Source organism: Tamandua tetradactyla, chromosome 6 (assembly GCF_023851605.1).
Source record: "Tamandua tetradactyla isolate mTamTet1 chromosome 6, mTamTet1.pri, whole genome shotgun sequence".
In the NCBI taxonomy this organism is placed as follows: domain Eukaryota; kingdom Metazoa; phylum Chordata; class Mammalia; order Pilosa; family Myrmecophagidae; genus Tamandua; species Tamandua tetradactyla.
Genome location: NC_135332.1, coordinates 62,599,126 through 62,845,356, shown reverse-complemented (window position 1 = coordinate 62,845,356; position 246,231 = coordinate 62,599,126). Strand labels below are relative to the sequence as shown.

General features: G+C 45.8%; 4 protein-coding genes, 2 long non-coding RNA genes and 1 pseudogene across 10 annotated transcripts; 5 read left to right on the top strand and 2 right to left on the bottom strand.

The window, feature by feature from the left end:
- Window positions 1-4,589: 4,589 nt before the first annotated feature.
- On the top strand, window positions 4,590-91,617 carry PIK3R5 (phosphoinositide-3-kinase regulatory subunit 5). Of its 2 annotated transcripts, XR_013177891.1 has the most exons (20): window positions 4,590-4,722; window positions 63,280-63,395; window positions 65,302-65,402; window positions 67,628-67,696; window positions 68,470-68,608; window positions 79,391-79,460; window positions 81,894-82,068; window positions 82,621-82,774; window positions 83,127-83,219; window positions 83,422-84,145; window positions 84,251-84,413; window positions 84,743-84,868; window positions 85,346-85,471; window positions 85,626-85,719; window positions 85,925-86,001; window positions 88,461-88,554; window positions 88,627-88,709; window positions 89,114-89,226; window positions 89,387-89,615; window positions 90,992-91,617. XR_013177891.1 is itself a non-coding variant. In XM_077165958.1 (19 exons), the coding sequence occupies exons 2-19, from the start codon at window positions 63,293-63,295 to the stop codon at window positions 89,532-89,534; spliced, it is 2,652 nt and encodes an 883-aa protein (XP_077022073.1). In that variant the 5' UTR covers window positions 4,590-4,722; window positions 63,280-63,292; the 3' UTR covers window positions 89,535-91,603. The 2 variants fall into 2 exon arrangements, 1 of the variants encoding a protein (XP_077022073.1); XM_077165958.1 differs by having other exon boundaries at window positions 89,387-91,603.
- On the bottom strand, window positions 75,889-83,918 carry LOC143688234 (uncharacterized). Of its 3 annotated transcripts, none has more exons than XR_013177894.1 (5): window positions 83,660-83,918; window positions 81,554-82,731; window positions 80,477-80,677; window positions 79,289-80,079; window positions 75,889-77,550 (listed from the first exon to the last, which is right to left on the bottom strand). It is a non-coding gene; the product is annotated as an uncharacterized LOC143688234 (long non-coding RNA). The 3 variants fall into 3 exon arrangements; XR_013177893.1 differs by lacking the exon at window positions 75,889-77,550 and adding an exon at window positions 82,942-83,024 and having other exon boundaries at window positions 79,209-80,079; XR_013177892.1 differs by lacking the exons at window positions 75,889-77,550; window positions 79,289-80,079 and adding an exon at window positions 82,942-83,024 and having other exon boundaries at window positions 80,391-80,677.
- LOC143688235 (uncharacterized) lies at window positions 83,992-85,730 on the bottom strand. Its single transcript, XR_013177895.1, has 3 exons — window positions 85,553-85,730; window positions 84,794-84,879; window positions 83,992-84,580 (listed from the first exon to the last, which is right to left on the bottom strand). It is a non-coding gene; the product is annotated as an uncharacterized LOC143688235 (long non-coding RNA).
- Window positions 91,618-100,361: 8,744 nt separating the features above from the next.
- On the top strand, window positions 100,362-176,604 carry PIK3R6 (phosphoinositide-3-kinase regulatory subunit 6). 2 transcript variants are annotated; one of them, XM_077165956.1, is made up of 21 exons: window positions 100,362-100,532; window positions 133,877-133,979; window positions 138,584-138,619; window positions 140,810-140,893; window positions 141,516-141,607; window positions 142,014-142,082; window positions 143,329-143,461; window positions 143,615-143,684; window positions 144,762-144,945; window positions 149,394-149,559; window positions 151,878-151,967; window positions 152,891-153,311; window positions 153,680-153,758; window positions 154,508-154,630; window positions 157,513-157,623; window positions 163,905-163,995; window positions 164,360-164,430; window positions 164,942-165,032; window positions 165,441-165,535; window positions 173,242-173,354; window positions 173,842-176,604. In XM_077165956.1, exons 2-21 carry the CDS (start codon window positions 133,967-133,969, stop codon window positions 173,981-173,983), a joined length of 2,274 nt encoding a protein of 757 aa, XP_077022071.1. In that variant the 5' UTR covers window positions 100,362-100,532; window positions 133,877-133,966; the 3' UTR covers window positions 173,984-176,604. The 2 variants fall into 2 exon arrangements, with proteins under 2 accessions (XP_077022071.1, XP_077022072.1); XM_077165957.1 differs by lacking the exons at window positions 100,362-100,532; window positions 133,877-133,979; window positions 138,584-138,619; window positions 140,810-140,893; window positions 141,516-141,607 and having other exon boundaries at window positions 142,018-142,066.
- LOC143688230 (protein tyrosine phosphatase type IVA 1 pseudogene) lies at window positions 114,134-114,859 on the top strand (annotated as a pseudogene).
- Window positions 176,605-176,869: 265 nt separating the features above from the next.
- MFSD6L (major facilitator superfamily domain containing 6 like) lies at window positions 176,870-179,047 on the top strand. Its single transcript, XM_077165955.1, has one exon. The coding sequence runs from the start codon at window positions 177,067-177,069 to the stop codon at window positions 178,849-178,851; it is 1,785 nt and encodes a 594-aa protein (XP_077022070.1). The 5' UTR covers window positions 176,870-177,066; the 3' UTR covers window positions 178,852-179,047.
- Window positions 179,048-216,371: 37,324 nt separating this feature from the next.
- CCDC42 (coiled-coil domain containing 42) lies at window positions 216,372-233,992 on the top strand. The gene is made up of 8 exons (XM_077163127.1): window positions 216,372-216,400; window positions 217,525-217,620; window positions 217,970-218,075; window positions 218,384-218,488; window positions 220,228-220,425; window positions 227,400-227,621; window positions 227,771-227,929; window positions 233,742-233,992. The coding sequence occupies exons 1-8, from the start codon at window positions 216,387-216,389 to the stop codon at window positions 233,817-233,819; spliced, it is 978 nt and encodes a 325-aa protein (XP_077019242.1). The 5' UTR covers window positions 216,372-216,386; the 3' UTR covers window positions 233,820-233,992.
- The last annotated feature ends 12,239 nt before the right edge of the window (window positions 233,993-246,231 follow it).

Here is a 246,231-nt window from a genome sequence, read left to right as displayed (position 1 = left end):
CAAGTTATTTGTTGCCAACATGCAAAGGAGGAATAGTCATAGGATACGTATATCCATTTCCATAGGGAGGAAGGAACACAGGGGTCATAGGACACCAGCAGTCTCAAAAACCTGCAGGGCAAATGCCATTAGATTTCAAAGTCTGAGAGTCATTTATCTACAGGGATTTAGAAAGTGGCAGTCCCATCCCTTCCAAGGGCTTATGCAGTGGCCCACTTGTCTGCAAATTCAACCTTGCGGGACATTGGGGAGACTGTCTTTTTCTCGGTTCCACCCTCTCCAAGCATCTGTGCTGCACCTGGGCTCTCTGCCATCTCCAGGGCACATGCTCTACACCTCCATGTGGTGACAGCCAGGCTCTCTCCCATCCCAAGGGAGGCAAATCTTAATTGACTATCTGGATAGTAATTTTACATGCACACACCAGGTACCATTAGCCAGATCAAGATAAAAAGCATATCATCCTGGAAAGCTCACTTGTACCCCCTTTCCAGTAAAATACCCTCCTCCCCCAAGATAACCACCATGTTCACTCCTAACATCATAGATTAATCTTTTTGTTCTTGAACTTATTTAAATGGAATCATACATATTTTGTGCCTGGCTTCTTTTGCTCAATTTATTTGTGAGATTCTTCCATGTTGTTGCATATATCAGTAATTTATTCCATTGTATTCCTGAGTAGCAGTCTGTTGTATGAGTAGATCACAGTGTTTTTTAATCTATTCTCCTATTAGTGGACATTTGGGCTGTTTCCAATTTGGGGCTATAATGAATTTAAAAAAAATGTTTTACTTTGAAATATCTTCAAACTTACAGGACAGTTACAAAAATAATACAACCCCCATGCAGAGAACTCCAACATACAGCTCCCCTCCTCCCTATACCCAGATCCACCAATGTTAATGTTTTGCCACATTTGCCATATCATATAATCTATCTGTCTGCCTGTCTGTCTGTCTGTGTCTGTCTGTCTATCTATCTATCTATCTATCTATCTATCTATCTATCTATCTATCTATCATCTATCTATCTATCTATCTATCTATCTTTCTAACTATCTATCTATTTTCTGAACATTTGAGTGTTGTAGGTTGAATGCTCTTTGCACTTACTACTGGCAAGGAAATTCCCTAAGAACAAGGATATTCACTCATGTAACCCCCTTAAGTGCTGTTATCTACATTGTGAAATTTAAGATTTACATAAAGCTCATATTCCTATTTTTTCATATGTCTCAGTGATGTCCCTTTGGGTCTTTTCTCCTCCCTAGCCAGATCCCATCCAGGATCATGTATTGCATTTCATTATCATTATATCTTTAGTTGCTTTTTTCTTTTTTTTCATTGTGGGGACATATATACAATATAAACTTCCCCGTCTCAACCACTCCAAGCATACCATTTACAATATTGCAATTTCCTCACCACCTTCCAGTACTAAAACTTTCCCAACTCTCCAAACAGAAACCCTACACCCATTTTTCATTACCCCACCCTACCCCAGCAACCTGTACTCTAATTTCTGTCTCCAGGAGCTTGCATAGTCTCCAATAATTTCTTTATAGTTACCATGGGGCTTAAACTTAACATTCTAAATCTCAGCAATCTTGTTTGCTTGATACCAACTTAACATCAATAGAATACACAAAATCTGTTCCTATACGGGGCTATAATGAATAAAGCAGCTATAATCATTCATGTACATGTTTTGCATATACATTACATTATCTTGGCTACATACCTAAGAGTAGAATTTCTAGGTCATAGGTAGATGCATCTTTAACTTTATTAGAAGCTGCCAATCAATTTTCCAAAGAAGTTGTGCCATTTTACATGGTCACAAGCAAAGTGTAAGAGTTTCAGTTGCTCCACATCCTCACCAATGTTTGATGTTGTCACTCTTAATTTTAGCCATTCTAATTCCCGTGAAGTGGTGTTTTGTAGTGTTAATTGGAATTTCCCTGATGATTCATGATGCTGAGCACTTTTTCATGCACTTATTTGGCCATTCAGATGCCTTCTTTTGTGAAGTGTCTTTTCAAGCATTTTGCCCATCTTAAAAATTGGATTGTCTTTTTTTTTGGTTTTGAGTTGCAGGAATTCTTCATATATTCTCGAAATAAGTTACTTGTATAGCAAGGTGTTTGGCTTTTAAGCAGAGTAGATAGTGACCATGTTAACTGACATAGGGAAGGCAAGAGAAAGAGTTAGGGGGAAATTTGAGCAATTCATTTCAAGACTCAGAGTGTTTAAGGCACCTTTGGGTTATCCAGTATAGATGTTCAGGAAGTGCTTGGAATTATATCCCTGGGGCCCAGAGAGAAGTCTGGGCTTTAGGTTTTGGAAGGATAAGCCTGATGGGAATGGATAAGTTTTCCCAGAAAGAAGAGAAGCCTAGCACCGAAACTCTAGAATTCCAATGTGTAAGGGATGATGAAGAAAACGAAGCCAGAAAAACAAAACAGAAATACTGGTCAGAGATGGAAGAGAAGCCAGGCGGAAATTTTCAAAGAAGGGTTGTGTAAAATGCTGTGGTGAGGTCAAGCAGGGCAAGTAAGAAAAAGAGACCAATGGATTTGGCGTTAGAGGTTTCACTGGTAACCTTTTTTCCAAGGATTGAGGAACAAATATAAGATGGGGAAGTTAAAACAGGAGTAGACGCCTCTTGGAAAATATTAGGCAGGGATTGTACATAAACATGTAAAATAATGAAGCAACAGAAGGGCTGTACACAGTGAAATGAAATCCAGTGCCAAATTAGTGGCAGAGACAAATGGAGGCACCTTTTCCAAGCCATGGTAACCATTCTGTGGAAGTTGGGAGTTGAAGGTGGATGGCTCAGGCGGCTAGGTGTCAGGTCCTGGTCAGCTCTCCAGGTTGTTGGTGGCCTCCCCTCAATGGGATGGCCACCACAGGTGGAGCTGAGTGTTCAACCTGGACCAAAAGCAAGTTCAACATCTGGATTTCAGCTGCTGGTGGAGAAGAGACAGTGCCCTCAGCTGAGGAGATTCATGGAATGGAAGGTGGCTTCATGGAAGGAAGAAATCAGGAATCCCATAACTCCTCTGGCATTCCTTACTTAGCAAAGAGCTCTCATCAGCCAGCATCTCCATCTGGCATGCAGCCATTCTTGCTGCTCCATCTCTGATTCCAAAACAGTTCTACCCCTTCTCCCCTACCCTGGCCACCTCCAGGACTTCTTCCACCTTCTCCCTTCTCCTCTTCCTCCAAATGCCAGCTTTTTTTTTTGTGTGGTAGAAAAAGTAGGAAATGGGGAGACACCCTAACCAAAGTGCATGACTTGGGCATGTCATCTCGCAGCCGTCCCTGGCTCGGGTTCTTTATTTGTAAAATGGAGCGAATGGACAGGGGCGCAGGAAGAGACGTCTCCTTCTCTGGGTTCTGAGCCCCTTTCCGTCTCCAACTACAGAACTGGAACGAGTCCCCTGTGTTCAGCCAAGGGTGCTTTCCGTTTCTATGCCTTTGGGGAAGTTGCTTTTTCGTTGCTTTTTTCTTGGTATTGGGGCAGTCGGGAAAACAAAAGACATTGGCGCTTACGTCTTTTAAGGCCTCAGGTAGGGCTGTGGTTTTCAACCACTGACGGCACAACTATGACCTCGCAGTCGATTCTGGACGCTTCTGACACATATTGTGACACCGTGCTCCATTCAATAGTGGAAGTGGAAAACTCAAACCTGACCTTTGTTAGCCGTAAAACAAGGTTCTCTTCTTTCATTGCCAGGGCGGCCTAGCGGTGGCCAGCCTTCTGATCCCATTTTGTAAATGCAGAAACTGAGACAGGGAAGTGCTGTGGCTTCTAGGACTGCGTGATGTGTTCCTACAACATCTGCCATGTCCCATGGGAAGTGGGCAGTGGAGGGCCTTGACCCCGGAGGCAGGACCCCTGGGGGCTGGGAAATGGCTGAGGGTCAGCATACCTGGCAGGGAAGGTGGGAAAGCAAGACCCAAAAGCTGGAGGTGCTGGGCGGAATGCCAGGATTGGCTCATCTTTCCAGGGAGGTTTCTGCAGAAGGGCGAGGTTCAGAGCGTCCGTACGCACAGCAGAGGTGAGGTGTTTTAAGGGTTAAGGGCACCCAAAGAAAATAGAAGTAAGAGGAGGAAGTGAGGCTCTGGGTCGCAGAGAGAGAAGGAAGCAGCTCGTTGGAGCTTCCCCTTTCTCCTCCTTCCCCGAAGCCCCCACCTCACGCCTCTACCGTTCTCCACCCGCCCCTCCTGCGGGCTCAGGCGGCGCTTCCGCTGCCCGGGCCGAACCTCACTTTATTCCTGGGGGGCTGCAGGTGCGCGGCGTTGGGGTCCCTTCCGCCGAGCCGCACACCGCCGCAGGGTCTGTTCCTTTCGAGGGTAGACGGGCGGAGAGCCGGGGCTGTTTCCAGACGTTCTGCGGGCCGCGGGGTGGGCCTCTTCGGGTGCGCGGGTCTGGCCTGCACCCGCTTGGCAGTGCCCAGCCACTAGGTGGCGGGAGAGGCCGGCTAGACTGCTAGCGCGGGCCCGGCCCCGCCCCAATGGATAAGCCCCGCCCACCCCAGCGGGCCCCGCCCCTGTCCCCGCCCCGGCCCGACGGCCCCGCGGGAAGGGCGGAGTCTGGGCGGAGGTTTGGACCCACAGCGCGGCTCCAACCCCGGCGCGGTGCTACCCGCGGTCACTTCGATTGCAGGGAGTCGCCGCTGGAGAGGGGCTCGGCGCCCGGCGGGGACTGCAGGTATGTGGCCGAGGACACGAGAGAGCGGGAGCAGGCTGGGGGACCGTCGAGGGCTTTGGCTAGGAGAGGGGCGGCTGCAGCGGGAGGACTGGACAGATCCTGCGGTCTTCCGGCTGTGCGGATAGGGTCAGTCGCCGCGGCCCGGGCCCCGCAAACCCACGAAGATGGAAGGGGGCGTCTCCTGTCCCCTCTAAGGCTGTCTAGGTAACCACGCCTCTGTGCGATCCGAGAGTGTCCTCAGCCTCCCGCCTTCTCGCGGGCTGCTCGGTGCCAGCGGGGTCACAGAGTCCGCCCCCCTCGGGCTGGGACCTCTCTCTGGAGCTTTGGCATCGGGGGTCCTTGGCCATCAGAACCTGGGAGTCAAGGAAGCGCCTGCCAGAGGCGCCTTCCATCGGGCCTCAGCCTGCCGCCGGCTAGTGAGCGTGGGCCTCAGAGAGTGGCTGCTGTTCTAGACAAGTGCACGCTGTGCGCCAAGGGCTCCGCGTCTCCACACTGCGCGTCCCTGCGTGGCTGTGTGTGTGCGCGCGCGCTAGGACATCCCGGACCTGGGATAAATCAGCAAGAAGCTCAGGTCCGCAGGAGGAAGGAGATTGTTCAGAGGGAAAAGGAAGGCGAGATGAAAACAGCAGGATGTGGTACAAAATGAGTTAACAAGCCTCGGTCAGAGAGGAGGGGTGGGTTTAGGCAACCTGAGGGCTGAAAGTAGGCCAAGTCTGTCTCGAAGGTCCTTTCTGGGCTACCCTTCTCTTCCTCCCTCCCAACAGCTGCTATGTCTTAACATTCAGACACTGGTTCCCAGGACTGATTGCACTTCTGGCTCTCTTGGAATGTTTGTTAAAATTCAGATATTCAGGGCCCCCACCCTGCGGTACAGCTTTCCCAGGGTGGGGTCTGGAATCTGCAGTTTTCTAAATTTTTAATAAGCTCCATAAGTGATGATACTGCAGTCATTGATTGCATGTAGGGACCTTGCTCCGGGATCCTGAGCATCTCCCTGGCTGTCTTCCAGCCACAGTCTCCTTACCTGTAAAATGGACTCTGATGCATACCTCACAGGGCTGTGTGGAAAATGACATGGGAAAACGGTGATGAAAGCGACTGGACTTGGAAGGGGCTCTGTGGATGCTTGTAGAACAAGGCATTGAGTATTGGGGCCTTGCTTGCTTCCCCAGTGTGGCCATGGTGGTGCAGCCCTGGAAGACAAAGGGAACAGTCTTGGGTGGTCAGGCTCCCTCTTCCTGCTTCCCTCCCCTGAAAGAACTTTCGGGGCCAGGAATGCTCAGCTTCATTTGGGTTTTGGAGAATCCCCCATATCTCTAGTTTAGGTGGGAGATGATGAATTATCTCCTCTCCCCAAGCTGTTGGAGAAGACTCTTTCTGCCTCCTCCACCTCCCCTTCCTCCTTGTGGTGCACCCCTCTTTGTTTCTTTCAAGAACAATAGAGTGGAAGGTAACTTGGTTGCACTGGGCAAGAAGTGTGTTTGGGGTGATGGATAGGGTAAGGGTGAGAAGGCAGGGGGCGGAGGCTGTCCCACAACCCTTGCTCATGGGGTCTGCTGGCTGATAAGTGGGACAGGAGACAGGCCAGTAACCTTTTTGCCTGGGTGGCTCCCATTTAAATTCAGCAGAACACTCAAGCTCTGCTCTCTCGACATTCATTTGAAGAAGCTCACCCTAAGGTCTGAGCTGGCTGGCCCTGGGGGCTCCCTGTGAACCAGAAGATCTGTTTCACTTTAGCTGTGGATGGGCTGAAAGTCTCAGTCAGATTCTTAAGGGAAGAATCTTTTGCAAGAGCAAGATTAAGCAATTACCATCAGGTCGAGGGAGAGGTGTTTAGTTTGATTTCTGAGCCTTCGGCGTAAATTGGGGGTGGGAGGACAGGGACAAAGGAAAGACTCCCTAAGGAAATATAAGACGTTCTCACAGCAAACATATGTTACATATGAAAATATCCCATCCCTCTGAAGATGTACACGTCTTCACATTTTGACAACCCTGAAATCAAGGTATATCTCACCAAGTGTGGCATCTTGCAATTATAAACGTCTGCAACATTTTTTTCTTGGTAGAACACAAAATAAGTGTATAATCTTAGAATTGGTGGCATTTTAGATTCTGTTAAATGTGGTGCATGTTTTACAAATCCTTTGGATGCTTTAGCTGTACACAGGTACTCCCAGAATGATAACATTCCTATGAATGAATTTTCATGCATTGAATTTTCCAGTGGCTCTGCCTTTTCAAATCTAAAACTTCTCATCAGGTCCACTTTTAAAGGAAATCTTTTTAAAATGCTTTACTTGTCTTTATAACTAGAGTGCATTGAGTATGATTTAATCATTTCTTGAACCTATCAAACAGTTCTAGCCTGCCATTTTTCATGTTGCCTTGACATGCTCAGGGTAAGTTTTCTGTCTTTTCTTTTTTGTCCTTTTCTTTGCCTTTTTCCACTTTAGCTGTTATTTCATGTTGTTGGATACTGTGCTTCATGTCCTTTAATCTTCACATGGATACTCTGAGGTAGTTAGAACTATTGTTTGTACCTATTTTATGTATGAGGAAACTGAGTCCAAGGCGAAGCTAAGAAGTCCCAGAGCTGGGCTGATTGACTTTTGCTTATAACCAGGAGTCACCAAGCCCAAGAGGCAGCCTGAGTGAGCCTTTCCTGTGTGTAAAGTGCATGCCCTGTAGGACCCGAATTGGGGGGCATGACTTTGGTTGTTCACAATTCTTTTTTGACTCTTCTAGGCTTGCAGTTAGTCTCTGGGTAGTTTGAGTTACCAGTTACATGACTTCTAGATAATTGAGGTGCCATGAAAAAGGTGCACCCAGTAGGAGGGGGAGGGCCAATGAATGGGAGAAGTGGGTGACTCTTGTGATACTGTCCTCTGTGACTACCAATTGGGGTGCCAGGTTTGGGGCTTCAGAGTTTAACATCAGTGGAAGACTCCTCCCTGCAGCTTCCCACTTTCTTCCCCTCCATTCCTGCCTCTCTCCTGCTGCCATGGTGGTGATGTAAGATGGATCTGAGTTAGTTACTTTTCAACTTAAAACCTTCAGAGCTGCTATTGACCTCAGGAGAAAGCCCAGACCCCTTAGCCTGGCCAGCCAGGCCTCCTACCACCAAACCCAGGTCCCCCCATCCTGCTTCATCTCCTGATGCTCAGCCCCCTGAGCTCCTGCTGGTCCCTAAATATACCAGGCTGTTCCAAGCCCCTCTGCCTTTTCATGTGCCCGCCTGCCCTTCTGTTCCTCTGTCTGCTGAGCTGCAGATTCATCCTTCAATGCCCAGCTCAAGCCTCATCTTCTGAAGTATTTCCTGACCCTTATCCTTACCCCAGGGCACTGACCACCCCCTCTTTCTGTCCTCACTTTGCCTTTTATGTCCTCCTGATCCCCCTGGCCTACAGGGTCTGAACCGTGACTTGGCACAGCTGTGGCCTCTCACCAGAGCCACCTGATGTTCGGTGGGGCTGTTTAGCTGTCACTGTGAAACTGCCCAGCATCTCATGGGCAAGAAGTCGCATGCCAACCATGGAAGCTGCCTGAAAGCTGCCCGGGGTGGGGTGGGTGGAGGCAGGGTTGGGAGGGAGTGGTGTGCTTTCCATTTTCATGTTCTCTAGAGTCTCGTTGTTGTTGTTGTTGTTGTCTGAAGGAAATAAGCTCATGTGGTTTCCTCACTGGGGGGAGGGCTGGGGCATGAGGGCAGCTTCTAGGTCTCTGCCTCACATAGAGTCAGGAGGCCGTGCTTCGGCCTCACCGCTACTCCTAGCCATGGGACCTTGGGTCAGTCTGTGTACCTCTCTGGGTGCCCGTTTCCCCACCTGTAAGATGGAAATGTCACAATAGACAAGTCTGCGGCCCCTTGCTAACCTCTCACGTTCAATTCAGCATGTCTGTCCTGAGCGTGTTCTGTGTGCACAGCGTGTGCCAGACCCTGAGGGTACCAGCAAGACAGTGTTCCTGCCCCCGAGGAGATCACAGTCCCGTGAGCAAGATATGTGGCTTCATTGCAATTGGGAGAATCATGGGGTACTGCGAAACTTGTGAGATCTAACATAGGTTGGGAGTTAAGGAAGGCCTTCCCTAAAGACATCATCTTTAAGTCAACTTGAGAGATACAAATAATATTTAGAATATACATGGTGCCATACACTTGCTAAGGGGTCTTTGAATTCTCTTATGTATTTCTTTCAACAACTCTGTGAGGTTGAGGAGTGGGGGGGGGGATGTCTTTCCTCTTCTGTGATGAGATGAGGTTATTGCTGGCAAGTTCTTAGCAAGTCTCTGGCATAGACGGGGGACTCCTCCCCTCCCTCATCTTCCAGGGTCCAGCTTCTGTATGTAAAAGTCAGAAGGATTATCCTGGGTGTCCTCCCTTTTCACTGACCATCCCCAGAAAGCATGTCTCAGTGCTGCTGTGAGCTGCTTGCACAAGTCTCTGCATTTGCACTCTTATGTTCAATCTTCTTCCCCAACAGCAAAGGGAGTCTCCATGCAAATAACACTCCACCTCGTTGCTTGCAGGGCTTTGTTCTCTATTCCTTCCTTTTCAGGAGCTGCTCTTGTCGGGTTAAGAAACCCAGATCCTGACTTTCTGTATCTTAGAGTCACCCATGCAGCTCCCACATCCTTCTTTTTTCGCCCTAAGTTGTCTGCTCAAACCATGAAGCCTCTGCAGATGTATCACCTGGGTTTTTGGTCTGAGCACTTGTTCCTGAATGGCTCAGTGGTTTTGACTCTCGTCAGGCAAATCACATAGCCATTTTCACGAGACCTGACTGAGGTTGTCGACCTCTTCGTTGTGTGTTGGTTTTCTGCATTAGTGACACCCAGAGTCCTTGAAGGGAAGGCTTGGCTCTCTCTAAATGATGGCATCTTTGAAAAACTGATGAAAGTGATGTATCTTTTCCTTCCCCCTCCAAAAAAAAAAAAAAAACAAAGCATGCACACACACATACATTTCTCCCTTTCTGTTTCTTTCAAAATTTTGGCTAAAATTCCAGGGTCTTCTCAGATCTCTGAAGTCAACCACAGACCCCATCCTGGAAAACAGGACTTTCTCTATGCCGACGTCTTGTATACCCTTCAGCACAACTCCACGTGGGAGTAAGTTGCTGTCAGAGGTGAGCTGGTGGTGATGACATATCATGAAAACTTGAAGATTGGCTCAGAGGAGTCAGGATTCACTGGTGAGAATGCAAGATGGAGTGCTGGGAGGGTGAGGCTCCTGACTTCTAACAGAGCCACCTCAAAGCTTACACTTTCTGAATTTCTCATCAAGTCTTGAATTCAGCTCATTTTCAAAATGATTAAAGAGCATTGCTTTTGTTACTAGAGTCCTGACAAGAACTCTGCTCTGTCCCCCAAGCAGAGACCTAGTTTAAGGCTAGGATGGAGAGATGAATCAAATGTATGTTTTTGTCCCTATATCTGAGATGCCAAGGTCTGGAAATCAGAGGCAGCCATGACCATATCTTTGCCACAGATGTTTGCAACTTCCCAAGATCCAAGAGACTGGTTCAGTTCTTTAGAACCAGCACCAGGACGTAACATGCCATGTGTTTAGGACATTTTTTTTACTTCTCATTTCAATGGACTTTTTAAAAGCATGAATGGAAGTTAAGTTTGTCAAATACTTTTTTTTTTAACCACTATTAGGAAATTCTTGTATTCATTTGCCTTGTGACAAATGATATCATCAACTTCCCTATATTGAATCCTAGAATAAACTCAACGTGACATGGTGTTAATATTCTTCAAGCCCAGTGCTAGGTTTGACTTGCTGTGATTCTCTTTAGGGTTTTTGCAACTATAATCATAAGTAAGTTTGGCCTATGTTTTCCTTTTCTGTGCTGCTGTTGTCAAGATTTGATATGCTGCCTTTGGAATATGATTTTGGAAGTTTTCATCTTTTCCTCCACCCTGGAGTAGATTATAGAGCAGAACAATCATCTGTTCCTCGAAGGTTGAGAAGATTTGCTGTGGTCTTTAGGTCCTCACCTCCCCAAGCCTTCCTTTCCTCTCTGTCCTCCTCAATCCTCCCAGGTACACCTGTCATCTCAGTGCTCTTAAGCTACACTTCTACATCTGAGTCTTCATCATTTTTGGCCTCTACGAGCCAGCCATGAAGTCCCACTAGTCCTTACTTTATCTGCCCTTCAGCTTATAGGAAGGCCCATTTCCACACTGAGCTGGGTAGAGCAACTGGGAGTGCAGCAATTAGTGGGGATGCTGAAAAGCCATTTTATACCCAGAAAAAGGTCATCTAGATGGTAATGATATACCAGAAAGACAAAAGAGGTAGAGTTGTTTTTCTCTAGAAAGATGAGACAAGGGAGAAGAAATATCTGTCTTCCAGTATTCAAAGGGCAGTGTCCTTTGGAAAATGCAAACACCTGCTCTGTGGAGGTCATTCTCCAGGATGGAAAAGGGAGCAATGAAGGAGATTTATAAGGAAATAGACTTTGGCTCACTATAAGGAAGATCTTTGAGAAGGTCAGACCATATCAATGATGAAATGGGAAGCTTTTGCATAGTGAGTTCCTGGCAGGAGAATTATTAAGGAAAATAAGAGTCAGATGTAGAAATGAGAGTTGTGAGAATGGAGATGGAGTTGGCTGATTGCAAGCTTCCCTTCTGAGATTCTCTAGGTCTCTGAATCTTAGTGGCCATATCTGACTGGTCCTGGTTGTTCTGAGGCATAAATTTGAATTGATAAAACTCAATGGCCTTGAATAAACAAATGCCAAAGCTGGGAAGTTCCCTCACAAATCCCACAGCCCTCATTTACAACCTGTTTTTCCAGAGCAGAAGTATTTTGGTGGTTACAAAACCATGACATTCCATGATGAGAGACCCTGGACCCTCACTGGTTACTATATCTGGGCCTACACCCTGTGTTGGGTCATGGGCTTTTTTGAGGGGTCTCTTATTCTTGACTCCTTTTGACATTTGGTGAAATAATCTTAATCAAGCCCTACTTCAGAATTGCCTCTTTATCTGGGTACCCCAGATAAGCTCTCAAGGCCAACCTGCTCAATCTCCAGGTTGAGCTGCTAATCAGTGGTCTCTTGTTCTTGGGGTTTTTGAGCCAGTGTGTCATACTGTCCCTTACATTTTGCATTCACTTCTGTGCTGACATCTTGGAAGTTTCATTTTGAGAAAGCTGAAAGCTTAGAGCTTTCCTTGGGCTGTTAATGTGTTTAAGAGAACACAGGGGGCCTGTGATGTGAAGGGCAGGCCACAGGATAGGAATAGAAGCTGTGCTGTCTGGGCCTCATCTTTCTGGACCTCCTTGTTCCTGGACTGAATGAACTTGGTTATTCTGACACTGTGTGAATTTTTGAAGCCTGCTTTCTGAGAGTAGACTTGTAGGAGCCGTTCTGATAGACTGAGTAGAGAGAGACCCCGCTCTTTCCTATGGTGCCTGACTTATGGTGGGGCACCCAATGACTATGAGTCCTAAGAAGGACCTAGGGAGGACTTGTGGTAGCCATCGTCCTCTGCTGGATCCTCTCCTCCTCTACTGGAGTGCCTCCTCCTCTACTGGAGCCCATGCTTCTCTAGTCCTCTATTGGAGCCCCTCCTCCTCTATTGGAACCCATCCTTCTCTACTGGAGCCCATCCTCCTCTACTGCAGCCCATCCTTCTTTATTGAAGCCCATGCTACTCCACTGGGTTTCCTCTAAGTTCATCAGTGGCTTTGCAATGGCAAGTTTCAATGGCCTCTTCCCAACTTGCCTCCTTCCTTGGCATTGCTATAGTGTTTGATGCCCAACCCCTGACCCGGAGCTTTTTCCTTTGTTGGCTTCTGTGGTATCCTCTTCTGGATCTCTTACCACCTACAAATCCTACCATTTCCCCCTAGTCCTCTTCTTGCCATCTCCAGATATGCTTATCTCACACACCTAAACTCTTGTCTCCAAGTCCATGCTGGTTACTTTCACTTGGATGCCCTCTTTCAACTTAAACACCATGTCCCAAACCTAATTCTTGCTCCACAAATCAGGCTTCCCCCTCTGTCTTTGGTGAAACCAGACTCCCAACCTTGAAACCTGGGAGTCATCTCTGAGCTGTCCATCTTCCTCGTTCTCCACTGTCCAGCCAGTTTTGATGATGCTTCCTTTCCCTATTGTTCTTGCTTCTCTCACTTCCCTATTTGTGTCCTCCCATTTGGCTTTCGTTGCCAGGCTCCCACTGATGGACATCCCAGGCAGTCCTCTTTTTCTTGGTTCACCAGGATATTCTTCTTATGAAGTAGATCATCAGCATTTTCATCTGTTCAGAAGCTTCTGATGCCATCCCACCACATAAGAGAAGTTCAAAGTCCTTGGTCTTCTGGTCAAGTTTCAAGGTTGGGTCCCACTCCTTTCTCAGTGAATTTTCACCTTCCCCTCCAAGCAGAAACACTTCCCGACCTTTTTGTTCAGTGCTGACTCCTCACTGCCTAGCAGGGATGTGGCATTTGTGGTGTTTAATAGATACTTATTGAATAAATGATTGCCTGGATGAACGACCAGCCCTGAGGAGGCCTGGAGCTAAGCCTCAGATGGTAGAGGATACCATGTGGCAGGCTGGGTGGCTCACCATACGAGCTCGCTGTGGGTTTCAATCATGCCCCCCACCCCGGCATCTCACCAGCCTTGCTTAGGCATCTTAGGAGTCTTCAAACACCTATGTCTTTACCATTCAGTACAGGGCAAGGCAGACGTCTCCCTCCTCTGGTCTGCTTCAGACCCAGTGAGCTTCTGAGAGGTCTTGGTGAACTCCGAATGCTGAGATGCCTCTCCTTGGGACTCCTCTTCCTGCTCTACAATTTGTCTGACTGCAACGGAAGCTCTAGGGAGCCTTCCCTAAATAAGCCACTCCCAGTCTGGTGACAGCTTCTTCATAGGAACCTGGGGAAGTGTCTGTTTGCAACACTGTGTTTACAAGACAGAGGGGCTTCCTGTCCCGCCTATCCAGCCAGGCGTGGGGCAGTCAGGAGGAGGAGTGGGGCAAAGAATTGTTTGGGGGACTTGTGAGGATTCTTCAAAGATCCCCAGAAGGTTCCTGGCCCAGCTGATCCCTGGGGGAGGCCAAGGGAGATATAGAACTCATCTTTTTTTGATTGAAAGCAAATAGGTAATAGGTATTATTAGTTTGTGTATTGTCCTTTTCAGCTTTTAAAGCATTGTCCACAAAAATAGCCCTACAAGTTTAATGTGGAATTCCTTAGAGCAAGAAAAGACTCCTGCTACTCTCAAGCAGGGATTTTAGGTTAGGGTAAGTGAGGATGTGGGCTTTTTTTGGAAAGGAACTTATGCTTTGGAGAGGGGAAGAGGGCATCCTGGGGGAAGGAGAGAGCAGTAGGAAGGAGTGCCCAGGACAGAGACCTCTCACGCTCCAACTCAGGGTTCATCCAAGAAGAAGAGGGGCATGCTTCTCCATATACACTTAAGAAAAGGACCAAGGGGTCTGAAACTGCCCTCCCTGCCTCTGCCTACCAGCCTGGAACCACCACCATGGAACCTCCAAGAGCAAGAGCTTATGCCCAGGGCCCCTTGCTCCCTGTGGGACCCAATACAAGCATCACAAAAGGTCTGGGAAAGTGCCTCAGGCTCTCTTGGCCCTGGGAAAAGGAATACTCCATGTTCTTCCTGGGAGTGGGTGGTTCAAGATGTGTTCAGAAGATGGAGCTCACGTGATGCATACAGCCTGCTCTCACATGCTAAAGGGATTGGGGTTGGGGCCACGGTCATTGTGTGATATTGGCAGCAATTCCACCTTGGGTCCAGGGTTCAGTGTCCTCAGAGTCCTATTCCCCCTTTTCCCCCAGCCTTCCAGCTCCGTTGAGGATGGGAATTACTTTTATCAGTCATGTTACTCCTTAGACCTGCTCAGGAAATGGAGATGGGAACATTATTTTTCACTCAACTGTTTTTTCTTTTTTTAAGGAGGAAAAGTTTTCTAATGCCTATCATTTATTCTCATGATACCTTCTTATTGACCAGTGAGAGAATATCTCTAATTCATGTATTCAAACAGTACCTCTCAACTTGAATTGCTTCAGTATTAGCTGGCTACCCAGTTTGCTCAGAAGATTGCCTGACCTTCTTTGAATAACTCAAACCAGACACAGAGGTGTGCACGACATAAATTAAACTTATGCTGCTTCTGCGGAGGATGCCTGCAACTTTTTTTGAGGTGTCCCACAAGGCAGGCTCTAGTTTAGTCAGACCATCAAACATACTCTACAAATTTGGTGCAAATCCTGCCAACTGTATCTAAATGACACAGTGACAGATAAACAGAAACGTAATTTTTCTTCTATAGATAATTCAGTGTTCACTGAAATATTGGTGTATTGGTTTTTCCATTGTGTGGAAGAGACTCAAAATAATAGCAGCTTTAAAGATTGAAATTTATTTCTCTCTCACGTGACAGTCTAAGCATACATGATCCAGACTTTGCATGAGAGCTTCAGGCTGGGAACCGGGGTTCCTTTCACCTTGTTGTTCTGTCTTTCTCAAATGTAGCTTTCATCTCTTGGCTCAAGATGACTGCCCTAGCTATTGCCATCACAATTGCATTTTAGTCAAGAAGAAGGAAGAAAGGACAAGGGGAGGACATGCTTATTCTTTTTAAAAGTTGCACTCATCAATTTCTACTCATATTCCATTGGCTGGAACATCGTCATATGGCCACACTTAACTACAAGAGAATCTGGAAAATGGAATGTAAAATTTCTAAAAATTCTTCCGCTATAGAAGAAGGGAATGGATATGGTAGGACAATTAGGAGTCTTCTCATCCAAGTTTGAACTCTACTGGTTTGAGATCTTCTAAGTAATCATACCTTCTAAGCCCTTTTGAAAACTGTTAAAAATGGCATCCTATAAAGGACTAAAAGCAGAGTTCTCTGGCATTTTAAGAGAGACGTTTCTATATAGAGAGGTACTCAGCACCCTTTCGGTGAGGTTGTTAAACCAGTGGTGAATCCGCCTATCTGTGTTACTGTTCAGCTCACGTTATTCTACATTGTCCTGAGAATATGGCAAGACTTGTTGAAATTCAAAATGGCATTTTCCTGTATTACCTGTTTAGTTAGTGACTCCATCCTAGCCCTGATGATCCCTGCATTCCCTTCCTAAGTGTTCACAAACTGCATCTTAACCTTCTGTAGAGAACACTGCCAATAGATACTGAGCTCAGAGATTATAGTTTTCAGGATTCTACTTTTCTCTTTCCAAAAATTAGAACAGCCTTTTCTAGTCTCTCTTTCTCTCCCTCTCTTTCTCCCTGCCTCCTCTACCCCCATCTTTCATTTTCTCCAGTGTTTCAGAGATTGCCAGTAGCAGTTCCCTTTCACAGCCTCAAGTTTCTTTATGACTCTAAGGTGTATTTATCTTCATCTGCAAGTCCTAACCTCATTTTAAGCAGCAAGTCATCCTATTCGACTTCGGATCCCTCTATGGCATACCCTTCTCCTTTTCCCCACCTGCTACTCTGTGGCTGTCCCCAAGGCAGATGTGTCACTCACCAGCTCACAATGCAGCAACGGCTACACGTGGCTTCTGCATAGACTGCCACTACTCAGCTGGCACAGAAGACCGTTCCTGATCTGTCGCCAAGCCCATACAGCTTCATCTTTCAGCATGCCCTGTGCCACGCTTCATCCTCCCATAGGGCTGAACCGTTCCTAAAGTGTCTCATGTCTCTTGTGTCCATCTTTCCCACCACCCAGCTCCTACTTCATGAAGAGTCATCTCAGGAAAAGCTCCAAGCTTCTAGTGCACCATCACATATGAGCCCTCACTGCACAGCTAACACAATGGGTTATGGTGTATCATACGGCTTTGAACAGTCTCGAACATGTCCCTCAGCAAATATGCACATCTCTTGGGTAGATACTGAGGAGTGAAGCTGCTGGGTGGTGGGGCAGGCACGGGCTTGGCTTTAAGAGACCCTGCCATAAGGTTTTGCATTTGGAGAGTGGTGGCATCACTTTACACTCCCACCAGCAGTTGTGAGTGTTCACGTTTCTTCACATCCTCACAAACACTGAATCATTTTCCGTCTTTTTCATTTTAGCCAGTCTGGTGGGTAGGGAGTGGTGTCATATTGGGGTTGTGATTTGCATTTCCCTTATGACTAATGAAATTGAGTACCTTTTCATGTGCTTTTTGGCCATCTGGAGATCCTCTTTTGTGAAGCATCTATTCAAGTTGTTTGTCTTTTCTGTCTCTTGGGTTGCCTGTCTTGTTTTCTTGCTGTTCCTGCCACACTGAATGGTGGTTTGCTCAAGAGCCCGCTTCTTGTCTGGCCATGAGCTTCTTCAGATTTCTAGACCTCTAGTGCCTAATAAAATCCCATAAAATATGGACCCTCCATACACATTTGCTGTTGGCTAACTAAACCATCTTTTTTTCAGACTTTGCAATAGGATAACCATTATCCTTGCAAAAAAAAAAAAAGGTGAATGCAAAATATGAGTGGAGCAATCTTGCTTTCTCTGAGGTGTAATTATTAACTTTTGCCTTATCTGTCCTGATCTGTTAGCCTAATCTCTCCTGCTTTGGGCTCTGAAAATAATTCTCCAGTCCCTTTTTGACGTCTTCAGCATTTTTCTCAGCTTTCAGGACAAACTCATTCTCACTCTTTTCATGTTTAAATGAATCCCAAGAAGTCATCCTGGCTTCTTCCCTTTTTTCTTCCTCTGTGATTTTGCCTTGGGAATTAAATTTTCTTAATTTACTAGAGTTTATATTTAAAGCAAATCTAGAAGAATTGCACAAGTACGGAGTCCCCAAATATATCCCCTGTTCCACCCCTCTGACATAGTTACTCCTATTATTAATGGCTTGCATTAGTATGGTACATCTGATGAAACAGTATTGATACTATTGGAGTAGTGCCCAGTATATATTTGCTGAAAGAATGAACAAATAAATGAATGAATAAGTAAAGGATAAAGAGGTTTGGAGGGAGATAAAAGAAGAGAGAAAAGCGCGTGGAATCGCACACGCCAGCTTGGCTGAGCTGTGGATGGAGCTTTTCTCATAGGGATCACAAAACTGAACCAGAGCTTTGCCCAGACAATCGCTGGGCAAGTCCATGGTTTACATTAGGGTTGGCTCTTTTTTGTTGTACGCAATTTTATGGGTTTAGAAAATCCATGCCATGTATCCACTATTACAGTAACATACAGAGTATTTTACTGCCCTGAAAATGCCCTGTGCTCTACCAATTCATTTCTCCCCTCCTCCCTCTGAATCTCTGGCAGCCACTATATCTTTTAACTGTCTTATAATTATACCTTTTCCAGAATGTCATATAACTGGAATCGTACAGTATGTAGCCTTTTCACACTGGCTTCTTTCACTCATCGACATGTATTTAAGATGCCTCCATATCTTTCGGTGGTTTGATAGCTCCTTTCTTTTTTGTTGCTGAATAGTATTCCATTGTTTGGATGTGCCCCAGTTCGTTTATCCATTCACCTATTGAAGGACATTTTGGTTGGACAATTTAATTTTCAGAGTTTTCCTCTCTGTTTCTTGGCCTTTTAGAAATCTGTTTTCTTGAAGTCTGAAACATGTTTCTGACTGGGTCTAGCATTTTCTTCGATTATTACTACAAATTTGAGGTGACGTGATCATTTTCTCCCTATTTTTTTTTTCTCACTTCTGTTTTGCAAACCATCCATCGTTCCTGGTCAGAATTAAAGACAGAAGACAGAACCATAGTTTCCCTCATTGCTTCCTCAACCTACCAAGAGATGAGCCATGATTTAAAAAAGAGCAAGGATTTATCAAATGGCCCGGTTTTAACCCATGTGACTTCAGCGATTGTCTGGGCAAAGCTCTGGATCAGTTTTGTGATCCCTATGAGAAAAGCTCCATCCACAGCTCAGCCAAGCTGGCGCGTGTGATTCCATGCGCTTCTCTCTTCTTTTATCTCCCTCCAAACCTCTTTATCCTTTACTTATTCATTCATTTATTTGTTCATTCTTTCAGCAAATATATACCGGGCACTACTCCAAACCCTCATGGAGCTTGCATTCTAATGGGGCTAGGAGAGAGAGACAGATAATGAACACTGTCTCGTTGATAAGTTGATAAGTAAAATGTATGGTATTGGTGATAAGAGGACGTGGAGGAAAATGAACCAAGTGTGGCCGAGGCAGGGGTTGCTCGGAGTCCTTGTTAGGAGAAGAACCTAGAGCCTGGGAGGAGGTGAGGGAGATGCCAGGAAGGAGAGCATTCCCAGCAGAGGGAGCAGCACGTGCAGAGGTCCTGAGGCATATATGCACCTGGGCACTGCTGTGATGATCTCAGTCCCAGAACGTGGCGACTTCCCTGACAGGTATCGGCAAAGCTCAGCATTTGTAATGAAGGACTGCGGATGAGTCGGCTTTGTTTTCACCACAGCATCCAGGAAAGTATCTTGGGGGCCAAGTCACTTGATAAGAAAGCTGTATTTTGATTTTGTTTTGTTTTGTTGGTGGGGGGAGGCATAAGTGAATTTATATTGGACAACCTCTAAGGGCCCTTCCATCTCTGTATTTCTATGATTATCTTAGCATTCTGTGTCGTTTTCTCTCCAGCTGTTCCATCTGAGCTTTTCTAAACACCGGGTCTGGTGGTTTCTGGCTGTGTGGCTTGGACTCTTCCAGGGCGTACAGCTCAGACCGGATGTGCATGCTTCAGATTTTATTGCTATGTAACAAACTACCCCGAAACTTAGTGCTGTAAGACTGCGACCTGGGGGTGCAAGGGTGGTTCCGTGGTAGAAGTCTTGCCTGCCGTGAACGAGATTTGGATTCAATTCTCGGTCCATGCACTTCCCCAAAAAACAAACAAGCAAGCAAAACAAACAGGAATTCAACAAATGAGGCTGCAATAATGGGATACTCCCATTGAAAAACTAATGAAATGTGACCCCGCCATACAGCATACACACACACACACACATACACACACACACACACACACACACAAAGACTGGGACCATTTAATTACACTCACGGGTTCAGGGAGTCGGACGATTGGGCAGGACACAACGTAGATGCTTGTCTCTGTTCAACGTCGCCTAGGACCTCAGCTGGGAAGCCCTGGACACCTGGGGTTTGGACTGTCAACCAGAAAGCCTACACGTGGCTTCTCTACATGGTATGGGTTTCCTCACATCATGACAGCCCCTGGTTGTTCAGATTCCATGGCAGCTCAGAGGTCCAAATGCGAGTCTTCCAGCCGAAGAGGCAGTGACTGAATTGTCTTTTGTAATCCAGCCTTGGAAGCCTCGTAGTATTCCTTCCACTGTAATCTACTGGTTGAAACAATCACAGTCCCACCCAGATTCAAGGAGAGGGGAATGAGATTCCACCTTTTGATTGGTGGGGAGGGGAGGGGGAGCACGGGGCAAGGTTGCATGGTAGAAGAGGAGGTAAGATGGGAGATGCTGTTACCATCTTTGGAGCATGCATTCTCACAATGCACCTTCTGTTTCCCTGGGGAGAAATTCTCATTTTATTTTGTCCCTGGGCTGTGATGGCTTTTCCAACATCTGCTCGACACTCAGACCAGCATAAACCCGCAGTGGGAAATGGTTCCCAGGACCACTGGCCTTCGGACTTTAACGTTCTTATCTGGAGACCTCATTTCCATATTTACATGCATCCCAGTATTATCTGGACTCTCTCTGGTCAGTACTGGAACCTCTCTTATAAAGGGGGAAAGCCAAGGAGTGGCTTCCTGGAGATGGACGGAATGCAGCATTGGTCCCAGCTTTCCCTTCCCTGAGGCATGTGCATGTGTGCATCTGGGGAGGGAGGAAGCCTGTTGGTTTGAGAGGGAAGAATCCCCTGGAGCTGAGTCCAATCCCATGGCAACCCCAGGAGCTGGTTCCTGGCAAGTGCTCCTGGGTCCTGGCCCTGCCTCCTGAGCAGGTGGGAAGTAAGGCCTGCTTGGGAGTGAATGTTCCTGAATGTTCTTGCAGCCGCAGAGGCCCCCAGTTCCTCCCTTTGAGGTGGGGTAAGGAGGCCGAACCAGGCTTTAGCTGGAAATCCCCAGAGCTGAGGCAAGTGAAAGAGGCTGGACCCCCGGCCACCATGCCGTACCTCTCCCCTGCGCTGTCTCTTCTCCAGCATATATGCTTGTTGTGAACTCAGTGGACATTCATCCCTTAACCACAGAGCAGGAAATTGTGGAGCTAATGGGCAAGTGAGTAGGGTAGACCTTCTTCCCTCTTCCTCTGATTCAGTGCCCAGGTTTAATCCCTGCCATATAATTAATTACCTGAGTACTGCTGTCACAGGTCTCCTGAGCTCAGGATTGCCAAGATAGGGGAGTGTGCCAAGGGTTGTCCTTGCAGAAGCTGAGAAATTCTCCAACTCCCTGTCCTGGAACTTCTTATAGGATCTCGTGTGTTCTCCCCAGGCGTGGCTGATGTTGAGGCCTAGAGACAAGTGTGGAGAGCAGAAGTAGGTTCAGGAGTGAACCCACGTTCCCACATCACCAGAGAAATTAAATCTCCACCCTCCCCCACCCCCAGAGAAGGAAAACCTCAGCTCATAATCCCAGGGTAAGATCATTAAAAGTTGCTGTCATAGCAGCCTGGTAAACTGAGGCAGCTGCAATACCAAACCCTGGGGTGGCTTAAAAAACAAGTATTTAATGGCTCATTGTTCCGGAGGCCAGAGATCCCAGATCAAGGCTCTGGCAAGGTCATGCTTTGCCCCCAAAATCTGTAGCATTCCTGTGCTGACATGCCATATCTTTGGGGTTCCCTGGCCCACACCTCTGCCTCCCGCCACATGGCAATCCCTCTCTCCTTGGGTCTGCTCTTCTAGTTTCCACTGACTTCCTTCTCACTTCTGGCTCCATCTGATTTCTTCTCTTAAATCAGGCCTCCAGCTAACTGGATTAGGCTCGCCCTCATTCATTTGGGTCACACTTAAGTAGAATCTTGGAAGATCCTATTGAGAAATTAATCCACACCTTAAGTGCTAATGCATCTTCAAAGGGTTCTACTTAGGAATGGGTTCACATCCATAGGAAGGCTGATGAAGATTAAGAGCCTGTCTTCTGAGGGTACGGAAATCAGCCTCCCACAGTTATGAGGGCTTGGGGCAGCTTCATTCATAAATGAGTCTGGCTTTCCCACGTCACAGACAAGGTCATTTGGGGCACAGAGCAGTGCTCCGCAAGTGTACATTCCCTGTGGCTCGCCAGATGATATTGTGTTACTGTTGTGAATTCTCTAGGTGTGAGATGGTGTGCTCAGGTTGGAGAATGTCCATTTTCTTGGGGTCTCAGATTGAACCAGTTTAAGAGTTTAATACCAGCCCATAATTCCTGCAAATTGGCAATTTAATATGCTTTAACCAAATATTTAGGAGTGAAGAGTCACAATGCCTGCATCCACAAAAAGGATATCTGTCATCTATCTGTCTGTCTGTCTTTCTATCTGTCTATCACCTATATTTCTGTAGAGAGAAAAATAAAGGAAGCAAATATAGAAAATGTTAACTGTTGAATCTGGATGTTGGGTCTGATTGTTCATTATACTATTCTGTTACCTTTTATGTAGGTTTTTTTAAAGGTATCAAAATAAACATTTGAGAAAAGACTAAACAAGAGTACATTACATTAAATAGTCCGGGTCCAAAAGGGGGAAGAGTGAGATGAGACAAAATAAAGTATCAATGGCTGAGAGATTCCAAACAGAGTGGAGAGGTTATCCTGGAGGTTATTCTTACGCATTAAGTAGATATCATCTTGTTAGTCAAGATGTAGTGGAGAGGCTGGAGGGAACTGTCTGAAAATGTAGAGCTGTGTTCCAGTAGCCATGTTTCTTGAAGATGATTGTATAATGATATAGCTTTCACAATGTGACTGTGTGATTGTGAAAACCTTGTGTCTGATGCTCCTTTTATCTACCTTACCAACAGATGAGTAAAACATATGGAATAAAGATGAATAATAGGAGGAACAAATGTTAAAATAAATTTAGATTGAAATGCTGGTGATCGGTGAAAGGGAGGGGTGGGGAGTAATGGTATATGTGAAGTTTTTTCTGTTTTCTTTTTATTTCTTTTTCTGAATTGATGCAAATGTTCCAAGAAATGATCATGATGATGAATATGCAACTATATGATGATATTGTGAATTACTGATTATATATGTAGAACGGAATGATCAAAAGTTAAGAATGTTTGCGTTTGTTTGGTATTTTTTTAAAAATTTAAAAATTAATTAAAAAAAAAAAAAGTAGTCCGGGTCCTCAGCAAGTCCCAGGCAGTGCTTGTCCTGGAAGCTGACAGCCCACTTCTTGACTCAGGCTCTCCAACAGAGCCCACTGGGAAGCCTTTTGGCTGAAGTCTGGGCTATGGGGGAAGGGCCTGGGTTATGGGGTGCAGGGAGACTCACGTGGGCACCTGACGTGCACTCTCCTGAGGAAATGCTGCAGGGAAGGGTGTGGTGGGCTTGTGGAGAGATGGAATGTTCTAGACTCAGAGCATGGGCTCTGAAGCCAGACTGCTGAGATGCAGGCCCTGGCTGTGCTCCTTGAGCAAGATACCAGCTAAAGCTGCCAGAATGCAGAATACCAGAAATGGGTTTGCTTTTAATTTATTTATTTATTTAGTTAGTTATTTTATCATCACAATCGATTTTTTTTGTGCATGTGACAATTAACATATACAAAAAAAGCAATAAATTTCAAAACACACTTCAATAATTAGTTGTAGAACAGATTTCAGAGTTTGATATGGGTAACCGCATTTTTAGGTTGTTACTACTAGCTGCTCCCAGACACTGGGGATTGAAAGAAATATCAATATACTTGTGCTGGTTTGAAATGATGTATGTACCCTAGAAAAGCCATATTTTAATCCTAATCCCATTTTGTAAAGGCAACCGTTTCTTCTAATCCCTATTCAGTATTGTATGTTTGAAACTATAATTAGATCATCTCCCTAGAGACGTGATCTAATCAAGAGTGGTTGTTAAACTGGATTAGGTAGAGGCATGTCTCCACCCATTTGGGTGGGTCTTGATTAGTTTCCGGAGTCCTATAAAAGAGGAAATATTTTGGAGAAAGCTAGAGATTCAGAGACAGCAGAGAATGCTGCAGCACCACGAAGCAGAGAGCCCATGAGCCAGCGACCTTTGGAGATGAAGAAGGAAAATGCCTCCCAGGGAGCCTCATGAAACCGGCAGCCAGGAGAGAAAGCTAGCAGGTGACACCGTGTTCGCCATCTTCCAGCTGAGGGAGAAACTCTGACTGTGTTTGCCACGTGCCCTTCCACTTGAGAAAGAAACTATGAACTTCATTGGCCTTCTTGAACCAAAGTATCTTTCCCTGGATGCTTTTGATTGGACATTTCTATAGACTTGTTGTAGTTGGAACATTTTCTCGGCCTTAGAACTGTAAACTAGCAACTTATTAAATTCCCCTTTTTAAAAGCCATTTCATTTCTGGTATAGTGCATTTCGGCAGCTAGCAAACTAGAGCAATACTGATTCAGCAATCATACCCATTTGTTAAACACTATCTTCTCTGTATAACTCCATCATCACCATCTTTCTCCCACTCTTTAGGAGTATTTGGGCTATGGTCATTCTAACTTTTTCATGTTGGAAGGGACTGTAGATAATATGGGATAGAAGGATGGAACTAGTTGATGTTCTAGAGAGGCTGGGCCCTCTAGGTTTCAGTACTTATCTGCTCCAGGGATCTGGAGGTTGTAGGTTTCTGAAAAGCTACCCTAGTGCATGGAACCTTTGTAGAATCTTATATATTGCCCTAGGTGTTCTTTAGGATTGGCAGAGTGGTTTTGGTTGGAGGTTGACAGGTTACTATAGGTAGCAATGTCTAACTGAAGCTTGCATAAGAGTGACCTCCAGAGTAGCCTCTTAACTCTCTCTATTTGAACTCTCTCAGCCACTGATAGCTCATTAGTTACACTTTTTCCCCCCTTTTGGTCAGGATGGCATTGTTGATCCCACAGTGTGAGCACCAGGCTCATCCCTGGGAGTCATCTCCCATACCACCAGGGACTCTTTCACCCCTGGATGTCGTACCCCACATATTGGGGAGGGCAATGATTTCGCTTGCAGAGTTGGGCTTAGAGAGAGTGAGGCCACATCTGAGCAACAAAAGAAGTCCTCCAGAAGTAACTCTTAGGCATACCTATAGGTAGGCGAGGCTTCTCCACTACACACATAAGCCTCACAAGAGCAAGCCTCACAATCAAGGGCTTGGCCTATTGATTTGGGTGTCTCTAATGTTTGATACAGTACCAGGTGGTAAAGTTTAATAGTTCCATATTTTTTCTCCCATCCCTCAAGGATCTTTGCCAGTACTTTTTGATTATCTGCTTAATATACTCTGGGATGTATCCAGGCATTACATTAAGCTATACAAAATTAAAGGCCCTCATTCTTATTCTGGGCTCCCTGTGTTTGGATTGTTTAAATGATCTATTCAGACAAGTTGTGTTATATTATGTGCTACAGAAAATTTAGGTTCTGGACAAAATAAACCTTTTTCCTTTGGTCTTAAAGAGTAGATGAAGTTCTAAAATACAAGCAATGTCTTCTTTATCACTATATTCTGAATTTCCTTAGTCCCAACCTGACTGGTTTCATTACTTTATCTAAATACCAGGTTATACATATATAAAACAGCCTCTCAAAATCCAGAAGTAACAATTACCACTCCAGACTAAATGTGACTTCCATAAGGGCTTTCAGTCTAAGCCCCAATTTTCTTTTATGTATTTTCTAAATGAGATCATACAATATTTGTTCTTTTATTTCTCACCTTTTTGCCTCACCAGATGTCCCATAAGTTCATTCACAATGTTGCATGCCTCACAACTTCATTCCTTTTTGCAGCAGCACAATATTCAGTTGTATGTATACACCATTGATGGGTTAACTTTTAACAATGGGGATTTATTGGTTTACACATTTACAGTTCTAAAGCCATGAAAATGTCCAAACTAAGGTATCACTAGGTGGACACATTCTCTGAAGAAAGGCCACTGAATGATCTAAGAATGCCTAGAGTGTATAATGACAGGGACTAAATGTACAAATTTAAAAATGTTTTTGCATGAGGAAGAACAAAGGAATGTCAAAACTGCAGGGTGATGAAAATAGCTGGTAATTAATATTTTAAAACTGTAACTTATGTGTGAGACTAAAGCAAAAAATGTTCATTTGGTACAAAATTTATATTTTGACTAGTGCAGTTCCTAATATAACTTATGTGGACAGCTTAATTGAATACCATAGTACTTGGAACCTTGAGTAGGACATGAGATTTTGTAGGTTTGTCCAGAGTGATGCCCCAGTAAATCCCAGAGTGATTTGAACAGTGAATAAAAAAGTATTTGCAAAATCCCCTTGGGGGAATGGTGAGAAAGGGGGAAAATTCAACTTCCCCAAGTGGAATTCTTGATATTCTTACAAGCAGTGGGGACAACCAAAGCAATAGGCTGAGCCCCCAATCTTGGGGTTTGTTCATATAAAACTTGACCCCACAAAGGATAGGTCAAGCCTACTTGAAATTAGGCCTAAGAGGGTGGTGTTCTGCTTGTTGTGTTGGCTGTTCTCTTTTGCTCAGATATGGCCTCTGTCTCTCAGTCAATGCAACAAGAAAACTCACTGCCCTTCCCCTCTCTACATGGGACACGACTCCCAGGGGTGTGGACCTTCCTGGCAACGTGGGATAGAAATCCTAGAATGATCTGGGACTCAGCACCAAGAGATTGAGAAAACCTTCTCGACCAAAAGGGGGAAGAGATAATTGAGACAAAATAAAGTGTCAGTGGCTGAGAGATTTCAAACAGAGTCGAGAGATTATCTTGGAGGTTATTCTTACGCATTAAATAGATAACATCTTTTTAGTTAAGGTGTAATGGAGAGGTTGGAGGGAACTGCCTGAAAATGTAGAGCTGTGTTCCAGTCGCCATGTTTCTTGAAGATGATTGTGTAATGATATAGCTTTCACAATGTGACTGTGTGATAGTGAAAACCTTGTGTCTGATGCTCCTTTTATCTACCTTGTCAACAGATGAGTAGAACATATGAAATAAAAATAAATAATAGGGTGAACAAATGTTAAAATAAATTTAGTTTGAAATGCTAGTAATCAATGAAAGGGAGGGGTAAGGGGTATGGTATGCATGAATTTTTTTCTGTTTTCTTTATATATTTTTTCTGAATTGTTGCAAATGTTCTAAGAAATGATCATGATGATGAATATACAACTAGGTGATGATATTGTGAATTACTGATTATATATGTGAAATGGAATGATCATATGGTAAGAATGTTTGTGTTTGTATGTTGGTATGTTTAATAAATAAAATGAATTTAAAATAAATAAATAAATGTACAAGCAGACAAAAAGTAAAAAAAGAAAGGCCACTGGGATCTGGGACACCTCTGTCACATGGGAAAGCATGTGGCTGGTGACCGTGGTCCTTCTCTCTGAATTTCATTGCTTTCAGCATCTGGTCCCAGTGGCTTCCTCTCTGGGAGTCTCTGGGTCCTCTCTTAGCATCTCCGGGGTGTTTCTCTATGTGTGAGCTCTCTCTCTGGGTGTTTCTCTCTCTAAACTCTTTTATCCTCATAAAGGATTAAGACCCACCTTGAATGGGCTAGGTCTCATCTCAGTTGAAACAACCTAACCCAAAAGTCCCACCCACAATAGTTCTACCCCCACAGGAATGGATTAAAAGAACATGGCCTTTCTGGGGTACCTAACAGCTTCAAACTATCACAGTACCCAGCCCCATTATGCCTCAGTTTCCCTACCTGTGAAATGGGAATAAAGTTTGTTGTGAGGGCTGTGAATTACGATGTGCAAAATGCTTCCATTGGCTGGCTCCCATCTGCACTGTTGGGGGCGGGGAAGGGGCTCGCGGATAAAGAGGGGGTCAAGAACGAGAAGAGGGGCTCATAGTCTAGTCGCATTCCAGCCAGAAGGCCTGGCTGGGCAGAGCTGGACTCTGTCTCCTTAATCGTGACTTGAGCCACCAGCAAGATAGAATAAGGCTGAAGGCAGAACAAGTCTGAGGATCTTCTCTCCATCTTCCCTCCCTCTGAGAACCCCCAGCCCCCAGCCCCAGCCTGGCTCAGCCGTGTGGGGGTGATGGGGAAGGGGTGCTGACAGGGATTTCTGTGGCCCTGGCCTGCTCACCCTCAATAGCCCCCGCACCCACCCAGCACAGATGACCCGAGGCTGCTCCATTTTCTGTCCTTAGGAACCCCTAGTTCCCCACCCAGGCAGGGCTGGCCGAGAAGGTGGCATCTTTCTCAGGGCCTGGGACATCAGGATGTGGTTGAGACCGAGTATGTGCAGAAGAGGGACTTGGGGGGACAGGGAGGGGCTCCCCAGTGGGCAGCTGTGTACTTCTAGATGGGGTCGGGCAGGCAGAGGCAGGGTGTGGTTTCCTGGGGCAGCTGCGAGAGGCAGAGGTGGCCGAGGTGAGAAGGAATGGAGGTCCTGGGGTCCGGCAAGAGCCTGTCCTTCAGCTCCAGCTCCGGGGACTGGCCCATCCCTCCAGGGGCTCTTGAAAGAGCCCAAGACCCTGTGTGACCCTCTGTCACAAGAAAAGAATCTGGAGACCGGGTGGGGGTGGTGGCGAAAGGGTTCCCGGAGGAAACCTGACCCCATGAAGCTCCCCTGGCACCCCCCCAGCCCTCCCAATTGGAAATTCTCAAAAAATTCACATATGCATGGGGGAGCCCAGACTTGGAAATCCTCCTAATATCCTCTAAGCTCAGGGGGAATCTCTGTTTTCCCCTGCCTTGCTGAGTACACCAATGCCTGCATAAATACAGCAGGAAGGATTTAGGGAGGACATCAGGAAGAACTGGCTGGCAGACAGAAATGAGCTGGTGTCCAGAGGCCAAAAGTAGCGGGAGACAGCTGTGACCTGACCTTCCCGAGAGCCCCAGCTCCCGCTGCGGGGTCCAGGCCTGGCAGGCGTTCCTCGGGGCTGTAGGTCCTCGGGCCTCCCTGGCCACATCCTGTGCTCTGGCGCCGTTCTTGCTCTCGAAGCACAAGCCAGATGTGCAAATTCTGCGGCTGTGCCTAGGGCCAAGTGCAGCACATCTTGCTTTTCTTGGAAATCATCGGTGATTTGTTAGAAAAACAGGAAACCTGGGGGTTGCTGGTGTGCATTTTGATTTTTTTGTTTTGTTTTGTTTTTGTTTTTGAACGCCTTTTATCTGTTTCTATCTCAGGACATTTTGGGGTATTTCTGCTTAACCCTGCCCCCCTTCCAACATCCTCCTTGCCATTGCATCCCGTTCTCTCTCCCTCTTGTCTGTCACCCCGGCCCCCAGCCCTGGCCACCCCACCCCACCCCCATCATTGCTATGGGGCAGGGAGGGCAGATGCAGGTAACCATGGAAACAGGTATGGTGGTGTCTCTGTAGCTTTGGGCATGTGCTGCTGTGCAGCCTGCCTTCCCTGCACCTGCCTCCTCCTCTCTCCCCCATCTTTCCCCCTCCCCTCCCCACCCCCACGCCCCATCACTGTGATAGACAGGAAGCACGGTGGGCGGTCTCTGCACACTGGGACCCGCAGCTAGGACAGCAGCTGGGGTGGCCCTTGCTGCCCTGATGACAAACGGGGTGACGTGGCCTGGGAGGGAACCCCCTCAGCCCTGCCATTGCTATACCCAGGGGACACTAAGACCGAGAGATGAGGGAGACTCTCCAAGGGTCCCCAGTTAGCTGCCTCCAGTAAGGAAGAGGAACGGGAAGGGACTGAGCAGGCCTGGACCCATGCTCTGGCTTTTCTCCCAACTGGCCCCTCCCTGGCTGGGTCTTAGAAATGCAGGCGACAGGAGGGCAGCACCTGGGGTGGCTTCGTGCACTGGACCTTTATTAAAGTGCCAGAGAGCGCGGCTGCTTGCAGGTGTCTCCTGGCATGTCTTGCCTGGGTCTTGTCACATCTGGGTTGAGCTCTGAGGATGTGTGGTCTGGGGATGGTTGGTTTGGGGTAGTACTCAAGCCCTCTTGGCTGTTTACTTCCCACCCTGTAACATGCCCATTTTATGGATGAAGAAACGGAGGCCCTGAGAGCTTACGTGGCTTAACCACACTTCTCTGCCATTCCCTTGTCAGATACCCACAGGGCGAGAGGGCCAGCAGCTCCTTGGCACCGGGGATTCCCCACCAGCCATTGGGCGCCGCGAGCCCCTTCCTGCCGGGCTCTGCCCTGGGCTTTTGTTCAGTCCTGGAACCTCCCCTCTCCCAGGGGAACTGGGCTTAGGGGCTGCCCTTCTGAAGTCATATGAGAAGTCTGATATGAGAGGGGAGAAACTCCCCAAACTCCTCTGGGAGTGTTGTTTTTAAAAGGAATCAAACTGTGCAGAGAGAGAGAGAGAGAGAGAGAGAGAATGTGTAAGATGGGGCGCCGGCGTGAAAAATTAAAGCCCTCTGTTAAGGGATCTTCACAGGAAAGAAGAGGACATGAGGAATTCTGGGCTAGGAAAGGGTGGGGGGCAGGAGGGTGGCTCCCTCTCACACCAGGACTCCTGGTCACAATAGGCCCCTCTCCCACTCCGCCAGGTCACACAGCTCCTAACGGGCAGAGAGCCTCACCCAGGGCTCTGCGAACTTGAATAGGGAAAAAGCGACGCCTTTATCTTCACTTGCCTCTAACTGAAGTTTGGCATTTCCTTCCATTATGAATGCAGACAACAAACCACCGATTTACTGATAAATCGTTATCTGTAGCACCTGTGACTTTGTCAGCGACAGAAATCCAGACACTTTCACGTTACCTCGCCGTCATTGCACGTACCGCAAATGTCATTTGAACCTTTTACCACTTTGAAATGACGATGGTTATTAGACTGGGTTATTTAATGGGTTAATGAGAAGAACATAATAGTACCTGCTTGCAGGTCTGTTTACTAAATTGTTGATCACTGTAATTCGACGTAATTCCTGTACATTTCCTTTTGCGCATTTTGAAGCCTTATTCTGAAAAGGGTTCTGTAGACTTCTCCAGTTTGCCAAGTGGGTCTGCGGCACACAAAAAGTTAGCAGCTCCTGCTTCCAGAGCAGTTGGGTCAAGAACTCAAGGAGTTGCCTGCTGGCTAAGGAGGGCTTTGGTGTCAGGCCAACCTGAGTTAGCATCCTTGTTCTCACTTGCTGCAGATCCTGAGAAAGCAGCTTCCTCTCTCAGAGCTGCAGTTTCTTATGTATACAGTGGAGATAAATAGCATCCACCTGGAAGGGCGGTTCCATCTACAAGCTCCTGCCTGGTCCAGGGCCTGCCAGCATGGGCGTCGCATCCTGGGCCTGGCTACTGGCAGGGGGCAGCAGTTTCCTGAAGCCCACGAAACTCAAGCAGGATTCTTTTATCACGGAGGAAACTCCAGGCCAAGTTCATTTCTTTACTGTCCCTCATACAGAAGGGGAGACTTGGGCTACATCTGGATAATGTCTCTCCCCTTTTTCTCCTGCTCAGCGGTGGGCTCAGGTAGCCCCCAGGTACCCAGTCTGAATCTTGGTGCATAGATTCAAGTATTCCATAAAATAATTTACATATTATTGAGATGTAAAAAGGCATAGAAGTACTGACTGACGCTACTATTGTGGATGAACCTAGAAAACATACTGAGTGAAAGAAGCCACACCCAAAGGCCACATATTGTACAATTCCATCTGTATGAAGTGTCCTGAATAGGCAAATTCAGAGAGAGAGAGAGAGAGCAGATTAATGGTTTCCAGGGGCTGGTGGGGAGAGGGACGAAAGTGAGTGCTAATAGGTATAGGGTTTCCTTTTGGGGTGATTGATATGCTCTAAGATTAGACTGTGGTGATGATTGAACAGCATCGTAAATATACTAAAAACCACCAACATGTACATTTAAAATGGTAGCTCTTACTTTATGTGAACTACATCTTCATTTTTTTTTGGTTAAGAATTCTTTTTTAAAAAGAACCATTTCTTTTATTCTTAATTCAACCGAAATCTAGCTCTGAGCCTCATCCTGCAAGGCGCTGTCCAGGAGCTCCAAGTTTCACACTTCCTTACTCTAAACCTTCCCCAAGGCTGCTTGTTGCTTCCTTAGCATAGGAACAGTACAGCGTACAGAAAGAAAGAAATCAATAGCACCATCAGTTCTCTGTGGCTTCAGCAACAGTCCCCGAGAAGCTAGAACCTGGATCTCTTCCTTTGGCCCCTGGCAGAAGAAATGTGGCAGGAAGCAGCTTTGAAGCACTCCGCCCATTGAGTGGATGGCCAAAAAGGACTCGTTCAAGCCCCCCAAGGACCACCTCACTGGAAAGCTGCACAGATATGATCTTCCCTTGAGGCCTGAGGCTGCCCCCTGACAATCGCTCGTGTGGTCAGTACCTGGCTGCCACATGTTAGGGTGAGGCTTCGGTCTGCATTCTCAAAATTGTCCAGGCACTGTGCTGGGCACTGGGATTAGAGCAGTTAGCATGGTGAGTCGACCACCGCTGCCCCTCAGAGCTGCAAATCCTGTGGGGGGAACAGGCAGCTGTAGACCAAGTGACTGGTACAGGCACAGGGGAAGTAGAGCGACAGCCGGGGCTGGGGACCCGGGGCCAGGGAGGATACCCAACCCAGCCAGGGGTCAGCCACGGAGCTCTTTCCTGAAGAAGTGACCGCTAAATGGAAGAATGCATATTCGGAGCCAGGTCCAAAACAGGAGAAGGTGTGGGAAGGGGCGTTAAAGGCTACGGGAGCCCACACAGAAAGAAGTTCATTATGGAAAGGAAAGGTGAGGGTGTGAGACTGTCCAGCGAGGATGGGTCTGGAGCTCTCCAGACCTTGAGAGCAGTATTAGGAGCATTGGAATTTGTCCCAAGCAATGACAAGCCATTGCAATCAGATCTGCTTTTTCAGAAACAGCTCTGCATCGAACAATGTATACGCTCTGAGTCCATTGGTGAAAAAAAAAAACTTGTCCAAGTGCATGTAACTGCATTAACAGAACAAACTGAAGTAGGGAGCTTGTGTGGGCTTGAAAGGGGAGAGTGGAGGACAGGTAAATGGATAGACTGAGGGAAAGCTTTCGAGATTTACTCTATGCACTTACAAATTGCATGGCTCTTTAAAAATATTTTTATTGAAGTGTGATTTACATACAATGAAATGCACAAATTTTATCGTATGGTTTGATGAGTTATGAAAAATATGTACTTCCTTGTAACCCATACTTCTGTCAATGTATAGACTGTTTCATCATTCTAGAAAGTTCCCACATGCTCTTTCCTGGTCAGTTCTCCTCATCCCTCCCAGAGTCAACTACCTTTTTGATTTATTTCACCGTAGATAGTTTTACTTGTTCTAGAACTTTATGTAAATGGATTCCTATAGTATCTATCCTTTCGTGTCCAGCTTTGTTCACTCAACATATATATATAGATATAATATTTGATATTCACTCATGTTGTTACATTATCATAGTTTGTTTCTTTTTATTCCTTGAATTACTGAGTAGTGATCCATTGTATGAATATAACCAAAAATGCATATCTCTTCTTCTGTTGATGGAATGGGTTGCTTTCAGTTTGGGGTTATTACAAATAAAGCTGCTTTGAATATTTCTGCACCAGTCTTTTCTTGCACAAGGTGACATATCTTTTTATTTATTTGGGGGTAAATAACTAGGGATGGAATGACTGGGTCAAAGGGTGGGTATTGATTTAACTTTACGAAACTGTCAAACTCATTTCCAAACTGGCTATAACATATTACGGTACTGCCACTGATGCATTCAGAGTTCTGGTTGTTTCGCATCCTTTACGATTTGCTACTGTCAATCTTTTTAACTTGGGCTATTCTAGTGCAGTATTATCTTATTGTTGACTACTGTCCTGGCAGGCAGGTCATTTACAGGTGGATAAGCACGAGTCTTCCAATTAAGCTAATGCTAATAGTGTGTGTTGAGAGCTAGGGCCACCCTATTTCTCATGCATTGTCTTTCTAGGGTCTCGGTAGGATGTGTGGGCGTTCAGCGACGGTTCTCCACTCTGGCTGGTTGCAATCAGCTACACTGGCTGTGCAACCTTCTGGAGCCATTCTCTATTTGACGTGTGGCTTTCCAGTGGCTGCTTCTGCCAGAACCTAGACAGTCTTGTTCCACACATGCACAGTTTAGTATTCAGCCAAAATCTCGAGAAGATCCCAATCCGGATTTCTCAAACTCCTCTTTTCCAGAACCCTACCCCACAAATTCTAGCCAACCCATGAGTCCTAAGCTCCAGTTTCTGTTTCCTCAACTCAGGAAGACCTTTAGCTTGGCTTGGGCTCCACGTCTGTGCTCCACTGTCTAGAAAATACGTTCAAGCCAAAACCAGGGCATTCAAGGGGCCCACCTCACGGATGTCCCTTTTTGCAGACAACACAGACTCGTGCTGCCGAGTGTCCAGTGCCGGGAGGTGGCCGCTTCATCCCACTTCAGTTGCTCCTTCATGCCTGGAAGCGAACGCTGTCTTTCTTTTGGGTAGACTCTTGAATACATCCTCGTTCTTCTATGAGGAAAATATATTTATGTGATATTTGTGTGATTTTTTAAAAGAAATGAAAGAACAGCATTCCGAAGGGTAGAAGTCAGAGTATTGGCAGTACTTATTGTGGGTGGTTAAGAAACATATTTATCTGTTCAAGGTTTTCTAATCTTTGGGTTTTAATTACAACTTTACTTTTTAGAGAAATATAGACTCACATGGAGTTATAAGAAATAATACTTGAACTCCCTGCCCTTCCCCCTACATGGATCGTGCCTCCCCGGACAGGGGTGTAAATGTCGCTGGCAATATGGGACCTGACTTCTGGGAATGAGCCAGTTCCCGGCATCATGGGGTAGAGAAAGCCTCCTTGACCAAAAGGGGGAGGAGAGAAATGAGAAAACATAAAGTGTCAGTGGCTCAGAGATTTCAGATAGAGTCAAGAGATTATCCTGGAGGTTATTTCTTATTCATTGTATAGCTCTCCCTTTTCCATTTTTAGTGTATTAAAATACCTAAAATGAAGTACCTGAAACTGTTGAAATATATTCCAGTAGCCTTGACTCTTGAAGATGATTGCATAACTATATAGCTTTTACAGTGTGACCGTGTGATAGTGAAAACCTTTATGGCTGATGCTTCTTTATCCAGGGTATGGACAGATGAGTAAAAAAAATAAGGACAAAAATAAATAAATAAATAATAGGATAAGAGGTAAAAAAAAAAATTGGGTAGATTGCAATAGTAGTGATCAATGAGAGGGAGAGGTCAAGGGTATGGGATGTATGGAGCTTTTCATTTTTTCTTTTATTTCTTTTTCTGGGGTGATGCAAATGTTCTAAAAATTATCATGGTGATGAATACACAACTATGTGATGATATTGTGAGCCATTGATTGTATACTTCGGATGGACTGTATGGTATTTGAATATATCTCAATAATATATATAATAACACAGAGAAATCCAGGTTCCCTTTACCCAGTTCCCTGCAATGGTTTTATCTCCCAAAATTCTAATACAGTATCAGAAGCAGGATATTGACATCCATGCATTCAGAGCATTTTTATCTCCATGGGGATCTCTCATTGCTCTTTTATAGCCATAACCTCCCCTCTCCCACCCCCATGGTGGGTTAATATATTAACCCTTAATATATTGTCCTTTTCTGTAATTTTGTAATTTCAAAAATATTATGTAAATGGAATCATATAGTGTGTAACCTTAGGGGACTGGCTTTTTTCATTCAGCATAATTCCGGGGAGATTCATCCAGCTTGTTGGGTTATCATTGGTCCTTTTCTCTTCTTTGTTGGGTAGTAAGTATTCCATGATATGGATGTACCACAGTTTGCTTAATCATTTACCCACTTAAGGACATCTGGGTTGTTTCCAGATTTGGGCTATTGCAAATAGAGCTGATAGAAACATTTGTGTATACAGCTTTTTGTGTGAACATAAGTTTCATTTTTCTGAGCTAAATGCTCAGGACGGCAATTGCTGAGCTGTATGATAGTTGCATGTTTAGCTTGATGAGAAACTTCCAGGTTGTTTTCCGGGATGCCTGTATCATTTTACATTCTCACCGGAAATGTAGGAGTGATCCAGTTTCTCCCACATCATCTACAGCATTTGCTGTTGTCACTATTTGTTATTTTAGCCATTCTGATAGGTATGTAGTGATGTCTCATTACAGTTTTATTTTGCATTTCCCTAATGGCTAATTAATGTTGAACATATTTTCAGGTGCTGGTTTGCCATCTGTATATCCTTTTTGTAGAAATGTCCTTTTATGATTTTGTCCATTTTCTCACTGGATTGGTTTGCTTTTTTACTGTTGTGGCTGGAGTTTTCTTTATATTTTCTAGATACTAGTCTTTTGTTGAATATGTGGTTTACAAATATTTTCTTCCAGTAGTTTATCTTTTCATCCTCTTAATAGGTCTTTTACAGAACAAAAGTTTTTAATTTTGATGAAACCCAGTTTATCAATTTTTCCTTTTATGGGTCATACTTTTTGTGTCAAGTCCAGGAACTCTTTACTTACTCCTAGATACTGGAGACTATCTACTAAGTTTTTTCCTGCAGGGCTTATAATTTTTCATTCTACATTTAAGCCTGTAATCCATTTTTTAGTAAAATTTTTTGTGAGTTATGAGACTTAGGTCCAGGTTCATTTCTTTGCCTGTGGATATTCAGTTGTTCCAGCACTGTTGGTTGTCAGTGCTTCCTCTCCTCCATGGAATTGCTTTTTCAACTTTGTAAAAACTCAGTTGGGGAGGTGCGAGGGTAGTTCAGTGGTAGTATTCTCACCTACCATGCAGGAGACCCAGGTTCGATTGCCAGTCCATGCATTTCCAAAAAACAAACAAACAAACAAACAAAAATTCAATAGATGGTGCTGCAATAATGGGATACTCACTTGAAAAATAATGAAATGTGACACTGCCATACAGCATACAAAAAAAAAAAATCAGTTGGGCATATTTGTGCCGGTTTATTTCTGGACTCTCATTCTGTTGCAGTGATCTATGTGCCTATCTTATTACACAGTCTTGATTACTGTAGCTCTATAATAAATCTTGAAATCAGGTAGCCTTATTTCTCCCACTTTATTTTTCTTGTTTCAAAGGAAATTAGCTAGTGCCTTTGATTTTGCATATACATTTTAGAACAATCTTGTCTATACCTACAAAAACATCTTGCTAGGATTTGGATAGCAATTGTACTAACCTTATATATCAATTTGGAGAAAATAGAACATCTTTGCTATGTTGAGTCTTCTGATCCATGAATATAGTATGTCTCTCCATGCACTCAGATTTTTAAAAATTTTTCATTAGCATTTTGTAGCTCTCAGCATGCAAGTCCCAGACATGTTTATTAGATTTACACCTGTATGTTTTTCTTTTTTGAGTGACTATAAATGCTGTTGTATTTTTAATTTCAATGTTCACGTGTTCATTACTAGAGTACAGAAATAGTAGTGATTTTTGTATGCTTGTTTTCTAACCTGTGGTCTTGTTCTAAAAGGGATTTTTGGTAGTTTCCTTGGGATTTTCCATGTAGACAATTATATCATTTGTAAATAGGGACAGTTTTATTTCTTTTCTATTTTATGCTTTTATTTCCTTTTCTTGTCTTATTGCACTTGCTAGAATTTCCAGACTGGATTGAATAAGAGCGGTGAGAACATCTTTGCCTTGTTCCCTCTTCAGAAGGAACGCATTCAGTCTTTCATCATTAATGTAATATTAGCTGTAGGGTGGGCCCACAGTGGCTCAGCAGGCAGAGTTCTTGCCTGCCATGCCTGAGAACCAGGTTTGATTCCTGGTACTTGCCCATGTAAAAAAAATTAAAAATTAAAAAATATGTATTAGCTGTAGATTTTTTTATAGATACTCTTTATGAGGTTAAGAAAGTTCTCCTCCTCCTATTTCACAGACAGTTTTGTTTTTTTTTTTACCACGAATGGGTATTAATTTTCAAATATTGAACCAGTCTTTAAATCCTGGCATAAACCCCACATGGCCATGGTATATAATTCTTTTATATATTGCTGAGATATATTTGATAATATTTTGTTGAGATTTTTTTCATCTATATTCATGAGGCATATTGATCTGTAGTTTTCTTTAATTCTCCTGCCTTTATCTGGCTCAGCATCAAGTAATACTAGCCTCATTAAATGAGTTAGGAAGTATTTCTGCTTCTTCTATTTGCTGGAAAAGAAAGTGTGTTAATTCTTCTTTCAACATTTGTTAGAATTCCCACATGAACCAATCTAGGCCTACAGATGTCTTTTTGGAAGTTTTTAAATTATTAATTCAATTTTCTTCAGAGTTATATGGCTATTGATATTATTTCATATTGGGTGAGTTGTGATAATGTGTATTTTTCAATGTTAGGTCCGTTTCATCTGAATTGTCAAGTTTATGCATATAGAATTGTTTATAATATTCCTTTATTATCCTTTCGGTGTGTACAGGGTCTGTAGTCATAGCCTCGTCTTTCCTTACTGATATTGGTAAATTGTGTCTTCTCTCATTTTTCTTTGTCACTCTTGCTAAAGGTTTTTCAATTTTATTGATCTTTTCAAAGAATCAGCTCTTTGTTTCACCGATTTTCTGTTTTCGAGTTCATTGATTTCTGCTCTCATCTGTGTTATTTCATTTCTTCTGCTTGCTTTTGGTTTTGGTTGTTGTTGCTCTTTTTCTAGGTTCTTAAGGTAAGAACTTAGGATATTGATTTGAGACTTACCCTCTTTCCCAATATATGCATTTAGTGCTATTTATTTCCCTTTCAGAATTAACTGTTTCCCACAAATTTTGGCAAATTGCATATTCATTTCCATTCAGTCCGCTGTATTTTTGGACTTCCCTTGAGACTTCCTCTTTGACCCACGGGTTGTTTAGATGTGTGCTTGGCCAGAGTGGAAATCCAGGCTCCCCACTTGTCCTTTGGTGGAAGTGGGGCCACGGTTTTTTTGTTTTGTTTTTTTTTCTGTGGTGTTTGGCTGGCTATTGTCTTAAAGCTTTCTGTCTTGCTGAACTGTCCCTTTCCTGGTCCTTTGGCTAGGGAGAGAAAGTGTTTTGGGGTGGGGATGAGGGTTACTTTTTTTTTTTTTTGACTGTACCCATTGATGTTTCCAGGTTGCTGGCTCTTCAGCTCCAATTCTGGGATATATGAGGCAGAAAGAAAGCCCAGGCACCTCCCACCATTAGTACAAGTCTTAATGTCCCTAACCAGTCTGTCTTCTTCTCTCTATCTTCCAGAGTACCTTATGTTTGTGTTATGTGTGACATCAAAGGTTTATAGCTATATTCAGCAGGAGGGATAGGGAAAAGTGTATCTTCTCCATCTTCCCAGACCCCTGAGAGCGATTTCTAATTTTTATATACATGACACCTAATGATTTGGGTGATGATGAGACTATACGCACAAAATGTGTACTATTATAGGAAATGTTTATAGATAAAATAGAAATTATATCTAATCTTGCTTCTCTGGAGATAATCACTAACACTTTGGTATGTGACCATCTAGGTTATTTCTTTCTTTAGATATATATATATAAATCTTTCAGAAACATAATTGGAAGTGTCTTAAGGTCCTTTTGGTCACAATGACCAGAAATAAGCATGTGATAGGTAAAGAAAAATAAAGTTATTTAGCAGAAGGATGCTGCGGCATCTCTTAAAACTCAACACTTGTAAGCAAAACCTCCCAAAGAGGTTACTTCTCGGTCACCTCCCTTTCTCTCTTCAGCTTGTTCCATCGGGTCTTCTCTTCCCACATTATTCTTCCAAGGTCACCTCTATGTCACCAAATCCAATGGCCAGTTCTCTGCCCTCATTTGATTGATCTTTCAGCAGCATTCTATACAGTTATGTGTAGAATGCCCTCTTCGAAACACTTTGTTTCAGATTTTTGTGACATCATATTCTCCTCTGACTTCATGAATCGCTTCTTCTCAGTGTCTGTCTGCTGACTCTTCAGGTGCCATCTCTTAATTTTGTAGAGCCCTGGGGCTGCGTCCGTGGCTCCCTACTCTTCCTTCTTCACGTGGCTCATGGCTTTGGCCACTGAACTCTGCCAACTCCCATATTTAGAGCTCCAATACAGATCGCTCCACTGGAGTCAAAATGGGCATCTCAACTGTTGCTTGGACAAAGCAGGACTCCTGGTTTCCCCTCCCAAGTCATCTTCTCCCCAAACTTCCACATCTCAGTGAATGGGCCTGTGACCCATCAATCTTCATAAAAGGAAAAGACAAAAGGGGATCCATCTGGGGGCCAAACTTTGGTCAGTCATGATAAAGCCCCGCCGACCTGCTATAGAGATTTGGCCTGAGTTAAAGCCTGGATTCCTTAATTTATTTCCATCAGATTCAGACATAATGTCGACCCCTGATTCTAAGCGCTCAGTATTGATTTTCAATGAGGATTGCATACACATGTGTTCCTTTTTCTCTCTGTCTTCATGGGTATATTTGGTGGGAAGTTGGAAGAAACTTCAGTAGTGCTTGCCACCCCTACTATCAGTAAGTGTTCTCTGAGAGTTCTAGAGAGTCCTAGACTGGGCTACATGGAACTCCTGAAATCAGTGCCTGTTTCATAAAAAGTTGTAAAAGCCACACCTGACTGAGTATCGGGAGGAGTGTCTGATTTTGGGTCTGTCCACAAACCCTGATGATCCCTTTCTTTGTTTGAGAAGTTTCACTTACATTAATAAACCATATATTTATGAATGGGATGGAGACAGAGAAGGCAAAGGATTTTTCTTATATAATTGGGCAAGAGTATAAAGAGAATGAAAAGGAGACTAAAAAAGATGGATGTGCCCATATCTGAGAACAGTTGCCTGCTGTAGGATTACTGGAGGGAAGATGGGGTGGTAAACAGTTTAACACTTAGGGAGGACTGAAAAGAAGTGCAAGGAAGAGTTTTAGTTTCCTAGGCAACTCCAGCAAATATCATGAAATAGGTTGGCTTAAGCAATAGGAACCTCACTTACAGTTTTGAGGCCAAGGAAATGTCTAAATCAAGGCATCATCAAGGAGATGCTTTCTTCTGAATATCAGCTGCCAGTGATCATTGGCTCCTCGGACATGGCAGTGTCTACTGGTCTCTCCCTTCTCTTCTGGCTTCTGTTGACTTCAGCTTCTTGCTTCTGTGGCTCTTTCTCTCTTGGTCTGAATTTCATTCTCTTATAAAGGACTCCAATAAGAGGATTAAGACCCATTCTGATTGAGGTAGGTCACACCTTAGCTGAAGTAGCCTCATCAAGAGGTCCTACTTACAATGAGTACACACCCACAAGAATGGATTAAATTTAAAAACATATTTTTTCGGTTTCAGATCACTACAAAGAGATAATGGATTTGAATTGTCTATTTCAAACTTATTCTGATGGTAAAGCATCTGGAAGTCATAGTGCTCTTGTAAAGACCAAAACCATCTTTGTCCAAAACACTGAAACACTCATGTCTGTCTTACAAACCGGAAATGTTTCTATCTTCAGAAAATGAGCAGCCTGAAATTATGTAAGTCATCGCAACCACAATCTTTTGTCTACATCCAGGAAAGCCAGAAAGCTGCTAATTGGCCTTTCTTGAGTTTTTACATTTACATTCACTCATTGCTTTATTTCTCTGTAGGCATTGGCTAGCAAACAAGAGAAGCACTAGATTTGAAAGGTGGCAGGATTAAACCGACTCCTGTTCCAGCTCCCCACAGACCAGCCCAGGGGCCCATAGAATGAGATTGCTGCTTGGAGTTTATACCTTGGTAAATTCTTATAGTCTTTCTCTGGTTCCCTATCTTGGCAGTAACTTCACTTTGCCCATCTCTGGCTCTATGATAGCTTCCTTTACACACATAGAGAAACTAAATTGCTTAGGCTTGCCAAGAGAGGTCATATCCCACTTACCAGCTGAGAGAACTCTCTGTGCCTCAGTTTCCTCATCTGTAGAATGGGGATAAGAAAGTGCCTAGCTCATATGGATTTAATGAGTTAGTTCATATAGAGCACCTAGAATAGTCCCTGACACACTTAGTATTAGCTTCTCTCATTATAATTATTATTTGCAAAGGCAACATCACGCATTCTGTTTTCTTCGTGGTGTCCTACCTGGGTAGAGGGAAGTCAGATTTGAGGTCAAAGTCTGCCTAATGCTACTTGCTAGTTGTGTGACTTAAGGCAAATCATTTAGCCACCAGGAGCTGCAATTTCTGCATCTTTGCATGTTCAGGGTTTTATAGGGTCATTCAGAGTAAAGAAGAAAAGTGCTTCAAGCCCGAAGCCCAGTACCTGGTGCAGTCAATGCTGCAGTACAGGTTAGTGCCCTTCTCCTCCCCCTTTTCCATTCTCGTCCCATTTCTTCTCAGTCTTAACTGCAACTTTGATTTTCCTGAGCCCTCTGTTATGCTTCCCGTATCCTTTGCTTGGTAAAGAAGAGCAATAGCCACACCGGGAAGTGAACTAAGAGCTTACCTACACTCTCTCAGTGGTTCTCCCTTCTTTGCACGCTCACACTTCACTCTCCTCCCTCCCAGCTCACCCCTCTCCCCCACCTACCTTTTCACATTCCCTCCCTCTCCTGGAGTCCTCTGGCTCTCTGCTATTGCTGTCAAAATGGACTCACTCGATAGGTAAATGTCCCGCCAGGAATCTTACATCTTGAAAAGATCAGTTAGGACACAATAAGTGAGCAAACCTTAACCCATGGAGAAGATCACTAACAATGGAAATTCAGGCAATTTTTGTGCAAGTTGTCTTGCCTGGAAGCTTCAAGTTAAAACACAGAGGTGAAATAAGCGTCCTCAGCTCTTTGCGGGTCCAGAAAACAGTGGAGATTATTTCGTATGAATATAACAGAGGAAAGAACATGGGCTTTGGAAATCAGGCCAACTTGGATGGGCTTCCAGCTCAGGCCATAGGAATTCTGACCACAGGAACTGGGGCTGAATGATCGTTAAACGAGGAAATCAGGTGAAAGGGCCAATTATAGTAGCTGACATAGAAAAGCCACCCAACATGAGAACTGCCTCTGTACTTTTTATTGGATCCTTGTACTTTGTACTTTTATTGGCATCACGTTGAATATGGACATTAACTTATGGAGACTTGCTCATCTGTTCCTTTATAATATCACAAAGACATCAGGTAAATCTGAACCTTTCCAACCAAAAACAGAGCATGTGTTTCCATTTATTTGTTTTTTTTTTTTTTTGCATTTCCTTTTATTTTTGCCTTCTTTAGTGTCCCTCTAAGGTTTTTCTTCATAAAAATCTTACATGATTTTAAAGTTTATTTTTTCCTTATTTTAATCTTTTTTGTTGCTATTACAAATGTAGTCTTTCTTCCACACACTTTCTAACTGTTCTTTATTTGTATAATTGAAGGCTACTAATTTCTATCTTATTGTGTACAGACCCCCTTACCAAATTCTTTTCTTGATTATAGTCATTTTGCAGTTTATTACCTTGGGTTTCTATAATCATTTTAGAGGTCAAAATTGTGAATTATGCCAATTCTATAACTGACAGAGCTGTCATTCATAATGAGCCTCAACAAATGACAGATGACATATAAAGTCTCAGAAAGTACACCACCCACACGCTCATCCTGAAATTACTCGAAGTACTTTAGCTAGGCAATAAATGAATCAAAATAAAGAACTCATAAATGAAAATGGCTGTGCTGCAAAGACAAAACAAAAAAGTGGTGAACAATGAGTTAAATCAAACATAAAGCCGGTATCCAAAAAACTGCTATTATCATAGTTACTACATTACATGTAAAGGTCAAAAGTCATTACTTTAAGAATTGTGATGGCGTGTAAAAATATTCAAAACAAATGTAGATCTGCATTTGAAAAGAAAGCATAATATCACAACTTGACAATTAGGAGAGGGCCTATAACCACTGTTTTCAGAAATAAGCATAAAAATGATATAGGAATTCTGGATCCAGGGCTCTGCTAATGAATTTTTAAATCTTGATTAAAATGAATGGTATCATTAGACAACATAAGTTAGCAAAGTGGCAAGGGAAGAAGTAGCAAACCTAGAGACCAATAACTCTGGAAGGAAATTTAAAGGTTATTCCTCAAATAACCTCTAGGAAAGAAACTGAGAAGGGCACTCACTGCTGGGCAGCAGAGAGTCTGATCTCCAAGCAACGAGGTCCTGGGGTTGTGCTAGCTTTCTAGTCTCAGATTCTAGTTGTAGATTCATCACTGTCTAATCCAGGCAAGTCCTTTCACTGCCTAGAGCCTCCATTTTCCCATCTGTAGAATGGGACAGCTGTCCTAGATGGTCCCTAAGATCCCTTCCTAGTCTTATAGTTTGGTGTGTATGTGTTTGTGAGAATGAGTCTGTGTATGTGCAAGTGAGTGTGTGAGATTGAGAGTGTGAGTGTGCGAATGTATAGTAGTGAGTGTGTGTGCACAAATATATAAATGAGTGTGCACATGAGTGTATATGAGCATGAATGTGTGAGCAAGTGTGAGAGTGTGTGTGTGTTTAATAGAAAAGATTTCTTTCCAAGCCTGACAGTGCAGCAGAATCATTCAGGAAGTGTTATATTTCTTGGCCCAATCCCAAAGCATCTGGGAGCCAGGCAGCAGAAATTTGTATACAAACAAAGCACCCAGTTAGGAAACAAGTAACATTCATCCAATGCTTATTATTTGCCAGGCACTATTCTCAACATTTTGCAGCCATTAACTCATTGTACTAAACTTGAGTTCTTGCACACCCCAAGAGCACACACCTGGCATGTTGTGGGTATTAAACGCAAAGCCCTACCCTTTTAGGTGACTCCAACACTGTGGTGGACACAACTGCAAACTGGGCATTAGAGTTGTATGGTAAGATTTGGCATTAAGGTGGTCATCAAGATGTTCCAGGGTGTATGAACTATGAACATTTCCTAGGGTGCCATCAAAATGTTTAAACCTCCAGCTGCATCCACAGCTGATTCCATTTATAATAAAAATAAAATAAAATAAATAAAAAATAATGATAATAATTAAAAAAATAAAATAAATTTAAAAAATGTTTAAACCTGGTTTAAACATTCACACAAAGAAACATAAAAGTTTCATACACTAAGGATGCTTTTCTGGAACCTATAATTTCCAGAGGGTTCCTAGGCCAAATAAATCCTGAATCCCAGAGGGACCAGACTCTCCAAGATGATCAACTAATTACATCCCCATATCCTTAGTGTCGACACCCCTTCTCAACATGAAAAACTCAGAACAGGTATTGTCTAAGGACCCCTATAGACCGGGAAAAGGATCAAAGGAGAAGGAGGAGGTATAACAGAGAAAACAGTATTTCACAAATAAGTATGACTGCTGAATCACTATATTAATATTCCTTCTGGCTGCCAGTGTTTTGGAGCAGTGAGAAGGAAAAATCTAACATAATGGTATGGTAGCCCTGACAAACTCTGGGATCTGTTCTGTAGTTGCTTGTTGAAGTATACTTTGAAAATTATTTCTTTGTATATATGTGATATTTCACAATGAAAAATAAATTTTAAAAGGGTGCACGGGTGGTTCAGGGGTAGAATGCCCTCCTTCCATGCAGGAGACTTGGGTTCGATTCCCAGTCCACGCATCCAAAAATATAAATGAATGAATGAATGAACGAATGAACAAACAAATAAATAAAAAGGTAAACCTGATTTAAACATTCCCCCCAGAGAACCTTAGACTCCCCCCAGAATCCTTGGAGGTTCTCACCCCCAGTTTAAGAGCCCTGGGCTAGAGGATTTGAGGCAACCAGCCCCGTTTTGGTCCACCCACTAATAGCAGGACCTGTGCCAAGACATGAAATAACTTATAGTAAGTACATGAAGGGCCGTGAAGCCCTGGATTAACTGCCCAGAAAGGGATATAAAAGTATGTCGGGCTGTGTAAATATATAAAGGCTCCTAGAGCTGCCCCTGGCCCTTACCGTGGAAACACCATACTTTGGCATCCCTTGACGGGACGGGTTCCCATGGCTGGGCCCAGCTTTCCTGCGCCCCACCCGCTTCCTTCGGGCCTTCTTTCCCAGAAGCCAGACCGAATATTCTCTCCAGAAGTCACTACTGGGCTCTTGGAAGGAAACCGCCCAGTATGGCCAGGCATAGGGGTGGGAGGGTCTTCTCTGTGTCAGAGCCCCCTGCTGCCAGTGGAGGGACCTGCCCAAGGCCACTTGCTGGCAGCTTCTCTGGAAGGCACAATGTGCCGGAGCTCTGTGCCTCCTCCAGTGGGTCCTGTGAGCCACTGCTTAAGGGCCAGGCTCTTGAGCTGGGCTCTCCCTGTGCTCTGTCCCCTGCCTTTGCACTGTCCTTTGACCATGACCTGTCCTCTTGTCCCTCGATACTCCCTTTATTGCGAGCGCCCTGTCCCCAACTCCCTGGCAAATCCTCCTTGATTTTTTTTTTAATTAAAAAAAATGTTTTTAAGTAGTTTTAGGTTTACAGGAAAAAATCATGCAGAAAGTAGAGTCCCTATTTACCCCTCCCATACAGTTTTCCCTATTATTAACATTTTTAAAATACATTTTTATTAGAGAAGTTGTAGAAGTTTTATTAGAGAAGTTATTTTCTGTAATCATGCAGAAAGCACAGAGTTCCTATGTTATCCCCTCCCTCATTATTAACACCTTGCATTAGTGTGGTACATTTGTGACAACTGATGAAGGGATATTGTTATAATTGTACTAATAACTTTAGACCATAGCTCATATTAGGGTTCCTTGTTTGGATTGTACAGTCCATTTGTTTATTTAAGATTTTTTCCCTAGTAACATAAAAATCACCTACTATTTCCCCTTTCATCCGCATTCAAATCTAGAATTCATTGGTGTTAGTTACGTTCACAGTATTGTGCTCCCATCAACACTATCCTTTATTAAGACTTTTCCATCACCCCAAACAGAAGCGCTCCACCCTCTAAGCAGTCACTCCCCACCCCTACCCTTACCAGCCCCTGGTAGTCCGTCTTCCAGTATGTGACTCTGTGAATGCGCTTATTCTAAGTAACATCATACAGTATTTGTCCTTTCGTGTCTGGCTTATTTCACTCAAGGTGATGTCTTCAAAGCTTATCCATGCGGTCGCAGCTGTCAGCACTTCATTCCTTTTCATGGCTAATTCATGTCCATTGTGTGTGTACGCCACATTTTGCTTATCCATTCATTGGTGGATGGATCCTTAGGTTGCGTCCGCCTTTTGGCTATTGGGAATAATGCCACCATGAACATCCATGTGTATCTGTTTGAGTCCCTACTTCAAATCTTTTGGGTGTACACCTAGAAAGGGGGTTGCCAGGTCACATGGTAATTCTCTACTTCACCTTCTGAGGAACCACCAACCTCTCTGTTTTTTAAGCCAGGCCAGACAGCATCTGCGATGCTTCTTCTCACAGCCCCTCCTTCTCTCCACCCAAGTAGAGGCGTTTGACCTTTTCTAGGTCCCTCTGAGGCCTGTGTGTAGACTTTCCCAGTCCCTGACTCTGCATTGGGTCTGCTTGTCTCAGCATCTCTCCCTCTCCCTCTACCAGACAGCAAACTTCCTCGGGCTTCGGGATGTTCTCAATCACTTTCCTTTATCTATAGCCCTGATTGCGATAATCTGACCTTATGAAGGTGGACTAAACTATTTTTTTCCTTGAAATTTATGATTTATTTTAACTTTTTATTTTGAATTAAGTTTAGTTGCACAGAAAACTTGCAAAAACAGCCCAGAGAGTTCATTCAGAGCCTCCACTCAGCTTCCTCTAATGTGGGCAACTTATTTAAACATGATACTGTTATTAAAACTAGGAAATCTTCTTCCCGTACGATACTGATCACTAACTGAACCTTATTGGAAGTTTAGCAAATTTTTCCTTTATGTGCCTTTTCTGTTCGAGAATGCAATCCAGGGCCTCACACTGCATTTCATGGTTGCATCTCCTTAGTCTACCCCAATCTGTGACCATCCCTCAGTCTTCCCTTATCTTTCATGATTTTGACACTTTTGATGAGTACTGGTCAGTTATTTTATAGAATGATGTTTTCTCATGATTGGATTGAGGCTGTACCTTTTTGATGAGAATATTACACAGATGACGTGCTGTTCTTCTCAGGGCATCGTCTCAGGGTGTACACGATGTCGATATGGGTTTTTACTGGGGTTGTCAGCCCTGATCACATTGTTAAGGGGTCGCCAGCTGGGCATCCCTTTGTAATTGAAAATTATCTGAGACTATGCAAATATCCTATTTCTCCTCAGATTTTCACCCACAGATTTTTAGCACCCATCTGTTGATCTTGTCTGCAACATTTACTTCTGCGGTGCCTGCCCAATGGTGACTTTGCATTTCTCTCATTACCTTCTACATGTATTCACTGGAATTCTTTTGTAAGAAGCATTGTCCCTTCTCCTGCATTTATTTATGTATTCCACTGTTTATAACATCAGTATGGACTCATGGGCATTTCTTTAATTCTATGGATTATAATCCAGTATATCCTTGTTATTTACTTTTTGTTCAAATTGTCCCAGCTTTGGCTGTTGGAAGCTCTTTCAAGTTAGCTTCTGTGTCCTTTTGACAGACCCCCATCTTTTTTTTTTTGAGTATGGCTTGTTTTCTGGCATCACAGACTATTCCAGCTGCATCTTGTATATTTCTTGCCCCAGTCCTAGAATCTCATTTCTCCAGGAAGCCCTGGTTCCTTTTATTGGAGAATGGTATTTAGAAGCCAAGCTCTGGGTGGTGATGTGCTCATTGTTACAGGGCCTTCTCAGTGGACAAAAGCTAGGAAATCTGCGTGTGTGTATATTAATATAAGTTTACACACACCTATTTCTTTTTTTTTTTTAACTTTTTTTTATTGTATAGTATAACATATATACAAAGCTAAGAAATAAAAAAGCAAGTTTTCAAATTATTCTTCAACAAGTAGTTACGGGATAGATCCCAGAGTTTGTCATGGGCTACCATACAATCCTCTTATATTTTTCCTTCTACATGCTCCAGAATGTAGGAGGCTAGAGGGTTTAACTATTTTTTTTATCATCACAATCAACTTTTTTTCCTTCTTTTTTGTGAAAAATAACATATACAAAAAAGCTATAAATTTCAAAGCACAGCACCAAAATCAGTCGTAGAACATAGTTCAGAGTTTGACATGGGTTTCAATTTCACAATTTTAGGTTTTTACTTCTAGCTGCTCTAAAACACTGGAGACTAAAAGAGATATCAATTTAATGATTCAGCATTCATATTCATTTGTTAAATCCTATCTTCTGTATATAACTCCACCATCATCTTTGATCTTTCCATCTCTCTCTTTAGGGGTGTTTAGGCTATGGTAATTCTAAATTTTTCATATTGGAAGGATCTGTCACTAATATGGGGTAGGGAGATGGAACTATCTGATATTCTGGAGAGGCTGGGCTAGGTTTCAGGACTTGTCTGGACCAGGGACCCACCTGGAGGTTGTAGATTTCTGGAAAGTTACTCTAGTGCATGGCACCCTTGTGGAATCTTATGTATTGCCCTAGATGTTCTTTAGGATTGGTTGGAATGGTCCTGGTTGGGGGTTGGCAGGTACCATAGGTAACAAGGTCTACCTGAAGCTTGAGTAAGAGCAACCTCCAGAGTAGCCTCTCAACTCTATTTGAACTCTCTCTGCCACTGGTACTTTATTAATTACACATCTTTTCCCCCTTTTGGTCAGGATAGCATTGTTGATCCCACAGTGCCAGGTGTGGATTCATCTCAGGGAGTCATCTCCCATGTTGCAAGGGAGATTTTCAGCCCTGGATGTCATGTCCCACGTAGTGAACAGGGCAATGATTTCACTTGCAGAGATGGGCATAGGGAGACTGCAGCCACATCTGAGCAACAACAGAGGTCCTCCAGAAGTAACTCTTAGGCATGCCTATAGGTAGTCTAAGCTTCTCTGCTACCTACATAAGCTTCACAAGAGTAAGCCTCATGATCGAGGGCATGGCCTATTGATTTGGGTGTCCCTAAAGTTTGACAAAGTATCGGGGGATTCCCTGATGGTAAGGTTTAATAGTTCCATATTTTTCTCCCATCCCTCAGGGGACTTTGCCAATACTTTTTGATTATCTGCTTAATATACTCTAGGATGTTTCCAGGCATTACAGTAATCTAAAAGGACCTCTTTCTTATTCTGTGATCCCTGTGTTTCAATTGTTCAAATGATCTATAAAGATAGGTTGAATTAGATTATGCACTACAGAAAATTTCAGTGCCAGACAAAATACACCTTTCTTCCATTGGTCTCAAAGACTATGTGTGGTTCTAAAATATAGACACTGTCTTCCTTACCCCTATGTTCTGAATTTCTTTAACCCCAACCTGTTCAGCTTTGTTCTTATCTCTAAATATCAGGTTATATATAAAACAGCCTCTCAAAATCCAGAAATAATAATCACCACTCTGGACTTAATGTGTCTGCTCTAAAAGCTTACAATCTAGACCCCTGTTTTCTTAAAAGTATTTTCTAAAGGTGGCCATACCATTCTTGTTCTTTTGTTTCTGGCTTATTCTGTCTCACCAAATGTCCCACATGTTCATTCACATCGTTGGATGCCTCACGACATTGTTCCTTTTTGTAGCAGCACAACCTTCGTTCATAAGTATACATGGTCATTCGCTATCTACTTCTCTGTCAGTGCATCCTTCAGCCACCTGCATTCATCGGGCATCATGTAGAGGGTCCAAAGTCCACAGTCCATCAACATTCTCAATTTTAGATAATTTCATGGTTCCCAAGAGAAAGAAAACCAATAAACACGTCCCCACTATATAGGAAATCTAAATCTCCTCTTACTCTTGTCCCTCACCCCATTACTTACCTCTGCTGTTGCTTTGGTAGTGCTGATGGTTTCCTTCTGAACATAGCTCATAGCATGCAATAGCAGGTTTCCCCCTGTACCCTGGACTTAAACACCCTTTATACAAGAATCGTATTTTTGAAGTATTTCTTGCAAGAACTAATTCATATTTCTAGTGTTAATCAGTGGGACACGTAGGTCTATGCAACCCCTTTCAATCTTGTTCATCTTCCATATGGTAATTTTACTTCTAGACCCACTAGAGAATCATCTTTGCTCCTATCTATTCCCTTACATTGGAGTTCAACCTCATTAGCTAGCGGTTCACCTATCTCTAGCTCCTATGTACCTCTAATTCCCTATATTCTGTATTATAAGCCTCTGATTATACCTTTATGCTGGTCATAAAAGTGGAATCATATAGTATTTATCCTTTAGTATCTGGTTAACTTCACTCAGCATTATGTCCTCAAGGCTCATCCTGAAGCACATCTTGTCATATGCTTCAGGACGTCTTTTTGTCTTACTGCTGCATAATATTCCATCGTATGTATATACCACATTTTCCTGATCCACTTGTCTGTTGATGGGCATTTGGTTTGTTTCCATCTTTTGGCAACTGTGAATAATGCTGCTATTAACATCAGTGTATAAATGTCTGTGTCATTGCTTTCAGTTCTGCTGGGTATATACCAAGTAGTGCTATTGCTGAGTCATAGGGCAACTCAATATTTAGTTTCCTAAGGAACTGCCAAACAGACTTCCATAGTGGCTACACCATTATACATTCCCAAGTGCATAAGTGTCCCAATTTCTCCACATCCTCTCCAATATTTATAGTTTCCTGTTTGTTTAAAAGCAGCCATTCTTATAGGTGTGAGGTGGTATCTCATTGTAGTCTTGATCTGCGTTTCCCTTATAGCCAATGAAAATGAGCATCTCTTCATGTGCTTTTGAGACATCTAAATTTGCTCTTCAGAAAAATGCCTATTCATATCTTTAGCCCATTTCATAATGGGATTGTTTGTTCTTTTGTTGTTGAGTTGTATGATTTCTTTGTATATACAGGAAATCAAACCTTTGTCCAATATGTAGATTTCCAAATATTTTCTCCCATTGCATTGGCTGCCTCTTCACCTTTTTTGATGAAGTCTTTTGAAGTACAGAAGCATTTGATTTTGAAGAGTTCCATTTATCTATTTTTTCTTTTGTTGCTTGTACTTTGGGTGTAAAGTTTAGGAAGCTACCTCCTATTACTAGGTCTTGAAGATGTTTCCCTACATTTTCTTCTAGAAGCTTTATGGTGCTAGTTCTTATATTTAGGTGTTTGATCCACTTCGAGTTAATTGTTGTGTAGGGTGTAAGATAGGGGACCTCTTTCTTTTGGCTAGTGATATCCAGTTCTTCCATGCCCAATTATGGAAAAGGCTATTTTGTCCCAGTTCAGAGATTTGGGGGCCTCGTCAAAGATCAGTTGACCATAGATTTGGTGGTCTATTTCTGCACTCTCAATTTGATTGCATTGGTCAATGCTTCTGTCTTTGTGCTAGTGCCATACTGCTTTTTTTTTTTTTTTGAAGAGGGGGCGGTGCATGGTCTGGGAATTGAACCCAGGCCTCCCACATTGAAGGCAGGCTTCTAACCACTGAACTACCCGAATGCCATCTTGTTTTGACCACTGTGGCTTTATAATAGGTTTTAAAATCAGCGAGTGTTAATCCTCCTACCTCGTTCTTCTTTTTTAGGATGCTTTTAGCTATTTGAGGTCTCTTACACTGTAGTTCAACCTCATTAGCTAGTGGTTCACTTCCAGATGAATTTGGTAGTTAGCTGTTCCAAACCTTCAAAGTAAGTTGTTGGAATTTTTATTGGTACTGTGTTGAATCTGTAGATCAATTTGGGGAGAACTGACATCTTAACTATATTTAGCCTTCCTATCCATGAGCAGGGAATGTCTTTCCGCCTATTTAGATTTCCTTTGATTTCTCTTAGCAATGTTATGTCGTTTTTTTGTGTACAAGTCCTTTACATCCCTAGTTAAGTTCATTCCTACTTGATTCTTTTAGTTGCTATTTTGAATGGAATTTTTCCTTAACTGACTCCTCAGTTAGGTCATTGCTTGTGTATAGAAATGTTACTGATTTTTGCACATTAATCTTATATCCCACCACCTTGCTGAATTTGTTTATTAGCACAAGTAATTTTACTGTAGATTTCTCAGGATCTTCCAAGTGTGGTATCACATCATCTGCAAATAATGAGAGTTTTACTTCTTCATTTCCAGTTTGGATGCCTTTTAATTCTTTGTCCTGCCTGATTGCTGTAGCTAGAACTTCTAGCATAATGCTGAATAATAGTGGTGACAGTGGGCATCCTTGTCTTGTACCTGATCTTAGGGGGAAAGCTTTCAGACTCTCTCCATTGAGTATGATGCTGGCTATCGGTTTTTCATATATTCCCTTTATCATATTGAGGTAGTCACCTTTGATTCCTAACTTTTGGAGTGTTTTTATCAGAAAAGGATGCTGAATTTTGTTGAATGCTTTTTCAGCATCAGTCAAGATGATTATGTGATTTTTCCCTTTCAATTTTTTAATGTGCTGTATTACATTAATTGATTTTCTTGTGTTGAACCATCCTTGCATTCCTGGTATAAACCCCACTTGGTTGAGGTGTATAATTCTTTTAAATGTGTTGTTGGATTCGATTTGCTAATATTTATTGAGAATTCTTGCATCATTGTTCATTAGGGAAATTGGCCTGTAGTTTTCCTTTCTTATAGCATCTTTACCTAGTTTTGGTATTAAAATGATATTAGCTTCATAAAATGAGTTAGGTAGAGTTCCTTTTAGCTCAATTTTTTGGAAAAATTCATAGCAGGATTGGTATTAGTTCTTTTTGGAATGCTTGATAAAATCCCCCTGTGACACCATCTGGCCCTGGGCTTTTCTTTGTGGGAAATTTTTGATTACTGGTTGAATCTCTTTACTTTCTTCTGGGTCTGTGATAACACACCCCTTCTCATTTCTGATTTTGTTTATTTGCATCCTCACTTGTTTTTTTTAAATGTATTTATTTTTTATTTATGATACATAACCACATACAAACACAAACATTCTTATCATATGATCATTCTGTTCTTGTTATATAATCAATAACTCACAATATCATCACATAGTTGTATATTCATCATCATGGTCACTTCCTAGAACATCCACATCAATTCAGAAAAAGCAATAAAAAGAAAACAGAAAAAAATTCATACATACCATATCCCCCACCCCTCCCCTTCACTGATCATCAGCATTTTAATCTCCTAAATTTATTTCAACATTTGTTCCCCCTATTATTTATTTATTTCTAATCCATATGTTTTACTTGTCTGTCGATAAGGTAGACAAAAGGAGCATCAGACACAGGCTCTCACAACCACACAGTCACACTGTGACAGCCATATCATCATACAATCATCTTCAAGAAACATGGCCACCAGAGCACAGCTCCACAATTTCAGGCACTACACCTTAAATAAACAGGTGATATCTATTCAATGCACAAGAACAACCTCCAGGATAACTTCTTGACTCTGTTTGAATCTCTCAGCCATTGACACTTTATTTTGTCTCATTTTGCTCTTCCCCCTTTTGGTCAAGAAGATTTTCTCAATCAATCCCTTGATGCTGAGTTCCAGCTCATTCTAGGATTTCTGTCCCACATTGCCAGGAAGGTCCACACCCCTGGGAGTCATGTCCCACATAGAAAGGGGGAAGGCAGTGAGTTTGCTTGCTTGCTGTGTGGGCCGAGAGAGAGAGGCCACATCTGACAAACAGAAGAGGCCCTCTTGGGGGTGACTCTTAGGCCTAATTTTAAGTAGGCTTAGCCTATCCTTTGCGGGATTAAGTTCCATATGAACAAACCCCAAGATTGGAGGCTCGGCCTATTGCTTTGGCTGTCCCCACTGATCCTCTCTCTTTTTTTCTTTGTCAGTCTTGCTAGTGACCCATCAATTTTATTGATTTTCTCAAAGAACCAACTTTTGGTTTTATTGATTCTTTCTATTGTTCTTTTGTTCTCCCATTCATTTATCTATGCTTTAATCTTTGTTATTTCTCTTCTGTTTGCTTTGGGGTTAGTTTGCTATTCTTTCTCAAGTTCCTCCAGGTGTGCTGTTAAGTCCTCAATTTTTGCTCTTGTTTTTTAATATAGGCATTTAGGGCAATAAATTTCCCTCTCAGCATAGCCGTTGCCACATCCCATATGTTCTGATAAGTTGTATTCTCATTTTCATTCATCTCCCTGTAGCTGCTGATTTCTCTAGCAATTTCTTCTTTGACCCACTGGTTGTTTAAGAGTATGTTATCTAATCTCCATATGTTTGTGAATGTTCTCATTCTTTGGTGGTTATTGGGATCCAGTTTCATCCTGTTTTGATCAGAGAAAGTGCTTTGAATAATTTCAGTGTCTTTAAATTTATAAAGATCTGTTTTGTGCCCCAGCATATGATTTATTCTGCAGAATGTTCCATGAGCACTAGAGAAGAGTGTATATCCTTGTGCTTTGGGGTGCAGTGACCTGTATATGTCTGTTAGGTCTAATTCATTTATCAAGATATTTAACTTCTCTATTTCCTTGTTGATCTTCTGCCTGCCTGGTTGTTCTATCTATAGAGGAGAGTGATGTATTGAAATCTCCTACTGTTATTGTTGAAACATCTATCAGTCCCTTCAGTTTTGCCAATGTCTGCCACATGTACTTTGGAGCTCCTTGATTGGGAGCATAAGCATTTATGATTGTTATATCTTCTTGGTGAATTGACCCTTTAATTAGTATATAATGGCCTTCTTTGTCTCTTATGATGTATTTACATGTAAAGTCTATTTTGTCTTAATTAGTATAGCTATTCCTGCTTTCTTTTTGTTATAATTTGCATGGAAAATCTTTTTCCACCCTTTCACTTTTAATCTATTTGTATCCTTGTGTCTAAGACGAGTCTCTTGAAAGCAGCATATAACTGGATTATGTTTCTTAATCCATTCTGCCAATCTGTATCTTTTAATTGGTAAGTTTAGTCCATTAACATTCAAAGTCATTAAAGAAAAGGTGTTTCTTGAATCCACCATCTTATCTTTTTTATTTTATTTGTCTGATCTGTATATTCTTTTCCCTCTTTCTCTTTGCATTCTTTAAATTGCCCTTAGTGGTGCTCTTCAATTCTGTGCCCTCCTCCAGACCTCCCTCTCCTGTTTTTCTTTTTCAGCCGGCAGAACTCCCTTTAGTATTTCTTGTAAGGCTGGTCTCTTGTTGACAGATACTTTCAGGACCTCTTTATCTGTGAAAACTTTAATCTCTCCCTCAGTTTTGAAGAACAATTTGGCTGGGTGTGGAATTCTTGGCTGGAAGTCTTTCTTTTTCAAGATCTTGAATATATCATACCACTGCCTTCTCACCTCCAAGGTGCTAGTTGAATAGTCTGAACTCAGTCTTGGTTTCCTTTGTATGTAGTAGATTGTTTTTCTCTTGTTGCTTTCAGGATTTTCTGCTTCTCTTCAACATTTCACAGACTGATTAGTATGTGCCTTGAGAAAGACCTTTGGATTTATTTTGTTTGGAGTTCGTTGGGCTTCTTTGACTTGTATATTATTTCCTTTATGAGGGTTGGGAAGTTTTCCCCCTTTATATCCTCAACTACTCTTCCTAGCCCTTTACTCCTCTCTTCTCCTTCTGGGACACCAGTGATTCTTATATTTGTGCACTTTGTTTTGTCTGTCATTTCCCTGAGTTCCAATTCAATTTTTTCCATCTTTTTTGCCATTTGTTGTTTTGAGTCTTCGAAGTCAATTATCTCTATCTCTTATTCTTTCTTCTGTTTCTTCAAATCTGGTGTTGTGTGCCTCTAGTATGCTTTTTATTTGGTCAACAGAGTCTTTAAGCTCTGTGATATCCACCATTTTTCTATTTATTCTTTCAAATTCCTCTTTATACTCTTCTGTCTTCTTGATCTCCTTTATGTCATTTGCTATCCCAGTTATTTTATTAAGTAGAGTTGTATGAACATCTTTGATTAGTTGTTCCAACATCTGTGTCTCCTCTGGTGTTTTAATTTGGTCATTAGGCAGGGCCATATCTATCTCCATTGTGATATGCTTAGTGATCTTCTGCTGTCTTCGTGGCATGTAAATATCTTGATTGATTTACTTTGGGAGTTGATTTCTTTCAATAGTCTAAGGCCTTGTGTTTGCAGGATGGTTCTCAGCAGGGAGCAGGGCACAGGGTGGGGCACTCAGTGTGGTGATTTGTTTCAAGACAGCTATAGGCAGAGATTGGGGATGTTTTGCTGATGTTTATGAACGTGGGTGCCCAGCAGCCAGGGAGGATGCAGCTGTGCGGGTGCACCTGTCTGGGCAGCATAACCCTGGTGTGTCCTGGTCTAAGGCATGGGGCCCTTCATGCGCATGCACAGAGCTGTGGCAGCAGGTCGGCATTATGCCTTCATGGATTGGGGGCAGATGTGACCCAGCTGTGCAGGTCAGTGCTTTCTCAGAGCTGGGAAGTGAGGCTGAGGGCTGTGCGCATGAGTGGTCCTAGGACTACTGTAAAGGGCGGTTCCCAGGCCTGAATGACATGATTGGGGGCCCGTGCGCATGCGTGGGTCTGGGAGTGCCGTAAACTGATGCACAGAGCTTAGTGGGAGTGGAATGAGGTTGTGCGACACTATGGACGGGACGGGGGCGGGGTAGCCTAGTATGGAGGTCAGTGCCCGCAGCCTTCATGTGCTGGCAACAGCCTGCAGGGAACAGGGAGGGGAGGTAGTACTTAGGTGTGCAAGAGAGGTGGGTTGGGCTGCACTTAGGGTGGGGGTGGGGGACAGGTACGTGCACTGGGGGCTGGTGGGGTGGGGGCACCTGTAGTGCAGGTAATGGGAGCGAGTGATGGGATTCAGGTGAGTGGGGTATGGGGTGAATCGGCGGTCATGGGGCTGCGCTGCGGCCTGGCTTTCTTCCTAGTGCCAGGCTCCCATCCGTGCACTCCCGCTGGCTCCGTGGGCTCCACACCTCTGGCCAGCCTCCAGCTTTCTGCCTCTCAGTTCCTCTGCCTCTGCAACCCATGCTGCTACATGTGGTATAGAAGGCTTTCCCAGGTCAGCTGCAGTCCCAAATCGCTGCCTCAGTCGCCCTCCTATCCCTTCTCTAACTTTTCCGTGGAGCAGGGCTAATCTCAAGCTGCTCTATTTGGCCATTTTCCTGGTCACCTTTCCACACACCTATTTCCGTTAGGTGTCAATCTCTATATACACTAAAAACCATGAGTTCATACTAATACCTCCAATTCCAGTCCAACGTTCCAAGATTCTTTCTAGCCTTCTCCCTTTCCTTCTTTGTAATTTCCTTCTCCAACATTTCAAAATCTGTCTCTAATTATCTGTGGTGTGTTTACTTATTTTTTAGTCCAAGTAGATGCATAAAAAAGTTTCGGAATTGTTAATCCACATCCCTGTGAGAAAAACTTTTATAAAAAGAAGTATTTATATACAGTTCATTTGGTCACGATATCTGGCCGAGGTGCTATATTCCAAACTACTTGGGTTAGTTCTTTCCTGTCCCCTTCAATGTGATTATGTTAGTCATTCGCAACACAGGTTAATTGGTTATTGTTCATATTCCCTTTTTGATGTTCATCTCCCTTCCATATCTTGATGGATTTGTATTATTTATTTAACTTGGGGCATATGGAACTTTGCTGTGGCTCTAAGAACTGTGCTGATTGAAAAGGAACCCTTGGAGAAGGATGCCCCTGCATCCCTCCACCGCCCATCCATTCCCTCTTCTTTCCACCCTTTGCCCACTCCCACTTCCCACAGATGGCCAATCTCTTAGTTTCTGGTATACCCTTTATATATTGGAAGTGAGGATTTTAAAATTTTATTTAGTCACAGAAGAGTTTGGGAAAGTCAAGCCACTGGGAACAGTAGGAATGAGCAAAGGGAGGAGGGACCCAGGACTGAGACTGGGTGGGGCTGTTGGTGCAGGGCCACATCCCTTGGAGCTTCTTTTATTCCCACCCGTGGGGTTGGACATGGGTCTAGAACATTCTGGAACACCTGGTGCCAGCCAGGGCCTAGAGGCCCATGCCTCCCTGCTGTAAGAGCTGGGCCCTCCAGTGCTGCTCTTCAGAATGGAGATGCACCCTCCTTCCCAACCCCCAAGGCACAATGCCATGTGGGGGCTGCCTCAGCAAGTGGACAGGTTGACAGCACCAGTTAGACCCAGGCACCAGTTAGACCAGCTCTGCACAGTAGAGGAAATGACCCTTCTCTTGCATCATGGGGTTGCGTCAGCACATGAAAAGGGAAGTGGGAGCAGTCCTGCCTCCCTCTGTGCCGTCCAGGCTTCCCCTCCCCACTCCCAGGGTTACTGGCTCGGAAGAGGAACCTGCCGGAGGGGGCGAGCTCCATTGTTGACAGTTTCAACACTCCCCTGCCATGGCTGGGGACCGGGGGAGCATTCCGAGCAGCAGCTGGGAATTTCACAAGACCTCCTCTTAGAAGGACGCAAAGGGGGACGGGGGTTTGGGGATGGGCTGCCAGGGGAAGCAGACCTTACCTGCCAGGCTTTTGAAAAAAAGACATCATCCTAGGGGTAGAGGGTCCCACCTTCTCTCCTGTTCACATCCCCACCCCCAAAGTCACAAGAAACGGCTGATGACTGAGTCATCAAACGGAAATGAACAGAGAGTACCATAAGTCCCAGGATGCTTATTCACCACCATCCCTGGGGCAGCTGGGATCCCCACTGCTGAGTCTTTCTCCCACTTCCCTCGGGCTTCCCAGGACACAGCAAACTTGGACAAATCCTGCCTCTGAGAAATGTTCTGGACAAGCTTTGAGGGTACCAGGCCTTTCTATGGTTGTCTCCATTGAACGGGAGGGGCCCAGGCCAGGAGACTGGAAAGGCACATGGGGGCACCAGGAAGGGAAGGGGAAGCCATGAGAAAGAAGGCATTAGGGGATGTACGGGAGCTGCTCTGAGCCCCCTGTGAAGGCGGCCACCCTGGGGTGCTGCGTTCTGAGCCCCTTAAGGAGAGGAGGGCTCAGAGGTGGCGTTGAGTGAGAGCGTTCAATTTGCATCTTGTGTTTGCACCAGTTGCAATGTGAGAGTCAGGAGGGCAGGGTGACTCACTCCTGCCTGCTGGCACAACTAACTTTCCATCGCAGCAGGGGCCAGGCATATGGGTGTGTGAAAACCCACTGCACACGGATCAGCCCTTGCTCCAGGCCTGGAACACGCCTGGGCCCCTTGAGCCCTACGGTGGTCACTGCCCAGTTCAGCCCAGAGGGTGCTATCTGTGGAGCGTCCCCTCTCTGCAGCACACACCTGTGAGTCTGGGTCCTTGCCCTGGGGTAGGCATGGCTGTGGTGGCAGCTGGTGTAGACGGACACGGAGAGGTCAAGATTCTCAGCAACTTGGAGTTTAGGTCTTTTAAAGCAAGGCCGCCTCATCAGTAATTGAGTCTTCACTTGTTGGGGTAGAGACATACGTGACTCCTCCTGTAGGAATTCAGAACTAGGCTTCCCAGGTTCATATCCTGACTTTGCCACCTCCTGGCTGTGTGATTTTAGGCCAGTTGTTTCACTTCTCTGTGCCGTGAGTTTCCCACCTCTCCATCCCTCCCCATCTGGCTTCCCCCAAAGGTGGGCCAGCCGTCAGCCCTTTATTGCTAAAGCTCTCTCACCCTACTGGTGGCCCTCTGGGACGAAGGAGCAACAAAACAGTTCAAGCCCAGCTTTTGTTCCTGGTGCCCACCCCGTGCATGGAAAGCTCGCCTTGCCCAAGAGGGGGCTGGCAAACCGCCCCTCCTACCTCTTCTGTCAGCCCTGCCATCCTCCACAGGAGCCCGTCTGCTGGTGGAGTAGGTAGTGTACTGAGAACAAGGTGAAAGGACCCCACCTGTGTGACCTCCCAGACTTTATAAGAGATTCTCTTCAAGTCCCTCTGTGCTTGGTTTTGGAGAGAGAGAGGAGAGCCCTCCCCGAATGGTTGGCACCTCCTTCTCTTCTCAGTCTTCTTATGTTGAGGTGCGTGCAGGGCTGGGGGCAGATTTGCCAGTTCTGAACTGACACCACCCTGCAAACCCACCAGCAGGTGGCTGGCTCCCATTCCTGGCAGCTCACTGGTGGTGGCTTTTAGAACTTCAGAGTTGTTGGGCGTTCAGCACTGTTTGTCCTTAGGTTTGAACTGGGGAATTTAGAAGAAGTCCTACTCGATACCCTTGTCTTTTTTATATTGGTGCTAATTCTCCCCCACCCCCTGGAATGCCTTGAACAAGGCCCTTGTCCTTTCTGGGTCTGAGTTTCCCCCTCTGTACATGAAGGCCTTCTAAGCTCCCTCCAAGAACTTGCTGCAGGGCTAACGGGGGAAGAAATCAGTCTGTGAAGACAAAGGACACATTGGGTGACATCAGGATCAGCCATTCATTCCTCCCAGCTCATATTTTGAAGGTGGCTGGCCTTTTAGCTTCCACCAGCAAGACCTGAGCCTGAACTGGCAGCAAGCTCTGGAGGGTCTTGCATTTGGGGCCATGAAGTTGGAAGGGAGTTTACTCCCACGGGTACTCATCCATGCCTGGTGCTGGTACAATCCGAAGGTGGGAGAGGCACCCAAAAACCTGAAACCAGCCCAGTCTGGCTTGCCCACCTTGTGCATTCACTTCCCGTGTGCTCCGTGGAGGAGTCGGAGGCCAAGAGACCCGTAGACAATTGCAAAGGCGGCCGTGACAGCCAGCCAGGGGCCACTCAGGCATGCATCCGAGGGCTGTGTCCTGAGTCACCACTAAAAGCTGTGCTGAATCAGTTCACCAGCTCAACGGCCAGAAGGCTGGGGAAGGCATGGGACCCAGCCACCTGGCCCCATGCTCTAGGGTCGGAGCTGTTGGCACCCAGACGTTTTGCACGTACTGTCTCCTTTCTCTGGAGTTCTCTCCCCCATCATCCTTCTCCTGGCTTCTTCATGTGGCCTCAATGCCACTTCTTCAGGGAAGCTTCCCTGACCTCCCGACCCCTGGGAATGGGTCCCCATTGACCTCCCTCCCTGCCCACCCCCTTTCATGATATCATGAGAGCCTGCATCGCCTTAGCTGATTGCCTTTCTCCACGTGTCAAATTATCTAATGTCTATCTCACACACCGAGGAGCCTGCCAGCTTTATTCACTGCCTCATCCCTCATGCTGGCCTCGGAACACACCGCCCACCTGCAGCGAGAACACCGAGAAGCTGCTGGACAGCTCACAGATGGCTTATTTTTCACTCATTCACGTGGTTCCTCTCAGGCCGGGGAAGCAGGAGGATTTGCCTGGGGGTGGGGCTGGGGGGGGTGCCTTGGTGAACTGAATGCCTTAGTCCTGCCAAGCTGGATTTGGGGTAGAGGATTTCCTCTCTCTTTGCATGTCATTTGCATGGCTCAGCTCTGTGCTTCTGCTTCTGCTTTCCTGGTCCGTCCCAGGTCCACAGAGCTGGACCCGCGGCCTCCTGGGCTGCCCGAAGGACCTGACCGGCCAGCACTGAGGTCTGCTTGGAAAGGGACGGTCGGTGAAATTCCCGAGGGAAGGAGAGCGTTTGTGGGGCCGACGTCAGCGTGGTGGATATTCTGTGTTGAAAGCTGACTCTGTGCATCCACTGGAACGTTTAGTCTTAACCTCAGCCCTCTGAGAAGTGTAGCATCGTCACCCGTTTGCAGAAAAGTTTTGCCCAAAGTGAATTGGCCCAAAGTCATGTGATGAGCAAGTATCAGCATCGAGATTTGAGTCCAAAAGTCTATCAGATGTTAGAGGCCAGGCTCAGTCATGGCCCTGAAGTCCTGTCCTGCTTCGTAAAAGCACCTTGGAAGCCCCCACGCTTGACTTGAGGCATGGGCAGGCACCGCTGGAGGCTCTCAGGATGCGGGAAAGCTCAGTTCACATCCGGTGCTAAAACCGCTAGTTAAAGCCCCTAGCCAGTGGGGCTTCCAATCTGAGCTAAGCCCCCCGACCTTTCCTCAGTGGGGCAAGGAACAGGAGTCACAGGGGCCTTGGATCACTGGTAGCAATGCCAAGCCTTATGCATAGGTCAGAGAACAGAAAGGAAAATGGCAAATAAGGAGATTAGGGCAGAAGGGAAACTGGTACCTGTGACCTGAGCACCCCAAAGCAGGGAAGGGGGTCCAGATGGGGAGCAGGACATATGGACAGCCTCAGCCTGGGGACTGCTCAGCCTGTGGATCCCTGAGGCTTCCCACCAGGATCAGGGACCCTGCCCCACCCAGGGGGCTTGGGATGGGAGAGTGCGGGTCTGGAGCTTTCAGAAAAAGTTCCCCAGTTGATTCTGATTCTCCCCTTGGGGTCCTCCTCCCTGCTCATTGGAGTCTGCCCCTCACCGGGAACTTCCTGGGCTGTAGGTGACACTCACTGCTGCCCTGGGGCAGGCAGGTCCCCGTCCCTCTCAGCTCTCACCTTGGGATCTCACTTCCTACAACTCTGCATAGCTTCTGCTGCAGGAGGGCTCTGTGCTGCAGCTCAGGACAGCCTTTCCTGTCCCCTTGAGGCAGCTGTAAGCCCCTTCTTCTGCACCTGCAGCCCCCGCCCTATAGTAGGGCTGATCCCACTGGTGCTTGGTGCTCTCGCAGAAAGGAACTGGAACAGGCTGACCAGTGTCTGTCCCCCTTGTAGGCGATGACTCAGGATGCAGCCAGGGGCCACGACGTGCACGGAGGACCGCATCCAGCACGCCCTGCAGCGCTGCTTGCACGGGCTCAGCCACAGCCGCAGCTCCTCCTCCTGGTCAGGTAGGTCCAAGGGAGCAGGGGAGACGTTCCGAGGGCCCCAGGAAGCCTCGGAAGCTGTACAGAGCTCGGGGCCAGGCAGGGAACCTGGCGGATTCTGGTTCAAACCCTGGCTTCCTGCTGTCTGGGTGACGCATTCCAGCCCCTGAACCTCACCTGGGCAGGTGCCTGCCCAGTACCTGATGTAGAATAGGCCCTTGGAATGTGGCAGTGTCTCCTTTCTCCCTTCATATCTTCCTTATTCTGCTCAGGCCTGTTTCTTGCTCCTTCAGCTGCTGGAAAAGTACACAGCTCCTTGGAGAAGGTATGGAACCTTCTTGGAAACGCTGCAACTGCTGATTCCAAACAAGCAGCTGGCAATTTGCAGGCAGCTTTCTCTGGGATTCTCCCATGTACTTGGTTTCTAGTTCTCTCTGCAGCCCCAAAGCCTCTTCCCTGTAGAACATGGGAAAATCTAAACAGAGCCCCAGGGAGCAGAAGACCTCCTTGTTCTTTAGGACTGCCAAATGAATTAGCATGGCCTCCCACTGGCTGTGCTGCCCTGTGCAAGTCACTTAACCTCTCAGGACCTCGCTTGCATCATCTGTGAAATAGGAATAATCCTAACAGGAAGTGCCTTCCTGAGATAGTGCATGCACAGATCTGGCCCCATCCTGCTTCATGGTGGGTGGTCACTAAATGATAGTTTTCTTCCTGCCTGCCTGGTTTTGATGGGGCCTAAGCATATAGGATTTTGGGGAAGAGAGGCATCATTAAGTAGAGGAATACAAAGATAGCTGATTTTTGCAAATTTCACAAGCACCCGTGACCAAACGCCCAGCTAAGGGCCTCCAGAACTCCCACGGGAGAGAGTCTGGAGCTTAAGTTCATTGAAATTCAGAGTCAGTCCACTTCCACCCCTACTACCCTCACTTCTCCTCTTCTCCACCACTGCCGTGTGCACCGTCTCCCATGGCCACCCCTTTAAATGTCAGGGGATTCCCCTTGCTGACTGCAGGGAAACAGCGATTGGCAAAAATAAGAAAGCCTGGGGAAGTTCCAGAACAACAAGTGCTCATTGTAGCTTTTCAAGTATGAATGAATTTAGCTTCCCCTTCCTGGGCTCCATTGTCAGGCAGTTCTGGGAAGTCCCGCTGCTGTCACATACTGGGTCTTGCACGCGGGGTTGGAGTTCACTGCAGCAACTCTATTTCTTCAGGATCCGGAGGTGCCAGCACCCACTGTGGGAAGCCAGGGCGGGGGCAGCTGGTGCTCTCCAGACCTATAGGGAGCAGAATCGGGTCAGGTTCATTGGCCTCTAATGGGAATCCCGGTCCAAATCTCCAATCCCTGTGTCTCAAGCCTCCTGTATATGCAGGAACAAATGCTTGTTGTTTTGTCTTTAAAAAAAAAAGTTTATTTTTAAATTTATTACTAAAGAAGTAATGGGTTTACAGAACAATTATGCATCAAATACAGGATTCCCACATACCACCTTATTAGCAGCACCTTACATTGGTGTGGAACATTTGTTATAATTATAAAAATAGCACATTTTAATAATTGTACTATTAATTGTAGTCCCTTAGGATTTGCTGTTTGTGTTCTACAGTTCCATGGATTTTTTTTTAAATTTTTCTTCTAGTAATATATATATATATATATATGACCCAAAATTTCCTCTGTTAACCACATTCAAATATGTAATGCAGTGCTGTTAATTATGCCCACAATATTGTTTTACTGTCACCACCACCTATGGTGGTTATGTCGTGATGGGGTACAGTAGGGTTGAATGTCAGTTCAGCATTTTCTCCAAGGAAAAAATGTTCCACAGAGGCCCCAAGGATCCTCCCTTCTTCTCTAACCCCTGCTTGAGGGTGGCCAGAAGAGACCTGAACTGACCACTCACCCCTCTCTCCCTTTCCAGGTGGGCTGTGTCTGAACTGCTGGAGCCTACAGGAGCTGGTCAGCAGGGATCCAAGCCACTTCCTCATCCTCCTAGAACAAATCCTGCAGAAAACCCGAGAGGTGAGAGTGGCTCAGGGACTGAAGGGCAAAGCGGGAGGCTACCTCTTAGAGTGGAGATATAGGGCCCCCAAGGAAGGACAGTCCTGGGGTGCCCAGACCACCAGAGGAGCTTGGCAAAGGAATTTTGTTTTCAGCAGTGTTTGCTGATAGACGGTTTCTAGAAAGGGGTGTGGACCTTTAGATCAGCACACTAAATAAAACATGAGCCAGGACCCTGAGTTAAAGCTGCTTCTTCAAGCAAGCATTGCTTATAAGACACAGTATTGATTAGAAAGGAAGAGGGAAGCTTTAAGGAATTCCATTCCTCAGACAGATCCACAAAAACAAAGAAATTAAAGAGAAAACCAATTGGGAAGGTTGGAAAGGTAAACTTAGGCTTTTGTGACTGAGAAGAGGAATGCATTTAATGCTGAGATGGGCTGGAACTCCAGAAGTGTGTGTATATGTGTGTTTTTAATACATGACTGGCTAGAAAAACATGTGACTTTCTCTCTTCGCCATCCCTATAAGAAGAAGGTCTTGGTTTATCAAGACCCCCAAGGTGGCCATTCTGACATGATTCAACGCCATTTACTGGGTTTTGTTATACCCAGATCAACTGTCACATAGCCAGAGGAGAGTGTTTTGTAGATGGACTGAGCAGTGGGTGTAGGGGGCATATTTTCTATTGAGGAGACAGAGAAGGAGAATTCTTAATTTGAACCTGCCAAGGTCACTAGGCACAGTAGAGATGGTGGTTTTTTCTCTGCATCTTCCATTGCCATAAACTGCAGAATGGGCTGAGAGACCATTGGCATTTTGACCAAAGAATTCTAAAGCATGAGCACATATATGTATTGTTGTGGTAGGCTCCATCTAAATGCTTTCCCAGTCAAGAAACAATTCACTAAGAATAAATAGAACTTGTAAGCAAATAAGAAAAAATTTTAGCCTTGATTATCATAAAATAAATGCAAATTAAAACCATAACAGGAAGTGCACGGGTGGTTCAGTGGTAGAATGTGGGAGACCCAGGTTCGATTCCTGGACCATGCACCACACACACACACACACACACACACACACACACAAAACTGTAACAGGATGGCATTTTGCCTAGCAAATTAACAGAAATTATAATAACCAGTCCAGGGGAGGGAATATGAAAACTGACATTTTCATACCCTCAGGATATTATAAATGATATAATGCTCTGGAAAGCAATTTGGCAATAAATTTAAAAGGTCCTAAATATGTTTATAATCTTGGGTCCGTTGATTCTACTTTTTGAATTCTACCTTAGATAATAATCCAGATTACAGGAAAAAAGAATGAGCCCAAAGGTGTTTACTACAATAATGTGTAAAATGGAAAATAATCTCAAATGTCTAAAATTAAACTAACAAAGTTTGGAGATCTACCAGAAGGAATATTATGCAGCCAATAACAATGATGGGTATTATCCAAAGGTATTGCCAAAACTTGATATATAATAAAATTGTACCAGTAAGATTTAGTAAATGGTTTGGGGAAATTGACTTAACTTTTGAAAGCCACAGAGTGAGATTCCTGCCTCACATCAAATGCCAGATAAAATTGTAGATGGATTAAAATTTTTAACTTAAGAAAATTTCAGTGTCAAAGAAAAGAAGAAAATACATAGGAGTATTTATTTGGTTATTCTATTCAAAGGATCTAGAACATGGAAAAGCAAATTCCATGGAGAAGAAAATTAACACTTGCAACTTCTGCAAGTTTTATAAATTTAAGTCCCATAAATTTGAAAGACAAACAACAAACTGTAAAAAACGTTTACAACACAAATAACAGATAAGTATATACCCAGGAAAAAACAATGGTCTTAGAGAACACGTGGTCAAACAGAAATTAACTTGTAATACTATATGTAAAAAAACATCAAGTGAAAATATGTATGCTATGACTATAACTTTGTAGAGGAAGATGGAAAGGGAAAGCATGAGGTAGAGAGAAGTACAAGGAAACATTAGCTGTGGTTGAGTTTGGGTGGGAGGTGGGGTATTGTGAATGAGTTTTGTTCGTTTGTTTGTTTTTTCACTTCTTTTTTCCCAAATTTTATCTTGTGGTTATATTACCTGAGGGAAGGAAGGTGGGAGGGAGGACGGAAGGAAGGAGAGAATAGGACACAAAAGTGCTGCTCTGTTTTGCTTCGGGGAGCCCTGCACCCTCTGAATGGGCCTCACTCCTCCTTGCCCCTCTCTCCACAGGTCCAAGAGAAGGGCACCTATGACCTCCTTGCACCCCTGGCTCTTCTCTTCTACTCCACTGTCCTCTGTGTAAGTTCCAGGGTGGGCCAGGCAGGTGGAGGGGAAGGAAGGGTGGGAGGAGCCACCTCTCTGGGGAGCACAGGCTTCACACCTCTGGGGATAAACACGGAGAGAGAAACTGTCAAACAATGAGGCCAACTTGAGGCAACATCGCCTCAGAGAAGCCATCTTGAGCGGCCTCATTAACTCCATGGGGACGCCACTGTGTCTGCTAGATCTGGGCTCCCATGTAGGAACTGCTGTCATAGCCTGTTCCCGGGCCATGAGATTCAGTCAAGAGATATTGTAGTCCATCTCATTTCGTACCCCAGTGGTCAGTTTCCCTCATTGTGACCACTCCCTTTGTTCACCACGCCAGAGCTCCAAATGTCTCCATGCACATAGAGTCAACCCACCCTCAATGAATAAACATCACCTCTAATGGAAGTATTCGAGGCAATGGTTAGACATCGAGGCAGTGGTTACAATGTTGAAGAATCCCCAAAATGAGTGGCAATAATGGCACTATTTAGAATGAAGGTCACCACCTTTCAAAGAGACTCTCTCAAGTGTTGGGTAAGCTCTGGTATGTTTGGGGAAAACAGGGCCCATCCAGCAGAGCTACCAATGGGCTCCATTTTGCTCACGTGTCACATTCCTCTCTGTGGGTTACTTCCAGTTCCTCTTCACTTTGTTCTGGGGAACACCTGTCACCAGGGAATGTGTGGAACATTCCAGAAAGGAAGCAGAGTCTCCTTTCTCTCGTCCAGACCTCTCTGCTTACTGTTCCCTCTCCATCCCAGACGCCGCATTTCCCACCAGATTCAGATCTCCTTCTGAAGGCAGCTAGAACCTACCACCGATTCCTGACCTGGCCTGTTCCTTACTGCAGCATCTGCCAGGAACTGCTCACCTTCATCGATGCCGAACTCAAGGCCCCAGGTGAGTTGAGGCAGCCAGCACACGGGGCAGGGGTCCATGGTCAGGATGCCCCCAGCTCTTCTGAAACTGCCCTTTGGACATGTCCCTCCTCACCTCCTTTAGGTCGTTCTTCAGGTCATCTCTGCCCAGGCTTTGGTTCAGAAATCTTATAATTTCCCCTTCATGGTACACACGGCCTCGGATGGCTGAATGTGCACCAGCTGAAAGCAGTAATCACCAGACAGAACCCAAGGATGAATTCTTAAAAGGCAGGTGGAGCAGTGGTTTGGGGGCACTGAGGTCAGACAGAGTAGTCTCCAGAATATTGACAAGAGGCCTTTGCTTGTTCTGTTTGCCCCAGGAGCAAATAGGGAACTGCACATGTGGGAAGGGGAAGGTGGCTGGAACTGGGAATGGAAAGGTTGGTGGCTGCCATGACAAGTGTAGAGCACGGCCTGGTGCTAAGTTTTTATAGGTAGGGTCTGAAAAGTGGGAGTTCTTGAGAAACTGCAGACACTATTATTCATAAATTTTTCATGACGTCTAAGAAAACTATTATAGAGCCATAGAAACATAATCAAGTATGATTTACTGAGAGGTGGCCCCATATTAGATATTCTGTTAACAGCCTTATCACATCAGCAGCTCACAGGAATAAAATCACATAGATATCTCAATAGAGGCTCTAAGAGGTTCATTAAAGTTCAATATCCATTCCTGATATTCAAAGCTCCTCTAATATATGGAAACTGACAATATATAGAAGTATCTTTAGTAGGATAACAGCCTGAGATGAAATACTAGGGCATTTCCATTGAGGTCAATAACCTTCCTATGCAAAAAGACGAAAAAATAAAGAATATTTCCTCTTCTAGAGAAGATAAAATTTTAATCATTTAGAGATCAAACAATTGCTTACCTGTGGAGGCCAAGAGAATCATCTGAAGAACTCACAGGACTGGTAAACAGGTAGCTAAAGAGCTTTCCCTTATACCAACATTAATGAGTAAGAAAATATAATGACAAAAAAAAACATGAATTTAAAATAGCAACTAAAAATAGAAGAGAAATGTGAATCATCTACATGGAGAAGATGAACTTTATGAAGGATAAATAATCAAAGACAAGGTACTGGATTGACAGACTCAATACTGTAATGGCATCAGATGTTATAAAAGTAATTGCAATCACAATCAAAATACCGAGATCTTTGTAAATTTGGCAAAATAAGTAAAGCCTATTTGGAAGAATAAATGTCCTAGAATAGCATCTGTTTGCACATTTATTATCAATATTTATTCATTTATTTATTAAAGAAAGATAATAATAGAATGTTTCCTTTACCAGGTCTTTGAAGGTACTATATGGTTACAATTGCTATAAGAATAGATAGATTAATGGAACAAAATGTAATATCCAGAAATAGATTAAATAGGTAAAGATTTATTATATAACAATGTAGCATTCTTTAATGGTGGAAATAATGAGTCATTTAATGAATAGTAACAGGATAATTGGTAGACTATTAAAAAACTGAATTAGAGTTCTATCTCGAGCATAAAAATAACTTTCAGAAGGATTAAAATTTAAAGTGTGGGAAACAAGACCATAAAAGTGATAGAATAAAAATGGTTTAAATGAGCTGGGAGTAGAAAAGAGTTGCGAAACATGGCTCCGACAAAAATTATAAAGGAAAAGACCAGCAGATTTGAGAGCATATAATATAAAGCTTTTATTTGGCAAAACCCACTGTAGGTGAAAATGAAAGGTAAATGACAAACTTAAAACTATCTGCAATAAAAAACTCATACATCAAAGCCATGAAGCATTCTTTTGAGTCCATTGAAAAATAGGCAAACACCAATATAAGTAAAAGGGGTGATCCAAGCCTATCAGAAAAGAACCATAAAACACCTGAGCATCACCCATCCAAATATTCACCCTCACTAGTAATAAAGAAAATGCAAAACTAGACAATAATGAGACTTTTCTTTTGCCTAACAAATTGGCATCAATTTTTTTAAAAAAGAAAAAAAACAATGAGAAATACCAGTGTTGTTGGGGAAAGGGGGGGGAGGCAACCTGTGTTCTCTCGTGGGCTGCTGGTGGCAGCATAAATTGGTACAACCTATTTAGAGAGCAGTTTGGAAAAAGCAACATATCCCTTCACCCAATTCTATTCCTAGAAATTTATCCTGATGAGAAATCACGGATGTCTGCAAAGGTGTAGCCACGAGGGTATTCATCAATGCATTCTTTCTAATAATCAGCCAACACTAGCAAACCCAAATAGTAAACATGGTTGAATAAAATAGGGGCAAAGTCATTTTGTGGAATGCTATTCAACCATTAAAAATTATATTGGAGGGCGGGCAACAGTGGCTCAGTGGCAAAATTCTCACCTGCCATGCTGGAGACCTGGGTTCAATTCCCAGAGCCTGCCCATGCAAAAAAAAAAAAAGAGATTATACTGTAGAAATATAGCTACTGAGATCTAAAGACTTTGAGTAACTCTGTGAGTAAAACAGCAGGCCCCAAAATACTATATATGTGGTAATACCAGTTTCGTTTTCTCTTTGAAATCTAAATAGGCCCTATGTAGTATAAGAGCACATAATTCTTACCATACACAGGACAGGAGTCTAGAATTTATCTCCCAACCACACACAGACCCTAGCTAAGCCCAGGCCTGAAGCTTTTGTGGATAAACTTCTTCCAAGGGATTGGATAGCTTCCTCCCTCAACCAATCAGATGAACGATCTGCTCCCAACCAATCAGCTGATCTGACTGCCCCCAACCAATTGGCTGGAATGTCTGCTCCAACCAAATCAGCTGAGCTGTCTAGCTGTCTGCCTTGGCCAATCAGCTGTCCGTGGTAGCAGAGCGTGCGTGAGTAAGGATTGGCCAACCTGAAAGCCTACCTATCCCATAGGCTTGGTAGAGACTTGGGAGGGAGAGTTGAGAGAGCAGGAGGGCCTTAGGAGAAGGTTTTGGACCACGAAAGGTGCTTGGGCCCATTGTGGGTAGAGCCTACCAACCTAAGTTTCCAAAGCACCCTGATTGAGTCAACTATTATAAAGCCAATCTCTTTTTACCCTACTACCCCACCACCCTTCAAAATAGACAGTAAACCAGTCTAGATCTATTCTGGGTTCTTGCTGATGACTGGAATTCCTTTAAAGAGCGGCAAAGCTTTTCTTCCGTTCCACAAGTTAGAAGGAATTTAAGACACAACTGCCTTGGTTGGGCCTTTAATTTGTACCGAGGGTCTGTTTTTGACTTTTTAATGAAATGGATAAGGGAGCACTTAGGGGACCATGGACTTCTAACTTGGGGAACAAGAGCCAGGCAGAGCAGCAACCAGAGATGGAAATGGGACGAGAGTCCTTTGGCCTGAGAGCAGAGAGGACCCTTTGAACTCTTGCCGCTCGCTCCCAGGGATCTTCACCTCACCTTGTTCTTGGGACTGTGCCATGCTGTGCATTGGGGTTCCCCATAAGACCGAAACATCCTAGTGACAAAAGAGAAGGCAAATGTCGGGAGAGGGAAGCGCAGGCCATGTGGTCCGTACTGGGGACTTCTCCTGTTACAGGGAAATTAGAGCCAAAATAGGAAACCATTAACTCTCCGTCTTGTCATAGAATCGTTTCCAGCTAAAAACCTAACTCTCATATAAAATACAGAGTGAGCCTGTGCCAAAGACCAATTCAACTCCTAAAGGAGAAAACTAGCAGGATGGCAGAGCTGGCTTAAAGGAGGGTATGAGACAGTGATATCGTTTGTGGAGAAGTGAGTGAGGGAAGAAGACTGCAAAGTGAGATGCAAAAGTAGTTAATAGCACATGAGGGAATGAAACTGTAGACTTTGACATTAGCTTTTCTGCAAGATGGAAAAAAACTGACTTACAGCTTATCACACAAGTTGAGCCCTCACTTTACAAAGCATGAACCCTAACGAATAGGAAAATAGAAAATCAAAATTACCTTCCCCTCCAGGATTCTTGTGTGGGTCTGTTAGAAAATGCTTAAGTACGATTTTGAAAAGGCATGTGGTCATCTTTTTGTCTTATTTCTGAGCTTTCTCGCTACCCTCCCTCCCCATAATTGTTAACACCACGCAGCTGAAGGTAAGTAGGGCTAGAGGGCTCAGAAGTGAAGTGAGAGCTAGGATGGAAGTCAGGAAATAGGGGCTTTCAGAGGAGACTGCATCATTTAGTGGTTCCCAGTACTTAGTTGCAGACCATCCTGGTTCTAAATGCTGCTTCTGCTACTCACTAACTGTGGGGCTCTGGGCAAGACATGTTACTTATCTGAGACTCGGTTTCCTCATCTGCAAAATGGGAATAATCATGCCTGCCTCTCAGATCCATCGGGAGGGCGTGGATTTCACACTTGCTTAGTGAGTCATGACCTACTGTTTGAAAAGCACGAATCCAGGTGACCTGTAACATTTTATCCCAGTATTCCGGGTTACTCAAGGCTGGTACCTCTGGCAATGAGAATGTGCGGGGATGGGTGAGAAAGGGGGCTGGGGCCAGCAGAGATGTGAAAGGAGAGGGACGAGGGATGGGATGTGGGGCCAAAATGCCAACCATGTACTCTGTGTCTGCGAGTGGCGCTTGGAAGGAGCAGACTGGGCTGCCTTCCAGATGGTAACTGGTTTTGGGGGTTGGGGGTAGTGGGGATTGGGGTGATATTAGCTTACCAGACTGGTCCTGGCAAGGTCATAGGGAGAAGATGATTGGCAGCCTTTGGGAGCCAGTTGCCTTGGAGACGAGTGAAACAGTTTCTCCCGCTTTGATGTGGCTGGGTGGCAGAGGAAATGGGCCATGTTGTCAAACCGGTGGGCCTCCCAGTTCTTCGTGACTCCACCCCTCTGGGGGTGGCAGGAAACCTCTTAGGTTGAGCCCAAATGTTTGTTGAATGTTTATTTACTCCCTGCCCACTGGGATGTGCAGACCACAGTGCTCGCCCTCAAGGACTCTATTTCAAGGGATGATGGGGGCATCTTATGCTCGTGAGTTGCTCTGTAATTTCCAAAGTGCACAAGCCTCAGTGATTGCATCACTGCAGGGTAGAGAGGCAAGTAATATGATTCCCACTGCATACATGAGAAAACTAAGGCTGGGGGAAGTTTAATGCTACTTAAAATCCAGTCTGAGCCCAGAAACATGGGCTTTGGCATGACGAAGCCCGGTGGTTTGTCAGTTATTCACTGATGACTTTGGACACTCTTTGAGCCTCCCTGCAAAACCGGGACTGTCCTTCTTCCTGAGGATGATGACAGCAATGTGTGCCTGTACTGAGTGCTTACAGCGCAGTTAAATTCTACCATGTGTTGGGCTCATCTAAACCCTTGCAATTTCCCCCTGGGGAGTTAGTTCTATTCCCATTTTTCAACTGATGAAACTAAAAGCCAGAGATTTAGGTAGCTGGCCCACGTCACAAGCTCTTCCACATGAATCCATGTCTGATTCCAAAAACCATATTCTTATCACATCTGCACAAAGCTGCATTTCTTCCAAGTGGCACAGACGAATATCCGCACATGATGGGAAGACCCTGGAGTATCCCCCTTGGGCAATTTCCCCTGCACCTTTTCCCATTCAGACACTCAGTGCCTTCCTGCCCTTTGACCTCCTGTCCACGCAAGCACAAACGTGGGTTAGGTCATTTTTGCCGATTAATTGATTGCAAGTTAATTCTGATCATTTGTCAACAACGAGTTTCTCTTGGGACATTACTGATTATAGACATTTGCATTTTACAGTCTTTGTTTCTGATTGTGAAATGAAAAGTTTAGGCTTTTTAAAGAACTGTCAAACATCATTGATTAGTAGGTGGGGAAGGGAGTGGGATGGCAGCCCTTCCAGAAGTCACAGGGTATAATCAGCTAGGAATAAATTGGCTGTCGTAACAGAAGGCCTAAAAGAACAGTGGCTTAAACTCATAGGGGATAATTTTTCTCTTACATTACAAAATGTCTGGGAGAAGGCAGTCCAGGGTTGGTACGGTGGCTGTACAGCCACCCAGGCTCAGCCTTCCCCAGTCTTTCTACTCCTCTCTCCTTAGTAGGAGGCCTCCATCCTCAAGGTTACCTCATGGACTAAGATGACTGCTGGAGCTCTGGCCATCAAGTCCACATTCCAGTTAACAGAAAGGAGACCGTGAGGTGCCTTGCAAAAATGGATCTCCCAGAAGCCCCAAACAACACCTCCTGTAAGGAAGTTTCAGAAATGTGACTTTCAACTGGAACATACAGTGGTCTATTAGTAAAGAAGGGGAGAAGGATTTGGGGTAGATGGCTGGAAGTCTCTGCCATAAACAACTTACTTGTAAGAGTAGCCTGGAAAGCCCCATGTTGGTCCTGTTGGGATAATGCTCAGCAGGGTTGGGAGAGGGCTGATCTGATGGCTGCTCAGTAAAAATAGAAGCCTCATCCCACAGGCATTTGTGTAGGGTCACAACACTTGGCAGAGCAACCTGTGTCTTTTTTATCACTGACTTATTTATTCTGAAAACTCACATCCACTCTGCCTGCGGATAGGTCTGCCCTGGGTTTCCTTCCCCTCACCATCCTTTCCTCTCACGTCCTCTGGCTTCATGCACAGGCCACATCCCTTCCCACCCTCCACCTCTCTGCTTTCAGACTCCCAGCTGCCAGGGATGCTCAGCCTGCCTTGGCATATCCTTCCCCTGTCCTCATTTATTCAGTGAAGGCTGAACTTCACCTTCCCATCCGTGACCTGCTAAGACCTCACGGCTCTGAGACCCCAGTGCCACCAGACTCTAGAACCGAAGACCCCAGAGATGGGAGCTCATGAGACCCCCGAAGGGAGGAAGATATAAGAGAAACCTAACTTCTCGGGAGCATAGAGTCTGATGTCTGTGTCAGAGTATGTTATAGACAAGACTATCCAACAATCAGACCTGAGTTGGCATTATTTACAGATAGATACTGGAGCACGGACACGGCCCAGTCTCATCTGGGGACAGCCATATTGTTAGAGCTGAACTTCTTCCCCTGCTTCCTATCAGCATGGCCGCTTTTGTGTAATCTTGCTGTTTGCTTTATAAGACGAAAGCAAAGTCAAAACACTGCTTGCTCCAACCATGCCCAAGTTCCTTACCACGTCCTAAGCATGGGCACGGCTTCAAGTGTGTCATTAACTTGACACCAATTCTTGCCATGCGTGACTGTCACGCATCTTCTGTCTTCTATGCAGAATGGCCATCTGTTTACAGCGTTAAAAAGTAGTGCCGAAAGAATGTTTGCGTTGCTTGTTGTTGTATATTTTTTTTAATTACAAAATAAATAAATTTTAAAAATTAAAAAAAAAGTACCGCGGTATCTACACAAAGGAGTTGAATAATATGTCCGCATGAAAACCTGCACGCAAATGTTTATAGCAGCTTCATTCATAACTGCCCAAACTGGAAGCAACCAAGATGCCCTTCAGTAGGCAAATGGATAAACTAACTGTGGCACATCCATACAATGGAATGTTATTCAGCACAAAAGGAAATGACCCATCAATCCTGCTCAAACTTTTGCAAGAAATTGAGGAAAAAGGAACTCTACCTAACTCATTTTATGAAGTTCATATTATTTTGATACCAAAACCGGGTAAAGATGCTGTAAGAAAGGAAAACTACAGGCCAATCTTCCTAATGAACGTAGATGCAAAAATTCTCAACAAAACATTAGCAAATCGAATCCAACAACACATTAAAAGAATTAGACACCCCGACCAAGTAGGGCTAAAAAAAAAAAAAAAAAGGATGAAATGAACCATTGAGCCACAAAACAGACATGGGAGGACCTTAAATGCATATTGCTCAGTGAAAGAAGCTGGTCTGGAATGACCCAAACTATGTGATTCCAACTATATGACATTCTGAAAAAGGCAAAACAATAGAGACAGTGAAAAGATCATTGGTTCCCAGGAGTTTGGGGAAAGGGGATGGATGAAAAGGTGGAGCCCAGGGCATGTTTAGGGCACTGAAACTATTCTACATGATTCCATCATAGAAGAGGACGTCACACGTTTGTCAAACCCATAGGACCGTACAACACAAAGAAGGAACCCATCATGTAAGCCATGGACTATAGTTTAAAGTTCAATTATAAAAATGTTCTTTCATGAACTGTGACATATGTACCACACTAATGCAAGGGGTTAAAAATAGGGTGATATATGGGAACTCTTTTTCATGCAGGATTTTTCTGTAAATCTGCAACTTCTCTAATTGAAAAAAAAAAAGTTACCCCCATGTAAACTATAAACTTTAGCTACTAATAATCTGTCAATATTGGTTCATCAGTTATAACATATGTACCATTTGTCACTTATGCTAAAATTTTAATAAGAGGAGAAGCTCTGTGGGTGGAGATGTATGGGAGCTGTGCAATTTTTCTCCAAACCTAAAACTACTCTAAAGTTTATTATTAAACATGAGAGGAGGGTGGATTGATGGTAGTCCCAGGGCTGACACGTAGCTGGTGTGGCCACCCTCTGTGAAAACGGAGACCTGTCTGGCTTGCAGGATCATGGGGGCCGTTTCTGACTGCACATCATGCTCCGGCCAGTGGGGAGCTGGTAGGGCAATTTCTAAGCCCAACTCTAGGGAATCAGTTTGCACAATGGTTTATGGCATGGAAACCTGCCTCCACATGGCACAGTCTTTTCTAATTTGTTCCCACGAAGGGCACATCCTACCAGTCCATTATTCCCCAATCCACACATATGCTAAGTAGCAATGGGGTCCGGTATCAGAAGAGACCAGGAGGGGGATTTGACGGTTATCTTCGGCTAGGAGTGGGAAGTCCTATCGGATGAGCGGGGGCTCCTCTGCAGGGCTGCTTGCATCCTGGATAGTCAGTACAGCAGGCCAGCTCTGGAAACCTCTCCCTCTGGGTCAGGGGTGCAGAGAGGCACAGACCTCTCCTAAATGTCCACCATCTGTGTAGCAAAATAAGCCAGCATAGATAATATGAAGGAGCCCCTAATGCAAACTGGGCCACACTCACAAAATGAGACGATTAAAATATCCTAAGGTGAACAGAGATAGTAACGTAAAGATGATAGAGAATATTCCTTGTCGTGGAGGCTAAAGAAGAAGCAAGAGCTTTGAGGAGAAAGTTTTCAACAGTTATCAAACACCCAAAAAAATTCCAAGGAGAGTGAGAATGAGGTTGAGCCATTGGATTTTATGTCTGGGAAGACAGTGGGAACCTTCTGGAGGGCGACAGGATTGGGCACCGATGGCCCAGTGTCTTGGAGGAAACCTGCTGTGGGGTGAGCGTGCTCTCAGAGCCTGCTTCCCCGAGGACTGGCCCCAGCTGTGTGTCCTGGGTCAAGAGAGGCAGAATTGGCGATGAGGAAATGGGCTCAACGGGGTGTGTTACCGCTTAAAACACCATTAAACAGTAAAGAGTGGTAGAGCCAAGAGAATATTTGGTGTGTCTGTGTGTCGTATGGTGGTCAGGAAGACTGGGGGACGGCAATTTGTCCCCACTACAGTATCCTATTGGGGGGCGGCGAGGGGAATTTTTCTCTGTAGTGTGTGTGAGCGGCCACTAGATGGCGTCCCAAGACCTAATGGTAATAGTGCCAGTTTCTGGGCCTCTTCCATCAAAAGAGACCTAGCATCAACTTCTTTAAACATGTCACAAGTATAGAACATGAGCATCGAACAAAAAGACCAAAAGCCAAAACAAATTAGGTCCCCTGATTAGAATTGCAGAAATTGGTAAGTTTCTGTCGTTTACTAAACAAAAGCACGGCCCTTCTGTTTAGGGCTCTCTCTGAGCTCCAGCTTTGGGGCTCCATCCTGGACCTGGCTCTGCTCCTTCTGCCTCACCGCATCCCCCCCAGCCCCTGCAGTGTGCCCCCCTCATCGTGAGGAGAGGGAAATTTTGTTTCCACTTCTTCCGGGACTGACAGAGAACCTAGTGCAGAACTGAGTTGAACAGCAGGGGGAAAAGGGAAATCTTTCGGCTTGTTTCTTCTTTCCGCATGTTTGAAGTCAGAGGAGATGGAAGAGGCAGAAGCAGAAGGGAGGGGGAGGGGAAGGGAGGGGAGTACAGTGAGACAAGAGGAGGGGCAGCAGTGACATGAGGGTGGGAGCAGGTGTGGGGGGAGGTGGGAGCTCGCTGTGCTGAGCCCTCACAAAGCAGCAGAGGGGCGTCCAGCACCCCCCACCCCCACCATGGAAGGACCCCCCCCCCCAGGACTGTGAGATGGGAGCAGGGACAGGACCCAGAAACAGCTGGACATTACCAGACTTGGCCAGCCTCAAGGGCCTCGGCTGTCCCTTCCAGGATGCTGTGCCTCCAGGGTGGGAGGAGGCCTCCAGTCTAACCCCTTCCTTACAGGGGAAACTGAGGCCCAGCAGTAAGGTGACCTGCCCCTAAGCCACACGGAACAGCCGAGATAGAACTCAGGTTTCCAACTGGGCTCCGAACCCTGAATCCCTGTTTCTCTCTTGCCTGGCAGCCCCCTTCTGGGGTGGCCAAGAGGAGAATGGGCAGCCAGAGGACAGCGAGGCCCTGGGCAGATTTGGGGACTTGGGAGGCTGAGGTCAAAATAGAGTGGGGGTATTTCTTGTGAGGAATAAATGAAGTGGTCCATGGAAAGTGCCAGGCAGCATATCAGCCCTCTTTCCCCACTGTTCTCATGAGCTCATCCAGGAACTTACCATTGACTGTCCAGCGCCTGGCTTGCCAGGAAGCACAGGAAATGATGGCCAGAGGGACAGACAAACCCACCAAACTCTCTTCTCTCCCTGTCCCCCACCCAGGAATCTCCTACCAGCGACTGGTAAGGGCAGAGCAGGGACTACCCATTAGGAGTCACCGCAGTTCCACCGTGTAAGTGACCTGGAGGGGGCAGGGTGGGGGAGGAGAGAAGGAGGAAGGGAGGGAAGGAGAAACAGGGCTGGTGGGAGGCAGCTTCGTGGGTTGGGACCCCCCTCCCATCCCTAATTATCCTTGCCACTCCCCCTCCCCCATTCCTCCCATCACCACACGACCCCTTTTTCCCCCAGCCACAGCTATACTTATTACCACTATCATTTAACTGGGTTCCAATATGGAGTTCCTAATCAACATGGTCTGGGAACAAGCAGGCTTCGAGCCCTTGGAATTGCTGGTGATATTTTGCACGTAGGTTCAGGTTTTGGAGCTGTGTGGGTCTGTGCGTTTGTTAGATTCTTAGAAGGATCTGAGACTTAGAAAGGTCAAAAGCCACCATCGTGCCCAGCAGCAGGCATCCGGATCCCAGCTTGTGCTTTACACGTGACCTCACTTTGTCCCTACTCTTTCAGAGAAGGGAAATGGAGATCAGAGAGGCCAAGCACCTTCCCCAAAGTCACACAGCTAGCAATTGTCCGAGCCAGGATTTGAACCTAGGTCTTATTTGAAAGCGCATCTATATGATGTGTGTCTGCCTGTCATTAATACAGTGATTTCCAAATTTCTTGATAGAGACCTACAATAAAAAAATACATTTTACATGATAGCCTGGTACATACACACAATCTAAACAAGTTTTATAAGACAAAACGTGCCCATACCACACAGGATGAGTTCTGCCCTATTCTATTTCATTAAAAAAAAAAAATCTGGCTGTGACTCACGAACTTTTGGGGAGTTACCCACTAAGGGGTCCCAACCTGCAGTTTGGAAAGCACTAGAGAGGAAGTTTGGGAGGTCCTCAAGCATGTGGGCACTGTCAAACCTTGACACATGCAGGGGGTGGGGGGGTGGGAGGCCAAGCACCCAGTCTCTGCTGGCTCAAGGTATAGTCCACATCCCAGCCCCAGGGTTCACATCACATTTACATCTCCAGGCAGACACTTCTGGAGCTCCTTCCAGGTAAAAATGACCAGATGCAAAACCGTTGGGCAGATTTAGTGAGAGGCAGAAAAACAGAGTAATGCTGTATCCGCTCCCGGTTGAGTGAGCATTGAGGAGCCTTCAGGTGCAGGGCAGGCAGGATGGGAGACAGTCACCAACGCTTTGGGGGTGCTTCCTGAGCTCTGGATGCTGCTTTAGGTGCCACCTGTCCATTAACTCCTTGAATCCTCCTGTTAGCCCAATGAGAAAGGTAATTTTCAGATAAAGAGGCCAAGGATAGTTGAAAGAGCTTAGGGTTGGGAGCTGGGCTCCCTCCCAGTAAGGATAAATGGGGAAGATGAGAGAGCTCCTTCCGCAGAGAAGGCAGGGGCGCTGCTGGCCTGCGCACCCATGGCTGCAGAAGCCACAGAGGGAGCCCTCGGCCAGGGACGTGGGCTCAGTTAGGAGGTTGCTTACACGACTCTGCCCCCCTTTTCTCATAAATGGAGAAATCAAAAGTAGCTGCTCAAAAATGATGCGGATTCTGCCAGAGACTGTTCCTCTCTCTGTGCCCCTGACCCCGGAGGTCCATTCTGGGACAGCAGCCCACAGAGACAGGAGGAAAGCATCCGTGGTCCATCTTTGCACTGGGTTGAAAAGTAACGTGGAATTGCAGTTGAGAGAGAGAGGCAGAGAGGGAGAGCTTGTGCCCACAAGCTGACCTTTTAGCTATCAATATTAAAGAATTTACGGATAAAATTGTTATCATAGAACGCAATGACTGGAATTTTCCTTGAAATGATGTACTGATGGAGGGCCCCTTAACGCTTGGATGGGTTTGGGATTTTCTATAATTAAGAAATTTGAACACTGGCACCGGGGGGGTTAAGTGGGAGGGGACGTGTAGGTGGCTCGACCTGCCCTCCCCAACCCCAGCCACCGCCAGCCCGTGTGATGGCAAAAGCTAGGAAAGGCACCCCTAGAGCCAGCCGAGGGGCCACGGGCTGCCCTGATGTTGCACCCTTCCTCCGAGCAGATGCTACCCCAGGCGCAGGGCACTGTTTGGATTTCAGCCAGGAGTCACCCCAGGCCATACTGCTCCACCCCCAGGGGAAAAAAAAAATCACCTTCTGAAATGCAGTCTCCTTTTGGTTAATCTTGCAAGGCCATTCAGTCCCCTCCAGGAAAAAAATGTTTGAATTACAATAACAGCAGTTTTTGTTTTAAAAAAGTAAATTCCATTTTGAAGAGGTCTTTGGAAACACAGACTAAATAAATGTTCCCAAGTCGACTGCCAAGCTTCCCCCTTGGACCCAGCCACCCCCCACACCCCACACATACCCCGAGCCCCCCAGCCTCTCCCTGGCCTCAGGGGGCCAACACCATTTAAGGATGAGCTGTGCATGCACCCCGCGGTGTGCTGGGTGACACCCCCGGAGCCCACAGCCGAGTCTGCTGTGTCCCCAGCACCGTGCTACTGCTGAACCCCCTGGAGGTAGAGGCCGAGTTCCTTGCCGTGGCCAACAAGCTGAGCACGCCCGGGCACTCGCCCCACAGCACCTACGTCACTCTGCTCCTGCATGCCTTCCAGGCCACCTTTGGGACCCACTGTGACTTCGCGGGTCTGCACTGCTGGCTGCAGGTAAGTGCAGGGAGCCCCAGGCCTTAGCGCTGCACCTTCCCACCAAGCGCATCTCCAAAGAGGCAGTGCCCCACTCTGCTCAGCCTCTGTGCCACAGTCCCTGGGTTACACTGGCTTCCCTCTCCCCAGAGTGCTGTGGCGGGGTGGGGGCTGGAGGGCTGGCCTTGGCGAGGGGGTTTCTGTTATGCTGGAGGCTGACGGGGGTAGGGGGGCACTCCAAGCTCAGAGTTTGGCTTGAGCTGGGTGGCACGGGAATGAGCTTTGGGCCAAGGACCTGGATGACCCTGGATGTGTCTCTCCCCTCTGGGCTGCAGGGATGAGCTCTGAAGTCCCTCCCAACTCCTAAGCACTGTGGCTTTGGGTCGTTCTCCTGTAACATTTTCTGAGAATAGCGGGTCCAGGGAGTGGCCCGGTTCCCTGGCTAGCTGTGAATGATGAGGCCAGGGGGAGGGAGAACTGGCCATTGCACCCCTCAGTAAGACCCCAGGAGCTGAAAAAGGCGGGTGGGCTGGTCGTGGCACAGGGAGCAAATCCTATCTCCTGGGGTTTCAGTCCAAGACGCTGGCAGAGCTCGAAGACCTCTTCACAGAAACTGCCGAGGCCCAGGAGCTGGCAGCTGGCATCGGGGATGTTGCTGAGGCCCGGCAGTGGCTCCAGACCAAGCTGCGGGCAATAGGAGAAAAAGTCGGCTTCCCCGGCACCTTAGGTGAGGGTGTTGGGGGAGTGGAGCACCCACATTCTCCCAGTCACCTGCTCTAGCGCCCGAGGGGAGCAGTTCCAAGCTGGCCTGGGGGTTCTGCTCTGTGATGTCATTCTGGGATCCAGACCCCTCAATACCTCACTGCTCCCCCGTCCCCTGGAGCATCGTTCTACCTGCAGGATCGGTAGCCAGCCTGCCTCCTCACTCGGTCTTGGCTGGTCCAGCTGTGCAGCTTCTTTCCTAACTCTGGTCCTTTCTGGGAGAAAAGGGGATCAGGCTGGCCGACCCCCAAGATCCTTTCTTGGCCCTCATCTCCTGCCTCCCCCTCTCCCTCCACTCCACCCCCCACCTCCACCAGTTCTTACAGACTCTGCAAAACCCGGCAAGCTCCACACCATCCCCATCCCTGTTGCCAGGTGCTACACATACAGCTGGAACCAGGACAGCTTTGGTAAGGAGCCAGTGGGAGCCCTGGTTGTGCCACCCCCCACCCCGCCCAACCTCCCTGCCTGGGCCTATGCAGCTGCCCCCTCCTGCCCTCGACTCCCATCACACCCATCCCACCCCACGCCTGCTGCCTCTCCCAAGGGCGAGCAAGAGGGACTTCTACCACCTGGACACCCAAACAGTGCCTCCCTCGCTTCTCTGCACAGACATCCTGCAGGATATCCTGCTCAAGGAACAGGAGCTGCTCCAGACAGAAATCCCCAGGGATGAGGAGGAGGAGGAAGAGGAGGAAGAGGAGGAGGAGGAGGAGGACTTGGACACCGATGGGCATTGTGCCCAAAGGGACTCGCTCCTCTCCACCAGCTCAGGGGCCTCCCGCGACTCTGCCCTGTCCCTTGTCTCCTCCCAAGCCTTGGGATCTGCCTTCCCCCGCCAGCTGCTGACCTCCTTTGTGTCCGGCCTCTCAGACGGCATGGACAGCGGCTACGTGGAGGACGGGGAGGAGAGCTCCCAGGAGTGGCCCAAGAGGCCCGGCAGCCAGGAAGGCCGGAGCCCCCGCCAGCCCGGGCCGAAGTTCAACAGGATCTATAAACTCTTCAAGAGCACCAGCCAGCTGGTGCTGCGCAGGGACTCGCGGAGCCTGGACGGCGGCTCGGACGCGGCGCTGCCCTTGCGGCGGGCAGGCAGCCTCTGCAGCCCCCTGGACGGCCCGGCCCCGCCCCCGGCCCGGGCCCAGCGCTCCCGCTCCCTGCCCCAGCCCAAGCTCGGCCCGCAGCTGCCCCGCTGGCTCCTGGCCCCGCCCTCGTGCCACCAGCGCCGCCGGCCCTTCCTGAGTGGGGACGAGGACCCCAAGGCCTCCACGCTCCGAGTTGTGGTCTTCGGCTCGGATCGGATCTCGGGGAAGGTGGCTCGGGCGTACAGCAACCTGCGGTGAGAGCCTAGGAGGTGGGGGTGGGGGGCGGGGCGCCTCACTCCGCCCTGGGGAGCGGCCCCCTGACCCGGCGCCTCCCTGCTCACCTCTCCTTCCCGTGCCAGGCGGCTGGAGAACAACCACCCGCTCCTCACCCGCTTCTTCAAGCTGCAGTTCTTCTATGTGCCGGTGAAGCGAAGCCACGGGGCCCGGGCCAGTGCCAGCCCAGCCCCCCCGAGCCAGACACCCCCACTCCCCACAGACTCCCCGAGGCACCCCGGCCCTGCAGTATGTCCCACGCTCTGAGCCCAAATGGGTGGGACGGTAGTGGGCGAGGGTTCCAGGTACCTGAAAGGGGGAGGGTGTTGGACGTCACCAGAGGCGATGACCCGTGCTTATGCGGTGCCTCCTCCATGCCTGGCCCTCGTTCCCGGGGGCTGGTTCCTGCCCTGGACCTGGGAGGGCCATTTTGCCGCATGACCTAAACTGAAAGTGGCCAGGCTGTGCAGAGGGTTGGGAGAGGCTCAAGGCTGGGGACCTCAGGGGCCGTCCAGGGCCCTGGCTACGATGGGCAGGTGTCCAGGGCACCTGGGAGTGACTCTCGCCCCTCGCCCCAGGAGCCGGGCGCGGCCCCACGGGAGGACAGCACCAACGACATCTCCCACTACCTCGGCATGCTGGACCCCTGGTACGAGCGCAATGTGCTGGGCCTCATGCATCTGCCCCCGGAGGTCCTGTGCCAGGTGAGCAGCCCCTGGGGAGGAGGGAGAAGGCCCAGGGGCTGCAGTCGTCCAGCCTCACTGAGAAGGCCCTGGGCTTGGGGACTTCAGCCACAGAGGTTCACAGCTTGCTTGGAAAACAGCAAAAGAGCGGGGAGCGTGTGGACCACTGCAATGGCAGGGGAGGGTCTGGGGATCTCAGGCCGGACCTCCTGCTTCAACTCCAGCGGGACCAGCATGGTGTCCCCACCCCTGGGGAGGCCACATCTCGGGTGGGAGTGGCACGGAGGCAGGGCTCCTGGTGGTTCCCTGACCTTTCATAGCACCATCGCGCCCCCCCACCCCCGGGCTCCGGCTGCCTCTCTACCTCCTGCTCTCCCGCTCCCCCTCACCCTGTCTGTGTTTCTCTGTGTGGGTATCTGTCTCTGCCTGGGGCTGGGTCTCTCGCCCTCTCATTCTTTTTCTCACTCTTGTGACCGCCCCCCTCCCCACCTCCACCAGTCTCTGAAGTCCGAACCGCGGCCCCTGGAGGGCTCCCCAGCCCAGCTGCCCATCCTGGCCGACATGCTGCTCTACTACTGCCGCTTCGCCGCGCGCCCGGTGCTGCTGCAGGTCTACCAGACAGAGGTAGGGCCGCTCTGCCCAGCCCGCGTGAGCAGCGCCCCCCCCCGCCCCCCACCCCGCCTGCTTCCCGCCAGGCCTGCAGACCTCCAGCAGCCCCCGGGCCTGCGCTGGAGGGGCCAGAGAGCTACGCTGATGCATTATCCCGTGCCCTCTCTAGTTGACCTTCATCACGGGGGAGAAGACCACGGAGATCTTCATCCACTCCTTGGAGCTGGGTCACTCGGCTACCACACGCGCCATCAAGGCTTCAGGTGAGTATTGCCTGAGCCCGGAGTCGGGTGGGGCGGGGCAGGAGGGGCGGAGCCCCGGGGAGGAGGGACCACTAGAGCCGGGGTCATAGGGAGGCGGGGTCAGAGGATGGTGAGGACTCGGGAAGGCGGGGCCAGAGGAAGGCAGGGTCCCGGGCTCTGTGAGGGGCGGGAAGTGAGAAGGCGTCAAGGATCCATGTGTGCACAGGTCCTGGTAGCAAACGACTGGGCATCGATGGCGACCGGGAGGCCATCCCTCTAACACTACAGATTATTTACAGCAAGGTAAGACCTCTGCCGGGGCCTTTTCCCCGCCGGGCTCTGCTGCGACTCCTTCCTGCATCCAAGCCCCAGAACCAGACAGGGCCCCAGTCTCGAAGCCAGAAGGCCACAGCAGGCTCCCCTGAAAGCGAGGGGAAGAGGAGGGTGGGGGCCTCCCTCCCCCTTTGTCTCTCCCTCCACCTCAGTCTGCTCGGCAGCTGGCAGCTTCCACCCGGTGCTCGGGGAAGGGGTCTGCCGGGCCTGGCTACCCGGCTGGGGGTGAGAGTGGAGCAAGCAGGACTCCACTGGATTGTGTCGGGTTCAACTCCCTCTCCTCCTTCAGCCAGGCCAGGGTCTAAGGAGCTGCTGGGCCTGGCTGGGTGGGTAGGGGGCGGGGTTGGGGTGAGAAAGGGAGGAAGGAGGAGTGGGTGGGGGGCTAGAAGAGGGTGCACATGTGCTCGCCAAAGGGGTACAGGCTGAGAGAGGCGTGACTTCACACACAGGGAACCCTGCTTCCTTCTCTCCCATCTCCTTTCATGTATTCCACCTCTCGGCCATTCAGAGATTTATTTAGCGCCTGCACCTGCCAAGCATGCTGTGTGCTGGGCAAGGGAAAATAGCTGTGAGCAGGGGAAACTAGGCCCTTGCTTTAATATTGTAGAGGAGGGAGGCACATGAGAAACAAGGGAACAAATAAATGGCCAAGATCGTCTCAAAGGGTGGTGAGATGGCAAGGCAAAAATAGGGCCGAGGAGATAGCGAATGGGGGGCTACTTTAAATTTGATGATCAAGGAATTCGGTAGGAAGTGCTGACACTCACTGAGTTCAGACTATGGGTCAGGTGTTTATTAAACATCGACTGTGTCCTGGACATTGTTCTAGGCCCAGGAGTGTTCACCAGACAGGAAAAAGAGCAAACATGGTCTCAGGAGACCTGCTTGCATTCTAGAGGGAGAGGTAGACATGGATTAGATGATCCCACAAAATGTAAACTTGCAGCTGTGACAAACAAGAAGAAGGAGAGAGAGATGGTACCATGAGAACCTCTAAGAGGTGGATTTGAACCAGTAAGGAAAGTCAGAGAAGGTTTCCTGAGTAGGGACATGAAGCTGATATTGGGAAGAATGGCAATAGTTAATTAGGCTAAGAAGACAGGGAGATATATGGAGACAGGCCAGGGGCACAGCATGTGCAAAGGCCCTGGGGTGAGATAGAGGGGGAGAGCATGACCATCAAAGGGCACTAGAAGGCCACAGGGTCTGGAGCAGAGAGGGGGAGTGGGGGCATGATGATATGAGGGGAAGCTAAAGAATAGGTGAGACCAGGATACCAAGGGCCCTGAATGCAATGAGAGGCATTTTGTCCTGTCCTAAGAGTGAGCAATGGGTATCCATTGAAAAAGTTTAAACTTCAAGCTGGGGCTGGGAATGTGTGTGACATGACAAGATTTGAGGTTTTGGAAACTTCCTCTAGCAGCTCTATGGAGAACAGATTAGAGGGGTCCACGTTTCCTGCAGGCAAATTAGGAAACTACTGTGGTTGTCCAGGAGAGAAATGAGGGCACCCAGCACTGGAGCAGAAAGAACTGGGAGATAAATGTGTGTTATATGATCAGCAGGGCTTGGTGACAGGTGAGAAGAGGAGAGCCCAAAATCTTTGATTTCAGTCCCCTTGACTGGCAGTGCCATTTGCTGAGGTGGGAATATGGGAGGAGACCCAGGTTTGGTGGGGGAAGATCACAAGTTTGGTTTGGGACATGTTGGGTTTGAGGTGTCCTTGAGAAGTGTAAAGAGAAACTCAGATAGGCAACTGGATGTATGGGCCTCAACCCAGCCTGAAATCTGAAGATGGGTGTGTAGGTGGTAATGGGAAAAGAGCCTGGATGAGATTCCCTCATGGAAAAAATGCGTGGAGTAAAATTGCAGAGGATCTTCCAGAAATCCCTGGGACTTGAAGCCTGTGATGGGGGCAGAAGGGGGCGGGTCTCAAGAGCAGAGAAGCTTTAGGGGAGTTTTTCAAAAGGAGAGAGTGGTGAATAGAATCAAATACTCCTGTAAGGCTAAGTAAGCCGAGGAGTGAAAAACTCTCATTGGGTCAAGCAACATGGAAGAGGATGAGAAGCTCAAAAGGGGGTTCTGGCCTGGCTGTGCCCCGACTTACCTGCTGGGGCACATCTCATCCTCATTCTGGGCTCGGCAGGAGAGCATAAGACCACACTTCAGGGGCTCTCAGCCGTCGTGCCCTTCAACCTGGTCACAAGGTGACCCCTAGGGTGACCCCTAAACCTGCTGCCCCTCCTTCATCGCCAGGGTACCGGTGGTGGGAAAGGGGCTGTGTGAGGGAGAACCGGGTGGGGACGTGTGGCCACCAGCAGCTCCCCACTGCTGGCGGGTCTGGGGCCCTCCTCTTAGGAGAGAAGGCAGCAGGCAGTGGAGGGGGGTGTCCTCGGGGCTGAGGGGGTCTGGCTTTGCTGCGTCTCCAGGGGGCCATCAGTGGACGGAGTCGCTGGAGCCACGTGGAGAAGGTCTGTACCTCGGTCAGCCTCAGCAAAGCCTGCCGGAAGCAGGAGGAGCTGGGTGAGTGGGCGGGGCTGGGGCGGGGCAGGGGGCGGGGCCCCGAGCCGGGCCTGAGCCGTGCTCGCCCCTCAGACTCCAGCACCGAGGCCCTGACGCTAACCCTGACAGAAGTGGTGAAGCGGCAGAACCCCAAATCCAAGAAGGGCTTTAACCAGGTGAGGGCTCCCCTCCCCTTCCAGCCGCGCTCCCTCGGCCCCAAGGGCCCCGGGACCTGCTGGAGCAGGTGTGAGGGCCTGCGCCTGCGATTCTGTCTAGGAAAGAGAGTGAGAACGTGGAGGGGTGTCGAGTGACTGTATTTTGGGGTGCATCTGGGAGGAGAGGCAAGGTGAGGGTGTGGTTTGGGGGTGTGTGCACCCGTGTAGGGCGTTGTGACACATGAGGAAGGAAGGGTTACCCTGTGTGATGCTGGGAGAGCCCGAGGCACTTGCTTTTTCTAGACTCCAGCAAAGGGCAGAGGCGGGACAGGCGGGTTGCGGGCGGTTCAGCGGGAAGGAACCGCGCTGGGCCGGGAGGGGCTCCGTGGCCTGGGTCCCGGGGCTGACCTGGAGTTTGCCTCCAGATTAGCACCTCGCAGGTCAAAGTGGACAAGGCGCAGATTATCGGTTCCGGCAGCTGCCCCTTTGCTGTGTGTCTGGACCAGGATGAGAGGAAGATTCTGCAGAGTGTGGTCAGGTAGGAGAAGGGAGACACCAGCACCCACCCACCCCCCACCCCCACCTCATCTGGGCTTCAGCCAAGTGGGGTCCAAGGGAAGGGGTCAGCTTCCATTCCACCCCAGCCCTGGAGAGTGGGAGGCGTGCTCTCACCCCTGCCCTGCCCCCCTGCCCCCCAGGTGTGAGGTCTCGCCCTGCTACAAGCCCGAGAAGAGCAGCCTCTGCCCGCCACCCCAGAGGCCCCCCTACCCGCCGACCCAGGCTGCGCCGGACCTCTGCTCCCTCCTCTGCCTGCCCATCATGACCTTCAGCGGAGCTCTGCCCTAGTATGGTCCTGGCACCAGGCTGGACAAGAAGCCCTGGGGGCAGTAGCCCCCTCCTCCGAAACCCCCATCCCAACAATTGGCTGTAAGGGTCTCGCTCCTTGTGGAGAGCTGGGAAACCCTGTGCCAGGCCAGGGTGCCGCTCTGGGCCCTTCGGCAGGTTGGGGGCGGTCGGGTAGACGGTTTCAGGCTCTGGGGACTCTCCTTGGGAAAGAAACAGACCCTGGGGAGGTAGGGGCTCGGACCGCAGGGCCTCAGATTCCTCGTGGTAGAAGGAGAGGGACAGGTGGGCTGACCTCAGGAGGCCCTGCCCGCAGGCATGGACTAGGGTTCTTCCTAGAACAAAGATCTGAGGCCCTGGGGATCTAGAATCTGGAGTAGGGTTTTGACCCCTCCCAGCCCTTGGCTGGGCCCACCCCTTATTTTGTCGAAGATTTGGGGGACCATTTGTGTCTGGGGTTCAGTTCCCTCTACTCTGGGGTTCAGATGGTGGAAACTTTGGTGAGAGTTTTCTTTCCTGATCTTCAGTCTCAATCTTCTCATTCCACACCACCACCCATCCCACCCAACTCACTCATCTTAACATTCTTTCACTCTCTCAAGTCCCCTGGGTCTTCCAGGAGCGGGGAGGTTACAAAAAACAGCACTAATGCTTTACCTGGCTACTGTCAGGACCTGGGACAGATTCTCTCTTGAATCTGGGTCTTTTCTAGATCTGAGATCCCTGGGAGACAGGTCAGGCTTCAGTTGAGCAGAGGCTCAGTTATTTTCCAGCTAAATAATCAGAAGGAAGTTAATCAGCTTCTTTCCTCAGCACTAAAACAGAGGAAGTAAAACTTCCTCGAAGAGTTGAAAGGAGATCCCTGCACAGCACCTGGCCACCCACCCCCTCCCAGTGGGTCCTGGGCAGGCTGAGTGGCCCCCCTCTGAGTACAGCCCCCTCTGCCTTTGGCCCCCAATGTGGTCTCGTGGGTTCTGGGGTGCAGGGGCCACCTTTACTCTCCAGAGGAGGACTTGCCTATGTTGGGGTGAGGGTTTGGTGCTTGGGTGCCCCCACCCCCGCTCATCTCACTGCTTAGGCTAACTGCATGTTGTCCGGAGAATCATCCACCCCCACCACTCCCAAAGTGCATTGGCACCATTGGGCACCTGGACAAGGTCCCCAAGGAGAGGAAGAGGGAGTGTCTGGCCCCATGGAGCTTAGTGCCTGGTTGGGGGAAATAGGGGTTGTGCCAGGGAAAGTCTCAGCCCATGGTGGAAGATGAGAGCCGAAAGCTTAAAACCACCAGGTTGGAGTAGTTTGAGAGTTGGAAGCAAATATGGGTTAGGGTGATACTGGGGAGGGCAGGGTTTGGGTTCAGGGTTTGGACTGGTAAAGGTGGGGGAAAGCATGGAAGCATGCAGTTGTATCCCTCAGAGCCCCTCCTTACCCTCCCTCTCCGGCTTCATCCTGCTCCAAAGGTGCTGAGCTCAGCCCTGAGTACTCATGACGTGAGAGAAGAACACAGAGCCAGCTTCCCAGCTGTGCCGCACCGTTCCTCCTCTGTCTGAGCCATCTGTCTTGCCTGAGACTCCAGAGTCTCCATCACATATACTTTCCATATTTTTTGTTACATGAGCAGGTTGTCTTACTACATGATCAACAGATGTCCAAGAAAAAAAATGGATGAAATAATATCATTATCAAATAAAACTTGATTAGTCTGGTATTTAATGACCTATAGTTATTCTCCTGCCTGACAACTTACTACTAATTGGATGGTTTAGGTGCACTAGTACATATATACCAAAATAAGATTCTTGGGGAATTGTTTTGATTGACGTTTTGCAATTTCCCACTTTGTGCTAAAAGTTTACCTGATACCCTGTTCCCATTAAGCCTCCTCACACTCACTGATCCAGAGAACAAATGGCCCTATACATTAGCTCAACAGTTAGGGTTTGAGAAATAGAAGCCGTATGTCCAGCTACTCCTTATGACCCAAAGCCCCAGGGAGGGAATGGACCTGAGGCTATGGTTCTTGAGCAGGGAAACTTGCAGTTGAGAGGGAGGGAAATGAGGTCTGTGATAGTTCTCTGGATCTGGGGCTGTGTCTTGTCTTGGGTCATAGAGAGGGAGAGGAGAGGAGGGGAAGGGATGGTGGAGGGTGCATGTGGCTGGGAGAAGTAGGTAAGCATCACACTCCCAGGGCAGCCATCAGGATAGAGAAAGGAGGGACCGTGAGCTGCTCTAGCTCTGCATCAGCTAGCCATTGCAACCAGCAAACCACTCCTCAACTCAGCGGCTTAAAATAATGATAATCCAAGCTTGTGCGTGCATCTGTAGGATATTTAGGGGTCGCCTCGTGTTTTAGATTGCAAAAGCTGCTGAAATGCAGATACCGTAAAATGGGTTGGCTTTTACGGTGGGGATTTATTTGTTTACAAGCTTACGCTTCTGAGGCCTTGAAAATGTCCAAACTGAAGCATCATCAAGACGATACCTTCTTCCTCCTGAACACAGGCTGCAGGCAATCTGAGACTCCTGTCACATGATGGCAAGGCGCATGGTGGCATCTGCTGGTCCTGCCCTTCTCGTCCAGGTTTTGTAGCCGCCAGCTTCTGGCTTCATTGGCTTCCTCTGTTTCTATGGCTTTCTTTCTCTGCTTATGCACTTTTTTTTCTCTATTTCATCCACTTATAAAGGACTCCAGCAAGAGGATTAAGACCCCCACCCTGAATGAGGTGGGTCACACCTTAACTTAAGATCCTACTCACCAAAAGACCCTACTTACAATGGGTCCACCATCACTACCCCCAGGGATGGATTAAATTTAAGAACATGATTTTCTGTGGTATATACAGCTTTAAACCATCCCACTACATCTATGCTGGTCACAAAGTGGCTTGGCTCCCAGGGCCAAGTTGGGTTCACATCTTCCCCTGTGTCTCTCCAGCTCTGGGTCAGCGTGCCAACACCAGAGAGGCAGGGGTGTGTGCTGCCTCCTAGGGCCTGGGTCTAGAGCTAGCTTACATCTCTTCAGTTGGCAAAAATGGATGAAACACATCAACCCACAGATTCAAGAAGTTCAGCAAATCTCGTATAGGATAAAATAAAAATTCCATGAGAAGGCACATCACCATTGGTATTTTTTCCAAAAGCCCAGAGCCCCGGTCTAGTCACAGGAAAAATGTCAGACAAAGCCATGCTGTGGGACGTTCTACAGGATACCTGAGGAGGTCTCTAAACAGTCAATGGCATGGAAAAACTCAGAAAGACTATAGAAATCTAAAAACTAAATGCAATGTGGTACTCTGGGTTGGATCTTGAAACAGAAAGAGGACATTACTAGAGAAACTGGCAAAATTCCGAGAAGGTCTGGAGTTTAGTTGTCCTCCTTTCCTTCTTTGCTTCCTTCCTTGCTTCCTTCCTTCCTCCCTCCCTCCCTCTCTTCCTTTTTGACAAGGCAAAACAACATACAAACACGAACATTCTTAACATACAAACATTCCATACATGGTGTACAATCAATGGCTCACAATATCATCACATGGTAGTATGTTCATCACCGTGATCATGTTTTAGAACATTTGCATCATGAAATTTAGTTTTTAAAAACACACACATAGGTACCTCACTGTCAAACTCTTAAAAAAATAGGTAATTGAAAAATCTCAAAGACAGCTAGAGGAAAAAACTGTACTTTATCTTCAAAGAAGCAACAATTAAACTGAGAATTTTCTCCTCAGTAGAAACAATAGAAGCCAGAAGACAATGAAAAGACATCTTTAAAATGCTGGGGAAAAAATTGCCAACCTAGAATTCTATACCCAGAATTAACAGATGATATATATATATATATAATTATTATAACATGTATTTAATAATACAGTGCTCTCACAAGAGACACATTTTAAATATAAGAACACAGAAAGGTTGAAAGCAAAAGGATGGAAAGATAAAACCATGCAAACCTGACCAAGAAAGCTTATGTCATTACACTAATATCAGACAGAGTAGACTTTAAGGCAAGAAGTGTTACTAAAGATTTAGCGAGTCATTTTGTAATGATCAAGGGGTCGTTGCCACAAAAAGATATCTCAATCATAAATACATATGCAACCAATAACATAACTTTAAATTACACAAAACAAAAATTGACAGAATTAAGAGTGTTTACAGTGACAGCAGGGAACTTTAACACAACTCTCTCAATAGCTAATAGAGCAAATAAATTTTAAAAATGAGTAGAGGTAGGGGTGCACGGGTGGTTCAATGTAGAATGCTTGCCTTCCATACAGGAGACCTGGATTCAATTCCTGGACCATGCGCCCCCCCAAAATAAAAAATAAATAATAATAACAGTAGAGGGTGCATGGGTGGTTCAGTGGTAGAATGCTCACCTTTCATGCCGGAGACCCAGTTTCGATTCCCAGACCATGAACTCAAAAAAAAAAAAATCAGTAGAGGTTAAAAAGACCTAAACAACGCACTTGACAGGTCTGATCTCACTGAAATAGAATACTACATACAACAACAGCAGAATTCACATTATTTTCAAATACAAGTAATATATTCACCCAAATCCACCATATAGAAAATTAGTGGTGTACCATAAAGAAAATTTCAACAAATCCCAAGTCACTGGAATCAAACAGCCTGTATTCTCTGACTACACTAAAATTAAGCTATCAATAACACATATTATTGCAAAGTCCCAGCTGCCTGAGAATTAAGTACTCCATTTCTAAATAATTTGTAGGTTGAAAAATAAATTAAAATGGATGCAAGAAAATATTTTGAACTGGTTGATTATGAACATTTGCTATCAAGACTTGTGAGATGCTAAAGCAATGTTTAGAAGGAAAGTTATTTCCATAAAAAAACATATCTTAGAAATGAGTTTAGGTTAGAAATCAGTGATTTAAGTTTATAATTCAAAAAGCTAGAGAAGGAGCAGTAGAACAATCTTAAGGAAAATAGAAGGAAGGAAATAAGTATGAGTAGACATCAATGAATTAGAAAACTAACATACCAGTTGAAAGACTCTTAGCAAGACTGATCCAATAAATAAATAAAATTACCAATGTTATTAATGAGAAAGAGGACGTTTCCACAGATCCTGGAGACTACAAAAATATAATAAAAGGACATAAACAACTACACCAATAAATTTGACCACTTGGATAAAATGAAGATAATTCTCAAAAATACAATTTGCAAATCTGACAGAGAAATGGAAAATCTGAGTAGGCCAATATCTGTTAAAGAACTTGAAGCCATTTTTTTTTTTAATTCCTACAAAGAATATTCTAGGCTCAAATAGATTTACCAGTAAGTACTTTCAAACATTTAAGGAAAAAAAATAATTCCAATATTATGCAAAATATTTAAGAGAATAGAAAAAGAGGGAATACTTTCTAGCTCTTTTTTGAAGCCAGCATAACTTTGATATCATTACATAAGAGTGCTACTAGGAAAGAAAATTAGCTTCCTTGGAAACTTCCAAACCTGCTCTCCACCTCAGCAACTCCAGCAAATCCTGCAGGGGGCGGAGGTGGGGGAAGAAGCTGGGGATTTTAGGGAAGTTCAGGATGGTGGGGCTGGGGACAGGGAGGAGAGTTGGCTTGGTTTCTCACTCAAGGTTGACATGAGAATGGAGAAGTAGGAGACAGGGTCGCACCTTCCATAGTGGTCCCAAGACCTCTCTGTCACCTGAGAGTCTGTGCTGCAGCCTCTTACCCCATCCTGAGACCAGGGGCTTCCCCACAGGGTGGCTGAGGGAATAGAGGGATTCAGGAGCAAAGACAGTTGGACCTGCAATAGACAAGCCTTGGTGGGTCCACGAGGTTTCCTTCACCAACTTGAAGGGCTACTTGTGGAATTGAGCCATGTAAGTGTGTCTCTATTCCAAAACTATGTGTACATTTAAATTTAAGGGAAAAAATGTAGTTGAGCCTCATGTAGTGCTATAGAATGATCTCCAAGTAAACAAAACAAATTGCAGAACAATTCATATGGTATAAGCTCATGTGTATGAATCATACCAAACTATTGCAGTGGTTGTCACTGGGATAGGGGAAAGAAAATGGAATGGGGGAGAAGGGGATCTCTTTGTTCCCCTCTACATACTCCCATAAAGTTTGAGTATTTTTACAGTGAAAATATATCCATGAGTTATTTGGATAACTGTTTTAAACATTAAATTTTTTTTTTAAAGAATGTTGATGGTTTTTACAATCACAACTCTCTCTCTCTCCCAAAAAAGAAGGATGGCTGAAAGGGCAGTGGATGGATATTAAGCATAAATCTGCTTCCCTAAAACTATCACACTAATCAGTCCTAATTCTGCTCATATGCACACACACACACACACACCAGAATAAAACTGCAGTAAGTGCAAGATGAAAAATTCCCAACACGTTACTGCCATGCTGCGCCCCTAGCAGACATTACTTAGTCGCTAACAGATTCCCAGGGGATGCTGATGCTGCTACTCCAGTGAACCACACTCTTTGTGAGCCATTGGTTTGGAGTATGACATCATCCCACCTGCTTCCCTGGGCCACGAGTGTGAGCACTTTCAGCAGAGGTGCCCGTCAGGTGGGTACCAGCCATGCCAGCTGATCTGGCCTTCCAGGAGTGGAAAGGAGGGAAGGCATGGGCGGGGATTTAGGCTGGCCCAGCGGGCAGGTCCTCTCCTTGGTGCTGTGCAGAGTCCCTGTTTTGGGTGATCCCCGGTTCAAGACCCATCTCCATCAGTTATGTGAGCCTTGAAACTACAGTTTAATCCATCTCCACAATTGAATCTAATTTGCAAGGTGAATGTCAGACATATAACAGATTTTTCCCATTTATCACCTCTCACAGTTTTCTAAGAAACCTGGGTCTTATTAATCGGAGTCATTTGTGTTTTTGTGGATATCGTCAGTGAGTTTGGGGTATTAAAACTGGGAGGTAAGCGTTAGAATGGAGTTGAAGTGCTCTGCATACAGTTTAAAAAGGACTTTGATATGAGTGTGAAAAATTAGGGGGGGTGTCCAGGAGCTAGTGTGGAGGGGCCGCCTGGGGAGAGGAGAGAGAGGAACACATCAACGACACCCCATCCCAGCCTGCCCAGTCCAATGGCATGGAGTGAAGGAGGGGGCTTTAGACCACACAGTATCCACTGAAGATTTAAACTAGTTTGCTATGAGATGTGTGATGGGCGCTCCCTTCTTTATTCTCTCACTATCACTTGTAGTAAAACGTACCTTGCTTATTAATATTTGTTGTGAATGGATTCTTTAGAAAACTCGAAGAGATCACAAATTATCTGCTGCTGAATGGTCCCAGAGATGAATGAATTCCACAGACCATGGAGCTGGAGGGAAGGGCCCTGGTCTGGGTTTCTTGCATCCAAAGTGAAGAATTCTTTTCTGCCTCCAATGCCCTGGTGCTCTAGAACCTCCCGACCCCCCACTGGTCCCCTCCCCAACTCCCATCCTCTGCCATCATGCTTTTGTGCAAGAGACTTTAATTTTTGCTTAAAGTGCTCAGCTAACATCATACAGGGAAAATAGGTAAGAGGCATTTTTCTGAAAAGAGGGAGTAGTGGTTGATTTGCAGAGGGGGGACAGGAGGGGCTCTCCTGCAGAGAGGAATGAAGGGATACAACAGAGAAGATAAGGAACTTCCTAGTCCCAAGGCGAGTTCTCAAGCAGAGTCTTTTAAGTGCCCAGCTGAGAGAGAGGAACCTCAGAAGAGGCCAGCTGGGCTGTGCCCTGCCCCAGCCAGGCCTGGGGACCCCTCCCGTGGGAGAGGAGGGTTAATGCACCGGGGAGAAGTGGAAATAGGTGATGAGCCTATTTTTGCTCCTGTGTCTTGGGCCTCGGTCCCCGGAAAGCAGCTTTGCTTCCGTTAGCTGACAACTCGTGGGAATGTCAGCTGCTGGTGATCTGGGAGATACCACAATCTTCCGCTTTGTTGGGGTGTGGGGGGCTGTTTCTGAGATTGGCTGCAGTTGAGACACCTGGTAGCAACTCAGCCTGGAAGACTGAGGTTGAGTGAACCCCAAGGTCAGGGTCTGGAGAGGAAGCGATCCCGGGGTTGGGTCCAAGTGGAACCAAGACCCCCAGTGGCCTGCTGGAGGTGTATGGGGGTCCATCCTTTCCATCTCCACCAGCACAGCTGTCCCCCCTCCGCCACTCATCCCTTCGTTCCCGGCTGGCCATCGACCATGCACCTCAGAAATGAAGATGCCGCGGCCCCCCTTTGCAAGGGTGGCTCTGGGGCTGTCTAGCATCACCAGCCCCCATACTGTGGCTACCACGCCCAGTGCAATTGCAGAGACAGCAGCTGATGATAAGAGGAGCGTCACAGCCACAAGAGGCCCACAGCAGCTTGTGATTTCCTATTCAGTTAGGCCGAAGCTGATAAGGAGAGGGGCAGCCCACGATGACCACAGAGCTGGGCTGCTGCTGAGCTCTGGGCCTGCAGGGGCTGAGCTCTGGGCCCTTTATCCTGTCCTGGATTTATTCATTTCATTCATTCATTCATTCATTCATTCATTCATTCGGCTCTTTGTGTTATTTATTATTTGAGCCAAGAATTGACTTAGCACTGTGATGACTGAAATAATGAATAAAACTTTGGTCCTGCTCTCCCAAAACTTGCAGCCTGTTGGGGGAGGGAGCAGGAACAAGGCAAACTTGTGACCTAAGAACTCTAATTCAAAGAGGCGAGAGAGAATGTGATTCCAATTACAAGAGAGACAGCAAAGGAGTGGGTATGGGAGGAAGGTAGAGCCATAGAGTCCTTTTTTCTTTAATTTTTAGACTTTCTTTTTTCAAATGGTCTCCTCTGCAAAGCAAGGGGATAGAACAGAACCCAGTCAAGTCCCTGCAGAAAAGATCAATGACTTCCAGTCCCAAGCTCCTTTGGATGCAAGTGACAGAAACCCAACTCAAAAAAGCTTCATAAAAAAAAGGAGGGGGAAGGGGTGATTTTTCTTTTAATCTCCAGTATTTGAGAGCAGCTAGAAGTAAAAACGTAAAATTGTGGAATTGTGACCCATACCAAACTCTGAAATCTGTTCTACAACTAATGTGGTGATGTACTTTGAAATTTATTCTGTTTTTTTGTATATACATTATTTTTCACAAAAAAAAGAACAAAAAAGTCAATTGTGATGATAAAAAAATATTTATTCCTTCTAGCCTCCAATGTTCTGCAGCAGCTAGAAGGAAAAGTCTGAGAGGATGGTATGGTAGCCCATGACAGACTCTGGGATCTGTCCTGTAACTACTTGTTGAAGAGCGCTTTGAAAACTACTGCTTTTTCCTTTCTTTGCTTTATATATATGTTATAATATACAATAAATTTTTTTAATTGTAAGTAAAAAGGGAATCATACACTTCATACTCTTTAAAATTACTTTTATTACTTAAAAAGAGGGGGGGCATATTTCTTGGATCACACAGCTGAGCCGTTTAAGAGTTGATCTAGGCAGCAGGGTTTCAGGCACAGCTGAATCCAGGTGCCCAAACACTGCTGTCAGCAATCTCTCTCCAGAGCCATTTCTTCAGTAGGCACAATAGGATATGGACATAGGGTCTGTGCGCTTTTCAAAGGCCTAGAAATGTGTTTGAAAACCCATCCCCTTCCCCCAATAATTTTTGGATTCAAAATGTGAAGAAAAAAAAAAGCATATGATGAACTAGCAAACGCTTCATCTCAGAGGTCATCTGCTTCCTTGAGCCCCACCACTGTTGTCCCTCTTGGCTCTGCTGTCTCCTAATTGCCAAAGTTGAAGGACACTCTTTGTTCTCTTCATTCATGTCCTCTTTGAAAGTTTTGACACTGCTGGGCATGGTCTTCACCCTGACCCTCTCTCTGCCTCTAGCTTCCATGGCGATGTTTTCCCTCCTCCCTCTCTGGCTTGACTGTTACACTCTCCTGGGCTGGTCGCTCTTCCCTCCTGAATGAAGATTGACTGGGAACGAGCCAGGAGAAGGGCCGAAAAGAATTCCACAGCACAGGTAAAGGCAGGAAGAAAGAGAGCCTAGATGACGAATGAACTGCAGCTATTCATTATTTCAGGAAGGAGGTGGAGTGAGAGGACAAAGCATGGGCTGGACATCAAGAAGGTACCAGACCCAGAAGCACTTGGCAATTCAGGTGAAGGAGTTTGGCCATTCTCCTGAAGGCACTGGAGAGTCACTGAAGGTTTTGGAGATCAGACGTGGATTTCATGATCAGAAAGAATTCTTTGGTGGTTGGTTGGAGACAAGAGTAGAGGAGACATCATGCTGTGCGATAACTCAGCCGAAAGCCAATGGTGGCCTCCTCAAGCACCGATGCTTTGGGGATGGAGGAAAGTGGATGGATTCATTACGTATTGACAGGACCTGGTGCATTTTGGATGTAACAGGAGAGGGAGGGGGGTTGTTAAGGATGGCGCCCAGGTTTCTGATTCTGAGGTGAGGAACAGAGGGAGAGAAGCAGGTTTACAGTGGGAATGATGAGCTTGATTTGTACATGTTGGGTTGGAGGGGTTTGAGGGACGGCTGGTTGGAGATGTCCAGGAGTGTGGGGTAGGGCGGGGGGAGGGTGGAGAATCTGGTGCTCGTGGAGAAGTCAAGGACACCCCCACCCCCACCCATCCATGCCCAGTGAACACCAGCAGGGGTCTCTATCGAGGTGCCCCCTCCAACCCCACCAACAGAGCTGGGTCACACTGAATTAGAATAAAGAAGCTCCAGTGGCCAAAGCCGACCCCAGATGCTTCTTTAGAAAGTGACCTCACAACAGGATGTGTTCTGGGAGGAGCTTTAAGGGCTCTGGGGAAGGGGAAGGAAGAGGAGGGGACAGAGCTGGGTCTGCGAGGAACCGAGGAACCGGGCTCTTGTCTGCAGATCTTGAGCCTGCAGCGGAGACTGAAGCCATCCACTGGGGCTCCCCCGAGACAAGACGCCTGGTTCTGCAGCGGGTGGCCTGCTCGGGCAGGGCTGTGGGGAGCTGAGCGGCTGCAGCTGAGCCAAGGTAGGGGGCTTGGAGGGTGGGGAGATGCAGATGTGAGCAGGACATGCGGAGGGGGTGGAGAAGAGGGGTGCTGGAGGGGGAGCCGGGGCTGGGAACAGAGACACCCTGACTCTTAGGAACCCAAGTTTCCTACAACAGGTCTGAGAAGGGTTACCCCCCAGATGTGGCAGCTCTTAGAACCACTTTGCCAAGTCAAGATTGTTCAACCCACTTTAGCAAGGTGAAAGGGCCAAAGGGTGGGGGTGAGATGGGGAGTTAAAGCTTGACAGGTAAAGGGGTTCTGTTTGGGGTGACGGAAAAGTTTTGGTAATGGATGGGGGTGATGGGAGCACAATATTGTGAAGGTAATTAATGCCACCGAATGTATACTTCAAAGAGGTTAGAATGGGAAATGTTAGACTGTCTATAGGTTAACAAACACAAAAAATTTAAATAAATTTTTAAATAAAAAAAACAATGAAAGGGCAGAGTACTGTTGTGCTCACTCTGGAAGAAGATTCTCCTTCCTTCTTCTAGAACCCTGAAAACAATAGTAATGCTAATGATGTGTGCCCATGTGGTAAGGTACACCCACCATCCCATTTGATTCCCCAGGTCCTGGGGCCAGGCTGGACAGGTGTTTTGATGCCCAGTTTAGAGGTCAGGAGATTGAGGCATAGAGAGATGAAGCACGGTGGCAAAGGTGGCAGAGCAGGTAAAGGAGGAGTAAGGCTCACATGTTACATTCCCTGGCACCCTGCCTTGTCCGTGCCCCTTCGGGGACACCACCCATCCATCCCTTGCCTGGGGAATTCGGTGATGGTTCTGTGAGTCTGGCTTGTTCTCCAAGCACGTGGATGGATGCTTGTGTGCAGCTGGCATCAGAATCTGCCCAAGGCCGGGCCCGTCCTCAAGGATCTATAATTCAGTGTGCAGGGCCGTGGGAGGGAGAGGGTCTCCTGGAGGGGACCTGTTGGGATTGAGGAGGGCTTTGCAGAAGTAGGGCCCCTAAGCTGAGCCTCAAGGCAGAAATGAGACAATGGGCAGCTGGGGGAGGGGAACCAAGCGTGCAAACACACCGAAGTAGGAAAGTAAACAAGAAAGTCATGATTTAGTTCAGGTTGGCTGCTATGGCACACAGTTCATGCAGGACTCACAAGCAAAGCCCACTTCAGTTTACTTAGTGAAACTCTAAGTGGTTTTCAAATATCTCATTTAGTCATCCTTGGTAGGTGCTTCAACATAGGTCTCCTTTAAAGAGAGGGAAACTGAGGCATAAAGTCTTGAAGCTACTAGCCCGAGGTGCCATAGCAACAGAGGGGATTTGAACCCAGAGCCCTTGGCACCACCCGTTGCCCTTGCAGCCACCAGGCCACATGGCCTCTTGCCTGGGCAAGTGGCTGACCCCCGGCTTACCCCAAAGCCAGGGCCTTGGCCGGGCAGGTTGACACGACTGCCGGATGCTGAGCTGCAGTGACTGCCAGTGGCTTCCCCACCCACCCAAACCCAGGGAAGCCAGATTCCTCCCGAGCCCTCTGCCCCTGGAACAATGCTCTCCCCTCACCCCCGCCTGCCAGGTGTTTCCTTCCTAGTAGTCAGCTGGGGAAGCAGGCCTGCCCAGTTCACAGGGCCCTCACCTCCTCAGCTTCTTGGGAATCGGAAAACCCCAGGCAGGCCCCATGGGACTGAGAGATGAGGGCTGGGTGGGGGGTGGGGGCCCTCCAGAGCTTCTCCCCTCCACGCAAGTGCACAAGGCATCTGCTCTAAACCAAAAGACAGGAAGTACTGTCTGGCCAGTGCGAACGACTCCTTGGAGGCTAAAGGGCTGATGGCTTGAAGTAGGGTCTGCTCCAGAAATCCCTGGGCAAGAGGCAAGTTTACATTTCTAAGGCCATTAAAATGCCCAAACGAATGCATCCAGAAAAAGATACCTTAACTCGAGAAAGGCCGATCTGGGAAAGCATGTTGCTGACGTCTGCCGGTCCTTTGGCTCCTGGTTTCAAACAGCTTTCCTTGGGGCATTTTCTTTCTGCATTTCCAAATGTCTCTGCCTGTGTCAGCTCTGAAGCTTTTCCCAAAAAACGTCACTTAGCTTCTTAAGTGACTCCGGTAAGAAGCCACCCATGTTGAATGGGTGGAGACACATCTCCACGGAAACCACCTAATCAAAAGGTCCCACCCACACCTGTGTGGGTCACATTTCCATGGATACAACTTAATAAAAGAAATCCACCCAAAAATATTGAATCAGGATTAAACAACATGGTTTTTCTGGAGTACACAGCAGCTTCAGACCAGCACGCTTGGGAAGGCACATGGTGATGTCTGCTGATTCTTCTTTCCAAAATGCCTCTGAGCCTCTGTGGGCATTTTTCTCTCTTAGCTTCTCCAGGGCATTTCTCTCTGTGTGTGTCTTTCACTTGGTTTCATCTCTCTGCTCTCTGTATGCCTTTCTCTTTGTTTTCTGTCTTTTATTCTCATCATAAAGAACTCCAGTAAAAGGATTAAGACCCACCTTGCATTGGGTGAGTCACATCTCCATGGAAACAACATAATCAGAGTTGCACAATAGCTCTGCACCCACAGGAATGGATTCCAAAAACATAATCTTTTCTGGGGTACATAAAGTTTCAAGCCAGCATATGAGGTCACACTAACAGAAGCAAAATGGTACTTCTCTGGCTGTCACCTCTCCCTGCATCCTGCTGGGGTAATTCTGACCTCTTAAATTCTTTCAAGAAATCTCCATAAATGTCTCACATAAACTTGTTAATGCAGCCCAAATCATCCTTCTGTGCTGACACTAGCTCATTACCCTTCCTTGTGCCAAACAAGAACCCCTAAATTCTCTGATAACCTGAACATCAGTTATTTCCCAAGAGAATCTTTGTTCCCTTTCACAAATACACTTTTGGTGGCCAAATCTTTTTTCTTTTTTTTCTCTACTTTAACAATTTATTTATTCTTTCAGCAAATATTTATTGAACACTTACTATGTGCCAGATACCATTCTGGGATTAGGGGATTCCACAGTGAATAGGACAGATGGGCTCTATATTTAAGGAGTTTACAGTGACAGGAAGTCTTCCCTGTCATTTTTTTTTCACTTTTTTAAATTAATTTTTTTATTTTTTTAAAAACTACAACAAACAAACACAAACATTCTTTTTTTCTTTTTCTTTTTCTCAGTAATTTTTTTATTAATTAAAAAAATTGACAACAAACAAAACAATAAGATATCATTCCACTCTACATATATAATCAGTAATTCTTAGTATCATCATATAGTTGCATATTCATCATTTCTTAGAACATTTGCATCGATTTAGAAAAAGAAATAAAAAGACAACAGAAAAAGAAATAAAACGATAATAGAGAAAAAAAGTTGTACATACCATACCCCTTACCCCTCGCTTTCATTTACCACTAGCGTTTCAAACTAAATTTATTTTAACATTTGTTCCCCCTATTATTTATTTTTATTCCATATGTTCTACTCTTTTGTTGATATGGTAGCTAAAAGGAGCATCAGACACAAGGTTTGCACATTCACCGAGTCACATAACACAAACATTCTTAACTTATGATCATTTTGTTCTACATATATAATCAATAATTCACAATATTATCACATAGTTGCATATTCATCATGATCATTTCTGAGAACATTTGCATTAATTCAGAAAAAGAAATAAAAAGAAAACAGAAAAAAATTCATACATACCATACCCCTTATCCCTCCCTTTCATTGCTCACTAGCATTTCAATCTAAATTTATTTTAACATTTGTTCCCCCTATTATTTATTTTTATTCCATATGTTTTACTCGTCTGTTGATAAGGTAGATAAAAGGAGCATCAGACACAAGATTTTTACAACCACACAGTCACATTTTGAAAGCTATATCATTATACAATCATCTTCAAGAAACATGGCTACTGGAACACAGCTCTACATTTTCAGGCAGTTCCTTCAAGCCTCTCCATTACATCTTGACTAACAAGGTGATATCTATTTAATGCATAAAAATAACCTCCAGGATAACCTCTCGACTCTGAAATCTCTCAGCCATTGACACTTTATTTTGTCTTATTTCACTCTTTCCCTTTTTGGTTGAGAAGGTTTTCTCAATCCCTTGATGCTAAGTCCCAGTTCATTCTAGGATTTCTGTCTCACATTGCCAAGAAGGTCCACACCCCTGGGAGTCATGTCCCACGTAGACAGGGGGAGGGCAGTGAGTTTGCTTGTTGTGTTGGCTGAGAGAGAGGCCACATCTGAGCAACAAAAGATGTTCTCTTGGGGGTGACTCTGGGGCCTAATTTTAAGTAGGTTTAGCCTATCCTTTGTGGGGTTAAGTTTCATATGAACAAACCCCAAGATTGGGGGCTCAGCGTATTGCTTTTGTTGTCTCCACTGCTTGTGAGAATATCAAGAATTCCACTTGGGGAAGTTGAATTTTCCCCCTTTCTCACCATTCCCCAAAGGGGACTTTGCAAATATTTTTTTATTCACTGTTCAGATCACTCTGGGATTTATCGGGGTATCACTCTGAACAAACCAACAAAATCTCATGTCCTACTCAAGGTTCCATGTACTTATGTTGTTCAATTAAGCTGTCTACATATTATATCATATTAGGAAATGCACTAGTCAAAATATAAATCTTGAAGCAAATAAACATTTTTTGCTTTATTCTCACACATAGGTTAAAATTTTAAAATATTAATTACCATCTATTTTCAACACCCTGCAGTAATGACCTTCTTTTGTTCTTTCTCATGCAAAAACATTTTTTAAATTAGTACATTTAGTCATTATCATTATACACTTTAGGCATTCCTAGATTATACCGTCTCAGTCTTTATGCATCTATCTTTCTTTCTGATTTCATTTGTGTGGTGGCCAAATCTTACTTGTCCTCTAGAGATACTCAGATGTGTCTGAATTTTCTGCGGGTTTGTAGATTCACTTGGGGCGAAGGGATATAATGGCCTGTATTTAAGGAAGAATGACCTCTGAATCCAATGCATTCATCCATCCGCTCATTCATGCATTCATCCTTTGTCTCTGAACTCATTCTTCGGTCAAGAATTGTGAAGGGCCTGAGATTTCACCTACTTGTAAGCTAATACGTGACCCTGTCACAGTTTCATGGATGCTGGCAAAAGGCAGGAGATTGAATTCACGAGATTCCAGGGCCAGAGACAAAAGAAGTCTTACTGACAGCAGAACAAGCAGCGTGAGGGTCACACTAAATGGTCCCTCTTTTTCCCCAAGACCTACAGAGTCAGCATGGAGTTGGACCCAGGGGGATGCTGGGCATCCCAGCTGACCTGGGTTTAGCAAACCCTGAGCTTTCATAATGGGCCACAAGCAAACCTGCCCAAACTTTGCCCTGGAAGGACATTATATTTTCTATAGTAGAGAGCAAATAAATCCACCCTCTGCCTTGGAGGAAGATACTATATCTATCTTCCAAGGCTGCTCTACAAACATCCTTGAAAAAGTGATCCAGAATAAAAACTCACAGAGCTTGCAGAAATTCAGCACCATAGGGAGAATTGTCTCCTTTTTATTCTGCCCAGAGCACTGTTCCTTGAAAACTTCAGGCACCCTCCCACCTGAGGAACTTTGCTTTGGCTGTTCCCTTCACTTGGAACATTTTCCCTGCAGATATGACAGGCCTGGCTCCCTTGCCTTCTTCAGGTGTCAAATGTCACATCCTCAGTGAGGCCTCCCTGTCACCCTTGTGAAAACTGCCACCTGCCCCCAACTCTGGAACTTCTCACTCCCCTTCCCAGCTTTATTTTTATAAAGTACATATCATCAGTTAAATAATTTAATTTGTTGTCTGGCTCCCCTAATCCCTACCATACACTCACTGGAGGTCAACCCTTATGAGAAGAGGCATTTGGGGTTGTTTTAATTGATTGCCATATCCCCAGGTCTTAGAACAAAGCCTAACATATGGAAGGTACTCAATAAATATTTGTTGAATGAATAAATAAATTCTTCCATTTATTTGGTGTTCAATCAGAGGCCTAGTCTTTCTATTTTGTGTCCATAGGATGCTGGCTGGTCTACAGTAGATGCTGGACAGGTGGCTAGTGAATAAATTAAACAATGAATGAATGCAGCTACTAATGTAGGCTGCAAGCCCACGGGGTGGGTGAATGTGGGAATTCTCCCAGGCTGTAGGGATTCACCCTTTGGCCTTTCTGTGGGACCTTAGCCAGCAGCTGGGAATCTTCCTGATTGGAGGCAGAGACTGACCATGGTAGATTTCTCTCCTGTGACATCACATCCTTGCTGTTACTGGGAGAATTGGGAGAAGGCAGGGGAATTGGGTTGAGTAGACGTGTGAGAGGGCTCTGTGAGATGTGCTCAGATGGGCCGAGTGACTGGTCAGTGGCTTGCACTCCATTCTGCGGTACAAAAAGTGCTGGTTGGACATTGCAGCCTGGCTTGTTCCAGACCAGCCACCCAGTGGGAATGTAAAAGGGAGCAGTTGCTGTGGAAACCAGGCTGATGGTTCCTCAAAAACTTAAACGTAGAATTATCATATGACCTAGCCATTCACTCTTAGCTATATACCCCGAAGACTTGAAAGCTGGGACTCAGAGACTTGTACACCAGCGTTCACAGCAGCCTTATTCACAATAGCCAAAAGGTGGGAAAAATCCGTGTCCCTTAGCAGATGAAGAGATAAATAAACCTGGTGCATCCACACACTGGAATATTATAGAGCTAAAAGAAGGAATGAGGTTCTGTGTGATGCTACAACATGGAAGGATCTTGGAGACATTAGGCTCAGTGAAACAAGCCAGATGCAAAAAGACAAGTATTGTATAATTCTATTTACCAGAGGTATCTAGAATAGGTGAATTCTACTTTTACCAAGTTTTACCTACTTTCTGGTACTGTAGGAGCTGGGGTGACTAGAGAATGGGGAGTTATTGCTTTGTGAGTACAGAGTTTCTGTTTGGGATGATGAAAAAGTTCTGGAAATAGTAATTATTACACAGCATCATGAATGTACCTAATGGCACTGAATTGCACTCATAAAAATGGTTAAAACAGTAAATTTAAAAAAGAATTAATGCAATTTTATTGATATATATTACATATTCACATACCATGTAATTATCCAAATTGTACAATCAGTAGCTCACAGTATCATCATATAGCTGTCCATTTATCATCACAATCAACGTTTTTTCTTTTTTGCAAAAAATAACATATGTACAAAAAAGCAATCAATATCAAAGCATACTGCAACAATTAGTTGTAGAACGAATTTCAGAGTTTGGTATGGGTTACGATTCTAAAACAGTAAATTTTAAGTGATGTATATTTAACTACAATAAAAAATGTTTAAATAAAAACCTTGGACAAGTCATTCAAAAAAAAAACAAAAAAAAACAAGATCAGCCCACTACATGAGTGTGGCAAAGCAGTGCCCTTCGAAGACCTCAGGTTCTGCCCACCATTGGAGTCTTCCCCCCATGCCCCACCTCCAGCCATGGGACTGTTTTGCTGCTAACTCTTTTGAAAGTCTGCTGAGCATCCCCATTTCTTGTGCCATTTTTCATACCAGTCATGCCCCACGGACTTGTTCCTGCTCCCTGGACTGAGAGCTGTCTTGTCTTCAACCACGTATGGCATGCGTGGCATTCATTCATTAAACAATATTTACTGAGGGCCTTCTAGGTGATATAAACTATTCCAGGTGGTGGGGACACAGCAGTGAACCAAAGAGACCCCCTGCCCTCGTGGAGCTTACGTTCTAGAGGAGGCAACCAGACAATTATCAAGTAAAATAGACTATGTCAGGTGCCACGGAGAAGTAGAGAAATGCACCATAAATGTTTGTCGAATGACTTACATAAGCACTATAGGGCAATCCTAAAACCTGCTCTGGAATTAACTCTTAGGGAACTAGGATCTGAACCTCAGTAGAGCTCATGGGTTACAAACTTGTCTGCTAACATGAAATGTCAAGGTAACATGAAATGATGAAGCAGACAGGCAGGTAGAGCCAGTACATCAGTCAAAGGCACTTCCCTTGACCTCTGTAGTGAGGACACAAGAGTGAGGAGGGGGCTCTGGACCCCTGGGGAGCACATGGCCCTTCTGCAGAGGGCAGTTGCCATCCATGCCAAGTAATTGCTGCTCCATGGACTGTGGGCTCAGTGTTGTCAGATGCAGCTATTTCTTTTAAATAAAATCTGGAAATTGTGATTTTTATGTGAAATCTTCTGATTTTTAAATGGTCATTGTATTAGTAAGGGTTCTCCAGAGAAACAGAATCAACAGGAAATATTCATAAATATAAAATTTATAAAATTGCCTCAGGTAATCATGGGACCTCAGAGTCCAAAATCTGTAGGGCAGGCTGTAAAGCTGACAATTCCGATGGAGGGTCTGGATGAACTCCACAGGAGAGGCTCACCAGCTGAAGCAGGAAGAGAGCCTGTCTCTTCTGAATCCTCCTTAAAAGGCTTCCAGTGATTAGATTAAGCATCACTCATTAAAGAAGACACTCCCCTTGGCTGATTACAAATGGAATCAGCTGTGGATGTAGCCAACGTGATCATGATTTAATTATATGAAATGTCCTTATAGCAAAAGACATGCCAGCACTTGACCAACCAGACAAACAGGTACCACCACCTGGCCAAGTTTACACATGAACCTGACCATGACAGTCCACTCCTTATCAACTTGGCAGCTGTACTCATCACCTTAAACCATACCTAATTTCTAGACAAAAAACAATAAAAGACACATTTTTTTTCTCTCCTAACAATACTCAACTGTCCTGAATATAACCGGAAACACATTAAATCTCTCCAGAATAGGGTGCAAGTCCTTGGGTAATATTCATTCTTAAACTTGATATCTTACAATTTAAATACTATAACATGAACAAAACAGCATTATAGTCCTCGTTTCTGTAACTAATTACGTGGTTGTAGTTAATTTTTATCACTACCTTCTTCCACTTCCCATTACATGTTCCCTTTATCCTCAGCAAGCACTTCAGCTGGCCATGGTTCTTTGCCTGGTGGAGTGACCCAAACCTTCATTCCTGAAGTTTCAGACCCATTGGTAGCCCTGCCTGTATTGGGTTGTTGCAGTTTTCCATTGATTTTAATCACAGGACATGGTAGTACTAAAAGACACCTAGGGTATCTCCTATATTCCAGAAAACTCTTCTTTACCTCCATTGTGTAGTGGTAGTCCTATTTCTGCCTGATAGTCAGGGTCAGCCATCCCAGCCAATAATGTAATCCCCTTCCTGGCTTGTTGATCCAGAGGCATGAGTAGCCCAGATGGCAGTCTTACATTCCAGTACAATGGAATCATTGTTGTTTCTCCTGGTGGAAGCACTCCCCCTTTTGGAACTAAAATCTGTAGACCAGCAGAGCTCAGGGTTGCAGGGACACGGGGACAGGAAGCAAAAATTTTCCTAGTGGATCACTAGGGGTAATAGTGAGTGGTACCACTCCTATTTCCACCCCTTGGTTCCTGGACCCATGGATCCTGGCTATGGGAGAAATAGTACCATACAGTGGAGGCTGATTCAGAGCATACACAGCTTCCTGGAGAACATTACTCCAGCCCTTTAAGGTATTGCCACCTAGTTGTCACCATAATTGAGTTTTCAAAAGGCCCGTCCACCGTTCTATCAACCCAGCTGCTTCTGGATGATGGGAACATGGTAAGACCAGAGAATTCCATGAGCTGTGAAGTGTGCTCCCTGATCAGAAGCAATTCTGTATGGAATACCATGATGATGGATAAGGTATTCTGAAAGCCCATAGATGGTAGTTTGGGCAGAAGCATTGTGTGCAGAGAAAGGAAACCCATATCCAGAGTATGTATCTATTCCACTTAGAACAAATTGCTGCCCCTTTCATGAAAGGAGTGGTCCAATGTAATCAACCTGCCACAATGTAGCCAGCTGATCACCTCAGGGAATGGTGGCATACCAGGGGCTGTGCATGGGTCTTTGCTGCTGGCAGATTTGGCACTCAGTAGTGTCTGTAGCCAGGTCACCCTTGGTGAGTGGAAGTCCATGTTGCTGAGCCCATGCATAACCTCCATCCCTACCCCATGACCACTTTGGTCATGAGCCCATTGGGCAATGACAGGAGTTGATGGGGAAAGAGGTTGATGGGTATCCACAGAATGGGTCATCTTATTCACTTGATTATTAAAACTTTCTTCTGCTGAAGTCACCCTCTGGTGCACATTCATATGAGACAGGAATATCTTCATGTTTTTAGCTCCCTCAGAAAGGTCTATCCACATACCTCTTCCCCAGACTTCTTTGCCACCGATTTTCCAATTATGTTCTTTCCAAGTCCCTGACCATCCAGCCAAATCATTAGCAACAGCCCATGAGTCAGTATACAAATCCACCTCTGGCCAATTCTCCTTCCAAGCAAAATGAACAACCAGGTGCACTGCTCGAAGTTCTGCCCACTGGGAGGATTTCCCCTCACCACTGTCCTTCAAGGACACCCCAGAAAGGTATTGTAGTGCTGCAGCTGTTGACCTTTGGCTGGTACCTGCATATTGTGCTGAACCATTTGTAAACCAGGCCCAAGTTTTCTCTTCCTCACTCAATTCACTGTAAGGCCATAGCTCTGGTCTGGGAAAGAGAAGGTAATGTGGCAGGAGTGGAGACCATGGGCATTTGGGCCACTTCCTCGTGTAACTTATTTGTGCCTTCAGGACCTGCTCTGGCCCTATCTCATATATACTATTTCCATTTTATGATGGAGTGCTGCTGCACACCCAACTTTATGGCTTAGTGGGTCAGACAACACCCAGCTCATGATAGGCAACGCAGGTCTCATGGTAACTTGGTGGCCCAAGGTTAGGCATTCAGTCTCTACTAAGGCCCAGTAGCAGGCCAAAAGCTCCTTCTCAATAGAAGAGTAGTTATCTGCAGCAAATGTTAAGTCTTTGCTCCAAAATCCTAAGGGTCTGCATTGTGATTCTCCTATAGGCGCCTGCCAAAGGCTCCAAACAGCATCTCTATTTGCCACTGAGCACCACTGGATCTGCTGAATCATATGGTCCAAGTGGCAGAGTAGCTTGTACAGAAGCCGGACCTGTCTCAGAGCCTCCTCTTGTTCAGGTCCCCATTCAAAATTAGCAACTTTTCTGGTCACTCGATAAATGGGCTGGAGTAGCACACCCAAATGAATAATACGTTGTTGACAAAATCCAAAGAGACCAACTAGATGTTGTGCCTCCTTTTTGGTCATAGGCCAGATGCAGCAACTTATCCTTCACCTTAGAAGGGATATCTCGACATGCCCCACATCACTGGATATCTAGAAATTTCACTGAGGTGGAAAGCCCTGTATTTTTGTTGGGTTTATCTCCCATTCTCTGATACACAAATGTCTTACCAGTAAGTCTAGAGTTGCTACTTCTTGCTCACTAGGGCCAATCAACATGATATCATCAATATAATGGACCAGTGTGATGTCTTGTGGGAGAGAGAAACAATCAAGTTCCCTGGGGACAAGATTATGACATAGGGCTGGAGAGTTGATATATCCCTGAGGTGGGACAGTGAAAGTATATTGCTGACCTTGCCAGCTGAAAGCAAACTGTTTCTGGTGGTCCTTACTAACAGCTATTAGAAAAAAAGCATTTGCCAGGTTGATAGCTGCATACCAGGTACCAGGGGATGGATTGATTTGCTCAAGCAATGATAACATATCTGGAACTGTAGCTGCAATTGGAGTTATCACCTGGTTGATCTTATGATAACGCACTGTCATCCTCCAAGACCCATCTGTTTTCTGCAAAGGCCAAATAGGAGAGTTGAATGGGGATGTGGTGGGAATCACCACCCCTGCCTCCTTCAAGTCCTTAAGAGTGGCAGTAATCTCTGCAATCCCTCCAGGAATCTGGTATTACTTCTGATTTACTATTTTGCTTGGTAGGGGCATTTCTAGTGGCTTTAGCCCTCACTGCATGAGTTAGAGAGCCAATGTGGAAATCTTTGGGGTGCCTTGGTGTTCTAGTCTGCCAAAACTGCCAAAAGGCAACAATCTGAGATGGATTGGCTTTTAATAAAAGGGGATTTATTTAGTTAAAAATGTATAGTTCTTCAGAGGAAAGGCAGTTAACTTTCATCTGAGGTTCTTTCTTATGTGGGAAGGCACAGGGTGATCGCTGCTGGCCTTCTCTCCAGGCCTCTGGGTTCCAACAACTTTCCCTGGGGTGATTCCTTTCTGCATCTTCAAAGGCCTGGGCAGAGCTGTGAGTGCTGAGATGAGGTATGCTGAGCAGCTTGACTGTGCTACATTGAGCTCTCTCATTTCAGCATCCAGTCAATTAAATCAAACATCTTTCATTGCAGCAGGCACGCCTCCTAGCTGACTGCAGATGTAATCAGTGACTAATGACCTTCACGTGCCATTGGCTCATGTCCACAGCAATAGAACTAGGCACCTTCACCTGGTCAAGTTGATACCTGAACTTAATTACCACACTTGGCATTTCCATCACATGGCAATGTACATGGCAGCATCTTCTCCTTTCTCTACCTAGTTCCATTGGCTTCCAACTTTGGGCTGCTACTGTGGCTTCTCTCTCCATTTGACTTTCATTCTACTTAGGAAGAATACCAGTCACCCAGATGAAAGTCCAACTTGATTCAGTGGGGCCACATCTTAATGAAAGTCACATCCTCAGGAAATCCTATTTGCAATGGGTCCATACCAACAGGACCAAGGGTTGGGACCTGGCACTGATGGTGGCTGTGTGCTGGCCTTCCCAAATGTCTTGGGTGAGTAGAGATCCCCTTGCAGTCACCAAGAAATCACAGACTAGTGGCCTGAAAGCTCCTGAGGACAAGGACTGTGCCTGATTCTTTTATCTCTAAACTCTCAGGCATTGCACAGTTTCTGCCACATGGCTGGTGCTCCCTGCATACTCTTTGGTGTATCTGGCAACTTGGCCAGGAAGTTGGTAGAGAGCCAGAGGGACCTCTCTGAGCAGCACAAATACATGTTCCAGGTCCATGGAGGGAAGTTTTATTCACTTTTCTTAGGTCAATTTCTCAGGCTTGGTTTCCATACTGTACATACAAGATAATTAGGCCTCGGCGCGTGTATTGGCTCCCTAGGCTGCGGGCCGGCTCCGCGACACGCTCTCCTCGGAGCTGCTCACTGCATGGTAGAGCCTGGTGCCACCGCCGCCACCTGCTCTGCCGCCGCCCCGCGACGACCACCACCGCCCCCTGTCCTGCAGCCACCGCCACCACTGTCGCCTGTTTCGCCACCGCCTCGGGACCGGCTGTATGATTAGGCCACAATCTTCAATGAGTAAACATATTCCTCAGTTCTGTGGTGTTCTTGGTCACACATTTATGGAGTTTCTGAAGGGCAGTGGAGATTACTGCCAGGCACAGCACGACCTCTATGCAGACAAGTGAACTGTAGAATTCATTACTACTCCACCAAGAAACCCCCATAAGAGTGGTTAACCTGGACACAGAAGTGTTGAATTGAAATCTGCAGAGCATTTTACAAGAGTCTGATCTGGATGGGGTAAACCTCAGTGCACTACTTTAAATTGCCTCAGTATTACTGGATTGAAGAATCGCTGCTTCTTGTTAGGAGGTTCATTTCATTTCCCATTACTCCCAACTTCATACTCAAAGCACTGAGAATTTCAAGTGGAGTATATTCAAGTAGACTTCAGTTTCTTTACATCGTTTCTGTATTCAATTTTTTAAATTTTTTCATAGCCCTTTGAGTGTTTTTAACTAAATTAACATGGCTCGAATGAACCGCCCAGCTCCTGTGGAAGTCACATACAAGAACATGAGATTTCTTATTACACACAATCCGACCAATGCAACCTTAAGCAAATTTGTAGAGGAACTTAAGAAGTATGGTGTTAGCACAATAGTGAGAATATGTGAAGCAACTTATGACACTACTCTTGTGGAGAAAGAAGGCATCCATGTTCTTGATTGGCCTTTTGATGATGGTGCACCACCATCCAACCAGATTGTTGATGATTGGTTAAGTCTTGTAAAAATTAAGTTTCGTGAAGAACCTGGTGGCTGCATTGCTGTTCATTGTGTTGCAGGTCTTAGGAGAGCTCCAGTGCTTGTTACCCTAGCATTGATTGAAGGTGGAATGAAATACGAAGATGAAGTACAGTTCATAAGACAAAAGCGGCGTGGAGCTTTTAACAGCAAGCAGCTTTTGTATTTGGAGAAATATCGTCCTAAAATGCGGCTGCGCTTCAAAGACTCCAATGGTCACAGAAACAACTGTTGCATTCAATAAAACTGGGGTGCCTGATGCCATTGCCTTGGAAGTGGAACTTGAGAGAGGAAGGACCTAATTTGTCGTACATATTAGCCACCATGTCGGTGAATAAGTCCAGTTGAAGCTTCCATAGGAGTATTGAAAAGCAGTTTTACCATGCTACAAGTTTGACAGAATTGCAGCCTCTATGTTTAGGTTACAATCAGCTTGTTTGGACACTTAGCAAAAGATTTCTTGCTGGTCAGCATTTAAAATGGGCTTATCATTTGTGACAGTTGACCTTTCCTGAAATCATGCAGTATTGAGTTATAAGTCCTCTTTTAAGTCTCTTATGCCACAATCTTATCAATATATAAGAAATTTAGAGAGATTAGGTGCCAAAATACCCAGCACAATACTTGTATATTTTTAGTATCATTCAGAATTTAAAATCCCAGGAACTATGAACACTCTAGACCTTATGTGGTTTATTCCTTCAGTCATTTCAAACATTGAAAGTAGGTCTGTTTGGTTATCTGCTTGGTCACTTTATGTTTACATCTCCCACATTCATACCAGTATACATCAGGTTTGCACAGCCATTGAATTTTGTTAGATTTTTACCAAGTCTTACGGTGATTATTTAATGTCTATAACTCATTTTGTGATGTTAGAGAAAACCTCCATTTTGAAAATTGACATTGTACAGAAGCACATGTCTTTAATGTCTCCAGACAAAAAAGTCTTACAGTTAATTTAATGTTTGCACTTTAGGGTGCAACTTAACCAGGAGGGCCTGACAAATAAACGGGAGGGGGCTATTAAATATTTTTAGTAATGTGTTGCTTCTGTCTTGTGCACAACATGTAGAATATGCTCTTTAATTTAGTAAATATTTTTTTAAAGGTAGACATGCTTTGTGAGGGTAGCTACAATAATTCTTAATCAAAATTTCTGAAATTCTTGTAATTTTTTCCCATATCTATTGAAGGTTGTTTACCAACTATTTTTGTTCGAAGTGTGATTTTTATTTTTCTTTTTCCCCCAACCTCTTGCAAAAAAAGAAGTAGGTTTCTGCTGATTCAGCAGATATCTAATATTTTATATGCCTTTTGAGCTGTGTAACTTAATATTTGGATACTTGATAATTTGTTTTATTATGTAACTGATAAATGGTGATGTGTATTAATGTTAGTTCAACCATATATTTATACTGTCTGGGAATGTGTGGCTATAGTTCTGTGGGAGAAATAATTTGTCAGTGTTCACCAGCTTGTAAAAACTTGGTGCGAAAGCTTAAACATCTAAATAAATAATGAAATGCAAAAAAAAAAAAAAAAGATAATTATATGGAAAGAGATGGAAACAGTCCAAATGTCCATCAACAGACAAGTGGCTAAACAAGCTGTGGTATATACATACGGTTGAATATTATGCAGCTGTAATACAGAATAAAGTTATGAAGCATGTAACAACATGGATGGGTCTTAAGGACATTATGTTGAGTGAGATTAGCCAGAAACAAAAGGACAAACGCTGTATGGCCTCACTGATATTAACTGACATTAGTGAATAAACTTGGAGAATTTCATTAGTAACAGAGACCTTTAGGAGATAGAAATAGGGTAAGATATTGGGTAATTGGAGCTGAAGGGATACAGATTGTGCAACAGGACTGAATATAAAAACTCAGAAATGGACAGCACAATATTACCTAACTGTAATACAATTATGTTAAAACACTGAATGAAACTGCATGTGAGAATGACAGAGCGAGGAGGGCTGGGGCATAAATGAAATCACAAAGAAAGATAGATGATAAAGACTGAGGTGGTGTAATCTAGGAATGCCTAGAGTGTATAATGATAGTGACTAAATGTACAAAATTTAAAATGTTTTTGCATGAGAAAGAACAAGGAAATATCATTACTGCAGGGTGTTGAAAATAGACCGTAATCAATATTTTAAAATTTTAACTTATGTGTGAGACTAAAGCAAAAAAATGTTTATTTGGTACAAAATGTATATTTTGACTAGTGCAGTTTCTAATATAACCTATGTGGACAGCTTAATTGAACACCATAAGTACATGGAACCTTGAGTAGGGCATGAGATTCTGTAGGTTTGTTCAGAGTGGTGCCCCAATAAATCCTAGAGTGATTTGAACAGTGAGTAAAAAGGATTTGCCAAGTCCCCTTGGGGGAATGATGAGAAAGGGGGAAAATTCAACTTACCCAAATGGAGAATTCCTGATATTCTCACAAGCAGTGGGGACAACCAAAGCAATAGGCTGAACCCCTAATCTTGGTGTTTGTTCATATGAAACTTAACCCCACAAAGGATAGGTCAAGCTTACTTAAAATTAGGCCTAAGAGTCACCCCCAAGAGAACCACTTTTGTTGCTCAGATGTGGCCTCTCTCTCCAGCCAACACAACAAACAAATTCACCGCCCTCCCCCTGTCTACATGGGACATGACTTCCAGGGGTGTAGAGCTTCCTGGCAACGTGGGACAGAAACCCTAGAATGAGTTGGGACTCAGCATCAAGGGATTGAGAAAACCTTCTCGATCAAAAGGGAGAAGAGCAAAATGAGACAAAATAAACTGTCAATGGCTGAGAGATTCCAAACAGAGTTGAGGTTATCCTGGAGGTTATTCTTATGCATTAAGTAGATATCACCTTGTTATTCAAGATGTAATGGAGAGGCTGGAGGGAACTGCCTGAAAATGTAGAGCTGTGTTCCAGTAGCCATGTTTCTTGAAGATGATTGTATAATGATATAGCTTTCAATGTGACTGTGTGATTGTGAAAACCTTGTGTCTGATGCTCCTTTTATCTACCTTATCAACAGACGAGTAAAACATATGGAATAAAAATTAATAATAGGGGGAACAAATGTTAAAATAAATTTAGTAGATTGAAATGCTAGTGATCAATGACAGAGAGGGGTAAGGGGTATGGCATGTATGAATTTTTTTCAGTTTTCTTTTTATTTCTTTTTCTGAATTGATGCAAATGTTCTAAGAAATGATCATAATGATAAATATGCAACTATATGATGATATTCTGAATTACTGATTATATATGTAGAATGGAATGATCATATGGTAAGAATGTATTTGTTGTTACATTTTTTAAAAAATTAATAAAATAATACGAATCCCATAAAAAAAAAAAAAAGATAATCATGTGGGCTTGTCTGGTTTCCCAGCCTAAGACAGATTGCAGTCACGTGGAAATGCAGACAACTAAGGCAGGACTGCAGCATCTTAGAAATGCAGTTTATTCAGATTAAAAGCAGGCACTCTCTCTGGGCAGATGAATTACAGCATTCATCTTTGAATAGAGGAATTACAAAAAACGTGTAGTCCCTGGCTAGATAAATTATAAAGAGGCTAAGGGAGAGTGGGGGGCTGGACTGTAGCTCCCAAGTGCCACCCCTTGTGTGTGAGGTGCTGCCTGCACTGCCTTACCTGGCAGCCCTGACCAAGGCCTGCTACCGTGACCAAGGACAACACAGAAATCACACTTGAGAAATCAAATGGGTGGAACCATTCAACATAGGGTGGAGGCTTTCTTTGCCTACCAACAGTTCTATGCCATTGCACACACCTTGAGTTCCCACCAACATACATAGAGCAAATGTTTTATTGCAAATAAAATGTTTTATTGCAAATAAAATTCGAAGAAGTGTCAGCAATCACTGTGAAAAAACTCCCTTATTCATTTAGTCATTCATCAAATATTTATTCAATAATTATGTATATTTGTGCAGGAGCTAGGGTTGCAAAGATGAACATTCCCTGACCCAGAGTTTATGGGGATAAGCCACAATGGGAGACAGGTATGAAAAGATGAAATTCAAGTCTCGGTGGTCAGTACTAGCACCCACAAGAGCTCTAGCCATCTTAGACCCCAAGCTGGGATGTTCAGCCTCTGAGGTCTGAGCTCCTTTCTTTTTTTTTTGTTTTTTTATTTTTTTTAAACATAACAACATACAAACACGAACATTCTTATCATATGATCATTCATTCTTGGTATATGATCAATAACTCACAATATCATCACATAGTTGCATATTTATCACCATGATCATTTCATAGAACAGTTGCATCAGTTCAGAAAAAGAAATAAAAAGAAAAAAGAATAAAATTCATACATACCATACCTCTTAACCCTCCCTCTCATTGACTGCTAGTATTTCCATCTACCCAATATATTTTAGCTTTTGTCTCCCCTTTTTTTCCTATACCCCTTACCACTCCTTTTCATTGATCACTAGCATTTCAAGCTACTAAATTTATTTTAACATTTGTTCCCCCATTATTATTATTTTTTTTTTTGGCTTTTAAAAAGGAGAATTTAATAAGTTGCTAGTTTACAGTTCTAAAGCCGAGAAAATGTCCCAATTGCAACAAGTCTATGGAAATGTCCAATCAAAGGCATCCATCCAGGGAAAGATACCTTGGTTCAAGAAGGCCGATGAAGTTCAGGGTTTCTCTCTCAAGTGAGAAGGCACATGGTTAACACAGTCAGGGCTTCTCTCTCAGCTGGAAGGGCACATGGCAAACATGGTGTCATCTGCTAGCTTTCTCTCCTGGCTTCAGGTTTCATGAAGCTCCCCAGGAGCCATTTTCCTTCTTCATCTCCAAAGGTCCCTGGCTTGTGGACTCTGCTTCGTGGTGCTGCAACATTCTCTGCTCTCTCTGAATCTCTCTCATTCTCCAAAATGTTTCCTCTTTTACAGAACTTTAGAAACTTATCCACCAAATGGGTGGAGACATGTCGTCACCTAATCCAGCTTAACAACCACTCTTAATTAAATGACACGTCCGGGGAGATGATCTGATTACAGTTTCAAACATACAGTATTGAATAGGGGTTATTCTGCCTTTACGAAGTGGGATTTTGATTTAAAACTTGTCTTTTCTAGGGGACATACATCCTTTCAAACCAGCACAGCACCTAAATTTTAAAGGCCTTACATGTACAAATGAATGTCAAAGCGTGGATCACAGACCATCTCCAACAGAGTCAGCAATGGGACCAGTTAAACCTGGAGATTCTAGGCCCCAGATCTTCAGGGGTGGGGACTGTCATTAATGTTAAATCTCTTACTGTGTGGCATTTAAACAGCCAGAAACTCGACTGGGGAACTTAGTGAAGCCAGAAGATTTGTTTGTTACCACCCTGGTGACCTGGCTACTAATCTTATTGCATGCTAAAGCTTACCAAGGCTAATTGGATAATCTTTGAGACTGTGTCAGTTTTCTGTTTGCTATTTTAACAAATTACCACAAACTTAGTGTCTAAAACCCCATACGTTTATTGTCTTATAGTTCTGTAGTTCAGAGGTATAACACAGATGTCACCGGGCTAAAATCAAGGTGTCAGAGGCTCTACTAAAAAATCATTCTTTACCCTTTCCAGCTTCTAGAGGCTGCCCATTGTTCCTTGGCTTATGGTCCCTTCTTGTTTTTAAAGCCAACATCGGTGCATCTCTCTGTGCCTTTTTCCATAGTCGCATCTTCCTTTCAATGGTTTCTGCTTCCCTCTTCTACTTTTTTTTAATATATATATTTTTTGTATTTTTTTATTTTTATTTTTTCTCTATATTATCATTTTATTTCTTTTTCTGTTGTCTTGCTATTTCTTTTTCTAAATCGATGCAAATGTACCCCTATTATTTTTAATCCACATGTTTTACTTATCTGTCCATATCGTAGATAAAAAGAGCATCATGTTTTCACAATCACACAGCACTTTGTGAAATTTATATCATTATACAATCATCTTCAAGAAACATGGCTACTGGAACACAGCTCTACATTTTCAGGCAGTTCCCTCCAGCCTCTCCAATATACCTTAACTAAAAAGGTGATATCTATATAATGTGAAAGAATAACCTCCAGGATAGCCTCTCGACTCCATTTGGAATCTCTCAGCCACTGACACTTTATTTTGTCTCATTTCTCTCTTCCCCCTTTCGGTCAAGAAGGTTTTCTCAATCCCCTGATGCCAAGTCCCAGCTCATTCTAGGATTTCTGTCCCACGTTGTCAGGAAGGTCCACACTCCTGGGCGTCATGTCCCACGTAGAGAGGGGGAGGGCAGTGAGTTTGCTTGCCGTGTTAGCTGAGAGAGAGAGTGAGCTCCTTTCTTGCACCTTTATTCTCTCCACACTGATTCTTCATGAGCCAGTGCAGGTGACTACACCCTCCCCACATCCCAAAGGCAGAGGGATGTCACAGGAGCGGACAAGCAAACACAGGGACCAGAAGAAGTTAAGCACTTTTGAGCTCTGATTGCTGGGCTTTTGAAAGCTCCTCTTTCCCCCAGCAGAGCAGTGGACTAGAATCTATTTCCTCTCATTTGGTTGCTGCTGACCACTCCAGTGTTGGGGAGAGCCCTCAGGGGAAAACCTTGCCCCAAGGCAGGAAATGGAAACAAGCATTCTTAGAATTTTACTTGCAAATGAAAATCAGCCCATGAAACCTCTCTGCTTACACAATAAGCGCCTAGCATTGTGCCTGGATAGATACTCAATAAAAATGTCTGTTGAGTGAATACACTCCTTTATTAGTCTGTATCTTTGTAATTTTCTTTTCCTTCAAGGTTGATCAATGCTCATTATTATTTGAGCCCACCTGCATATAAATCCGGCCGTGTGTCCATTTTATTTTACTAGGGCAGAGGGTGTTTTACCGGACAAAGGTCATGGATTCTTTTGCCTGACACACTCAATAACCAATTCCTGAGATACTGGGGTTTCAAAGGGAGAAAGAGTTTCTTACTAGGCACTTAGCAGGAGAGCAGATGGCCTTGCAGCCCAAAATCTATCTCCCCAAACTGCAGTAATTCTGATAGTTTTATTAAAGATAAACGATAAAGGGCAGGGTTTAGGATAATGAGTACAGTGGCCCCAGATGATGTAATTAGAGGTGATCTGAATATTGAACATGCGCAGATTGATTACATGCTTAGTCACAGAATGTATGTAAGAAAATGGTGGAGGGGTATAGGTGCCTAATAGGTTACAGTCTAAGCTACTGTGCACATCAGCAGGCCCACTTTGGTTAGATCCAGTCTCTGTTATCAAGATAACTTTAGATTTGGGGTGGGTTAGTTCTGGGCTGACCTAGGACCCTTCATCAATAAACTTAGGGGGAGGTGACTACAAAGGTAGTTCAGTGGTAGGATTCTCGCTTGCCATGCAGGAGACCCAGGTTCGATTCCCAGACCATGCACTTCCCCCAAAATAAAACAAACAAACAAGCAAACAAACAAAATACCCAAATAAATAAAAATTCAACAAATGGTGCTGCAATAATGGGATACTCACAAGGAATAAGAATGAAATGTGACCTTCGCCATACAGCATACAAAAATAAAATAAAACAAACATTAGGAGCTGTCTTTAGCAATTACAAGACTCTAAAGTTGAAAAACGAGAATTTTCATGTTGGAATTTCATACTTCATTCCGATTTCGATGCCTGTTCTAAATCCAACAACATGCCATCTGGCATTTTTAGGGAGAGTGGTATGGAAGTTGCCACAACCCTCTATTTGATGGAGTTTTGGGTCCCTGATCTTCTTACCCAGTCCTTGATAAAAACGGTATTAATTTTCTCATCGATGCTCATTGAGACATTATTTACAATTTCCAAAAACTGGAAGCACCCACAAGTGTCCAGCAGCAAATGAGTTGTAGTCTATATACAAAGGTGGTTTATATGCATAGGGGAATATTATGCAGCTGTAAAAAGAAATGGACATGCTACATAAGATCCAGATGGACTTTGAAGACTACATGTTGAGTGAAACAAGCAAGACACAAAGGGACAGACATTGTAGGATCTCAATGATACGAAATAATTAGAATAAGCAAATTCATAGAGTCAGAAACTGTAATACAGGTTACCAGGGGCCTGGGTGGGGGTGAGGGGGATGGTATCAGTAAATAGTCTTACATTGTACCTGTAAGATAGATTGGGTGGGGTATGTGATCTCACAAACAAGGAGGGGGTGTGGCCTCCTGGGCAAAGGGTGGGAGTGATGAGACTTAAACCTAATTCTCCAGACTCCAGTGGGTCAGCCTCATGGCTCAACAGGCCCTGGGGCCCAGGAAGGGACTTCAAAGTCCATCTGAATCTTATGTAGCATGTCCATTCCTTTTTACAGCTGCATAATATTCCCCTATGCATATAAACCACCTTTGTATATAGACTACTACTCATTCGCTGCTGGACACTTGTGGGTGCTTCCAGCTTTTGGAAATTGTAAATAATGTCTCAATGAGCATCGATGAGAAAATTAATACCGTTTTTATCAAGGACTGGATAAGAAGATCAGGGACCCAAAACTCCACCAAATAGAGGGTTGTGGCAATTTCCACGCCACTCTCCCTAAAAATGCCATGTGCTTATTTGAGTCATTTTTGGTTGTTATTTTTCTTAAGAAGTGCTGCCTTTTTTTTTATCGTAAAATCATACATATATTCTTGACATCAAAACATTCCATACATGGTTGTGGTAGTTAGATTCAGTTGTCAACTTGGCCAGGTGAAGGCACCTAGTTCTGTTGCTGTGGCCATGAGTCAATGGTACGTGAATCTCATCTGTGCTGATTACATCTGCAGTCGGCTAGGAGGCGTGCCTGCTGTAATGAGTGACGTTTGACTTAACTGGCTGGTGCTTAAATGAGAGAGCACAACATAGCACAGCCCAAGCAGCTCAGCATTCCTCATCTCTGCACTCGCAGCTCAGCCCAGGCCTTTGGCGATGCGGAAAGAAATCACCCCGGGGAAAGTTGTTGGAACCCAGGCCAATGAAGTTCAGGGTTTCTCTCTCATCTGGAAGGGCACATGGTGAACACGGCGTCACCTGTGAGCTTTCTCTCCTGGCTTCCGGTTTCACGAGGCTCCCCAGGAGGCGTTTTACTTCTTCATCTCCAAAGGTCACTGGCTCGTGGACTCTCTGCTTCCTGGTGCTGCAGCATTCACTGCTCGCTCCGAATCTCCATTCTCCAAAATATTTCCTCTTTGAAAGGACTCCAGAAATTTATCAAGATCCACCCAAATGGGTGGAGACATCCAGTTTAACAACCACTCTTGAGTAAATCACATATCAAGGGAGATGATCTGATTACAGTTTCAAACATACAGTATTGAATAGGGATTATTCTACCTTTATGAAATGGGATTTTGATTAAAACATGGCTTTTCTAGGGGGTATACATCCTTTCAAACCAACACAAGGACTGATTGTAAAATTCAGAAATGGATAGCACAACACTACCTAACTGTAATACAATAAATTTTAGTACACTGAGTGAAGCTGGATGTGAGAATGATAGAGGGAGGAGGCCTGGGGGCACAAATTAAATCAAAAGGAAAGATAGATGATAAAGACTGAGATGGTATAATCTAGGAATGACTAGAATGTATAATGATAGTGACTAAATGTACAAATTTTAAAATGTTTTTGCATGAGGAAGAACAAAGGAATGTCAATACTGCAGGGTGTTGAAAATAGATGGTAATTAATATTTTAAAACTTTAACTTATGTGTGAGACTAAAGCAAAAAAAATGTTTATTTGGTACAAAATTTATATTTTGACTAGTGCAGCTCCTAATATAACTTATGTGGACAGCTTAATTGAATACTATAGTGCATGGAACCTTGAGTAGGGCATGAGATTTTGTAGGTTTGTCCAGAGGGATGCCCTAATAAATCCCAGAGTGATTTGAACAGTGAATAAAAAAGTATTTGCAAAGTCCCCTTGGGGAACGGTGGGAAAGGGGGAAAATTCAACTTCCCCAAGTGGAGAACTTTTGATATTCTCACAAGCAGTGGGGACAACCAAAGCAATAGGCTGAGCCCCCAATTTGGGGGGTTGTTCATATGAAACTTAACTCCACAAAAGATAGGTCAAGCCTACCAAAAGGCAGAAGAGCGAAATGAGACAAAATAAAGTGTCAATGGCTGAGAGAATCCAAACAAAGTTGAGAGGTTATCCTGGAGGTTATTCTGGTGCATAATATAGATATCACCTTTTTAGTTAAAGTGTAATGGAGAGGCTGGAGGAAAATGCCCAAAACTGTAGAGCTGTGTTCCAGTAGCCATGTTTCTTGAAGATGATTGTGTAATGATATAGTTTATGCAATGTGACTGTGTGATTGTGAAAACCTTGTGTCTGATGCTCCTTTTATCTACCTCATCAACAGACAAGTAAAACATATGGATTAGAAATAAATAAAAAATAAGGGGAACAAGTGTTAAAATAAATTTAGTAGTTTGAAATGCTAGTGATCAATGAAAAGGAGGGGTAAGGGGTCTGGTGTGTATGAATTTTTTTCTGTTTTCTTTTTCTGAATTGATGCAAATGTTCTAAGAAATGATCATGATGATGAATATACAACCATGTGATGATATTGTGAGTTACTGATCATATATGTAGAATAGAATGATCATATGGTAGTTGCATTTGTATGCTAGTATGTTTAATAAATAGCAAAAAAAGAAAATGTAGAAATGTAAAATATAAACTAAAAATGATCTGTAACCACACTGTCTATGGATAAAGTGATGTCACTTTTTTGTAGTTTAATGTGTATCATTAAAATACACACACAATTGAGTATGAGCAAAGCTGAGGAAATTGAGTCAAGGTTATGGATTACATGGATATCAATATCCTGATGATGATATTGTTCTGTCATTTTACAAGGTGTTACCACAGTGGGGAGCTGGATAAAGGGTACCTACCCTTTAAAAGCTAGGTAATATATAACAATTCTATATTCACCCTACCCCCCAAATTCCTTAATAGCATCAACAATCTAGTTAATGTTCAAATTTCCAATCACCTCAATGGCACAATATTTTTGTAATAGTTTAAATTGGGCTTCAAATACGGTTCCCACATTGCAATTGATTGATAACGTCTCTTAAATCCCTTAAAATCTACAGGTTCCTTCCCTCCATTTTTCTCCCTGGCACCCCTCCCCTTCCCCACCTTCCTTGCAATTTATTTGTTCAAGAAAGTAGGTCATTTGTCCCCTGGAGTTCCTCAGGGTCTAGATTTTGAAGATTGAACCTTGGAAGTGTGCTTCATCATGTTCTCATTTCCCTGTAAAGTGGTAATTGGATATAGAGGATATTTACCACCCAGCTGCCCTCTGAAAATGCTGTACCAATTTCCATTCCCACCAACAGTGAGTGACAGAGCAAATTTTCCCATATCCTCACTAAAATTGGATATTATCTTTTCTAATCTTTGCCAGTGGTACCTCACATTTTGCTTTTCATTTCTATGATTACCAGTAAGGCTGAAATTATTCATAATGTAATTTTTTTTTATTAACGGAAAGAAAGAAAAAAAAATAAAAATAAAAAAAGAAATTAACACAACATTTAGAAATCATACCATTCTACATATGCACTCAGTAATTCTTAACATCATCACATAGATGCATGATCATCGTTTCTTAGTACATTTGCATCGGTTTAGAGGAACTAGCAACACAACAGAAAAAGATATAAAATGTTAATATAGAGAAAAGAAATAAAAGTAGTAATGATAGTAAAAAACAACAACAAAAAAACCCTATAGCTCAGATGCAGCTTCATTCAGTGTTTTAACATGATTACTTTACAATTAGGTATTATTGTGCTGTCCATTTTTGAGTTTTTGTATCTAGTCCTGTTGCACAGTCTGTATCCCTTCAGCTCCAATTACCCATTACCTTACCCTGTTTCTAACTCCTGCTGGACTCTGTTACCAATGACATATTTCAAGTTTATTCTCGAATGTCCGTTCACATCAGTGGGACCATACAGTATTTGTCCTTTAGTTTTTGGCTGGATTCACTCAGCATAATATTCTCTACGTCCATCCATGTTATTACATGCCTCATAAGTTTATCTTGTCTTAAAGCTGCATAATATTCCATCGTACGTATATACCACAGTTTATTTAGCCATTCTTCTGTTGATGGACATTTTGGCTGTTTCCATCTCTTTGCAATTGTAAATAACGCTGCTATAAACATTGGTGTGCAAATGTCCGTTTGTGTCTTTGCCCTTAAGTCCTTTGAGTAGACACCTAGCAATGGTATTGCTGGGTCGTATGGCAATTCTATATTCAGCTTTTTGAGGAACCGCCAAACTGCCTTCCACAGTGGTTGCACCATTTGGCATTCCCATCAACAGTGGATAAGTGTGCCTCTTTCTCCGCATCCTCTCCAGCACTTGTCATTTTCTGTTTTGTTGATAATGGCCATTCTGGTGGGTGTGAGATGATATCTCATTGTGGTTTTGATTTGCATTTCTCTAATGGCCAGGGACATTGAGCATCTCTTCATGTGCCTCTTGGCCATCTGTATTTCCTCTTCTGGTAGGTGTCTGTTCAAGTCTTTTTCCCATTTTGTAATTGGGTTGGCTGTCTTTTTGTTGTTGAGTTGAACAATCTCTTTATATATTCTGGATACTAGACCTTTATCTGATATGTCATTTCCAAATATTATCTCCCATTGCGTAGGCTGTCTTTCTACTTTCTTGATGAAGTTCTTTGATGCACAAAAGTGTTTAATTTTGAGGAGCTCCCATTTATTTCTTTCTTTCTTCAGTGCTCTTGCTTTAGGTTTAAGGTCCATAAAACCACCTCCAGTTGTAAGATTCATAAGATATCTCCCTACATTTTCCTCTAACTGTTTTATGGTCTTAGACCTAATGTTTAGATCTTTGATCCATTTTGAGTTAACTTTTGTATAAGGTGTGAGATGCGGGTCTTCTTTCATTCTTTTACATATGGATATCCAGTTCTCTAGGCACCATTTATTGAAGAGACTGTTCTGTCCCAGGTGAGTTGGCTTGACTGCCTTTTCAAAGATCAAATGTCCATAGATGAGAGGGTCTATATCTGAGCACTCTATTCGATTCCATTGGTCGATATATCTATCTTTATGCCAATACCATGCTGTTTTGACCACTGTGGCTTCATAATATGCCTTAAAGTCCGGGATCGCGAGACCTCCAGCTTCGTTTTTTTTCCTCAAGATGTTTTTAGCAATTCGGGACACCCTGCCCTTCCAGATAAATTTGCTTATTGGTTTTTCTAATTCTGAAAAATAAGTTGTTGGGATTTTGATTGGTATTGCATTGAATCTGTAGATCAGTTTAGGTAGGATTGACATCTTAATTATATTTAGTCTTCCAATCCATGAACACGGTATGCCCTTCCATCTATTTAGGTCTTCTGTGATTTCTTTTAGCAGTTTTTTGTAGTTTTCTTTATATAGGTTTTTTGTCTCTTTGGTTAAATTTATTCCTAGGTATTTTATTTTTAGTTGCGATTGTAAATGGGATTCGTTTCTTGATTTCCCCCTCAGCTTGTTCATTGCTAGTGTATAGAAAAGCTACAGATATTTGAATGTTGATCTTGTAACCTGCTACTTTGCTGTACTCATTTATTAGCTCTAGTAGTTTTGTTGTGGATTTTTCCGGGTTTTCGACATATAGTATCATATCGTCTGCAAACAGTGATAGTTTTACTTCTTCCTTTCCAATTTTGATGCCTCGTATTTCTTTTTCTTGTCTAATTGCTTTGGCTAGAACTTCTAACACAATGCTGAATAATAGTGGTGATAGTGGACATCCTTGTCTTATTCCTGATCTTAGGGGGAAAGTTTTCAATTTTTCCCCATTGAGGATGATATTAGCTGTGGGTTTTTCATATATTCCCTCTATCATTTTAAGGAAGTTCCCTTGTATTCCTATCTTTTGAAGTGTTTTCAACAGGAAAGGATGTTGAATCTTGTCAAATGCCTTCTCTGCATCAATTGAGATGATCATGTGATTTTTCTGTTTTGATTTGTTGATGTGGTGTATTACATTAATTGATTTTCTTATGTTGAACCATCCTTGCATACCTGGGATGAATCCTACTTGGTCATGATGTATAATTCTTTTAATGTGTTGTTGGATACGATTTGCTAGAATTTTATTGAGGATTTTTGCATCTATATTCATTAGAGAGATTGGTCTGTAGTTTTCTTTTTTTGTAATATCTTTGCCTGGTTTTGGTATGAGGGTGATGTTGGCTTCATAGAATGAATTAGGTAGTTTTCCCTCCACTTCGATTATTTTGAAGAGTTTGAGAAGAGTTGGTACTAATTCCTTCTGGAATGTTTGATAGAATTCACATGTGAAGCCGTCTGGTCCTGGACGTTTCTTTTTAGGGAGCTTTTGAATGACTAATTCAATCTCTTTACTTGTGATTGGTTTGTTGAGGTCATCTATTTCTTCTTGAGTCAAAGTTGGTTGTTCATGTCTTTCCAGGAACCCGTCCATTTCATCTAAATTGTTGTATTTATTAGCGTAAAGTTGTTCATAGTATCCTGTTATTACCTCCTTTATTTCTGTGAGGTCAGTGGTTATGTCTCCTCTTCCATTTCTGATCTTATTTATTTGCATCCTCTCTCTTCTTCTTTTTGTCAATCTTGCTAAGGGCCCATCAATCTTATTGATTTTCTCATAGAACCAACTTCTGGTCTTATTGATTTTCTCTATTGTTTTCATGTTTTCAATTTCATTTATTTCTGCTCTAATCTTTGTTATTTCTTTCCTTTTGCTTGCTTTGGGATTAGTTTGCTGTTCTTTCTCCAGTTCTTCCAAGTGGACAGTTAATTCCTGCATTTTTGCCTTTTCTTCTTTTCTGATAAAGGCATTTAGGGCAATAAATTTCCCTCTTAGCACTGCCTTTGCTGCATCCCATAAGTTTTGATATGTTGTGTTTTCATTTTCATTCGCCTCTAGGTATTTACTAATTTCTCTTGCAATTTCTTCTTTGACCCACTTGTTGTTTAAGAGTGTGTTGTTGAGTCTCCATGTATTTGTGAATTTTCTGGCACTCTGCCTATTATTGATTTCCAACTTCATTCCTTTATGATCCAAGAAAGTGTTGTGTATGATTTCAATCTTTTTAAATTTGTTAAGACTTGCTTTGTGACCCAGCATATGGTCTATCTTTGAGAATGATCCATGAGCACTTGAAAAAAAGGTGTATCCTGCTGTTGTGGGGTGTAATGTCCTATAGATGTCTGTTAAGTCTAGCTCATTTATAGTAATATTCAGATTCTCTATTTCTTTATTGATCCTCTGTCTAGATGTTCTGTCCATTGATGAGAGTGGTGAATTGAAGTTTCCAACTATTATGGTATATGTGTCTATTTCCCTTTTCAGTGTTTGCAGTGTATTCCTCATGTATTTTGGGGCATTCTGGTTCGGTGCATAAATATTTATGATTGTTATGTCTTCTTGTTGAATTGTTCCTTTTATTAGTATATAGTGTCCTTCTTTGTCCCTTTTAACTGTTTTACATTTGAAGTCTAATTTGTTGGATATTAGTATAGCCACTCCTGCTATTTTCTGGTTGTTATTTGCATGAAATATCTTTTCCCAACCTTTCACTTTCAACCTATATTTATCTTTGGGTCTAAGATGCGTTTCCTGTAGACGGCATATAGAAGGATCCTGTTTTTTAATCCATTCTGCCAGTCTATGTCTTTTGATTGGGGAATTCAGTCCATTAACATTTAGAGTTATTACTGTTTGGATAATATTTTCCTCTACCATTTTGTCTTTTGCATTATATATATCATATCTGACTTTCCTTCTTTCTACACTCTTCTCCATATCTCTTTCTTCTGTCTTTTTGTATCTGACTCTAGTGCTCCCTTTAGTATTTCTTGTAGAGCTGGTCTCTTGGTCACAAATTCTCTCAGTGACTTTTTGTCTGAGAATGTTTTAATTTCTCCCTCATTTTTGAAGGACAATTTTGCTGGATATAGGAGTCTTGGTTGGCAGTTTTTCTCTTTTAGTAACTTAAATATATCATCCCACTGTCTTCTAGCTTCCATGGTTTCTGCTGAGAAATCTACACATAGTCTTATTGGGTTTCCCTTGTATGTGATGGATTGCTTCTCTCTCGCTGCTTTCAAGATCCTCTCTTTCTCTTTGACCTCTGACATTCTAACTAATAAGTGTCTTGGGGAACGCCTATTTGGGTCTAATCTCTTTGGGGTGCGCTGCACTTCTTGGATCTGTAATTTTAGGTCTTTCATAAGAGTTGGGAAATTTTCAGTGATAATTTCTTCCATTAGTTTTTCTCCTCCTTTTCCCTTCTCTTCTCCTTCTGGGACACCCAGAACACGTATATTTGTGTGCTTCATATTGTCATTCAGTTCCCTGATACCCTGTTCGAATTTTTCCATTCTTTTCCGGATAGTTTCTGTTTCTTTTTGGAATTCAGATGTTGTATCCTCCAAATCACTAATTCTATCTTCTGTCTCTTTAAATCTATCATTGTAGGTATCTATTGTTTTTTCCATCTTTTCTACTTTATCCTTCACTTCCATAAGTTCTGTGATTTGTTTTTTCAGTTTTTCTATTTCTTCTTTATGTTCAGCCCATGTCTTCTTCATGTCCTCCCTCAATTTATCGATTTCATTTTTGAAGAGGTTTTCCATTTCTGTTCGTATATTCAGCATTAGTTGTTTCAGCTCCTGTATCTCATTTGTACTATTGGTTTGTTCCTTTGACTGGGCCATATTTTCAATTTTCTGAGTGTGATCCGTTATCTTCTGCTGGCATCTGGGCATTTAGTCAGATTTCCCTGAGTGTTGGACCCCACAGGTTGTAAGATTTTTCTATGAAATCTCTGGGTTCTGTTTTTCTTATCCTGCCCAGTAGGTGGCGCTCATGGCACACGTTTGTCTACGGGATCCACCAGTAAAAGTTGCTGTGGGTCCTTTAACTCTGGAAAACTCTCGCCGTAGGGGAGGTTTGGCAGCCGAAGCGTCTTGGAAGAGTGCCAGCCGGCCCGGGGGTCCGAACGCGGGGAGGGTCGCCGGCCACCGCAGCACGTGAGAGCGCCCGACCAAATTTCCTAGTCGGCCCGGGGCACCAAGCGTGGCGGAAGGGCGCCAGCTGTCGCAGCCCGGGAGAGTGCACTGTTCCCAGGCAGACCGGGGAGTCACGTGTTTGGAAGGGACCCCCTGGTCACCGTTCTCCGCAGTCTGGGGATTTCTGACCCAACTCTTTCAGTTGGTCCGGGGGGCCTCGCGTGGTGGGGACGCCAGCCGCCGCGGCCTGAGGGGACCGCCTGCCCAATTCTGGCAGCTGGCCTGGGAAGGAGGAAGGGAGGGACTCCGGCCGCTTGCCGTCCCGCCCAGGAAAGCCCGCGTCCCTCGGTGTTCTCACCAGAGCTGGTTCTCCCAGACAGTCAGCCGTTCCAGGATGGGGTACGCTGTCCCTTTGATCTCCGTCGTGGCTCCGGGAGCTGCTCTGTATTGTCTCCACTCCCCCAGTAGCTGTTCTGGAGGAGGAAAGGTGAGGGCGGCAAGGCTGTCGAGGCTGGTGGCGGAGGAGCCGGTGAAGGCGGAAGAGGGCACTGTGGTGGTTGGAGAGCCGCCGGAGCAGGAGGGGGAAGAGAAAGAGAGGGGAGAAGGAGGGCGGGCGGGTCGGCTGCTGCGGGGCGTGGGCGCCGCGCGGCGGGCCGGCGGAGAAAGAGAGGGGAGAAGGAGGGCGGGCGCGGAGAAAGCTCATAATGTAATTTTAATACATAGATGATGAATGCCATTCTTTGATATTTATCTTAAAGTTTTACAACTTTCTTTATAGGTGAATGTTCTAGTTTGCTAGCTGCCAGAATGCAATATACCAGAAATCTAATGGGTTTTTAAAAGCGGAATTTAATAAATTGCTAGTTTACATTCTAAGGCCAAGAAAATATCCCAATTAAAACAAGGCTTATAGAAATGTCCAATCTAAGGCATCCAGGAAAAGACACCTTGGTTCAAGAAGGCCAATAAAGTTCAACGTTTCTCTCTCAGCTGGAAGGGCACATGGCGAACATGGCAGCATCTGCTGGCTTTCTCGTGGTTCTACAAAAAGGAACTCTCTCCAAAATATTTCCTCTTTTAAAGGATTAATGGGTGGAGTCACAACTCCATGGACGCTATCTGATCAAAAGTTACCACCCTCATTTGAGTAGGTCACATCTCCATGGGAACAATCAAAATGCTCCCAGCCAGCAATACTGAGTGAGGATTAAAGGACATGGTTTTTCTGAGGTCCACCATAGATTCAAACTGGCACAGTGAGCGTGATCTATTTTTTTAAGCTAATTTTATTAGATTTTGGCATCAAGGTTGAGCTAGCTTTTTCAAATAAACTGAGAAATCTTTCCTGCTTTCGGTGTGCTTTGCAACAGTTTTAATAACACAGATTTTCTTTACTCTGCAAGTGTGAAGGAACTTATCAAAGGAACCATCTGGTCCAGTTACCACTCTTTAAAGAGCTGGCTCTCTGACAACTTTCTCTGCTTCCTCACTGGTTACTATATAAGCAGTTTCTCAAGCTCTTCTAGAAACTTTGAGTCATTTGCATTTCCCTAGGAAACCACGTATAATAAAGGGTAGATGGATTTTCTTTTGAGCCAAAACTATTTATATGTTCCATTTATCATTTCTAATACTCTCTTTGTGAGCTCTCTCACTCTTTCTCTCAATGAGCTTTTCCAGGAATGCTTATTATTTTCTCCAAAGAGCAAGTTCTTGGTTTTGTTCAGAGTCCATCTGCTCTCTAGGCATCAGGTTTGCTGCTCTTGTGGTGTGTGTGCGCGTGTGGGTGCAGACTTTGGGGTACCCCATGCTGGGGTCACAGTGAAGCAGACTGGAGTATGATTGAAAGCAAAGCCTTTGGAGCCAGAAGGTCTGAGTTCAAATCCCCTTTCCTTTATGGACTAGCCATCTGACCTTGAATAGTTATTTAATGTCCCTGTGCCTCAGGTTTCCCCTCTGTAGATTGGGAGGGAAATAGTACCCATCTCAGGAGGTTAATATTAGATGAGAGTCCACACTTAGTAAGCACCACAGAAATATTTCCTACTTAAATCTGGACTCCCTTCTGGCGGGTCAGAAGCCTAAGTCCCCAGGGAGGCTGTCCCTCCCCCAGCTGTACTTTCCGTGCCTTCCTACCTCGTACACTGACTGCCTCTTATTTTGCAGAACTAACTCCGTGCAGAAAGAGCACGCACCCTACTCTCCACCCAGCCACCTGAGACAACCACATCCTGGTCTCACACCCTGCAGGCTCCCATGGAGAGCTCAGGTCAGTTCTGCGGGAAGGGGGAGGGGTTTAGGGGCCAGGCAGCCCCATGGGGAAGGCCCCTCATGGGGGAGAATGCCCCAGCGCTGGCAGGACCCCTTCCACCCAGCCAGACTGCGAGACCCCAGCTCAGCCCTCCAAAGGTGAGAATATCTTGCGAGGTGGACATCCACATGCCTATGTGAGGCCTCAGATGCTTGCAGGACACTGAGCTGGAGAAGGGGACTGATGACAATACGTAAGAGGCCTTACCAAGCAGAGGGATATGCACCACACATTGTGTTTATTTAACAAACCCTAGAGAGCACTTACAATGTGTCCAGTACTGAGAAAAGTCCTTGACAAATATTAAGTTATTCATCCTCCACAAGATAAGTATAGACAGGTATTATTATCTGTATAAGACAGGTCTTATTCTCACTCCCAGGTGACAGAAGGGGAAACTGAGGCACAGGAAGGCCAGGTATTTTCTCCACAGGTCACATAGCTATTTCTGGATTTGAACTGGGCAGTAGAGCTCCAGCATCCATGATCTAAATGATTTCACTATGGATTGCCTCATGCAAGCATCAGGATTCTGTAAGGTAGGGACGTCAATACCATTGTCCTCGTTTTACTGAGAGGGAAACAGAGCCTCATAGAGGTTAGTTAATTTTCCCAAAGCCACACAGCAAAGCCAGCTTGGGAACCCAGGTCTGTCTGATTCCAAAGCCCAAGTTCTTCACCTTTATCTCACCCGAACACAAGGAGAGAGGTGTATTGTGTAACAGTCAACCCGGAAATCGGAGACCACTCCTCAGACCACTAGGCATCCCTGAACTGGGGAAGGGAGGGGACGCCCCAAGGCAGGGGCAGTTATGGGGCAGTAATCATCCCTTTTCACTCCCCTCAGACAGCCTCATCCATCACAAGTGGCTCCAACCACATCTGCAACCCCAGAGAATCCTGGTGCTGCAGTACTCAGGGTTGTCTTTGACCACCTGGGGTTCAGTCCAGGAAGAAAAGCATCAGGGAAGCACTGTACAAATCTCCTGAATAATTTCAAACCAAATTCATTTGCAGTCACTTGAACAATAAATGCATACAGTACTGGGTTTTAGGAAGAGATGTATCAATAGTACATCTCTTTGGAGACAAGCAATAGAAATGGATGTGGCTAATTTAATCCAAGTAAGAAAAAAATAGTGGAGAAGGAAAGGCTGAAGACCCAGACACCCCAAAGGGCAGGCAACAGGGCAGGTCTGGTGACGAGCAGTAGATAGTGTAGATAGTGTCCTTGGAGAAGTTTCCAGGTGCTTTTCCATCCTCAGTCCCTCTGCACAAAGTTCACCTGGAGAGCTGCCTGGCCAGTTTGGTCTTGTATCCTCTCCATGGCCAGCGCAAAGCAGGGCTCCAGGTTCAGTTGGCCCATCAAGACTGCACCAAGCAGGGGGCTGCTGGACGGGCAAAACCAGACACCCACCTTCAAAGGTGTGACGTGATCCCAAACGCCAGCGAGTGAAAGGCAGCTTGAAGAAGACAGAGGTTGGTCTGTTTGCAAAACCTTAGAAGATTGCACCATGTCATAATGCCTTGCTGGACCCCAAGGGAGTTAAGGGATTGATATCTACCACCCAGACCCAAGGGTTATGTTTCCAAAGTTAAATCTGTTGTAAAACAAACAACCAAATTAACTTTCTCCAGTGGCATTCTTTGGAATCCCCTTCCCACCAGCTTGATGGTCAGGAGATGTCCTGGCACTGTGACCTTTGTCCCCAATTCAGAGATGACCGTCTTCTGTGAGCCCTGGCACCTGACTCCCTGCTTGACAGATCAATTGCGCTGATTTCCAAGCTTATCAGCTGACACAGTAATTTTCACCCTGCACATTAGAATCACCTGGTGTTCTAGTTTGCTAGCTGCCAGAACGTGACATATCAGAAACAGAATGGCTTTTCAAAGGGGGAATTTATTAAGTTGCACATTTACAGTTCTAAGCCCATGAAACTGTCTCAATTAAAGCAAGTCTATAAAAACGTCCAAATTAAGGCACCAACATGAGGTTACCTTCACTCACGAAAGGCCGATGAAGTTCAGAGTTTCCTTCTCAATTGGAAGGGCACGTGGCAAACATGGCGACATCTGCTAGCTTTCTCTTCAGGCCTCTTGCTTCATGACACTCTCCTGGGCGCATTTTCCTTCTTCATCTCCAAAGGTCTCTGGCTGTGTAGACGCTCTGCTTCTCCTGGCTCTGCTGCTCTAGTCTCTCTCCAACATGTTTCCTCTTTTAAAGGATTCCAGTTAACTCATCAAGACCCACCTGGAATGGGTGGAGTCACACCTCTCTCTAATCAAAGGTTAACACCCACAATTGGGCGAGTCACTCTTCGTGGAGATAATCTAATCAATTTTCCAACATACAGGAGTGAATAGAGATTAAAAGAAACGACTGCTCCCAAAAGATGGATCAGGATTAAAACTTGGCTTTTCTAGGGTGCATAATCCTTTCAAACCAGCATACCTGGGGAACTGTGAAATTTTTAATTTATTGGACCTTGTGTTTATATGCTGTGGCCTTTGTAACAAATCACCACAAACTTGGTGGCTGAAAACTACAGAAATGTATTCTCTCACAATTCTGGAGGTCAGAAGTCCAAAATCAAGGTGTTAGTAGGGTCACAATCCCTCCAAAGTTCTTAAGGAGAGAATCCGTCCTTGCTTCTCCCTGGGTCCTGGTGACTCCTGGCATTCCTTGGCTTGTGAGAGCATCACCCCAGTGTCTTCCTCCATCTTCACGTGGTCTCCTTCCCCATGTGTCTCAAATCTCCCTCTCCTTTGAGGGACACCACCAGTCATTGGCTTTAGAATCCACCCTAAATACCAGATTTCATCTGGAGCTCCTTAACTAATTATATCTGCAATGAATCTTATTTCCAAATACGGTCACATTCTGAAACTCCAAGTACACATGAATTGGGAGGGGGGCACTATTCAATCAATGGTAGGCCCCAACCTCTAAGATTCTGATTTAATCACTCGTGGGGGGCTGGGAGACCCTATGGATTGGTATTTTTTAAAGCTTTCCAGGTGGTTCTAATGTGCATCAAGGTTGGGAAGCACAGAACGAGGGGAAAGGGGAAACATCCCAAGAGAGTAGGAGAAGGCAGGGGTTTGACCCTCTAGGAGAGAAAGGATTGCAGGGCAATGGAGAGTGTGACTGCAAGACTCCAAACAGCTTCAAAAGTCCTGAAATTGAGAGGCAGGCCCTGAGCTGGGGGGGGGGGGGGGGCATCCTTATGCTGTGGTATAGGTGGTCCAGGAGACCTTTGCTGTGACTTGCACGGAGTTTGGTGCTTAGCTGCCTTTATCTGAGCTCTTCACCACCACTGGTGAGCCATGTCCCAACCAACCCTGGTCTTCCTCATTCCCTGGAAACTGAAAACCCTTGTACCCGCACAGTTTTAGGGACTTCAACTCCCCGCCTTGGGTTGGGTCACTCTCCTCTTTAGAAGCATTAAAAAGTCTTCATTTCCCATCCCTTTTAGACAATTCTTCTGGATTGTCTCAAATAGCTATACCAGGGTCTCAAACTTCAGTGCTTCCAGGGGCCAGGTAGTGGGTGTCAATGAGTGAAACAAGGAGTGTAGAAACTGAGAAGAACCAGAGAAGTCCTGCCCTAGCTCGTGGGGGAGTGGGGACGGGTGTGGGGGGGTACAGCTGCTCCCCAATCCCTGTTGATTGTTACATCTGAGAAGAATATCTACCCAATGTCATTACATTTTCAAGGCTTCAAGAGGTGCCAAAAATCAAAACTTTTCTGCAAAAGCTCCTGATTTTTACATGTTGGCAGCTAATTTGATTTTCTTTCAAGACATTCGTGCAAACCCAAACAAACCATGTCTGCAAGCCAGATGTGGGCCAAGGCCTGAGAGTTTGTTTGCTTTTGAAAGCAAGCTTATTTGGGTTGTCTCCTGGGGCTACCGGCAACTTCTCTATTTTTCTCGAAAACAGAAAAATTTACTCCCTTTGCAGAACAGGGGAGCCCAGGGCTCAGAATACAAAGTCTTGGCTGTCCTTCCAGTAGGTGTGTTTGTGTGTGTTTGGGGGGGGAGGGAAAGTCACAGTTATACGTCTTTTGTGCAGTCCAAAGAAGAAAGAAAGGAAGGGAGATAGGAAAGAAAGAAGGAAGGGAAGGAAAAAGGAGATCAATTAATTTTTTAATAACTCACCTACATTTGCTCATTAAATCTTCATGCAAGGCAGGGATGGATAGATGGAAGGACAGATTGTAGCCAGCCTTCATGCCAACCTAAAATATTTCCTTGCTAGGTTGGGGAGATACTGTACTCCCCAGCAGAGTGGCCAGGTGGGTAGATGTTGGCTGTGTCCACTCCCAGCCTGGAAGAGATTCAGAATCAGGCCTTTACATCATCCAGGGGGAAAGTGGAAGTTAGGAGAAAAGTAAATGTTTTAGAGATGTAACTGTCCCCAGCAGACCGCACTGGCCCACCCCAGGGGATGTGGAGAGGCCAGTCAGTGAGCGCCAAGGCACTAGATGCCTTGGCCCGGACAAATTCTGATCCCTGGACTGTAACCTTTTTTGTTTTGTTTTGTTTTTGCATGGGCAGGCTCCAGGAATCGAACCCGGGTCTCCCGCATGAAAGGTGAGCATTCTACCACTGAACCACCCGTGCACCTTGAGCTGCAACCTTTTGATTGCTTTATTTCTTATCGCTATCATACCTACTTCCAAAGGGATCTGAGGCAATTGAGATGTATGTGAAATAGAACGTAAGTTAGGAAACCCAAAGAGATTCAAAGAAGAGAGATCACTGTCAATTCAGATGAGCTGATTTTGGAGGGTGGTCCCTGATTTGACTTACAAGTTTCCTAACAATCAAGGCAGAAGGGGAACCCCTGATGCATGGGGTTTTTATCGTGGGAGGACCAGAGAAAATGCACTTGCCTATAAAGACAGACTCTTGGCTGGAGCTAATTGCAAAGATGAATGTATTGGGTGGGGGTGTTTCCCACACTTCCGGTGTTACTCTGGTTCCTCCAAGAAGCAGACACCAAGATGGAATTAAATGCACAAGGACTGACTAGCAGAATGTATGACAGAAAACGCAGGGAGCTGGGGAAGGCTGGGAGAGCGCTGCCCCTGATACAAGTCTGATCCCAAGAAGGAAGGAAAAAGAGAAGAAAGGGCAGAAATACCTTAGACTGACAGGTAGTCTGAGAAAGGCTCAGCAGGGCAATTGAGGAATCCTTGAACTAAAGTCGCCCACCAAAGAGGTCTCACGTCTCCCAGATTCTGCTTTAGAATCTCTGCTGCATTCTGTATTGGTTGGGCAGCCTGGCTTTGGCCCACAGTGATGGATTTCAGAGCCCAGAGCTGAGAACCTTGGTCAATTACACTCCCTGTAGTGAGAAGTCAGTGAGACATGTTCTCATGGCTACCACACTTTCCAAACTTCAGTTACTTATTCTTTCTTTTTAAATTTTTTTTATTAATTTTTAAATTTTTTTTAAAAATTACAAGAAAGAAACACAAACATTCTTAACATATGATCATTCTGTTCTACATAAATAATCAGTAATTCACAATATCATCACATAGTTGCATATTCATCATCTGATCATTTCTTAGAACATTTGCGTCAACTCAGAAAAAGAAAGAAAAAGAAAACAGAAAAAATTCATACATACCATACCCCTTACCCCTCCCTTTCATTGATCACTAGCATTTCAATCTAAGTTTATTTTAATATTTGTTCCCCCTATTATTCATCTTTATGCCATATGTTTTACTCGTCTGTTGATAAGGTAGATAAAAGGAACATCAGACCCACAAGGTTTTCACAATCACACGGTCACATTGTGAAAGCTATATCATTATATAATCATCTTCAAGAGACATGGCTACTAGAACACAGCTCTACATTTTCAGGCAGTTCCCTCCAGCCTCTCCATTACATCTTGAATAACAAGGTGATATCTACTTAATGCATAAAAATAACCTCCAGGATAACCTCTCGACTCTGTTTGGAATCTCTCAGCCATTGACACTTTGTCTCGTTTCACTCTTTCCCCTTTTGGTAGAGAAGGTTTTCTCAATCCCTTGATGATGAGTCTCAGCTCATTCTAGGATTTCTGTCCCACGTTGCCAGGAAGGTCTACACCCCTGGGAGTCATGTCCCACGTAGACAAGGGGAGGGTGGTGAATTTGCTTGTTGTGTTGGCTGGAGAGAGAGGCCACATCTGAGCAACAAGAGGTTCTCTTGGGGGTGACTCTTAGGCCTAATTTTAAGGAGGTTTGACCTATCCTTTATGGGGTTAAGTTTCATATGACCAAACCCCACAGTTATTTATTCTTATACCACCTTTCTGTGTTTGCTATGTCGGTGTACCACATGTCCTGGTACTTATCTGGTATATTTCTTTAAATCAACTTTGAATTAACTCTCTATAAATTTTGGCTTCACCCTAAGCAATAGCGAACACATCACTCAACTAGGTTGAGTACTAGTCATTTATTTTCTTTCTAATATACGTTAAGATAAGTGCACGCCCGTTCAACATTTAAGATTATCTGTGTGCTACCTAAAATCATTTTGCACACCACCAGTGGTATATGTGCCACACACAGGTTTTACAAACAACTCGGAAATGCCAACTGCAAGGCTGCATTTGGCACTGGTTGATATATTGGCTCCTCGCTGCCAGCTCTAAGTTGACTACTTCGGGGCAGCTCCTGGGGGCTCATGGAAGGGCCTGGAGGTGGGGCTGAGGGTAGGGCCCCGTGGGCTGGGCTCCGAAGCTCCTGGCCTCACATCCACACCCTTGCTGCCCAGATGTGGAGCTGGACCTCCTGAGGAGTGTGCAGGCTGTGCTCCGGGAGCTCAGCACCCAGGCCCCAGGCCTGCAAAGCAACCAAGGTAAGAGCCAGCAGGGTCCCTCCTGCTCCCCCTTCCCCACCCCAGCCAGCTCGCTGTGTCCCTTTCCTGCTGGAGAGGACTGGGGCCAGAAGGAAGGATCAAGAAGATGTCTCTGCTCCCTGGTTCAGCCTTCCCAACAACAATTGCTGAGAGCATTGGCATATGCCTCCTTCTTTCTTAACCACTTTCCCCAGCTCCACTGCTAAACCTCTGCGCTCCAGGCCAAAAGACTTTGCAGAAGTGTGACTCAGGCCACTGGCCTGCAAACCTTGCAGCTGCAAAATTCACACGTGCACACCACCTCCTTTCCCTTGGTCCCAGCTCACTCTGAGAGCCACCCAAAGAGCTGGGATTTTCCCCGCCAGTGTCCCACCTCCCTTCCTTTATGCCCTGAAAATTTACTATCCACAAAGGGCCTGCAAAGCAGAATTTACTTACATGTAAGAAACCAGCTCGTGTACACCTGAGCCAGGTGCCTGGCTAGGGGGTCAGACCTGTGGCTGCTCAGAGATGCGGTCTAGGGCTCCAGGACCCAGGGCCCAGTTCAGTGGGCCTCTGCTAAGAACCCCTCTACCACTGCCCCTGCTGCCTGGCTGTGCTGGGCTCCCTTTCTCCTGCCCAGGCATGTGGAGATGGTCCCTGCACAAGAAGGTCGAGCGAGATCCCAGCAAGAGTCCAGCTCTGGTTCGCATTCTGCTTAGAGAATTGGAGAAGGTGGGTGCTGGGGCTTTGGAGAGGCAGAGAGGGGCTGGTCGGGCTGGGGGCGCTTGGTCCCATCAGAGCTGTCACTCCCAGACTATGGTCACTTGGGGACCACCTTCATGTTTTTTACCATATATGTCTCCCTCCTTTTACATGCACAATATTTTCTTTTACGTTGACTCACAAGGTTTTACCTGAATTAATGTATTTCAAAAAGAAGCTATCATGCAACCATAAATGGAAAACCAGTATCACTTGTCAGAAACAGGTTGGGGACTTGCCTTGGTCATTTGCTGGCAACTCCTGCTCTGAGTCAACACCACCCCTCCCTGACAAGAGTCCCCCACCCTCCCCTGCCATGCCCCCACACCTGTGCTCCCGCTCCCGGTGACTATCAATGTGAACTCCTGTTTTGCAGGCAGAAAGCGAGGACCTGCGTCACGTCATCATTCCTTTGCTGCACACACTAATGTACGTGCTCACAAAGGTGAGCCTGGGGCTGAGGGTCAAGTGCGGTGACCCAGGTGTGGCTGCACAGGACATGCTCCTGGACCCTTAATGGACACCCAATCCCTGCCAGTGTGAGCCCAGAGAAACCCTTGCATGGCCTGCCCCAAGCTGGTCTCTAAGCCCGAGCTATGCCCTTTCCGCAAAGCACGAAGAGGCAGAATTGGGAAGCCCATGGAAAAAGTCCAGGCAAGGCAGAGATTGTGCATGGGGAGCCTTGAATGCCAGAATGAGGTCCTTGGGTTTGCTCATATCTGCAAGAGAGGGAATGTGGTAAACAAACAAAGTGCCTTGGGAGAAGAATCAGGAGCTTCCCGTGTACTTGCAAAGATGCCCAGGGGCCAGAAAAGCAAGGCTGGGGCTGCTGGAAGAGCCGGATAGGACTTGGCTCTGGCAAAGGCAGAGAGCATGGGGTGAAAATGAGGGTTGGGGAAGCCTCTAGAACCTCAGGGGATTTCCTCTGCCTTTCAGTTGTAACTCCAAGGCTTGGAGCCTGGGGAGCAGCAGAAACGTGTGGTCCGCATGGAGTGGGATGAATCTCCTTCTCACCAAGATTAACTAGGGCAGCATTTAAGCTTCCTGGGGCTGTTGTACAAATAACTGCCAACTGGATGGCTTAGAACAGCAGAAATGGATTCTCTCACAGTTCAGGGGACCAGAAGCCCCAAACAAAGGTGTCTGCAGGCTCTTGGGAGAAAGTGGGGAGGCCCTTGCGGGGACTCTGAGGAACAAACTGTTCCAGGCCTCGCTTCCTAGCTTCCAGTGGTTGCCAGCTATGATCAGCATTCCTTGGCTTGTGCATGTCTCACTCGGTCTCTGCCTCTGCCTTTCCATTGTCTTCTCTGTGCACCGGTGTGTCCTTTTCTGTCTCTTATAAGGACACTCCCATTGGATTTAGGGCTGACCCTAATCCAGAAGGATCTCGTTTTAATCCTTAATTACATCTGCAAAGGCCCTCTGAGGTCACAGTCTCGGGTTCCAGGTAGACATGAATTTGGGGGGACTACCAGGCAGCCTGCCCCAGGCACCTAAGAGCAGTCTTACAGATGCTGGGAGAAGAGGAAGAGGGGAAATGTAGGAGTCATTAATGGCACATGGGTGGGAGAGAAGTCTGAGCCCAGGCCCAGCGGTCAGGCCAACCTTCCTCCTCTCCCATGCCACCCCACCCACCCAGCTCCCTTCCCGACCTAGGGCTCTGGGCACCCCAACTCCTCCCTCTCCCCCAGGCCACAGGCATCTCTGAGGAGCTCTACAGGAGAACTTACACCTTTTGCACGAGGTTACTGACCTTGCCCACCCCCTACTGCACGGTCGCCTTGGAATGCGCTATACGGCTGAAAACAGAGACGGCCGTCCCAGGTAAGAGTGGTGGGTGCCTTTGTCTCCCACGCCACAACTCCAGCACCACCCGAGGTCCTCCCTTTTGTTCCAGGATACAGGGGAGCTCAAATAGTCCTTGCATCTTCTGTGGGAAAGGGGGAGGCCGGCTGGCTAACGTGGCCTGGTTTGCAGGGACATTGTACCAAAGGATGGTCATTGCCGAACAGAACTTGATGGATGACCTGTATCCCTACCAGGAGAGGTGAGTGCCTGGGACTGGTGGCTGCTTTCAGCCCCCAAGGTTTGGGGGACTATGTGGCACCTCCCTGACAGCAGGACAAATGCAAGGCTGGACAGAGAGGAGATTAGCAGAGAGGCCCACCTACGACATTCGTCCAACAGTGGAATGCATTTTCAAGAGTGGTTAGGACATATGCTTCTCTGGAGACCACTGAAAGCAGTCAGTCTTTCTTTTGGCCAGATTCAGAGCTAACCTGCTCACATGCAGAAAGTGGACATGGCCACTGGGCCACTCTGGGGTTCTGATGTTCATTCTCGGGCCCGTCCTTGACCATGGTGCAGCATCAGAGCAGCCCGTCAACTAAGTCTCAAGCCTCAATCTGGCTGTCATCTCAGTTTGCCTAGCCCTTTAGATCAGGCTGTTCATGCCAAAGAGATGGGTTGATGGAGTTGGGGTTACAGATATCCTTCTCTGCAATTACATCTGCAGACTTGGCCACAAAAAGGCCCAGCTTGAGTTTAAGGCTTGGGATTCTGTGTCCATGAAGGATGCATGCCAGGGAGGTAATGGGGATCCGGAGACATTAGGATTGGGAAAAATGTGAACTTGGAGAGGTTGGGGTGATACAGTTGAAGGAGGGGGATAAGAGGAGTGAGGTTGGCTTTCTGGTGGGATAAGAGTGATAGAGAGGATGGGAGCTCTCAGAGCTTCAGTTTTGACAGGGAGAAATTAGGATCACCCCTAGAGAGTGACCTGGTCCGTGACCAGGATGCTGAGGGAGGGTGAACACGTCCTTTCACAGAAGGGCAGGATTTAGACAAAAGCTTTCCTAGACCCATGGCTGGGCCCTCTTTCCCATATGAAGACCATAGATTGCAGCTGAAAGCAAGCTGCTCCGCAAAGGGCAGCGCATGTTCCAATTTGCCACACTCCTCACCATTCCCTACTGTTACCCTCCCATAGGCTTCTGAATTTGAGGCTCCTGTTTTAGGAAGAACTAGACAACTTGGGGGGCTGCAGGGCTCTGGTGCCCATCGAGTGGCCCTCTCCCAGCAGCCATCCTCATGAGACCTACCACCCTCTCCCCTCTGCCCGCAGAGTGTTCCTCTTCGTGGACCCAGAGCTGGTGTCTCCCTCCGTGTGCAGCGCTCTGCTGCTGGAGATTGAGGCGGCCCAGGAGCAGCAGACACCGGAGGCCTGCATGCGCCACGTGGTCTCCCACGCCCTGCAGGCTGCTCTGGGGGACGCCTGCCAGGTGGGCGCTCTGCACCAGAAGCTGCAGGTAACTGCTTGGCCCCCAGCTCAGGCCCCTGCCCTGTGCTTGCTCCACTCTTCTCTCCTTCTCCCATTCATATCACCTCTGTTCCCTAAATCAAAAGTCAATATATGTTCACTAAGGAAGATCTGGAAAAAATGCAGATAAGCCAAAGAAGGAAATTCAAAAGCACCCCTAAGTCCTCTGACCAGACATAGTGCAGTGAATATTTTGGTATATTTCCTTCCTAATGACAAGGATAATCATCTGCTACTGTTTATTGAATGTCTGCTGTGTTCCAGACATTGTGTTCAACTCTTTATATGTATCACGTTTTTAAAATTCTCAGCCATCTGTGAAATGGATATAATTATTCTCCATTTACAGAAGAGGAAACTAAGCCACAGAGAAGTTAGCTAACTGACTCATGGGGTGAATCAAAGTGACGGACCGGGATTCGAACCCAGATCTATTGACTTCAAGCTTATGTTCAACTATCGCCTTCCATTGAAATAGTAAACTCTGTGTATCCTCACCCACGTATTCCCTAGCCTCTTCCCTTTGACTCAGCCTCAGCCCCCATAAAAGGCCCAAGACATCCAGAAGGTTGGAGATTTTGGGGTGGGGGAGGATTGCTGCCTGAGGCAGTAAGCGTACCACCATTGGGGTGACCGTTTCGTGGGGTGCAGGACATTTCTGGAGGACTGGGTTGGAACACGGCTATGGTTCTGAGCTGCGGCGCTGCCACGTCAGGAGGGAGCCACGCCCAGCAAAGGGGCCTTAAGGGTGCAGCTATCTAACCCCTGTTTGACCAGCCCCAGGAAGGGAGAACTCGGTCCTTTTCCCCAGCCCATGCCCTGCTTTGCCCACCAAAATGCAATGGATGCATTTCTCTTTCCCATGTGGAATTTTACACACCCCGGATCCCACATCTTGGATTCTTCCTTGGGCAGGTGGGGTGACTTTTATGAGTAGTCGTGCCTCTCCTAAAACCATGTTCATGGTTTCCTATTACTCTTTTTCTCAAAAAGCACCATTCACTTGTTCCTTTGGGGTTGTCCCTGGGCTTGGATCTGTTGACCGCTCTTGACTCGCGCCCGTGCCTCACTTCTTGACTTTCCCTCCTAGTGGACCACTTCCTCTGGGGAGCTCCCAGCGCACATCTGCATCTCTGAGGGTGATCCAAACCCTCAAGGGCTTGGGTCCAGGGCCTGGACTTGGTTTCAGCACTATCCAGTGTGAGCTATTCTCTCTCCCTTGCCGTTGGCCACGGCTCTTAGGAAGGTGGGCTGGAGATGGGGGTGGTGGAGCTTTCCCAGCCTCGAGTTTGCCCACGGTCCCTTCCCCTGCTCGCTCTGGGGATGTTTTCTGGCTCATAAAGCAGGACATATTGGTGACACCATTTTGACACAACCAGGTAAAATGTAAGAGCGTTGATTTTTGTTCCTGAATGATGTAGAAAATGGACAATTCCAAGCCTCACTCCAACCTCAAGTTGGAGGCGGCTGGAATTCAGGGATATGGGTCGGGCCTGGGGTCTGGATCACAGTGGGTTTCAGAGGTGCCCGGTCAGGAATGGGGCGGGGCTCAGAGATGAATAAATTAACGGGACGGCTGCATACATTACTTTGCCATGGGGGAAAAAAAATGCTGAAAGTAAAAGCAGTATTTTTTAAGTGTAGTTAAAATGCCAAGCCCCTCCCATCCCTACTTGAAGCAATCAGCAATCGCCCTCGCTTTCTCCAGAGTCCCCAGCTCTGAGTTTCGATGTTTGCATAGAAAGAATTGAGGGGAAGCCCCGGGGGGGGGTGGGGGGGTGGCGGGGGGGGGGAAGGGGAGCAGGGAAAGGCTATGAGGGTGCATTGCTCCTGTTATGTTGGAGACCCTTGGGAGTTCAGCAGTTGAGGGGTATTCAGTAGTTCCCTGGAAACCCTGCTCCCCCATGGTGTGCCTGGGGGACTCCAGCTTATGTTGCTGGCCACAACCCACCTTGTCTCTGGAACCAAGGAGCCCTCATCTGGAATTCTGTCCCTTGAGGCAGCTTTGGGGTGCCACTTCCAGTCCTACCATGTCTGGTGAAGAGCAAGTGGGATCCGGGAGAAGTGGCTCCACTGGTCAGCAGTGTGGCAGACAGGCCCGGGCTGATCACCAGCCCATGTCCCATCTGCTGAGGCCGGGGGGGCGGGGTGGAGGAGCAAACTGGTCTCCACATGTGTCCAAGGGCCCAGCTGGCATGGTCCCCAGGCTGGGAGGTCAGCTGCAGGCCGTCCATCTCTCCGACCCTCTGCTCCTGGACAAAGGCGGTGAGTTTTCTGCTCAGTGTGCTCAAATGACCAATCCCTGAGACATGGAGGTTTCAGAGAGAAAGCGTTCACTGCTAGGCGCGAAGCAGGAGACCACATGGCTTATCAGCCCCCCAATCTGTCTCCCCTTCTGCAGTAATTCTGATAATTTTATAGTATCAAAAAAATGGGCAGGTTTTAAGAAAACGAGCACAATGGCTCTGGATGATTAATTAGAGGTGATCTAATTATTGAGCATGTTCAGATCGATTACATGCTTAGTCACAGATCGTGTGTAAGAAAATGTATGTAAGCCCTAATGTGATGAGGGCATGATTTTTAGTATTATAATGAGGTCTAGGTGACTTGTAGGTTAAAATCTAAGCTACTATGCATGTCAGGTGGGCCCATTTTGGTTAGATCCAGGCTCCTTTATTGAAATAACTTTGGATTTGGGGTGAGTTAGTTCTGGACTGACCCAAGACCCTTTATTAATAAACATTAGGAGCTGTCTTTAGTGATCAGAAGACTCTAAAGTTGAAAAACCGGATAAAGTGTGTACAAGTGAAGGTTAATTCACATGGGTTTTACAATCACAAGGGCACAAGATAAAGGTTATACAATCATTATGAGAGGTCAAGGCAGCTGGATTTCTGATCAAGTTCAGAGAATTCAGGTATTTCTTTCCTTCTACTCTAATATAGCCGAAAGAAAAAAAGGAATATCTATATAATAATTCAGCAATCAGACTCATCCCTTAAACCCTAACTTCTCAGTTACAGCTCTGTATTCTGGGCGCCAGAGAAGGGAGTGTTCCAGGTTCAGCTGCCACATGTGGGATCAGGGGTTCAAGGGCCAGGGAAAGCCTTGAATCCAGGTTTTCCAAAGGGATATTGGAAAGAGGCCAAGGAAGGATTCAGGAAACACAGCTTGGAGAGCCAGATTTCCGGTTGGCAGCAGTGACTCTCAGCCAGCCGCAGCATCTCAGGTCTAATTTTCCTCTTTTCCTCATACAGTCATTCCATGGAGCTCCAGAAACAGCACTGCCCACAGCCGTTCCCCATCTCAGGTCACAGCAATCATTCAGGCAAAAAACCTTGGAGTCACCCTTGACTCCTTCCTGTTGTTTCCACTTTCAAAATAAGGGTAGAATCCAACCACTCCTCTCCCCTTGAGCTGCCACCACTCTGTTCTCTTGCCTGGATGATTACAATGGCCTCCTGTCTCCTTGCTTCTGCTCTTGCCCCTTCCCATCTTTTCTCAGTTCTGCAGTCGTTAAAGAAAAGGCAGATCATGTCTCTTCTCTGTTCAACCACCCTTGGGGACCTTCATCTGTCACAGGTCAGGTTTGCTAGGAGCCAGGTTCTGATCTGGAGATTTGTGTGTGGGCATTGCATTGGGGAGGGCTCCGGGGAAGCACATCTGTGGGACTGGGCAGGCGGGGGAGCCTGGGCTGTGATGGAGTTGCTGATTCTGGAGATGTGACAGCCCTCAAAGGTACCCAAATTAGGGTGAAGGGATCAGCCAACTAGTCATTTGTTGGGATCATTGTCTTCACTTACATTATTGTCTGTTTGGCAAGTGACACTGCTTCTTTTAATTTAGAATAGCAATTTAAAATTTCCTTTTGAAATAATTTTGAGCCAAAAAGTGAGCTGAATTAAAGAAAACCATTGAGTAAATAATAATATAGTTCATGTGTATGGCAAGGTAGATTAGGAGTAACCGAAATTTAGGAAATATTCATTCTACAAATACTAATTGGGCAACCTACTATGCACCAGGAACTGTTCTGTGCGCTGAGGATGCAGGTGCAAACAAAACAGGAAAAATCCCTGCTTTCCTGGAGTTTAACATTCCAATGGGGCCAGAATACTGAGCTAGTGCCTGGGTGCTGCTCAAAGGAGAGCAGAGGGCAGCAGCCATCCCTGTCCCTTTGGGTTGCAGGGCACCAGCTGTCTCCCAATACCAGGCTGTCAGACCATGACGAGCAGATGGGACCCACTGTTGCAGGAAGCATCAGACAATAACTGTAGCGAGGCAGGAGTGGGAATCTTCCGCAGGCAGGCTGCGGACAACACCCCCAGGGGCACAGGGGCGGGTTACCATACTGAACGATCCACGCCCCTGTGGACTTGGCTGGGGTGGGTGGGTGCTGGGCTGGGACCCAGGCTCTGCGCCCCTCCCTGACAGGCCAGCCCCCGCAGTACCCTGGAGCAGTATTTCCACGCCGTGGTGGCAGCCGTGGAGCAGATGGCTAGTGAGCACAGCCCCAGCCGCGCCGGATATCTGGAGAGGCTGGAAGAGATTTACTGCTCGCTGCTGGGACCCGCAGCGGCCGCCAGGGGTCGCTGCGACGGTAAGCGGCTCGCGGACTCTCGGGCAACAGTGAGGCTCCGCCCAGATAGCGGGCGGGGGCGTGGTGTGGCTGCAGCTGGGAGACCCGCAGAGGGCGCCCGAGAGCAGCGCGGGCTGCAGGGCTGGGCTGAGAAGGGAGGGGAGGGTCGGTGGCTCCTAGGAGAGTTGGGGCTGACGGGGCAGCCAGCGGGGGGCTGTCAAGACGGTGCGAGGAGGGGAAGGGTGGTTTTCAAAAGTCCGAAAGTTCGAATCCAAGCCAGTGCAGCAGATTGTCTGGCTCCACCAAAATCTCCCGCCATTTGTTATAATAAGTAGGGAGGGCCGTGGGTTAGTTGGGACCTGCAAAAAGGGGAGCTATGTCTAGTGCAAGGAAGCTACGCTTTATCTCATTTTCGGTACTAACAGCTAACATCAATAGAGCCCCTTCTATCCGCACCCCACCCCACCCCCCAAAAAAACGGGTTGCAGAGAGATTTAAAATCTTGCCCAAGATCACACAGCTTGTAAGTGGCAGAGTCAAAAATTCAAACCCAGGTGGTCCAGTTTATAACCACTATGCCACAATAATCAAAGGATTAGATTATTTAAAGGTCAGCTAAAATAGCAGATGAGTCAACATCATTTATATTTAGCCTCATTGATTTTTCCTCGGCATACTTTCTTTCCAATTGTCTTTTTGTAAACTAGTGCCATAGACTGTGACACTGATGGGAAGGGAGCCCCATTTGGACTGGGAAATTCAGAAGTGTTCCCGGAATGTCTATTTTCTGGATATTACAGGAGGGTTCTGATTTGCATCTGGCTTCGTGGTCACCCAAAGCACCCACGGAATTTGTCTCCCCTTTCTGCAGAATGCAGTCACTGACTGTGTACCCCTAGTTACACGGCACCGGGAGAGGTCCAGAAACCGCCAGCAGGTTTTGCGCTTGGCAGCCCAGCCCTCCTCTCCCCAGGGAAGGCAGAGACTGCAGAACTCAGAGTGAGGCAGGCACTGCCTAAAGACTCCCTCTGTCTTCTCAGCTTCTGTGCTTTGGTTTTGTTTTAATCATCTGAACTGCTCCTGATCCCCCTTCATTAAGCCTCCTGCCTCCTGAAGCAGGGCGGACCCTCGGCAAATCTGGGCTCTGCTCCCATGGGCACCACTTACAACCACTCAGCAGTAACTCTGCACCCAGTGGACAAGACCCAGCCTGGGCCACCCCCACCCCTATCATCTGAGTGGCATCCAGGGTCACCTGTCCCCCACCTGGACTTGCCTTGTGCATTTTAGTAATCAGCCAGCATGCCTCTTGAGTCTCTGCTGCTACAGGGGGGCAGCATGGATTGCCATTAGGAACAGGTGTCGTGGTGAAGAGCTGGGACTCTGGACCAAGGCTGCCTGGGCTTAAATTCTGGCTCTGACCCTTACTGCATATCCTTGGGCTGGTTGTTTCTTAAGCTGTCTGCGCCCCTGGTTCTTCCTTTGTCAGATGATGACAGTAATAGACCCTGCTGCCTAGGGTTGCTGGCAGGGTTCAGTGAAATGATTATAGCATGGGCAAGGCAAGTAGAAAAAGTGCCTGGCAGGTAGCAGGTGTTCAGTAAACATTATAAGGAGACTTGCAGCTTCACTAGGGACGGAGCCATATCTGTGCAGAAGTCAAACAGGGATACAAAAGTCACACCCTAAGCCTACATTGTGCGGGCAGACAATAAGGTCTCTCAGGCAGGAGGGACCGCTTGTGTCTAGTGCTCAGAAAAGCTTCCAGAAAGGGGAGGTCTCCCCTGTCCTGTCCTTGCCCGGGCTACACAGGGCTCCTGCTGCCCTGAACCCTTGGCCGCTGAGGTCTCCTCAGCATCACCGGGAGAAGAAATGTTAATTGGGTGTCTACTGTGTGCACAATCCTGGAAGACGCCCTAGCATAAGCAGACGCCTTTGCCTCCCGGGTGGATGTAACAGGGCATTTAGGGCACCCAAGAAAACCGACATGACTGCAGCACAGGGTTGAGGGGCAGCGGGGAACAGGAATGGGCAAAAAGTTTGGAAAAGACAATGCGAGCTGGTTTACAAAGGATCCTAAATGCTGGGCCAAGAAGTTTATAGGAAACGGGCTGCTGAGAATTTTTGGGCAAGGAGGTGACAGCTGCAGGGATAGGCTCTGGATGGACTGGTGGGGGTGAGGGTGGGAGGCAGAGATGGAAAGGAAAGGATGGAAGGAAAAACAACCAGACCAGATCTGGGTGGCGCTTCTACAGGAATAGGGGAAAGAGCTGCAGGCAAAAGAGGAGAATCCCATAGTCCTCTGCTCCATGGTGTCCACAGTCTGCTCCTTTCTTCAGGTGACCTCCTGGCAGACCCTCCGCCGCCAAGCATTCCCCTGCCCAGCCCCCACATCACCTTCCACCTGTGGACTGGCGAGGAGCAGCTCTGTGAGTGCCTCTGACCTCTGCAGAAAGAGGCCCCTCTGTGGGGAGATGGCTGGAAAGAGTGATCTCTGTGTGTCTGTCTGTGTGTCCTCAGCCCCTTCTTCCATGAGTTGGTCCCCAGGTCTAGAAGGATGCGTTTCCCCTATGTCAGAAGAGCTTCATGCATTAGTCACTGACTTTGTGTGCCCAGAAAGTGCCACTCTGCCTAACCTGATGCCAACAGCAGTGCCCTCAAGGGGGCAGGCACAAAAGAATGTGAGGGTTCCCCAGAGCTGGAGGAGGCCATCTGGACAGACCTGCTCACCCTGGCACTTCGCCTCGACTCTGGTGTTCCCTGTTCTGCTGTCCCCCTGCTCTTCTCAATGGAGAGAGGCATGCAGAAAGGCTGTTGGGGGGAAGCACTGGACAGGGAAACTGGGTTCAAGTTCTGACACTTCCTTGCATTTGCTGGGTCACCTTACATAGACTCAGTTCTGTCTCTGGACTCACGTTCTCATCTGTAATAAAAAGCAAGTGGACTAGAAAAGTCTGAAAGTCTTTCCCAGAGCTAATAGTCTGGTATCTGTGTCCCAGAGGAAGCGGTGGGGAGCAGAATAGCAGGACTTCATAGGTGTATGTGAAAGAGAAGACTCCGGGATCAGCTAAATGTGAAAAGATTCGGTGAAGCGGATTTCCTTAGTGCAGACCTTATCAGGTCCTTGAGTCTGTTTTGTAAGGGAACGCCCACAAGAGGTGGCAAGAACATGCAGGCTTCTCAACCCTTGTTGTCCACAGAACCTTTGTTTTTGTGTGAAGAATCTAGTGGGGCTTCTGTTCAGCTGAATGGTGTTTGAGAAACATGGAACTGCAGGCTTTTCTGGGGTGCGGCTCCGTCGGCCTCATGAACCCCCTCTGAGCTGACGGTGCCCTTGTTCTCCGCATCGCAGGGAAGGAACTGGTCCTCTTCCTCCGCCCGCAATCGCAGCTGCGCCTCAGTGCTGACCTGGAGGCCTTGGATCTGCAGGGCCTCCTGCCGGGCAGGCTAGCCCGGGTGTCAGTGCTGTCCACTGACAGCGGCATCGAACGGGACCTTCCCTCGGGGCCCGACGAGCTGCCTGCCCCCGGCAGCCCCGAGGTGGAGTGCGCCGGGTTGCAGCGCAAAGGGGGCATCAAGAAGCGGGCGTGGCCCCCCAACATCCTAATGCCTGGCAGCTGGAGCGGGCCCCCAGGGCTGCACCGGAGAACAGGCGGGCCCGGAGGGGATGGAGAACTGCTGCCGGGGGTTTCCCGGCTACACACGGCCCGGGTGCTGGTGCTGGGGGACGACAGGATGCTGGGGCGCCTAGCCCAGGCCTACCACAGCCTCAGGTAGGGACCGGAAGGGGCACAGGTGGGTCTGGCATGGGCTGATGAAAGATCAAGGAACCAAAGAAGAAGTTCGGGAGGCGGAGGCCAGGGTAGGATGGGGCGGGGTGGGGGTGGAGGGGACCCCTGCGCAGTGCCGCTCCCGTGTATCTACTGTTGGGGGGCTCTGGGCTCGCCGCTTTACGCTCATGAGCTTGGTTAAGTCCCCTCACCACCTTTCAGGGTGGGTATTACTGCGCCCACTTTAGATGAGGAAACAGGGTCAGAAAGGCCCAATGTCAAGATATAATAAGGAGCAGAACCGAGAAATGGAGTCTAGTCTGTTGAAAGCCAAAAAATTCTTACCCTCTTGCTTTGCTACCCGTTGCCAGGAAACGAGAGACCCAGAAGTTTTGTCTCACCCCCAGGCTCAGCCTGCAGCTCTACTACATCCGGGTGCTGGCGCCCAAGGTGACTGGGCAGGGGTGGGAGGGAGGGAGAAGGGAGGGGATGGAGAAGAGATCTGGAAGGGAGAAGGGGTGGGGCTGAGCGGGACGCACCCGCAGCCCTGCAGCTCCAGGAAACGGAATCGCCCATCCTCAGAAAGCAGAGATGGGAGAGACCTTAGGGTGTCTGTTCCAGAAGCCACAAAGTGGAGCCCTGTGGGCTGAGACACGTGCTCTCGCGGTGGCATTCTTTTTTGTTTATTTCCTAATGGAATTAGTAGCAAGCTTTTCCTCAAATATTAGGCTCTCATACCCCACGCTCTGACACACACACACACACTCACACACTTCTTGGGATGCACGAAAGGAAAGTTCAGGCCTTGGAAGCTTATTCATCTATTGAGGAGAAACGTGGCCACACTTTAGTTTTCTCTATTGCACGCTCTGCTTTTTATCTGGCACCACTGAAGTGAAAGCTCTTCAAGCAGAGGATTATTTTTTTCGTTGTCCCCAGCAAGTAGCCTCGGCAAGAGGTATTCTGACTGCAGCTTAAGTATAAAACAAAGTAGTAACTTCGCTTCACCTGGTGCAGAAATTGAGGTCCCGGGGGCGGGGGGGCGGGGTGCGGTAAGGAATTTGATCACATTCACTAAGCTAATTTGCCTAGAACCGGAGAGGAGGCCGGTGGCATTTGGGGACCCGCCTGAGAAAGGGCCTAACAGTCTCCCTGTTCTGCTTATCGCCCCCACCACCACCACCACACACACACCCCAGGAGCCCTCAGCACCCGGGCAGCCCGAGCTGGGAGAGCTGGCGGCGTTTCTGGGCCGCGCGGACCCGTGGTACGAGAGCATCGTGAACACGCTGTGCCCGGCCATCCACAAGCTGGCGGCCATGGTAGGGACCACGGGGTGGCGCGCGGGAGGGGGGACGGTCCTGCGCGGACCGGGCGGGTGGGAGAGCGCCGAGCGCGCAGGCAGGGGGCTGCGGGATGGGAGGGTTGTGTTTCCCAATATCGCCCTTTCCCTTGACCTCAGGAGTGGGTCTCCCGCGTTGCCGGGGGAGGAGGGGTGGGATCGAGGGACAGGGTCCCTAACCGGTTAGAGGATTTAACTTCATCCACACCCCTTTTGCCAGGCACTTGAAAAAGGGGAAGTCAAATAGCCTTTCATATGTTGTGGGCCAATTCCCTTTCTTCTTTTGGGAATCTCCTATGGTAATTTCTCTATGATTTTAACTGCCAGTGTTGGCTGAGCACTTACTATATGCCAGGTGTTGTTCTAAGCACTTAACTCTAGAGCAGGTTCGCCTAACCACGAACCACGCTGCCGTCTCCCACACCCAGCTGGAGGGAGGGGTGAGGGATGGGGCGTGGTGAGCTCATCTTTTACTGATTTGAGAAGGCCCTTTATGTATTAAGAGACTCTTACCCTTTTTTGTTATTATATATTGCAGACATTTTTTCCACTTTGCCTGTTTGTCCTTCTTTCTTTCTTTCTTTTTTTTTTTTTTTTGCATGGGCAGGGGCCGGGAATCGAACTCGGGTCTCTGGCATGGCAGGCGAGAACTCTGCCTGCTGACCCACCATTGCCCGCCCTTGCCTTTCAATTTGGCAAATCAGAACCACCACTTAGAATCACCAACAACGGATATCTCAGTTAGCTTAACCATAGACTTATTTAAATAAAGTAGCCATATAATCATTGTAAAGCCTGTGTTTACCCAGTAAGTTTCATAAAGCAATTTAAAATAAAGGCAACAAGGGGGGGAAATCTACATATTCAGATAGCACAGTTCTTAAATTCTGAGTATTAAACACTTGTCATTAGTGGTTTTTGACTTACAGAGGTTTCATCTTTTTTACATACTCCAAGAGAGCCCTCCCTCCTTTCTTCTTTGTGATTTCTGCCTTTGGAGTCAGGTTTGAAAGGCCTTCTCCACGCCAGGATTACATAAATATTCACTAGTATTTCTTCCTAGCACTTCTATTGTTTCAGTTTTTTTACGTTTAAGTAATTCACCCATCTGCAATTCATTTTAATGTTTAGTGTGAAGTATGTCATTTTATTTTTTCCAAATGTTTAGCCAGTTGTCTGAAAGCTACTTATTGCATAGACCGTCTTGCCCCATCTTTCTGAAATGCCATTTTTATCACTTCCTAAATTCTAACATATGACTGAGCTTATTTCAGGGTACCTGTTCTTTCTTGTCGGTTTATTCGTTCTTTTACAAATTAACACTTTTATATTTTAATTTCTGGCAGGGTAAGCCTGTTCCATTGCTCTTCTTTTTGAAAACTTTCCAGGCTGTGCTTATTTATTTATCTTTCCAGATAAGCTTTAGAATCTCATTATCAACCTTTTTTTTCTTTTTAATCCCATTGGGATCTTGTTTGAAATTTGGAGGAGAATTAGTATCATTAGCATATTAATTTCCCCCTCTGGGAGCATGGTATAGCTTTTCATTTATTAAAGTCTTCTGGTATATTCTTCAGTACAGTTGTACAGTTTTCACAATAGAGCTTTTGCTCATTTATTGCTAAACTTATTCCTCACGTTAAATATTTTTTCTGGCTATTGTGAATGGTACTTCTCCCATTATATCTGCTTAGTTATTATTGCTAGTATAAGAGGAAGCTATTGATTTTTACATATTATTTTTTAACTTGCCACCTTACTGTACTCTCAATTGTCTTGCTTGATTGGTTGGGATATGCCTTATATTTTTCCTTCAGATAAAGGTGTTTGGGGGCATGTTTTCTGCCCTGATGATTGTCTGAAAAATGTCTTTGTATATATGCAAAGAACAGTTTGGCTGGGTATTAAAGTACTTTTTTCATCAAATCCTGGAGAACGTTACAGCGGAAGCATCTGCATTGTATTCTGTTGTTAGTACATCCACCCTCCCCCCCAATCAGGACACATATATGACTTTGGATTCTTCCCCCTCCCCCTCCCTTGACAGTCAGCAATTTGTGTGGCCCTTACACTTACTCTAAAAGCAGTTTCTACAAGAAGAGAAAGGACATGTCATAAGCAATGACGGCATTTTTAGAATAACTTGGTAGTTCCTCAGTGCAACATTTTTGAAGGGAGCAGAATTTCAATAGACCAGATGGGAGAGTAGGAGAGGATTTATAGGCGTAGATTGATTTGGATGAGATCAACGCTAAACTTCTTTCCAACTCTAGTACCATGATTCTATATAGGAGTTCTGTTATGTTTGCCTTTACAACCCAGTTATTACGCCAAATAATCACGTGGGGTTGAAGAAGGCCTAGAATGCATAGTCTTTTCCCAATAACATGTACATGGTAACTAGTCTATTAATAGATTCAGAGCCTACCAGAGCTGAAAGTAACTGCAGATCATGGAAACTTGGGCTTCAGAGAGTTGAGAAATTTGCTCGAGGACAATTGGCTAGTGAGTGGCTAGCCAAGGACCCAGGACCCAGGACCCAGTCCAGGCTCTTTCACCCTTAGTTATACTCTCAAGCATCTCGTCTCCCCCCAGGCATCTGCAGTGCCTTACACAGAGAGATGGTCAATATGGCTTTGTGGAACTGAACTGAATCAGCGCCCCCGGGGGATGGATGGATGTTGGGGCTCTGGTTTAGGAGTGGAAATTGGGTGGTGGGAAAGGTATGGAGCATGTTGAAGGAACAGTTGGATTAGTGCATCCCTCTGGGTATGTAGAGATTTGGGGGTTTCTCTAGGAAGAACGTGGAACCTCCCATAGCGATGTAGAAGTAGCTAAAGACCCTGCCTTTCTCCCTCACAGCCTCTCTCCCTGGACACATCCCACACTGTGGACCCCTTCATCCTGGATGTCATCACCTACTACGTCCGCATGGGCATGCAACCCATCTATTTCCAGATCTACGCAGTCAAGGTACGTTTCCCACCAGGGCTCCAGGCACATCGTGTCAATCTGCTGACCCCCAGGACTCCATGGCCTACGTAATCTGGCTTTGGGGAAGCATGAGGTCCCAAGGTGCAAATACAAATCACTCTCAGTTGTTAACTTTATCTTTTTAGTCTCTGGATGAATCAGGTTTTTATAACCTTCTAAGATCTCAAATCCAAGCAGAAGTAGATCTTCTTTATGGGGCCCTTGACCCCTTGAAATTGGTTGCTGCAGAGGCTTGGGAACCAGGATTAACCGATATGGGTGTTCTTGCCAGGAATCGTTTTTCCTCAGAAATTTTGAACTCTATTTTTCCAGTCTCTGAGCAGCACAGACTCCCATCCCACAGGGTTCTCTCACCTGTTCTCCACCACACCCCTCTTCAGCCTTATAGAGACTGCCAGGTTCTTCCATTCCTCACCGCCCACCAGCCACTTTCTTTCCTTTCCTGCCCAGCCGGTTTCTCACCTGAACCCCTCTCTAGCCTCACCCCTCAGTTTTTACTTGCCTCCCTTCCCAGCAAAATCCAGCTCAGAGCAGTGCCACAGCATGCTTTACCATTTCCTAAACTTGGGCTCCTGAGCACCAGCTGGAAAACCAATCCAAAGCCCCATGGCTTGACATTTCCACGCATTCATGGAATCCAGCCTCAGCTGGACCACAGTGCTCCCATGGCAAGCTCCTCTACCTCTGGAATACAGCTGTTCCAACCTTCACCACCTTCTTCAAGCCCTTGGATTTCAGCAAATCCCTTTTCCACCTACTCTACTGAAAAAAATTGAGGCTATCAGGTCTCCTCAAACTTCCCATCCCTGCCTAGAGATGCATCTCCATCCTTCCCATTGTCACAGACTCCTCCCCAGTGGACCTCCTCCAATTCAGGAGAAACCTCTTCTTCTATGCTCTTGACCACTGCACCACCTCCTTTTGGATCTGACCCTTTCAGCCATCCCCTCTCTCCTTCCCCCCCCCCCCCCCATCATTCTGTCTCTATAACCTAAGAAAGACTTTAAGCCAATGAAGTTTCCCTTTATTTTCCAACGAAGGGTGTAAACAGCAGTGGGGCTTGAGACAGGAGAGCCTAAGGATCAGACTTTTTCCAGGTGTAAATCTTATTTTCTACTTTGTTTTCAAGCTCCATACTGTTTTTGGTGTTCATTTGGGGGCAGAAAATTTGGGTTTTTAAATCCTTTGATTCCCAAGATCATCTGGCTCTTGTCGATGGGCTCAGGCAGAAAGGACTTCTTTTGGAAGGTCCTCGGTTCTTCCCTCTTTGCTCTAAGAATGACCAGGGTCTACTGACCATTATCTCTGTATTAGTGGCCTTTATTGGAAGTGACCAACACACTCCTATATTCTGACTTCATTCTGCCCAATCCCTTGAAGCCTCAGCTTTGGTGGGCACGTGACCTGCATCCTGACGTGAAGCAGGCAGCAGTTTAACCAGCTGCTTTGCTACTGGACCTTGAAGATTTCCAAATTCCAAGCCAGAAATGGAAGGATTCCTACCACCCTCCACCCCACTTGGACTCAGCCAGTCCTTAATTTTACCCTCTTCTCTTGCAAAACTCTACCCCTGATTTCAGTTTTATATTAGTGTGCTGGCTTGAAAGGATGTATGTTCCCTAGAAAAGCCATGTTTTAATCTAAATCCCATTTCATAGAGGCAGAATAATCCCTATTCAAGACTGTGTGTAATTAGATCATCTCCCTGGAGATGTAACCTAATCAAGAGTGGTTGTTAAACTGGATTAGGGGAGATGTGTCTCCACCCGTTTGGGTGGGTCTTGATTGGTTTTCTGAAGTCCTGTAAAAGAGTAAACATTTTAGAGAATGAGAGATTCTGAGAGAGCAGAACGACACAGCCATGAGAAGCAGAGTCCACCAGACAGCGAACTTTGGAGATGAAGAAGGAAAACGCCTCCCAGGTTGCTTCATGAAACAGGAAGCCAGGAGAGAAAGCTAGCAGATGACGCCATGTTCAATTCACCATGTGCCCTTCTGATATGAGAGAGAAACCCTGACCACATTCACCGTGTGCCTTTTCAGATGAGAGAGAAACTCTGACAGTGTTTGCCATGTGCCCCTCTACTTGAGAGAGAAACTCTGAACTTCATCTACCTTCTTGAACCAAGGTATCTTTCCCTGGATGCCTTTGATTGGACATTTCTATAGACTTGTTTTAATTGGGACAATTTCTCGGCCTTAGATCTGTAAACTAGCAACTTATTAAATTTCCCCTTTTGAAAGCCATTCCATTTCTGGTATGTTGCATTCTGGCAGCTTGTAAACTAGAACAATTGGTTAGGAAGCTTTTAGTTAAAAATGACAGAAATCTTAAAAATTGGCTTAAGAATAAAGTTCTATTAACTCACATTCCTGAAAATTTCAGGGTTGAGGTGTCTTCAGAAAAGCTGCATTTAAAAGCTCAAGCCATGTCATCAGCATTTTCTATCTTTCTGTCTCCTTCTCCTGTCCCTCTCTCCCTCATCCGTCCTCTCTGCATTATTCCAAGCTGGCTTCTTTCCCAGGTGGGCTTTTACCTTGTGGTGGCAAGATGACCAGCAGTAGTTCCAGTCTACGTTATTCTAGCTCAGCAACCCCAGTGGAAGGGGGGCTTCTCTTTCCCAAAAGTTCCAGCAGAAGTTCTAGCCCTGAGGAAAATGCTTAGCCTTATGCCAATTTCTCTGTCAAAAGAGGTAGATCACAAGTCCACCCCGGAGCCAGGACTTTGGGGTCAGTCCTCACCATCTCCATATCCTTTTGTCTCACTCGATTCTCAAGCCATGGTACCCTGACTTTTCTTAAACTCTTTTTGGCAATGACATCCTAATTGCCAGGCCCAAAGCACATTCTTCAGTCCTGTCTTACTGCACCTCTCCACTGCATCTGACACTGTGGGCCACTGCAGCTTTTTCCCTTGGACTGTACAATTAAATAGATGGTATCTGTGTCTGTGTTGGAATTACAAAAACTAAAGCACATTTCTCTCCCTTCTTGATGCCTACTGTTTCCATTTGCTAAAGCTTCTGGAATGCAATATGCCAGAAATGGGTTGACTTTTACAAAGGGAATCTATTAAGTTACAAGTTTATGGTCCTAAGGCTATAAAGATGTCCAAACTAAGGCGTCCAGAGAAAGATACCTTGGCTCTGAAAAAAGACAGATGGTGTCTGGGGTGTCTGTCATACAGGAAGGCACATAGCTATGTCTGCTGTCCTTCCCTCCCAGCTTCTGGTTTCAAACGACTCTCTCAGCTCTTATGCATCCTTCTGGTTTCCCTGGGGCATTCTCTTTCTGCATCTTCAAACATCTGTGTCTAGGCATCTGCTCTGTTTTGGCTCTGAGCTGTATGTTTTCTGCCTTTTATTATCTTCATAGAGGGCTCCAATAAAAGGATGAAAACCCACCTTGAATGGGCAGAGTCACATCTCCATGGAAACAACCTAATCAGAAAGTCCCACCCAACAGTAGGTCTGTCCCCACAAGATTGGATTAGAAGAACATGGCTTTCCTGGGGGTACATAACAGTTTCAAACCAGCACACCCATCTCTCCCTAGACCTCTGTGACCCTCTCTCCTGGTTCTCCTCTATAATATACCTGCATGTGTTTGTCACCCCCATTGAAATGATGAGTCTGCTGAGATAAGGAACCATGATACTCATCTCTGAGCTTCAGTGTCCAGGTCCCCAAAATGAGGCTAATGACACTTACCTCCTAGGGCAGTTGTGAGGGTTAAATGAGAAAATGTATGTCAATGCCTGACAGAGGAGCCGGTGCAGAATAAGAGCTCAACAAAAGTGGCTCTTGAGCTCTCCTGGGTCTCAGTCCCTCGTTCCTTAGTCCTTTGTGCCCCATTCACTGAAGGTCCCATCCTCTCAGATCCCTACAGCAAACTGTTGTCATGTAAGGTCAAACATTCTTAGATGTTTGCCCAGAATTCAGTTGGAGTCACCTGTTATAAAAATCTAAATGAAGATTTGCTCAACTGCCCATTCCAAGTTCTAGGCAAGATGCAGTACTGAACCCCACCCTCATCCTGAGATTTCGGTGGGCTCCTGGGATGAAATATTCTCATGCCCCCTCTGACTCCAGGTTCCAACTTTGCTAATTCTTGTTCTCTTCCCTGGGTCCTGTAGTAGATTTTTTATTTTTTAATCTCCTTCCTGGTTTTGACCTAAATGAGGGATTTAGTACCTTTCCTTTGATTTCAAAAATACAAAACAAAATGACACAAAACAAACAAAGGAACAAACTTCCCAAGGTGGTGGAGGGAATAAACATCTCAGACCCACAAATAGCAAAAATGAAATTATTAGACATCTGTCACTGCCGGTCAGCCAGGAGCACACTTGTAGCTGATTTGGATTTAATGACTAGCTGCAGTGAGGGAGAAGTTGTGCCTGGGGGAGCCGTGCAGTGTCTCGGGGAGAGGCTGTTAGAAAGGACTCTTTATAGGATTTGGGCTCATGAGGGGTATTCTAGTTTTCTAGCTGGCAGAATGCAATATACCAGAAACGGAATGGCTTTTAACAAGGGGAATTTAATGAGTTGCTAGTTTACAGTTCTAAAGGCTGAGAAAATGTCCCAATTACAACAGTCTATAGAAATGTCCAATCAAAGGCATCCAGGGAAAGATACCTTGTTTCAAGAAGGCTGATGATGTTCAGGGTTTCTCTCTCATCTGGAAAGGCACATGGTGAACACAGTCAGGGCTTCTCTCTTGGCTGGAAGGGCACATGGCAAATACGGCGTCATCTGCTAGCTTTCTCTCCTGGCTTCTGGTTTCATGAAGCACCCCGGGAGGTGTTTTCTTTCTTCATCTCCAAAGCCGCTGGCTGGTGGACTTCAGCTTCTCGTGGCTATGTGGTTCTGCTCTGCTCTCTCTGAATCTCTCATCCTCCAAAATATTTCCTCTTTTATAGGACTTCAGAAACTAATCAAGACCTACTCAAATGGGTGGAGACATGTCATCCCCTAATCCAGTTTAACAACCATTCTTGACTAAATCGCATCAACCAGGGAGTGGATCTCATTACAGTTTCAAATATACAGTATTGAATAGGGATGATTCTACCTTTATGAAATGGGATTTATATTAAAACATGCCTTTTCTTAGGGGGCATACTTCCTTTCAAGCCAGCACAAGGGGTTTGCAGGAAGATTAAAAAGGCAGGGCTGGGTGCATGGGTGGGTCAGTGGTAGAATGTTTGCCTTCCATGTGGGAGACCTGGGTTCGAGTCCCAGACCATGCACCCCCCCACACACACACACACACATAAAAGCAGGGTTTTCTTTGCTCTGGATTGGATGCTATTGGGAAGTGGAAGGAATTCTGTAATTGGGTATCTTAATAATTCATATTTCAAAGGCTAAAGCTGTGCTACAGAAGGAAGCAGCAGCCACTCCTATTTGCCAGGTTAGGCAGAAGGGCGGGTCGTTTGCACAACAATCATGTTCTTGGCTGAGTTTGGATGGGATTGTGGAGTGGCCACGTCATCCTGGCCTCATGTGAACATTCTGTGACCTTCTTTCTGGTCAACAGTGCCAGGCCAGCTCCCGCTCTCAGGGGCTACTCTTCTCTTTCTCACATCTCTGTCTTCAGAAGTCCTCTAGCCACTCTTCCCTGTTGTTCTGATGTCCTTTCCCTCCCCCCATCCCCCACCCCCATCTCCCCTCTCCCCTCTGGAGCCTCTCCTCCCCGACAAGTGTCCACAGTGTCCCACCAAATCAGCTCTCACCAGTCTTGCTCTCCCTCAGTCTCAGGCCTCTCTGTGCCTTGCAGGGGGCTGTGTACATTTTCTCTTTGGCCCTCTCTCTCTCTCTGTTGTCTGCAGGGGATGTTATAAGCCCCTCCACTTATGTGAATTTTGTCCCCTGCTCCCCCACCCCCTTCCACCCCGCCACCTGCTTTGGACAGTAGCGGCTACAGGTAGTTTGGATTTTCAGTGATGAGCTTCTTCAACTATGGATAGATTGCGATCCGGTAATCCCTGCATGCAGCTCAGAATCTAGCACTGGCAAGATGGGGTTGGGGGCACCTGCCCTCCTCCAGGACAGTCTCCCAACTGTCCACATCCTTGGGCCGTGGGGGGGGTGGTGGAAGCTGTCTCTGGCCTAAGGAGTCAGCCTTCTCCTTCCCCCTCCCCTTCCTCCCTCCCCCTCCTCTCCCCCCCTTTCCCTTCCTTCCTCCCCCATACCCCCCTCCTTCCCTCCTCCCTCCCCCACCCTTCTTCCCCCCTCTTCCTACCCCCCCTCCCCCAGATCTTCTTCAGTGACCTGAGCCAAGACCCTGCAGAGGATGTTTTCCTCACTGAGCTCAAGGTGAAGATCCAAGATTCCAAACTCCCCAAAGGTGAGCCCCTGGCTCCCCTTTCCCAACGCTCATCCTGACTCACGTTCCCCCGAGTCCCTTTTCCAGAAGGTCCTCCGGCCCCTGCCCTCACGTCAGTGCCTCTTCTCCATCCCACACCCCTGCCGGATCCCAGGACTGCAATGCCTGGGCTCCCTCCAAGTCCCCCACCCCACCCAGCCCACAGACTGCAAGGCAGCTTGGTGCTGCTGAGGGGCTGCCTTTCCCTTTGGGGAGAAAGGCTGGGAAACCCAGCAGCACCGCTGTGGCCCTCAGTAGCTGCGGGGGGGGGGGGGAGCCAGCATGGGGGGGGGTGGCGTGGGAACCTCTAGTCTCAGACCTTCAGCCCCTTCTCATCTTCCCTCAGATGGTTTTTCACCCAAGAAGAGAGGCGTGGCCGAGGGCGCAGGGGCTGAGCTCTCCATGTGCTACCAGAAGGTCAGCTTCGGCTCGGGCTCGGGTGCAATGGGCGTGGTCAGGAGGGGCAGTCAGAGGGAAGCCGTGTCGGGGACCGAGAGAGGAAAGTGGGCGGAGCCGCAGGACTTCTCTGCCCTTTTTCTGGAAGCTGCCCCCAGAGTTTCCCAGCCTTCAGAAAGTCTTGCAGGGATGAAGGGTTCAGTTTACCCTCATGTATAGACAAGGGAGGATGAAAAGGATGGCCTCTTGCTCAAAAATATCTTCTTCACTAGCTGACTGGTGGCTTGAACTTCGCTGCATTGGGGATAATTAATTAGTCCTTTGGATCTGGAAGCCAGGAGATGCCATCTGGGACTCGAAATGCTTTAAGCCTTTATATCAGCTAGCCCCTTAGTGCCCACTGACACCCGTGAGGGCACGGGTAGGAAGCCAGGGAGAGGGGCGCACGCTGTTGATGTGGGGATGCATGTGGAGGAGATGTCCCGAGGACCTCCCCCATATGTCCCTGTACCCCCTACCCCCCACCCCCCAGGCCCTGCTCAGCCACCGAGCGCGTGAGGTCACTGTCTCCCTGCGGGCCACGGGGCTGGTCCTGAAGGCCGTTCCGGCCAATGATGCTGAAGGTGAGGAGCTGGGAAGGCACGACGGGAGGGACGGGACGGGGGGTGAGCGGGGGACAAGACCAGGCCAGCAAGAAGGAGAGAGGGCAAAGGGGTGACGGGCGATTGTCACTGTAATCAGGGAAGGCGGTTGAGCTCCGTCCCACACGGGGCCTTTGGTGGCTGCTGTGCCTGAGGATGCCGAGTCTTTGTGGATTCACCAGGGAAGGGACATGGGTGAAGGCGAAGGAAGTGGACATTGGCTAGGAGCAAGTGGGATCAGGACGTGGAATCTGAACAGGGTGTGGAAGGGGACTGAGATGGAGGATGTGGCTCACAATGGGTCCATGGATTTGTTTTTAGGACCTAAAAACATCAAACTCCCCTGGATGTCTACTCACAGCCCCTCTCCCCCAATTTCATTCTTCCCAGTTTCAGGGCCCACCCACCTCCCGCCCACCACCTGCCTGAATGTCAGCGTGACAGAGGTTGTCAAATCCTCCAACCTGGCAGGAAGGTCCTTCTCTGTGAGTACTGGGTAGAATGGGACAGGGGGATAGTCAGACAGGCCATGTGGCCGGGAGCCCCGGAGGGGAGAGGTTAAGAGAAGGGAAAATAACTTTGGAACGTTTCTGAGGCTTTGCTATTGAAATGGGTCCAGCCAATGGAAAGAATCTGCGTTCCAATCAATCTGTCTGAAATATTGAACACCAACTGGTATAATTACGACACTGGAAAGGTTAAGTCCCTGCCCTCTACCAGCTGACCATTTAATTGGGACCTAGGAAAAGACCCAGATATACTAAATGCACACATGTCTGTCATCCCCCTGCATGACCCAATGCCTAGACTCCTAGACAGCATTATCCCAGCCAGCCCTTTCAACCTTCATTGTCCCCACTACTGCCTTTGCCCCTATTGATACTTCCAATGGATAGGACCTAAGACCCATCCATTTTCTCCCTCTATGACAGCCTTGCTGGACTTCACGTCTTTAACTCAGCTTGGCCTTGGATCCCCATGTTTGCATTGACACTCTGAGCCCCCATGCCCCACCCGCCAGGCAGAGAGGATAACCTCTCAACTCTGTTTGGAATCTCTCAGCCACTGACACTGTATTTTGTCTCATTTCACTCTTCCCCATTTTGGTCAGGAAGGTTTTCTCAATCCCTTGGTGTTGAGTCTCAGCTTATTCTAGGATTTCTGTCCCATGTTGCCAGGAAGATCCACATCCCTGGGAGTCATGTCCCATGTAGACAGGGGGAGGGTGGTGAGTTTGCTTGTTGTGTTGGCTGGAGAGAGAGGCCACATCTGAGCAACAGAAGATGTTCTCTTGGGGGTGACTCTTAGGCCTAATTTTAAGTAGGCTTAGCCTATCCTTTGTGGGGTTAAGTTTCATATGAAAAAACCCCAAGATTGGGGGCTCAGCCTATTGCTTTGGTTGTCCTCACTGCTTGTGAGAATATCAAGAATTCCACTTGGGGAAGTTGAATTTTCCCCCTTTCTCACCATTCCCCCAAGGGGACTTTGCAAATACTTTTTAATTCACTGTTCAAATCACTCTGGGATTTATTGGGGCATCACTCTGGACAAACCTACAAAATCTCATGCCCTACTCAAGGTTCCAAGTACTATGGTATTCAATTAAGCTATCCACATAAGTTATATTAGGAAATGCACTAGTCAAAATATAAATTTTGTACCAAATAAACATTTTTTATTTTAGTCTCACACATAAGTTAAAGTTTTAAAATATTAATTACCATCTATTTTCAGCACCCTGCAGTTTTGACATTCCTTTGTTCTTCCTCACGCAAAAACATTTAAAAAATTTGTACATTTAGTCACTGTCAGTATACACTCTAGGCATTCCTAGATTATACCATCTCAGTCTTTATCGTTTATCTTTCCTTCTGATTTCATTTGTGCCCCCAGCCCTCCTCCCTCTATCATTCTCACACTATGGTTTCAATTTTGTCAATTCCATCTTGGTTTGTTTGAACCTAAATTTTCTTCTATTCTCCAATATCGCTGTTGAGAAATACAGTCCTTTCTATGTCCAGTCTTTATATAACACTTCTGTTTCTCTCTCTCTGGAAGCTTTAGGTAATTTGTTTTATACAGAGGGTTTTGAAATGTCACAGGAATATGCCTTGGTGATATCTTTTTTCATTCACTATTGTTGGACCTTTGACAGACGTTTGCAATTTGGAGGCTCACATCCTTTGGTTCTGGGATATTTTTCTAATGTAATTTTAAAAAGGAATATCCTTCCCTTTATTTCTTTGCTACCTCCTTCTGGAACTTTATAAAAATTGTCAGATGACAGGCCTCTAATCTTTTTTTTCCACTTCTTCTCTTTGTCTTTTCTTCTACTTTGGGGAAGTTTTCTTCAAATTCATTTACTGAATGCATAAACTTTAAGAACTCTTTCTTGTTTTCTGATTATCCATTTTTAATAGCATTCTATTCTTGCTTCATGGGTACAGTACCTTATCTCTCTAAAGATGTTAATTATAGTTTACTTGAAATTTTCTTCTGCTCCCTGCATTGTATATGTTTCTTCCAAATTCCTATTTTCCATGTTCTTGTTTTAGATATCCCCCCCCCACCATTTTTTTTAAATGATAGAGATGGTTTCTATATATTTGTGATCATTGGCCGTCTACTCAGATTCAAGAGTGAGACAGTAAAAAGCTGTGGGCTTTTCAGTGAGTGGTAAGATGACCAGCGACTTTTCCATGGGAGAACTCAAATGTTGTAATGTCTCTTGACTAAGATGGTTTTGTTTTCTCCAAACACGGGTCCTTCAAGTCCCCGCCTTGGGTAGGGGGAGGAGGTAAATAGACCTGGCGTCTGGCATGTTTTGGTGTGGCACTGGTCGAGGGTCTAGGACTCTCACCATACAGCAGCAAACCTGTGCATGCTCCACCTACTGGGAGTAGAAGTCTTTACTCCATCCTTCTCCAATTGTGGTATCCCCACACCAGGTCTCTCTGGTTTAATGTCTCTAGTCTCGTGGTCTTTGTGATAGGTCATTGCCTGGGTGCCAGTCAAACCGTCAGGGCTCGAACTCTACCTCATCCCAATTTTCAACCCATTCACCTAGTTCCGGCTCTATCTCATCTCCCACCTCCCCCCCACATCTGTGGAACCCAGTGGCTCAATTCATAAGCCTTTCCCGAGTTTCAATCCTTATATATGACCTTCCTCTTCTATGATAAGTTATCTATTGCTATTTCTCTATCCTCTCTCTGTACTCAAATATTGCCTGTAGGGCTTTAGGTACCTTCTAGTTCCATTTAAAAAAAATGTACTTCCTTGTTTTGAGATGAATTATAAGAGTAAAAGAGTGAGAAAATATTTATTCTGCTATTTTGAAATCAGAAGTCCCTATTTTATTTTATTTTATTTTTATTTCATTTCATATTTCATTTCATTTCATTATTTCATTTCATGTTATTTTTGCATGGGGAGGCACCGGGAATTGGTCCCGGGTCTCTGGCATGGCAGGGAAGAATTCTGCCACTGAACCACCATTGTACCCTCCTTTTATTTTGAAAACATTTTTCAATAATTTAATTTTAGAGATGCTTCTTGCAAATAGCATGTAACTGGATTTTGTTCTAACTCAGTCTGAAAGTTTGTTTTTCAACAAATGAGAGTTTAATCTATCCACATTTACTCTATATGCTATTAGATCTTAGTCTGTCATTTTATCTTGTGCTTTCTGTTTTTTATGCTTTTTGCAGTTTGTGTGTGTGTGTGTGTTTCTTTTTGCAATGTTGCTCAGGCTTTCTTTGCTCACTCCCCCCTCTGATTCGGAAGTTATAGGTCTACTTTTGTATCAGTGGTTACCTTTACATTAAAAATATATATATTTGATACATGAAAGAATTAAATGGTAAAGGAGCATGATGCATACAACCTACTCCGAAAGGATTAGAAAACAGATAAGTAGATAGGTAGATAGATACATAGAGAGATAGATAGATGAATAGATAGATGGATGATATATAAAGTGTTAAAAGTTCATAAATCTGGGTATCTGAGTATGGAGTATATTGGAGTTTTCTGTATTATTTTTTGTATTATGTTTGCAGCTTTCCTGTACACTTGAAATCATTTCAAAATAAAAAGTTAAAAAAAGAAAAACACAAATCATGTATATTTCTTCAAAATTATATTTATATGCTAATACCTCCAAGTGAAGCTGGTTTCCAGCCCTGAAGTCATCACTTTCCTTATTTTATATTTATTTGATCGATTTTGGAAGGTGTTGGACTGAGCTCCTCGAGTGTTCTCCGAGTCTTTAAACTCCTTACACCAGGAATTCTGTGACTCCACTTTCTTACGGTTCTTCTAAATATCTGGTCATTATTTTTAAGGCTTAATTTCCCTGGACTCTCTTTTCTAAATCAGTTACTTAAGTAGATACTGTTCTCAACTTTTATCCACAGCTCACTTCTTTTCTTATTCCCTGGATAGTGAATCCACTTAGGAGGATTTAGTCCAATCTGTCAAGGACTTCAAATCTGTTTCTCCTGCTCTGATATTCACCCCTGAGTTTTAGACCCCTGAATTCACCTAGGTTAGCAAGAACCGATGTCCCACTTGCTCCAAACTCAAAATATTTCAAATAAAAGCCAGTATCATGTAACAGTAAAGAGGTTTCTAGAACCTAACTGCCTGGATTCACATCTTGGGTCTGCCATTTGCCGGATATGTCACTTTAGACAAGTTAACATGAGTTCTCTGTGCCTCAGCTTCCTTGTCTGTAAAATGGGGATAACAGCACTTACCTGGCATTCATGAGGATTAAATGAGTGTGATGGGTAGAGCTTCAATCAGTGCTTGGCCAAATAACAGCCATGTGCCTGTTAGTAATTGTGTTTATTTCATCCCCTCCTCCCCAGGTCCCTTCTCTCATTTAATAGTACCTTCATTAACCAGCCGCCCCTGCAGCAACCTGGGAGTCACGGCTCACGTCTCCGCTTACCCTCTTCCCCGTGTCCTGCTGGTTTCCTCTCTCAAACACTTCTCAAAATTCTCCCTTCTCCATTCTCCAGCTAGGTTGACCAACCATCCCAGATTTCCCAGGACAGAGAGGTTTCCTCAGATGCGAGACTTTCAGCGCTAAGCCCAAGAAAGTCCCAGACAAATCAGGATGTGTTGGGCACCCCAGGCACAGATCCTCATCCATCCCCTTTTCCTAGACAAATGCAAGAGCTGATATCCCAGACTCCAGACTTCTAGTCTCCCTAAGTCCAGCTCCCAACCCTCTACCCAAGTGATCTTTCCAAAATAGAAACCTGCCAGGTCACTTGGTACTTACAACCTCTCCACCTCCCACTCTCCGTGTAGAAGAGCCACGCGTTTTCCTAAACTCTTTGGTGCTGTACAGCGTGGCCCCTCTTCCACTCCAATCACTCACTGCAGGCCCTTTACGCCATGGGATCTGGAAGCGTTCATAGCTCCAGCAGTCATGCCCCTGGGCCTTGGCTTGTGCTGTTTGCCCAGACTACACATGTCATCTGCTTCCTCTTCCCCACCTTCGCTGCACAACTCCTACTCATCCTTCAAGATGAAACTCAGATGTTAGTTGAGTCATCAGGTGCAGCCTCCCACCTCTAGAGGACCTCCACCTGGAACTGGAGGTTCACATTTTTTGAGGCAGCCTGTCCAGGTAGGAGAGCTCTGATTGGCAGAGAGAGCCACTGTATGATGCTGAAATCTGCCTTCCTGTAGGGCTGCCAGGTGTAGGTGGACCCATTCACCCTTACTTGTGTTTCCTCTTTGAAGGCAGCTCCTTACACTGGTTCCTGTTTTTAATGACCTCTTTAAAAAAACCATGTGATGACAGGCATTTTGAAAAGCTAAAGGGATCAATCATCCCAGTGAATTCCTTTCTATCCCTGCACTGACTGGCTAGGGGGGCATTCCTGATAGTCAGTGCTTCCCTCTCAGAATCCAGGCAGGTCAGTGGATGAGTTCTATCCAAGTGGATCAGATGAAAAAACACTGAGCAGCTCGGGGCAGTTCATGGAGCTGGAGTGAAGGTTGTGGAGGCTCCATGGTGAGTTGAGGGTCAGCAAATAGAGTACTTGGGCTCGACTGGAAGTTTGATATAGAAAATTAGTGGGAATAAGGCAGGAACCATAGAATCGGGTTGCATTGCTAGCCACCAACAGAGACCAAGGCAATGAGCAGGCACCTTGCCCATATCCTCTTCGTTCTCAGACTGAGACTGCAATTCTGTGTCTGGTATAATCATGGACGGAGATCCAAGACCCTGTGGTCCCAAGGGCCACCTAGGAGTGCAGACCACAAAGAGTGGAACGAGAGGCACTTGCCTACACCACAGGAAGCTGGAGGAGGCCCTGAGGCTGCTTCTGCTTATCAGGGCAAGAACTGGTCCTTGAGCTGGGTCATGGAAGCACCTAAAACAGCCTGATGCCATAGAAAGAGCACGAGTTCAAAATTCACCAGTCACATGCAACCCCTCAGCCCCTCAGCCCCCCCACCTATGGAAACCTTGAGTTTTCCTCATGAGCCTCACCAGGTGGGGTCCCATGAACTGTCATGAACTGGGTGCCACTGGCTTTCTCCCCAGCCCCCAGCCCATGCAGGATTCCCTGCAAAACCCCTGTGGGTCTTTCTGGTAGGTCACAGATGACATCCTTGTGCTCACAGCCATCTGGTTAGCTGTCTGGTCCGGGTCTGCTACCTGCTTCCCCAAGCCATGACCACCCGCCATGGCTGAGAGCCCCAGGGCACCACAGCTGCCCCAGCTCCTATTGCACAGTGGGAGAGAAGTCCCCTCTCCCCTGGGTGTTGCCCTCCATCATGAAGTCCCCATTGGTTTACAGAGGTTCTGGGAAATCTTTCTGTCTTTACTCACAACCCACTTGTTCAGACTCAGACATGAGTCTACGGTGACAGTGATGACAGCAGACAGGTTGAGTTGGGAGACAGAGGAGAGAAAGAGTCCACAAAAACTCCCCTTCCCCTCTGACAACTGAGGCTTCATTGCTGAGCTCATTCCTTATGCCTGGCTCCTTCTGGGAAGGTTACTAATAATAATCAGCAGCGGCTGCTAAGCCTGGCTTTAGTCTATGCTCTTGAGCTCCCTCCTGGGTGGTTCTTCTACAGTCTGCCCATACCCTCCCCCCCAAAAAAAAACAGTTTAGAAGAAATGCCCAGATGTGCTTGACTCCCCCACTCTCAGAGTCTCAGGCTGGAGACTCTGCCACCTGCACAACAGATAGGTGCTTTAGCTCAGTGATTCTCAGGCCTGGCTCTGCCTGGAGCTTTGCACAGAATGCCCCTGCCTGGGCTGAACTCCAGACCATGTAACTCAGAACCTCTAATTTTATTGTTTTAAAGGTGAGTCAGGGTTGAGAACACTTGAATGAGATGGACTTGAAGGTTCCCAGCAACTCAAATGTTCGGGCTTGGAAATTACCCAGAACTGCTGTCAGCCTGTGCAAGGGGCCAGAAAGCCAGGGCTCTCTGAAAACTCTGCTGGGAACCCAGGATGCTCTTAAATTCTCTGCCTGATGGGAGGGGCCTCCCTGCAGCAGCACCCCCAAATAGGGGGTCAGAGGACAGACTGGGACTGCTTTTCTTTAACCCTGGGTGCTTTTTTTGGAGAAGTCGAGCAGAGCTTTGGGGTATAGAAGGCAAGAACACTTTGCCCCAGGTTATCCCTGTAAAGGCTGGGTCACTTCTACCTGTGGACTAATTCCACAGTACAAACAAAGGCAGCTGTCCTAGGTACAGGCCTGGGTTTGAGGCATGCGGCTACATGGCTGCTTTCTAGACTCTCTGACTCTGTCCCAGATAAATAATTTTATATGTACTCTAATGCCAAGACCCTGCTGTCGAGACTAATGCCAACACCCCTGTCACATAGGAGATGCTCAGAAAATTGTCTATTGAATAAGTCAAACATCTAAATCTCAGGTAACTTGATAACCAGGCAAGCACTATCCACAGCATTTCAGTTTCTGTTCTAAATTAAGATTGACAGGCTGGGAAAAGAGCTGCAGAAATGCAAGGGCAGGCTGGGGGCAGTTTCTGCAGGGTTATCACTGCTCCGAGTCACTTTCAGGAAGAGAGCCGTGGACCCCAGGTGCTGGTCTGAAGAACCACCAGGTTCCCGGGTTGGGGTGCGGACTCGGCCATCTGCTGAGTGAAGGTGGCACTCTCAGGGGCTGTTTTTTTGTTGCAGACAGTGACAAATACCTTCCGGACGGTCGACATCCAGATCCAGAGCCAGGACCAGAAGCTGCTGACGCTGTCACTGGACAAGGACAACCGGCGCACTTTCAGGGACGTGGTCAGGTGAGCCGGGCCCCACCACCCCTGGGACTCCAGCCAGCTCCTGCCGCGTCCTGCTTCTAGCCCAGGAGACCTTGGCTAGGCACCAGAAGACCTTGGCAGAGGCACATCCTGAAACCTGAAACCTTTAAACCATCTGTCCCTACTGGGCATGGATTTAGGTCTACTGCCTCGATTTAGGTCCAGGAAGAAGAGGCAAAAGAATGCTGGTGCTAAAATTAAAAACTTCCTGATATTCTGGCCCCTCTAGTACGGGCTAACCTTCTGTGGCATGTGCCCCAGTAAATGTGACCCTTTCTGATTTCATTGATGCATCCAGGCATCTATCTCCTCCTCTCCCCAAGCCCAGGGGCACTTTCTCTACCCAAACCCCACTTCCCTCTGAGGGATCAGGATTGCCTCCATTGTCCCGCTGCAATAAATGGTCTACCTTTAAAAGGCCCTTGACCTCAGAGGTTTGTTGCCTAAGCTGGCCTCTCTCCACCCACAGATTTGAGGTTGCTCTCTGCCCAGAGCCAGGTTCCAAGGCGCCGTGGCTCAATTCACACCGGCAGAAGGAGATGGAGACAACCAAGGTCAAGTCCAAACCCCTCCTGATGCCCATCAACACGTTCTCTGGCGTCGTCCAGTGAGCCTGCGGGGGCAGTGGAGGAGCTGAGGAGCTGAGTCACAGCACCGAGGGCCCAAAAAGAAGGATACACTACCGCGCCTCCCCTCCCACCGGCAGCCAGCACATGCCTGGGCTCCATGGGGCACACCTGGAGCCAGCGAGGGGCCAGGAGCTCAGGGAGCCCGACCACAGGGGTTTAGGTAGAGAAGAGTCCATGACTACACATACACAGCCAAATTGTAACATGAATGTCCACCCCTTCATGCATTTTAAATGCCCATTTCTCCCACTGTCTTCTCCCACTCCATCTCCCCTCCTGTCTCTTCAAACCAAGGTTAGAGCTGCTGTTTTACCCAGGGCCTACTGGCCTAGTGGAAAATGTGTCTCGTCCCTTCCCTTTCTTGGGCCACTGTCCCCTATATAGGGGTCCCTGGCAGGGGTCTCTCCCAGGTGAGAGGAAAATGTCAGATTAATTAAATACACACTAAAGCGCTACTGCTTTCATCTATTATCCAGCAATATTTGTGTTTTAATACAAATGGGGAGACAGTACTTAATAAAACCTAACGCACCCACCAAGGCCAGTTAGGAGACAGTTTTGTGAAGTTTAAACTGCTGTGTTCTGTCTCTCTGCCCCTCTCCCTTCCTTCTCGTTCAACTAGAGACGCTCCTGACCAACAGCACCCCGAAATGGTGGTGGGAATGCAGGGTAGTTTCAGAAATGTCAGGCATCATGTTCTTGGCTTTTGAGTTTAAAAACTTACATGCCTTTGTAAAACAGGAAAGGCCAGTAGTCCAAATTCAGTTTCCCTAACCCCAAGACCAGCTAAAGGGTCGGAGAGAACAGCACATGGAGGACATAAAAGCTTGGGCTTGAGGCTATCCTCGTGGCCTGGGTGGGGTCCCAGGGAATAGTGGGGTGGTGGTAGAAGAACCCCTTTTGGAGATCTAAGAGTAGTGAGGCAGGCAGTTCATGTTGGGCCTCATTGCCCCAGGAATGGGGGCAAGCCCTGGAGAGCCTTCTCCGTGACCAGGACTACAGTGTAAGGGGAGTTCCTGGGGTGCCTTGCCAGATAGAGTCCCTGTGCCCCCATGGAACATGGGAAGCAGGCAAAGGTTTTCCCAGGTAGTTGAAAACAGACAAACCCAATGGGACTCTCAGGGCAAAGGGGTGCAACCATGGCAGCAGTGTGGACTGACTGCCAGATGGGGAGCATGGGCACCTCAATGGTTGCACACAGGGGTGCAGACATGGCAGGGTGGATACCAGAACCAGGCTCTCCTGGTTCTCCATCAAGCTGTGGACAGGTATGATGCCCTCCACTGAGGGGGCCCTGCGGCCAGGACCCAGGCAGGAGAGAGAGTGGGGACAACCCTCACCATAACTCAGTTGGTTTTAAATCCTCAGTGACTAAACCATCACTAAATTTGAGTGAGTTTACCTGGAGGTAGCTAGATTTTTTTTTCTGCCATTGTGGATGATAAGATCTGACTCATATCAGTTGGGGCTTTCACAATTATTAGGTTCTTTAGGTAAACGTGTAGAGTTTACCAGTTGTTGGAATTAGGGGGGCGTTCTGGGTCTTCTCTCAACAATCTCTCTACCAGCTTACAATGAAAGCAAGTCTTGGACCAAATTCGGCTACACCTGCGGAAACCGGATGGCAAGTAGCCCCCCTCCCCTAAATAATCATAAACCTGATCTGTAAACTCAAAGAAAACCCAGATCTCTGAATTTTTAGGTGCTTTCACCAAACCTTGTATGAAAAGTTCACTCAGGGAAAATCCTTCAGTATTCTAGAGGTAGGACTCAGCTTATTAGTCAGATTTTGGGGAGCGAGAGTCTGAATCACTGGCTGCCCACTAGGTCATTTTGGAGTAAAGCCTACAGCACCATTATGAAGGGTTTAATCCACTGGAATCCCTTGATTCTTTCATTTTGTTCCTCAAGACAAGAAAAGCCTAGGGGGTAAAAAAATGAATAAGCAATCCACTTGATTTGGATGCCACTAATTTCACCAGTGGCAAACCATTTCCAGTATCCAATATGCTAATCAATGAAGCCACTTCTGTTGATCTGGGACGAAGGTTACTGAAGTGTTTGCATGCATCAGCTGCCTCTGGAGTGTGGCTTTTTGATTAAACGCCAGCTAACCACCTCTGGGGTGTGTACTCCCGCATAGGATTAAAGACTTCCAGTGTCTACATGCTGTGGCAGAGGCTGTGATGTGCTGCTCGGGTACCCCTTCCCCCAGGAAGGATTTATTCTCCCAGTTGCTGGAGTGCCACTGGAAGACAGCTGTCAGCCCTCTGTGGGGATTGTCTGCACTGAAGAAAACTGCATCACCCAGGCTCATACCTCTTCCAGGAGCAGCTCGCATCCAGTGAAACAGTTCCCGGCCCTGGGGACAAAATAACCTGCCTTCCTGGAACTTTGGTTCTGATGGAGACAGGCAATAAATAAGCTGAATATGTAAAATAGAAAAGACTAGTGTGTCTGATGGTGATGAGTGCTGCGGAGAAAAATAAAGCAAGGCAGGGGAGTGTGTGTGTGTGCGTGTGTGTGTCTGAAGATGGGTGGGTTGCAGTTCTAGTTGGGGTGGCCTGATCACTGATCAAGGAACATTAATGACCTGTAGAAGATAAGGGAGGGAGGATCGTGGGCAGCCTTAATTCCAATCTCTCGTTTCCCCCATACCCCCAACCCCCGCAGTTTTCCTCGCCTGAAGCAGTTCAGGGATTGAGCTGCGGTTCTGGGGGCACCCGGCGCCCCTGCGCACGCGGGGGCAGGTGGGGAGGCAGCCGGAGAGGCAGCCGGAAGTGGCAGGTGCCGCCCGCAGGTGCGCCGCCCCCCCCTCCCCGCCGCACCGCCCCCTCGGGGCGGGGCCACTTCCGGGCCGGCGGCCGGACGTGGGGCGTGGAGGGGGCGACCGTTGACCCGGTGTCCTGCCGCGCCGCCCGAGGAGGCCTGAGGCGCGCCCGGCCCTCGAGCGCCCTCCCGGGGACATGGGGCCGCGCCGTCCCCGGCCGCCGCCGCCGCCGCCCACCTCGGCCCCCTGAACCGCCCGCGTGGGAGGGCGAGCCCGTCGGAGCCGGGCCGCAGCCATGAGCGCCAACCCCCAGTGGGACATCCGCCGGGCGCTGGGCGTGGCCAGGCTCTTCCACCTGGTCTGCGGGGTCCGGGATGCCTGTGTGACCCCCTTCCTGACCCTCTACCTGAGGCAGCTGGGGCTGGCCGCGCCTTGGGTGGGCGTCGTCATGGGAACCAAGCACCTGGTCGCAGCCTTCTGGGCGCCCTTCTGCGCCTTCCTGGCCAAAAGCTCCCAGAAGAGGAGGGCGCTTCTCGTAGGCTCGCTGCTTGGCTCGGTGGGAGCCAGCCTGCTGGTGGTCCTGGTCCCACCTCTGGACACAGGTCTGGTGTATCGCTCGTGTAATGGGACCAGCCGCGGGCCCGTCGCCGTCACGCCGCTGGGGGACCCACTCCCTGTGAACATCACCTCCGCACAGGACTCCGCATCAGATTCCGGCGCCGCGGCCGCCAGGCTCCCAGCCAAGAGAAGTGCAGGGATGGTGGAAGCCCCTGGCTTCGATAAAGAACCTGGTGAGAGTGACCCGGCACCTCGGAGCCATCCGCCCAGCTCCTTAGCAGGCTCAGGTGAAGGAGCCAGGACAACATCCCCAGGTCTCTGGCCTGTTACTTCCGGGCTGAAAAGTAGCTCTGGGGAAAGTGCTGCTGAGGTGGTCAGCCCTGCCCACCCTTTGCTTTCCCGGGACACAGAGCTGGGAAGTCCAGCCGACCTGCCTGTAGCCAAGGGAAAAGCCCTTGACCTCTCCATGAAAGGGTTGCGAAGGACCTTCCTCCTCTCCTTGGCATCCCTGGTGTTCTGGGAGCTGCTGACGGCCCCCCTGCAGCAGGTGGCCGACGACAGCCTGTATGAATACCTGGATTTTGTGGACGCCACCGACGGCTACAGAAGTCTGTGGGTCTGGGGGCTGCTGGGCACGGCGGCGGGTGCGTGTGGCATCGCGGCCTTGGTGGGGCAGCTGGATTGCTTCCTGACAGCGAATCGCCCCCGGGGTGCGGTGCACTTCTACGGCTATTCACTGGTCAGCACGTTGGCCTTGCTGGTGAGCATCGCCTTTCCTGTCCCCATCTGCAGGCGGCGGGAGCCCAGCCACAAAACCGTCAAAGCGCTCTCTCTCATAGGGAGTGATCCCCACCTCATTCTCCTGGCCTTCACTGTCTTTTTGATAGGGGCCGCCGCCAGTACAGTGCAGAACTTTCTGTTCTGGCACATGGAGGACCATGGCAGCAGCGAACTGGTCATGGGTTTCTCGCTCGCCCTCAGCTTGCTGGGGGAAATTCTCCTTTATCCGTTGAAAACTAAGTTGCTTAAGAAACTGTCCAGGGTGGGCACGCTGGGGCTGGGGCTGGGCTGCCTCGCTGGACAGCTGCTCTACTACTCTTTCCTCTGGAGCTGGTGGTCCGTCCTCCCCATCCAGATCTTGGGTGCCATCAGCAGCGGGGCCCTGTGGTGGACAGTGGGGGCCTCCATCGACGACCTGGCCACCCCTGGAACGGAGAGGTCGCTGAGTGCCATGTTCCGAGGCCACTTTTACGGGGGTGGGTCGAGCCTGGGCAGCTTCGTGGGGGGCTTCGTGGGGATGCGCTTTGGCCTGCGTGTGCTCTACCGGGCCAGCTGCGTGGCCCTGCTGCTCTGGCTGGCCTTGCTCCTGACCGTCCAGTCGAGGCTGCCCCAGGAGCGGAAAATCAACTACTCAAAGCTGTTAGCCACGGAGGCGAGCGACACCAGTGACTCCGAGGAGGGGACTGAACGGGACTGGCTGGTGAAGGCCATGAGAGAGGAGCACTCAGACTGGAAGGGGTGAGAGGAAGCCACAGTCACGCCGATCTGGGAAGAAGCCTCAGGCTGGACAAAACTCAGTCTGCTGAGGACAAGACCCTGCCTTGGACTGCAGGGAGCTGTGGGCGAGAGACCACACACAGGTCTATGCTGAAGGCCTGGCAGGAGTGTCTTGTTGCGTGCTTTTCTTCATTTTTATAGTAAAAGGAGATTTAACTTTTTGCCTTTCGATCTTTTTTAAATAATGAAGGAAGAATGAGTTTGTTGTTTTAAAATTCTCTTTGTATTCACTCAATTTGGATGTATAAGGTTTAGGAGAGCTTTCATTGCCTGGTCTGTGGTACCATGGCAATTGGCAATGGCCAAAATGATCTAATCAAATTGGCAGTGCCAAGAAAGCAGTCGGGACCTGTAGGATTCAGCTGGCAGAGGGGACGGCTGACTCAGAGGAGTCACGTCCATTCCTGTGGGTCAGAAAGGCAGATTCTATAAAAACCATCCCATGGGCAGGTAAGAATAGTCATAAGAACTGCAACTTTTCTTTCTCCCCACCCCACTGGTATACTGGCACCCACACTCACACCAGGTACTTCTGTTTCCAGCAAGAGAAACCAGTGGGGAGTGTAACATGCTGAGGAGGATGGAAGTTAATAGGTTTTCATTCTTACTCCCAAATGCATATTCATCACCAGGAAAATCCTTAAAATCTGTATTGACATCAGAGCAAGGACAGCTTCACTGCTTCTGGACTCAAATTTTGTGTGCTGCACCTCACAAGAGTGCACGGAGATTTTCAGCCTGTGCTTCATTAGGGGCAGCAGTCTCCATTAAGCAGGCCGTGCTCACAGTAGTTGTGTCTCGCCACTTGGTGGGGTTTTTGAGAAAGCTGCTGCTGCTTTGCCAATTCCCCAGAACTCACCCCACTCCCCGGAGAAGGGCTCTTTATTCCAGAGGTCAGTCCTTAGTGCCCAATGCTCCTGCCTTGTAATCAGATGCAGGGTGTCTAATTTAGAAAAAACCTTGTTTTACAAATGTAGAAAATGTCTCAGCTGTTCCCCTCATCATAGGGGAATAGACACGTGAGTGCCAAAAGGGTTAGCTGTGGTGGTGCCTGGGTCTTTATTCTTTTTTAATTCTCACAACTCCCTAATGGACAAGTTATTGGCTAGGAAGCTTCCAGTTACAATAACCAAAAGGAAAAATAATAATCTCTGCCTTAAACAATTAGAGATTCTTTTCTCTCACATAACAAATCTAGGGGTAGGCAGCCCAAAGCTGAAACATCTGCTCGACAGTGCCTCTGGGGACCTAGGATCTTTTCACCTCTCACTCCATCAGCCTCCATCCCATATTTGTACTCTCATAATAATAAGATGGCTGCCGCACCACCAGACCTCTTGTCCCTGTTCCAGGCAGGAAGAAGAGGGACAATGGGACAAAGGGAGAAACAAATGAATCCCTTTGTTGGGAAACCAAAAGCCTTCCCAGAAATCCTCAGCAGACTTCTGAGTGAACTGTCACGTGGCCACCCTAACTGCAAGAGTCTGGGAAGCAGGTGTATTTTCAGCTGGGCACATTTACACCACAAGAAGAATCAGGCTTATGTTAAATAAAAAGAGGAGGCTGGACATTGGATCATCAACTAGCAGTGTCTGCCACAGCATCAGAAGTGGAATTCTCTAAGTCTGTCTCATCCAAAAGTCCATGTTTCTTTTACTACCAGCTTCCCCCACAGAAATTACAATTGTACCCTCACGACAACCCTATGAGTAAATCAAATTTGTTATCTACATTTTACAAATGAGAAAATCGAGTCTTGGAAAAGTCACACCTCGGATCACTGATAGAATCACCAACAGTGCCCTGATCGCACCTCAAATTTAGTGCACTCTCTGCTAACCCAGGAGTGCCCAAACCTAGCTGTCCATCCTGCCCCACCTGAGAAACACATCCAAAAAGACAGATTCCTGGACTCCATCAGAACCTCTCTGTTGGGACCCAGAGATCTTTATTTTTAATGCAATCTCCAAATGATTCTGATTCCAAGAACTCATCTGCTTACTTATCCTTCCCAGGCCTGTAGGTCTCACCATTTCTGTACCAAATGCTTCCCGTGTGCAGCAAAAACAGCAATGCTACCTTTGCTTACGATATGCTAGGCACTATTCTAAACACTTTATATGGACTAGCACATTTCATCCTCAAAGCAATTTTAGGATGAAATCACTGTCCACACTTCAATTTACAGATGACAAAACTAAGTAACTTGCCTGAGGTCACACAGCTAGTAGGTGACAGAGTTGAAATTCTGACCCAGCCTGGAGGCTTCAAAGCCTGAGATTTTAATCACTGTACCCTATGACCAGGAAGTTGGAGAAAACAGGGGAAGTTAAATATTAAGATTCAAGACAGCTACAACTTGAAATTTACTGGATAGTAAATAGAATTTATTAAGTAGACAAAGCATACACTGATACCAAAATACAAATCCATGTATGTCCTCCTAACAAGAGGGTGAGGGACAGGACTTGGCTGAAGAAAAGAGTTAAATTAATAAGTGTGGTTTATCCTGAAGAAGAGGAATGAGGAGGAGGAGGAGGAGGAGAGGGGGTAATGAAGGAGGAGAAAAGAAAGAAGAAAACAGTGTTAGAATGGTTCAAGGATCCAACATTTTTATGGGATGGATGCTGGGAAAATTGTGCTTGGGCTATTTAGTGTTAGACTACCCTCTATTTGTACGGATTGTGCTACTTGCCGTGGAGAATGTAAGGAGAATAAATACATGGCCCTACCCTCAAGAAGCTAATACAGGGAAACCTACCTGTGTACATACCCACATGCAGAGCACAGTGTGATAAGTGCCACCACTAAAGTATTACAGGAGTTTAGGAAAGGGAAAGATCATTTCTGACGGAAGAACTCAAGGATGGGTCCATGGGGAAGATTATATTGAAGCTAAGCCTTTGAGGATAGGTAAACCTTTAAGAGGTAGAGAGGGGGTGGTAATTCGGGAAGGGGGATTGCGGGGAGAGGACATTCCAGGCAGAGGGAACAGCATGAGCAAAGCTACAGAGGTGGGAAAAAGTACGGCATATGCTTGGAGAACAGCAAGATATATAGTGTGGCCGGAGCCAAGGGTTTGTGCAGGACAGCGCTGGAAAGCAGTATCCTGGGACTGGATCACAGAGGGCTTGATCTGTAGACTGTGGGTAAGCATGGAAGGTTCTGGACAGGGTCACGACAAGAAGAGACCGCACTGAGCCTTTTTCAAAACATAGCTGTTATGTGCAGTTGACATATAATAAAATGCACATATTTAAATTGTAGGGTTTGATAAGTTTTGACATGTTAGCACCTGTTAAACCATCTCCAAAATCAAGACAGTGAACACACACACAGATAGTGAATACGCATGTGTTATCCCCAGAATTTCCTCCTGCCCCTTTGTAACCCCTGCCTTCCTCCCTCCCTCCACCCTGACTCTAGGCAACCACTGACCTTTCTGTCACTATAGATTAGTTAGCAGGGTTTCTTATTTGCTTGTCTGTTTGCTTTTAGTCTATGTATGTACTCTTTTCTTTCCCGACTTATTTCACTCAGGATAATTATGTTTGAGAGGACCCACGTTGCTGAGTACATTGGTAGTTCATTCCTTTTTATTGCTGGGCAGTATTCTACAATACGGACATGCCCCAATTTGTTTATCCATTCAGCTGTTGATGGACATTGGATTTTTTTCAGTTTTGGGCTTTTACAAATAAAAGCTCTCTGACTGTTCATGTTCAAGTCTTTGTAGGGACATATGCTTGCCTTTCTATTGCATAAACACCTAGGGGCAGAATGCCTGGATCCCAGGGTAGGTATAAGCTTAACCTTTTAAAAAATTGTTCAATAGTTTTCCAAAGTAGTTGCTCCATTTTGTAGTCCCACTCGCAGGGCATAAGAATTCCAGGTGCCCCACATCCTCACCAGGCTTTTTCATTTTAACCGTTCTAATAGGCGTGCAGTAGCGTTTCATTGTGGTTTTAATTTGCATTTCCCTAACAATTGATGTTGAGCATCTTTTCATCGTACTGTGCTTTTGAAAATTAATCAGCAAAGAAGTGAGCAAGAACAAAACAGCCTCAGGTGACCTTCAGATCACATTGCCTGTCAGAGTGGTGCTTTCGAGAAAAAGCCAAAAATACATAATGACGTTCTGTCTTGGGTAATTTCACATATCCACAGGCCTCAAAATAAGGCATTGAGCCAGATGATTCTCTTTGAGAATTCTATTCATGCACCAGGACATGGCCTCTGCGGGAAAATGCTGAGCTCACTGACTGGTTTCAAAGTATATAAAATTTCAGAAGGTGATCTGAAGTGCAAACAGGACCCTCCTGTTTCATTTGCTGCCATTCCTCAAGTGTCCAACATCCTATGTGTAAACGTGAGGCTTTCTGACATCTATTTCCTGGTAAAGAATCCTAGGCTTCTTCCTGACCATGCTCTTTTTTATTTCTCCTAAAGTTGTCCTACAATTACCCCTGTGACTCTGCCAGATTGTTGTTCCAGAGAACAGTTTTTAACATTTGGGGGCCATAGTCCCTTTTAATAATCTGATAAATGCCCCAAACACTCTCCCCTGAAAGATGCACAGAGGCACATCAAGTTTTTCATGCTCAGTCACATTCCATGGATCCCCAAAACAACCATTCACAGGCCTTAGGTTAATCAAACCTGCTCAAGAGAGATTTCCCAGGTATTTTGCCAATGATCCAAGTTTGGAAAATTCCTTTCCAATTTTGTCTTCTTTTTTTACTGCATGATCAGTGTCTTTGCTATCACAAGCTTCCCCCATTTTATTTTTGTCTTCTCCTCATTCAGTCCTTCAGGTTTTGTATTTATCACCAGTGACACCTGGAGTGGGTCTGCAGAAGCCAGAGGCTGTGCTAGAGGAGAATGAGTTCAAAGTGAAAGTACACAGGGGAGATGCTGGAGAAGATCCTTAAGGGAAACACAAAATCTCAGGGGTTCAAACTCTCTTCTCATCAACCTTCCACCCATGAGTATATGCTGTGACAGTTTTCAGGGTGTGGGACTAAGCTTTAGGAATCCTGCCAGATTCTGCATCTGTCTCCTTCCTAACAGCATCCAATGCCTCCCAGGTGCTCCCCAGGGAACTGACACCGCCCCCTAGCGGCTGTTAAGCCATTTGGCACATTTCATTCCTCTGGCTGTAACCACTGGTTGGGGACAATCATGGAAACGAAGCTGTCCCAAAAGAATTATCCTCAGTGGAAATTCTCTCTTGAAATATGAGGGCCAGTGGTGCATCGGATGTCTTATGCAAATGTGAAGCCTTCAACTACATTTTGCCACCATGACAAAGCCAGCCTGGGAACAAAGCTGACTATTGAGAAGGTCCTAACAGAAAACATACACAAGCAGAGCCAGACAGGACATCTAGATGTCACATGAGACATTCAAAGAGTGAGGATTTCAAAAAGTCTGGAGCAGGAGTGATCACCAAGTATTGGGATACTCAGGGGAAAAAATCCCTCATGGCAATTGTGAATGGACTTGCATGTTACAGGAAGAGATGGGTCAGAAAGTTATGATTTTTACTTTATTAACTACTCTAGGTCAGTTAAGCTTCATAAATTCAGAAAGTACCTGAAGTTCTTGGCTCCCTGCCTTATGGCTGTCAGAGACACTGAGTCTTGATTCCATCTAAGAGGAGACTAAATATTGAATGAGTCATTAACCTGTATGTTCATATTTACTTAGACCATGACTTCCAAAGTGAGCTTTGTAGAACACTCAATCCTCTTGAGGCTAGAGAGGGAGGAGTTTAAAACAAAAGAACTCTGTGGCCAAATGACTCTGAAAACTGATGTCATTTATTGCCATCTCCTGGACACTTACAATGCCTGTTAGCATATCAAAGGTTCTGAAAAGCCCTGGAATTAAGAAAAAAAAACCTGTTTACCTCTGACCTACAATTCCCCTTATGTTTATGGTATCACAACCTTCTTCTATACAACACCAATTACTATTTCGCAGAACACATGTTCCTTAGAAGATACTCTGGAAAGCACCAACATTAGCAGTTCCCTGTGCGACCCTTTGAACATAGCAGAGTGGGGTCTCAATGAACAGGTTTGGGTTCCCACATGCCCAGACTGGCAAAAATCCTGGTCATCATACTGAGACCCTGACAAAACTTATCTCATTAAGTCAGAGCACCAGCTTTATGAGGTGGGTATTGTCATAGCTTATTTTACAGGTGAGGTGTAAGTGGTCAGGAAGGTTGCAATCCAAAACCAGGTCCATTCAACCACAGAGTCCATACCCTCGATATCTGTGTTAACAATGATTACCAGCCAGGGAACAATGGTTAGAGGCAGGGGCAAGGCAGGGTGTGCTGGTTTGAATCTGTGGTGGACCCCAGAAAAGCCATGCCCTTTAATCCTCATTCAGTATTGCTGGGTGGGAGCATTTTGATTGTTTCCATGAAGATGTGACCCACCGAATTGTGGGTGGTAACTTTTGATTACATGATTTCCATGGAGGTGTGTCTCCATCCACTGGAAGTGCAGTTGCTTACTGGAATCCTTTAAAAGAGGAAACATTTTGGAGAGAGTCCCTTGTTGGTCGAGCCACGAGAAAGCCAGCAGATGCCACCATGTTCGCCATGTGCCCTTCCAGCTGAGAGAGAGAAGTTGGACATCATCGGCCTTCTTGAACCAAGGTATCTTTCTCTGGATGCCTTAAATTGGACATTTCTATAGACTTGCTTTATTGGGGACATTTTCTTGGCCTTAGAACTGTAAACTAGCAACTTATTAAATTCCCCTTTTTAAAGCCATTCTGTTTCTGGTATATCGCATTCCAGCAGCTAGCAAACTAGAACAGAGGGACAAAACACTAAGTTTGTCTCCATGTGGATTTCATATGGAGATTTCGTGGAATATAAGGTCAGGATGTGGGAGAGAATCAAATTGTGAAGCCCCAAATGCCAACCAAAAGGAAAGGGAACTCCCACTGGTTGAATCATGCCTGGCCTCTGTGTACCTAACACTCTGTATACAGTAACATTTGCAATTCTCACCAAGACCCTAATGTGCATCTGAGAGCAGGGGAAATTGAGGCTCAGAGAGGTTAACTGACTTAGTTGTCCGGGAGTCACAGCTATTAGATGGTGAAGCCATGGCTTGAGCCAAGACATGACTATGGCCCTCGTTCTGTCCTCTGTGACCCTGCTGCCCCTAGGAAGTGAAGATTTTAGTAGCAGTGGAGAGCCACTGAAGGTTTTTCACTCTCTCTGGCTGCACTGTGAACCACAGGCCCAAGTTGAAGCAGGGTCTGCAGTTTGGGAGGTCTGTTCTGGACAGATTATTGAAATTGCCCCAGCAGGAAGGAGCTGGGTATTTAAAAAAGCATGAGGATTAGATGATAAAATTTATGTGAAAGCATTTAAGAGGCAGAATCAATACCATGGACCTTGGTTAGTGATGGGATAATGAGGCAAGGGGTTGGAGAAGAAAGAGACCAGGGACCATGGATAGTGTGGCAGTTTTGAACCCATACAAGGCAGGGGAGAGCCTGTAGAACTGGTGGAGAGAGCCCAGAGCCTGTGAAGCCACCAATCCAAAACCTGGAAGCCAATGTGTAGATCATAAGAATCATGGAAAATATAGCAAAAACATTGCTCTCCATCCTGCTGGCCTCCTCTACAATTACAGACTGACGCTGAGGCCAGAGGCCTTGCCTTTGGGGATACATGTGATGTAAAACAGATATTTGCATACCCAGCTATGCCAGTCTGAAAGTATTATGTACCCCAGAAAAGCCATGTTTGAATCCTGATTCCATCTTGTGGAGGCTGCTATTTCTTACACTCCAGATTCAACACTGTAGGGTAGAAACGTTTGATTAGATTATCTCCAGGGAGATGTGGCCTGTCCAATTGTAGGTGTGGCCTTTTGATTAGATGGCAATGTGACTCCACCCGTTCAAGGTGGCTCTTAATTTACTGGAGTCCTTTAAAAGGAGAAACATTTCAAAGAAACCTCAGATGCAGACACTTGAAGAACAGCTGCTTCAGAGGTGACAGAGCCAACATGAGACCCAGATGTTTGGAGATCAAGAGAGAAATAGCCTGGGTGCTAAGCAAAGACTCATAGAAATAGCCAGAGCCTGAAGACAAGAAATCCCTGGCCCCGGCAGATGCTAAGCTAAGAGATGAAACCCAGAGTTTTGTTCTGGAGTAGTTAAGTGAAGGTCCACAGACATTTAGAGAGGAAATCACTAGCATCATAAGCTGGAAGCAATGGAACTGGGAACAAGGACCAGCAGGTGCCAGTCATATGCCTTCCTAGCTGACAGATGTGTTCTGGATGTCATCAGCCTTTCTTGAGTGAAGGCAACTTCTTGTGGTGCCTTAATTTGGACATATTTACGGCCCTAGAACCATAAACTTATAACTGATTAAATTCCCTTTTTAAGAGCCATTCCATTTCTGGTATATTGCATTCTGGCAGCTTGACAAACTAATACACCAGCCATGAAACTCTAATCTCTCTGCAAGCCCAGCTGTAAAATGACTTGGAAAGATGAGAAGGCATGGGACTGAAGTTCCTTCCAGTCCTGGAGTTGTGGCCTGTGACAGCACATGATGGGGTGAGGTTTCTTCTCCTACAGAAGTGAAGCTTATGCTATGATCCCTTGGGCAAGTCACTTGCTCCACTGGGTCTCATTCCCTGGCAGAACCATGAGGACCTGGCCTCCCCAGACCACCAAATCTGTGCCCTTGCACTATGACATGACATCCCCTTCAGGTCATCATGGCTCCGCCTGGGCACCTCCCACCAGCAGGCTGGCATGGCATTCCAGATGCCAGGGCATTGCATACATGTTTATTTCCTCACCCTGGTTTGGTGTGCAGTGGCCTCGTCAAACCCAAAGCCGTGGGCTGTGCTGTAGTTCTGTTCTCCTGAAAGCCAGGGTCCAGGAAGTGGTGGGAGGAACCAGATGGGGAATCTCTGGGGGTCAGAATTGCATGCCTGTGGGCGGGGGCTCCGGCTTGGGGGTCCATTGTAGAAAGCACCGGCATTTTCCACTCCTTCCCCCTCAGCTTTGCTTCTGTCAACCATCACTGGCCATGTAGCCCCCACATTTGCGAGGGGTGGCGACATCCTCCAGGAACTGAGAAGCCGCTCCTACCTCCCCATGGGGGTGAGCAGGAGATAAACTGGGGCTGAAGAGGGTTTCCTAAAGCAAACTGAGACAGAGGTGGGGACCACGGGTTCAGAAGCCTTCCAGCGGGGGGCACCAAACACACTGGGAAAACTCCCTGTCTCACGTCCTAGGGCCAGCCTGACGCTGCTCCCTTCCCAAAGCTCTAGCTCAGGGTTGAGGGTGGCTCCTTGAGGTCACTTTGGCTCTCGGAGCTACAGAAAGATCACAGGACCAGGTGCCAAACACAGGCCTCCCTCTTGTGTCATGGCTGAGCTGGCTTTGTGTGAGAGAGAGGTAGGAGGGTCTGGAAGGGGCCTGGGAAAGGGCAAGTGCTTTCTCTGAAATGGGCCAGTAGGAAAAACAAGTACCACCAGCCCTGACACATGCCATATGCTTCCCCAGCTGACAGATGTGTTCCCGATGGCGTCAGCCCAGAGTAGCCCCGGGTTGTTGTCCCTGGGGCTATAGGCTTCCCAAATGCTAGTGTGAAAGAAACCCAGGGCTGATAAGGGGCCATGTGGGCTCACCATTTCACAGATTTCACCAGCTGCTCCCAAGACCCCATTTCCCTCCAACCCTGGCAGCCCAAGTTTAACCAATTTCTATCTGTGTGCCTGCAGAGAGGGCCTCAAAAGTGTTCACAAGCAAGTGTGACCTCACCAGGCATTCACAGGGGCACTAGCAATTAGAAAAGAGGAGAGGAGATGGTGGGAGATCCTCTGATATCCCCGTATCACAATTTCTCCATTTCTCTTGGAAAGTGGGTGACATCAACAGATTTCTGTTTCTATTGTTCTTGGCAAGTGACATCAAAATCCGCGCACTCTTATCCGGGAAAAGAGACCACACTCCTAGGGAGGAGAGAATCTCACATCAACTATACCTAGAATGGGTGCATGGGTTGTTCAGTGGTAGAACACTCTCCTGCCAAGTGGAAGACCTGGGTTTAATTCCTGGCCCATACACCCACCCTTTCCCTCCCTGCCAAAAAAAAGAAAGAAAAAGTAAAAAGAAAGAATCAAACCATATGTGGAAAAGAATTCCATGGAAGGGATGAAAAGGGGAAGCTTATATAGGGCAAATGTAGACGCATAGGAGGAAGTGTTTTGATTGGTTTATGTTACATTTCCATTTTACATGGGGTGGAGGGGGTCAGTATGGTATGATTGTCCATAACTGTAACTGAGAAATCAGAATTTAAGGGATGATTTTGATGATTGAATCATTATATGGATATTCCTTTTTGCTTTCTGATATATTGGAGTAGACAGAGAGAAAAACCTGAAACCTCTAAGTTATAATCCACCTGCCTTGATCTCTGATAATGATTGTGTAGCCTTTATCTTCTGCCCCTGTGATTGTAAAAATCTTTTGGTTAACCTTCATTTGTATCCAGTTATCTAGTTTTTCAACCTTAAGAGTCTTGCAATCACTAAAGACATCCCCTAATGTTTATTAATGAAGGGTCTTGGATCAGGCCAGAACTAACCCACCCCAAGGCCAAAGTAATCTTGATAACTGAGACTGGATCTAACCAAAATGGGCCCACCTGACATGTGCAGCAGCTTAGACTTCTTTTTTTAAATATTTATTTATTAAACATAGCCACATACAAACACAAACATTCTTACCATATGATTATTTCATTCTTGACACATAATCAATAACTCACAATATCATCACATAGTTGTATATTCATTATCATGATCATTTCTTAGAACATTTGCATCAATTCAGAAAAAGAAAGAAAAAGAAAACTGAAAAAAAATCATACATACCATACCCCTTACCCCTCCATTTCATTGATCACTAGCATTTCAACCTAATAAATTCATTTTAACATTTGTTCCCCCTATTATTTATTTATTTTTAATCCGTATGTTTTACTCATCTGTTGATAAGGTAGATAAAAGGAGCATCAGACACAAGGTTTTCACAATCACACAGTCACATTGTGAAAGCTATATCATTATACGATCATCTTCAAGAAACATGGCTACTGGAACACAGCTCTACATTTTCAGGCAGTTCCCTCCAGCCTCTCTAATATACCTTAAACTAAAAGAGGATATCTATGTAATGCATAAGAATAACCTCCAGGATAACCTCTCAACTCTGTTTGGAATCTCTCAGCCATTGACACTTTATTTTGTCCCATTTCGGGTAGCTTAGACTTTAACCTACAAGCCACCTATGCTTCAGTCCACCATTTTCTGTGACTAAGCATGTAATCAATCTACGCATGCTCAATAATTAGATCACCTCTAATCACATCATCTGGGGCCACTGTGCTCATTATCCTACACCCTGCCCATCTTTTTCTCCAATAAAACTATCAGAATTACTGCAGTTTGGGGAGACAGACTTTGGGGCCTGCTCTCCTACTATGTGCCTAGTAATAAACTCTTTTCTGTCTTTGAAATCCCAGTGTCTCAGGAATTGGTCATTGAGCTCTTCAGGCAAAAGAATCCGTGGCCTTTGTTGGGTGACATTCTGATAAACCATCTCTGCTGGACTGAAACTGGTTTATCACCAGGTCTTGCTTATCTGCAATCCTCTAGGTATGTTCCATCGTTCCATTTTTTTTCTCAGAAATCTCCTGTATGTCAATTGCTTTTGTCTTCTGGAAAATCCTTTCTTGGAAAGGGGTCCTTCCTAGCAATGCCCAAGGCAGGCAGCCACTTTATTTTACTTAACAGTTTCTATTAGAGAACAGCAGGAAATTTGCCCCTCCGTGACTTGAATTATGTCAGAGAGCCATGATCGGATTGTCACCAAGGAACCTGTCTTAAATGAGGTTAGAGAATTGGGAACGGATGCCACTAGGGGCCCTCTGTTTCTATCTGAGATCATTGTAAGAGGGACCTGAATGCCTTCCCCCTTCCCAACAGCTGCTCCCCTTGCCCTCAGAGCTGGGCTGTGAGCAGCAAACAAACCTCTCTGCATCCATCCCTGGGACTAGTGATCCATTACACCTTGGGGACTTAGGACATTTTGACATTTAAAGAAATCCTGCCTTCCATAGAGAGCCAAAGGCACCGTGGGAAATATCTGAATTTAGTTAGCTTGCCTTGGATGGGGACTAAAGGAACATTTAGAAAATGAAATAATTTAAAAAAAAAATCTTCTTTAACAATTGGTGCCCGGTCATTTTTGTCTCATTGCAACCAAAGAAACCTTAAGTTAAGGGTGACCTCAGAGAAAAGAGCACCAGGTAGCATTACTAGATTCAAACTGGGATACACCTCTAGGACCACACCGATGGGAAAAAGTTCTGGAAAGAGACAGGCCCAACGGAGGAAGGATTTCTATCTGCTGGAGTTAGGCTCTTGGAATTGAGGCCTGTGGGGCAGGAAGGAGGATTCCCAGCCCCAATTCTGCAGGGCTAAGAAAGGTTGAGATTCCCCTGGAGGGTGTTGGGGCTGGAGAGCTCCTCCTTCACTCAGCATAGCAGCTGCTCCCCCTCTCTCCAATTACCAAAGGCTTTGGCATGGCACAAGCAATTGGAGGGCCAGGAGAGTTGTTTGTTTGTTTGTTTTTAACTTTTTATTGTATAGTATAACATATATACAAAGCAAAGAAAGAAAAAAGCAATAGTTTTCAGAGCACTCTTCAACAAGTAGTTACAGAACAAATCCCAGAGTTTGTCATGAGCTACCATACCATCCTTTCAGATTTTTCCTTCTAGCTGCTCCAGAACATTGGAGGCTAGAAGGGATAAATTTTTTTTTATCATCATAATCGACTTTTTTTTCTTTTTTGTGTGTGAAAAATAACATACATGCAAAAAAGCAATACATTTCAAAGCACAACGCAACCATTAGTTGTAGAATAGATTTCAGAGTTTGGTATGGGTTACAATTCCACAATTTTAGGTTTTTACTTCTAGCTGCTCTAAGATACTGGAGACTAAAAGAGATATCAATTTAATGATTCAGCAATCATATTTGTTTGTTAAACCCTACCTTCTCTGATATTTCTGTCCCACTCTTTAGGGGCATTTGGGCTATGCCCATTCTAACTTTTTCGTGTTGGAAGGGGCTGTTAATAATATGGGGTAGGGAGATGGAACTAGCTGATGCTCTGGAGAGGCTGGGCCCTCTAGGCTTCAGTACTTATCCGGTCCAGGGACCCATCTGGAGGTTGCAGGTTTCTGAAAAGTTACTGTAGTGCATGGAACCTTTGTAGAATCTTATATATTGCCCTAAGTGTACTTTAGCATTGGCTGGAATGGTCCTGGTTGGAGATTGGCAGGTTATGATAGGTAGCAAGGTCTAACTGAAGGTTGCGTAAGAATAACCACCATAGCAGCCTCTCAACTCTATTTGAACTCTCTCAGCTACTGATACTTTATTTGTTACACTTCTTTTCCCCTTTTGGTCAGGATGGCATTGTTGATCCCATGGTGCCAGGGCCAGGCTCATCCCTGGGAGTCATCTCCCACACAGGGCGAGGAGAGTTCTCAAACTGGAAAAGGAAGGGGTGTCGGGAGGCCTACAGTTCTGCGAGATTTATCCCCAGGCCTGAGTAAGAATAATGCTTTGCATTTTCAAAAGCACTTTCCTTCTCAAGGTTTTCTCATCATGATGTGTGACCTCTGATTTCAACTACCATCTTAACCAAGGTTTAATCAAAGCATCTGAAGCTTGGAGTTAATATTTCTGTATTATCCTTTGCCCATTTTTTGCTACAGTTTCCTGTCTTTTTCCTTGTTGGTTTTCAGCAATATATTGTATTTTCTAGTTATTAATCCTTTGTTGATTTTCGTGCTGGAAATATCCTTGCCCAGTCTGTCGCCCATCCATTAACTCTGTCTCTAGTATCAGTTTTTGAACAGAAATCCTTAATTTTGATGTAATCAAATTCATTAGTCTTTTTTCTTTACAATGTGTTTCGAGGATCTTATTTAAGGAACTCTCTTGCCATCCCCATCCCCCATTCCAAGGTTAAAAATATATTGTCCTACATTTTTCAATCTCAGATTCCTAAGTTGAATTTCTCACATTTAGGGCTTTCCTTATTTGGCATTTCTTTCATGTATACTTAAATATAATGCAACTCTATTTTTCCCTTATGTTATTTTTCACCCTGATTTTTTTTTCTAACGTTAAAATTGATATACTGGGGCGGGCCACGGTGGCTCAGCAGGCAGAGTTCTCGCCTGCCATGCCGGAGACCCGGGTTTGATTCCCAGTGCCTGCCCATGAAATTAAAAAAAAAATTGATATACTGGATTTCTGTTTTTTCTGTCTTTTTTAATGGTGCCTGGATTTTTTAACCCTTTATTTTTCAGTTTTGTATAAAATATCTCTTGCAGGCAATATATCATTGGATCTTTTTCATATATCCGAGAATCTCTTTTTTTGATTGGTGAGTTTAATGCATCTATATTTATAGTAATTAATGTCACTTTAGGAATTATTCTACTATCTTATTTTGGGTTTTCTATTTCCTATCATTTCTTTCTACTCCTTTCCTTTTTTTTTTTTTTTAATAATTCAAATTTTCCTTCAGTTGACAAGTATGAATCTTCTACTTTCCATTTACTATTTCAAATTTCTACTTAGGAAATAATAACTTCTATTCATATTCCTTTCATGGTTAACCATAACTTATTAAGACACTTGTGTTTAGTTTCCCCTGTTGGTTTCTTAAGCTTAGCATCCATATGTTTCCTATTTAGAAACATAAACATGCTAACAGGTCCCTTAGCAAAGACTCACCACTTTCTGGTCTGTCCTCCTGCCAATGGCTCCCCTATGCCCCTTCCCCAGCCGTACTTCTAGTATAGAGCTTATTTCTAGATTATCTGTAATACACTTTTTTTTTTGGTGGGGTACATAACTAATTTAGGTAATCATACACTTTTCCACATTACGTCCCCGCTTTACTTTGCACACTATATGGGTTCCTTGTGGATTCATTTCTCATCTTACTGGGGTACTTCCCTGTGGTAGTTAGGTTCAGGTGTTGAGTTGGCCAGGTAAAGGTGCCTGGTTCTGTTGCTGTGGACCTGAGGCAATGGCATGCGAAGCTCTCTGTTGCTGATTACATCTGCAGTCGGCTAGGAGATGTGCCTGCTGCAATGAATGATGTTTGACTTAATTGGCTGGTGCTTAAATGAGAGAGCTCAACATAGCACAGCCCAGGCAGCCCAGGCAGCTCGGCATACCTCATCTCAGTACCTGGTGAAGTTCTCTGCCACAAAAACAACACAATACTTGCTAAACAACTAAAATAACTATTTCAGCCCTCTGGAAATGAGCCAAAGCCACGTAATTAGCTGAAAAGCATTTAACCCAGAGAAACTATTGAACTTTGATAGGACTGTGGATGTGTGGCATTTTAACCTGGGGTTATTCCCAGCCTCCCCACCTCCCCAGCTGGTGGCCTGGGAGCTCTGAAAAGCTGGTAGGCTCAAAGCTAGAGGGAATGACTGAGCTCTTTCTGAGCTCTATTAAAAGCCCCATCTCTAGAGCATAGTCAATATTTTGTGTAAGTAGCAGCTACCTGGAAAATCTCCATTCCCAAGGTGCTGCAGTTGCTTTATTTGACTCCGAGCTCAGCTCCGTGGAAAGAGCCCTAACCTTAGGGCATTACCAAAAACAATAATAATCTCTTGGCGATATCTCAGCTGCCTAAGGCTGTATGATTTCAACGGAGCAAGCAACAGCCTGGTCAACAACAGCAATGAAAATTTAAAAGGAAGTCCTCCAGGAGTGACCACAGGAAACTTTGAAAAGCTCCAACATATCCCTTCGAGATCTAGAAAGCTGCAGGAAAGATATCGGAAAAAGAAAAGGCTCTAGTCACTGACCTCTGGCTGACCTTGAAGCCCTGGGCAAGCAAGAAGTGAAAGCTAAAACTGTCTTGTGAATCTGTGAAGTTTGAAGGCATGCCTTCACCCACAGATCCCCTTGGCAAAGGTGGTAGAGATACAGGCAATGTATTTAGGGAACTCCTCAGACTGATCATTGGCTGACCACTAAATTATGCTGACCCAGGGGTGAACCCTAAGAAAGCAGTCTTAAAAATAAAAATTTTTAAAAATCTAGCAGAGGCTGCACACTGCAGGGACTATAGTATCTACAGAATTAATCTAGAAAATCCACTAAACAAATAAGCAGCAACAAGAGAAATAGTAAAAAAAAAAAAAAAAAATTTAAACAGCAATTACAAATGGGGTTTGGAGGTAGTCAGGGAGGGTTAGAATCTGATAACCTACTATCTAAAATGCCCAGATTTTTAAAAATTGAAACACACAGAGAAACATAGAAAGAATGTGTTTTAGTTTGCTAAAGCTACTGGAATGCAATATACCAGAAATGGAATGGCTTCTAAAAAGGGGAATTTACTAAGTTGCAAGTTTTCAGTTCTAAGGGTGTTAAAGTGTTTAAATTAGAACTAGGCTACAAAAAGGTCCAAACTAAGACATCCAAGGAAAGATACCTTGGCTCAAGAAGGCCAATGACGTTCAGGGTTTCTCTCTCAGCTGGAAAGACACATGGCAACATCTGCTAGTTTTCTATCCAGGCTTCTTCAATGGAGTCCCCGAGGGCATTTTCCTTCTTCATCTCCAACAATCTCTGGCTGTGTGGGCTCTGTTTTTACTGAGATTTTTCCAAAATGGCTCCCTCTTAAAGGGCTCCAGTGAGCAACCCCACTTTGAATGGGTAGAGATACATCTTCATGGAAATCATCTAATCAAAGGTTATCACCCACAATTGGATGGGTCGCATCTCTATGGAAACAATAAAAAAGATCCCACCCAGCAATACTGAATGATGATTAAAGGGCATGGCTTTTCTGGGGGGTACATAATAGCTTCAAACCAGTGCAGTATGCCACATACACAGGAAAACAATCAGTTAACACAAGATATCCCTGAAGGGACACAGACATTAGACTTTGTACACAAAGGCTTTAAATCAGTTATTAAACATATTCACATAACTAAAGATACCATGTCTAAAGAATTAAAAGAAAGCGCGGGCCACAGTGGTTCAGCAGGCAAGAATGCTTGCCTGCCATGCCAGAGGACCCGGGTTCGATTCCTGGTGCTGCCCATGTGAAAAAAAAAAATTAAAAGAAAATATGACAACAATGTCTCACTAAGTACAGAATATCTATAAAGAACAACTCGATGAGATCCACACCTAGACACCTCATAATGAAACTGATGAAAGTCATAGAGAGCACAAATTTTAAAAGCAGCAAGAGGAAAACACCACATGAAAGGGACTCCTTAATGGAATAACAGCTGACTTCTCATCAAAAAACATGGAAGCCAGAAGGCAATGGGTGACATCTTCAAAGGGTTGAAAGGAAAAGCCTGTCAATCAAGAAATCTATATCCAGCAATACTCTCCTTCAAAAATGAAGACATTTCCAGATAAACAAAAACTGAGAAAATTAATTGCTAGTAAAGAAATACTAAACAGAGTCCTTCTAACAAATGAAAGAACACTAAACAGTAAATTGAATCCACGTAAAGAAATAAAAAGCACCAGTGGAAGTAACTATATGGGTAAATATAAAAGACAGTACAGTCATATTTTTGCTTGTAATTGTTTTCTTCTCCTATCTGATTTTAAAACCACTGCATAAAATAATAATTAAAAGACAGTATTTATGGGCTAATAATGTATAAAGATGTAATTTGTATGACAATAATAGCACAAAGGAGAGAGGGGGAAATGGGGTATAATGGAGCAAAAAATGTATAGATTATTGAGATTAAGTTACTATTGCCCAAACTAGATTATTTTGAGTTAAAATGCTAATGGTAATCTCCAGGGCAATAACTAAGAAAATAATTTTTTAATGGCTTCAAAGAAGGTCTTGATATGGCGAATTTTTAAATGACTTACATGCCTGACAATATTTTTATTTCATGCCTACATTGTAATAGTAGTTCAACAGCATACAAAATTCTGGGTTACAAAAAGTTCCTGTACTTTTTAACTCTTTGTAAATATTATTGCTTTGTTACCTTACATCCAGTTTGCTGTTGAGAAGCCTAATATTAGTACACTTATTGTTTCATGCAGGTGATCTGCTTCTTCTCTCTGGAAGCACTCAGAATTTTCTCTTTCAACAACAACAAGAAATAATAACATGTCTTGGAATTAACTTAAGAAAAAATGCACAAGACCTATATGAAGAAAACTTTAAAACAAAAAGACTTGAACAAACAAAAAAGCAAGTCATGTCTTTTAGCAGATAGATTCAATATTACAAAGATGTCAATTTTCCCTAATTAACATGATTTAATACAATGCTAAAAAAAACTGGATTTTGTTGGTTGTTTTGTTTGGAATTAGAAAATCTGATTTTAAAGTTTGTTTAGTTTGTTTTGGAAAATAAACAAGAACTGTTAGGAAAGCTCTGGGATGCCAGGTTTTGTCAAATACTTTTTCAGCGTCAATTGATATGATCATGTGATTTTTCCTTTTTAATTTGTTAATGTGCTGTATTACATTGATTGATTTTCTCATGTTGAACCACCCTTGCATTCCTGGTGTAAATCCCACCTGGTCATGTTGTATAATTCTTTCAATGTGTCCGTGGATTTGGTTTACTAGTAGTTTGTTAAGAATTTTTGAATCTATGTTCATTAAGGAGATCGGTGTGTGGTTTTCCTATCTTGTAGCATGTTTATCTGATTTTGGTATTAAAGTGATGTTAGCTTCATACAATGAGGTTGGTAGCATTCCTTTTTCTCAAATTTTTGGAAGAGTTTGAGCAGAATTGGTGTTGGTTCTTTCTGGAATGTTTCATAAAATTCACCTTGAAGCTGTCTGCTCCTGGGCTTTTCTTCAATGAAGGATTTCTGATGACTGAATCGTTCAATCTCCATATATGTATGTAAGCTCTGTTTCTTTGGTGATTATTAATCTCAAGCTTTATTCCATTGTGATCAGAGAAAGAGCTTTGGATAATTTCAATCTTATTAAATTAATGAAGACTCGGTTTGTTTCCTAGCAGATGATCTATCCTGGAGAATGTTCCATGTGTGTTAGAGAAGAAGGTATATCCTGTGTTTTGGGGGTGTAATGACCTACATAAGTGTATTAGGTCTAATTCATTTATCCCATTGTTTAGGTTCTCTATTTCCTTGTTGATCCTCTGTCTGGTTGTTCTATCTATAGTGGAGAATGGTGTATTGAAGTCTCACACTATTACTGTTGAAATGTCTATAGCTCCCTTCAGTTTTGCCAATGTCTGTCTCATGTACTTTGGAGCTCCTTGATTGGGAGCATACACATTTATGATTGTTATTTCCTCTTGGTGAATTGCCCCTTTTACTAATACATAGTATCCTTCTTTGTCTCTTATGACATCTTTACATTTACAGTCTATTTTGTCTGATATTAGTATAGCTATTCCTGCTTTCTTTTTGTTACTGCTTGCATAGATCTTTTTCCAACCTTTCACTTTCAATCTAATTGTGACCTTGAATCTAAGATGTGTCTCCTGCAAACAGCATATAGATGGATTATGTTTTAAAATACATTTTGCCAGTCTGTACCTTTTAATTGGTGAGGGTAGTCCACTAACATTCAAAGTCTTTACTGTAAAAAGCGGTTCTTGACTCTACCATCTTAGCCTTTAGTTTTTGTCAGATTATTTATTCTTTTCCTTCCCTCTCTTTTTAATCCTTTCAATTACCATCACACATATTCTTCTATTCTATCCTCTTCTCCAGACCTCCCTCTCTTGTCTTAATTTCAGCTGACAGAGCTCCCTTTAGTATTTCTTTAAGGCAGGCCTATCAGTTCTATCAGTCTTCATTTGTCTTTGAAGATTTTAATCTCTCCCTAAATTTTGATGAACAACTTGGATGGATAAGGAATTCCTTGCTGAAAGCCTTTCGCATTCAGGATCTTAAATATATCATACCACTGCCTTCTTGCTTCCCTGGTGCCTGTGGAGTAGCCCAAAGTCAGTCTTACATGTTTCCCTTGTATATAGTAGAGTACTTTTCTTGTGATGCTTTCAGGACTTTCTGTTTCTCTTCAACATTTGACAGTTTGATTAGTACATGTCTTGGAGTAGGCCTATTCAGGGTTATTTATTTGGAGTTCATTAGGCCTCTTTGATTTGTGCATTTATGTCTTTTATAATGATCGGGAAGTTTTCCCTGATTTTATCTTCAACTAACTTTCCCAACCCTTTTCTCTTCTCCTTCTGGGACACGAATGATTCTTATATCTGTATGCCTCTTCTTGTCTGTCACTTCCCTAAGGTACAGTTGTGTTTTTTCCATCTTTCTTGCCATTTGTTCTTTTGTACTTGCTAGTTCAATTGCTCTATCTTCTAGCTCACTTATTTTTCCTTTTGCTTCTTCATATCTGTTATCATGTATCTCAAGTATATTTCTTTTTTTTTTTCAAAGAGAGAAACAGTTTATTATTAGGCACAAAGTAGGGGATCAGATGGCCCATGGGTCGCAAAATCTGTCTCCCTGAACTGCAGTAATCCTTTTTTTAAAAAAATATTCTAGTATATTTCTAATTTGTACTACTGTATCTTTCTTATTTGTGAGATCTGCCACCTTTCTCTTAATCTTCTGAATTCTTCTTTATGCTTTTCTAGTGTCTTCTTGATATCCTGTATTTCTTTATAAATATCCTTGAGTAATTGTTCCATATTCTGTGTTCCCTCTGGAATTTTGATTTGGTCATTTGACTGGGCCATTTCTGCTTGCATCTTTACATGCTTTGTAATTTTCTATTGTGTTCAGGGCATTTGATTATCTTGATATGGTTATTTTGCAAGTTGATTTCCTTCACTTATCTAAAGTTTTGTATTTTCTTGGATTTGTGCTGAAGATTTCCTTTTCCACTTGGTTTGTCAGTTATTCCCTGTCAAGTTAAGGTCCAGATTTCATGTAGGGGAAACAATTCAACTTGAGGTTCTATGAGAAGCTAGGCTGGGATGCATAGATACTTCAGCGGTAGAATGGCTGCCCACCATGCAGGAAACCCAGGCTTGACTCCAAGCCCATGCAATCCCCCAGCCCCCCAAAAATAATAAAATCAAATAAGAATTTAATAAAAATATGAAAAAACAACAAGAAAAACAACAAAACACACCTCAACAGTAGTAGGCCCCAAAGTCAAAAGTAGACACCCCAAGATATATTGGGAGTAAACGCAGACTGGTGCCCACAAAAAGGAGAGAAAATTTAAGAAAATAATAAGAATAAAAATAAATGAAATAGGGCCATGGTGACTCAGCAGGCAGAGTTCTTGCCGGACATGCCAGAGACCAGGGTTCGATTCCCAGTGCCTGCCCATGTAAAAAAATAATAATAAATTAAAAAATAAATGAAATAAAATACAATAATAAAAATAATATATAGTAGGATGCTCACCTTCCATGAGGGAGACCTAGATTCGATTCCTGGACCATGAACCACCACCCCCAAAATGATAATAATAACAATAATATATAAAATAAATATATATATAAAATATCTATAAAAATAAAAAATGAAAAAACAATTATACTACTAATAAAAACACATAGAAATACATATTTTTTAAGAGGAAAGGAAAAAAGATAATATTTGAAAAAAACATTTTTTTATTAATTAAAAAATTTTTTTAAACATAACACACACAGACATTCTTACCATATGATCATTCTATTCTATATATATAATCAGTAATTCACAATATCATCACATAGTTGTATATTCATCATCATGATCATTCCGTAGAACACTTGTATCACTTCAGATAAAGAAATAAAGAGAAAACAGAAAAAAATTCATACATACCATACCCCCTACCCCTCCCTTTCATTGATCACTAGCATTTCAATCTACTAAATTTATTTTAACATTTGTTCCCCCTATTATTTATTTTTAATCTGTATGCTAGTCTGTCAAAATCCATTTACTCGTCTGTCAAAAAGGTAGACAAAAGGAACATCAGACACAAAGTTTTCACAATCACACAGTCACATTGCAAAAGCTGTATCATTCATTATGCAATCATCTTCAAAAAGCATGGCTACTGGAACACAGCTACAGTTGTGTTCCAAAAAGTTGCAGGCAGTTCCCTCCAGCCTCTCCATTACACCTTAATTAAAAAGGTGATATCTGCTCTTTCTCCACCGGCACTCCCTCCGCCATCTAGCCCTCCTCTTCCTCTTTCTCCGCTGGTGGCGCTCCCGCCGCCATCTTGCCCTTCTCTTTCCCCTTCTGCTCCGGCGGGGCTCCATCCGCCATCTTATCCTTCCCTTTCTCCTCCTACTCCAGCGGCTCTTCAACCACCACGGTGCCCTCTTCCACCTTCACCGGCTCCTCCGCCACAGTCCTTGACAGCCTTGCCACCCTCACCTTTCCTCCTCCAGAACAGCTACTAGGGGAGTAGAAACAATACAGAACAGCTCCCAGAGCCACGACAGAGATCAAAAAGACAGCGTACCCCATCCTGGAACGGCTGACTGTCTGGGAGAACCAGCTCCGGTGAGATCGCCGAGGGGCACGGGCTTTCCCGGGCGGGGCGGCAAGCGGCCAGAGTCCCTCCCCTCCTCCTTCCCGGGCCAGCTGGCAGAATTGGGCAGGCAGTCCCCTCAAGCCGCGGCGGCTGGCGCCCCCACCACGCAAGGCCCCCCGGACCAACTGAGAGAATTGGATCGGAAACCCCAGACCACGGAGAACAGTGACCGGGGGGGGTCTCTTCCAAACACGTGACTCCCCGGTCCGGCTGGGAACGGTGCACTCTCCCAGGACACGGCAGCTGGCGCCCTCCCGCCACATTTGGCGCCCCGAGCCGACTAGGAAATTCGGACGGGTGCTCTCCCGGGCTGCGGCAGCCTGCGACCCTCCCCGCGTTCGGACCTCCGGGCCGGCTGGGACTCTTCCAAGATGCTTCGGCTGGCGAACCTCCCCCACCGCGAGAGTTTTCCAAAGTTAAAGGACCCACAGCACCTTTTACTGGTGGGACCCACAGACAAACGTGTGCCACGAGCGCCACCTACTGGGCAGGATAAGAAAAGCAGAACCCAGAGATTTCACAGAAAACTCTTTCAACCTGTTGGGTCCAACACCCAAAGAAATCTGACTAAATGCCCAGATGCCAGCAGAAGATAACAATCATGCTCAGAAAATTGAAAATATGGCCCAGTCAAAGGAACAAACCAATAGTTCAAATGAGATACAGGAGCTGAAACAACTAATGCTGAATATACGAACAGAAATGGAAAACCTCTTCAAAAATGAAATCGATAAATTGAGGGAGGACATGAAGAAGACATGGGCTGAACATAAAGAAGAATTAGAAAAACTGAAAAAACAAATCACAGAGCTTATGGAAGTGAAGGATAAAGTAGAAAAGATGGAAAAAACAATGGATACCTACAATGATAGATTTAAAGAGACAGAAGATAGAATTAGTGATTTGAAGGATGGAACATCTGAAGTCCCAAAAGGAAAAGAATGGAAAAATTTGAACAGGGTATCAGGGAACTCAAGGACAATATGAACCGCACAAATATACATGTTGTGGGTGTCCCAGAAGGAGAAGAGAAGGGAAAAGGAGGAGAAAAACTAATGGAAGAAATTATCACTGAAAATTTCCCAACTCTTATGAAAGACCTAAAATTACAGATCCAAGAAGTGCAGCGCACCCCAAAGAGATTAGACCCAAATAGGCATTCTCCAAGACACTTACTAGTTAGAATGTCAGAGGTCAAAGAGAAAGAGAGGATCTTGAAAGCAGCAAGAGAAAAACAATCCATCACATATAAGGGAAACCCAATAAGATTATGTGTAGATTTCTCAGCAGAAACCATGGAAGCTAGAAGACAGTGGGATGATATATTTAAATTACTAAAAGAGAAAAACTGCCAACCAAGACTCTTATATCCAGAAAAATTGTCCTTCAAAACTGAGGGAGAAATTAAAACATTCTCAGACAAAAAGTCACTGAGAGAATTTGTGACCAAGAGACCAGCTCTGCAAGAAATTCTAAAAGGAGCACTAGAGTCAGATATGAAAAGACAGAAGAGAGAGGTATGGAGAAGAGTGTAGAAAGAAGGAAAGTCAGATATGATATATATAATACAAAAGGCAAAATGGTAGAGGAAAATATTATCCAAACACTAATAACACTAAATGTTAATGGACTGAATTCCCCAATCAAAAGACATAGACTGGCAGAATGGATTAAAAAACAGGATCCTTCTATATGCTGTCTACAGGAAACACATCTTAGACCCAAAGATAAACATAGGTTGAAAGTGAAAGGCAGGGAAAAGATATTTCATGCAAATAACAACCAGAAAAGAGCAGGAGTGGCTATACTAATATCCAACAAATTAGACTTCAAATGTAAAACAGTTAAAAGAGACAAAGAAGGACACTATATACTAATAAAAGGAACAATTAAACAAGAAGACATAACAATCATAAATATTTATGCACCGAACCAGAATGCCCCAAAATACGTGAGGAATACACTGCAAACACTGAAAAGGGAAATAGACACATATACCATAATAGTTGGAGACTTCAATTCACCACTCTCATCAATGGACAGAACATCTAGACAGAGGATCAATAAAGAAATAGAGAATCTGAATATTACTATAAATGAGCTAGACTTAACAGACATTTATAGGACATTGCACCCCTCAACAGCAGGATACACCTTTTTCTCAAGTGCTCATGGATCATTCTCAAAGATAGACCATATGCTGGGTCACAAAGCAAGTTTTAACAAATTTAAAAAGAGTGAAATCATACACAACACTTTCTCGGATCATAAAGGAATGAAGTTGGAAATCAATAATAGGCGGAGTGCCAGAAAATTCACAAATACGTGGAGGCTCAACAACACACTCTTAAACAACAAGTGGGTCAAAGAAGAAATTGCAAGAGAAATTAGTAAATACCTCGAGGCGAATGAAAATGAAAACACAACATATCAAAACTTATGGGACGCAGCAAAGGCAGTGCTAAGAGGGAAATTTATTGCCCTAAATGCATATATCAGAAAAGAAGAAAAGGCAAAAATGCAGGAATTAACTGTCCACTTGGAAGAACTGGAGAAAGAACAGCAAACGAATCCCAAAGCAAGCAAAAGGAAAGAAATAACAAAGATTAGAGCACAAATAAATGAAATTGAAAACATGAAAACAATAGAGAAAATCAATAAGACCAGAAGTTGGTTCTATGAGAAAATCAATAAGATTGATGGGCCCTTAGCAAGACTAACAAAAAGAAGAAGAGAGAGGATGCAAATAAATAAGATCAGAAATGGAAGAGGAGACATAACTACTGACCTCACAGAAATAAAGGAGGTAATAACAGGACACTATGAACAACTTTACGCTAATAAATACAACAATTTAGAGGAAATGGACGGGTTTCTGGAAAGACATGAACAACCAACTTTGACTCAAGAAGAAATAGATGACCTCAACAAACCAATCACAAGTAAAGAAATTGAATCAGTCATTCAAAAGCTTCCTAAAAAGAAAAGTCCAGGACCAGACGGCTTCACATGTGAATTTTATCAAACATTCCAGAAAGAATTAGTACCAACTCTCCTCAAACTCTTCAAAAAAATCGAAGTGGAGGGAAAACTACCTAATTCATTCTATGAAGCCAACATCACCCTCATACCAAAACCAGGCAAAGATACTACAAAAAAAGAAAACTACAGACCAATCTCTCTAATGAATATAGATGCAAAAATCCTCAACAAAATTCTAGCAAATCGAATCCAACAACACATTAAAAGAATTATACATCATGACCAAGTAGGATTCATCCCAGGTATGCAAGGATGGTTCAACATAAGAAAATCAATTAATGTAATACACCATATCAACAAATCAAAGCAGAAAAATCACATGATCACCTCAATTGATGCAGAGAAGGCATTTGACAAGATTCAACATCCTTTCCTGTTGAAAACACTTCAAAAGATAGGAATACAAGGGAACTTCCTTAAAATGATAGAGGGAATATATGAAAAACCCACAGCGAATATCATCCTCAATGGGGAAAAATCGAAAACTTTCCCCCTAAGATCAGGAACAAGACAAGGATGTCCATTATCACCACTATTATTCAACATCGTGTTGGAGGTTCTAGCCAGAGCAATTAGACAAGAAAAAGAAATACAAGGCATCAAAATTGGAAAGGAAGAAGTAAAACTATCACTGTTTGCAGACTATATGATACTATACGTCGAAAACCTGGAAAAATCCACAACAAAACTACTAGAGCTAATAAAAGAGTACAGCAAAGTAGCAGGTTACAAGATCAACATTCAAAAATCTGTAGCATTTCTATACACTAGTAATGAACAAGCTGAGGGGGAAATCAAGAAAGGAATCCCATTTACAATTGCAACTAAAAGAATAAAATACCTAGGAATAAATTTAACTAAAGAGACAAAAAACCTATATAAAGAAAACTACAAAAAACTATTAAAAGAAATCACAGAAGACCTAAATAGATGGAAGGGCATACCATGTTCATAGATTGGAAGACTAAACATAGTTAAGATGTCAATCCTACCTAAATTGATTTACAGATTCAATGCAATACCAATCAAAATCCCAACAACTTATTTTTCAGAAATAGAAAAACCAATAAGCAAATTTATCTGGAAGGGCAGGGTGCCTCAAATTGCTAAAAACATCTTGAGGAAAAAAAACGAAGCTGGAGGTCTCGTGCTGCCTGACTTTAGGCATATTATGAAGCCACAGTGGTCAAAAAAGCATGGTATTGGCATAAAGATAGATATATCGACCAATGGAATCGAATAGAGTGCTCAGATACAGACCCTCTCATCTATGGACATTTGATCTTTGATAAGGCAGTCAAGCCAACTCACCTGGGACAGAACACTCTCTTCAATAAATGGTGCCTAGAGAACTGGATATCCATATGCAAAAGAATGAAAGAAGACCCATATCTCACACCCTATACAAAAGTTAACTCAAAATGGATCAAAGATCTAAACATTAGGTCTAAGACCATAAAACAGTTAGAGGAAAATGTAGGGAGATATCTTATGAAACTTACAATTGGAGGCGGTTTTATGGACCTTAAACCTAAAGCAAGAACACTGAAGAAGGAAATAAATAAATGGGAACTCCTCAAAATTAAACACTTTTGTGCATAAAAGAACTTCATCAAGAAAGTAGAAAGACAGCCTACACAATGGGAATCAATATTTGGAAACGACATATCAGATAAAGGTCTAGTATCCAGAATTTATAATGAAATTGTTCAACTCAACAACAAAAAGACAGCCAACCCAATTACAAAATGGGAAAAAGACTTGAATAGACACCTCTCAGAGGAGGAAATACAAATGGCCAAAAGACACATGAAGAGATGCTCAATGTCCCTGGCCATTAGAGAAATGCAAATCAAAACCACAATGAGATATCATCTCACACCCACCAGAATGGCCATTATCAACAAAACAGAAAATGACAAGTGCTGGAGAGGATGCGGAGAAAGAGGCACACTTATCCACTGTTGGTGGGAATGTCAAAGGGTGCAACCACTGTGGAAGGCAGTTTGGCGGTTCCTCAAAAAGCTGAATATAGAATTGCCATACGACCCAGCAATACCATTGCTGGGTTATCTACTCAAAGGACTTAAGGGCAAAGACACAAACGGGCATTTGCACACCAATGTTTATAGCAGCGTTATTTACAATTGCAAAGAGATGGAAACAGCCGAAATCTCCATCAACAGAAGAGTGGCTAAACAAACTGTGGTATATACATACGATGGAATATTATGCAGCTTTAAGACAGAATAAACTTATGAAGCATGTAATAACATGGATGGACCTAGAGAACATTATGCTGAGTGAGTCTAGCCAAAAACTAAAGGACAAATACTGTATGGTCCCACTGATGTGAACGGACATTCGAGAATAAACTTGGAATATGTCATTGGTAACAGAGACCAACAGGACTTAGAAACGGTAAGATAATGGATAATTGGAGCTGAAGGGATACAGACTGTGCAACAGGACTAGATACAAAAACTCAAAAATGGACAGCACAATAATACCTAATTGTAAAGTAATCATGTTAAAACACTGAATGAAGCTGCATCTGAGCTATAGGTTTGTTTTTTTTTTACTGTTATTATTACTTTTATTTCTTTTCTATATATTAACATTCTATATCTTTTTCTGTTGTGTTGCTAGTTCTTCTAAACCGATGCAAATGTACTAAGAAATGATGATCATGCATCTATGTGATGATGTTAAGAATTACTGATTGCATATGTAGAATGGTATGATTTCTAAATGTTGGGTTAATTTCTTTTTTTCCGTTAATTAATTTAAAAAAAAAAGGTGATATCTATTTAATGTGTAAGAATAACCTCCCAACTCTGTTTGGAATCTATCAGCCACTGACACTTTATTTTGTCTCATTTCACTCTTCCCCCTTTTGGTAGAGAAGGTTTTTTCAATCCCTTGGTGCCAAGTCCCAGCTCATTTCAGGATTCTGTCCCACGTTGCCAGGAAGGTCCACACCCCTGGGAGTCATGTCCCAGGTAGAGAGGGGGAGGGTGGTGAGTTTGCTTATCGTGTTGGCTGAGAGAGAGAGGCCACATCTGAGCAACAGAAAAGATTCACTTGGGGGTGACTCTTAGGCCTAATTTTAAGTAGGCTTAGCCTATCCTTTGTGGGGTTAAGTTTCATATGAACAAACCCCTGGATTGGTGGCTCAGCCTATTGCTTTGGTTGTCCCCACTGCTTGTGAGAATATCAAGAATCCACTTGGGGAAGTTGAATTTCCCCCTTTTCTCATCATTCCCCCAAGGGGACTTTGCTAATACTTTTTAATTCACTGTCCAAATCACTCTGGGATTTATCAGGGCATTACTCTGGACAAACCTACAAAATCTCATGCCCTACCCAAGGTTCCATGTACTTATGGTGTTCAATTAAGCTGTCCACATAAATTATATTAGGAACTTCACTAGTCAAAATAAAAATTTTGTACCAAATAAACATTTTTTGCTTTTCAGAATAAACAATCTTTTAATGAAAAAATAAAACCTAGACAGACAAGGAATTAAACTGCTTGCACTTACCCCTTCTTCCCAGCAGGTGGCGATCCCGAGGCTCCTCCTCCCTCAGGCCCACCTCTCCTGGCTGCAGTGGTTTGAGAACTGCATGCCCAGCAAAGTGGGTGGGGGGCTGGGGAACTGACCAACTATGAGGGATCAGTCAACTCCCAGCGCCCAGGCCCAGTGGGCGATTGGGTCCACCTCTGGGATCCCCAGAGCTGCTGTCAATTACAGACCTGCGCAGGGCCATTTCCCCAGTCAGCAGCTACGGCAGGCTGGAGCAAGGGATGGTGAGTTCCCTCCAGCTGCACCTCTCCTCCTGCTGCATCCCGTCCCCAGTGGGGATCACGATGGATGGACCCACCCTGCTTTTCCCACCCCTATCTCCTCCTCCCTCCTTCCCCCACTCCTCCCCAAAGCTCCCTCGAGACCCCGTTTGATCACTCACACCTGAGACCACAGTCCCGGTCATTTTCTCCCATCCCCTATACAGAGCAGGAGTGAACTCATTCCACTCCGCTCACCATCTTCCTGTCTTTGATATTCTTAAATTTCTCATTATTCTGGAAAATTCTTGGTCATTATTTCTTCAAATATTTCATCCCTTCTGGTTTTTTTTTTTTACTTCTTAGGAAATTATTTGATTACTTAAACTTGATGTTTTTGTCTCAGTCCACTGGGGCACAGCTTTTGTTCTCTATCTTTTTCTGATGCTTTCCGGGGTCTTCAACTTATTCATAGTTCTTTGCTATTCAATGAGTCCATTGAATTCTTTATTTCACTCAGTTTCATATCCTGTGTGTCCATCTTATTCGCTCTTCTCCCTTCACACTTGCTTCTGCTTTGTATTGCCAACATCCTCCCTTATCTCTCCGAAGATATTTGTTATGCTTCTTTTAAATTCTTATCCCATTGATCCATGGGTTCTGTTTCCTTTGGCACAGGTTGTTCATTCTGTTATCTTTCTTTTATAACAGTTGCTCTTCTCAGACATCTTATTAGTTTTCCTTACGTGCTCATGTGTCCTTGGGACCACCGGCTACCTTGGCTGGCAAGGTCTAGGAGGACAGTTGAAGACCTTCTGGTGGTACAGTCTGAAAAAGACCACTTCCCTTTGCATGCTAGCCAAGCAATACTATTCCTTAGTGAACTTTCCAGAACCTCCTCCATAGACTTTTCCAGGGATTGCCTCCCTCTTTTGCAGTTGCAGATCCCATAGAGGAGAGAGAATGCTCACATTGGTCCAGCCTGAGTGAGCTGTCATGTGCTCTAATGATGTCTCTTCTCACCGCACTGCCCTGGGCTGGCATTCAATGGGCACTGAGCTGATGCTGCTGTTTTCTTACTACACCGCACGTCCATCCATGGTTTCTGGCCATTTTCTGCTCTGGACTGCTATTTCATATACCTCTCCCACCCCTGCAACACACACACACTCTCTCTGTCTCTCTCTCTCTCTGTCTCTCTCTCTCTCTCTCTCTCTCACACACACACACACACACACAGGCACCTGGCTACTTTTCTGCCTCCCTAAGTTTTCTTCAAAGCTTTTGTGTTTAGTTTGGATTTCCATCATTTTAACTCTCATCTCTGCTGTAAATCCAGAGGCAGAAGCCAACAGCCTCTCCTAATTTTCAACCCTGAAATCAGCCTCATTTCTAATCCTGGCCTTTGCCCATGGCTGAAAATGATGTTTGCTCTCTGAGCCTCCGTTTTTTCCTCTTCTGTATAATGAGAAGTTTTGGAATAGACGATCTCAGGTTGTTCTAGCTCTAAATTCCGTGATTCTGTGTGGTAAATGAAGAGGTGGCAGGTAAAAGGCATTGAGATATTTTAAGGCTACTTAGTTACCAAGGAGATAAAAGAGTTCGAGGGGGGAAATACCCAACAAGAGAAGGTTATTAGCTAAGAATGGATGTCAAGTTTAGAAAGCGGAATGTCAATCAAGCTTCAGGGATTTAGGAGAAGGGAGAGGATGTTGACAGAGGTTCACAAGAGAAAGAGAAAACCGCTGATTGAAAGGAGGTTTGAAGGATAATCAGCGAGTCTTGAGAATGACAAAAAGGATTAAGTACCATGAGAGCAGCTAGCAATATTTTCCTTTTAAGTTATTAAATATTTAAGGCATGCCAAAAGATACAAAGAATAATATAATGAACTCTTGCATCCCCAATGCCCAATCTAAAATATTACACATTACTAATACCTTGTAACTTCTGTATAACCCTCCCCAATTGTACTCTTTCCCCACCTCACCAACAAGAGGTAGCCATTGTCTTGAATTATTCCTGTGATTCTTTAAGTTTTACTACATTGGTATGTATTCAGGGGCAATAGTCTGTAAAAAAAAAAGAAGAAGAAGAAGAAAGAGAAAGAAAGAAAAAAGGAAGGAAGGGAGGGACAAAGACAGGGGGAAGAAAAGAAAAGAAGAAAGAAAAAGAAGGAAGGGAGGGAGAAAGGAAGAAAGGAAGGAAGAAAGAATCAGATTTGATGTTTGAAGCCTGAGAAGCTTGTCTACTGAGATACTTGCCTGGAATAAAGCAAAGTAACCTTGCTGAAGGGGACTGAAGCAAAGAGAATACTAAGTGGATGGCTTAATGTGGATCAGAGCCTGAGAAGCTTTCCCTCACTCCATGCCTCGGCAGTGACAAGTCACTGGCAGAAGTTCTGGGGACAGGGGGCAGCCGGCAGCTCTCTCTCTGCAGGGAGAGAGGCCAGGACCACACTTCTGGAACAGCTGAAGGAAAGGGGCTGTTTCATCTACTGTCTAGCAAAGCTGTGGGTTCAGACCAGTCTGGGTCTTCTTCTCAGAAACATCAGCATTGGGAAACTGAGCACGGAGCCATTTGACAATTTCAGGGACAAGCCACGAAGCAGGCAGAGGCTCGGACCAGGCTTGGAGACCGGAGCTAGCCTGTGGCTGGCAGCGGGGAGATAAATCTGACCAGTGTGGTCCCACATCCTTTCCCGAAAGTGGTCCTCAGCCTCAGCAAACTGCAGAGGTGGATCAGCAGAATCATTCCGTGAAAAGATGGGTGGGTTTGGTACAGCCACAGACCCTGAGCAATTCTGCTGATGAAAATCCCTTGGACCATCTTTAGACACCCTAACCCTGTGGGGAACAAACCTGGCACAAACCCCTACCGCTTAAAAACAGATTAGGGTGGGCCACAGTGGCTCAGCAGGCAAGAATGCTTGCCTGCCATGGCAGAGGACCTGGGTTCGATTCCTGGTACCTGCCCATGTAAAAAAAAAAACAGATTAAAATATGTCCCCATAGACAGTATAATTTGGGGGGAAATAGAGGATTTCTACAATTTTGCTTTTGACATGATTTGTCTATGAGTAACTCATTTAATTCACAATTTGCTTTGACTTTTTTTTTGGTCAAAAATCTGTGCATAATTGGGATTTCTTGGAGTAAGAAAATCAAATGCACAGATTACTTTCAGATGGGCGAAGTGCTTTACGAATCCTTAAGTTAACAATTCACGAAGTTGCTTTTGTACGCATCCGAGCATCTCTAATTTCTTATTGTGTAGTTTCCCTTTTGCATTTTAGCTCTAATCATCAGTTTTGGGCTTTGAACGTTCTTTGTAGGTCCCTGGAAAGCTCAGAGGCCACAGGTCCCCCACCCACAGGACACAGGGCCCTGTTGGACAGGTTTCATGGGAGACACCTCTGTCTTTGAGCCTGCCCGGCTCCTTTGTCCCAGCACTTTCACATACACATGTGCACACATGCGATGCACTAATTGGATCACACTTTGCAAGTTATTCTACATCTTGCTTTTGTCACTTAATTTATCATAGATACCTTTCCCTGTCCATGCACATAAATCAACCTCATTCATGTTACAAATTGCATAGTATTGAATTATATTCTCATCATATTTCATTACTGGATCATTCTCTTGGATTTGCACTGTACATTCTCACAGCATCTGCCAATGATGATAATTTTGATAACTCCTTCCCATTATGTAAATGCATATTTATTTTCTCGTCTCTTTGCAACATCTACAGCTACCAAAACAATACTAAATGGTCATAGTGACCGCAGAGAGCCTTGTCATATACCAAACTTTCACAGGACTGTCTTTAATGTAAGTTTTCATAGTATCCATTGGGTTCAGATTCCTTTCTTTAATCATGTTCAGAAAGTGCTATGCCAACGTCTTTGTTTTTTCTAATTGGGATGGATGTTGAATTTTTTCAATGCCATATTGATAAAAAGTCGCAACGATCATAAGTCTTTTTTCTTGAGACATTTTGCTGGAATTGATGAATAGATTTCCTGACATAAAGCCATTTTTGTTGTTGGTCATGGCCCTCATGAATCATCCTTTTATCATCCCACCAAATTAAGTTTGATGATGCTTCTGTTAAGATTTTCACACTTGAGATTGTGATTGGCCTGAGTTTTCTGTTTTTGTTCCTTTGTCTAAATCGCTTATTTATTAAACTCTGCTGTCAGATTGCTTCCAAACATCTTTTTAATTCTCAAAAGGAGTACACCACAAATTGGTTTGATATGTATCAAATTAATTTCCTCTTCCTGGGAACACAGCTAAACTACAGGTCCAGCCCTGCTGCAATGTGGCTAGCCATGCAACCAATTCTCACCAAAATCACTGAGCAGAAGTGGTGATGAGTTGGTTAAGAGTGGACAGGGCTTTCTCTCTTTCTGCTTCCATGTAACCTTGGGCATAAGCAAATATGGTGGAGCTGCAAGATAGATGGAGCGTCCATCCCCAATCACTGCTTGGAAGAGAATCTCCTGGGAGAGTTACCCCAGTAGAAGAATACACATTGACCCTTGTTAAGCCATTGAGACTTGAGGTGGTTTGTTACAGCAACTAATATTAATATGCTTAACCAATACAAGGGATTTTCCATAACATGCATTTTGAAACATACTTAACATAATTTTCTCAGTATAAACAAAAGTGGTTTCCACACATCTAGTACTCCTTCAATATTCAGCAATTGGCCTCTATTGTGTAAACATTGCAGTATGACAGGATAATATATATTTTTTTGAGATATTAACCTATATCTTTTTTTTTCTCCTGCTATCTCCACCTGAGCCAGAATAGAAAATGGAAAGGAAATATTACGCTTTTTGATTTCCAACAACCTACATCCACGAGAGGATGTTGCTGGATGCCTCATAAGCAGATATCAAGACAGAAAAGGGGTGTGGGGGGGGAGTTAAAAAGAAAGCAGAGCTCCAGCCAGTGAAGGAAGGAGGAGGGAGCTGACAAGAGCAGAGACTTCTCTGAATCTGAGACAGCCCCACATCTTGCGTCGTAGCCCCTAGGAAGGTGGTGAGACCCCAGAGTGGGATGGGGTAGAAGGGAGATGGGGAGGGAGGTTCTTAAGATGGTCACGCTGGTCCCAAAGCAGCAGAAAAAGCTGGGGGTGACATGGGGGCAGGAGAAGAGGATACCTTAGTAGCAGGCAATTTGAGTAACAGCCCCTTCCTCAAGGGTTGGTATTACATAGTCCCTCAAATTGAGATACAACCTCGGGGAAAAAAAGAGAGAAACCCCAAATCGACTAAGTTCCTGGCTCTATGGAAAAAAATGGTCCCTGGGACTATCAAAAAATGGAAACTTCATAGACACATTAGACTGAGTTCGCGGTCCCAAATCCATACCTGCTTGTTCTAGTTTGCTAGCTACTGGAATGCAATATACTAGAAACAGAACGGCTTTTAAAAAGGGGAATTTAATAAGTTGCTAGCTTACAGTTCTAAGGCTGAGAAAATGTCCCAATTAAAGCAAATCTGTAGAAATGTCCAATCTAAGGCATCCAGGGAAAGGTACCTTGGTTCAAGAAGGCCGACGAAGTTCAGGGTCTCTCTCTCAAGTGAGAAGGCACATGGCAAATACAGTTTCTCTCTCAAGTAGAAAGGCACATGGTGAACACAGTCAGGGTTCCTCTCTCATCTGGAGGGGCATATGGCGAACACGACATCCAAGTTGCTAGTTTCTCTCCTGGCTTCCTGTTTCATGAAGCTCCCCGGGAGGCATTTTCCTTCTTCATCTCCAAAGGTCACTGGCTGGTGGACTCTGCTTCTCATGGCTGTGTCATTCTTCTCTGCTCTCTCTGAATCTCCCTTTCAACAAAATGTTTCCTCTTTTATAGGACTCCAGAAACTTATCAAGACCCACCCAAATGGGTGGAGACATGTTGTCACCTAATCCAATTAAAACCACTCTTGACTAAATCACATCATCCAGGGAGATGATCTAATTACAGTTGCAAACATACAGAATTGAATAAGGATTATTCTACCTTTATGAAGTGGGATTTTGATTAAAGCATGGCTTTTCTAGGGGACGTACATTCTTTCAAACCAGCACACTGCTACACCTAGCAGAGGCAAAGATGCAGTCCCAGCCTGAAAAGGTCTCACACTCCGGAAGACAGGGACATGTTAACTAAGAAGTCCAGTCTGCCATAATAAGCCCCACAAAATGGCGGAGCGTGCCCCATCAGAGCTGAGGAGGGAGGAACGAGTACAGAGAGTTTAACCTCGAGGTGCAAGGGTCTCAGAAAACTTCCTCAGAGAGGAGCTGATGTTGGAGCTCAGGCAGGGAAACGGAGGAGGAGAAGGGGGGAAAGGAGGCAGAGGAGACGGGGAGCAAAGGAGGAGGGAGTAAGGGTGAAGAGAAGAGGGAGGAAATGGCGACGGAAAGGGTGAGGGGAGGTCCGTCTCCAGAGGGAGCAGCCATAAAAGGACACTTCTGCCAAGTTTTGTTTAATTTAGAAGCATAGGACGCTTGGTTTCTTGAATGAGAAGCGTTGTTCCTCAGGGGCGGGCAAGAACGGGGGAGACCCTTCCCTGGTCTTGTCTTCCTTGGAGGAGCGCAGGGCTAACACAGATGGGGCCGGCTGCTGCCGTAGGGGACCCAAAAGAAACGTGGAGGCGGAGCTATCTACTGGAAGGCATCTCAGTGAGGCACAGGTTGAAGACAAGGCCCTAACCTTTGGGAAAGTCCTCATTAAGGTAATGGAGGTTGTTTCAATCCTGAAGCAACCTCCTGATACCACGAAACTAAAGCTGACGAGTCTGCTCCTATCACTTCAGTCACAAAGACCCCAGGCAAAGACCCAAGACACCCAAGAGTGATGGGGCCACCTGTACCCCCATCTACCCTGACTGGTGCTCAAGTAGATGCCCTCACAGCCCAGGCCACAGCCCCACCCCGCCCCACCCCCAATTCACAGCACTCCAGCCCCCTGTCCTGGCAGCAGAGGATCCCAGGCTTCCCCCAACAATGCTCCTTCTCAGCTGGGTGATGGAGGGCGAGATGCTTACCCTCTCTGAGCCTCCATCTTCTCGTCTGTAAAATGGAGAGTGAGATGATAATGGCATTCATCTTGAGGATTACATGCATTAGGAATGGCTTCTTGTGCTGGTTTGAAAGCGTTGTGTTCCCCAGAAAAGTCATGTTCTTAAGCCTCATTCAATATTGTTGGGTAGGATCTTTTTGATTAAGTTGTTTCCATGGCAGTATGACCCATCCAGTTGTGGGTGGCAACTTTTGATTAGGTGGTTTCCATGGAGAGGTGTCTCCCCCCATTCAAGGTGGGGTTGCTTGCCAGAGTCCTGTAAGAGGGAATCATTTTGGGAAAAGCTTCAAAGTTGGCACAGGCAGAGACATTTGGAGATGAAGAAAATGCCCCCACCCCCTCCACCCTCCCTGCCGCACAAAGCAGTGTGAAAGGAGACGCCAAAGACCCCAGCAGACACCAGCCACATATGCCTTTCCAGGTGACAGACACCAGTGTTTCTCTGGAGTTAAGGTGTCTTTCTGTGGATGCCTTAGTTTGGATGTTTCAATGGCTGTACATTTGCAACACAATAAATTCCCTTTTTAAAAGCCGTTCCATTTCTGGTATGTTGCTTTCCCCCAGCTTTAACAAACTAAAACACTACTATTACTATTATTTTTTCAAATGTTAATTAAGCACCTTCCATGTGTCAGTTGTGCCAGGCTCTCACTAAACCACGGAAGAAGCATGTCTTTCAAGGAGCACAGTTATTACAGATCTTGTTCTGTTGCTGGGTCTGGTTCTCGCAGGCCCCGCCCAGTGGAGAAGCCACGTGCGATTTGGGGCCTTCGGGTGGAGATGGGGTGCTGAGTTCTGGGTGGCTTGGGTGCTGACTTGGTGCCTCTGCTGAGGCCGCTGGGCTGGCTGGAAGGGACAGGACGTGTGGCTACCGCCTCAGGGTCTCCTGGGTGCGGGGAGATGATTAGGGGGAGGTGACCAGGGGGTACGCAGCGCCCTCTTCTCCCCGCGGTCCTCGGAGTTAGAGCCGGGGGCGGCCAGCAGGGGGCGCCGGAGGACCGGCGATGCGGCGGAAAGGGGGGGCTGCGCTCCGGCCGCGACCCGGGCCCGAGACCCCCCCACCCCCACCCCCACCCCGGCCCGGCTTCGCGCCGCAGTCCGGGAGGAGAGGGAGACCTCGCGGCCCCGAAAGGCGCTGAGAGAACCGAGGGGCGCGCGGACCCTGGCCCCGAGCTCGAGGGCGCGGCCGTTGCCCTGCCCGGCCAGGACCGGGCGCAGAGCGCGGGGCGGGGGGAGCCCCGGGCGGCCTCTCCCGCAGGGGCGCGCAGGTCTCGGCCTCGGGCCTCGAGGCCAAAGGAGTGTGTGCAAATCCCCGGCCAGAAGCCGGGACAGCAGCCGTTACAAAGGAAGCATTTAAAATATGCGGAATTCACGTTATCCCGTGCTGGCACTTCTTCATATTTTAATAGTCCTGGAACCTCAAAAAATGGCCCTGGCCCTGGCTTCTTGCTTATCCTCTCCTTCCCGCACCACGGACTTCCCCACCGCAGGCATCTCCACGGCCTCCCTTCTGCGGCTCTCCCTGCCCCCATCCTCGGAGGCCCAGCCCCCTCCCACACACCTGTACCTGGGAGGGAGGCCCCGAGAGCAAGGGTCACCTTCTAACCCCGCCCCCCTCCCGCCCCCACCCCAGCCAGGACACCCAGGCCTAGACTCCCAGCCCTGGGCACCATGGCAACCAGCATCTACTCAGGCCTAACTTCCCCCCAGAGTTCCTGAGGGTGGGAGCAGGGGGTGGACCCCAGCAAGTGTGTGTGGGGGGTGTCAGTGAGTGGGGAGACAGGGGTCAGAGGGCACAGCCCGGGTTCCATGTGTGGCCCACAGAGCTGGGTGGCCTGTTGCTAAGGAGCCCAAGGCGGCACCCTGAGCTGCGGACCCTCTGCCTCCACCCGCCTTAGGCAGAGTCTCTCAAACACCTAACCTTGTGGGACCCAGAAGCAGGAGGAGGGGAGAAGCAAGAGTCCAGCCACCTTCCTGAGACCCAGTGACTCTGCCACCTGCTGTTTTCCCTTTGAGAATTCAATTGCCTGGGCTGTAGGGTCACCACAGCCATGAGTCTGGGCATCATGGAAGAGGAAGACCTGGCCGAGTACTTCCGGCTGCAGTATGGGGAGCGGCTGCTGCATCTGCTGCAGTGAGTGACTGCAGGCCTGGCCTGCCCCCCATGCTCTGTGCCTTGGGCCACCTGTACCCACCTCCCAACTCCCAACCTGTCCCCTTCTACATCTGTAACCCAGAGCTCCAAATTACCATGGCCCCCTCACCCAGACCATACTCCCCGCCAACCCCCTATCACCCTGCCCCTGCACCCTGAGTGCCGGCATGCCCCTCTCCTTCTCCACACACCATCCTTTCACTCTGTAGGGGCAGACGACCTCCTTCCCTCCATGTGGGTATCCGTCTCCAAGGGTTACAGCCCGGTCCCAGCCTGCCCTTCCAGGTGCCCAGAACCCATAGGCCCCTCTTATGCATGTCTTGGGCAGGAAGTTCCCTTCAATCGACGAGCAGTCCGAGTCCCCATCCATCCGGCTACTGGAGAAGAAAAAGGAGGCCAAGATCATGCACCAGGCTATGGAGCAGAAGAAGGAGGTAGGGAGGGGGAGGGGTGGGTGGTGGTTAGAGGGTGGAGTGCAGGGCTGCAGGACAGGCCACAGGCAAAGTGGGCTGGGTCCCTCTGTTTTGTGGGGGGAGGTCAGGGGCAGAAGTCCCAGCCAGCACTCTCCTCCCTCTGGGGAGCTCAGAAAAGAGCCTCTGGTGGAGCCGGCGTCCTGGGATGGTCCACCCCAGTCAGGCATGGGGTGCAGAGGGGGGAGCCGTGCACAGAGCCCCTGGGCCTGGAGAAAGAGGTTCTGGGGGAGAGGATGCTAGAGCTGCTGCTGACCCCTCTGCTCCCCCAGACCTTTCAGCGCAGGATGGAAGCCCTGAACCTACGCTGGGAGGAACTGGGCATCAAGGAGGCCCAGCTGAAGACGCACATCCGGAAGTTCGAGCAATTCATCCAGGTACAGAGAGGCGGGGGGGACCCACACTCTGCAGTTCAGCACATTGCTCCTCTCCTCCTCACTTTTGCTGACGCCCTCACCCTAGTCAGGAGCCTCCTGGGTGCTCTAGTCACACCTGGCACTTCCCCCCTTTGTGCCTCGCCTATCGCTCTGTTTGCAATTTCCTGTTTACCTGTCAGTCTCTGACGCCTCCAGGCTGCTGTTTCCTATTTCTGCGCCAGCACCTGGGACATAGAGTTTATCCAATGAATGAATGAAGGTGCCAGGATCAGGGCTGGGCATTTGGGGACACAAAGGTGAATGAGGCAGACATTCCCGGACAACCCTCTCAATCAGTCCTTCGAGGAGCAATAATCATCTTAAAATCTAGGCTTATCCCAGACCAGAACTTATAGAGCCCTTCAGGACCCAGCCCAATTCCCAGAGGGGAGGGGGTCTTTGCTGCCCTTTGTTACAGAGCAGTCCCACGCTTAAGCATCTCGCACCATACTCTGTACCTAAACCAGTCGGGAGGAGAAGTTGAGGGGTGGCGCATGTTCTGCAGAGGTCCAGACCTGTTAAATGGTCAGAGAAAAGCTCATGGCATAGTTAGGGTGGCAGGAGTTCTCCATATGGCTGCCAGAGAACCAGCAGCACCGAAATCCTGGAGAGCTTGCTCAAAGTACAGATGCCAGGGACTCTCTCCTTGCTTTCAACTGGTCTGAGGGCCAGGTCTGAAGGGAATCTGCATTTTTACAAAGCTCCCCAGGGGAAGCTAAAGCACAGATGGATTGAAAACCGTGGGATTTGGGCCCCTCAGTCCTGTCCTGGGCTTATGGGCAGGGGGCACTAATCTTCTATGCGTCTTCCCCTGTGTCCTCCAAATGCCGCCACCACATGCGCCTTCCTACATGGAATCAAGAGAGGCCCTGAAGAAACCACACGGGTGAAGTACAGAAGGAAGGAATCAACAGGGCTGCACTGAGTACAGGAGCTAAGCCTTGTGTCCCTCTTCCTGGACATCAAATTGCCTGTGCCATCTGCTCCCACTCAGCCTAAAGCCACCAGAAATTCACTGTCCGGAGTTAGCCTTACCCCTGGTGGGCTCTGTGGACCAGGCTGTCTCCTGCCTTGTCTCGTAAAGCTCAAGCACTGTGGCCTCGACTTTTGCAAGGAAGAGAAGCTCACTGCTGCTCATTTATATAGTTGGAGAAACGGTGGCACCAAATACCCAGTGGAGAGAAAATTGGGGCCCACCAGCTCCGGGCCCAGAAATCCACCCCAGCTGAGAACAGAAACCACAGATACTTCATCGGAGGGTTTCCTGCTCCTCCTTCTGGGCTTTCCCAGCCTTTCCTGTCGTGTGCTCTTCAAATATTGAGCTCAAAGGAGGGTGGGCCTCCCCAGCCCTTGGCTTCTGCCCGCTGCCCCCTTTCCCATAGAATTAGAAGCATTTCCTCTCTGGTCCCCCCAAGGCATCCTCCTTCACTTTGGAGGGATCCTCTGTCCTCACAGTGTCCTGAACCCCAACTCAGTGCACGAAATCCCCTCGCCCAGCTTCAGATCCCTCGGGAGATCCTGTTTCTTCATACCTCCTCCCCCCAAAGGCGGCCCAGGGGTCCCCGCTTGTTCTTAGGGTGTTTGGGGCTCCGCAAGCAGGGCCTGGACTTACCCTGGGCGCAGGGCACCGCCAGTGCGCGTGGGCTGTGGGCCTGTGCCAGGCGGGTGCTCTGGCCTGACGGGTGTCCTCGCCACCCCAGGAGAATGACCAGAAGCGCATCCGGGCACTGAAGAAAGCGAGCAAGGAGCGGGAGCTCAGGAGGCAGCGCGTGCGCGAGCTGGCCAAGGCCAAGCAGGAGCTGGCGGCCCTGCGGCTGGAGCACCAGCGCCTGAGCACCAAGCTGCAGGAGTACTCCATCTTCAACAAGTACCTGGAGAAGGTGGTGGAGAACTCCGAGGTCAGTCCCCAGGGAGGCGGCATGGGGCAGGTCCCAAGTCCCCCCTCAGTCCCACTGCTTTCCCAGGGCCCGGGGTTATGGGTAGGGGCAGCCGGAGCCAACTGGGGGGTCAGGGCTATGAGTGGGGGACAGCCTGAGCCAACTGGGGGTTCGGGGCTATGAGTGGGGGACAGCCTGAGCCAACTGGGGGTTCAGGGCTATGAGTGGGGGACAGCCTGAGCCAACTAGGGGTTCAGGGCTGTGAGTGGGGGACAGCCTGAGCCAACTGGGGGTTCAGGGCTATGAGTGGGGGACAGCCTGAGCCAACTGGGGGTTCAGGGCTATGAGTAGGGGACAGCCTGAGCCAACTGGGGGTTCAGGGCTATGAGTGGGGGACAGCCTGAGCCAACTGGGGGTTCAGGGCTATGAGTGGGGGACAGCCTGAGCCAACTGGGGGTTCGGGGCTATGAGTGGGAGGCAGCCTGAACCAACTGGGGGTTCAGGGCTATGAGTGGGGGACAGCCTGAGCCAACTGGGGGTTCAGGGCTATGAGTGGGAGACAGCCTGAGCCAACTGGGGGTTCAGGGCTATGAGTGGGGGCAGCCTGAGTCAACTGGGGGTTTGGGGCTATGAGTGGGGCAGCCTGAGCCAAAAGGGGGTTCGGGGCTATGGATGGGGGGCAGCCTGAGTCAAAAGGGGGTTCGGGCTATGGGTGGGGACTCTGCAGTGATGATCACATTTCTCTGGGTAGATGCCTTAGAGGCATCTGGAAAAGGCCCTTTGACTCCAGCTCCTGTAACCTTCAGAATGTTGGGTTTGTGCCCATCAGGCCCAGCCATGACTGTAGGCCTGTACCCCAAAACAGACCCTGAGGATACCCCCTGCCATTGTCACACGCTCACTGCCCTGCTCCTGGCAAAGCAAGATGGTGCCTAGGCAGCGAGCCAGGGCCCTTTTCCTCCTGAACTCAGACAGCAGGAAGAGTCCGCAGAGACACCAGCCTTAATCCAGACCAGACCCCTTGCCTGCTTCCTTCCCCTCCCAGAATCCCTGCCTTCTCTGAGCACACATCTCCGGGGGCTGGGAGGCCCTAGATATCCTGGTGGATTTTTAGCTCCCAGGAAAGCTTTTGTTCCACCAGGTAAAGCTTGAATATGGGGGAGAAGGAGCTGCTCTAAGCTGGTATTGATTAGAGTGTTTGTAAGAAGCTTCCAACTTCACCTGATGCTTTTGTTTTTCAAATATATTTTTGTATTATTGGAGGAGTTGTAGGTTTACAGAAAAATCATGCAGAAAATACAGAGTTCCCATATACCCCCCGCCCATTATTAGCACCATGCATTAGTGAAGTATCTTTACTACAATGGATGAAAGATTATTATAGTTGAACTATTAACTATAGTTACATTAGGATTCGCTGTTTGTGTTGTACAGTCCTATAGATTAAACATTTTTGTTCTAGTGAAATTTCCCCTTTTAACCATGTTATACCAGGTGCTTTGAGTTACTCTGTTTTTACTAACCCCTAGATAGCACTTGGTACCAGACACGGATCGAGGAACCATATATAGATGCCATTGTGTACGCCCCATAGCAACAAACTAGGATTGTCCCCATTTTACAGATGGGAAGTCTTGCTCCTCTGCCCTACCTATCTTCTCTTCATTCATTTAGTTCCCACATGTTTGAAGCCCCAGCTTCCCGCTTAAACTTAAACTTTCCCAACATCCCTCCCTAGTTTTTGCCCCAGCTCTCCTGACACTGGGGAGGGAGGGGGGGAGGCCTTCCAGAAAGCGCTGTCCAGACCTGCAGTCTCCACCGCCTCGCTTTCCACTCCCTGCTGCACCCACTGCCATCTGGCGGCCACCAACCCTCTCCAAGGTCGCCAGCGGCCAAACCTAGGCCTAGGTCAGAAAATGAGTGGTCACTCATTTTTCTGGACACTCACCCTTAGCATCCTCGAGAAGACCTCGCCCCGTCCCCCCAACTTCACAGAGTGGCTTGGCCTGTGTCTCCTGTGCAATCGCCCAGCTCCACCCCACCCTCAGGGCCAACAGGGGGGGCGATCCAGGAGACCCACCCTCACCCTCCACACCCCCTCAAGTCAGAACTCGCCTGGGGAGCCCCCAGGACAGTTTGCAAAGAGCTGCTGCTGTGGGCGTCCTCTCCCTCCCGGTGGGCAGCTGAGCCTCGGTTTGGACAGAGGAGTGGGAGGCCTTGGCCACCACCGGGTGGCATCTGTGTGCGTGGTCTCTAGATAAGTGACTGTGTGGGCGTGCGTTTATGCTGTCTGCGTGTGTGTGTGTGTCTGTATCATGTCTGTCTCCGGGCTCGGATGTATTGTGTGTTATGTGTGTGTGTGCATGTGCATCTGTTGGGGGAATGAAGGTTTGGAGCAAAATGATCAGCATTGCGTGCATCGGGATGTGGCCTCCGTCTCTCTGCTTCCCCTCTGCCCCGTTGGTGTCTTTTACTCCCTCGAGTATAATGGGGAGAGGGAGGGAGAGAAACTCCCTGCTGCCCTGCTGCAGAGGAAAAGGCTTCCCTGCCTGGGTGCAGAGAATGCACTGGCACCTCTGGATGAGGAAAGAGCTTTCAGAGGCAGAAAGGAAATGCAGAGAGGCCGCGTGAACGGCTCAGGGCCTCGCAGCGTGTAAGGGGCAGAGCCCTCGCTTTTGACCCGTCCTCTGGGGACCCCACGATGCCCCTGAGTTCTGCTCATCCTGAAGTCACCTGTTGCCAGAGCTTGCGGCCAGCTCAGCTCTCCTCCCAGCCAGGGCCGATGCTTCCCCCCTGAAACGGACCTTGGTCTTTGCCTGAGAGACCTCACGCTCTCCACCCCTCCCCCACCTACGACCCCTCCTTCTCAGCCTCCTCTGGGGTGCTTCTTCCTGGGCCCCCACCTTAAACGTTGTGTTTCTCCAATCTTTGTCATCAGACCCTGCCCTTTTCCCCTCTGAGGAATCCCTCGGGGCCTCCGCAGCTGCCCCCACCCCTGACTCAGTGTTGTGCACTCTGCTCGCCCCACCCAGACACTCCCTAGGGATGTGGACAGCAGCAGGGGTCACTCCCCGGGGGGGTGAGGCCCCAAGTGCAGGAAGGATGCAAAGCTTTACAAAGTCCCCTAGTGATTCCCTTCGAGAATCATTCACCTAACTTATTTATGCATGAGTTCCAAATCTGTGACATGTCTTCTGTCCTAAGTTTCTACCTACTGCAAGATAAACTGTTGGTTTAACAATTGGGATTTTGGGTTTTTTTGGTGGTGGGGAAGGAAGACCATCGCATTAAAGAATAAATTGGAAGATAGGTCTTAAATACAGAGCTGGTAAATGCCTATCTTAGGGCAGAGGAAATCAGGTATATCTCCGGCCTGTTTCTCCCTCCTAAGCTTCAGACCCCTGTATCTAATTCAACAGGTCCACCACCCATCCCAGTGGCTTCCTCCCAGTCCCAGATCAGCCCGGCCGCTGGCCTGTCCTGAGCTAGTGAATGGCCCAGCCACCCCCCACCCCCACCCCCCCCCACCCCACCCCCACCCCCACCCCCCCCGCAGCCGCCTGGCCCTCGGGCTTCATCCTTGACTCCTCCTGCTCGCTGACCCCCATGGCGGTCCATCAGCAGATCTGGTGTGCTGGCCTCTTAAGTATGTCTGGAATTCCTTTCCTGCCCCTTCTGTCGTCCAGACCGGCAGTGCACTTCCTCTAGAGTTCCACTTTGCCTTATGCCTGGACAGCCCGTTCAGCATTTGAGAGTCAGCATGCTCTAGCTGTCTGTCTGTCTCTTTCATCATCTGTCTTCCTTCCCCCTCATTTCCTTCCTTCCCACCAGCCTCCCCTCCTCCCTCGCCTCCCTCCCCCTTTCCTTCCTTCTCTCTCCTTCTTCCTCTATTTTTCAAAACATCATTAAGCATACTAAAAGTACTGAGAAATACACGACAGCCCCAAGCACTCATCACACCCCTTTGTTAGACCTAAACGGTTTACCCTATTTGCCCCAATTCTTTTTTTCCTTAAGAAATACAATACTACACGTTGAAACCCCTTGTCTGCCGTCTCCAAATCCCGTTCTCCTTCCCCTCTCCTCAGAGATTAGCCAATATCCTGATCTTCAAGTTTCTCGCTCTCATGCGCGTTTTCATTCTCTTGTAATGTATTACATAGCCGTAAGGGATAGTTTATAAGCATCTTCCTGCAACTTGCTTTTTTCCAATCAGCAGTATGGTTTTCTCCTACACCTTTTTATTAGGGAAAATTCCAAACATATACAAAAGTGGGAACATCCATTAACTCATCACTTTGTTTCAACAATTAGGAACTCATAATCACATCCCCCACACCTTCCCACCTCTGCCGTTTTGAAGCAAATGCTATTTTTTTCGTATTTTAGTCCGTATCTCTAAAAGATAAGGGCTCTTCTTAAACTTAATGCCTTTATCACACTTAGTAAAGCTTTGACAATAATTCCTTACTATCAGATATCCAGTCATTGTTAAAATTGCCCCAATTATCTCATAAATGCTTTTGGTACAATTGGTTTGTTCCAAACAGGATCGCAACAAGGTCTGCAGGCTGCCTTTGGTTGAGATGTTTCTTAAGTATAAGGATGAGTGAAAGAAGCCAGACACAAAAGAAGGCATACTGTGTGATTCCATTTACATATTTTAAAACATGTCAAATTAATCTATGACAGCAGACATCAGAATAAGGGTTCCCTTGTGGTGGTGGTGGGGTTATTAACTGAAGGAGTGGCAAAAGGACCCTTCTAGGGTGCTGGAAAAAGTTCCATCAGCCCTTTTTCATTTATTAACTAGAATAGTACTCTAAAGAAAGGGACTTATACAGAGAGAATCTTTTCTTTATCCATTATTTGATTGCTGTGTGGGTCTTAAAGAAAAAGCTTGTTAAATGCTTGGGTTTTTATTTACAGTTTGCAGAGTAATGAGATGTTTCTCCAGCATCCTCCAAAAGTGACCGGTCATGCTTTTAGTATCACTATGAACTCATGGATTTTTAACATCCTTGATATGTTTCCATCCTCAGCATTCATTCTTAGCTGATGTTGACATTGTCCCATCTCAAGAACTTCAGGTTAACACCTGAGTCCTTTTGGCATCAACCTGCACTTTTTTAAAAAAAAATTTTTTTATTAATTTTTAAATTAAAAAAAATATATGACAACAAAGAAACACAAACATTCTGAACACACGATCATTCCGTTCTACATATATAATCAATAATTCACAGTATCATCACATAGTTGCATATTCATCATCATGATCATTTCTTAGAACATTTGCATCAATTCAGAAAAAGACAACAGAAAAAAATTCATACATACCATACCCCTTACCCCTCCCTTTCTTTTTTTAAATTTATTTTTTATTTATGATACATAACCGCATACAAACACAAGCATTCTTATCATATGATCATTGCGTTCTTGTTATGTAATCAGTAACTCACGCTATCATCACATAACAACCTGAACTTTTTGAGACGGGTCGCTGTTCCTGGTAGCTCTGATCTACTCCTCTCATTTTAACTGCTGTATGGCCTTGCATTGTGTGCTGAGTGAACTTTCTGGAATGTGGACATGAAGTTTCCACTCTGCTTCTTACAGTCCTTTAGTGGATGGCGTTCACTCTCCTTCGAGTTTACTGGACTTGTTTTTACTCCTCCAGGTCCACTCTCTCTCCCCATCTAGAACTAAATTGGATCAGACTAAACTACCTTGAGTGTCCTGAATGTGCCACCCAGCCCCCTCCCCGTTCACCTTTACCCTCTACCTGTACCACGGCCTCACTTTCTCTCACCTGCTTCTTCTATTCACACCCCCAGCCTCATTTTAACGACTGTTTTCCCCAGGAGACTTTCTCTGGTTATTCCTCCTCTTCTCCAAGGCTGGAGCCGGGGTGGGGACATTTCCCCACTGAGGCATATTTGGGGAACAGCCGGCAGGGCAGCTCCTGGGACAGCAGCCTATCACTGCAAGTGTCCTGAGATGGAGTCCATGCTCAGGGAGTGTCCCCGGGGTGGGTGGAAGGCACCCTTTGATAAGGCCCTGGGGAAATGAGTTGGGGAATACAGGAGCCAAGGCTGCTGCTGCTTTCTAAAAAGAGGTGGGGTGCAAGGCTTCCATTTGCTGAGCCAGGGCTGCTGAGTAGGGCCAGATAGGATGACTGTGGACCAGGCTGGGGGAGGCAAGCTGTCCCACTGGCACTCGCTCCAGCCCCAGCTTCCCCATTCATTCAATGTTGAACAAATACCAGTGCTCCAACCTACCCTCACCCCCCAGCCCTGTGTTTGAAGGAGCACCAAAGTATTACCTAACCACACTGCACTCCAGCCCCAACCCTGGCTCAGAGATAGGTCCTATCAGTGCGTTGTAACTGCCTATTTATATCTGTCTGTCCTCTCTCCCCACCCCCCCCACCCCCCCACCGTCAGCCCCAAGCTGTAACCTCCATAAGAGCAGGGTCTGGCTTTCTTATCTCCTGCTGTGTTCCTGGCATGGAGCAGTCCCTGGCTTGCAAGTGGGGTTTGGTGCCTTGCTGTCGAATGGAATAAGTATTGCCTTGGGAGACATCTCAAAATGGCTTCCACTAGCAATTCTCAGCCCTGACTACCCTGAGTCACCTGGCGGAAGCCTTTGCAAAATTCCGAAGCTAAGGGCCCCTTCGGTCTTGTTTTTCAGTCGGACTCTCTGGAGCTGAGGCCCGGCAGGGTTAAAGTGTTTTGAAGCTCCCCAGGTGATTCTGATTTGCAGCCAAGCCTGAGCCCCCCAGGGCGGGTGTGCCCCGTCCACCCCGTGCACCAGGGCGCACACCAACCACAAGACCGTCCTGGCGGCCTCTGCCCAGCGACCCCTGGCCCAGCGGCTGCCTGCTTGGGCCGAGGCGGTCAGACTGGGGGAGGGGGGCCCGGGCTCGGCGACGCGGGGCCCTGGGCGGGGGCGTGGGGGTGCGGCGCGGTGACTCGAGCCCGTGGCCGCAGTTCGAGGAGATCCACGAGGTGATCGCGCGCTACAAGACGCTGGTGAGCATGCACAACGACCTCATGCAGTCGGCCCAGGAGGGCCAGGAGAAGATCGAGCACGCCAAGGCGCGGCTGGCGCGCTACATGGAGGAGAAGGACGACGAGATCCTGCAGCACAACAATGAGCTGGCGAGGCTGCAGATGCGCTTCGACCGTGCCCGCAGCGACGTCATCATCTGGGTGAGGCCACCCGGGGGAGGGGGGGCACGGCGGCGGAGATTGGGTGGGAGGGTGCGGGGCTGCAGGGTGCGGGGTGACAGAGGGCCCCTGCCTGCTCTGCTGGGCTCCAGGCCGCAGGCGCTCACGTGCCCCCTTCCTCCTTTGTCCAGGAATCCCGCTGGGCGCACATCCAGAACACCGCCGCCAAGAAGACCCTCCTGCTTGGCACCATCAAGATGGCGACGCTGAACCTCTTCCAGATTGTGAGCAAGCAGCTGAAGGAATCGACCTACGTGTCCCTGGAGGACACGCACAAACAGCTGGACATGGTAGGTGGAGGGGTGGGCACCCTGGGTGGCCAGGTCCGCTGGGCCAGTGGGGCCCTGGGTTTGTTGAAAAGGACTAGGGACCCCACAGAGTGGTGGTTCTCGCCAGCGCCACGGGTGGCACCTATTGGTGAACCCCAGCCGCAGAGCTGCTAACCCAGTAGGTCCGGGATGAGAACCTGTGACTTTTCGTTTCTAGCAAGTTCCCAGATGATGCTGGTCTGGGGTCCATGCTGGGAGAACCTCCGCTTTAGAGCAAAGACCCTGGTAATCCCCATCAAAGTGGGCAGTAGCAGGGACCCACTTCTGAATTCATCAGTTGTCTACAAAATAATCTTGTGTCCGAGACCCACTCCGTAAAAAAAAAAAAAAAAAAAAAAAAGGAAAGGAAATTAGCAAGGTTAGAGGTGTTCCAGCTATATTAATACCAACCTGAGACTTTCTGTTTGAAGTAAGTGAAAGGATATTGAAAACATTTATGTAACTTTTTCATTGTGCAATTTAAAATTATTTAATGCCATGTCCATGTGCCACCTAAAATCATCACACTTATGACCAAAGGTCCACACAGTCCCACGCTCTGGAAAATCCTGCACCAAGCAAATTCATTAGCTATACAGCTTCTGTCTGGCAGAGAACCATGACTCATTCATTATTTGTTTCTTCAGCTAAAACCTTTGGCAGGGCCATGAAACACCAGGAAGTAAGCTCCCCAAGGCCAGGAGTTCTGTCCATTCTCTGCTGTATCTCTCAGTGCCCGGAACAATGCCTGGCACACAGCACACGCTCAATAAATATTTGGTAAATGAATATGAAACATAAGCCCATAAAAGCAATTGGCTAAGAGGCACTTCCCCTGTTTTGCTTTGTTTTTTTAAAAAAAGGTGACACTCATGAAATGTTAAAGGATTTCATTCGCCCACCAGCCAGAATGAAGGATTTCCCCAGGACAGTACTCAGCCTGCATCTGAGGGCATGTTAGAACTGAACTGTTAGATGTGTTCTGGATTATTCCTGACCACGACTATTGGGTGGGTTCCTTGTAGCCCAGAGAAGGGGATTTATAAGAAACCTTATTGAGAAGCAGCAATTATCAAACTTTTTGGTATCAGGATCCCTTCACATCCTTGAAATGTAGTGAGGACCCCCAAAGAGCTTTGTTTATATGGGTTGTAGCTATTGATAATATACCACATTAGAAATTAAAATGGAAAATTTAAAGATATTTAATTCATTTAAAAATGGCAATTAAATCCCATTATATGTAAACATGAATACCATTTTTTATGAAAAGTGACAGTATTTCCAGAAAATATTTTGTGAGGAAAGAGGCACTTGTCTACACTTTTGCCACTCTCTTTAATGCCTGGTTCAGTTGGGGGCAGTTGGATTCTCATATCTGTGTCTGCATTCGTTCTGCTACCACACTGTTCTAGTTTACTAGCTGCCGGAATGCAACATACCAGAAACAGAATGGCTTTTCAAAGGGGGAATTTAATCAGTTGCTAGTTTACAGTTCTAAGGCCGAGAAAATGTCCCAGTTAAAACAGATCTATAGAAGTGTCCAATCTAAGGCATCCAGGGAAAGATACCTTGGTTCAAAAAGGCCGATGAATTTCAGGGTTTCTCTCTCAAGTGAGAAGGCACATGGCGAACACGGTCAGAGTTTCTCTCTCATCTGGAAAGCCATGTGGCGAACACAGCATCATCTGCTAGCTTCTTCTCCTGGCTTCCTGTTTAATGAAGCTCCCCGCTAGGTGTTTTCCTTCTTCATCTCCAAAGGTTGCTGGCTTGTGGGCTCCCTGCTTCTCATGGCTAAGTCGTTCTTCTCTGCTCTCTCTGAATCTCTTTCTCCAAAATGTTTCCTCTTTTATAGGACTCCAGTAAACCAGTCAAGACCACCCAGATGGGTGGAGACATGTCGTCACCTAATCCAGTTTAACAGCCACTCTTGACTAAATCACATCATCCAGGGAGACAATCCAATCACAGTTTCAAACATACAGTATTGAACAGGGATTATTCTGCTTTTATGAAATGGAATTTTGATTAAAACATGGCTTTTCTAGGGGGCATACATCCTTTCAAACCAGCACACACACATCACATCGACCCCACTTTGGTAAACTCCTCTGTACACTCATGAGAAAACAAGAGTGGAGAAAGTAAATAAAGTCGCAGTATTATTACTCTAAAAAGATTTTGGCCTCTGTCCCTCCCCCTCCACTGCTCACCCTCAGAAAGGGTCTTAGGGGTTCCTGGAGGTCCTCAGGCTGCCCTTGTTGTCGTAAAGAGGAATGTGGCTGGACCACCCCTGCTTTCCCTGCTCGGACCACAATTTCTGTCTATTCTGACTCTCTCCCAAGCTTGATTTGTCCCTACAGGACTGCTTCATATTGCCCAAATGTCCTTTTAAAATGTTCCACCTCATTCCAGTAGGATGTGAGCCTACTGACAAAATATACATGATCAAGTAGCCTGGAAAATTAAAAATGAAGGCCTGGGAAAGTAGAAGTTAAAAGCAGAGGTCAAGGCTAGAGAGGCTCCTTTTATATACGGTATGGATAGATGAGTAAAGCGTATGGATTAAAAATAAATAAATATAGGGAAAACAAATGTTAAAATTAATATATATATATATTGGCCATTAGAGAAATGCAAATCAAAACCACAATGAGATATCATCTCACACCCACCAGAATGGCCATTATCAACAAAACAGAAAATGACAAGTGCTGGAGAGGATGGGGAGAAAGAGGCACACTTATCCACTGTTGGTGGGAATGTCAAAGGGTGCAACCACTGTGGAAGGCAGTTTGGCGGTTCCTCAAAAAGCTGAATATAGAATTGCCATACAACCCAGCAATACCATTGCTAGGTATCTACTCAAAGGACTTAAGGGCAAAGACATAAACGGACATTTGAACACCAATGTTTATAGCAGCGTTATTTACAGTTGCAAAGAGATGGAAACAGCCAAAATGTCCATCAACAGACGAGTGGCTAAACAAACTGTGGTATATACATATGATGGAATATTATGCAGCTTTAAGACAGAATAAACTTATGAAGCATGTAATAACATGGATGGACCTAGAGAACATTATGCTGAGTGAGTCTAGCCAAAAACTAAAGGACAAATACTGTATGGTCCCACTGATGTAAACCGACATTCGAGAATAAACTTGGAATATGTCATTGGTAACAGAGACCAACAGAACTTAGAAACAGGGTAAGATAATGGGTAATTGGAGCTGAAGGGATACAGACTGTGCAACAGGACTAGATACAAAAACTCAAAAATGGACAGCACAATAATACCTAATTGTAAAGTAATCATGTTAAAACACTGAATGAAGCTGCATCTGAGCTATAGATTTTTTTTTTGTTTGTCTGTTTGTTTGTGTCTTTTTTTTTTACTATTATTATTATTTTTATTTTTTTCTCTATATTAACATTCTATATCTTTTTCTGTTGCTTTGCTAGTTCTTCTTCTAAATCAATGCAAATGTACTAAGAAATGATGATCATGCATCTATGTGATGATGTTAAGAATTACTGATTGCATATGTAGAATGGAATGATTTCTAAATGTTATGTTAATTTATTTTTCTCTTTAATTAATAAAAAAAAAACACAAACTAGAAAAAAAAAATATATATATATATATATTGGATAGATGGAAATACTAGTGGTCAGTGAGAGGGAGGGGTAAGGGGTATGGTACTTAGGAAGCTTTTCTTTTTTCTTTTTATTTCTTTTTCCAGAGTGATACAAATGTTCTAAAAAATGATCATGGTGATTAATATACAGCTATGTGATGATATTGTGAGCCACTGATTGTAGACCATGTATGGAATGCTTGTATGTTAAGAATGTGTGTGCTTATATGTTGTTGTATCAGAAAAAAATTTTTTAAAAAAGCAGAGTTCAAGCCTAAAGAGAGAGAGAGAATACAGACTGTGGATTCTTGAATTACAAGGGTCTGCAACAGGGGCAATAGTTGGCTCTGAGTGTCCTGGCAGCCAGAGTGAAAAGCAAGACATAATTCTTGCTGCAGGAGAAGAAAGCATAAGGTGTTTGCAGGAGAAGCAGTTTTTTCCCCAGCATTTAAATCTAACTGAAATTTCTTGATGGGGCTTCAGAGACACTCAATGAAAAAATATTCTCAATAACATCCCTACGACAGAGGCAGGCAGAGGCCTTGCAGGGCAGTCCCTTGGATAGAACTAAAAACATGGTACCACAGTCCAACTTAGAAAAAGCGATCCTGCCCAAGGCCAACACAATCTGAATACCCCGTACAGTGTCATGAAAAGTTCAGCATTATCCCTGATGCAAGCCAAGCTCTGTACCGCAATAGTTTCCACACTGTGTTTGGCAAATCCTAGAATCCTGAGGGGTGAGAAAGTTTTCTGAGGAGAAATAAAATGACTCCATGGACCAATACATTTAGAAAACTCTGGTGTTAAAGAGTTTTTTTTTTTTTCTTTTTCTCCCCTTTTCTTTTTTTTGTAAATTACAGAACTTTGCAGAGATTCTGTACCCTGAGAATCTCCAAGCAGACAGAGTTTCTAGACCTTACTTGACCCCAGAGCCCTTTCCAGGGTACATGAATACATAATTTAAGAACATAGTTTGGGAAATGCCGAACTTCTCTCTAGGCTTGGGAAAGCTGCTTTAATTCATTGACTCTTTGTTTCCTCATTTGCAAAGCAGGAACCAACTTCTCTGTTGGTAAGAGAGTTTTGGACTAAGTCTGTACAGTCCCGTCTCAACTTTCCTGAAAAGGAGAAATTTTAGAACCAAGAGTGATCTTTGGTCATCATGATCAACCTTTTCTCCTCCTTCCCTTTTTAAAGTTGAATAAACTGAGTCCCAGAAAGAGGAAGTGATTTCCTCCCCCGGGTTCTGATTTTAAGTAAGCAAGGACTTTTAAGCTGGGCAGGGCTGTTTGTCCCCAGGCTAATAGCTCATTGCAGTCTGCTCAAATATGCAGAGGCTGCGTCCCCATCCTCTTATCTTCTTCTCCCTTCTGTTAGATGCCAGCTTTTCGTTCTTCGCCCTACCACTGCATCTGCCTCCATGCCTTCCCCGCTCCATTGCCATTTATTGCTTCTATTCTAAACCTGTCATACTCTATTTCAACAAGAATAAATTGTCCATATGAAACATATTGTATAAACAGGCTTTACAATGATTATTTATTTTATTTAACTATGCCTCTGGATAAGCTAAGATATCCATTTTAGGTGGTTAGGATTTTCATATGTTAATTGTGAAAATATTAGTATCTTCATATTTTCCTGAAATCAGGAAAATGTTTAGTAACATAGGCCATTACTACAGCAATGTAGATATTTGTAAGAACTATACACTTGATATTTTGAGAACATTCACAGTTTTGACAGCTAATCAAGTGGAATTTAAGTTAGTGTTTACTATTTAGAATTTGAGAACTCTATCTGAATTTGTAGATTTTTTTTCCTTGTTGCCTTACCTTTAAATTGGCTTATGAAACTTACTGCACAAGCACAGGTTTTACAGTGATTCTATGGATGCTTTATTTAAATATGCCTGTGGTTAAGCTAACTAAGATACCCATTTTTGGTGGTTCTGAGTGTATTGTTTGTTTTCTTAAATAAAAATATTTTTAAAAAAAGAAGAAGAATTGTCCATTGAGGGACTGCGGTCTCCTTAAGAAGTTGGTCACAGGAAAGCAAGGAACTCCTTACCAATTCCCTCAAGAGATGCTTTTCGGGAGAGGGGAGCCTCCTCACTGAGTGGGGTTAACTCTGGTCCCTTGCCTCGTTAGATCCAGCAATTTATCCAAGACCTGTCAGACATCTGGTCAGAGGTGAAGAAGAAGGAACAACAGCAAATCCGGGTTTGAGGAGACGGCCGTGGGTCCAGAATGTTCTGAGACAGAGACAGAGAGGAAAACTTCCTGGTGGGCTTCCAGTCCAGGCCAGCAAGGACCCCCGTGTCTTTCTGCTGGCAAACACCCCACCATTTTCTTCCACAGGCCTCATTCCGTTTCGGCGCTGAAACCATTAAATTTTGTGAGAAGTTTCTTGTTACATTCTCTGTTGGTGTTTTAGTCCTGGGAAGAAGCTCCCCTTTCAAAGCTGGTCACTTAGGCTGGCCAGGGATTAGGAAATCGAATCTTGGGTGTGGTGTCTCCACAGTAAGTGTTTGGGTGGGTAACAGACTATTGGGGTGAATCCACAGGACCCTTTTCCCTCTACAACTCTAAAGATTAAAAAAAAAAACAAAAAACGTTGGCGTTTGCAATCTGGGTACAAAGACTCACTCAAATTATGAAGGCAGCTTTCCACGTCAGAGCTCCAAAGCTGGTGAGTCAAAAACTCTTTCCTGCCATCGGGAACAAGCTCTGCTCTCCCACTCTGCCGCAGACCCCACAACATACAATGCAGCATCAGCAGTGCTCATGAAGAAGAGCAGACAGGAGGCTCTGTACCTGGGGAGGGGCTCAGGGACCACTGCCAGGCACAGTCACAACCTCAAGGGCTGGCGTCATCTCAGCCGGCTGGAACAGCGGGTGGAAACCAGCAAAACTGCACATCTCTAAATCATCAGTGCCCAAAACCAAGTCAGAGCCCCATGGGGTGTTAACATTATAGAAAGTAGTTTCTCTTGCGTGTATAGCCTTCTCTCACGTACAGCCTTCTCGTGAAAACCATCATTATCCCTGACTTAGTGAGCAGGGACACGGGCTGTAGGATTCAAACTTGGGTCTACCGGCCCAAAGCCTGTGCCCTCTCCATTGGCCCAGCCTGCCTCTCAAGGCGTGGCTGCTTTCTCCTCTCCAAAGCAGGCAGAGGAGCAAGCCTGGACAAGGCTCCTTGTTTCCTCCCAGATTCCCAATGCCTACAGAGGCAGGCAGTGCTGCAGCCTGCTCTGCTGGGATCCTGGTCTGGGCCACTTAACCTTTCCCCTTTGTGTTCGATGCCTTGCGGCAGTGGTTCTCAAAGTGGTGTCCCGAGATCATAGGCTCAGGCCATGTGGGAACCCATCAGAAATATAAATTCTCAGCCCAATCTGTGGGGCCCAGATCTGTGAAACAGAAACTCTGGGGAGGGACCCAGGAATCTGGATTTGAACAAAAAGCCTGCCCACGTGATTCTGATGCATGCTCAAGTTTGAAAACCACTGCCTTATAATAGTCAACCAAAAACTTTCAAGTACCCGGGCTGCTTTCATCTCCTGTGCGAGGCGACACATCAGCTACCTGAATCAGTCCACATTCAATTGGAGAAGCAGAACCACCGGAAGAGATATAGAGACTTGTGGCCAGGACTTGACTTAGGACGCTGTGGGTGCCTGTTAAGCAGTCTCTGTAGAGCTGTTGTCTAGATTCCATCAGATGCTGGAGCTTGAAATCCATGGGGAAGGTAACTGGGAAAGATATCTGGATATAAAGTGGGGGAGATAAATACAAGCCAGCATCCATGAGGATGAGCAAAATGCATGTCAGTTCTTGTAGCTTCTGGACTCGGTGGTTGGGGTGTCCTGCAGAAGCCAGCACCCTTCATCACAGAGCTGACCGCGCATCACGAGAAGCTAAAGGAGGATCCACCAGAAGGTGAAGCCACTGCAGGCCTGGCCAGACCCTCACACCAGTGAGGTGAGCCAGCAGAGCCGTGCAGGATATAGCATTGCTCCCCTGGGCAATGAAGTTCCCCTTGGCCATGTGGCCGCACTACACAGCCACCCCACTGTCATCATTTCCATTTTACAGACGGGGAAGCAGAGGCTTAGCATCCTTCAGAAGAGAGGAGTGGGCTCTGAGGGGTCATAGCAGAGCTGGCTGGTGCTGGCCAAATGGACATCTCTCTGGAAAGGTTCAGAGGTCAACTCACAGACACAGATGAACAAGCTCTGGGGGTAGAACTCAGAAGGGAACGGGTAGAGCTGGGGTCAGGGACCTCCAGAAATAGATGGGTGGGTGAACCGCATGCCTCTAAAGCAGCTTCCCCTGACCACTGAGTCTCCGGGGCTGTGTCCCGGGAGGCAGGAGACACAGTCCCCTCAACCCTCCAGGACTCACATCCCTCATCTTCTGTTTGAGATGTCCAGCCTGTAAGAAGTGAACAAGCTCCCTGGTGGGTGAGCACCCCACCTGCCCCACCCCAAGGCCACGTGCCACCGAGCCAGAGGCTCCCTCCATCCGTCCCTTCCTTCCTTCCCCTCTCCCTCCTGAACTCCACCGTATTGGAGTGTCAAGTTTCTTGCTCGATCCAAAGGGATGAAAGCTCACACTTAGAATTTCCATGATCACACACAGGCTCATTGCTGTATACTCGTGTTTACTTTACACACGTGTATAACTCACTCTGATATCATTGCATTTTTTTTAAGGCTTAAAAAGGAGGCCCAGCCCTGGGGCAGAAGACATTCTGTGGGTTTAAGATTTCTTTTTTCTTTCTTTTTTTTTTTTGGTTCTATCTTTTATTTTCTTATTTTTATTTTTTTGCACGTGCAGGCACTGGGAATCGAATGTGGGTCTCTAGCATAGCAGGAGAGAACTCTGCCTGCTGAGCCACCATGGCCCACCCTTGGCTCTATCTCCTTCAAGTAAGCTTTTTATGTTGGGATCATTATAGATTCACAGGCAGTTCTAAGAAATAATACAGAGAATTCCCTGTATTAAGGAGATTTCTTGATTACAAGGGGAGCCCTACACATCCACAAACTCATTCCCAAGTCAACAACAAGGGGGGAGCAAATCTAGAAGGCAACGGGGATTCTCAGGAGCCAGCGGAGGGGGGCTTCCTGTGGGCAGTGGGGTGGGGGGCAGCAGTCAGGGGCAGACCTTCACGCCTTCTGCCCCCCACTCCCATCTCAGCCCCTTCTCCGCACGAGCCCCCCTCCAGGCCACTCCCCAGTCCACCCCAGCTGTGTACCCGCTTAAAGAAACCCAGGACGGCCCAATCAAGAAAGAATTGGGCTTCAGGTGAATGAGATCACGTTCCGAGACGACGAAGAGGAAGGTTAAGGGCCTGTTGGAGTATTTCCAGCAAGATCAGACACTAGTTCACTAAAGTTCACTCAAGTGAACTAGTTCAGTAAAGCAGAAATAACGGATTGGTGCCAGAGACGGATGCGTGGCATCAGCAAAGGCAGGACACAGAGCGCTGGGCACTTTATGGGCAAAGGGCAGCAAGAGGAGAGAAGCTCTTCAGAAACTTGCTTTCGGTGCTGGAACATCCCATTCCCCAGCAAAACCTGTTAGTTCTTCCTGTTGGAAAGAAGGAGAGGGAGGGACAGAGGGGGCAGGACGGAGGGACTCGGGTGTGTGAGAGCCAGGCCTGCAAGCAGCCAGGAGGTACGGACGTCCCCTCCGGGCGTCTCAGAGCTGCTGGTGAGGGCCAGACTGGAACCAGAGCTCGTCGGGGTGCTCGCCACCTCCCCGGGGTGGGTGAAGAGTCCACGCTTCTGTGCGATCGGCTGCAGGCTCCTGGGATCCAGTCCCTCCCTCACACGGTCTTTCCCTCAAAGCCCCTTTCCCAGGCTCCAGGTGTGTGTCCCCCGTCTCAGAAACAGGTGTTTCAGCCAGGTGGGGCTCCGGAACCTTCCATGCCTCATTCCAAACCCTCGTAGGGGCTGATGGCTCAGGCATGTGAGTGAGCGCCGCTGCTTCTAGGCTTCGAGCCCAGAGAGAGCAACCGGAAGGTGATGTGCAGGGCAGGGTGCCCAGGCCAAGCGGGGTTCACGGGAGGCGCCTGCTGCAGGGAGCTCCTCCCCTCCTGGGAGATGAGTGTGTCCAGAGGGGGGACGCTGGTGAGACTGAGGGCTTCACCCCAACTTCCTCACCTGGGCGGTGAGAGAGACCTGTGTGTGTGGTGGGCTCCGGCGTAGACCTTGGACTCGGGAACATTCAGAGCCGGGCTCGGAAGCATCTAGAGTGTGGGGACGTCACCCTCCAGAAGCAAATAAGCATTTCAGGAATGTTAGGAGGAAAGGAGCTGCATCTAGAAACATCCAGCAGGATGACAGTCAGCTCTGTAGTAGCGCGAAAGGGCTCGTGTTAGTGTTGATAAATTACCGCCAACCTAAGAGTTTTAAACCAACACTCTTTGTTTTTTAAAGATCACAGTTATTGTCCTGTGATCTTTTGTGTCCCAAGAGCAAAAGAATTTTGATAAGTTCTGTTTCATGAAATCCCCATTAAAAAAGGAAATATATTGCCTAATTTATCTAAATATACAGATGTTACATTTATAATTGTATATGCTTTGTGGGTTTTTTTTTTTTGCCAATTTATTTTTTATTGCAGTAACATATACACAACTCAAAATTTCCCATTCCGCCCACTTTCCTGTGTACAATTCAGAGCCTCACCCATTTATTCTCCCACGGTTCTGTCGACGAGAAGCCCGCGTGGACTCCGCTGCTTCTCTGCCCAGGGTCTCACAAGGTCGAAATCTAGGTGTTGGTGGGGCCGGGCCCTTTTCTGGGGAAGGTCCACTTCCAGGCATGTTCCGACTGTTGGGAGAATCCACTCCCCGGCGGCTATTAAGACTGAGGTCCCCGTATCCCTGCTGTCTACTCCCTGAGGCCAGCGGCGGGGCTCACACGGGCCCCTCCTTCTTCAAAGGCGGGTTGAGTCCCGGGTGCACTTCCCACCTCTCTGGCTTTCCCTCCCGCCACCTGCCAGGGAAGACTCTCCGTCTTGGAAAGGGCTGTGTGGCTGGATTACCCTCACCCAGACAAGCTCCCTGTGGCCACCAGAGGGTGAAGGTGACGGGATCCACTTAGGACCAGGAAGCAGGGTGGTCACAGCGACGGGAAGAAAGTCTCTTAGATGTGTGTCTGACCCAACATTTAGTGTCGCTGGGTTCATCAAAGCAGGGGTCTCTGCCTGGGGCTTATGGACCTGCAGGGAGTCAGTCACTGGGCTCGAATGACACGGGGAAGCCCCTGATGTTTTTATGAAATGGATACATCCATCCATGTATGTGTTTTTCATGACTGAATGGGATAAGGGTGGAGTTGGAGGGCGGAGAAACTCTAAAGCATAGCCTTCTGCAGATTCTCCCAGCAATCTCAGATTCTGCCAGGTCAGGAATCACTACCTGTCTTAATTAACAGCTTTGTTGAGATCTCATCTGCATATCACACTATTTGCTCATTTAAAGTGTGCAACTCAATGGTTTTTAGTACATTCGCCATCTTGTGCAACCATCAACACAATCAATTATAGAAAGTCCTCCCTATTCTATAATGAACCCCTAAATCCACTGGCAGTCAACCCCTCTCTACCCCCCACCCCCCACCCCCACCCCCCAGCCCTAGACCACCACTCATCTGCTGTTTGTCTCTATGGATTTGCCTTTTCGGGAAATTGAGTATAAATGGCCTCATATAATATGCGGTCTTTTGTGACTGGCGTCTTTCCCTTAGCCTAATGTGTTCAAGAATTATACCACGTTTTATCAGTTGATAGACTTGGGACTTTTTTCTACCTTTTTGGTAATTGTGAATAATGCGGCTATAAACGTTCATATACTAGTTTTTGTGCAGACACATGTTTTCATTTTGCTGGGTCATGTGGTAGCTTTCCAGGAAATTTCAAGACTATTTAGACCCACTGCATTTTGTGATATTGTGGGTGTGCTTTCATTTCAGGAATTAATGGCAAATTAGTTAAAGAAAAAAAAAAATGCCAGCCTAGCAAGGGAGAGTCAGAAGAAAAATCAGGATTTGATGAATCAAGGTATGAGAGCAGTTCAAGATTTGCTGAGTTCGATACCCAATAACGGAGCTGCCAAAACTCAAATGGAAGGAGCCTGGGATGTGAACTGGAGACCAGGTGGCCGACACAGGCCTAGGATAGTTCACTGGGTGAAGTAAAAATATGCACTTTGCAGATCCCCCTGAAACATGCCCACCGCCCCCAACTCCCACTCCATCCCCTACCTCCCTCCCTCACAACCAAGCTTTAGGACCCCTCCGTCACTTGACAAATAATGGTGGGCCTTTTTTTTTTTAATGCCTCCTTTTTGCCAAGCATTGAAGGAAGCAAAGGGAACATAGCCGTAAACAGCTGATAGGATCCTGCCTCTTGGCGCTTATGGTCTCTTGGGAAAGAGACATATTGAGCTGACAGTATAAACGGTTGAATCGTGTTACTGCAGTAACTGTCCAGAAGGGCTGGGGGCTGGGGGGGTTTTGGGAGGGAGCTACAGGTGTTGGCTTTTCCCGGAACAAGAGGGCACAGTGAGACGCTTCAGGGCTCCGTCCCCCCACAAAAGCTTTGAACAACCAGCAAGAACTGGGAGAAACATCTTTTCCAGGACTTGTTACAGGACAGAGGCGGAGGATTCGCCTGCCATGCCGGAGACCCGGGTTCAATTCCCGGTGCCTGCCCATGCAAGGGGAAAAAAAAAAGTGATAGGATCTCCGGACCCCTGGCTGTCCCGCCCCTCCCCTCCCCTCCGTGGCATTCCTGCCCGCATTCCCGGTGCGGATCCCTGGTCCGGGTCCCGAGGGAACAGAGGGTCCTCGTGCACATTCTGGGAGCATGTCTGTCTGGAGGTGGCCTGAGGGACTCTCTGTCCCAGAACTTGCCCTGCACGTAGAAGGCAGCTCAGCTCGTAAGGAACAGAATGCTGTGGGAGAGCAGTCAAGTGGCTGCCCAGGGCTGTAGGGCATGCAGTGACCTAAGACACTGTAAGAGGGGACATTTGTAAACGTGTAAATTGGGGAATTCCTGGGGCCACATGCTCAAGACCAAGATAAGACAGCAACACAGAAAGGATCAGGGCGGGTGGGGGGGCGGGGAGGCTACTATTTGCCTGGAGCTGTTTCCAGGAGCTGTTTCTCTTCCCGCCCATTATATGGACAAGCGCTGAGGGAGCCGCACTTGCACAGGTCAGTCTGCGAAGGTATTTTATTTTCCCTCTTTTTTTTTTTGTAAGCTTCTGGCATTCAAGGAAAGCAATCCTAACACTAGCTAGGACAAGTTTAAGGAACAGATGCCACCAAGTCTAAATTTCAGTGAAAAACATGAAAGTATCAAAATGCAAAAGTTTCAACAAAAGGTTACAAAACACAGAAAGAAACAGGAAATGATGGCACAGGCAAAGAAGATTAAAGCATTAAAAACAATCAGTAAGGAGGATGGGACCTGAGACTTATCAGAAAAAAACTTAAAAAAAAAAAAAAGTCCTAAATTTTCCCAAAGAGCTAAAGGGAGACATAGACAAAAAAAAAAACAAAAAACAAACAAACAAACAAAAAACTAAAGGAAATCAGGAAAATGATAGATAAACATAAAAGTATCAATAGAGAGATGGAAATTATGAAAAGGAACCAGGTAGAACTGAAGGCCCCAGAACAGCAATGAAAAATTCTGTAGAGGGAATTTTCAATTTGTTCAACAGCAAATTGGAGCACACAAGAAAAAGAATCAGTGAACTTGGTGATAAGACAATTAAAATTTTTTTGGTCCAAGGAACAAAAAGAAGAAAGAATGAAGAAAGTTAAAGCAGAGTCTAGGGGTATTTCATCGAGGTTGTCAGTGTACTCATTGTGGGAACTCTAGCAGGAGAAGAAAGAAAGGAGCAGAGAGACTATCCAAAGAAATAATGGCTGAAGACATCCCAGATTTAACTGAAGATATGAATATTTACATCCAAGATGCTTAATGCACACTAAACAGGTAAACCCAAATTCCCCCATGCTGGGGCATATTATAATCAGACTGGTGAGTACCAAACATAAAGAATACTGCAAATTTCAAGAGAGAAGCACTGTGTCATGGAGCCTCAAAAAGATTAGTGCTGATCTCTTACAGGGAAAAAAAACATGGAAGCAAGAAGGTGCTGGGATTATATATTTAAAGTACTGAAAATAAAAAACGGCTACCCAAGAATTCTATTTTTTTTTTGTATGCTTCATAGTGGGCGTCATATTTCGTTCTTTTTTCCATGTGAGTATCCCCTTATTGCAGCACTGTTTGTTGAATTTTCGGTTTGTTTGCTTGTTTGGGAAGTGCATGGGCTGGGAATCAAACCTGGATCTCCTGCGTGGCAGGTGAAAATTTTACCACTGAGCTACCTTTGAAATCTGTTTTAGTTTGTTAGCTGCTGGGATGCATATACCAGAAACGGAATGGCTTTAAAAATGGGAATTTAATAAATTACTAGTTTACAGTTCTAAGGCTGAGAAAATGTCCCAATTAAAACAAGTCTATGGAAATGTCCAGTCTAAGGCATCCAGGGAAAGATACCTTGGCTTAACAAAGCCAGTGAAGTTCAGGGTTTCTCTCTCAAATGAGAAGGCACATGGTGAACACAGTCACATTTTTTTCTCTCAGCTGAAAGGGCACATGGCGAACATGGCATCATCTGCTAGCTTTCTCTCCTGGCTTCCGGTTTCATGAAGCTTCCCGGGAGGCGTTTTCCTTCTTCATCTCTAAAGGTCGCTGGCTGGTGAACTCTGCTTCTCGTGGGAACATCATCCTTCTCTGCTCTCTGAATCTCCCTTTTAGAGGATTCCAATAAACTAGTCAAACCCCACCTAGAATGGGTGGAGACACGCCTCCACCTAATCCAGCATAACGACCATTCTTGATTGAGTCACATCTCCAGGGAGATGATCTAATTAAAATTTCAAACATACAGTGCTGAAGGGTTTACAAGAAACGGCTGCCTTTACAAAATGGGATTAGGATTAAAACATGGCTTTTCTAGGGGACAAACATCTTTTTAAATCAGCACACACCCCCACCCCAAGAATTCTATATCCGACAAAACTGTCTTTCAAAAATGAGGGAGACATTAAGATATTTCCAGATAAATAAAAGCTGAGGGACTTTGGTCACCACCAGGCCGGCCCTACAAGAGATGCTAAAGGGAGTTCTGCAGGTTGAAAGGAAAGGACCACAGACAATAGATCCAAGTCACATGAAGAAATAAAGATCTCTGGTGAGGGTAATGACGTGGGTAAATATAAATGCCAGTTCTATTGTATTTTTGGTTTGTAATATCCCTTTTTACTTCCTACAGGATCTAAGAGGCAAATGCATAAAATGTAATGATAAATCAGTGATTTTGGACTCACAATGCATAAGCATTAAGTATCAAACCAAAAGAGATTGTTACAGATTTAGGATGTTAAATTTAAGTCCCACAGTAACTACAAAGAAAATATCAGAGAATATGCAAACTCTTAGAGACAGAATTTAGAGGACAGATTGCCAGGGGCAGGGAGCATGGGGAATTAGTGCATAATGGGTGCAGGGTTTCTGTTTGGTGTGATGGGAAGGTTCTCATGGAAGGTGGTAAGGGTATCACAATATTATGAATGGGGTGAATCTCGTGAAATGGTGTGCCTGGAAATGGCTGAGATGAGAAAGTTCATCTTGCATATATGTTCCCACAATTTAAAAAAAGAAAGAACAACCAAAGAGACACTGACAGTGAAATGCAATATACGTTCCGAGACCATGCATCCCCCCCGCCAAAAAAAAGAAATGTAATATATGATTCTGGATGGGATCTAGCAAGGGAAGAGAAAAGGCTCCAGGGGATATTACTGGGACATAAGAAAAAAATTGGACTGTAAGCTTTATATATATATTAAATTGCTTGAACTTGATAACAGTGGCTACATAAGTGAATATCCTTGCCCTTAGGAAATGTACATGGCAGTACTAAGTGTTCAAGGAGCACAATATATACAACTTATACTCAAGTATTCAGAAAATGGATTGATGAAAGGCTGGTTCCATGGGTAGATGGGTGGGTGGATGATAGATGGATGGGTGGATTGATAGACTGATTGATACATCTGGTTATCTGGGGTAGGGGGGGAGGGGGTAAGGATATGCTGGAGTTCTCCATATAAGGTTTATATTATTTTTGTAACTGTCCTATAAATTTGAAAGTATTTCAAAATAATTTTTTTTTTAATTTTAAGAAGAAGAATGGGGAGACCAAAGACACCCCCTAGCTGGATACCGGGACGATGATGAGTGTCTGGATTGGAAAAGAACGATATGCGCTACTGGGGATGACGGGGACGGGCTTCTGGCAGGGGCCGAGCCCACACTCCAACTGTTTATATGACAGCGACTGCAAAAGTAATGGAAGAGATGGTGCAAAAGCAGGATTTGGAGTCTACTGGGGACCTGACAGTCCTCTAAGTGAGCGAGCTTCTGGACGGCAGACAAACCAAAGGGCTGAACTGCAGGCAGCCCACACAGCCATGGAGCAGGCGAAGAGCCAAAACCTGGATAAACCCATTACTGGAACAGATAGCAAGTTTGTCATCAAAGGCATGACAGAATGAATTTGTAACTGGAGAGAAAATGAGTGGAAAATGACTTCCGGAAAGGATGTTGTCAACAGAGCAGCTTTTGAGAAGATTGATCAAGCTTCCCAAGGAATGGATAGTCAGTGGAAGTATGTTCCTGCTCATTGCAGCATCAAAAGCAATGAAGAAGCTGATAAATTGGCCATGGAAGGATCTAGAAAAGAAGATAGTTTTCATCATAGGAGTTACCTGTCCCTTTGGAGCTGTATCTGCTGATGCCTACTGTGCTGGTTTAAAAGGATGTATGTCCCCTAGAAAAGCCATATTTTAATCAAAATCCCATTTCATAAAGGTAGAATAATCCCTATTCAATACTGTATGTTTGAAACTGTAATCAGATCATCTCCCTGGATGATGTGATTTAGTCAGAGTGGTTGTTAAGCTGGATTAGGTGACGACATGTCTCCACCCATTTGGGTGAGTCTCGATTGGTTTATTGGAGTTCTATAAAAGAGGAAACATTTTGGAGAATGGAGATTCAGAGAGAGCAAAGCAGAATGACATAGCCACGAGAAGCAGAGTCCACCAGCCAGCTACCTTTGGAGATGAAGAAGGAAAATGCCTCCCGGGGAGCTTCATGAAACAGGAAGCCAGGAGAAGAAGCTAGCAGATGATGCCATGTTCGCCATGTGTCCTTCCAGATGAGAGAGGAACCCTGACCATGTTCACCCTGTGCCTTTCCAGATGAGAGAGAAACTCTGTGTTTACCATGTGCCCTTCCACTTGAGAGAGAAATCTTGAACTTCATCAGCCTTCTTGAACCAAGGTATCTTTACCTGGATGCCTTTGATTAGACATTTCTATAGACTTATTTTAAATGGGACATTTTATCAGCCTTAGAACTGTAAATGAGCAATTTATTAAATTCCCCTTTTTAAAAGCCACTCTGATTCTGGTATATTGCATTTCAGCAGCTGGGAAACTAGAAAACCCACCCATTTCCAGACATTTCTTAACATCCTTCCATGAACATCTCTATATAGACTTGGCTTCTTACCTTTACTTGTTTCTACCGTTTTGTATCACTGATATAACCAACTCTTTGTCAAGTACAATATAATAAAAGCAGACTTCCTACTTAAAAAAAAAAAGAAGAATGATTAGGTGTTTTTTAACTAAACAATGTGAGGAAGAAGAGGGAGAGGAGGAAGAAGGTGGGTGAGGCTCTCTTAACACAAACAGGAAGCCCTGAGCCTGGAAGGGAGGTCCGAAGGCCAGCATGTCTGGAGCAGAGAGGGGTGGACAGAGAGATAGCCAGGGCTAGCTCATGTGGGGCCTTTTGGGAAGGTCTCGCCCAGTATTGTGTGTTTTATTCTAAGGGGGGTGGGAGATTTTAGAACAGAAAAAGAGCGACTATGAGATGAAAGATTGAGCTCTGTGTGGAAGTTTTTCATTTTATATTGCTAGGCTTGGAAACCTAATTTGGCACCAAACGTAGGCTCTGGGGATTGAGGTTTGGGAGGGGGGAAAGGAGTAGTTCTGGAAAGCTGGAAAAACCCGCAAACTTTCTCTGTCCTAGATTAGAAAGGCAAATCTTTGAGGGCTGCTGATTGGCTGGTAATATCTGGGCTGGCCATTTGGGGAGCCGGGAGCTGGCTGGGGGGCTTCTGCCCCACAGGTGCTGCATGCACCTGCCATGAGGGAGTGTCGGCTGTTTGCAGCAAGGTCAGGTGCCTGATGCAGGATGATGGCAGGTGGCGTTTTAGCAGAAGTCCAATCTGACCACCTTCAGCAGACCATGGCAGCATGTCAATTGTAAACCAGGGAGAATATGATCAGATTCACCCTTGGAAAAGATCAGTCTGGATCCTGGATTGGACTGGGGCCAGAAAGGAGGGAGGCCAGCGTGGACGCAGGGAAACCCTCTTGTTAAAGGATAATTAAAAAAAAAAAAAAAAGGAAAATTATGATTCTCACACATATAAAATGAATGCATGTTAAAGATTTTATATAACTCATTA

Bases quoted from the DNA above. Each gene is read 5' to 3' on its own strand.
- PIK3R5 (XM_077165958.1), top strand. From the start codon at position 63,293: ATGCAGCCAGGGGCCACGACGTGCACGGAGGACCGCATCCAGCACGCC. The intron at 86,002-88,460 runs GTAAGACCTCTG...CTGCGTCTCCAG, and splicing joins TACAGATTATTTACAGCAAG to GGGGCCATCAGTGGACGGAG. The intron at 88,710-89,113 runs GTGAGGGCTCCC...GTTTGCCTCCAG, and splicing joins CCAAGAAGGGCTTTAACCAG to ATTAGCACCTCGCAGGTCAA.
- PIK3R6 (XM_077165956.1), top strand. The intron at 144,946-149,393 runs GTAACTGCTTGG...CCTCCCTGACAG, and splicing joins CTCTGCACCAGAAGCTGCAG to GCCAGCCCCCGCAGTACCCT. The intron at 165,033-165,440 runs GTGAGGAGCTGG...CATTCTTCCCAG, and splicing joins TCCGGCCAATGATGCTGAAG to TTTCAGGGCCCACCCACCTC.
- MFSD6L (XM_077165955.1), top strand. From the start codon at position 177,067: ATGAGCGCCAACCCCCAGTGGGACATCCGCCGGGCGCTGGGCGTGGCC.
- CCDC42 (XM_077163127.1), top strand. The intron at 218,489-220,227 runs GTACAGAGAGGC...TCGCCACCCCAG, and splicing joins AGTTCGAGCAATTCATCCAG to GAGAATGACCAGAAGCGCAT. The intron at 220,426-227,399 runs GTCAGTCCCCAG...CCGTGGCCGCAG, and splicing joins AGGTGGTGGAGAACTCCGAG to TTCGAGGAGATCCACGAGGT.